The sequence below is a fragment of the Cryptomeria japonica genome, chromosome 1 (genome assembly GCF_030272615.1).
Source record: "Cryptomeria japonica chromosome 1, Sugi_1.0, whole genome shotgun sequence".
Lineage (NCBI taxonomy): Eukaryota > Viridiplantae > Streptophyta > Pinopsida > Cupressales > Cupressaceae > Cryptomeria > Cryptomeria japonica.
Window position 1 is genome coordinate 472,112,052 of NC_081405.1, and position 288,358 is coordinate 472,400,409.

At 36.5% G+C, this 288,358-nt stretch overlaps 1 protein-coding gene across 1 annotated transcript; it reads right to left on the reverse strand.

Annotated features, from left to right (window-relative positions):
- Positions 1 to 58,742: 58,742 nt before the first annotated feature.
- LOC131071362 (uncharacterized) lies at positions 58,743 to 201,338 on the reverse strand. The gene is made up of 5 exons (XM_058007172.2): positions 201,102 to 201,338; positions 200,819 to 201,030; positions 122,501 to 122,683; positions 85,041 to 85,282; positions 58,743 to 59,327 (listed from the first exon to the last, which is right to left on the reverse strand). The coding sequence occupies exons 1-5, from the start codon at positions 201,172 to 201,174 to the stop codon at positions 59,042 to 59,044; spliced, it is 996 nt and encodes a 331-aa protein (XP_057863155.2). The 5' UTR covers positions 201,175 to 201,338; the 3' UTR covers positions 58,743 to 59,041.
- Between the last annotated feature and the right edge of the window lie 87,020 nt (positions 201,339 to 288,358).

Consider the following 288,358-nt stretch of genomic DNA (forward strand, 5'->3'; position numbering starts at 1 on the left):
AGAGCTCACTGCTCAAATACAAAATAAGAAGTCACACTGACTTACAAAATGGATTATACAAATCCAATGTCTTGTACTACTTCAAATTAGCATATGCTATGCCAGATCCAGTACCGGTTTTAGCTCTGCTTCATACATAAACCCTTAACCTATAATTCGCATATTAGGTCTGCCTTATTTCGCCTATGTTTTTCTTACCAAAATGTTTTACAATGATCTCATACATATATGAGTCATATTACAACTTGTGATGTTGGCTTACAATGATTTTACAATTAATTACAAAATACATTATAAACAAAATTCCTATCGGCCAGGGTGTCGGTATCCTTCCTTTGTCTATCGGTGTCCTGTGTGTCGGTGTAGAGTTTGTCGTTGTCCATGTCGGTATATTGTCTTGCCAGTATCATATGATTGCAAGGTTGCCATGAATGACAAAACCTTCAATCACCTACAATTTCTCATTGGAGTGCGCATTTGCCAACATAGCCATCTTTATGTCCATCTAATCACATTGAAGGTTTTATCTTGAATGTTGTCATCCCCTTTTCTATCCCAATCAACTTCTGGAATAGGCTGCCCCTGTAACTTCTCATTGAACTCAGGATCAACAACTTCCTCACCTTCATCCTCTTGTAGATTTGAGATATTCTTGGACAAACCCATTGTCACAATCTGTAGAACTGTGAACCTCGACCACAATCTTCTTCTGACTTCAAATTCATCATCACAATTCTCCCAGTAATCTTCTAGCTGAGGTTCATGAAAAAAATCAACATCAACATTTAAGTTCTCTATGGAAAACCTTCGGCTATCAAATTTATGTCTAGCAACATATAAGTGCAAATTTAACTTCTTGAATTCAAGTTCAAGATTTAAGGCATCTGAAATGGATCTACAACTATAATATTCGAGTTCTACAGGAAAGACAACTTCAAACTTCCCTCCATTTCTCTTATCAATGTAGGCGAGCTGACAACCAACTTCAAACACAATATAACTATCCAGAGCATACCTGGGTAATCTAAAAGCTGCCAACTCTAATATAAGTGAACTAAGAAAACTGGATGAAGAAACTACCATAGATACCTACAAATTCCATTGCTTCTATTGATGATCTCTTGTTTATGTTACCCTGCAACTCATGAAGCAACCTTCCTACAAAAATATCATTCCACCTCATGAATTTTTTAGCATATCTCTGCTGCTGTAGGTGAGGATAGTATTCATAAACCCTTATCCCATCAACCCAGGGTTCATGGTGTAAGACATTATAATCTCGAGTGCAGGCGAGCATATAAAATAGTTACGAGTACATATAAAAACCACTCATCCCTGCAATTTTGGTTAAGCTCTAATGTAGTCCCTCTGTAACAACTTGTCCCCAATCTAGATACACGCTTCCATTCAACATGAATTGAATGTAGAAATACATCCAGTCTTCCCAATAAAAGGCATTAGCATTTCCCTTCAATCTGTTCAACAGAATAACAATATCCTATACTTCTATTATAAAACTCTCTCTAATGAGTGGCCTTGGTAACTTGGAACATCCTTTTTGAATTTTCAACAACCAATTTCTAGCAATTACGCTGTTGTAAGCACTCTTCTTCTTAGAAAATAAAGAGTATGAAGTACCAATGGTCCAATCTTCATATGGAACCTTATGAGGAATGCCCATGGCTGTCATTATGGTCTCCCTATCAATTTTCAACAACACCTCAACATTGATAGCCCTAATACACCTATATTCTGCATCATATCGATTCATACATTCTAAAACCAGCTCTGCGCATGGTGCTGCAAAAGGAAATGCAGCGGCCTAAATCAGACCTCTTCTTACAATTTTCTCCATCATGGAATTTTGGGCTGGATTCTTAACTCTTTCAGGAAAATCAGTGAGGTCTGCTTGTGCTACTGAAGTGTCACCCATCTTTGGAAGTGAGCTAACCAAACAGGAAGTATGCCCCAATTCGGCAGAGTTGGTCTCATGATGGCCCCTCACATATTTATCAAACAATTTCGGGGATAAAAATAAATTCCACTATACAGCAAAGGAAATGAACAACAACTAGCCACTGAGCAAGAAAATACAGCAGAAGAAGAAACAATTGAAGCTAACTTGATCCCAACAGTAAATTCTTGAAAACCTTCTAAATGTAGATACAATACCTTCGACTTCCTTCGCTTTCACGATTTACTGAGAAGGTACTAGAAAGACTACTAGGTTTTGCAACAAAAATGAATAAAATCTCACTCAAATCCTAGCTAGGTGTACTAATTAAGTAAGCTCATGTGAATTGACACCAGATTTGATGGATATCCGACATACATTTAATTTCAGGTCATTCCAATACATGACACACGAATTACCATGATTACTTGCCATAATTAGAAACTAACATTTGCAACTACCCAAAATATTCCCCTTTCCCACTGCCATTTTCCCTCCATGATATGCACACCGCTTCTAAATGAAGCCTTAGGCTATGAATTTCAAACTTTGAACCAAGAACCACGAACCGAAAGGTTCAAAGGTTCAAGTTCAACTCTAAGGAAGAACATAGAACATCAAATAAAATAGTCTTCACATCATACCAACAAAAGACATAACTAATGCACAACCAACTTTGAACCTTGAACCTTGAACCAAAAGGTTCAAAGGTTCAAGTTCAATATGAACTTTCAACAAAGCGCTTGCCTTTACCATGAAACAAATCTGCGAAGACAACTATCTTTAAAGTGCACTTTGAACTAAGGAAAGGTTTAATGACTTGAAATCAAAAGAAGGAAATACATAACCGAAAAGGTAAATGAAAATTAAAAGACGACATTTGAATTGAAACTCAAAGAAATGAAGGGAGGACTAACATTGTCTCTGACTAGGGATTGGGATGACAAGGGACCAGGACATGAACCTCAGGATCTCTGGTTTCGCAAACAAGCCTTAAATCAAAAGGACCAAAACAAAAACAAAACAAAACCGAAACAACTAACTGAACACAACAAAATTTATGTACAAGACCTACAGGGGACTCCTACTTACAATTGATATAATTTCAAATCTTACCCATTATAGGGCAGGGGAAGAACAGTACCATCCTGGTATGCTAGTTTGAAAGAATTAGGGCCTTTTATCTCCTGAATTAAAAATGGTCCTTTCCATAGTGATTCAAACTTCCCATGTGCTCCTTTTGGTTCTCTTCTTTTGTCCCAAAGTAAAATCTAATCACCTTGCATAAATTTTCGTCGCTTGGCTCTTCTGTTAAATATTTTCTTAACCCGCATCTGATTTTTTATAATCTGATCAACCAATTTATCTCTTTCTTCTTCAATCCTCATTAAATGCATAATCCTCTTCTCCAGAGAATCTTGAAAATATGCATCTTCAATAATTGTTTGTAACTTTGAAGTTGCAAGTTCTAAGGGAAGTGATACTTGAGCTCCCATGCCATACACTAGTTCAAAAGGTGACATTCCTATGGCTCTTTTTGGAGATGTGTGTTCCACCCAAAGAGCTTCATACAATCTTTTGTGCCAGTCTTTGAAGTTTTCACTCACCGACTTCTTCATAATATTTATCAGACTTTTATTGCTTGACTCCGACTGGCCATTACCCTGAGGGTAATAATTTGAAGAGTGAGGGAGAGATATCCCATGATTATAACAAAACAATGAAATCTTGGTAGAAGAGAAATTGATTGTGCTATCAGCCACAATCTTCTAAGGAACCCCAAAACGAACCAGAATATTTTCTTTTAAGAAAATTGCAAACAACCTCAGAAGTTGTCTTTTGTACCGAAATAGCTTCAACCCATTTGGTGAAGTAATTTGTGACCATTAGTATGTGCGTATGTCCAACACTTGAAGTAGGTGACAATGGACCTATAAAATCTAAACCCCACTGTTTAAATGGTTCATCAATAACTACCGGTCTGAGAGGCAATGTTGCAAGTTGTGGCTTCCTAGTGAATAACTTACACTTTTCACACTTAGCTACCCAAGCATACACATCCTTGAACATACCTAGCCAATAATAACAATTTATCAAGATTTATAGGCAATTACTGTTGATGAAAAATGACCACCACAGGCTTCATCATGGAAAGTTTTCAACAATGGCTCTTGAAGTAACTTATCTACACAACGTAAGAAAGTTCCATCCAACCCCTTTTTGTACAACACATCATAAAAAATGACGTATTTAGCAACCTTTAGCCTCAGATTCCATTTTTCTTTCATGGAGAGATGTGTTGGATAGTCTCCATAAGTCAAGTAATATGCAACATCTACCAACCAAGAGTCTTGAAGCCCAACAAATAAGACTAAAGGAAATTCCGCATTCACTTCACCCTTGCTTTCTGCAATTAACTTACACAAACCTTGTCCTCTCACCCATTTAGTTGGCTTAGTGTCTAGATTAAACTCCTGTATCTTAGACAACCATGAGGCTCTATTGTTCATTCTGATATCCTATTGTGTTAAAATTCTCTTAACAACAGAGTGCGGCACATACAATATCGCACAAGGATGAAGAATATAGTACCTGAATTGTTTTACAACTTTCACAACAGCAAATGCTTGTTTCTCCATCAGTGAATATTTCAATTCATGTTTCTTGAGAGGAACACTCATGAAGGATATTGGAACTTCTTCGTTATCTTCATTCTTTTGTAACAAAATTCCTGACACAGTATGTTCTGAGGCATAACAATAGATAATAAAATCTTTCTTAAAATCTAGATTAACAAGAGTAGGTGCTTGAGCTATAGCTTCTTTTATTGCTTCAAATACCTTCTTCTCCTCTTCATTCCATTTGAATACCTGCTTTTCACTCATCAGGTTCACAATGTCACTTTCTGAAACACTAATCTGGTTATAACCAGAAAAACCATCAAGCATAGACATCATTTTTGAACCCGAGACTGTTTGAAAAATATGATACATAGCAAGCAATGGGTAATTATCTTAAGGCTAGCCTGATTCAAATTCCTAAATTCCACACAAATTCTTATCTCTCTATTTTTCTTATGAACTAGGATGATGTTGGCTATCCAAGTGGAATGATGAATAGGATATATGATTCTAGCTTTCAACATTTTGTCTACCTCCTAAAATATGGCTTCAGCAACTTTGGGGTTAAATTTTCCAGGTTTCTATCGGAAAAGGCTTGTTCCAGGCTTCAAAGGAATATGGTGTTGAAATTTTCCTTCCCTAAAGTTCTTCGGGTCATCATAGCACTAGGCAAAAATGTCTTTGTATTCCAACAGGAGACTTATGAACCTTTCCTTCTCTACAAGTGTGCAACATTTTCCTAGGTTAACATACTTAGGATCCTCCTCAATTCCAATATTCTCTTTCATAACCACCAGCATCTTGGATTGTAGGAATTTGCTCATCTTTTTCCTTCTTAAAGGCATCATGAGGATTAAAGAGACGTTCTAAAGAGACCAACCCTTTAGGAATCTTATTTCCCTTTAGTTGTATTACTCAATCATTCATTTCTTGACCCAGTTTCGGTGAAGACTCCTTGCACTCAGTGTCTGATCCTTCAAAGAAAGTGGTAGTGAACATCTCTGTGCAATGCAAAAAGTTTTTGATTTGCTTGTCATTTTCAAAAACCTACCAAAATTTTGAATTATCAGGTACACTAGATTGGTATATAAATTCCACTCAGTAGGTATCATTTTTAAACTCAGGATGAGGAATCAATAGGGAAGCCGATATTGCCAAAGAATCAGCTTTAGGATTTTGTTCTCTGGGAATAGCCTCAATAGAAAACGCATTAAAACCCTCAATTTCATCCCAAACTCTATTCCGATAGTGTATCAACCTCTCATTCTTTACATTGAACAACCCTTTGACTTGTTTCACAATCAAATTTGCATCTCCCTTAACTTGCAACAACTTCATTCCCAATTTCCTCGCTTTGGCTAATCCCAATAGAAGGGCCTCATGCTTGGAAGTATTATTTGTGTTGTTGAACTCCAACTTTAAAGAGAAAGGATTATGTCTTCCAAAGGGGGGAATAAGAACTACCCCGGCTCTAGAACCTAATGCTACACAACTTCCATCGAATTCCATCAACCATAAATCCTCCATTGCCTCGGGTTGTGATAGATTTCCTATACCTTCATTATCAGATAAGATCATATAATTTTCAAATTGACATTCATGATTCAATATTTGTGCCTTTGGATAATTAGAAGGAAAAACAATGAACTTGGATTTGGTCTCTGGTTGCAAAATGACTCATTGTTTCCCTATGGGAATGGTGGCCTGAGACCAGTCCATCTTAATCTCACCCCTAGGTCTCTACAAAATGTACGACTTAACAACATGTCATAACTCATAGGAATATCAGCTATTAAAATGGTTAACTTAATTCTTTTATCTGGATGAGCAGCAAGGACCACTTGAGCATCTTTTATTTGTCCTAATAAGGGTATTTGTTTGGAGTCCATTAAGTAACACCTACCAAAGGTTTTTGTTAAGGATAATCCCAAGGCCTTGGCTACTGCGAATGGCATGATGTTATCTGAGGCACCTGAGTCTATAATACAGTTATTTAATTTGTGACCATTTATGAACAAAGATATATAAAAAGGCTCAGGTTTTTATTCAAGGATAGGCAACGTATCATCAACTTGATGGGTGACTATTTTAGGGTAGGCTTCATGGGTAGCAGGATGAGTTGACACATCTCTTTGGGAGAACATTGTAGCTTTAGTTGATTGTTGTATCATGTTGGCTTGTACATATACATTATTTCCTTTCATAAACTTAACCAACCTATCAAGTTCTTTGGGATTTTATTTAAGGTATTCTGCTGGTGTAATTTGAATTCGAGATGATTTACAAAATTCTACAATATCAAATGAACCTTTAGTCTCTACAGATTTCAATAACTGAGGTTCTTGAGGTCTGAATTCATTATTATGAAACCGAGAAATAATATCCTTACCTTTAGGATTCAAAACAAAGATGAAGGAGCACCTTGAGGTTTGACATTCTGTTGATTTCTGGTCAGTACAACATAGGAAGGATCCTCCAAGGTAACCAAAATATCACCTCCTCTTTCTGAATCTGACTCGTAATCTAGGAAGTGGATTTCAAAGTCGCCAAGCTACCTGAAAGATTCTTCTTCACTTTGTTCACTCAGCACCTCCTTAGAACCAATCAACTGGGCATAACACACCATCTTTGGGAAAGAACTTCCATCATGGTCATCGGTGCGATGAAAAATGCACATGTTAGCTTTTGGTGGAGGCGCTTCAATAGCTAGCCTTTGCTGCATGGGAGGTAATTGTAGTGCTTTACCTCCGGTCCCTGCTGACTGATTTGGAAATCTCCTTGGGATGTCTTGGTAGGTCTATGGATAAGTTGTATTGGATTTAAGCAATTGTCTCTTTAGTGTTATCACATCATTCATCAACCTCTGAATCACTAGGTCTGATGTAGTTGTTGAGGTTGATGCTTGTGGACCAATGATTTGAATTTCCCTCTTCCACTTTCCTATAGTGATTAAATCATCCTCCAATTCTACAACTAAAGTCTTGGCAACTACTAAATTTTGCACTCTTTGCCTACGGATTAAGAAACTTATTTCTAAAGGCATTGAGTTAATAAAGAAGCACTTCAAGTTATGATGAGAGGGTCTTTGAGTAGTCGGTATCTTATGAACTATCTTATCACACATCCACAAAATCCTTCATTCTTTCAGGAATCTCCTTTTTCAATTGTGCTAATTGAGCCAAAAGTGAGTATTCATCCTCAACTAATTTGAATCTAGCTTCAAACTTTGTCTTGAGATCTTGCCAATTTGTAATATCATCATTAAGTAAATGGTAAAACCAATCTACAACAACTTTAGTCAATGCTTGAATAAATAATCTTATAGCCACATCTTCATGCTAGATTTCTAACACACCACAAGCCACATTGAAGGCATTCAAATGGTCATTAGTCGTAACCTTCCCACCACCACTAAACTTGGGTAAATGATCTCTTGATCCTTTCGGTAAGGGATTTAAATTTTCTCCAACAACAAGTGGTCCTATAGCTGGCCCCCAAGGGTTATTAACAGCCATGGGTAATACAATATTCAAAGGTGTGGGATTGATTATAGTAGGAAGGACAATACCATGCAAAGTTAAGGTGTGACAAATGGAAGATACTGGTAAAACATGAGAGGAGCTTGGGGGTCTACTTCTTGCTCTTCTTCTAGGTGTAAAGGAAGGGGAAAAATTCAAATTTTGTAGTTCTTGAAATACATAATCAAACACCCCTTCACGCCTCTGGGACCTTGTATATCTTCTTGACTACAACCTGTCTACAAAATGTCCCTTCAATATACACACGGGATGAATACTTAAGCTAATCACAAGACAACCCTATGCACCTTATGATTGTATCTAACCTACTTATTCAACTCCCTAGAAGAGTCGCCAAAAATCTATTGGTTAATAGATTTACCTTTTACACATTTTAATTCTTTAACTTCTGCATGCCAATAAACAAAAGACAAAAAAAAAAACACCAATAGTTGGATAACTACTTAAACAGTTAACCTATGTATATGGGTACAACTCCCCAAGAATGATTTTCAATAAGCTTTAGTTACGACAATTTCTATGCACACTTTTTACTAGAAAGCATTAAAGGTACTTAAGCATTAATATGTCAACACAAAATGAACACTACAATATTTTCAAGCACATATTTCTTCTAAAAGCTCACAGACTTTCATTCTTCTAATCGGCAAGACAGGCATTTCAAAAAAAATTATTTTGCACACTCATATACACTGTATCAGAAAGATGACAAATTCTACAATTGAATCAAATCTTCAGAGAGATTCACACTTCAATTTATAGATATTGTTAGATGCAATGATAGTCCCAAAGACACTGAGAGGGGGGGGTGGATCGGTGTCTAACCGGTTAATGGAATATTTGAACTTGTTTATAACTTTGCAACTTAAATTAATGTACTGGTAAACAAGCAATAGTGCAACAAAGAGAAATAACAGAGACAACATAAATGCACACCATAACACAAGATGTTTTGGTGAGGAAACCTGATGTGGGAAAAACCTCGGTGGATTTGTGACCCACAATATTTACTCACTGCCCAATATGAATAAATATTACTTATAATAGGGGCATGCACATGCAGGAAGGCCAAAATCCTAGAGCTCACTGCTCAATAGAAGAGTCTCATTGACTACAAAATGGATAATTAAATCCAATACACTGTACTGCTCAAAATAGCATCTGCAATGCTTGATTCAGTACCGGTTTAAGCTTTGTCATAAACCTTAACCAAAAATCTTGATGGTGAATGATATTCACTTACATAACCTATCTGCCTTATTACAAAATCCTTTCGCTATCTTCTACATAATATTCTTCTATTCCATGCTCTTACATTCTAATACAAAAATGACTTATTAGATCTCATACATATATGATTCTTTACAATACATCATGTCGCCTTACAAATAATTAATTACATTTACAATACAATTCACATAAACAAAACTTTGTCTCATGTTAGCCTGAGTGTCGGTATACTTCATTGCCGATGTAATCTGGATGTCGGTGAATGTGCGTGTCGGTGCTAGTAGATGATGTTTGTGTTGCCGGTGAACCTGTTCAATCTTGTTACCAGTTGGTTGCCATCAATGACAACATTAACCATTCTCATTGAATGTAGAATGCCAACAATCTCCCCCTTTGGTATTGATGGCAACACTCATGAGAAAAATCCAAAACAGTTATCCAAAATCCGATCCCCAAAAAAGTGTGCTCCCCCTGAGAAAGTGATATCTTTTGTGCATTTATTTTTCTCCATACTACTCTCCCTTTGACATCAATGAAAAATGTCTGCCAAAATTAGATTCAGGCTTTGAATGAATTTGTTACTATCAGAAAGAAAGGTTTCTATCTACTGGATCATGTCGGTCAGATAGTGCATTTGTTGCTCCAGTGATCGTTCTCCTTGAATTGTTGCCTTTGATAGCTCAACCCGTTGAGTAATAAGACTGTCCAATCTTGGACCAAGTTTACTTTTCAGTTCCCGGGCCTTTAAACTTATCCTTTCTTTCTCTTTCTCAAGTTTCTCTAGCTTTTCCTCATAAACTACCATTTCCTATTCAAAAACTAAGATAAGTCTCGAAGAACCTATCATATTATCTGCAATGTCATCTATCTCCTTCTATGTCTTCTTAATTTCCTCATCAATATCTTCAATCGGGTGGTGAGGCTTGCTAGCTTCTCTATACAGCTCCTTATATTCCAAAATTGTTGAGTTAAGTACCGATAATAGTGAATCCATGTGCTCAGTACAGTCTTTGATGGTTTTCTCAAAGAATTAACCTTTCTCTTTATCTACTCTTTCCTTTACCGTGTCCTCATTCACCTTATCTATGGTTAGAACATTTTCAGCAAAAAATTTGGACAATGCGTCCAATTTACCTAAAGAATCCTCAATAAGATCTATCTTACAGGTTGGTCCAATCATCTTCAAAATAGGTAATGTGTCATCAATAGCCTTAAATTTTAAGGCATTGCAATATGTTATTCTCTTAATTGAATCCAAAATAACTTTTGTTCAATTAGTGGGTCTGAATTCTCCAGTAGATGTGCTTGGTTTTGCAATAGATTTCCTTTCAACAGATACTTTCCTAATTGCCTTAACTATTTCTTCCTTATTTCCATCAATTGCTTCCTCTTTATTCACATTTTCTATTGGTTTCTCTATTTGTATTATTACCTCTGCTTATTCTAGTTTTTCATTCTGAGTAAGTACCTCACAACTGTCGGTTTCTCTGTCTCCGGTTTCTCAGTGTTAGTTACCTTAGCCTCTGCAAGCATTTCAATGTTCTGAGATTCAATAATGTGTGTCGATGACTCAGAGATCTCAGTATTCTTAGCATTGACTGCCTTAACCTTTACAATCTCTTTATCCACAACAATGTTAAAATCTTGTGTATCAACATTCATAGTGAAAAGAATTTCAGAATTCAGGTTAGTGTCATCATGAGTTACTTCTTTAGTTGCCTTATCTGGTTGATTATCTATATGTACTAGTGTATCTAAAGTTATTGATGGAGTATACTGTGCTGGTGGAGGGATGTTATCTGTGATCTTTATAACATGTATACTACCAATTTTTCTTTTACCTTTGTCCTTTTGGTATACCTTAGTAAATATTTATCCATTTTCTATCTCTCCCTTTCCTCTTTCTTTTCTTTTTCCACAAAAAATATGTCCCATTTGTTTGCAGTTTCATCAGCAATTTCTTTTACTCTCCTAGCCATTAGGCTAACCTGTCAGTGTCCACTCATAAAAAATGACTGGTTTGCTTCAGAAATTAGTTCATCAATTTCCTCTTTAGAATTTATAGGGTGCACTGCCAATAATGCTTCAAATTTTAGCTATTTATCTAATTCCATCACTAACATTCTTTTAGCTTCTAATATTAGATACAAGTCATTCAGCATATCATCTAAAACTTCAATCAAAACCTTCTTATAGATGTCTAAATGCAAAATAATACTAGCCTCTATAGTGTCCTTGTCAAAATCCTTGTAAGAATGATACAATTTGCTCACATTACTGAGATTACCTTCTTGTTTTATCTCATTTACTAGTTCCTCCGGTGTAAGGGTATCTAGTGTCTTAGTTTGTTTCTTCTTTGGTGTTATCTTTTTCTTAGGCTCCCTTACATCCTGTTGCTTCTTCCTTAATGTCCTTGCCATTTTAGGAGAAGGTGTCGGTGAGGGTTTTCTCTTCTTCCTCTCTACTCTCTTGAACTCGGATGCTTTTCCGTTGTCTATATCCAAACAAGTGACAACCGATGAAACATGAGCTACTGGTTCTAATCCTTCCAGTTCACTAGCAGATATACCACTCAAGTTCATTACGTTTTCCTTAACCTCCTTAGCCATCTTGGATACATCTTTGATAAATTTCTCTCTTCTTTTTCTCTAATTCTGCATTGAAACAACACTCTCAATGGTCTCAGCACTACCAAAAATTTCTTCAGATGGCTGCTTAGGTGCATCAAGAAGTGTTTAAGCATATGCTTCAATAATATTTATATCAAATTTATAACCCATTTCTGTTATCCAAAAAGTTCTAGGAGTAACATCTTCCATCCATGTTTCATCACATTTGATTACAAAGAAAATTTGCTTATCATACTTGTCTATAATGCTTTGTGGTATCCTTTCTCTAGCCTTCATCTTAGTTTGGAAGTTTTTGAAGTAGTCTGCTATAATGTTATCACTGTTAGAGCCCATACCAGTGATAGCTTCCATGTTTGTTTTCCTACCGGGATGTCATATCCAAAGTCCTTATGACCAATGTCGGGTATCTCTTTGGTGAAGTAAAGCATCAAACACATAAGTAGGTTGCCAAAACGGAATGTCCCCTACTTGTCACCCTTAATATTTTTCAGGTTATCAATCAGTTCATCCTTAAGCCATTCATAGATATCAATCCTAGAATTGTTCTTAACCATCTCATATGCACTATGAATACATAAGCTGGAAACAAAGTTTAATCTATTTGCATGAGTTACTCTATAGCCAAGTACCATGCTCACATATCTCACATTTGCATCAGTAATGCCATTAACCCTTAGAGATTTGTTGTCGGATGTGGCCCCGGTTAGGTCCATAACACCCTTTTTAGGTATCTTCTTTGTTTTGTCGGGCCTACTACCGGTTGAGGGTAAACCAATAACTGTCTTGATTGCTTCCTTTGAGATTTTAAAAATAGAGTCTAGCCACATAAGCTCTCCATGAACTCTACTAAGTACAAGATGAACTACCTTCTTCGGAAATTCAGGCATGTTCAGAATTTCAACAAATCCTACGTCACCTACAATCTTGTGTTCCAGTTTAACCAAACCTTGTTCATCAGTAATAGCATCATTGTACATGTTCTTTAAGTCATCAGTCCCTAAATTTTCTATGTTGCAGTGAATGTAAATCCTTGGGTCTTCGGCAAAAGTGACTCCCTTCGGAATTTTCGAAAAAGCTCCAATAGAATCATCTTGCTTGGCAATTTCAGGGATGATCTTAAATATGGGTCTAGGGTGCTTAATGTTTTCTACCATAGTAGGGTTTGCAATAAACTCAGGTGGAAAAGATGAAGATGCCATTTCCAAAGATAAATACCTCTTGCTTGAAATCTTGAATGCCTGAAAATATCTTGCTACTTCGCCTTAGGATGCCTTTGCTCAATTTCGCGCTCTTCAAATGCTTGGATGCTTGGTGGTTTGAAATGAGGGTTTTCCGGTGCTTTATAACCAAAAAGTTCTTCAAAAACCGCATTAAATGCTTGTCGGTTAAGTGAAATCTTAACACATATGCCAGTAAAGAAGAAATGTGTCTTCTTACCATCAATCAAGGGTAGAATGCATGATTTTCAACTTGCTGACATACCCCATAAGGATTATTCCTTACTTAGTTGAAGAATCTCCTATCGATGGAGGATTACTTTGTTCTACCAGTGCAGAGACAGATTCATCAACTCTCTGATCTCTCTTCTTAATCCATTGTTTTGAAATTTCTTGCTTTATCTCATTTACCTTTTCTTTTCCTTTCTCATTAGATCCTTTATTGTTCATCGGTATAGTCTTGCTTCTACAAAATTTTGCAATATGCCCAATCTTGTTACATGCTTAACAAGTTACATTATTCCTCTAAATATCTTTTCCATATCCTTGACTGGTTTGTGTTATACATCCATTAGATAAATGTCCAAATCTACCACAAACATAGCATTTCATATTCATTCTGCAATTTTCTGAATTGTGACCAACTTTATTGCATTTGGAACATTGACCGATGGGTAAGTGTGGGAAAAAATTCGGTGGGATTTGTGACCCACAATATTTACTCACTGCCTAATATGAATAAATATTACTTACAATAGGGTCCTGCACATGCAGGAAGGCCAACAACCTAGAGCTCATTGCTCAATAGAAGAGTCTCACTGAGTACAAAATGGATAATTAAATCCAATACAATGTACTGCTCAAAATAGCATCTACAATGCTTGATTCAGTACCGGTTTAAGCTCTATCATAAACCTTAACCAAAAACCTTGTTGGTGAATGATATTCACTTACATAACCTATCTACCTTATTACAAAATCCTTTCGTTGTCTTCTACATAATATTCTTCTATTCCATGCTCTTACATTCTAATACAAAAATGACTTATTAGATCTCATACATATATGAGTCTTTACAATACATCATGTCGACTTACAAATAATTAATTGCATTTACAATACAATTCACATAAACAAAACTTTGTCTCATGTTGACCTGAGTGCCGATATACTTCATTGTCGGTGTAATCTGGATGTCGGTTTAATCTGGATGCCTATGAATGTGTCTGTCGGTGCTGGTAGATGATGTCTGTCTTGCCAGTGAACCTATTCAATCTTGTTACCAGTTGGTTGCCATCAATGAAAACATCAACCATTCTCATTGAGTGTAGAATGCCAACAAATACACAGATTTATAAGATGAAAAAATGCTACAATTTCATTCACAGATCAAATTGTCTTTCCTTCAGGGTACATAATATTGTAAAAATATAAAGCTTTTTGTTCTATCTTAACCCAAAAATTCTCGGACCTTTTACAAGGCTTTTATTCAAGTATATATAGCCACCAGGCTATGATAGTTTGTTAAAATTAAACCAGAGTAAAAAATTAACTCTCCTTGAGAGTCAAATAAGTCTATCCCTAAAACTATAAAAACAATAACTAAATAAGAAAAGTGGCATAAGCCGCAAGCAATGACAATGCGATCAAGCTCCTGCAGATGACGTGGGCTCCACCTGTTTCTCCTGAGGTGAAGGGGTGCTTAGGATATTGCGCCATTCCAAATGAGTTGAGGAGAAGTTGAGAATAAGATGATAATGTGGAAGACCAATATGGAGTATTTGTTGCTTCCAGACCTCCTTCTTTTTGCTCACCTACACAAACTTGCCCTTATGTGTCTCAAGATGATCAAACCAAACCACTAACATGGATTCAATTCATGCACTTTTTGAGAAATCCTCTATTGTTAAGGATTTTTCTTCCTGGATTTGTTGAACTTGATCCTTGAAGGCTTGAATCATATCAAATGAATCTTCAAGTGTCTTCTTATCTTCTTTCATTAGTTGACTATCTATGCACTTCATATCTTTTTGCGTAGTATTAATCAGTTCTCTTAACTCCTTCAAAATTTTGATGGATTATTCATGCCCCTGTTCAATAATTGAGTTCCTCCATTCAATATTTTCTTTATATACTAAAAGCACATTATCATCAAGACCATGTAGTGGTTTTTCTGTCAGGAAGTTCATGACTCCATACCTTTGGGTATCCCTCATTTGTTTCAGTACAACTACCCATTTTCTTTTCTCTTTTTCCCAAGTGATTATTTATGTTTCTAACTCCTTGCCTATTGACTCTGCATTTTCAAATACCTTAACCAGATCAGAAATGTAGCTTGTACTTTGCTGGGCAATTGATTCCAGCCACTCATTGAAGACGTCTGCTACCATCCAGCTTCTCTGAACCTGATCAAGCAATCTATGGTTCATTGGTGACCTTGGATCAAATGACAAAGGTACTTGAGAAAACGATTTTGGATTAGGATCCTATATGGCATTGATGTACTAGGCCATCTGCATTATGATCTGTTTCATTTCATTTTTATCCTTTTCATCTTTCCAAGTCCTGGTGAGAATTCTCTTGGTGGAGGTCTCCAGGTGTTCAGCGTTTGCAACTCAAGAGGTCACCCCTAAATCAATCTTCTCAATAACGAAGTCCTTCTTAGTAATATTCTGAGCATCTTTATCTGTTGGGGGTCTAGCGACCTCTACAATCCAATGCCTTGTTTGATCATCCACATCTATCATTGCTTCAGTTTTAAGTCTCTTGGACTTTGACGTTCTCCCCAAACACTAACTGACCATGTCCTCCATTAGAATTGAGATTGGAATTACATTTCTTTTCTTGGTAAGTGAAGCACTTAACCATTTGGGAACAGTAGATGTTTCCCTGGATGGAGGTGATTGTTTATTAGTGATGACAACGACCATGGTGTTTACAGAATCCTCAGCTTCTTGAGTTTCCTTTCCCTTATCAACATCATTAGCAATGAGCTTGTCCAACATCTAAGTATCCATCATCCCTTGAGTTTCTTCTTCAGAGTCCAAATCTACTACAAGTGGACTTGTAAGGAGTTTCTAATTGCTCTTCTTTCTATGAGATCTGGTGACACGAGCAGGGGAGGAACTCAGAGAAGATTCTCCTAAGTTTGAAGTTTTGATTTTATTGGTCCTCTGTTTCTCATTACCTGCAATATCAATAACAATGTCAGAAGAGGGAAGAGATATTTGAGAAGTTTCACGAGTTCGACCAACTTTTTGACTCTTAGGTGCAGACATGGGCGGTTGTCCAAAACGACGGTCTTTTAGCCATCTTTTTGTCTGTCTAATCACATGGAAGGTTCTAGCTTGAATGTTGTCATCCCCTTTTCTATCCCAATCAGCTTCTGGAAAAGACTGCCCCTGTATCTTCTCATTGAACTTAGGATCAACAACTTCCTCGCCTACATCCTCTTGTACATCTGAGATATTCATTGACAAACCCATTGTCATAATCTGTTGAACTGTGAACCTCGACCACAATCTTCTTCTGACTTCAACTTCATCATCACAGTTCTCCCAGTAATCTTCTAGCTGAGGTTCATGAAAAAAATCAACATCAACATTTAATTTTTCTATTGAAAACCTTCGGCTATCAAATTTATATCTAGCAACATATAAGAGAAAATTGAACTTCTTGAATTCAAGTTCAAGATTTAAGGCATCTGAAATGGATCTATAGCTATAATATCTGAGCTCTACTGGAAAGACAATTCCAAACTTCCCTCCACTTCTCTTATCAATGTAGGCGAGCTGATGACTGACTTCAATCAAAATCTCTATCCAAAGCATACTTGGGTAACCTGAAAGGTTCACCCTGAAAGCCACCAACTCTAATATAAGTGAACTGAGAAAATTGGATGAAGAAACTACCATAGATACCTTCAAACTCCTTTACTCTGTTGACAATCTCTTATTTATGTTACCCGACAACTCATGAACCAACCTGTCTGCAAAAATATCATTCCACCTCATTAATAATTCAACATATCTCTACTACTGTAGGTGAGGATAGTATTTATAAACCCTTATCCCATCAACCCAGGGTTCATGGTGTAAGCCATTCCAATCTCGAGTGCGAGTGAGCATATAAAACAGGTACGAGGACATATAAAAACCACTCATCCCTGCAAATTTGTTTAAGCTCTCATGTAGTCTCTCTGCAACAACTTGTCCCCAATCTAGATACGTGCTTCCATTCAACATGACTTGAATGTAGAAATACATCCAATCTTCCTAATAAAAGGCATGAGCATTTCCCTTCAATCTATTCAACATAATAACAATATCTTGTACTTATGTTATAAAATGCTCTCTGGTGAATGGCCTTGGTAACCTAGAACCTCCTTTTTGAATTTTCAATAACCAGTTTCTAGCAATTACGCTTCTGTAAGCGTTCTTCTTCTCATAAAAGAAAGAGAATGAAGTACCAATGGTCCAATCTTCATACGAGTCCTTATGAGGAATGCCCATGGCTGCCATTTCAGTCTCCCTATCAATTTTCAACAGCACCTCACAATTGATAGCCCTAATACACCTGTGTTTGGCATCATACCGGTTTATACATTGTAAAACCAGCTTCGGGCATGGTGTAGCAACAAGAAATGCAGCGGCCTCAATCAGACCACTTCTTACAATTTTCTCCATCATGGAATTTTGGGCTGGATTCTTAATGCTTTCAAGGAAATCAGTGAGGTCTGCTTGTGCTAGTTAAGTGTCACCCATCTTTGGAAGTGAGCTAACCAAACAGGAAGTACGCCCCAATTTTGGCAGATTTGGCCTCATGATGGCCCCTCTCATATTTATCAAACAATTTTGGGGATAAAAATGAATTCCACTATACGGCAAAGGAAATGGACAATAGCTAGCCTCTGAGCAAGAAATTACAATAAAAGAAGAAACAATTGAAACTAACTTGATCCTGACAACAAATTGTTGAAAACCTTCTGAATGCAGATACAATACCTTTGTCTTCCTTCACTTTCATGGCTTACTGAGAAGGTACTAGAAAGACTGCTAGCTTTTGCAACAAAAATGAATAAAATCTCACTCAAATCCTAGCTAGCTGTACTAATTAAGTAAGCTCATGTGAATTAACACCTGATTTGATGGATATCTGACATGCATTTAATTTTGGGTCATTCCAATACATGACACACAAATTACCATGATTACTTGCCATAATTAGAAAGTAACATTTCAAACTACCTGGAATATTCCCCTTTCCCACCACCATTTTCCCTCCATGATACATGCACCACTTCTAAATGAAGCCTCGGGCTATGAATTTCAAACTTTGAACCTTGAAGCAAGAACCGAAAGGTTCAAAGGTTCAAGTTCAACTCTAAGGAAGAACATAGAATAGAAAATAAAACAATCTTCACGGCATAACAACAAAAGACAACGAACGAGCAAAGACATAACTGACACACAACCGACTTTGAACCTTGAACCTTGAACCAAAAGGTTCAAAGGTTCAAGTTCAATATGAACTTTCAACAAAGCACTCGCCTTTACCATGAAACAAAGTCGCGAAGACAACTATCTTTAAAGTGCGCTTTGAACTAAGGCAAGGTTCAATGACTTAGTTCAAAAGAAGGAAATACACAACCGAAAAGGTAAATGAAAATTAAAGGACGATCTTCGAATTAAAACTCAAAGAAAAGAAGGGAGGACTAACATTGGCTCTGACTGGGGACTGGGATGGAAAGGGACCAAGACATGAACCCCAAGATCTCTGGTTTCGCAAACAAGCCTTAAATCAAAAGGACCAAAACCAAAACAAAACAGAACCGAAACAACTAATCGAACACAATAAAATTTATGTACAAGACCTGCAAGGGACTCCTGCTTACAATTGATATAATTTCAAATTCTGCCCATTATAGGACAGGGGAAGAATAGTACCATCTTGGTATGCTAGTTTGAAATAATTAGGGCCTTTTACCCCCTGAATTAAAAATGGTCCTTCCCATAGTGATTCGAACTTCCCATGTGCTCCTTTTGGTTCTCTTCTTCTGTCCCAAAGTAAAATCTGATCACCTTGCATAAATTTTTGTGGCCTAGCTCTCCTGTCAAATATTTTCTTAACTTATTCTTGAACACCCATTTAGTTCCAATTGATATTTTTGTCTTTGGAACTAGGAACAAGGTACCACGTATCATTCTTCTCAATTTGTTTTAGTTCTTCTTCCATTGCTTCAACTCAATTGTCATCCTTGCTGGCTTTTGAGTAGTTTCTAGGTTCAACCTAGAAAGTAGAGAGAAAATTTCCAGGTTGTACATTCTAAACTACTTTTCTTCTAGTTCAAACACCAACATCATTGTCACTAATGATTTGTTATTTTGGATGGTCTCATTGCACGCTCTTTGTAGGTGACTTCGTGTATTTTCTTGCAGGATACTCTTCCGCTTGTTTAGTACGAATCAATTTTGATTTTTGAGTCATTATCAGATGTTAAAACATAAAGTGTATCCTCATAAAACTTGACATGTATGCTTTCAACTATTCTTCGCAGTCAGATTGTAGCATTTGTATGCCTTGCTTTTGAAAAATAACCAAAAAAATAACCTTCATTTAATTTGGCATCAAACTTACCAAGATTATCATCATCACATCTAGGGTAACATTTACTTTCAAACACCCTAGACTGGCTAACAGATGCGGATCTGCCCGATGATAGATCATATGACATTTTAGAACCGTGTACTCTTAGATGCACCTTTTTAAGAATATAAATAGCTATATGAACAAAATCCTTCTAGAAATAAGATAAACTGGACTCATTCAACATTGTTCTTGTCATTTCTTGCATCATCCTATTCTTTCTTTCAATGACCCTATTTTGTTGAAGGGTTCTTGTAGTTGAAAACTGTCTCTTTATGCCATGTTTTTCATAATACTCTTCAAATTCATTTGATGTAAATTCTCCACCTCTATTAAACCTCAAGCATTTGAGTTTTAAACTAGTCTCATTCTCAACCATGGGTCTGAAAGTTCTAAATCTTTCAAATCATTCTAATTTTTCTTTCAACAAACTATCCCATTTCATTCTAAAAAAATTCTCAATAAATAACATGAAATACCTCTCACTATTCTATCCTTTTGTCCTCATAGGCTCACATAAGTCAATGTGCATTAGCTCCAATGACCTTACATAGTTGAATGTTCTTTGGTTTTGAAACTCACCTTTGTCTTCTTTCCAAATTGACAATACTTACAAAATGTGTTTGAAGGTTTTGAGATTTTATGAATGCCCCTTATAACTTTCTTAGAACTCAACTTCAAAGACTATCATAGTTCATATGGCCCTTCTATTTACGCCATAACCATCTCTCATCTTTTTGACTCATGAGACACATGTCTATTTTGTCCTTTTAACACATTGAGTATAATGGGTTGTTGTCTTTCTTGTAGGCGTTTGCAACCACTTTTCCAACTTTTCTAATCTCACAAACTTTATTTTGAAACACAACATTATATCCATTACCACACATCTAGTTGATGTTGAGAAGATTGTGTTTCAAACCTTCCACAATAAAACATTTTTTGTTATTGTTTTTGTATTTTCAAAACTGATTGTTCCTTTTTCAACAATGGTTGTAGTGTCATTCATTCCAAACCTTACTGTCCTTTTACCAATCTCTTTCAAAGAAAGAAACTTTCACCAATCATGTGATTTGAGTAGCCGTTGTTGACATGCCAAATTCTCTTCTCATTCTGAACATGAAATGCAACTTCGATAAGAAGAGACTTGTCTTCTTTCTATTCTTTATTGATCTTCCACTCTTTCTTAGATTTACTTCTAGTTTGCATCACGATCAATCTTATTTTCTTCTTTTGTAGGGAGTGATCTTGTATTGTCCTATTTTGAGTTTTTAATGTTGCTTTTGGAGCACTTTGCTATGTGGCCAACATTATTGCATTTGTAAACATACTACAATGAAATCAATTAGAGGGACAAATAGATTTCTGCTTACAACAATATTTCTTCTAGGATTGAATCTACACTCCACAGACCTATGACCATATTGATTGTTAGAAAAACAATAACTAGTAAAGGAATAATTAAACCTTGTTGGTTGCCTTTTAGGAGGAGATCATCTAAATCTTCATTTGCAATTGCTAACTTTTATGAATCCATCATCATTTTTTTCTTTTTTTCTACCTTCTTCTCAAATGAGACAAGAAATTAGTTACATTAGATTCACAAATTATTATTACTGAAATCATGCACATCCTATGTTGATTTGTTGTTCATGACAACAAGTTTATCTGATTTTTTAAGCATATCAACCTCTTACAACATTCCGCATAACACATCAGGTTCCACCGATTAGAGATAAAATAAATCATTTCAATCATGTTGACTCACCATAATCTAGCAATGACACAACAAATTGGGCTCATTAGAGTCATACTCTATCCGTTTTACCCATTTAAATATGAGTCGTAGATCTTCTTAGACACATGTCACAATCTCACGTAGGCACACAAGTCAACAATCTCTCCAATCACTAGACAGATTAGAATTCAAACCTCTATCAAAAATCAAACCTGATTTCAAAACAATCTCTTCTTGCCAACTCTTTACTTCTACATTTGTGTACCCTCTTCTTTGTCTTCTACAACTCAGAGTTTGAACCAATTTTCGAAACCATCTCCTTCATCCACCTCTTCACTTGTTTGTTTATGCTTACTTTGCATTTTCAATTTAACATTCAAAACCTTAGTCGACAACCTTGGTGGAAAATGAACTAGAAATCATAATCCCTTTCAAAACCTAAAACAAATACTGAATTCACCTTGTGACCAAGTCATTCTGTACAGAAATCGAATTGGAAATCAAACCACCAAAATATTACTTGGTTTCAAAACCATGCACAAAATCCAACTTAAATTTTCTTCGAACCATTCCGAGGAAACAACTAAGTGTTGGCAAATTTATCGGAATTCATAACAGTAACCAGAACTTATTCTAGCAACTAAGAATATGACTAATGTTAATCCAGAACTGGTTCTAGCAACCAGTCAAAAACCCCACCAACTTCATAAATGACTAATTATGGAGTCTTGCAATAATTGCAACATTATTGACAACACAATTTATGATTCCTTAACCATCAAAGCATTGTCCTTTATGATCTATGACAATTTAACAATGTTTGAAACTAACACACATATCATGCCATTTTTTATATCATTTGGGTGAAAATCACCACAATTTATTATAGGATATTTTTTTGGATTTTAATTCTAACCCCATAAAAAAATCCTTTCTCATAGGTTGAAATCCTTGTTCACAGGTTGTATATTAATAGAAAAATTTAAATTATGACTCACAAAAGAATGATAAATGAAAAAAAAATCTCCATCCACTTAGAGTTTTGTTTTCCTTATTGATTTTTTTTAGTTAGGATTTTATATTTTCTATAGTGAATTTGCCATGATTTCTATAGAGTTTTAGGAGGCAATTTCTTAAAGTATAGTATGCTTAAGAATTAATGTAATTTGGGATAATATCTTATTAACATGAGATCTAGCTAATTGAATAAATTAACACTTTAATAAACAATTAGTCTAGATATTTGAATTAGGACTAGAAATAATTAAATCCTCAATTAATTTTAGAAATTAAACGACTTATATGTGGTACTTAGCTCTTTTTTTTAATGATGGAATTTGTTGCAAATAATTTCAAAAAATGTTTTCTTTTATGATATGATTTTAGAGTTAAATTTGATGAATACCTCAACAATTGCAAATTAATTGTGTAATGTTTCGATTCAATTTTTTCCTTGTGGACTTGATCTTCAGGAATGTGGAAGTGAATTTTTGCACATAAATAAATTTGTGCTTGCATGAATGCATTAGTAAGAGTTTACCTTGATTTCCTAATATTTGAATCTTTGAAAGGATTGTCAATATTCATAAACACCTTTGGGGATTTTTTTGAATTGTGAGGTAACATGGTCTCCTTAGTTAGTGTTAGGATTCCCAAAGATACTGAGAGGGAGGGGTGAATCAGTATATAACTGGTATATCAATTACTTGATTTAAAACATGAAAAGCATATTAAAATTGAGTATCAGTAAACCATAAATAATGCAGTAAATAAGAACAATAACAACAACATGAGAAACACACCATAACACAGTATTTTAATGAGGAAACTCGGTGTGGGAAAAACCTCAGTTGGATTTGTGACCACAATATTCGCTTACTGGCCAATAAGGGACTATTACTCTTACAATAGGGGCCTGGACATGCAGGAAGGCCAAGTGCCTAGAGCTCACTGCTCAAACACAAATAGGAGTCACACTAACTACAATTGGATGGTTAAATCCAATAAAGATGTACTGCTCAAAATAACATCTTACTATGCTGGATTCAGTACCAGTGTAGTTTTGATTGTCTTCCCAGAAACCTTACTTCACCTTCAAATGATGTATGTGTGTAAAGCTCTTCTTATTCTCGCATATACTGAATTATTCCTTCCTTCCCATTCCACACTTGATCTTACAAATAAGATCTTACATTTATATCATAATCTAAGACCAATTTTAGTAGGTCGGCTCTAAAGGATATTACAATAAAATCAATTTACAAATAAAACAATATCCGATGCAATGACCAATTCAACATGTTGGCTTGATGCATTTACAACAATAATAAAACATCTCCATAGCATGTCGTGTTGATCTGGAATAGATAAGCCTGTCGGTGAATGATCTGGACCTATTTGCTGGTAATAGCAAATATGCAAACACGAATATGCCAATGAACAAATCTCCAAGACAAAGTGTCCAAACGATGTCTTCGACATAACCAGGTGTTTTTCATGCCATTTCAAGTGTCTGTGAACATTATATCCTGTCGGTGTACCAGATATCGGTCAATGTACATAAGTCACTTGCTGCCGGTGAACATTTATGATTCTTCAAAGTGCTAGAGTTGATAAGTGATAGTAGGTGTTGACATCAATGACAAAACCATACCAAAATAACAACAATCTCCCCCTTTGGCATTGATGGAAACACAAGATGGAAAAACCATCAAAGTGCCAAAACAGAAATGCCAAATACCAAAAACCAACAATCTCCCAAAAAGAGATCATAACCAGAAATCAAAATACAGATACATAGAGTAATTAGTTTCTCTCAAAATAACAATCTCTCTCCAAATGAATAATATCTCCCCAAAAGATAAAGTATTTTTCCATAGATATCTCTCCCCCTTTGACATCAAATGCCAAAGCCAATACAAAACCAGATTTAAATACAAAATACCAACCAATTCAGTATACCAACTACTCCCCCTGAGAAGTAGCTTTCTCATCAAAGCCGGAGTAAAAGACTTCTCTGTTAATTCTATCGGTTGATGACAAACATCAACTGTCTAAGTCTCTACCAGTGGGGGTATGACCCCAAGCTGATCTCTAAGATATTCAAAGGTCTCCTTAGGCAAAGGTTTAGTGAAAATATCTGCAATCTGCTCTTTAGTATTCACATAAACTAGTTTTACTTCTTTTGCTTCAACATTCTCTTTCAGAAAATTCAGTTTGATATAAACATGTTTAGTTTTAGAATGTAATACCGGATTTTTAGAGATATCAATTGCTGTAGTGTTATCACAATAGATAGTTATGGGTTCCTTGCATTTTACCTTTATGTCCTTCAACATTTGCTTAAGCCATAATACCTGTGTACAGTTAGTTGATGTTGCAACATATTCTAATTCAGCTGTTGATAAAGATGTACAACTTTGTTTTTTACTCAACCAAGAAATTAATCTGTTGCCAAGAAAAAATGCTCCGCCGGTGCTGCTTTTTCTATCATCCACATCTCTTGCCCAATTTGCATCTGTGTATGCACATAATTCAAAGTTTTCATCTCTAGGATACCATAAGCCAAGATTTGTAGTGCCTTGTAAGTACCAGAAAATCCTTTTTACTCTTGATTCATGATTTTCTCTAGGATTACTCTGAAATCTTGAAACAATACATACTGCATTCATAATACCAGGTCTTGTTTGTGTTAAATACAGTAGGCCTCCTATCATATATTTGTACCTAGTCAGATTAACAGGTGTAGATTCATCCCTTAGTGATAGTTTGTCATTTCCTAACTTCTTGATTTTCTCTTCTAGCTCTGCAATCTTATTTATGGTATCCTAGAAATGAAAACTTTGAATTATGTGCATACACAGATGCAAATTGGGCAGGAGATGTGGATGATAGAAAAAGCACCACCAGCGGAGCATTTTTTCTTGGCAATAGATTAATTTCTTGGTTGAGTAAGAAAAAAAGTTGTACATCTTTATCAACAACTGAATCAGAATATGTTGCAGCAACAACTAACTGTACACAGGTATTATGGCTTAAGCAAATGTTGAAGAACATAAAGGTAAAATGCAAGGAACCCATAACTATCTATTGTGATAACACTACAACAATTGATATATCTAAAAATCCGGTATTACATTCTAAAACTAAACATGTTTTTATCAAACTATTTTTTTTGAAAGAGAATGTTGAAGCAAAAGAAATAAAACTAGTTTATGTGAATACTAAAGAGCAGATTGCAGATATTTTCACTAAACCTCTGCCTAAGGAGACCTTTGAATATCTTAGAGATCAGCTTGGGGTTATACCCCCACCGGTAGAGACTTAGACAATTGATGTTTGTCATCAACCGGCAAAATTAACAGAGAAATATTTTACTCCGGCTTTGATGAGAAAGCTACTTCTCAGGGGGAGTAGTTGGTATATTGATTTGGTTGGTATTTTGTATTTAAATCTGGTTTTGTATTGGCTTTGGCATTTGATGTCAAAGGGGGAGAGATATCTATGGAAAAACACTTTATCTTTTGGGGAGAGATTATTCATTTGGGGAGAGATTGTTATTTTGAGAGAAACTAATTACTCTCTGTATCTGTATTTTGATTTCTGGTTATGATCTCTTTTTGGGAGATTGTTGGTTTTTGGTATTTGGCATTTCTGTTTTGGCACTTTGATGGTTTTTCCATCTTGTGTTTCCATCAATGCCAAAGGGGGAGATTGTTGTTATTTTGGTATGGTTTTGTCATTGATGTCAACACCTACTATCAAAATACCAACAGTTAGATCCTAGGATAGTTGATTCAATGAATATGGAATATTGATAGAGGATGTCAAGTAAGAATGCAATGAACCTAGGATGATGCATGCTAATATATGGTTTCATAATGTTATTATGATGCTCTCATATGAATTCTCTATGACAATGTTGTAATGGTTCTCCAAATTCCTAGTTATTGTTTGAGGGGTTGAGTTTAGTCAATTAGAACATTGAGTTCTCATTATGCATACCTAATTTAAAATCCCTAAGTGACATCTAATGTGAAATTCTAAGTTATGAATTTTGTTCTTCCATAGTTGGCTTCTAGTGAGGAGGTGGTTTTTAGTGTGGTTTCTCGAAAGGAGCTATAACTAGTCTCATGGTTGTGCTCACAAGAGATTGTATTGGTCTCATGTTGATGCATGTATGATTATAATATTTGTAAACAAATACCAATATAAAAATAATAGTTCCTAAGTGTTTTCAAAATGAATCATTGGATGTCTTTAAATAGAGATAACACAATTAATCAAACAAAAATAGACAATGGCTCCCACTCCAGTGGTTCCCACTTCTCCTCCAATAATAAAACATTTTTGAGCAAATCTCTTGCTACTACAACTCTTACTGCCCTTACAATTTATGGGCCCTTGTCTGTGCCTATGGGATGTGTGGGTTTTGTACCTTTTGGTCCCATGGGATCTTTAGCTTCCCTTGTGGGTTTGATGACGACTTGTGTGGATTCCAAACCAATTTTCTCTATTGCTCATGAGGATTTTTTTTTCTCTATCCATCTCATATTGGTAGACCTCCTATGGTTGGTGTTGTGGGTGTTGGGGTCCCTCCTCTAAGGCCTTTTTCTAGTGTTGGAGGTCAGAGCTTTTCTCATGTTACCAAATTTGATGTTGCTATTCCTCCCAAGGGGAAATCTTGTCCTCTTTCTTGTGCCAAGACCTCCCTTGTTGTGGTTTGTGGTGAAGATGTGGTGGAAAATGTGGGTTTCTACCAATGTTGTGGGTTGGTGTGTAGATTTGTTGATCTTTGGCCTTCTCTCCCTAATCTGCATTATTGGGTGATGGATTCTTGGAAGCCCTTGGTTGCTAGTAATATTGAGCTTTCTCTTGTGCTAAGAGTTTTTTATTGGTTATTTTACTTCTCTTGATGATAATGACTTGGTGTTGAGAAAGCTATGGGCTCGAGGATTTAATTCTCTCTCAGTCAAACCTTGGACAACTTCTTTTAACCATCTTACTTAGCCACTTAATGTGCATTCAGTGTGGGTTTGTCTTCCCAATATTTCCCTTCTTTTTTGGGGAGAAGTCTTGTTATGAGGCCATTAACAACTCTATTAACCACTTTTTGAAGGTTGATGATGTTACTTCATTCATGGGCCATTCTACTTTTTATCATATTTTAATTGCATTGACATCTCTATGCCTCTCTCTAGGGATGTGATTCTTATGGTTGGGTTAAGCTATGAACTCAGTTGCTGGATTATGAGGGCCTCCCCTTTCAATGTCGTAGATGCTTTTGAATTGGTCACTTATCTACAAGTTGTTCTCTCTTGCATCATAAAGGTGCTACTATTTGGTGGAAGGACACTAATGGTTATCACATAACCGTCGAGGCTTAAGTTTATTCTTCTGATGACTCTTCATAGATTGATGATGAATCCTCCTAGGATGATGTTGAACCTCTTACTATTGGTGTGGTTTCCTTTGTCCCCATGTATTTCACTCCTTTTTCTCAGGTTCTACTCCAATGTTTGTTGGTTGATGGTTAGTAGTCTCCTCCAAGTGCTGACAAACCCTCTAAGGGGAATTCTCCTCTTGATCCTACTTGTAATAATTTTCTTAACAATATTATTGCCTGGACTATTGTTAGTCGTAGGAAGAAAGATAGTTCTTCCTCCTCCTAAACTCTTCCCCAAGTTGTGGGTGATTTTTCTTGCCACCTTTGAGGTGTGTTCCTAGCTATACTAATTTTGTGTTGTTAAAGGTTTTTTTTGGCCTTTATTTTATTGACAGTGGTATGTTTGTGACCTACTATCACTGGCCTATTTGGCCCGAGTTTGTATAGGGTGAGTACCCTTTTTTTGTTTCTTTTACTTAAAAAAATAAATAATAATAGGAACTTGACATGATTTAATTTTAATTTCAATGTTAAAAGTTTTGGATTTAGATTTTTGGTTACAAAAATGACCTAGGTGAAGTCTACCTAGGGTGGTATATGGGGATATAGGGATTTGGACCAAATATATGGAGATAAGTAATGATGGGATTAATATACGAGGATGTTATGAGCCAAATTCATGTAAGAGTATGTTTCTTGTATAGTTTCCATTGTATTTAAGACACTCTAGTTAATGTGGGCCCAAAACATAGTGGAAAAATACACGTGTATGCAATTTTCACAATTACATGTATTCCCAGTTTGATGTGAATGTGAAATACTTGATAGATGTGTATTGAATAATAACTGGTTAACATGTAAATAAAATATTGTTCACAAATATTGATTCTATAGGCCATTCTTGAATTCTTCTTATAATGAGTTTTTTATAGGAAATCTTCAAATCACAAATAGCATGCAATTAGTAACATAAGCTAATCAATTTGTTTTATTTTAGAAATATCTCTCATCCCTCTTTATTTTAGTTTAATTTATTTTATTGGTGTAATTAAGGTATTTTACCTTGGTTTTTTCCCACCTAGGTACTAATTACACATTACTTAAGCTTACTTAGGCAATCACATAGGAGTAGTTGGAGCATCTCCACTTTGTGATGTTATCATGTGATGAGTTTTCCACTTGGTTGAGTAGTGTCATTGGGGTCACTTGTGCAAATTCATGTGCCCTCTATATTTTTTATTGACATATGTTTTTTCCATTGTTGCCATCTAATCATTGTTCAAGTAGTATCGACATGGGGACACTTGAACAACTTTTAGAGACTCCGTACATTTTGAGATTTCTTCCTCCACATTACTTTCTAGATTGGGGATAATTCATACATACACCTTTAGTTTGTTTCTTCCTAAGGGGAGGAATGTTGTTCTATGTTCATGGATCAGCTTCTACATCAAGTTTGGAGCATCTACCATTGGTGCACATTCTACATTGTATATTATCATTATTTGTCTGATGCTATAAGATTATGATAACACATGATAACATCACAAAAAGTGGATCACCCACTAAAGATGGAAAAGTGCAACCACAAAAGGTGGATATGATAAAGTGATATGTACACCTAAAGTGGAGATGCTCCAACGACTCCTATGTAATTCCCTAAGAAATCTTAAGTAACATTTAATTAGGACCTAGGTGGAAAATAAATGAGATAAAATACCTTAATTATACCAATACCACCCCTAAAGTACAACTTAGGGAGATGTGCACAAAAGATAGCAATGCAAGATGGGTCCTAACAACTAGGCCATGTTATGCACCCATGAAAAAATGCAATGCAATCTCTCACAAATGGAGAAAACCCAATGGGACAAAAATCCTCCCCAAAAGAGAAATGAAAACACACAATGCTCTCAAAGAAGAATGAGAAGATCAAAACCTCATTTGAGGAAAAAGTCCCCTCTCCCCCCACCCCATAAGAGAGAAGAAGAGAGACCATGGAACCCTCCTTCAATGAAGAATCTCCTAAAAAGATGGTCCAAGATGTCAAGCAACATTCCTCCCCATTAGGAAGAAATAGAGCCAATGTTGCACCAAAAATGTCAAAGTGTGACAAAACTAGGTATTATTGTCAATGAAGAATGACTAATGAATCGCTCACTACAATATGATGAAGATTAGACATGAAGACAACCTGTACGAGGATCAAGTGGATACTCAAACTACATACGTTCTCAATTGGATACATGTACCAAGTCTCACAAGATAGTTCCTAATCTACTAAGTACAAGAAGATTGAATCAAATATGTTATTAATTGACAAAGTACAAGGAGTTGTGATACTTTATATTAGTGCGAGTTCAACATATCTCATGCAAGAGAACACAACATGATTACAAAGATACAAATATGGAAACTAATAATGATGCCACCAAAGATATTCTTTGTAGAAGACTACTGAAATAAACCTTCGATTGGGATGTCGCCAAAAAGAAAATAGAGAACAATTGGCCCTCCCTGGCTGTCAGTTGGAAGACAGATCATTGTAGGTATGTACATGGACAAAAAAACATTTTTCTTAAATTTTCTTATTTATTGTGCAAATTTGTTTCTACAAAAACTTTATGAAAGTTTAAATAAAAACATTATTAAAAAATAATACCCTTGTAGGACACATGTGATACCCACAAGTACACTATGGGGCCACAAGCATGTGCGGTGATAATGGCCACTTACAAAATAAAAGAAAAGTGTTTCAGTTATTAAAATTCCCACAATCAGGTTATATTAGACTCAAATCACTTATGCAAAGGACTAAACTAAGATCTAAGCATTATGATTGCCAAAATAAACTTTTTGATCACAATGACTACAAACTGATAGCACCACTATAAAATAAAGAAAAAATATGCACTTTGAAAAAAAATTGCACTTAAAAAGGAGTCCATATGAGCCTGAACGATGCCCCAAAATTTGTAAAAAATAGGGATTTCACAATTTTCTGAAAAATCCAGGTACAAAATTTTAAAAAATCTTTCTCCACTATGAAGAGCGTGAAATTCTACCCCAAATTAAAAAAAAAAATTGCTTGAAAAAAGGAGTTTGGATGACTGAGATACTGTTGTTTGAAAACCGTCTATGTGATTATAACACCTAAATCGTCGCCACACCTCCAAACTTCAAATAGCTCTAGATTTGGCCTTTAGAGTCAGATTTAGATGAAACAAAAGGGAATTCTAACTTTCTCAAACCTCTTGAGTTCAATGGTGGCCTCAAATTTGACATAACAAGATCCAATTTACACTTAAAATAGAAAGACACATAATATAAAACCTCAAATTGCACCAAAATTCTCTCAAATGGCACTCTATAAGCTTTGATATCATGTTAGAGTAGGTGTTTCCACCTTACCCAAGAACCAATTTGCAAACCATCTGATGTAGGAGCATCCCCTGTTCTTGGCAATCTTGCATCAACGAAAAATATTTCTTTTCAGTTTGTTTTCTTTTTTGCAGTTACAACATTTCTTTCTGCATTTGCTCACTGGATCTTGCGGAGTTCGATTTTGCTTGAGGACATGATCATCTTCCTTATTCCTAAACCGTGAAGCATTTGGATCATTTTTCCAGCAAGTGATTGATTCAGTTTCCGGCTTTGGACACTAGAACCGCCTGGACTTATTTTGCTATTGGAGAATCTTGCGGATCCTTTCCATAGCTTGTGAAGCCTCAGCTCATTGATTCCAATGTTCCTTGGGGTGTGGTCGACCTTCCCTTTTATCCGCACTTCATCCTTTGGATTTTTTGGAGGAATCTCTTTGGCGAAGGTCGACCTATTGGTTTTACTCATTTTTATCTTGTTCTTCAACATTTGATCCCTTTTGGGCCGACCAGATCTCCCTGGATCATATAAATCATTGTAATCGTGCATTAGAATTTAATTATAGAGAAGTTAGAAGATAGACCTTAAGATTTAGAGGTCCGGATTTGACCAATTGTGTAATTAAGCATGTATGTAGTAGGCCTGTGAAGTAAATCTTGTAATCCAGAAGTTATCGATTATCTGTAATTAATTTTCATGATCTAATTCCTTCAGTTTTGCATTGCCTCCATTATATCCTCTTGCTTTTGTTGTGTTTACTCTTTCTACCCGGTCTGGATTGATCTCTTTGAGGTCCCTCCTAACTGGTGGCTGCCCAAGTGGTATTAGAGAGAGATTGCATTGTCTTGAATATTTTGTTGTAGGGTGGCGGATTGGGGATCCGACCTACAATTGCAGAGGACTGGTGTGAAGATGGCTTGAAGAGGAAATAAGAATGTTGGAGTGTGTGGGAATGAAAACCCTGCTGTGATGGAAATGTTGAGAGGAATTGCAGCACAATTGGAAGCTGTCGAGACAACCCAAAGAAGAGGTCGACATATTGAAGATGTGAGCAAAGATGAAGAAGAAGAAGCACCAACAAAACAAGTAGCAAACCCACTGGCGATTGATCTAGATGAAGAGAGGTTCTTGATGGTTTTGAGTAGAGTTAACACTAAACCATATTTTACCCCACCAGAGTATGATGGTAAGTTGGATTCAGATGAATTAATGGATTAGATCTCAAAGATGGAGAAATACTTTAATTTTGAGAACATCACAGAAGAAAGGAAGGTGAAGTATGTGTGTACCTGGTTGAAAGGTCATGCATCTCTTTAGTGGGAACATTTGCAGGTTGATAGACAAAGAAGAGGTAAAGAGAAGATCAAATCATGGGAGCGGATGGTTGCCAAGTTAAAATCTAAGTTTGTGCCAGCTGATTATCAATTAAACCCGTTCTGTAAGTTACAAAAATTGAAGTAGAAGGAATATAGTGTGAAGGAGTATACTGAAGCATTCTACAAGTTGAATATCAGATCCAGACATGTCGATGGTGAGGTTGAACAAGTTGCCAAATATTTTAATGGATTGCAGATGTCTATACAAGATGAACTCAGTTTGATCAAGTTGCAGAGTGTTGAAGAAGCTTACCAATATTCCCTGAAAGCAGAAGAGAAGTTGAACAAAAGATATGAGCAGAGATGGAGAGGTAGAGGTGGAAGGTTTTCTGGAGGAATATTTAAAGGAGGAAGAGGATATTTTGGAGGAAGAGGAACCTATACAGATTAGAACAAGGAAAAGGAAGTAAGAAAGGATGGTAGTTCATATTGGAAGGATGACAGAAATTTCTACCAGAGAAGATAACATGATGGTTATCGGAATGAAGGCTTTGGAAAAGATGACAAAAGACAAGAATTTAAAGGAACTTTTTTTAAGTGTAGAGGACAAGGACATCATTGTTTTGAATGTAAGAAGACAAAGAATATTGGGAGAGAAACATTGGTCGAAGAAATCCCCACTAACAAACTGAAAATGGAGAATTGTTGATGACGAGGAGATCCCTATGTCATACCAGAGAAGATGAAGAGCCCTTGCAGAGGAGGAATTTATTCAGGACCAGGTGTAAGGTATTCGGTAAGTGATGTAAAGTTTTTATTGATAATGGTAGCTTGGATAATCTTGTTTCAGAAGGGATGGTGAATAAATTGAAGCTGGAAAGATTGAAACACCCTAAGCCTTATCAAATAGCATGGATTCAGGATGATCATAAGTTGTTAGTAAGTGAGCGATGCTTGGTGAAATTGAAAATTAGAAATTATCATAATGAAGTTCCTTGTGATATTATGCCTAAGGATATTTGTCACATTTTGTTGGGTAGACCTTGGCAGTTTCACAGATAGGTGATACATGATAGAAGAAAGAACATATACGCTATTATAGCGAATGTGTTGAAACAAACCCTATTACCCTTGGAGGAGCCTTTGAAGAGTGAAGTCTGTACGAATGCTAGAATCTATTTAGTGGATGGAAGGAAATTCTTGGATGGAATGAGACATGAGAATGTGTGTTTTGCCTTAGTTCCTAAGAAGGCTGAGAACCGGGAGCATGAAGAAGAATAACCAGAGGAGATAAAGGAGTTGTTGACATAGTATGAAGACATGATTTTAGATAATATACCTGATGGATTGCCACCTGTAAGGAGTATCAATCATTGCATGGACTTGATTCCCGGAGCTAGTTTGCCTAATAAAGTTGCACACCAGACGGAATAGGTAGAGAATGAAGAGTTGAATAGACAAGTGCGGGAATTGTTGAAGAAAGGTTTGATCAGAGAAAGTTTGAGTCCATGTGTAGTGCCAGTCGTGTTAGCACCTAAGAAGAATGGAGAATGGAGGTTGTGTATCGATTCCAAAGCAATAACAACGATCACAGTGAAGTACCGGTTTCCTTTACCTAGGATGGATGACATAATGGATTTCTTGAGTGGAGCCAAATATTACACAAAGATAGACTTGAAGAGTGGATATCATCATATCAGAATCAGAGGAAATGAGTGGAAGACAACATTCAAGACAAATGAAGGATTGTATGAATAGTTGGTGATGTCTTTTGGGTTGACTAATGCACCAAGTACTTTCATGAGGTTGATGAATGAGGTATTGAAGAAATTATTGGGTAAGTTTGTTATTGTATATTTGGATGACATTTTGATTTTCAGTAAGACAAAAGAGGAGCATTTGTTGCATTTAAGACAAGTTTTGTAGAGGTTAAGAGAAGAGAAGCTGTTGATAAATCTTAATAAGTGTACTTTCATGAAGGAAGAGTTAGTCTATTTGGGATTTGTGGTATTTGTAGATGGATTGAAGATGGACCCTAAGAAGGTAAGAGCAATTGTTGAATGGCCTACACCGAAAAGCATTGTAGAGGTAAAGATCATTTCATGGATTGGCTAGTTTCTATCGGAAGCTTATCAAAAATTTCAATTCAGTTTGTAGTCCTATGACTATGTCAATGAGAGGAGATAGGAAAGAATTCAAGTGGACAACCAAAGCAAATAGAAGTTTTGAATTGTTGAAGAAAAAGGTGACTAAGCAACCTGTGTTGGCTTTACTGGATTTCAACAATGTATTTCAAGTGGACTGTGATGCAAGTGTGAATGCGATTGGAGCAGTATTAAGTCAAGAAGGGAGAGCAGTAGCTTATTTCAGTGAGAAATTTAATGATGCCAGAAGGAGATATTCAATGTATGATCAAGAATTTTATGCCATAGTTCAAGCCTTGAAGAAATGGAGACATTACATGTTGCCTAAGGAATTTGTGTTGTATATTGACCATCAAGCATTACAGTATTTGAACAGTCCAAGTAATTTGAATTAGAGACATATGAGATGGGTAGAATTCTTGCAGAATTACACCTTTGTGTTGAAGCATAGAAGTGGGAAGTCAAACAAAGTTGTTGATGCATTGAGTAGGAGAACGAATTTGTTGACAGAGATGAGAGTGATAGTAGTAGCATTTGAAGAGTTAAAGACCTTGTATGATGAGGACCCAGATTTTGCAAAACCTTGGAGAACATGTAGAAAACTGGTTATGGTGGATACAAGTCAGTGGCTAGAGTATTTCATTCAGGATTGGATGTTATTCAGAGGATTTAAGTTGTGTATACCTAAGAGTTCTATGAGGGACTTACATATTCAGGTTAAGCAACATTTGGAGGAAATAAACAACACATATAAGGAGAAAGAAGATGAGAAGAGAAGACATAGGGAATTTGAATTTGGCAATGAAGTGATGGGATATCTAAGAAAAGAAAGATTTCTAGTTGGAACCTATAAGAAGTTGAAAATGAGGAAGTTTGGACCTTGTAAGATCTTGAGGAAATTCAGTTCTAAAAATGCATATGAAGTGGAGTTACCAGATAGTTTGAGTATTTCACCTATATTTAACATTACAGATCTACAACAGTATCATGAATCAAAATTTAGTGAAGATAGTATTGCAGACTTGGAGAAGCAGCTACCCCAAAAGGATCCAGAGCAGATTGAAGACATTTTGGATAGAAGGATTGGGCATAGTACCGAGAGCAGTCAATACATGGAGTATCTTGTGAAATGGAAGGACAAACCAGTTGAAGATTCATCTTGGATTTCTCAAAAAGAGGTAGAACGTCTTGGTTTTTCTTTGACCCCAACAAAGTGAGAGACTCACTTTTCAACAACCCCGGATATTTGATGCAGGAGAGTCCCCAGTTCTTGGCAATCTTGCATCAGCCAAAAACATTTCTTTTCAGTTTGTTTTCTATTTTGCAGTTTCAACATTTCTTTCTACATTTTCTTGCATTTGCTCACAGGAACTTGTGGAGTAGGGTTTTGCTTGAGGACATGATCATCTTTCTTACTCCTAAACAACAGAGCATTTGGATCATTTTCTGGCAAGTTATCGATTTCGGATTCTGAGACAGTTTCTGGCTTTGGACACCGGAACCGCCTGTACCTATTTTCCTAATGGAGAATCTTGTGGATCCTTTTTGTAGCTTGCAAAGCCTCACCTCGTTGATTCCAATGTTCCTTGGCATGTGACTGACCTTCCCTTGATCTGCACTTCATCCTTTGGATTTTCTTGGAGGAATCTCTTTGGAGAAGGCCACCTTGTTGGTTTTACACGTTTTGATCTCGTTCTTCGGCATTTGATCCCTTTTGGGCCGACTAGATCTCCCTGGATCATATAGATCATTGTAATCGAGCATTAGAATTTAATTCTAGAGAAGTTAGAAGATAGACCTTAAGATTTAGAGGTCCGGAGTTGACCAACTCAATAATTAAGCATGTGTGTAGCAAGCTTGTGAGCCGAATCTTGTAATCTGGAAGTTATCGGTTATATGTAATCAATTTTCATGATCTAATTCCTTCAGTGTTGCATTGCCTCCATCATATCCTCTTGTTTCTGTTGTGTTTACTCTTGCTTCCCAGTTCGGATTGATCTCTTTGAGGTCCCTCCTAACCGGTGGCTACACCACCATCCTTCATACATGAGAGAAGCAACCTCATTACCTTAATACATTTATTTATTGGTGAAATAGTATTCTATAGGTTGCTTCTCTCGTATGTGAAGGTTTGCAGATTGGTTACTAGGTAAGGTGGAAACACCTACTTTAACAATAAGCTATTTGTTGCAAGGATCTATGATTATTTTGGTGTTGGATCTCTTGTTGTAGTAGCTGGTTCATATGCTATGGGCATGTTTTCCATAGCTTTGTTTTTGTAGGTTAGGCATTCATTATTGAGCCATCTATTGTTGTTTCCTCTACTACATGTTCATTATTGAGTTTTGGGCTATCAACTACCATTGGTGTACTACTTTTTGGGGTCCTTGTTGGAGAGTTATATTCTTTTGTTTCTAACCCTACTTTTGATGATCACATTGGTGCTTTAGTTTCCCCTAGGGCTAGCTTTCCCTCTACCACGATTGAGATTGTTGTTGGTGGTGCACATTCTCTGGTGCTTTCTAATTCTTTTGTTGTTGGTGGTTGGATCTTTCCATGTGTTGTTGATGTTGGTTCTACTTGCTTTTTGAGGGAGAAATTTTTTCCCAACCCTTGTTCCAAATCCTCCTTGATGGTGGTTTGTTGCTAGAATATGATGGAAAATGAGGAATTCTATCCATATAAAGACATGGTGTGAAAGCATATAGCCTTAGGAATTCTTTTTTTACCTTAAAAAATATGTGGTTGATTATTGGAGGCCTTTTTTAGTGAGTAAGATTGATTTCTTCATGTATGCTAAATGTTCTTTCATTGCTAATTTTGCATCTTTAAAGGATAAACATTCGGTGTTTGGTAGGTAAAGGTCTTGGAGAAAGAATTCTTTCTCCATAAATCCTTTTTCAACTTTCCTTAACCCTCTTATTGAGATTTTAAATGTGTGTATGGTGGGGTCTAGAAATCTAAACCTTTCCCTCCAATTTTGATATGTTTCATGTTTTGAGGTCATATGAAACTATTCACTTCATGAAAGTTAATGATTCCACTTCCTACATGGGGAATTCTACTTTTACTCAAATTTTGGTGGAAACTAACACTTCCAAGCCTCTTCATGAATATGTGGTTTTGATTGTAGGGAAAAGGCCTTGGATTGATCCTCTTGATTATAAGGATCTCCCTTTAATATGTAAACGATTCTTCTCCATCCATAAACTTAGCTACAAATCTCCCTCTTTCTTGATGGAATGGCTTTGCTACTTGTTGCAAGAGTGCTAATGAAGATTACTTGACTATTAAATGCCATTGATTTTATGTTCGATGTCTCTTCTCAGGATGATGATGTTTCCTTAGCTTCCAATGCAACTCTAACATGCTCTTCAGGCCCTATTGACAATCCTCTTTCCTCAATCCCATAACCCACTTTGCCTTTGGATTAGCTCCAAATTACTAATTTGGTAGAATCCCACCTTCTACCTTTTCATTTTATAGTTCTTTCTTCACAAGTGGATGGGGTAATTTCCCTCACTTCCTCTTGTTTAAATAATTTGGAAGAAAATATCTCATGGATTGTTGTTAGGAGGAAGAAAGGTATTCCTAAATAATTACCCCTAATTCATATTAGTGAGTTGGGTGAGAGTTTTTTCCATACAAGGATTGATATTGCCTAAGAAGGACCCCAAGGGTCCTAAATCTATAATTTGTTTGTAGCTATTTTAGGTAGCTTGGTTGCAATTGTTCTTCACTTTGTTGGTTGTGTTGTTCTATTGTTTCTATCTAGCTTAATCCTATCTTGTTTTGCCTTATGAAATTTTTTGCAAATTATTGAAACCCTTTTTTATTTCTTATTATAATAAAAAAACGTATGTCAAGCATTGAAACTAAGAATCAACTATAATTTTGTAAAGAGACATATTCTTCAAAAATAATAAAAACAAAAGGATAATGATGAGTGAGTACATTTTTAATAGGAAGTTATAAGATTCAACTAAGAAGAAATATAAATTAAAAATATAATTCATTTGAAAATGGTAATGAAAATTTGTTTGGTCTAGAAAATGATCATAAATATCATAAATGCATTACCAAGTTAAACTCATTAAGAAATGCCAATTATAGTATATCCCCTCCTCAAACTGGTTGGATACATAGGATGTAAGGAATTGGAGGTAAGGGTATAGATAACATCATGGTAAGAATTATGTTGATGTAAAAATTGTCAAGGATAAATACCATGTAAACCATAAGTATATGATACATGTGAAAATTTACATTGTATAAAGCAATAAAAGAACGTAAAGCAATAGGTAACATTATACCATGTAAGATGTGATCAATGATAATAACAATATGTAAGATACTAATCAAAATATGTGAAGATGAAGGTACATGAAATAGTTAAGTGATAGGATCTTATACAATGATGTGACAATGAATAGTAAAAATAAATTAATGACACATGTATAGAGTAACACATTCGATAACTACTCCTTGTGTTGTTGCATTTATAGTCAATAATGATATTTTTATAAATGTATGATAGCAACTAGATCTTTCATTAGTTTTCTTAAGTAGATAAATGAAAAAACACTTTGTTCTAAATGAGGAAGTGGTATAGAAGGCACCTACCTAGTTAGTGTTGGGAGAATTAAGAACCCCTATTGGAGATGACTAATATAATATGATAAATAAATATAAGAGTATGTGAAAAATAAAAAACAATATTAACCAATCATCTACAATCAACCTTCCAATTTCTATTTTATAAAACAAATTATTTATCCAAAGAGATAATATTAATGCACCCACACAAGAAGATAATAGATACGTTATCATGGAATAGTAATTGTTTATTTGTCCAACCAACAATAAGATTACCAGGAATAAAAAAACTATATATTAATTGTACGATGATGTTAAATTGTCACACATATAAGCAACTTTGAAGTCTTCACATAGATAATCACAATGTATAATTATCTACTATTGCACACTTGGAACCAATAGTTGCATGCTAAATGTCGTTAGTGTATACATGTCTTTTAGTATTGTCACCACCACTATATGGGTAAGAGTGGAGGGGACATTTTTAACCTTCAAACATAGGTAGTCAAATTAGGTTAATTTCATATTAATCTTAAACTCGCAAGCCTCCAGGATCTAATGGCGAGGCTCATTTGATCATATAAGATCATTTTTTAATCTTCCCCCACAAAAATACTATTGTGAATACCCCAAAACGATCCTTTTTACTTAACCTTTTTCAAACACAAGACTTGTAAAAACATTCACAAATTTGTAAACCCTAAATCCCAAATCTAGATTTTCAAAACTTACATAATATATCTCATTTTTTGAAATGTTTAAAATCTCTCTACCGTTGCCATGGTTTGAAATTTGCATCAAATCTACTCAACCAACAATTAAATAAAAATATGGATCTTTCACTCCCTTCAACTACAATCATCGCTTTAATGACATTTCTTAGAAAATTATTTAGGTTTGTCAAACAATTTCTTACATAACCTTATGAGATAAAAAAACGTGCATAGAAGCTTACAATATAACTAAGACATACCACAAAATAACATATGATATACCTTGATAAAACCATTAAGAAAGAAAAATATAACGACCAAAACATTTATAATTAATTCATTATTACCAGTAAGAAGTTGTGGACATAGGGTCCACTCCCATATAAAAAGAACGAAACACATCAGCCCTCTGATAGGGGTCCATCACAATAAAAGGGCCATTCGAGGCCAAATCTAAAATGTTACTATTTCCCCTACAGTAACAAATCCTTTTCTAAACCATGGGCAAGGAAAAATGCTTGATGCCACCAAAACTATCTTTTAGACCTAAAACTATCAAGACTCCACATTTGTCCCTTTCTTGGAGGACCTCAAAGTCATTTGATGTTGAGGATTTTGCTTCCTCTCCTTTACTTTTATCTACCCATAATCATTTGTTAGAAACCATCATCTATTGCGTCAAACTCATTACCTAATACTACTGAATTTTTCAGCGGCACAAAAGAGCTCAATGGAGCGGGATCCAACAAAATGGGTGACTTCTGCAAAGATTGGGAGTCCACCATGGAACCAACATCAGGTTGGGCATCAGATAGAATTGACGGACAAGCACTAGATGAAGTAGGGAAGTAAGCCTTGGTGTTTACAAGAGGATCATGGTATTGATTTAAGTGTTAAGAGGATTTGAGAGGAAAAGTTCGACCCTCCTGGTCACTAAAAGTTTGACCCTCTTGTACCACTTCTAATGGCCTACCAAATCCATGCCCAAGAGAAAAATAATAAAAAGATCGGACTTTGAAGCCATTCAAATAAAAAAATATCAATGAATCAATTGAAACATAAAATCAAACTTAAAATATTAAAACATCAGACATGAGGTTGGAAATCAGAACTTCATTAGGAAAACATATCAGGTTAGAGAATTCATAAAATGTATGAAATCTAAATCTATATATACCACATGTGTTTGATGCTATCTTAATTGTTGTTGCAAGTGATCAAATGTAGGAACTCTTGCTAGCAATATCAAGGTTTAAGCATGTGGGGTGTAGGAGAAACAACTTTAGCATGGTAGAGATCAACACATGGAAGTTACTCAAAGGAAAAGATTTCACAAGAGACACCAAGTGGAGAAGGAATTTTCGGTCTATTCCAAACTCCACCACCTCAACATCAGGTTCAAGGAGTTGTTCTTTGCATATCAAAGCAAATCTTAGTTGAGTCTTACTTGAAATCGTCCATCATTCTTGCATTCCTAATGTTAGTCTAGTATCCCTAAACCCTCGAACTTTTTTCTTTTTTTTTTTAAAATCGTCATTAGTAGTAGTAGGAAAAGAACTTCATTGCATATCATTCGTAAGACTAGCTTGTGATCAAGAATTTTGTCTCCTAAAAGAACAATTGTGTAAATCCCCCTTGTGATTCCAACAAATCACATCAAATCACTAAGTCAGTCTACATATAAGGTCAAGACCTAACAATCAGAACCTTTGAGTCACCTCGTATGATCACGAAGCTTAACATAAGAGGATATTTTGTTCAAGAGAGGATAAGATACTTAGTATTTTATTATGTGTTTGAAGGTGTCATAAAAAACACATCAACAATGGGGAAGTGCAAGGTGTTGGGGATGAGTTAGCTTATGATGACTTTCGTGAGATTACTCCTTTGGTGCCCAGGTTTGAGTTCTTTGAAGGGAAATTATTAAAAGAGTTGTCCAAGTCTTTGCTATATTGGATTGTTCTTCCTAGAATTGAGTTTGAAGAAGTTTCCTATATAGGCACATCTAGTAGTTCAACGGTGCTTGGAGTAGATGGCATTGCAAATCTTCTAGCTTAACTTGGGACCTTGAGATCTTACTTAATTTCAATTTGGATCAGCATGGTATTTTTGGGGCTAAGTTAATATGTATTGTCCTTTCAGCAAGCCCTAGGATGGAAACCCTTGTGCTTGGGTGGATTGAATGAAAACCCAATTCCATATACTAGGAGAATTTATTACAAGATTCATATTTGAACTTCATTGTGAAATTGGTGAAGTCTTCTTTGAAGACCAATTCTATAGGGCATGAAAGAGTTATTTAGTATTGTGAAGATATGATATCAATCGGTATGAACTTTTTCTTATTGATGAACAAGCTATTGGTTGGGTAAAATAAAGTATCATTATTTGGAGGTTTGTTATCTATTCAAAGGTGGATGACTTGCATTTGTTAAGGGAAATTAAATTTGGAGGAGCTTGTATCATGGAGTTTAATTGAAGACATCGAGCTCAAATGTATAAGTAAATTTGGAGACATTGATAAACATTTGAGCCACTAGCTTTGTTAAATATTTCAGGGAGTCATGGAATATAAAGATTTACTATGGTGTGGATTTTGTGAACTATCATTTGGGTAAACATGGAGTAATCTTTGGAGATCACTACACTTCTATTGCCACCAATGAAACCTGAGGAATTGTTTTATTAAAAAGGAGTTTATTTGCAAAACTCAAAGTGATACATTTTGGTAGAGGAATTAATAATGAGCATCTTTCCTTATTCTCAAGTGAAAATCTTGAGACATTTTGAGAAAGTTCATGGTTTATGGAATCAACTTGATTAATACACTAATGGGCATTGGTTTTCTCTAGTGGGTATCATCCTTTGCCATGCTTAGTGACTAAATGGCTTTGTTGAGTGATTTATCAATTTTATCATATGCATATCAATTCCAAAACAGTCTGGAGGATTTTGTAAGGAAGTTAAGTAGCAAAACAACTTGATACACTAACCTTGAGAGGAGGGTAATGCAAAAACTTTTACAAATCATTACAACAATTACAAAAACTTAACATAAATAAACATAAATAGCATGCATACCACAACACAGTGATTTATGTGGGGAAAACCCTTTTGGGAGAAAAAATCCACAGTCCAAAAGCCACCCAATATATTATTTGGAAATCAATAACAAATTAATGTATACTTTCAGAGCAAGCTTCTTACAAGAGTACCACTAATGTGATCCAGAGGCAACTCAATAACTATCTAACTCTGATAACACATCACAATACAATAGTCATAATACAACCTCCTCTTAAAATAGGGTTGCCTCTTAGGGAAAAGAGAACACTCAAAATATCTACCATTAGATCTTGATCTAATGATAACCGACCAAGATTTACAATGATAGACTATATGTGAAATTTAATTTTGGAAGTGTTGCCCCCCCCCCCCCCCCCAAAACACACACACACACTGAGTCGCATTAGCCCCGAGATCGAGTCCGGCAAGGGGGAACCCATTGCAACCCCCAAGTTGGGGCTCTACCCCTGAACCCCCGATAGTCAGGGGCAAGCCCTCAAACCCTTGTCATCACATATCAATACTAACCTTTTATCAATAATATTTTTTATCATTACAAGGTTAAGACACAATTTTCCTAATAGATTTATTTGACAGATTGGGCAATTCTTCCTTCTTGAGTGTATTCTCAGGAGTAGTAAATGTGAGATGTGGAGGCATGGCATGAACTTTGATGAAGTTATTTATGGTCGACTTGGAATTTTAACCACTTTCTAGTTGCATCTATTGCTAAGAGAAAGTCATGGAATCAACAATAGGAGACTTAAGTGCTTGTTGTTGCCACTAAAACTTAGTTTACTAGTTTTTTGGGTATTAAGAGGGGCATTGGACTTTTTCTAAGCTTTGTGGGCATTTGGTATGCTTTTATGCTACTATTCTATGTACTCAACTACATGGTGGGTGTTCCTTGATATTGATGTGGTTAAAGAATGGTATATAAACTTAGCAGTTGTTTATATTCAAATACATTTCTTTGCAAGGTATTTCGCATTATATCTCTGTGTTCCTCGATATCAATTAGTTGCCTAAGTGTTACATCTCTATGCAAACATCAATGAACTTCTATATACTTTTAAAGGACTGAAATGTTTAATTTTATTTAAATAATTTGTGTATAAAATTGTAATAAATTTCAAAATAGTGAAATAAACTCTCTTGGTTATTCTTTTGGTGATTGATCTCACTATAAAATTACAATGCATTTTGAAATCTAAAACCTAAATCAAAATAATCAATTCATACACAATTACAAACTATTTGGCGAAAACATTTAGAGGAAAGATTGTTGAAAAATGTGTGTAAAATCCAATGGGGATAATACAGTGGTATCAGTGTTGTGCATCCTACCAGCCCGAGGAGTTATTAGTAAAAGTTAATTTTCAAATTTTCTTATGCTTAGTTGCAGTCAAGTGTTGCTCATTTTAGTGAAAAAAAATGATTTTTTTTGAAGGGCTCTTTTTAGAGGGCTTGAAAGAAGTGCAACAAAGTTTACAAAGATTTGCACAATTATATAAGCATCCTGAGTTGTTCAAAACTCTCTTTTCAATTAAAGAGAAAGCAAAAATAAAAGAGAGGGATTCTTCCACTACAAGAAATCATGACTTGGCAACAAGAATGATTTAAGAAAACAAAACTTTTGATTTCCATGCAAAGGGCCCTAAGAGCCTAATAACCTATACACATGTAAAATAGTAAATATGTTGGAGAAAGAACTACAAGTCATAGATGAAGAGACTGGAAAAGAAAATAGAAAAATTATTTAATTAGCCATCCAAACATCTCATTAGAATATTGTGCTAACGTTGAACCTATTGAAAGTTTTAGTATACTCATGCCATCATCTTAGGAGGGTTACAAGAAAATCCAGGAAGTTAAAATTGTTTCTAATGGTCATGGTGCTTCTAAAATTGAGGATGAATCTAACTCTTCATGTGCTTTTACTAATGAAGATGGGTACATTGTTGTTCATGAGATCGGAGAATATGACCTCACTAAGTCAACAAAGGAAGTTTGGACAAACAACAAAGATGATTAAACTAACTCAATTGTATTCCAATAGAGTGACACAATGGTTTGTAAGGAGAAATAATCAATTGTTGCTACAGGTGAAGGGTATACGAGTCCCTTTGTTGGTGCTTTAGAGATTATTATTGACAAACCTTGTGAAAAGATGGATTCCTTTAATGAATATATATTTGATCATAACGTTGTCCCACCATCATGAAAAATGCATGACATCATCTAGTGAGACAATTGAGTTTGATGGCGATATTGTTTCTACAGTTGAAAGCAAATCAGAAAATTTATTGTGTGATAGCCCATATCACTTTGATGAATTTGAATAGGGGCCTTTAGCATTGTAGGATTTGAAGGATCAGTTATTGGTCACCAAGGAGAAAATTGTGGAAGTACTAACAAGGGCAAATAATAGTCATAAACACATTGAAGATCTTATTTCAAAAACACATATTGAGAAGAAAAAAATAATAATTGCAAGTGGAGTCACTAACACACAACTACGCACAATGAAAGAAGCATTAAAAATATTAAATTTAATACTTGCAATTGCTCATGGATATGGATCTTACAATGAAGTTCACTAAAGACAAGGAAAAAGAGGTTGATGAACTTTTCTTATAGCTAAGCTCATTTGTCATTATATAAAGAAAAAAATTAGATAATTACTACAACCACACCTAAGGAACAAGAAGGTAATACAAGGATTATGAAGATTAAGCAATAATTGAAGGGATTGATGAAATCTATAGGTATAAAATATTGCATAATATTTCCAATTCCTTATTCTGAGGAGATTCATAATGTTGATGGAGATTAGAAGGTACAATAAGGATTTGAACTCATAAATTCTGATGATCAAACTTCACATGATAATGTAGTTGCAGCTATGGGATAGCTTCTATAATAGGTTATGTAGGCAGATAGAAGATTAGTTGCATGAGTTCTACTAAAGATAGAAGAATAGTTGCATGAGTTCTACGAAGACACCAATGAAATTTATGAAGCAAGTGCTGATTTTATGATTGTGAACAACAGTCCATTATCTTCATATTATCTTGTTCATCATGAGATGATAGATATGTTCTATGTGGATAACCTTGATAAGGGGCATTAAGCATGAGATTGTGTTTATGGATCCAAGCTACACTCTAGGTATGACTTTTCATAGTGGATTTACTTTTCCTTACTACATGAAGATTATCACAATGTGGTATGTGAAGTTTTTGTCTGCATGGATCTAACAAGAGGTTCGAATTTTCGTTGGAGTCATCTTATTGAAGGGTTGTCCATGGAAACTAAGAGATTGCCACTAAGTAAGATACTCCATATTGACAATGCATGATTTAAATTAGACATCACTCCTTTAAGGTGGTTATCAAATGAAACATACGTAATCCCCAACCTTGATATTGTTGTTTGTCATCCATTATTAACCAATGATCAAATATTTCATACCCCTAGTTGATGAGTTGGAAAATTCCATTAGTATGTAGCAGATTGGAGAATTTTCAAGATTGGTTTGAAATATTACAACGTGCACACTAATGATTGGTGGTTGTCCTATAATGTTAATCATAAAATTTTAGACTTTTGCATTGATGTTAGCAGTCAATTGCACAAGTTGGAATGCACAGGATTGTCACTTCCAACTCTTGGAGTGCGATTATTGATGTTGATGATTTTTTGTGTGATGTGTATCCTTTCACTTTAAGGATTTACGATGATTCATTAGTGGTATGTGGTATTGTGGTGGATCCAGTTGAGTTGCCTATTGGGTCAAGGCCACTGACAATTTACTTTTTGCAGTGGGCTATTATGGATTAGATCATCTTGGGTTGACGATTGACCTTTTTGACTTACCACAAGGAAGGGGGTGCTATTGTGGGTTACAAATTGATGGGGTAGATACTATTTTTGTTGATACTACTAGTTTCATCCAATGAATACTTGATGGGTATAAATGGAGATCAGAATAGTACAGTGTCAACATGGTGGAGTTACTATTTGTGTTGGTATCTATGCCTAAGGACTTTTCTAGGGGTTATTGGTAACTAATGATGATTGAAGAAACACCCCACGAGAAGTTATGGGCCTTAAAGATGATAATGTTTTTGTTGTTATCTCTCATTGAAGATCTCATATGAGTCGTTTTGAGTTACTGCAAATGGATTGGAGAGAAATTATGAGTAGAACATGGTCTCCTACTAAGTTGGTGACTTTTGGGAAGACACTTCTATCCAAGGGCATAAACAAAAAAATTATTTTGGCCAAGATTAATCCATTTTGCAGCAATTGTTTCTTTGGAAAAGTGTTGTATTTTAAAAATGCAGACTTATTCAACTACATATTTGAGAAATTCCAATCCAATCAGCACATTGTCAAGAGTTAGTTTTGGGCTTCGAATAGAGAGAATGTCAAGTTTGGCTAATCAATTTGGATGTTGGTTAGATGGTTGGGCACCAAATAGGTATAAATTCTTCTATTTAGATTGCATTTATATTGGGACAATAGATTAGATTTAAGTGACAATTGTGATGGGGAAGTGCAAAGTGTTGGGAATGTTTTAGCTTATGATGAATTTCACGATCTTACTCCTTTGGTGCCAAGATTTGGGTCCTTCAAAGGGCAATTATCTGAGGAGTTGACCGAGTCTTTGTTGTATTGGATTGGTCTTCTTATAGGTGGGTTTTAGGAGATCTCTTGTACATGTGTTTAGCAGGACAATGCTCAGAGTGGATGGTGTTTTAGATCTCCTAGGTTGATTTGGGACTCTCAAATTTTACTTGGTTTCAGTTCAGATTATCATGGTGATTTTAGGGCCGAGTTGTTATTGCTTGAGGACAAGCAATTTTTGGGAAGGGAGAACTATAATTTCCCTTTTATTTTGACCTTAGAATATTATTAAATGACTAAAGATTATAAAATATCGATAAATAAATAAATTTAATGACGACTTATTTTAATTATGTAATAAGGTCGTAAAGTAATAATTTAATTAAATATTGAATGGTCTTAAGTTTTTCAGGATCATTCGTATTTAATTAGTTTGGCATTGGACCATGGTTATTAAATGATTTTATATGTCAATAGAAAATTAATAATATCACGTTATTATTTCCCAAGGTAAAATAAAAAATTAAAAGGAGAGAAATTTGCAAAGCATTCTAGAAGTTCTTAGAGTTGGTTATAAAAGAGCAATGAAAAGCTCATTTAAGATATGCTTGGTTTATTATTTCTCTTGAAGAACTATGAGAGCTTCTGTCATTCAGTTCAACAAACCATAGGATGGAAACCCAAACGAATTTGGGTGAATTGCACAAAACCCAATTCCATCTATTAGATAGATTCATTTCAAAATTTGCATTTGAGTTTCATTATAAAATTGGCGAAGACTTCTTCTAAGACCAATTTTGAAGGTATGATAGAATTATTTAATGTAGTGAAGATTTGATATTGGTGTGATTTTTTTCCTACTCATGGACAAGCTATTGGCTGGGCAAAATAAAGTATCATTATTTGGAGGCCTATTATCTATTCAAAGGTGGACAACTTGCATTTGATATATAAATGCAATTAAATCTCAAGGAGCTTGTATCGTGGGGTTTTATTGAAGACATCAGTCTCGAATGTCTAAAGAAATCTGTACATTGATAAACATTTGAGCCGCCAGTTTTGTTAAATCTTCTAGGAAGTCGTGGAATATAAAGATTTACCATGGCACGTATTTTGTGAACCGTCGTTTGGGTAAACATGGAGTAATCTTTGGAGATCACCGCATTTCTATTGCCGTCAATGAAACCAGAAGAATCATTTTGTGAAAAGGAGTTTATTTGCAGAACTCAAAGTGGATACATTTTGGCATATGAATTAGTGACTATCATCTTTCCTTATTCCTGGGCGAAAATCTTGAAACATTCTGAGCTAGTTCAGGGCTTCTAAGGTCGACTTGAATAATGGATAAACATATTAAGAACATTAGTCAATTCTGAGTGTTTAACAATTTTAAGTCTATAAATATATTCTTAATGTGATGGGACACCTTAAGCAACATATTAAGTCTAAAAAAGGTCAATCAATTTTAAATGTTTAATATTTTTAAATTTAGAAATATAAAATGTACATGACATAAATTTTGGTGAAGTTATTTTTGATCGACTTAACATTTTAACTACTTTCCAGCTGCATGTATTGCTAAGGGGAAGTCACGGAATCGCCATTAGGAGACCCCAAGTGCTGGTTGATGCCACTAGAGTTTATTTCATGAGTTTCTTGGGTATTAAGAAGGGCGTTGGACTTTTCCTAAGCTGCGTGGGCATTTGGTATGCTTTTCTGCTACTGTTCTGTGTATTGTCGTGGTTAAACAATTGTATATACACTCAGTAGTTGTTATTTGCGTTCAGATGCATCTTCTTTTTTAGGTATTTCACATTATATCTTTGTGTTCCTCGATATCAGTTAGCTGGGAATTTTATATCTCTGTGCAAACATCAATGAACTTCTAGATATATTTATAGGACTAAAATGTTTGATTGTATTTCAGTCATTCCAGTGCAAATTTGTAATCATTTTCAAAACAGTAAAATAAAATGTCTCAGTTATTCATCTAGTGATTGATCTCAATGCAAAATTACAATGCTTTCTGAAATCTGAAACCTAAATAAAAATAATCAATTCATACAAACCCGCAAATTGCTCACAGGAAATTATTGAAAAACCTGTGTAAAATCCAGTGGGATAATACATGATATACCCAAACCTTCAAGGAACTTTACCTCATATACATTACCAAAATCAAAGTTTCTAATAATCTTTCAATTAAAAACTCAATCCTTTTTTAGACACATCATCATGTCATTTCTTACTACAAACTCCATATTTTCCTATCAATCTTTTCCTTGTACCTACAATTGATCTTCTCTAGTTGATTTCTTTACCTTTTCAATTATAGTTTTTATAAATTCTACAAACTTTTTTATTTCGACACACTCTTCTATTTATTATAGATATTTTTCAACTCTAGAACGTTTTTTGGATTATCATCATACAGTACTACAAATGACATTTTCTTGATACTCCTATTCTTTGATTTGTTATATGCAAACTCTATTTGTACTAATACCAAATCTCAATTTCTCATCTTCTCTCCCACTAAACATCCCAACAAATTTCCATAACTTAATTTTTTGTATTTGCATATAAATGATATGTTGAATTGAACTATAACATTATCTTCATCTTTTTTCATAATATCTTATAAGAAAATATCCACCAAATTTAGTATCTCTATCTAAAATCAAAGTCCTCGATAACCTAGAAATCTCACAACTAGGATAAAATATAAATTAGCTATATTTATTGTATCATTTGTCTTCTAACATGCTATGAAATGTACCATCTTAAAAAAAAAATCAACCACCATAAATATGAAATCATCACTTTTTAAAATTCTAAATAGTTCTAACACAAAATTTACAATTATATCTTTTCAAAATAAAACAACCAAAAACTAACAATGATTTATACAATCCAATATCTTGACTTCTCCCTTTACAACTTGATAGATCCTACTAGTGCCACCATTTTATCTACTCCAAAATGACCATTAGACTATACTATCTTGATTAAAAAATTCCCCTATTGAGATTGAAATACACAACTACCTTTGAATAGCATGTCATTTTGTTTTAAAATGATCAAGCCACTTGTTTCTATCTATATTTTTTAGATGCTTTCCATGTTTTTGCAAAATCAAAATTAATTTCAATAAATGCCTTGATGCATCATATCCTACTACTTTTGTTTTCTACTAAGGACATTTAGAACCTTGTTTGATTCTCTACTCTTATGGTTCAACACAACAGTGTAATTTTACATAAATTCCACCCATTTCATATATCTTTGGTATAGTTTAGTCTAACTATCTTGTCAATAGAAACAAGTCACTATATAGCCTTATTTATCTATATATTTATAATATATTCATTAATATGAACTTCATTTTTTATTTAACTTTTTTAGATTAACAAAATAAACTGAATTATATTTATTAATTATTTTTGGATTTAATTGTGTGTGAAATTTTAACATCCACGTTTTAAATCACATTCCATTATCCATCTCATCAAGATGAAAGTTCAAAGGAGATGTATGATAATTTCAAACAAGGGAGTGAAAAGAAGGAGTAAGCACGAAGAACAAGGATGAAGAGAAGAAATTAATAAAAACCAAAAATACAAGAGAAACAAGAAGATAAAAATGATATAAAACTTGCGTGCCTATTAACTCCTTAGTGAGCTGAGAAGAAAAGACACTATTAGAAAATATTAAAAAAGTAAATAAAGGAAACCAATGAGATACCTAAGATTGTTCAATAAAATAAATATGAGAAAATTAGAGAATACATGAGAATATGTAAAAATCTAAAGAAAACTCAATAAGTATACACACAAATTACAAATAAACAATGAATGATTTGAGAATTTACATTATAAATAAATATTAAATTATTAAAAGTGAGAGATGTCATGTCCCCTTTCTAGAGTGGACATCAAAGACGAAGGAGTTGGCGTATCATTGGAGTCTCGTAGGCTAGAAGAGGTTGATTGGGACTCATTCAGTGCATATAGTGATTGGATTTTGGCTTTACGAGCAGTTTGGAGCAGTTCCTAGATTTTAAGGGATATCCCTAAATTTTAGGAGGTCATGACAGTTGTCAGTCGTAAGGTTATTCAAGACCTTTCAGATGGTTTCAGTTTCAGGAGATTTGGGTGTGTTTCCTAGTTTCTAGGAGCATCCCTAGATTTTAGGGATGAGACTGCCAGTTGATCCATGATTTCCGACATCAGTCACAGACAGGTGACAGGTTCAATTTCAGGCTTTTGGTGTGTTTCAATTTTTTTGTAGCTATTTAGGTTATATTTTTAATATATTTAAATATTTCCTAAGTTAGCGTTTTAATATTTTAAATAAGGCTATGTCTATAGCCATTTCGGAGTAATAAGGGGTTTTTGGCTTCATTTGGATTCGTATGCCCATGTGTTATAGCTCGTTGGAAAGGTCTTGAACTTTTCTAAATGATTTTCACTTGCCAGGGTCCTTTTGGAGCTTGGAGTTATTTTATATTGAAAAAGTGGTGTTTTTTCTATACTTGGGTGCCCAATATTGGGAAATATGACATTATTTTAAAGCGCACTTTTCTTATATCTTTAGGGTTTGATTTGGAAGGAAAGAGATATAAGGAGAAAGAAACCTAATTTCTCATTATCTTTAACATATTGAAAACTTGTTTGATGCGATATTGCTCTGGTAGAGAAATTCTTCAATTTGGGACGCAAACCCCATGATTAGTACTGGCTGGGACATAGCCCTCAGCGATTGATTGGCAGTGGATTCTTTTGGCATTGGCATTATTGGTCAGAGTGTATGCGCTATTCCTTGTGGAGATTCAAATTGTTTGGTGAGGGTTTCAGCAGGGTGGTTGAATTTCCTAGTTGGGGCATGATTGTTTCAGTTTGATGCCACCATTACAATAGGTACACTTTACGCTGGAAGTGGTGAAGACTTTCATTCAGCCATAGTTGGTGTTCTTGGTTTGTGTTCATCATCTACCCTTCAATTGGCGCCATTATTGGATGTAAGCACATCCCCAGTGCGTAGAGAATAATCTGGATTCAGAAATCTGCCTGGTACGATTTGTATCAATTCTGATTTAATTGAATGTTCTTACTTGTTTCAGCTTCCTTCCTTATTTGTTGTTCTTTATTCATTACTTGCTTATATATTCAAAAAAATACAAAAAGAAACCAAACATTCTGCAACTTCTCTCTATTCTGTAAGACCATCAACAAAATCACAGGAAAAATATAGTTTATTATTTTAAAAATTACAGCAGATTAGCAAGGGGATCCATTAGGGATCTTTCAAGAGACATAAAAATGTTATAAAATAATAAACCCTATAGAGATTGATAAGGGAAAAATAAAATATAGAAGTATTGCACAATAAACAAATAACCAAATATATGACTAAATAATAAATAGAGGAATAAAAGAAAAAAAATTGAAAGCTCAACTACCATAGTGAAAAAGGAAAATAATGCATGAGACATAGAGGAAAAAATTGAAAGCTCCACTACCATAGTGAAAAAGGAAAATAATGCATGAGACATAGAGGAACATAAATCAAATAGTAATAAATAAAACAAGTTTGTAATAGACCTACACTGAAATGGAATAACAATACCTATCTCATATGGTGAAAGAACCTAAATGCAAAGCACAAAAAATTAAAATGTATACAACACATCTAAAGCTATGAAAAAATATCTATAATCAAATAACTAATAAAAATACAAAATATAAACAAATGTTATCATATATTTGAGTCTTATAATGTGTGATATATATACTAGCTTATGTTAGAAAACAAATAACTAACATTTGTTGAGATTATAGCTATGTTAATATTATTATAATCTTACATTAGTAAGAAGTCTTGGATCCTTAAAAAAAAAAGGTTTTGATCTTAATTAGTGTAGTTAAAGCTTTGGGTAGATATTTGATACTAAATCCCATATTCCTTTTACATATGTTGACACTTAAATAGAGGGGTCAAAGGATAAGGTAAATTAAGGTATACTTGAGCATCTCAATAGTCATGTTAGTAGTAACAAACATAGAATGTAGATCATTTGTCAAAATACATTGATTAATGTATTAAGTTCAAAATCTTCATTTTGGATCAAGAGACATAAAGGATTTGTTTGAGTCTTTTATTCAATGATTATATCATGTTTAAATATAAAATAATTATAAAGTCCATTATTTTCTTTAAATGACCTTATTAACAAATAATTTAGAATTTAAGTTGTGTTTACACAATGAGATGGTTAGATAAGTTAATATTAGAACAATAATATAATAAGGTGTATGCTTTCACTTTATTTAATTAGTGGTGATTCGTCTTTTGTGAGATTGTTGTGACTATCATTTATTTTTAGATTGTAAATACTTTCTACTTTAACATATGGTCAATAATATAATGTGATACTCTCAATTTAAAAAAGAACACCATTTTCCTTCAATATCATTTTTTGAATTTTACCAACATTGTAATTAAAATCGAGTTTTGTTTTTTATTATGGAAAAACAGGTTTTGAGGGGACCCGAAACCCCTTACAACAGGTTTTGGAGGGACCCGAAACCCTCAGATTTTACCAGAATCTGGAACCCAAAGAACAACGCTGCCAAAGAAAATAAACCAAGAAAACCAGCAGCCCAAACAAAGCTGAGCCGGCAAAAGCCAGCAAACACCAGCAGTAAGAACCAGCCAAACACTTAAGATATAAACAAAAAAGATCAAGTTGGCTCTACCAACTAGGCTAAAGATTCAGACTATGATGAGGGTTAGCATACACCCTCAGCCAAACAACAGGGATGTTTCTGGCTCCCTTGACCTAAGACAGAGACTTCAAACAACAAAAATCATGACTAGCCCATAACCAAAAACAACCACAATCTAGACTGGGCCCTTGAAAACTATCAGCAACCAGCCAGATAAGAAAAGACAAGGAAAAGGGATTTTGAAAGGCTTCCCTAACCTTAAAACTAGCTTTTGAAATGACTCCCAGAACCATTTCAAAGGGTTTTGCAGTGGTATCCTCAACCACCTTGAGCTGAAACAGAGGCCCTATGAAAGCATCCATCCAACCAAGCTCCGCCGCACTCTCCACCTCAATAGGAGAATACAGAAAATAGCTTGAGAGAAAAGATCCAGCAACCAAAAAATCACTAGCCTCAAGAGAAAGGTCCTCCCAACCATGAGAGGAAGCACCAAAAAACTCCTTAACCACCCAAACACCAAGCAGCCACTCCACCTCCATAGGAAGGCACAACGCCTCAAGAAGAGAACCATGGGACTGAGTAGTAAGAGAAAAAGCCCTCAAAAGGAAACCATTCATGGAAGCACCGAGGGCCCACATAGAAGAAACGAGACCACCAAAAGTGTTAGCAAACTCCAACAACACAGAAACAACCCCCACCTCAATAGGGAGAGAAAAAAGTTTCTTCAGAAGGAGAGACCACACCAACTGCAGCACAATACCAGAACAACCTCTGCCCAACATAGCCGCCTCAAAACAGTAGCACCCAACTCCATCCTCGAAAGATATCTCCATCTCTATAGGAGATAAACCCTTCTTAACAGGCACATAGAGAGAAGAAGGGTGCCAAGAAACGGCCCAAAACTAAAGCATTTCCACCCAAAGGGCATCAGAAGAGCTCCACAAATCCCAGGCCGAGATGAGGAAAATGAAAGAAGAAGCACTGCAAGCACAAAATCCTCCGACCCAACAGGGGAAAGGGCGCAAAGAAGGGACACAAGCCAAAGCGGAGCAAAAAGGCCTTACAAGACCGACCCAATAGAGAAGAGAGGAGGAGAGAGCCGCCAGAAATCCCCACTGGCTCCAATCCACTAAGCCCGCAGCTGCAACAACCCAAACAACTGCCTCAGTGAGAGACCCCAGAATCCAATGCACCAGAAAGAGGGAATGATGGGGGCATCGCGAATCATCCAGGTCAAGCCAGACAGCAATGCCCATAGCCAAGGCTCCCAAGCCATCGTCCTCATCGTCGTTTGAATCCTCCGCAACAGCCGAAACCCTAGCTCCCGCGCTCCCGCTCATTGTGCTACGAAGTTTTTCAAATGTAATTGTTTAAAACCGAGTTTTTTTATGAAGATAGTGGGAAGAGTGAAAAAACATCATGACTGTAGTCTAGAGAAGAAAATTTGTAACAAGGCTCTCTCTAGTTGTGAGCATTTGAAAGACAGTGCAGGATTATGAGTTTTCTTATTGGAATTTATAGGTAGTTTATTCTGAACCAAAAATACACACAATTGTAGCATTAGCAATCACACACAACTACAACTAATGGATTCCATGGTTTGCAAAAGAGAAAATTGATTATGTGGCAACTTTGAAAGATTTTTCATGATTTATTAATCATGACTAGGAAAAATCAAGCTACCTATTAAAAATATCATTTTTCTACCAAATATCCGTCAAAATTGCAACTAGGGTAGATATAAAATGTGAGGTCTAATATTCAACTCACATGCGGCTATGGGACATCGTATCAAATCACACCATTACTGCAATCATGGTAGAATTTGAATGCTGTAATTTTGTTTGTTTTGTACATGATTTTACTAGTTGTGATTGTTGTGCAAAATTTTCTTATTTTTAAATTTTCCTTTAAAGTACAAACAATATTTTGTTTAAAAAATTAGAGGTGATATTTCGAGGATAGTTTTTATTTTATTTTATTTTTTACAATCCAAGTTGAAGTTTTTTAGGTCTAAAGGGGCTTATAACGTTTTAAATTTTGCAAAAAACAAAATTTAATTTCTAGGGTTGCTATAAAAATGACAAATATACATAATCTTGTATTATTAGACATAAAAACTCACTAAAATGGATTTATAATATTTGACGTCGATAGATATTAATTATCATACTATCATTGAACTTCAAGAATGAAATAGAATCTTGTTAAACATAAAAACTAGGGTTACTACTCATCTAGGCGATTTTGACAAAATATTATAGATAGGCCTTTCTAATTTTCAAGTTGTCAATCTTAGATGATTTAATCCTAAAGTTCAAAATGCAAATCCAACTCACATGAGCCTGCTTCCAAGTCTCCTTCATGTTCCCCTTGAATCTTAAAATATTCTTCTCATGTCTTGTTCTCTCTTTTACTATGACACTTTAGACATGATTAGAGTTCTATATTTTCCCTTAAGTTTTCTTTAATACCATACTTTCTATTTCCATTGTATATTAAATTATCTTTACCACCATACATTCTATTCAAATTAGATATCACCCTCCTTTCATTCATCTTTTATCAATACCCCAATCCAATAAATAAATTAGCATGGTATGCGACAATTTTAACAAGTCATAAACTCGTCTATTTTAAGTGCATGGGAATTCAAGAAGTGTAATTATTAGTACATTTTACTTTTTATTTGGGTTCTATAATTGTAAGAGCTGACAAGCATGCTTTTACAAGCAAATATGAACCTCAATCAATAGATGAGAAACCATCCCAACTCAATTTGTATATGGACCTCTAGATTCTTCTTGAATTCGACATAGTTGAGTATTTGACAGATTTAATATTGGTAGCCTTTTTATTATGCACATATTTTGAAACATAGCTCTTGTGAAAAATTAGTTAGGTTGCAGTGTTCATATAACTTTTTATACATACAAATAAGTTAGTAAAGCAAGGTCATTTAAGCTAAACTATACTCTTCGCCTCTTACAAGAGTAATGGATTCGATATAAGAAACCCAACTTATTGCTTGAACTTGAACATGTATAAGACTAACAAGCATGACAAAATATTTCTTTCAAATTTTATCATTACAACATAAATCATGTAAATTCAAAGTAATTTTTTGTCTACTTAAATGCATAACACACGCAAGATGATTATTGTTACCTTTGACATCATTGTTCACTTCTATAATCCTAAGATACACTAAGCTTACTTCTATATGCACTATCAAATCCATAAGATAAAACCATCCAAACTCAATTTGTTTATGAAACCTTAGATTCCTCTTTGAATTGATTTAAAACATGTGAGGAATTTGAGGGTATTGATAATCTCCTTACCATGAAGCTACTTGTTTTAAAACCTAGCTTTTATGAAAGGCTGGCTAGATTAAAATTTATTTTGATTATTTTAATAGATAAATTAATTAATAAAATAAGGTTATTTAGATCAAACTTTATAACTTTTTCTTGTTGAAAGAATGATGTATTCAATAGATGAAAAGCTGGATGTTTAATTTTGTTCACAATTAGGACCAATCGAGATGACAAAATCTTTCTTTCAACTTTCAATTATTGACACATCATACATCCAACAAATAAATTAGGAAGATGTGAGACAATTTAATAATTTAAAAACTTGTCTACTTAAATACATAGCAACTCAGACAATGTAGTTATTGGTGTCTTTAAAATTATAATTGACTTCTAAGTGGTACCACTCTACTTCAAGAGACAAATATGAACTCAAATATATACCCAACAATATAATTAATCTCAATCAATATATGAAACCTTAATTCCTCTTGAATTTAATTTGACTATTATATAAATTAGCAGAAAAAGATAATCTAGACCAAAATTTACATATAAGCTTAATCATTTATAACATAAAAAAGTATCATAAAATCAAAAAACAAATATTCCCAAAAAAAGAACATTAAAATTATTAAGAGGCCTACTATATAAATCATAACCATCCATCTCAAATAATGATTACTTAGAAAATCTCACAGCAATTGTACTTCTTTTAATAACATTAACTCAACTGTGATTTATTACATTTTAGTAAGCATTATTTAATGAATGTTAATCATAGTCACACTATACCTATATAATAATAGCATGAAAAGTGTAAATAGAATTCAATTATATTAATTTATAATGGAAATAAAATGATAAATTAGAGGATGCTAAAATACTCAACGAAAAAACTGCAAATCAGAGGATTATATTCAAAAACCCAATGCCTGTTCAACAAAGCCAGCAACTTTTTGAACTGCGCGGAGGAGTCTGCAGGACGGGATACAGTTTAAAATAATAATTATTGTTTAGCGAAGGGAATTCAATCTGTCCTTCGAATGCTTTGTGGATAAAAGTTTTTTTTTTCAAGTTGCTCATAAATATTATTTTCTATCTAGTTAGTGATGAAGTCAAAGCACAGCATTGGTGCATGGGCTAGTTAAAATTTCAACCAAACTTGCTCTTAAAATTTTATTTATTACAACTTTGAAAAGCTTAACGGTTCACACAGCTGACAATTTGAATTTCTTAAAAATTCAAGAATGTGTCCGGAAACTTCCTGTGCTTTCTCTTGTTGAATGAAGTGATGTCCACCTTCAATAACAACTATTTCCTCGAGGAAGGGAAAAGTTTTCTTTAAGCCTCCTCCATGGACGTAGTTTTTGATACCAGGGGTAGTGTATACCAAGTCTTTGTCTCCAACTATATACTTAGCTGGAACTGTGACGTTTGCCCCAGTCCACGGGGCTAGAAGCTCCCAATTTCTGCACCAAAATAGCCCATTTGATCAGAGTCGAATTCTCATGCCTCCAAGAAAGATTATGCATACACCCAGTGCTTTTAAAAAAATCACTACTTTCTTTTTAAGCTTTGAGAGTGGTTTGTTAACAGTGTATTGTTTTATTAAATGCTTTTGGATCTGAGTGCATAGAATGTCCAATTATTGATGTTTTTGGTTTCGCTTCTCGACCCATCATCAGGGTGAAAAAGTCATGACATTGCTTCAACAAGATGTAAAGGACTCTGCCTGACCCTTGGATACTAAATTTTTTTTCTAGTTTGAATTCTTATATAGAGTAAATGTTTCAAGACAGTCTGGAAAAAATGATCTATTATTGATGATTGAAGTAGCTTCTCTCAATTTGCTTCAATGATATATAATACAAGGCACACAGAAAAATACTTTTAATTGAGGTGTCAAGGTAAACCAATGAAGTTGATCACATAATTCCTCACCCAAATTCTTAGACTGATGGATAAAAAGAGGAACTCATGTGAATGGCATATTTCCCAAACAACCAGATATTATACTTGGAAGGAGAAAAAAAGAAACGTTACAATAACATGCAAAGTTAAAAACAGTTAGTAAATTATAAACATTTTTTTTCATGTTTGAACTTATACTTGAATACTCCACTTTCTGTTCTATAATCATGTTACCACTTCCAGATGCCATTTCAAAAAATTATTTGAGAGACAGATTTTGGGGAAAGTCTCCTATGTCTGGACTTCTAAGATAAATAGATTCATTCTCGAGACCCGAATTCCTCCACATTTTTCGAGTGATGATATCAATATGGTTTGGCTCTGTTTTTATAAGAAAAAATAAATAAATTTTAGCGTCATCATATGCTCAAAGCTATTTTCTATGGGCCTAAAAATTCTTTCAGGTAGGCCCTTCATTCTTAGCTTCGGATAAATGATGTTGAGTATGTCATCCAACTTAAGCAATATGAGTCACTGCATTAGGAGGTAGATCTTGGCCAACTAAAAGTAGGCAGATGTCCCAAACATACTTGAGCAGCACTTTCCACATATACAAAGAGAAATTGGGGAGACAGAGTCCCCCAAACAAGGAGGGTATGGTAATCTATGATCACGCCAGCTATACTTGTCACAAAAGTTATATTCTATTTTTATTGCATATTTTTGTTATTTGCAGATATCTCAATCTTCCTATAAGCTTCCTTATTTTTAAAGTTTATTGTATCTTCCTCTATAGATTCATTTTCTCTTTCTTCTATTAGAAGCTTCTGTTTTCCTAAAGCTTCTTTATACATGATTAGAATCTATAAATATCTAATACAATAGTATATGAAATATACAATTGCAGCTAATTCCTTTGTGCTCTTTCGTGCTTGCAATTCTGCTCAAATCACAAGGCAAAGCTCTTTAATTGTTAAATCATTCTTTTGGCTGATATGAATCTGCTAAGTTCTTTGTTGAGACAACAAATTCTTTGAAAGAAATGAATAATAAAGTGGGAGGAAATATGAAATGAATTCATTGCTAGATTCCATCCCCTTTTCTCCAAAAGACACAACATAAAGGAGAAAGGTGAGTTGCTAACAACTTCATTCAGCATTGAAGGAAAGCCTAGCAAAGAGGGGATATATGAATTGATGGAATTGCTAAAAATCAGTCAGTTTGAGGAATAGTGGCAGCATAAATATGAACATTCTATGTTACCATATAAAAAAAGAGAAAATTAATAAATATATAGAGAAATTTCAAATATTTATATGATAACATTGATAAAACATTCATCATATACATTAAAGATCCTTAATACAAAACATTTGTGTTGAATTGAGAGTAGAGTCAAACAAATTAGCACATGTCAAAACTTATTTGCTTTCATAATTTATTGTCAATATGCATGTGATATTAAAAAATAGTATACAAGTTACAACAAAATGCCCAAAGGCTATAAGTTTCACTTTCAAGTACAATATGAAAATACAAAGACAAAGAAAGTATATTGCTGCCCCCAATTTGCATCAAAATCAAAGCCCTCTTCTAAGTCATTGCCACTATGAGGGTGTACCTCATAGAGTGGAATCCCACCAATCCCTCCTATTCCTCCTCCTCATCAGCTTGGGTGGCATCCTTGGGATCAACATTCCATCGTAAATTTGGAGTCTTTCGATACATTGGAGTTTGACAATCATGAAGTTGGAGAGCACTATACAGCCCTTAACTTATGTGCTTGTCTAGAGGTAAGCCTATTCCTCTTGAAGAAGTGGATAAAACCATAAGTGTAGCAATTCCTCCTATAGCAAAGGAACTAGCAACCTATGAAAGGAGGCAAATGGCAAACATCCTCAACTTTAGTGTATCCTTCCCATGCCATGTCCACCATCCATTAGGGTCAATTTGAGGTAATGTAGCTCTGTTTTCACCTCTGGTTTATTGAATGTTGAATTGCAAAGATTTGTTAAGGAAAGAAACTGTGAACGAAATATTTTAGACTCATGAATTGAATTCATCTTTTGAAAGGCCTTCATTAACCATGCTTTCACCTCTTCCTCATCACAAGGAGACAACCTTCCAACTTTGGTGCATGCCATGCTAGATATAGAGCAAAGGTTGCCATATGAAGCGGGGTGTTCATGGTGTTCCACCTCCGCATCACAATGGACTTAATATGTTGCTCATATAATCCCAAACTAAAATCCTTAGCCAACATTGTTTGCTTCATCTTTCCAAGCATGTTGTCAAATGTTCCATATATCTCTCTAAGACTAGTAGAGTTTGCATTAGCAATCTAATGACATCTACAAGTGAGATGGAGCAAACATATTTGCAAAATGCAAACAAAAATTTCAAAAAATTAATTGACAAGTTAGAAACTAAGAAAATTGAAACATTGAACAATAAAATTAAAATATTTAAAAATTTAATAATAAAATCAGTAATTTGATATTTAATATTTAATAAAGTTAACACTTTATTAATGAAATCAGCAATGTCTTACTTCACAATGGGCCACCAATCACCATTAAGGATCCTTTGTTTGACGGCTTTTCCTATAGTAGAGTTTGAATGGGGCCATCTAATCCACTCTAAATTCACCATCATAAACTATAGAGGCCCATGCACATCAAGCATTCTCTCTAACAAAATGAGGTAACTGGCATATCTTGTCTCCATAGGTGTAATGTCCCCCTTTTAGCCAATCATGTGGTGATCTGTTGTTAGCCCATTTTGCCTTGGTCCCGAGGGCTAACCATGACTTTACAAGGATTAGTGAGGGATTTGGCCTAAGCATTTCCAGTTTCAGGCCAATCAGAGGTGTTTTGACAGGGTTTCCAGATACTTACTATTTATAGTAAGTCAGCTATGGCTCAGTGACTAGAAATATTTGAAGCATTTTTGGATGTCAGTATTTTGGTGCATTTAATTCTTCATCAAGTTTGCCAATTTAGTGGACCATTAACTAATTGGACGATTAAATTAAAAGTTCCTCAAGTTAAATTTAAATATTTAGCTTTAATGATTAATTAATGTTGGGACTAATGTTTAAAGGGAAAAATTAAAAGTTCCCTTTCATTATGGAGACATAAGGGGATATTAATATTTTATTATAACATTTTTTATCCCAAATTTATAGTGTATTGGGAAATGTGCCCAAATGGAGTTATGAATAAGAGCTTTAAATGTTGTGTATCTTGGAGTTTGAGTTTTCCAGCATTTGAGGACGTAATCCCTCATATGTGACATTTCCTATGCCTGTGAGAGACCAGGTCTGGGAAATTAAAAAACAAATTAGCATTGGAATGGATCGATAGATGTGGATATTTACAGTTAAGACTGTGAATGCTCAGTTTTGGGGAAAATTGCAAATCATGTGACAGGTAGTCACCGTAGTTTACAGTGCTGAAGTATATTGCAGATTGTTTGTAATTTGGGAAGGGGGTTTAGACACGCCACCATTCCGTTTATGTGTAGACCCCTCAATGAAAACACAGCGAATTTAGAAGTTGCTGCTACTTACAGCACTCAGGTCACCACAGTCCAAACTACAGTTGCTTGGCTCCTTGAAAATATCCCCTGCAATTTGTAGCTGGATTTTATGGAGTACGGCAGGGTGTGGGATGGGTAGCGCTTAGCATATACATTGCAAGATATTCAACCACTTAAGTTGGGACGTGTAGGGAATGGAAGGGTTGTGGGTCGCAAACAGTGATATAGGACATAGCCACAACTTGAACTAGCTCTTCAACGCCAATGATATTCCAGGTTTTTGAGTTGACATTTGTGATTAGAATGTCGATTTCATTTACTGGGCAGTTGTTTGAAAAATTGTTGTAGTATCCCTTGACTAATCTGACCTCAAGTTGTTGATTAAAGGCTCAAGGAATATTGTCAAACACTTTGCCAACAATCTGGTCTTGATGCTGATTGTTTTTTGTTTTTTTGGGGTTATTGAATGTGATTTGATATGCTGATATAACTTGAAAATATATTTGAGATGACCAAAAATAGATTGCAGCTACTAAATGAACTTGAAGTGCAAGCATATGATTGAGAATGATGATGCATATTCAGCTACAGCACTAAGGCAATTCTACAAACATTTACCATGCATTTTAAGGACTACAATATTCATCTACAGCAAAGGGACATTATTACAAACACTTGGCATGCATATTCAAGACTGAAATCTTCGACTACAGCAATTGGAAATTTGTCAAAAAATTAAAATGCAACCTTTAATCTATTGATTATCTCTTTAAAGCCTTTTCAATACCAAAGCATACCCGGAATTTAGAAGATAACAGGATTACCAAAATTCCACTGCTCTGCAATTTGCAGACTTCTCCACGAGAAAACATCAATAAAAAATGAATCAAGAATGGTAAAATGATTGCCCGTACATACCTTTATGTCTTCCAAACCCACGCCCAATTTAGGGATTCAATTATACCATGATTCCAAGAGAATATTCTCTTTTGGTTGGGTGTACCACATGAGGTTATAATAATCATTAAAGTGGGGCCATTTCATTTAAAGTTGCAATTGCCAAGTTAGGTGTGCAAGATGGGGGTCACTTTATGATTTTAAGTTACACTTTATAAACATCTTTTATAAAGTCACCTTTTAATGTAATATTGCCACTTAAGGTAAAAGTAACTTCATAATATAATGACATAAAGTAACTTAAAAATATAACATCCCAAAGCCAAAATTGGCTAAGTATGAAACCTTTTACAACCAAAATCATCTACTGTCCACTAAATTCACCTGGGGAGATGGCTAACAGATGAATCTCTGACTCTTGAGTGATTAGTTAGGAAAGTGGGGACATTACAAGCACAATCGAAGAGAGGCTACGTTCTCCAAGATTGAATTTATAGCAAAACCCTAAGTTTCTTCTTCAAAGCCAAAGCTTCTCTCGAAAAGACAAAATGTTGAAAATGATTCAAGAATGAATTAAATGAAATCAAAATGCCCTTTTATAATGTTTAATTTGCATTTGTCTTCATCTCCTTTAATTTACTTTAATTTCATTTCTTTTCCCTCCTTTTTGGTGCACAATATTAAAATATAAAGTATACTTTATTATTCACTTATAACTCCCCTTTTAAATAAAGTCCACTTAATTTATTAATGATATGCACTTAATAATTAATTATCTAAGTTACTGGTTCGGGTTCGGATTCAGGTTCGGATTCGGGTACGGATTCACGGATTTAGCAACAACAAAAAAAAATCCTAGGTACGGGTACAGGTTTGTCCATACATACATATATATATATATACATACATATGTCATATATTATATATATGTTCAAACATCAAAATTATAAATATATATGTTCACAGTTCAAACTTCAAACATACAATGTGACTTTCCCATACAATGATACATAAATGATAATAGATAAATCATAAATCCATAATTGCCAATGCCAATAAATAATCTGATATTCATATATCGTAAATGTAATATCATATTCATAATTTGCAAAAAAAAATAATATTCAAGTTTCAAATTGATTCAAGTTTGTTTATACATTTTTGACTTTTTTGACCTATAATTTTCATGTTTGGTTATACTTTTTTGATTTGTATGACCCATGGGCCCCGTTTTTGGGAACCCACGGGCCTTGGTTCTCCCTGGGCTCCACCTGGGTCCTGCCCAGGTGGCTGGGTTCTCTGTGGCAGTCACCTAGGCAGGACCCGGATGTAACCCAAGGAGAACTAGGCTTGGACCAGGACCGGGCAAGAACCAGGACCTGGACCCAGCCTTTTTCCCCAAGAACCAATACCTGAGTTAATTATTATTAAAGTATAAATTTAATAATAATTATAACATTAGAACTTCATTATTTCTCAATTTCGTCTAAACCTGGGAGTTAACCAATATATCCACTGTGCATCCAACTGCCTTACTAAAAATAGTAAGGATCTCTCTCCAACCACTGACTTACTATAAATAGTAAGTCTCTCAAAATGGAACCAGAAACCTCTTAATAGCCTAGCCTCAGTTTATACCAACAAACTGGAGAGGATAATAGATAAATCATAAATCATAAATCCATAATTGCCAATGCCAATAAATAATCTGATATTCATATATCGTAAATGTAATATCATATTCATAATTTGCAAAAAAAAATAATATTCAAGTTTCAAATTGATTCAAGTTTGTTTATACATTTTTGACTTTTTTGACCTATAATTTTCATGTTTGGTTATACTTTTTTGATTTGTATGACCCATGGGCCCCGTTTTTGGGAACCCACGGGCCTTGGTTCTCCCTGGGCTCCACCTGGGTCCTGCCCAGGTGGCTGGGTTCTCTGTGGCAGTCACCTAGGCAGGACCCGGGTGTAACCCAAGGAGAACTAGGCTTGGACCAGGACCGGGCAAGAACCAGGACCTGGACCCAGCCTTTTTCCCCAAGAACCAATACCTGAGTTAATTATTATTAAAGTATAAATTTAATAATAATTATAACATTAGAACTTCATTATTTCTCAATTTCGTCTAAACCTGGGAGTTAACCAATATATCCACTGTGCATCCAACTGCCTTACTAAAAATAGTAAGGATCTCTCTCCAACCACTGACTTACTATAAATAGTAAGTCTCTCAAAATGGAACCAGAAACCTCTTAATAGCCTAGCCTCAGTTTATACCAACAAACTGGAGAGGAAAACACTACCAACTGCCACCTGAAGAGCTCCATAACACCCAAACTAGACCCTCTAATCCACCATACTAGCCTATGAAGGTCAAATGATAGGCTAATCCTTCAAACTTTGATGTTCATGAAAATGGGGACATTACAATTGTGATAACCCTATGAATGGAATGTAATATTTTGAAGATTGAAACTTAAGTAATTTAAGTTGGTTTGAGTTGCAATTACCTTAGAACTAAGTTGTATAAACTCGTTGATACTTGAATCATAAGTTTTGGAATGAAAAGTATGCATGCAAAACTGTTATGACACCAAACACACCATGTTCACTTAGCAGCAATGACATGTCAAACTGAAGAAAAAAATATATAATTCCTCCAAAGCTCAAACAGTTACAATGGTATCAGAGCTACAAGTCCTACCATCTTGTGAGGGTTAATGAGTGATAGAGAAAGAGGGTATTATCGACGTGAGTTGAGAAAAGCATGGCAAGCACCACCAATTCTTGAAGGTGAAACTGTGTCTGGTATTTTGGGCATCAATCGAGGTTCATCTTCACAACAGGGTGACCCATTCTCAACAGAAAATATGGGTGATAGTGATGATGAAAGACCAGAACCAAGTACCAAGGATATGCTTAATGATTTGGCTAGAGGACAGTGAGAGCTTCAAATGTCATTGCAGCAGATGGCAGCTCTTATGAATCAGCATTTAGCATTAATGAATGATGGAAACAACGAAAATCAAGGTAATCTTAACCCAGGTGGACAAGGGGAACAATGGCAATGATGTCGGCTCGGTGAATAATGGGGGTGCAAGACAGCAGAATAGAGCAGGATCAGCAAGCACTAAGCCTCTTATGCCATGCTTTCCACCTAGACAGAATGACCAAAACAATGACCCCACTCAACAGGAGATACAAGATCAGATTTTACCTGATTGGAGGAATTTTGGGTTAGATTTTCAGGCTGAAATGTCATTCATAAATTACATGGATTTTAGAATGGGACATTTACCTATTAGGGGCAACAGGCAACAACATTATGACCTCAAGAAGAAAATAGGACAGCTCACAATACCTTTCTTTGATGGTACAGGAAAGACTACAGCAAGGGCCTGGGTTCAAAAACTTGACACATATTTTCATCTTAACCCAATGCCAGAAGAAGATGCCATCAAATATGCAGCTTTACACTTAGATGGCAGCGCTCATGAGTGGTGGCACCATGGTATGGTGACCTTGGGACATGCGCAGATTGTCACTTATGTAGAGTTTACAGAGAAGCCAATTGACAGATCTGACACTAAGGACCCTAAGTTGCATTTTAAGGCGTTGGCACAACTTAGACAATGGGGATCAGTTGATACATATGTTGTTGAATGTAATGTCCCCTTTTCTAGGTGACATGAGATGAGCAGGGGTTGACCTACCATTCGAGTTCCCGTAGGTCAATGACATGGTTAGGGGACTCATTCTGAGGGTCATGGAGCTTTGTAGGGGCTCTATGAGCCATTTTGGACCATCAGACGATAGTTCCTATTTTTTAGGGAGAACTGGCAGTTGACTGAATGACCACCTGGGGGACCAAGGAGTAGAGCAGGATCCTTTTGAGCAGTTACAGGTGTTTGGAGAGAGGTTCCTACTTTTTAGGGCGATTCCCTACTTTTTAGGAGGTTGTGGCAGTTTCCATATTTGAGGTTCCACAGGACCATACCATGGTTTCAGTTTCAAGAAGATTGGGTGTGTTTTCTAGTTTCTAGGAGCATCCCTAGATTTTAGGGATGGGACTGCCAGTTGGCCCATCTTGTCCGGCATTAGTCACAGGCAAGTGACAAAGTCAGATTCATGTTTAGTTGGTTATTTTGGGCTATTATTGGATCTATAGAAATATTTTAATATATTTAAATATTTCCTAAGTTAGAGATTAAATAAATTAAAATAAGGCTATGTATATAGCCATTTCGGAATAATAAGGGGTTTTTGGCTTCATCTGGTTTGATATGCCTATGTGTTATAGCTCGTTGGAAAGGTCTTGAACTTTGCTACATGATTCTCACCTCCCGGAGTCTTTTTGGATGCTTGAAGCTATTTATTCGCAATAAAGTGATATTTTTCTATAGTTACGCCATAATTGGTAAAGTGTCATTTTAATTATAAAGCACAAGCTTTATTATTCTTTAGGGTTCGACTTGCAAAGGGAAAGGAGTTATAAGGAGATGAAAACCTAATTGATAGCATCTTTGATCATTTTGAAACTTGTGAATTTGGGAATTGCTCTGGAAGAGTGATTTTGGTCTGGTACGCAAACCCCAAGTCCGAGCTTGCTGGGACGTAGCCCTCAGTAGGAGTTGACAGTGGATTTATCCTGGATTGCACACAGATTGTCAAAGGTAGAAGACACATCTTCTTGTCCTAAAGATTCAACGTGCATATTGGGGGTTTCAACAGGGCAGCTGGTCTATTTCAGCTAGCACGTGATTTGCAGCAGCTTCCACGCCTCCTTTGCAACCATGCCTTGTTTGTATGTTGGCTTGAAGGGTTGTATTCATCTTATTTGGTCTTCCTTGTTCGTTGCCAGTAATATTCCTCCATCTAGCATCAATCCAGATTGAGAACAGCTCCAAATAAATGTATGGATTCTTGCTGAATACAAAACTAGGTTATTTGCCTGGTATGATTTGCAGTATTTTCAGATTGCTTAAGTGTTCTTACATATGAACATTGTTTACTGTTTTATTTCACAGTTGTTGCTATTTATCAATTACTTTACTTATAACATCAAAACCCAAAAAGAAACAATCCCTTTCTGCAACTTCTGCCTATTCTATAAGATCACCGGAAAATTACAAAAATATAGTATGTTTAATTAAGAATTTACAGCAGCAACAGCAAAAGGATCCATTTTGGATCTTTCATTGAATTTCAGAGGTTAGCAGTGTTGGTGACTGATATTTCAGAGAGGAGATTGGTTGTCTTATTTATGGATGGTTTGTCAGATCCTTTATGGGTCAAGGGTCATGAATCCTTTGACTTTACAGGGAGCTATTAAAAAGGCTAGAGACTTGGCACCTTCATCCTATAAAAGTAAATTTCAGCCTAAGGACTCCCATTATAGGAAAGACAAAAATAAGAAACCACATAAAAAAGACACACAATAGACACATGAGGGTGCTAAGAAATTGGATAATGATCAGCTGAATGAGCTTAGGAGGAAAAAACTATGTTTTCATTGCAGGGAGCCATGGGACCCTTCCCATAAGTGTCCTCTTAAGGCCAAGGCCAAACAGAATGAATATTTTTCAGCAAAGGATATAGCTTCTGAGAGTTTAGAAAATTCATCAGCTTCTGGGAATAGTGATGGTGGATCAGCAGCTGGAGGGAATTCCAGTGATGACAGGGTGTTAGCACGTTTGACAAGTACCCAAAAGGCAATCACCTTCAAAGTTCGTGGAGTGATACAGGGGCAGCTTGTGATATCTTTGATTGACACTGGGGCCACACATAATTTCATTGATGCTCAGTTGGTGGAGAAATGGGGTCTACATACAAAGGAGCATGAAGGATTCAAAGTCATGGTGACTAGTGGGCACAAAATCCTATGCACACAGAAAATCACGAACTTACATATGTGGATAGGTGACTATGAGCTAGTGGATGATTTCTATGTGGTTGATATGGGAGACTATGATGTGATATTAGGCATGACTTGGATGGCTTCATTGGTGAAGTTAACGTTTGATTTGGAGAAGGTGGAGATTAAGTTTGAGCATTAAGGTAGGAAGGTGGTACTACAAGGCTTATCTGACAGGGGACTTAAAGTGGTTTCACTTAGAAGGATGGAGCATTTTATGCATCATGATCAGGTTCAGTGGGCTGCTGAGATTTTGGTGAAGCCAAAGGTAACTGGACAGCAGAAACATGAGTAACCTTCACAGGTGCAGTCATTGTTGACCAAACACTTCTGATATACCGCCAGGTAGACCTCCTGACAGGGGATTTGAACATGTTATAGAATTAGAGGGGGCTAAACCTGTTATTACCACACCCTACAAGCATCCGAAGAGGTATAAGGATGAGATTGAGAAAGCTATCAGAGAGCTTCTTGAGATGGGGCACAGTAGACCTAGTAAGATTCCATTCGCTTCCTCAGTTTTGTTGGTAAAAAATAAGGATGGGACTTTCAGGATGTGCATTGACTACAAGGAGTTGAATAAGAAAACAATCAAAAACAGATATCCGATTCCCCGCATTGATGAACTCATAGATGAGTTACATGGAGTTTGTTGCTTCTCCAAGATAGACTTGAGATCCGGATACCATTAGATTCGGGTCAGGGAAGATGATGTGGAGAAGACAACTTTCAGGTGTCATTTTGAACACTTTGAGTTCTTAGTCATGCCCTTTGGTTTGACTAATGCACCAGCTACCTTCCAGTCCTGTATGAACAAGATACTTAGAGATCAGTTGAGATTGTATTGATATTTTTTGTTGATATACTTATTTACAGTAAGACTTGGGAGGAGCATCTGAAACACATTGATATTGTGCTGAGCATTCTTGAGCGGAAGTCTCTGTATGCAAAGATGTCTAAGTGTGCATTTAGAATGACTGAATTGCTATATCGGGGTCACATTATCAATGCTGAGGGTGTCCATGTGGATCCGGAAAAAATCTGAGCTATTATAGATTGGCCGCCACCCAGGAACATTTCACAGCTTAAGGGATTTCTCAGATTGTGTGGATTCTACCGTCACTTTGTGTGGAGTTTTTCTCAGATTGCTGCTCCTCTTATAGATTTGACTCGGAAGGATGCATTTGAGTGGTCAGATAGATCTCAGCAGTGTTTTGACAGGTTTAAGGAGTTGATGAGTGCTCAATTTTGGCTTTTGATGAGGGTAGGTACATTGGATTTTGTGTCTCCATGTGGTAGTAATCTGCCTCATTGGATGAGTGAGGTGCATTGAACTTGGACACGTTATCTTGAAGTGATGTGATTGGATAGGTGATGACTAGGCACCACTTCAGCTACTTGCATCTTGTAACTCATTAGAAATTTAGGTGATTGATGCATATCTCTTGATACTCAACATTTCCAAGCTTCTCCAGTGATGATGGAGGAAATGAGATGAAGGTAGGGGATATTTCCAAATTGCATCATCCTTGGGGATCGGTCTTTCTAACTTTGATTAACTCTTCTATAACTATCTCCCTGATGTATTGGCAATGATTCTTGGATTTTTGAAGGAAATTCAAGATTGTGAAAATTTTCTTCCTTTAGCACATGCATTCTCATGCTTGCTCTTGTGAATCCTGTGCTTCCTTGAACTTGGAACACCTCCTTTCATTCAACAACACTCTTGAGGGTGTTAATCATTGCATATGCACGAGATGAGGTTATGATGCTTGCCTCTAGCAAGGTTACAATGTTCCTTGTCTTTGCTTTAAGCATGCTGATGTCGATGTGTGAGTCCCCCATACCCTAGTAAATTTGATGTCGTGAAGCAACTTATCTTGGATACTTAATCTTCCTAATGCAAAGCCTTCGTTGTCTTCTCATGTCCTTAGGTTTGAACACCACGAGCCGATCCCTTGCATGTCCCTATCTCTTGATGAAGTTCCTTCTTCTTTGCTTCCAAAACCTGGAAAGCAAACACACCTTGATCAAGACATAGAAGAGAACAACTTCGATCTTTAAATCAGAAATGAATTCCCTTTGTTTAATCTTTGATTTTCATATTTCAAGGTCTGATTCGCTGATGTTCTAAAATCTGATTGGTCATATTTTCAGTATGAGAATCCACTTTTATGTTTGATTTTATCGACTTTAGGTTTGATACATGTCTTAATTTTCATTGGTTTCAAGTTTGGGACCTGCTACTATTCACTACCTTCCCAAGACATGGATTGGAAGTGACTCCTTAAGGAGTTCCGTCTTTCAAGGGGGCCTTGATAGTCATTCAAAAGTGATCGGAGATTTAGAGGTGCATTGACAATGTCAGGTCAGAGATCCAAGGGGTCACTGACTGAGAAAGTTGGGACTTTTGACAAGGCATTGGCAATCATCAAAAAGAGATCAGACATTTGGCTAGGCATGGACTGGAAATGATTGGGGTTTCCACAGGGCATTGACAATAAGTGCAAGCTGATCAGGGATTTGCTAGGTCATTGACAATACCTTCAATCTTGCTTGATGATCACCCTTAATCCTTCCCTCATCACTTGACAAATTGAATTGGTCTTTCCTTGACCACTAGCATGATTATTAACTTAGACACCTTCATCTATCCTTGGGCGGGGATTTTACCAAGCACTGACAGTCATTGAAGGAGGTCATGAATTTAAGGAGGTACTGCCTGTCAGAGGTTGGGATTTTAAGGGGGCATTGACTGGAAGAGTTCGAACTTTTGAGGGGGCAGTGACAGTGACCTCACTTATGCAATTTCATTGATAGAGACACTTACTTCATCAATATTAGGGCCCCTTATCATCATCAAAGTCCTCCATGTGGTTTAAGCTTTCATCTTGCATATGTCATCTCAATTCCCATGATTGATCTACACACTTGCACTCATTGTTTCCATTTGTACTAATTATGATCAAATGAAATGATCATCAAATCGTTCATTGCCAAGCCCTAAGAGCTGACTAATTCAGCTACACCCTAAAGAGAAAGAGAACCTGGTCACTTCTTGGCCACCTGAGACACTGCACTCCCTCAATTGAAAAGGTTAATAGCTAAAGACACTACAACTAACCTAGAAAACAAAAACAAAAAAAAAGTGGGGGCCCCCATTTGTAATGGGGCGATGTGTGAAATGGTCACAACAATATGGAATAGTGTTTTTGGAGTCAAGCTACATACAAGTCTACCATCCTTGAATATGTGAAGGAAAAACTAAGGATCAAACTCTACAAAATGAAGTAGACTATGAATTTCTAGTAAGTTTGTCGCATCCATTGCTTGTTCATCATCAAGATTGGAAAAGTATTTTTAAAGATGTCATTGCATTTATTGTAGGGGTACTTGATGAAGATCTTATTTATGTTGTTATGAGTTTCACACATCTCTTTATTATTTATCCTCATAAGGACAAATTGTTTTACGAATAGGTGATCAAATTATTTGATTTGTACAAGGATGTTGTGCATGTTAGAGATAGTAGATCTTGCAATTCTCTTTGGCAAAAATTGTTTCATTTGATAGGTAGAGAAGTCACACCAAATACTAGCTATCATCCACAAATTGACGGTCAAACAAAAATAGTAAGTGGATTGAGGGACAATTGAGGAATTATGTTTCAAATTAGCAAACTACATTGACCAAGTGGTTGCACTTGGGTGGATATTGCTAGAATAATTCACAACACATGTCCATTGGTATGTCACCTTTTAGAGCTTTAGATGGTTATGATGCACTTTCTTTTGCTGATTTGTTTCTTTCAAAAAGTAGAGTAACTACAGTAGGTAACTTAATTAATCAAAACCAAGAAATATTGAGGGCACTGAAAGATAATTTGTAGCAAGCACAAAATTAGTAGAAGACTTAAATTGATTGAAAAACGATAGAAAAATGTTTTGATGTGCATGATTTGGTTTTTTTGATATTGCAATCAAATAGGCAAACTTCTACTAGGAGAGTGGAATTGAGAAGCCCAAATCTCAATACTATGGACCCTATAAAATTGTGAGGATAGGTGAAGTGGCTTATGAGTTGGAGATTCCATAGACTGTCAGGCTTCATAATGTTTTCCATGTCTCGTACTTAAAGAAAGTTCTTGGTCGGCATATTGTGACTTCAAGGGATTTTCCACCCTTGGATGTGTAATGTCCCCTTTCTCCAAGTGATCACCTAGAGGAGATTATTAGCCTATTTTATTCCTGTGGGCTAATTAGATTGATGCAAGGGAATAAATTAATTAATTAAAAATGTTAAATAGTCCTAAATACTTGGGATTATTTATATTTAATTAATTAGCAGTTGGTCATACATTATTTTATAAAGTGACTTTTTGGTAATGTCAATGACAAAATTATAAAGTCAAGTCACTTTTGGAGGGAAAAGTTAAAAAAAGAAGGAAATAAATAAAGTATTACTTTCGGAAAGGAAAAGCATTATAAAAGGAGGAAAAAGTAAAATGAGGATTCATTCTTGAGTTGTTATTTTCAAAGAAACTTTCCTTGAGAGATTGAGAACTTGAGAGCTTTAGCTTGCACGTTCAATAAACCCTAGAGGTTTTGGCTGTTTGGATGGAAACCCAGATCAGCCCACTTGATGAATTCATCTCAGCATTCACAGTTGCATGTCATTGATTAGTTTTCATGGAGATTCGATGATCTATCTCGCATATTTTCAAAGGGTTTGTTATTTTATGTATGGAGGCATCCCGGGTATGTGTTACCTGATGGCATTAGAAATTTTCTGATTTGTAACAACAGCATGTGTTTGTACACGGCAATACATTTCTATATCAAAAGAATACCATTGGCTTATTTAGATTCTCTATATTTCATTGATTGATTTCCTTGAAAATCTATATTGTTCATCTAGCATGTTCAATCTACATATTGCATGTCGCAATATTACATTATGATGAAATAAAACATGAGTAAAAACAAAAACTCAAATCAGATTTGAAGCATTATACAAGTCCATGATATTTCATGAGGGTAAGTTGATCTTGATTCCAAAAAAAAGTGATGGATACCTGAGTCAAAAATTTGAGAAATACGAGTGTCACAGGATATTTGATTAGATGAAAGAATCTACAAATTGAAGATGCCACTTGAGAAGGACCTAAGATACTTGAGCATCCCAATTTGCACTTCTTGAGGCAAGAAATTTTGGGAAACGAACTTGTCATGTCACATTTTTAATCAATTTAATATCATGGATAAATTGCTCAATTCAAATAAGATGATTTATTTCTTGTAAGCCTTTAGGACCAGCCTCGTTATGTAACTTGTAATTTTAAAATTTTGGGCCCAATCATCCATTTAGGATTAGGTTGGTGGTTTCGAAGAGTTATTTTAATTTATTTTCCCTCCAAAATGAGGTTTGGAATTTTGGGCATGCAACATATAAAACTTGTAACAATTCTATTTGGGAAATCATCTCATCTTGTGTCAATTTATTTGTTGGAGCACTTTTTGTTCAATTTAACTCTGTGGACGAAAACTCATAGGAGATTGCAATCAGCGGACAAAAACCCATTGATTGTAGGTATCAAAGGATGAAACCCCTTTTGGTACATGAGTGTGATATCATTTAGAGGTTATAACAGAGCTTCAAGGAGTAATACAATTCAACTAGTTTAGTTTTATGTGTGTTTGCAGGTTTAGAATTGTTGTTTATGTCACAATATACTATTGTGTCTGTAGTGGTTCCATGATATTGTACGTAATGCAAAAATATGATTGATATATGTAGTGTCATGAAATTGCGACTGTAGCAATTCTCGACCGCATTAGGGTCCTCATGCACGCAAGATCGAATCCTCTAGCCTGATCGGAGACCGGAGATTGCTCAACCCTCGGAATTTGCTTCTTCCTTGGCCTCCGCATAACCCTATCTGCACTCTACCCTGGAGAAAGGGGTAGGACAGGGGCGTGGCACTCTTGTCCCTCCCCTATTTTGGGGCAGGACCTTTCCTAAGGATGCATTGTAGGTTGTGCAGTGAACGGGAAAACTTCCCCGATGTCAGCCTGTGACGAAAATCAGTTTCATTAACCCTAATTGACATGTATTTAAGTTGCATTTGCCCTCTCATTTTGGTAAGTTGGATAAGTTGGATGAGTAGGAAGTTTACATGCGATCAAGCGTTCAAGAGCATTCAAGCATCCAAGCATTCTTTTCTAGCATTGAGCATTCTCAAGTCTCCCTTCAAGGCTAGGTGTTGCATTCAAGTCAAGGATTCAACCATTGAAGAGGAGATTGATTCCAACATTCAATTCCACACAAGCATTTCTATCAACATTGCTATCACAACCTCCCTTGAGGTGATTTACAATTCAATCTTTCATTTACATCTACTTGCAAGTATTTTCTTTCATTATTTGGTTAATTCCTCTCTTTTTTGTGTGTAGGTTGCAGGTGCGCAGCTGTACTTTTGGATTTGGGCTCCATTTGCAGAAGTGGAAAAACCCTTTTCGTTTTGTGGATTTTTCGAAGGACCGTGTACATTCCCGCCACAGTCTAGGCAACTTTTCTTCAAATTCGCAGGGCAACTTCGTCTCGACATATTACTGCAGATCCAAGTGCATAGCTTCATCCCATGCTCCGATCTCAAGTTACAATCAGTTCTTTGTCACTTTTGCACTACATAATTCAATCAATTTCTTTCCATTTCAAATAGGAAGAGGAGGATTAGCTTACCATTGTCATTTCACTCACAATTCTATCTTCTTCTTTGAAGGTTGAATCTAGTGAGTTCCCCTCTCCTCTTCCAATGTAATTGGGTGAAAAGTGTTTGAAGGAAAATCCATAGTGAAACTCTCAACTCTCCTTGGAGGGAAAGGGTGGTTTTCCTCTTGATCTCTCATTCACACATGTTTCACCCACCAATACACATTGGCCCCATTACAGTATCATATACCCGACGTCTTGCATGCTTTCCTTTGAACAAAATTGGATTTTTTTCATTTGCAAGTTTAAATTTTCTGCAAACTTAGTGGTTAAATCATTAAAAACCCTAGTTTTTAAAATTAAAATTGAACTTGTGATTTGTAAAAATTTCTTGTGGTTATCTTAGATCTGAAAATTGTTTTGTTTATTAAATTCAATTTCTTCATTGTCTTGTTCAATTTGCAAATCAAATTTACAAAATTAAGAGGTTACTTGTTAAAACTCTAATTTTCAAAAATCATCTTGAACTCGTGCAAAAATTGGATTTCCATTTAATTTTTAGATTTCTGATTGTTCTCAGACTTGTTTTCATTCCTACAATTCAAATTTTTAATTTCCCTCCTTTTTCCCAAAATTCAAATTTCAAAATTAAGTGGTTAGGTCATAAAACCCTAATTTTCAAATTTAATTGGATTTTGTGCAATTTTTTATCAATTTCATTCACCATCAAATTTCTAAACATTTTCCAAGGTGTCCCTATCCATTAAGTTTGACCTTTTCAAATTTGCAATTCAATTCGTCTTTTTTCTTCAAAACCCTAATAGGGTCCTATTTTTACATTTGAGCCTTCATTTCGACCATCTAGAGGTTGTAAAATTCGTCAATTTTTTGGGGTTAGCTTTGAAATCATCGTAATATTCATCTCTGAAAATTTCAAAAAAAGTTGGCCGGACCATGTGCGTTCCCGCCACAGTCCTCGACTTTTTTCCCAAAATTTCGGGAGACTATTATGACTGTATTAAATAGCCTAAATCCAGAAGATTGGATGATTTTGTCAATTTTTGATCCCTCTAGAATCGGAAATACCTCCACAATTCAACATTTCAAATTTCAGGAAAATTTTTTAAATTAAGAGGTTAATTATAGTCTGCCCTAATTTTAAAAATTCTGATTTTACAAAAAAAGTGGTATTCCCAAAGTTAAAAAACTCGGACTTGCCACGGACTCGGCAAACCAAAAATTTGGACTCGGACTCGGACTCGTGAAAGACTCGGCAAGGACTCGGCAAGGACTCGGCAAAAAAAACAACCGTAGTTTTACAAAAAAACATAAAGAAATTAATGCATTTAGAGAACATAGGAGCCATAATTGAAACATTACACATGTCATACATGATCTACAAACGCGCAATATTTGAAATTTGAAATACTAAATCTAAATACCCAGATTTCTTCAATGCTAATTATGTTGTTATATGGAGCCTAATCAAACTCGGAGGTTAAATTTTCACTACTTCCATCAGCGCAGTTTCCCCCTATATTTTTCGACGGGGGTTTGGGGGCAGCGCCCCCAATTTGGGGTCAAGGGGCATCGCCAAAAATACTTTTATTATTTTATATAGGCGTCGGGTGTTATTTCTCTATTGGAAAAAAAACCCTTCATGAGATATTTCACTCCCTCAATTACGCCAAATGAAGGCAAAATTTTTATAAAAAAACTCACTTTTAAAGGTTGCATGACGTTTTTTTTGGGTCGTGCAAGTCCATCTGAAAGACTCGCGAGTCCGTGCAAAAAATTTGCTCGAGTCCTTGCAAAAGACTCGCGAGTCTTTCAAATGGACTCGCCAGGACTCGCCTCGAGAGTCCTTGGCGAGTCGACTCGCGGCTCCCAAGGACTCGCGAGTCCGTGGCGAGTCCGCGATTTTTTGAACTATGGGTATTCCCTTGGTCCTAATTTTAAAATTCCAATTTCCTTTCATTTTTGGAAATTGTGTCATCCTCTTCCCCCAACAAAGTTCAAATTGCATAAACATTATTTTCTTAAATTTTGCATTACTCAATTTTGTAAGCTTTGTTTCTATAATTCAAAATTCAAAATTCAGTGCATGAGGTTTACCACTATTAGTCCTACCTACACTATCCTTGTTAGATGAAGCATTAGAATTAAGGCCTCCAAAGGTTTAATTACCGAGGAGATGGAGCTTAATTTGGGTGACTTCTTTAATGAGGATCATGCTAATTATTCCCATCTTAATCATGTGCCTATTCACCCCATTGACGAATCCCATGATGAAGAAGAAGCTTTAACTAGGGTCTCTATAGATCAACTTTCCACATTGGACAATCAATTTGATAACTTTCAACAATGGATGTCCCAAGAACACCCTGATAGTGAAGCTCTTCCATTAATTGAAGGCCTTAAGCGCATGATTCAAAGTGATAAGAATGGAATTGATATATTGTGTGGCATTCCACATATTGTTGATTCTAATGTCATGCCTATCAAGAGTTGTGCCAACACCCTAGGTTATTCACAACCTTCAACACAAGTCAATCCTTCTATTCCTTTGACTACCCTTATGACTAGTATTCCTACTTTTACCTCCAACATCATGGCTACTTCAACTCAAAATGTCATCCCTACAACAATTATTATGGGGGCAATCCCTCTTCTTCATTTAATCCTTCATCTTTCCCTGTGTCTTCCATAAGTATTCCTATTATTCCTCAACCAATCAATTTGACACAAGGGGGCAATTCCTTCAACAACTTTGTTCCTCCTTTAAGTGTCCCTTTTCCTACCCAATCATCACCTATGCCTACTTATCATAATGTCCCACCACCTTATTCTCAGTCCATGCCTTCTTTCACTAACATCACACCACCTTCTCAATCAACTATGTCTAACATCAATTCTTCTACCAAAATGACAATTAACAATCTTGCTCAAACCATGTCTTCCTTACAACAACAAATTGCTTCTATGAGTCAATCCAAGTTTAGTGTGCCCACCTTTGATGTTGTGAGCCCACTTTCTCTTGATATTGTTAAAGTCGTGCCACCTAAACATGTTGAGATCCTTCAATTAGAACTCTATAATGGAAATGGTGATCCTCTTACGCATGTCAAAACATTTCAAACTTTGTGTACCAATTTTGCTTATGATCAAAGGTTGCTTGCAAAATTGTTTTCAAGAACGCTCAAAGGCTTGGCTTTACAATGGTATTGCTCTTTGCCTTCTTATTCTATCACTTCTTTTCAACAACTGGCAAATGCTTTCATCCAATAGTTTCAAAACCACATTGGTCCTAAAATCACTTTGACTAATTTAATGCATTGTAAACAAGGTGTTAAAGAAAAAGTGACTGATTTCATTGGTAGATATTAGCATTTGTGTGCTCAAATTTCTTTTCATATACCTGATAATGATATTCAAAGAATTTTCATTTCTAATTGACAAAAAGATATCAGGGAAAAGCTTCTTTTGTCTGAGTTTACTTCCTTTTCGCAGTTGTACGCAACACTCCACAATTATCAACTAGTTGTGAGTCAAATGGAGCAATCCACTCCTATGGCTCCGAGTGATAAGGGGGAGAGTGTTCAACAACCGTTTCCGAAGTTCAAACTAACAAAAAGCTTCATCAAGTTCAATGATACAATCAACAACCACAATGTGAATGCTACAACAGGTGTGCCTTCTATTTCTAAATTTTTCCAAAGAGAAAGACAATTTACTCTTTTGAATGAATCTTTACATAGTATTATGTCTCAATCGTTGCACATAAATGTTATCAAACTTCCTCCTATAAAACAAATTGATCCTTCTAAACTTGCATCCCCTTATTTTGATAACAATTCATTTTGTCAATTTCATCGTCAGCCTGGTCATGATACTGAGAAATGTTTCGCATTGAAGAATAAGATTCAAGACTTGATTGATAATAATACTATATCTGTGGCAGGTGTGAATGATAAAGGGAATAAATCAGTAGCTCCTCCTAATCAAAATCTTAAGATTTTCACTTATCCATTGCCTTCTCATACATCTAACGTTATTGAGATTGTGCCTAATTCTTTCTCTTCTAAGGAATTCACCTCTATGGCTCCAAACTTGGTTAATATGGTGGAAACACAAGATACGCCTAAGTATCCTTGTATTACATTTGACCCTAGCGAGATCATTAGAGCACCCGATGGCCCTTTATACATAGTTGCGAAGGTTAAGGATATCCCTTGCCGTGGTGCCCTTATTGATCCCTCTTGCATGGTTAATGTCATAACTGAAGAGTATATTTTCACTTTACGATTGTATAAACCAATATATGATGCTTCTAATGTGGTTGTGAAGTTATTTGATGGATTCTCTTGTCCTACCATTGACTCTATCACCCTTCTTGTTGAAGTTCATACTAAATCCATGGATGTTGACTTTGTTATCATACCCTCTTTTGAGCAATTCCGTGTGAAGTTGGGCTATCCTTGGCTATCTTCCATGAAGGCTATTGCTTCTCCAATCCACAAATGTCTGAAATTTCCTCACAATGGAGAAATCATAACCGTGAACCATAGCTTATTTCGTCCATCCGAAAGAAGCCCCGGTGTTCCTATTGATTTCTTTTGACCTAAACAATTTCAATATCTTCCATCAAGGAGCGATGCTCTTTTTCACTCTTATCAAAAATGGAAGAAAGATATGATCTTATCCTTAAGTCAACCTAGATCCCCAACACTTGACATTCCTATTATTCTTCAAGATAAGGTTCTTCCCCTCACGGATAGAACTAATCTCCCTCCTAAGGAAGATTGTCAACCTATTCCTATGGATGTGACTATACCTTCTCTTAAGGAGAACAACAATATTCCTCCTAAGGTTAGATCTGTACCTCCTCATGATGGACCTGGTCTCCTTCCTACACCTAATATTCCTCCTTTATATGGCGCAGTTCCACATCCTTCCTCTTATTGAGAGAAGAGGCCTCCTTCTCCTCTTGTTCAACCTAAACGACCTCAACCTAAACCTTCAACTATCAAGGAGAGAAACATTCCTACTTTTTCAAGTGTTCCTCCTTCTCAGCCTTCACTAAGACTCGACGAAATCGTTGTGCGAGAGAATGCCGACAAAGACGCCGTGTTCGATCTCATGAAGCTATCCCTCAAAATATTCAATCTCCTCAGACTCCGACAGTTGACATGATTCCCTTTTCTCCTAAGCAAGATGTTCAACCTACATCTCCAAATCATAAGTTGCACAAAACATGTGATGGTTTTACTCCTATTCGTGTTCTTGCTCCTCTTTCTCTAAACTTTGATGAAGAAATGGGTGAAAATGTTATTCATGATGGCAATACAACTCCTAATGCTTCTGATAGTGAGTATGAATATGTTGATGTGGAGAAGCATTTATCAACTGAATTTTCACAAACCCTAATCCTAGCTCCTAGAATCGAACAAAGTGACTTACAACATGAGCATAGTCCTTGTTTGGATCTTGTGATAGTTCCATCTGTTGTGCTCGATGTTGCTCCTCTGACATGTTGCTCGCCTTCCCGAAATAGTGATCAGCAAGATTAGGAGGCGGATGTCGTTCTAGATTAGCAATATTAGTACTGTAGATCTTCTCTCTATCTCATGTCTTGCTCTTTTGTGACCATTCTTCTATGTGTATCCCTCTTCTTCTATTGTTCCCTAAATGTCTACTTGGGGACGATGCAAAGCACTGAGATCTTTTCTTGGTCTCTTTCATGTTGACTCAAAAGACATCCTCTCTTCCCTTTCTTCCAAGGTAGTGTCCTTCTTTGGGGAATGACAATTATTATATGCACATATACATACATGATATACATGAGTTATCATACAGCATATTGACCCCAAGGAAAGTGAAACTACCTCGTACCTTGTGTTTTGTGTTCATTATCCTTGGGTTTATTCCTCGATTGGGGACTAAATTCTTGCAATAGCGTGCTTCCTCTCTTCTCTCTCTCTTGGGTGTATCCTACCTTAAAGCAATCGCTCCCGATAAGGCGTGTGCGATCGCTTTAACATGGGGGCATACACTCCGCTCATATTTTCCTTCTTGATACTTAGAATTACTTAGTGAACTTTGTTTTGCTTTGTAATCTTTAGTATCCTTGCTTCCATGACTCATAGTGAGGGGAACTTTGCTACTTGCAGTCACGGTTCTCCCCTTCTCGATCTTCCCTTTTACTTTGTCAATCGAAGTCGTAAGATCCTAAGTCAACTGGGGGCTTGGCGCATCTTGCCTCCTTGACTTGGTAAAAGTCTTTCAATCTTGTTTCCTTGTACTTTACCAGTAGTATTGGTGTACGCTCATACTCCCGCTAAAGTGGGGGCTAAATATAGTGTCATAAAATTGCGACCCTAACAATTTTTTACCGCATTAAGGTCCTCACGCACACAAGATCGAATCCTCTAGCCCGATCGGAGACCGGAGATTGCTCAACCCTCAGAATCTGCTTCTTCCTTGGCCTCCGCATCACCCTGTCTGCACTCTACCCTGGAGAAAGGGGTAGGACAGGGGCGTGGCGCCCCTATCCCTACCCTATTTTGGGGCAGGACCTTTCCTAAGCATGCATTGTAGGTTGTGTAGTGAGCAGGAAAACTTCCCCGATGTCAGCCTATGACGAAAATCAATTTCATTAACCCTAATTGACATGTATTTAAGTTGCATTTGCCCTCTCATTTTGGTAAGTTGGATAAGTTGGATGAGTGGGAAGTTTACATGCGATCAAGTGTTCAAGAGCATTCAAGCATTCAAGCATTCTTTTCTAGCATTGAGCATTTTCAAGTTTCCCTTCAAGGCTAGGTGTTGCATTCAAGTCAAGGATTCAACCATTGAAGAGGAGATTGATTCCAACATTCAATTCCACACAAGCATTTCTATCAACATTACTATCACAACCTCCCTTGAGGTGATTTACAATTCAGTCTTTCATTTGCATCTACTTGCAAGTACTTTCTTTCATTACTTGGTTAATTCCAAAACTAGGGTTTGACCTAAAGGCCAACCCCCAATCCCAACCCATTTTCCTATCTTTTCTATGTGTAGGTTGCAAATGCGTAGTTGTACTTTCGGATTCAGGCTCCATTTGCATAGGCGGAAAAACCTTTTTCGTTTCGCGGATTTTTCGGAGGACCGTGTACATTCCCACCATGGTCTAGGCAACTTTTCCTCAAATTCGCAGGGCGACTTCGTCTCGACATATTACTACCAGATCCAAGTGCATAGCTTCATCCCATGCTCCGATCTCAAGTTACAATCAGTTCTTTGTCACTTTTGCACTACATAATTCAATCAATTTCTTTCCATTTCAAATAGGAAGAGGAGGATTAGCTTATCATTGTCATTTCACTCAGAATTCTATCTTCTTTGAAGGTTGAATCTAGTGAATTCTCCTCTCCTCTTCCAATGTAATTGGGTGAAAAGTGTTTGAAGGAAAATCCGTAGTGAAACTCTCATCTCTCCTTGGAGGGAAAGGGTAGTTTTCCTCTTGATCTCTCATTCACACATGTTTCACCCACCAATACACATTGGCCCCATTACAGTATCATATACTAAGTTGCAAGCAATTTCAAGGTCACTTGTCACAATTTCAGTGTTGACTAGTTTGCTAGTTTGTATAGATTTTATGTAGAGTTTGCAATTTATATTCCAATTTATATTTTTCTATTGCTACTAGGGTTGAGCAGCTGTATTAAATTTCTTTTGATGCATTAATCTGATTATTTCAATAAAATCACATTTGGAGAGTTGTCAGTGCAATTGGTGTTTATGTGTTAAAGCCTAGTTATCATTGTGTGTGGAGATTTGTTGTAAATGGTATAAAGTTGTTTTATCATTTCTGGATCTGATTTAAATGGTTAAAAATTCAGTGGGATACTACAGTTTTGGCTACCACCATTCCAATTGCTAGAAATAACCCTATCAGCAACAAAACAATTCTTTTGTAAGATTTTCTAGGAAAACATTAACCACTTTGGAGATTGCTTCTTAAATGATGCTAGAGAGAAACTAGAATGGGTGAAAGCAGCCACAAAAGATACCAACATTTCTCTCTTGCTTGAATATCTTCTTGATAAATTTAGGAAAACTCGAATCATTCAATGCATCAAAGAAAATGCCACTGGGAAAAATAAAAAATCAGATAGAAATTTAAAATTCAAAAGTTACGAGTCTGAAAAACATACAAATCAATTGCTCGATAATAGTTCAAACCACCAACGAAACCTGTCTTCTCAAATTGTTTTCCGTAGTATTGGATTTCTTCATCAGTGATCCAAGAAGGAAAGCTTGTTGGACTCCCAAGAACTTCTAATATTCCTTTGTCTAGAGGTGCAGTGAACAAATCTGTCTTGGTTGTCAAAAAGAACTTTTTCAGAACTTCGGTGCAATCATAACTAGCAAATTCTTCCTCTACTCTTCCAGGTTCCTGTGACATTTCAAGGATATCTTATAGTTACATAAAGAGAAAATATATTATTGCAAATAAATATAATAGAAAAAGAAACCCTTTGATAAAGTTTTAACTTCTAAGATATATCAAAGATGCCTTCAAGACACTAAAGTGATATCTACCAAAAAAGAAGCAAGAAATTAGACTTATATGGATTCTCAAGGGTTGATAAACTAAAATGACCATTAAATTAATATGATCAAACAATCGTCTATACTGGCAAATTTGCTTGACTCTACAGAAAATTGTGTGAAACCCAACATACTTATTGAAGGGTAGACCAAGAAGATATTTTGGCCCAGTAACTTAACTCTAGGAAAAAGTACTTGTGTTTTGTGCTTAAGTGTCAAAACCACTTATCATATGTTTTAAAAGTACTAAATAAATACTTTCTTGGTTGCAATGCAATAAACAAATGAAGAAACGTTGAATAATACTACAACAAAAATTACCAAACACAAAATCACAATTTTGCTGATTAGGAATAAGGCAATTTAAAACCTTTAAAGTTAAATTACCAACTCAAATTTATTCAGGTTATATAATTTACAAATGGGATATCTACCTGATTCCAAAGTAGACACAGTAAAAAACTCGTCATACAAAAGATAATAGTTCTTTCAAGAAGAATCTTTGTAATGTTAAAAGATTCCACAGGAAAAGCAAGAAAATAACATTGGTCTCAACAAGAGTCTTTCTAATGCTAAAAAATTTCAGAATAGAAACAAAAATTCTGATAAATGATCTCAAACAATGTCAATAAACAGATTCATTATCCATCCTTCACACACGTTCTTGTTTGCCTTTGATATTGTAACTGCAGAAAGGTATAAATTTTATTGAGGGGGATAATGAGAGCAAATGTACGATTCTCTGATTGTAACATCTTATGAAAAATGAAGATCTAAAAATATATGTTAAAGAACCTAAAAGAAAGTGTGCAATGTATTTTCACTCATTTGCATTTTGTTTAAAAGTATTAAATATTTTATAGGTTCCTAAAATTTCTCAAGAACCTTAATATATATTTATTTTAAGCACAACCTGTAGCAAGTTTCTTCTCATTGTGCTTCCTTTGGATGCTGCTAAGTGAGCATGTACAACATGTTGGAAGCAATTTTTTGTTAAATCCATAAAAGAGTGTTGTGAATTACGAAGTTGTTTCGGCACAAAAACCTAGCAGCACTAATAGAATCAAGCATGCAATCAGAGTACTCCTACTGGGAATATAATTGTTGCATGGAGTATCAGTTCCAACTGACACAAAATGTGAAGAATATTTTTATGTTGCACAGAGGTAGCTGGAGCCTATAGATGATGGGATTTTTCTATTGAAGAGTTCTTACCCTTAAATCAAAACATAACCCCCTCAAACTGTTTTGCATTGTAGCTGCCCTTTGAGGCCATGTATGGCATAAATATAGGAATGGATTCCTTGTCTTAGGAGCAATGGGTAAGCATGGCTCTAGATGGTCTCCAAATATGACAACCTTATTATGTCAATGAGTATAAAATGAAATTGTACATTTTGTATATATACTTATCATATTTTCTGTTAATGCTATGTTTGTTCACCTCCTATTTTGAACATAAGTGGGTATGGATGCATTTTATTATGAATGTATTTTAATTCATTTACATGCTTAATTTTAGATGATTAAGGTGTTAACAAGAAAGTGTGATGTGTTTCTACAATTTATCACTTAAATTGGATGTTCCAAACCCTCTTACCATGTCTTGAGTAAGCATCTTCTACCTACCTACTTTAGATGTCCCTTAAATGTGTATTGTGGATGTTGATGTGTAAAATGTTATCAATGGTTGCACATTAAAATTTGCAAGAGGAACAAGCACTTTGTTAGACAAAGAAGTTAAATTCCATCAAGGGCTAAGAGGATCCTTTATCAGATGGTTACCATTGTTGACCAAACTGTCATAGGTGAACAAGGGAACTAAGGACATTGAGATGGAGGAATAGACTTAGATATAGAAATATCAATTTCGTGATGCATAAAGTGCTACTTGAAGCATTGAGGGAATGAAATTCTATCCTATATGTGATCCAGTTGATCATGCACTACTTGAAAGCCATAGATGATGGTGACATCAGAGCTATGAAATAGTTGAGGTGATAGAGCATTCTCTAATGAGAAACACTATCCCTAGCCAAAACGATAGTTTGTATTTGCTTCAGCAATAATGAAGAAGCCCTTGTGGTCATTTTCAATCAAGTCATTATACAATTTGTGAGAAAATCTAGACAAGAAAACTTAATTGTGGAGAAAGATGAATTTAGATGGAGTGTGCAAACTTCTATCATGCCTTTATTTGTCTTTGGGTTGAGAGTTTGTGAGGATTGAACGTTTTAGTCATGCCAACACTAGGTGTACATACCTGTTTAATTGGAAATCAACCAATACCATGTGAAATATTCTCCCACCAAGAGGAAACCCTCACTCATTATGTGGGAACTATCTACCTTAGGGTTCCAAAGGAATTGCCTCATATGATGCAGATGATGTATGACTACACTATGCCTTTGGTCACTACATGATGGGGTCAAGAAGCTCAAAAAGCATCTCTACACTTTTGAATTAGTGTAGCAATTAAAGGGGTCACAGAGCCAATGTGGAAATTTCAACGAATTCTATCAACATTAGAAGTTTATGTGCTGAATAGGCATAGTGATCACATCTATAATACTAGGTATCATACAAAATAATTATAAACTAACATTTGTGTTCATGTGTGTTTTGTGAAACTCGCGAACACAGAATAAAATACCAACTATTATATCCTCTCTTGAACAAGGAAACCTCAAATGCTAAACAATGTGATCAAGTAAGGCAACCCCAAGGTTTACAATGTGAACAATGCAACTTTGCGACAGATAGACTCAATGAACAATGTGATATTTCTATTTACACAAAGGGACTTACACTTAACTGGAACAAGAATTTGAATTCTAAACTAACTTGAACTTCAAATAAAAGACAAAAAGGGTTGAGGTTTGAGAAATCTAATCTAAACCTAAGGGCAATGATGATAATGGATAGTGCTTTGATAGACAAATTCCATAAATCAAGCCTTGCTTTGCCATTAAGAAACTACACAAAACTGATGCAATCTCCAAAGGTAACAAAGGATTTTCATATTGTAAACATTCATCCAAATACCCAAAGCTTGCACAATCCAAATGAACATCCATAATCGAACTAGTGCTAAATTAGGTTCAGACTAACCATACATTGCAATTTCCAATCAACAAACAATAAATGGTATGAACCGGAATTCCATCTGACATTTTTGCATTTCTCAATTACAATCAATGAACTTCAACTAAATTTTGAGAAGTAGAAACCATGCAAAATGTTGAAACGAATCACAAAGATCCACCATATCTTCAATGAAAATTATGTATTAATTCAACCATAGTCTTGGCAACAATCTCTAATCTCCTCCTTCTACCACTACTATTCCTCTATTAACCCTTAACAAAGGAAAAGGCCAAGCCTTTTATAGACCTTGAATTACAAATGAAGGGCCCACATTGATTTCAAATCAACGGCCAAGATAATTCAAAGCAAACCCTAGTTGGGGTAGTTGTTGATGTGTTTTTTATGACACCTTCAAACACAAAAGAAAATAAGAAGTATCTTATCCTCTCTTGAACAAAGACTTCTTGGATGCTAAACCATGTGATCAAACGAGATGACTCCAAGGTTCCGATAGTTAGGTCTTGACTTTATATTGTGGATAGACTCAATGATTGTGATGTGATTTTGCTGGAATCACAAGGGGAATTACGCTTATACTTGAACTCCGCAGGAACTTGAGATCTAATTGACTTGAAAAAAGATAAAAAGGGTAAGGGTTTAGAAAGACTACACTACTCCTAAGATCAATGATGATGATAGATGTTACTTAGATAGACAAATTCCCTCAAATCAAGCCTTGCTTCATCATGATGACAACAACTAAACAAGACCGATGCAATCTTCTAAGGAAATGTAAGATTTTCACATTGCAAATACATCACTCAAATACCCAATGCTGGCACAACTTGAACAAGTATCCACAATCGAACTTAGCAAAATAATGAGATTCAAGCTAACTTTACACTGTAGCTTACAATCAGCAAACTACAAAAAGTATGAACCAAGGAATTCATCATAATATCTTCATAAGCATCCACCATGATCAATGAACTTTAATTAAATTTGAGAAGTAACAAGGAATCATACAAAATGTAGAAACACAACGCATACATCCACCATAACTTCAATGAAAGTATTGGATTGATTTCAACATAATTTGGCAACAATTACAGGCTTCCTCCTACTCTACTTCTACTCTTAACTACTATATATTGATCCACCATTCTCTATTAACCTTTACAAATGAGAGGTTTGAGCCTTATATAGTGCTCTCAATACAATTCAATGGCTTAGAACAATTTGAGATCAATGGCCGAGATTACAAAATGAAATCCTAATTAGGGTTTGTTACAACAAACTTCCTTCTAGCCAATAAGATCAATACAATGAATTGAAGATGTGTATTACATTGAATGTGAACCAATAGAAGATAAGGTTAGGTATCTCAAACTTTGTGTCTTCATGGGATCCATCAAGTTCATTGTATCTGGACCTTTTGACTTGGGGGCCTTTGATTGGATGAATGATGATTGGGATGCCACCTCAACTATCCTTGTAGGTTATCCCAAAGAAGTTCTCCAACTTGATGCTAGGAATCTTGAAATATTTCCTTCCTTAACACCTTCTTTAGCTTTGAAATTCTTCTTGCTATCCTTTTGAAATGTCTTGCATCCTCTTTCTTGAATATCTTGAATTTGTCGTCCTCTTTGTCACTCTTGGAGTGTGAATTTTGTCCTTCCTTGCACTACTAACTTGAAGTCTTCACGTTGTCGAGTCTTGATGTTGATGTCGTTGCAAATGTTGTGAAATCTCCTTCCTTGAAGTGTTGTAGACTTTCACCCTTGTTGCAAGTCTTCCTTGAACTTGTGATCGTCTTGATCTTGTCTTGGGACACTTCCTCAACATGATTAAGTTCTTTATTCACCTTTGCCTGACTTGGATTACATGTTTCTTAACCTTTTCAAGTTGTTGGGATGTCCTGATGTAGAGTCGCTCATTGCGAAGTGTCCCTCATTTCATTGCTAAAGCTTGAACTTCTTGAAGTGCTTTCATCATCTATTCGCCATCATTGTGAAGTTCTTTTCGTGCCTTGAGTTGTATCTTTAGTCTTTGATGTGGAATTCCTTTTCACTTGATGACCTTTGCAATTGCATTGCCATGCATTGATGTTGAACCTCTTGACTCCTTTATACAGCTGAATCCTTTGTTTCCTTATCCCTAAGCTTTAGCATTCATTCTTTCCTCCCTTATTCATACCCTAAATCTGGTCCAAAAATGGTAAAAATTGCCTTCAAACTTGCAGCAAATCAGTCCTTGATGGGTCTGCAAATGATGCCTCAGGCCTGTGAATCGGATTTGATTCTACCTTGTTCCCAAAAATGATTAGGTTTTGATCAATGATCAGCCTTCTTTAATTCCTTCCTTCTACAATTTCGATTTTGTTCCCAACTTTACTTCTTAATGCTTGACAAACTTGTTCGAATTTTAAACTTCCTTATGTTGGCTGCGATCTTGAAGTCCTCTTTGTCATGTCCCCTCCTTGATCGTTATATATATACTAAATGAAGTAATTATTATTATTAATTAATATAATAATAATAATGAATTTCTAATTGAAATTTATTTATTTATTAAATGTATTATTTAATTAATATCTATTAATATTTATTACTAATAATATTCCTGAAATATTCAAATAAAAATAAATAATAAAACTATAATAATATAAATAAATAAATAAGTAACAATAAATATAATAATTATTAAGACAACTAAAATGAAAGGAATCTGAACATAGACAGTGTCCAAGATAATCAAAAGCGATTAATGAACATTGGATCGACATCCAAATTAATACGTCTCCACAATAACATTAAGGATTAATTAGAGTTAATGGCACTAAACTAAAGGAGGGATTTATCTTGTGAAAATTGTGTAATGCCCCGTCCCCGAACTAAGATGGGATTGTCAATGGTAACGATATTTCAAAGGACGAATATGATCATACTCGGCTAAGGCGTGAATCAAAAGTGATGGGAAGAATGATTGAATTAGTTTAAATTAAAGATTTAAACTATTATTAATAGAAACAAGAATACAATGATCGGTTATATTAACTATGGGCCATAAAGCCAATATATGGATGACGCACTATCACTTCATGAAATTAGTGATTTATCGGTTGAAGGACAAAGGCCTCAGCAAAGGTAACCACGTGGAATCTGCATACACTCAACAAATCTACGGCAAGCATCATATCTAAATGTCATCAACATAGCGGTGAATAACATGAGACATCAATTAGGTGAAAGATATTGATTGGAGGTAAACCTATAATGGACGACCATGAAAGTCATCGTGGGAGCATGGAAACATCGACAACAACGACTGGGAGGCAGCAATAACAAATATACAATTAAGCTAAGGGGAGTGTAATCTACGAAATGAATCATGGAGGTATCAATTAGTAAGAAGGCTAATTGTATGTGGGTAAGGGAACAACAATTAACAGATACGTAAATATTATCAGTGATATAATCAATGGTCAGCAAGTGTGGGATGACATGGAACTGTTTAGCAAGCATCGATTATTAAGAAGATTAATTATGGGATATAAAGTGACATTTAATTTCAAACAGCCAGATCACTTATTGGACACTGATTAGGAAGTCTAATCGATAAGCATAATCATCTTGAAGAGGTGCGATTGGTATGAGGAAGGGAAGCGATGGTGAATGGACATGACTTGTCATTCCCATTGCAACATATAAGAAGATATTCGAACTCATTTCAAGAAAAGGCGGGAAGGGGGAATGGGGAAAGTTATTTCCTATATCTCTATAGTGCTCCTATGAACCAAGGGAGAGTTGGATAAGAGGAGAGGAATACCCATTCCGTTGCAAGGAAAGAGACTGCACGGTTGGAAGAAACTATATCAGGAACAACATCATAATTGCATGAACATAAATCTATATTAGGAAAAAGCAACCAAAGAATACTATTCAGATCAGATTTAGGGGACGAAAGAAAGGGACTTGAGGCTGACGGCAGACTCCCCATCTACAGGCGACATCTACAGTGCGAACTCCAACCGCGGGCTACGATCTGCGTACAGGTAAGAGGGGTTAAGAAGTCTTAAGGTATATATGTGTGTGGACGTGTGTGCCACACACACATATATATTAATGCATTTTTATGAATACATATATCTCTAATGATTACTTATACGAATGTAGCAATTAAGATAGGTATCTATGTAGAATATGTATGTATATTTAGGATCATTAGAAAGATTAAAGAATGTGTAAATGAAGACGTAAATTATGGAATGAAAAAAACAGTAATGAATTGTAAAATGTAATATTAATGTAATTATATGATGGAGGCTATAGGGAGGAAATGCCCTTAGCCTAATGGAGGGATTATGATAATCCCTAGTAGGTAGTATATACTGAATATCTATATGCATATATGTATGGCTTGGTTGCAAAGTTCATCCAGGAAGAGAAGGATCTGGCCGGTCCTCTCTGGTAGACTTGGATGATGAGATGCATCATCCAAGGCAAGGAATTGATCAGATATAATGGTCTTCCTTGGTATGGCTTGGGTGTAAGAAATTACATCCAAGACAGGAATCGATTAACCTTCGATTTCCTGGATGGCTTGGGTGTAAGAAATTACGTCCAAGACAGGGATCAAATTAACCTTCGATTCCCTGGATGGCTTGGGTGTAAGAAATTACGTCCAAGCCAGGGATCGAATTAACCTTCGATTCCCTGGATGGCTTGGGTGTAAGAAATTACATCCAAGACAGGAATAGAATTAACCTTCGATTTCCTGATATGGCTTGGAACCAAGATGGGTTCCAAGAAGGCGAGCTCCACGGCTGCCTAAGGACATGTCCTAGTGCTACACTCGTATCCTTTTCAGGAATTGAAATGAGTGTTAATTAAGTAATTGAACTTTAATTGCAAATTAGATTAGTTATGTATACATTTTGTTGTGTTCTAACAATCTGTTTTGCAGGAAAATGATCTCTAACTAGTAGGGACATTACACTCTTCCCTTTCAAAGCGATTTTGAAATGCTCTTAGTTCGCACTTGTTGTTGTTGAAGCAGTTCTAATTTGTCTTGAAGTGTTGAAAATTCGCATCCACTTCTTTGTAATTTGCTCCTTGAACTGCCATTAATTGGATTTTGTTGTTGTTAAAATTCACCTTGAACTTCTACCTTTCTGTTGCTTCATTTTGTTGATGTGTTTCTATGACACTATGCAACACAAAACAAAATACTAAGTCTTCTATCCTCTCTTGAATAAAGAGCTCTCAGATGCTAAACAATGTGATCAAAGGAGACAACTCCAAGGTTTTGAAAGTAAGGTCTTGACTTTATACACAAATAGACTCAATGATTGTGATGTGATTTTGTGGGAATCACAAGGAAGACTTATGTTGATACTTGAACTCTTGCTTGAATACTACTGGAATGCGGAAATATACTTGATTTGAAAAAAAAGATAAAAAGGATGAGGGTTTAGAAAGACTACACTACTCCTAAGATCAATGACAATAATGGATCATACTTGGATGGACACATTCCTTCAATCGAGCGTTGTTTCATCATGCTACCAATAGCTACACAAAACCAATGCAATCTTTCGAGGGAAACAAAGGGTTTTCATATCATGAATCATTCACCCAAATACCCAATACAGTGGCGCAACTTGAATAAACTAATCCACAATTGAACTTAGCACATTTTAATGTTCAAGCTAACTATGCACTACAATTGAAAATCATCCAACTGCAAATAGTATGAACTAAGGAATTATCAACATCCACACATTACTATTAACCTGCTATTAACCTTTATAAATGGGAGAATGGAGCCTTAGATAGTTCTCTCAATACAATTCAATGGCCAGGATCAAATCCACATCAATGGCCAAGATTGAAAGATACAAATCCTAATTAAGGTTTGTTACACCCATTACATAGCATTTAATGCTTGACCAATGATAAAATTACATTTTATTGAACACATGTCCCTCCTTGAATGTTGACCAATGAATAATGAAGTTAGGTACATCGAACTTTGTGCCTACATGTGGTAGTTATCCTCCTTGTTGGATGAGTCAAGTGCATTGAATCTAGACGTCCTTTATTTGGAATGATGTGACTGGCTTGAAGATGACTGGGCGCCACCTCAGCTTACTCCTTGTAACTCATCACATGTCTTTGCAATATAGGCAATATCTCTTAATACTCAACATTTCCAAGCGACTGATGCGATAATGGTGGGAGATATTTCCAAATTGCATCGTCCTCTCTAACCTGATCACCTTCACTTGAAGCCTCCGTCTTTGATTACTCTCTTTCTATACCGGCAATGATTCTTGGATTTCCGGAGTAAATTCAAGATGTTTGTAAAATTCTTTCCTTTAGCACCTTCACTCTCATACTTGTTCTTTCATGACATTGATGTTTACTTTGTGATGATGAGTCCTTAGGCTTCCTTTGCAATGTTGCTGAATGTTGGGGTGTTTATCATGTGGAGCAATCCACCACCTTGCCTTGCTTGGTCTCTCCCATTGTGAAGTCTTCTCTCATTTGAGGCACTTCCATGTGTTGATCTCCACAATGCTGAAGTTATTTCTCCTGCATTCCACGTACTTACTTCTTGTATCAGACCTTGATATTGTTGGCAGCCAATTCCTTCATTTGAACACCTACAACAACAAACAAGCTAGCATTGAACACCTATGATATGTATGTAGATTTCATACATTTTCCAAATTCTCTAACCTGATATGTCTTCCCAATGAGGGTGAAATGATGCTCTGATTTCTGATCTCATGTCTGATTTTTATGTTGCAATGAGGTCTGACCTTATATTGTTCCCCTTTCTTTTGCCAAGTCATGGATTCATCAACCTTGGAGGTAGACCGGACCCTTTGGGGTGTGAAGACAAAATGCTAAGGATGGATGGCCGGACTTTTAGACAGTAACTGGAAGTGAGCAAAAGAAGTCCGAGCTTTTGACCAGCAAGTGGAAGTGAGCAAAAGAAGTCTGAGCTTTTGACCAGCAAGTGGAAGTGAGCAAAAGAAGTCCGGTCTTTTGACCAGCAAGTGGAAGTGAGCAAAATAAGTCTGGGCTTTTGACCAGCAAGTGGAAGTGAGCAAGGTAATCTGTGGATTTCAAGGTGTAAAGGAAGTTTTCTACCTTGTTGCTAAAACTTGCTGATTTCAAGCACTCTTCACTCAATTCAAAGCATCTTAAATTGAGTAATTTCAACATTTCCTCTTCACATCAAGGATTAATCTTGCCACCTTCATCCGAGATTTTGAGGTGCAATTGGAAGATTGCATGATGATGGTCGGGGTCATCGGAGTGCACTAGAAGTCCATGGATTTGGAGGGTCACTGGAAGTGTGCTGAGGAAGGCCGGGCTTTTGAGGGCCAACTAGAAGTTGATGAGGCAGGCCGTGGATTTGGGAGGCAATTGGAAGTTTCCAAGGATGGTCGGGGTTTTAGGGTGTAAGTGGAAGTTCTTCATAACTTCTCCAAATTGTGTTTTCCTTAATCACTTTCATCATCCTTATCAATCTTAATCATTTGCATGATCAAACATTCAATGCTGATTCACTTTCTATTGCCAAGATAAGGAAAATCAATCATGGCCAGACTTTTTGATGGTAACTGGAAGTGCTCTCAAACTGGCTAGGCTTTTGGAGGGTCACTGGAAGTGCTCTCAAGCTAGCCGGGCTTTTGGAGGGTCACTGGAAGTGCTCTCAAGCTGGCCGGGCTTTTAGTCCCCAAGTGGAAATAGTGACATGTCCTTCCACATTAATATTTCTTGTTCAATCAATCTTTTTGAGGCATCCTTATCTTCCCTTGCTAAGTAAACTTCCTCGGCATCACTCGACATTGTCTTTCAAAAATCTTCAAGTATTCAACTTCTATCAAGCATAGATCTCAACAAGTGGAGGGGTATGTGCATCTAAGCCGGGGTTTTGAGCATGAAGTGGAAGCAACTGTCAAAAGGTAACTCACTCATTGCCACCTCCATTCAACATCACCATCAAGACATTGATTGCTACTCATCAAACACTTCTTCTTAGTTGATTGCTCATTACTTCTTATCGCTCCTCGACTCCATATTCCAACCTAAAGATGTCCACTTGTCTTCTTGACTACTCATCACACTTAAGACTCATACCTTGACCTGACCTAGAAGTTCAACTGCATCCCCTCTCAAGCAATAGGTTAATAGCTAAAGAAGCTACTGACAAGCTAGACAACTAAGACAACTAACCTACAAGCAAAAAGTGGGGATCCCCATTTGCAATGGGGCAATGTGTGAAAACATAGCAACACACTTCTTATCCACTTGCAATCAAACCTACAAAAGAAATAAAATTTGAATTAAAACACTATGAATTAAAGAAACAATAATTAATCCCTTAAAATTAATCATATCCTTATTTCACTGAGGTTTGGGCCTAATTTCAACCCCACATGCTTCATATTATCTCCTCATTCTTTGAAAAGGATGAAACTTAGCTTTAATCTTCCCCATGTTTCATACTTTAGGTCTTGACCCTTTAGGTCCACACATTTCATGTAGATCAGGACCTTATCCTACACGCTTCAATAGATTTCCTTCTTTACACGTTTTGTGAGGACATATCTCCATTTGCTCAACACGTTTCAAAGGCTTTAAGGATTTAAACCAGCCCATTTTGCATCTCTCAATCTCATAAGTAGGCTAAACTTAGAATTGCTTTTTCTTTTGTTTCTGCAATAAGATCGCCTTCCTTATTTGTGATCTTTTCTCTTTGTATGGCAATAAAATTATCTTCCTCATTTGTGAGGGTAAAACCACACCCCTTTATCCTTCTTCCAGCCAACTTTACTTCTCAAAATTGTCTCTCTTTGTATTTTCAATAAAATCGCCTTCCTCATTTGTGAGGGTTAATTTGCATCATGTTCCATGTTTATGAGGGTTAATTCACACCCCTTTATTGATTTGATCTTACTTGCAATTCGATTCTTAAGTGAGGGGTGATTTGTTTTTTCTTCCACGTTTGTGGAAGTTAATGTGCACCCACTTCTTCAAAATTTGATTTTACGTAAGGCAATTTCCTTGGGATGTTAATTTTTCTTTCTTGTTTACCTAGCTTGTTGCACACCCCTTCCACGTTTTGGGAGGTTAAACTTGTACTTAGGCAGTTTTTCCTTGAGCAATTTTTTTTTCCACTCTTGCCTTCCACGTTTGTGGAGGTTGATTTGCACCCTACTTCCATATTTTGAAAGGTTAATTTTGCACAAGGGAATTTTCTTCTTTGGGAGATTGATTTTGTTTTCTTCATTTCCCTAGGTTGTTGTGCATCCCTTCCATGTTTTAGAAGCTTTAATTTGCACTAAGTGATTCCCATGCTTTCAAAATTCGATTTTAACTTCCTTGTTTAGGGAGCCTGATCTGCACCCCTTTCTTGCCTTGATAAGTTGACTTTCTCCTTGAGCAATTAGACTTTAAATAGTTGTGCAAAATGGTGCGCTCTAAGTAGGGGTACCATTTTGTTGAGGTTGCCAAATCGCTTCATGTTGTTTGTTCCTTGAAAAATCTTCCATGTTTTGAAGAGTAAATTCGCACCTTCCTTCATTGATTGTGAAGCTTGATTCGCATCTTCTTCCACCTTAAATTTTTCTCCTTTGATCTTGAGGGTTGATTGATCACCTAGACTTGGTATCTTTCACTCTCTTGAAGTTGATTGACTTCCTTGTTTGGGGAGGTAAATGCACACCCCCTTCCATGTTTATGGAGGTTGATTTCCCCTCTTTTTGTTGAGTCACTCAATCAAGGATTTCAATATCTCCATCCAAACTTAGCTTCCCGAAATTGCCCCTTAAAATTGCTAAGATTTAAAGCGCTCATGATGAAGGCTTAATTTTCATTCCAAAAATCGCCCAAGGCAATTTAAATATTCCTTGTTTAGGGAGGTAAATTCGCACCCCCCTTCCACACTTGTGGATGTAAATTCGCACCCCCTTTCCACATTTTCTAAGGTAAATTCTCCAAGTCTATTGCCTTAGAATTTTGCTTTCTTCTAAAGATGAAAATTGAAATACACAAGAGTTTTTATTACTTTCAAAATTGACCCTTCAAATTTTGCTCAAGAGTGGAGAAGGCAATCTCAAATTTGTTTCACTTATCATTATTCTCCAAGGGTGAAAAATCGAAGGAAATTTCCAAATTCTCACACCTTGACATTTTTTCTTGACAATCTTGCGACATGACAAAATTTAGACAAATCGTGACATTTTTACAAATTTGTAAGACAACAACATTACCTCAACCTACACACCTCTTCCTCATTAGCAAAAGTTAACGACTAAAGAACTACTACAAAGCTAAAACCAAACTAAAATACCTAACTAAGCAAAAAGTGGGGGTCCCCATTCACAATGGGGCAATGTGTGAAAATGTCACAACAATGGTTACAACAACCACTTCATTACATTGAATGCCATCCAATGAGAAAATTACAAGCTTTGTATACATAACTGTTGTCCTCATTTTTGTTTTCAAAAATGATGGACCATTACATAAATTTTTTGTCAAAAAATGAAAGTTTTACTCTATGGCACGCTTCCCGAGGCAAAACTTTGCCTTGCCCTTGGACTGGTCTAATTCTCAGTCCATCCGCAAACCACGTTTCAAATTTCATCGCATTCTGGTTTCGTTTGTTATATTTTTCCTTCAATTTTGGGTTTTTTTCTCCCTGACTGCAAGTGGGAAATTTTCCTTAAGTTGCAAGTTTTATGTTTTCCTTTGTTTTAGTCTTTGAAGGGAAATTTTTAGTTAGTTACAAGTTCACTTTATGTAAAAATAGAACTTCTTGTTGAGACAAGGACCAGCTAGGACTCGAACCTAGGACCTTCCATACGCTGCTGGAGTGCTCTACCACTGAGTTACTGGCCCCTCTTAGACCAGTCCATCGTCGGTCCGGGTGTGGCTTATTTCCAACACCAACACCTCCCCTTAAGCCACACCTCTCGTGTGCTTGGGACTCCTATCCTGGACCTAGCTCTGATACCATGTTGAGAAATGGACCAGCTAGGACTCGAACCTAGGACCTTCCATACGCTGCTGGAGTGCTCTACCACTGAGCTACTCGCCCCTCTTGAACCAGTCCATCGTCGGTCCAGGTGTGGCTTATTTCCAACACCAACACTTGTAACTTACTTTTTATTTCCCCCTTGTTGCTTTTTGGCTTTTTAAGTCATTGTAGGAACTTTTTAGACATATTACAAGTCAACTTTAAATTATAAAGTTTAAATAAACTTGTAATTCATTTAAAAAGTTCCACTTAAGTGATTTTAAGTTATGGTAGGGGTTTTTCTCCTCCATTACAAGTTTTATAAAGTCACTTTTACTTGTAAAAGGAATTTTATTTTCCCTTTACTAGTCTTTTGTTTAAAAACTTGTAAAGGAAGTTTTATTTCCCTATTACAAGTATTTTAATCTTGTTGTTTGCTCTCACAAACCCGATTTTGCCTTATGAGGGGAAAATTGAACATTTTAAACATGTAAAAAGGTTTAAGAAACCCGATTTTCCTTATTGCATGCATTTTTGAACTTGTTGTTCTTTCCCAAGAACCGGATCAGCATTCTCCTTCCTAGAGTTCGATTTTGCAAAGACTTCTAGATTGAGTTTTGTGGAGAAATCTTAGGAAGAGGTAGGCATTTTGGATTCTTTGCTATTTTCATGCATTTTCCAACTCTCTTCACGCCATTTGGTGGATTCATTTGCTGGTTATAAGGCGTTGAAACAGCAACATGTGTTGAAGAAATACCACGATTTGCCTATGGAATTTTCCACGAATCCTCTTCCTCCTTAGTCGATTTTGCTTGTCTTTCTTAGACGTGGGGTTTGGATGAAGATTTGACCAATTCTCATGCCATTTTGATAGCTGTTTTTGTTGCATAAGGCATTTAGGAAAAACGTGGCTAGGATTTGAATCTCCTTCTTGTATCTATTTAAGAGTTTCAATCTTCTCTTTCAAAGATAGCTTCTTGCTTCTTGGAGGGCATTTTGATTGATCAAGGTATGATTCTTTCCTTTCTTCTTTGTTTTTATTTTTTGTTTTTAATTGTTTATTTTCCTTGGTCAATTTGTACATATGTTAGTTTTGTTCTTGCCTAAAATTGGTTTTGTGAGAGATTTTTCCCCTTGTTCCAAGTTTGCAAAGCAATTTGCAAGTTGCATTGTCTTTCTCTATTTTCCCTCTTTACTTGCATTCGGGATTTTAAATCCCGATTGCAAGTAAGATGAAAATAATTGACCTACCCCTTTGGCTGGAAAATTTTAACCATTTTTTGATGAAGTTCCAAATTCTAAGTTGGAAAATACTCATCCTTTCAAAATAAGGTTTTTAAAACCAGATTACAAGTTAAAAAGTTCTTCCCATTTTCTTGAAAGTGATCTTCCCAAAATCCTTCCATTTTCATTTATACTCATTGCCATTATCCGTACATACTATTCCTGCTATTCCCCACATGTCAAAATCTCATTTTTCACCCACTTCTTCATTTTCCTCTTGCATTCGGATTTCAAAAATCCAATTGCACGTTGTTCTTCCCCACTTTTATACTTGTAAAACACTCCCCAAGATCCGAAATTGGTCAAAAGCCAAGTTTCAAGCATCCCCATTTATTTCCCATCTTCCTCTCACAAAATTGTGAAGTGCAAGGGTTAGAGTTTTTCCCATACGAAGAAGGAAAGATGATAGTTGTAGCCGATCTTGATGTTGCTTTGACACTTTTAAGTCTTCATCGCAACATACCAGGTTGTTCTTCAATGTCAAATTTGCCATCATCTTCCGTTCCAAAGAAGATGAAATATAAATATGACAAATATCAGAATGAGGTTTCTCCTACACAGGTTTCCTCTCCTATGGATCACATCAAGGATACAGAAATTGGGCATGTTGACATGTCAGAATTCATCAAAAGGGTGGAGGATCCACAAAATAGTAATATTCAGTGGTTGTTGGACAGCCACATTCATCATGCATCTTCTTTCCCGGTGGCTGCCGTAGAACCTGAATTTGTTCTTGCTTGTGCTCGTCATTTTGACAAGGAGACAAAAACCATTAGAAATGATGATGGGGAGGCAATAATCCACCTTGATGCGGATACTATTGAGAAAATCTTCAAAATACCATCAGCACCTGTGTATATGGAGATTTCAAAGGATAGTGCAACTGAGTACTATGTCAAGAGGGAAAAGGACTGCAAACGTCACATTAACAGATGGATCCATGAGCCACGAGCCGCTTTCACAAGGTGGGCTAAGTTATACCGTTGTGACTTCAAGTGGGAAATTGGAGACATCATTACTCTCCTCAGCAAACTGTTAGGTCTTGAGCATTCTAATGTTTTTGAGCCTTGGATGTATCAGTTTATCATGTTCATAAGGCAGTCCCATCACATCTAATGGGGAGAAATTATCAGTGACGCTTTGTGTGAACAACTTGCAGCAGTCCCTACACTATGACATTTTACATGAACTCATACTTAGTGTATTTAGCAGCATCACTTAGACATTTCCCTGGTCTTTCTACCAAGGGTGATCGCTCGCTTATACCAGTGTGGGAGTACTACGATCAGCTACCCTTGAGACCCAGCAGGTTACATTTCAGAAGGGTTCAGGATGCATTCTTTGGTTATTTCATGTGTCAGTTTGACAAGACTCTAAAGAATAGAAGAATATCAGATGAGGCATGGGAAAGAGTGAATGAATATGGTTGCTTGTTCCTTCAATTCCCGACTTTCACGTATATGAGAGTTGGATGTTACAGTGGGCAGCCATACATGCTCCCTAGATACTCAACTGATAAGATTATTCTCATGGAGTTGGGAAGACAAATCATGGCAGTTCATGCACATCAATCTGTCAAGCATAAGGTTGGAATGGGGATTTCTACAACTAACCCATTGAAAATTGGCCGGTACTCCCTCATCACATCCACCAAAGCCAAAGCTATGGAGACCGAGATGCAGGAGATAAAACTCAAAAGGTTTAAGTCAAGGGCATATTTTGACTACTGAGGTATGAAGGAGAGAACCAAAAAGTCATTCATACATGTGCATCGCATAGAAGATATTTGGGTGGATCTCCGTACAGAAAAGGAGGTTCTTAAGATGGATTACTGCAGGCTCACCCTTGAGCAAGTTATTGATTTGAACTTGGTGGACATTCCGCAAGGGATGATTGATGATGGGAATGTGCTTGATCCAAAGTACGTCTCACGAAGAGTTGATGAAGCCCCACTTCCTTTAATCCAGTGGTCACACAAAGAATGCACTTCCATTCTTGAGAGATTTCAGCCCATCTTAGCTAACACCAACACTTGACTCAAAGGTAATGGTGTTAGGCTCATCAAGATCAAGGTTGGAAAAGAAGATGATTCTATGGGGCCTCTTGGAGGTAAGTCCGAGATTTAGATTGACAACAAGGAAGGTGCATCATCTTCAGGAACGAGGATCAAATTGCGGGTTAGTCAGGCAATGGTGCCCCCTCCTGAGGAAGCAACAATTCGTGGGAAACAAAAGTCTCAGATTCACATTCATGTGATTGATCCTGATGATCCAGAGGAAGGACAACAATCAGATGATGCTCCTAAGTCACTGGCTCCGGAGTCACCTCGTGAGATTCCCTCCTCAATTTCCATGGAGCTGCCTCTATCTCCTCCTGACACAGTAGCAAATGACTCCCCTCAAAATGTCATTCCCCTTTCAGCAGTTGAGCCACCTCTTGATCATCAACAAAAGAGTTTGCTGGAAATTTTCGAGGATACTCCTGCATGTATTCATTTGTTAGAGATTGATACCTCTACTTCCATCTTTGAGGAGTTTATTAAACAATCTTCATGCCCTTTGGTTACCGAACAAGCCATGGTTGCCATCTAGACAGGTACTCCCCCCAAGATGACCATGGCTGTTCAAACAGAAACTGCTTCTCCTTTGCTTTCAGCTGCTACTGAAGGAGAACTAATGGTTTTACCTACATGGCTTAGTTCTTTCACTCCCAAGAGGAAGAAGCGGGAAATTTCTCCTAATGTCTTTAATTATCAGCAACTTAAGCAATTTAGGCCCAAGGTTGCTAAAAGAGTTGAGACGATCTCAAGGGTAACAGTTGACAACAACAAGATGACAGTGGCAGAAATTGTTGAGCCCCTTATAGATAAGCCACACGAGGAAATGCAAGCTGCTGATTACAGGGTCACGAGGATAGAATTGGGTAAGAAAACACATGAAGTGGTCAAGCATGATGCCCAGCAATCCGTAGCTTCACTAGTACAGCGGTATGATGAACTTCTAGCGAAGAAAGACAAGCTAGAAGAGGAGAATAGGCAACTTGTTGCAACTATTCATAAAATCACAAAACCTGCTAGTGAAGGGAATAATCCTTCAAGTTCTTTTGGTTCACGAGAATCAATTCAGGGAGTTGAGAGAGCTGCTCAAAGGGTACAAGCATTGGAATCTTGGGTAGATCAACTTCATGATTTATATGCACAAGTTTTGAGGGAGGTTTTCCAAATGATGATCAAATTGAAGACCATTGAAGAACAATTGAACCAAGTTTCTAATACTTTCAAACAGAACTTGGAAAAGGTGGAAGATAGCTTGACTACTTGGCTCAAAATTCCTCAACAAAAGTTGAGTGTTCTTCTAGAACATCAGATTATTCCTTCGAGAGTTGTGTATCTAGAATATCAGGAACTCTTGGAGAACAAAGCCCTTGTTCTCAAGTCACTTGTTGAAGACATTGATGATACCATCAGACTTTGATTGGAAGTAGTTCAGGATATGGTGTCTTGTTGTGAGAAAGCTTCTTGCAACATCATGGATCATAGTGGGGAATTATTGGCAGAAGAAAGGGTTCTCTCAGATCTACAGTTGAAGATTCATCACGAATCTATTCAAGCCTTGGTTGCCTATCAAATCTTCGTGCAGGAAATTCAATCTTCCTTTGAGAAGAATAATGCCACAATCCTTCGTTGTAACAATGTTATTGTGAAAACCATGATCGTGACAAAGAATACCCATGAACCGAATCCTGATGAGCTGCAAATGGTCATCCAGAAGTTCGAAGGATTCATGTTTTCACATGCTGCAACTTAAGTGTTTTTCAACACTTAGTTGCATTTTTCAGAATTGTAATCTCTTAGTTGTAGTTTTTCTAGTTTTTCTTTTGACATGTTTACTTGTAAAAACATTTTGTAAATTGCAAGTCAAGTCATTACTTGCACTTTTGTAATTACAAGTAGATGAGTAACAAGTCAATTTAGAATAGGACTTGTAACTTTGAATAACACATAGTTAGTTATTGAATAAGTCTTGGCGGTTGAGAGAATTTCTCAAGTTAGCTAGGATCCTCCCACCTTTTTCTCATGACTCCTCCCCTATAAATACTTGAGAGAGTCTATTGTAATCTTGATCTTTTTGAAAGCAAGCAAAAACTTTGTCAAATTTGCAGCAAAGAAGTCTTTGAGCTTTTATGTGTAAATTGAAGTATTGAAAGGAATAGAAGAAAATTATTCAAGTGTTGAGACTTTGTGCTACATTCTTGAGTTTGTGTTCAATATTGTCTTTCTTGCAAGTGTTTCTTAAAGGGCTTAATCAAATTTGATTTGCAGACTTTGTGCTGCAAATATTGGAGATTAATTTAGTTAGAATAAAAGTTCTATTGAGAAAAGCTGTAAGACTTTGTGCTTACACTCGTTCTTGAAAGAGATTAGAAATAGATTTTATAATAGGAAATAGATGTGAAACTTTGAGCTCACACTAGTTCTCGATATCGTGTGTAGAAAGAAATGAGTTATTTCAGACTTTGTGCTGTCATAATTTGTTCTTGACATCATTAGAATAGAAAATGGTAGATAGGACTTCACATAGTCAAGACTTTGAGCTTGATATTGTTGTCTCGTCCCAAAGGAAGTGATGGAAGTCTTTGAGCTTTCAAGAAACTTCATTTCCTTTCTCTCATTTCATTTCAAAAAGTTGTTACTGTTGTTTTATGTTAAATTGGCTTTCATTGCAAGTGGGGTTCTTTTTGATGTCATTACAAGTTAAGTCACTGCAAGTTGGAACTTTTTGAGGTGATTGCAAGTAAATGAAATTACAAGTCAATAAAGCAACTTGTAATGAACCAAAAATAACCTGATTATAAGTAAAAGGTCTTGTTTTGATTCCTAAAGCTCTAGTCGGATCTTGAGCACCTATTTGCAAGTTGGGGGACTTTTATGTTACATTGCAAGTGAAACCATCACTTGTAGTCGGGCCTTTAAGACCCGACTATAAGTGCATGGGGTCGTTTTAATGCAAGTTTATTGTTTTGAATAACAAGTTGCATTTCACTTGCAATCGAGTTTAAGCAAAAATCGTGTAATGTAATTGCAGGTTTTAGCACTGTCAATGCAAATCATGTTATAGCTTGCAATCAGAACTAAAAAGATCTGCTTGCAAACTCGTTTTTCAGGCGGATTTTTCCCCCTCATATTGCCCAACCTGCAATCAGGTTTTTCCTTCCTATGTGCAAATGCTCTTTGAACTCTTGTAGTCGGGTCTTCAAGACAAGTGGTATAACCCCATGTTATTTCTCAAACATGGAAGAAAGGTTTACTTGCAATCGTGTCTTCAAGACCCAATTACAAGTGAAAGTGTAAAAGTCTTTCCCTACATTGCACTTGTAATGAGCCTCCTAAAACCCGAAATTGGTCCAAAATTGTAATGTCCCTGGAGGGAGTTGTCTATTTGAAGCTTAAGACCTGTAAATCAACGTTAGTACTTAAAAAAAATATGCATGATAAGTAAACATTTGTGTTATTTATACTAGTAAAGATATATATATATCTATTATTTTACTTATTCAACAATTAAATGCTCATTGATTGGTTGCTATACAAAATGGAAACATTCCTTAGGTTGATCTTACCTTGACTGACCCAACCCTCTATTGAGAATTCTTTCTCAGTTAGGACAACCCAGGTAATATCTGCCTAAGGTCTCTATGGGATCCCTATTAATGAGTAATATCATCCATACTCTCATAACTTGGCAAAGATCCCACCTCTATCCAAGTTTCCCTATCTCTGACATATGCATATGGTTAACCTCTACAATATATATATTGTCTCTAAGGGTTTCGTTATGAATTCCCCCTCTGGATCACGCTCGTTATATTTGTCGGGTATACTCAATACCAAACCCAATATAACACTAATTTTTGATCCCTCATATTGAATTTATCTTAAAATTATGGTATCATAATCTCGCACTAACCATTATTATAATAGTGCTAAGGGTTTTGTAAAAATTAATATTTAAAATGTAGTAATAGATGTGTTTAATTTGTTTTAACTTATCTATATGTATGTGTAAGACCATTGCATTAAAATTTTAAAAAAAACATCTCAAATATAATAATTTATTAACACTAAATTACCTACGTATACCCTCGGCTCTGGGCGTCCGCACTGGGATCTCTTTCTCTGCCGTCTATCGTGCAGGGGCAAGGCGTTGTGATGGCGCCACCCTTCCTATTGGCCTGTGTGCGGGGGTTACACAGGCGTCCGAACCCGACGGTGACTGTTTGCAGCGTGGTCGAACTTCTATGTTCGCGCTTCCTTCTACTCCTCCGCCCTTTTTTTCTCTGTCTCCCTTTTCGTGTCTTCCAAACGCACCATTTATATGCCGCACGGGGTGCTTCTTCGGCGGCCATGACTTCTGGACGTGTCCCTTGGTTTATACGCCTTTCAATTTGTTTTATTTATTAATGTTCTATTTTCCATTTACTACTTTTATTATTATTATTTTTTATTTCTTTTCCTATTTAACTTAATTTACATTTTAGTATTTAATTTTTACTATTTACACTTATTTTAAAAGAAACTTGATTAATCATTTATTTTTTCTTGATTTATAACAATAAGTATTATTTGTCATTTATTTATTTATTTCTAAATAACATTTTATGATCAATGCTTAACTATTTATTTACTTGATAATAATTTATTGTTTATCAATTATTATTATTTATAAATAACAATTCATAATTAATGATTTATTATTTTTAATTGGTCAATGATCCATGAGTTTGACAATTTAAGTACCAGGGTCTATATATTCATTAATCGGGGGTTATTGCAGTCCTTCCCTCCCAATTTTGCTTGTCCTCAAGCATTTTAAGAGCCTCTTCCTTCTCCCAAGTAGCATCTTCATTGGGTAGTCCCTTCCATTTGATTAGGACCTCTTTCACGGTTCGGTTCCTCAACTGCCTTTCTCTAGTATCCATGATGACTTTTGGCTCTAGAATAAGTTGTCCCTCATCATCAATTGGGGGCAATGTTTCACACGGTACCACTTGTTGCCCCAAAACTCTTTTTAACCTAGATACATGAAATACATTGTGAATTCGGCTATCTTTAGGAAGCTCTAATTCATAGGCCACTTCTCCTACCTTCCGTGTTACATGGTAAGGTCCATAGAATCGGGGTTTGAGCTTCTCTGTCCCATTCTTTTTGATGGATGTCTGTTTATATGGCTGCAACCGTAAGAAGACTAGATCCCCTATTTCAAATGACCTCTCCACTCGTTTCTTGTCTGCATAGAATTTTTGCTGATTTTGGGCATGATGTAAATTGTCTTTGAGTGCCTTCATGAGGTCAATATTCTTTTGGATAAACTCTTGAGAGCTAGGTACTTTGCTATCTTGGGTGTTCAATCCTCCAAGAAATGGGGCCTCATAACTGTATAGTGCTTTGAATGGACTCATCCCTATAGACAAATGGTGGGTGGTATTATAACAATATTCTCCCAAATGCAACCATTTAATCCAACTTGTTTGTTGGCCTGTGACATAGTTCCTTAAGTACCCTTCTACCCATTTATTCACTATCTCTGTCTGCCCATCAGTCTGGGGGTGATAACTAGTGCTTGGTGTTAATGTTGTTCCTGCTAACCTGAAAAGTTCTTGCCAGAATTTGCTAAGGAATTTACTATCTCTATCACTTACAATGTTCTGGGGAAGCCCGTGGAGGCGAAAGATTTCTCTAAAGAATAGTTATGCTATTTGTTGTGCCTTAAACTCTGAGGAGGTAGGGAAAAAGTAAGCATATTTTGTGAGTCTGTCCACCACTACATAAATGTTGTCTTTCCCCTGAACTTTGGGTAACCCTGTTATAAAATCCATAGATATACTTTCCCATTTCTGACTTGGGATAGGGAGTGGTTGCAATAGTCCTACCGGATGTGATAATTCTATTTTATTCTGTTGACATGTCATGCATTCCCGTACATACTTGTAAATGTCCCTCTTTAGTCCCTTCCATGAGTATTTCTCCCTTATGTGTTTGTATGTTTTGTAGTACCCTTGGTGTCCAGCTAGAGGGCTATCATGATATTCCTTCAGGATGGTGTCTTTTATTTTAGATTGAGGAGTTAGATATACTCTACCTTTGTAGAGGATAATACCATCCCAAACTCTGAATTCTTCACTGGGCATCTTCCCTTCCATGATCTCGGCGGTCAGGGGGTCTTTGACGTATTCTGCTATTATATCTTTTTTCCAATCCTTCGTAATTTTAGTGATAGTGTTGATGTGAGGTCGTCGGGATAAAGCGTCTGCGGCTCCGTTATTCACTCCTTTAACATACTCTATATCAAAATCATATGCTTGGACCCTACTCACCCATTTTTGTTGTCTATCATTTAAGTCCCTTTGACTTAAGAAGAAGCGCAAGCTATTATGGTCTGTTTTTACCAGGAACTTTCCACATACCAAGTATTGCCGAAACTTTGCTAAGGCGTGCATTATGGCCAACATTTCTTTATCATAGATGGAATAGTGTTTCTCCATTTCTGTGAGCTTGCGGCTCTCAAAGGCTATCGGGTGTTTCTTTTGCATAAGGACAGCCCCGATACCTTCCCCTGATGCATCACACTGTAATTCAAATGGTATGGAGAAATCAGGAATGGCTAATACTGGGCACAAACTCATGGCTTCCTGTTGACGTGTATTTTATACACAATCATACACAGAATAAAATACCCAAGGGTACCTTATCCTCTCTTGAGAAAATAGTCTCTAACTGCTGAAGATTCGCGTAAAGGATCAGTTAGGTAGACTCCAAGGTTCTTTGATGTAGGGTCTCTACGTGTGGACAAGCTCCAGTGGTATGATGTGATTTGCTGGAATCACAAGGGGACTTACATTGAACTTCCGATCTGCTTTGCTGGACACAGGCTCTTACTAACTTAGATTAAAAAAATGGAAAAAGGATAAGGGCGAAGAGAGGATCTAATCCTAATACTAAGAATGTAGGAGCAATGATTGATTTTTGATGAAACTCTAACTAGATCTTGTTTTGACATCAATGGAACATCTACACAAGACTAGTGCGATCTTCTAAGGGAAGCTTTATGATGTTCAAATCATCACCGCAGGCATAGATACCATCCAAGTTGATGCATATCAATGAAGAGGCGACAAATTGAAATTGAGCTTAAGCTGAACGATTCCAGTCGACTACACAAGGCAAGTTTGCAATCAACAAACTGCTAGTAGTATGGATGTACGAATTCCACCATCAATCAATCACATTCCCTCCATTCATTTAATCATCTACCATTTAAGATTGAAGACTCAACAAGAAACCATGCAAATTGCAAAAAAAATGACATATTTCACCATTACTTCAATGAAAATGGAGTTTGTTTACAATCAATGGCAACAATTTCTTGCCTTGTCCTCCTATTCTACTCTAATTGCTATTCTATCAACTATATTCTAACTCTTCCAACTATTTACAACTCTCTCTAATCATCTAAATTAACTTTTACAAAATGAAATGTTTGGGCTTATATAGTGCCCACAATACAATTTGATGGCTTAGATCAATTCAAGATCAATGGCCAAGATTCAACAATGAAAACCCTAATTAGGGTTTGTTACAACCATTACATAACATTTAATGTTTGACCAATGATAAAATTGTATTGCTTGGACACATGTCCCTTTTAGAAAAATCGACCAATGGATAGCCGGGGTAGGTACATCGGAGTTTGTGCCACCTTCCATGAGTTAAGTACATTGAATCTGGTCATGCTGAGGTGGAACACACTGACTGGAGAAATGATGACTAGGACGCCACCTCATCTAACACTTGTAACTTGGTAGATATTCATCTTGATGTTGTTGAGAAACTTGCTTTAATTAATTCCTCTGGATCTATTTTGCTTCTTCAACGAGCCCTTGTTCTAACTCCTTGCGTCCTTGATGTGCAGGAAGATGATGTACCTCGCCTTGGAACGCTGGATTGAAAGAGGTCGCCCATGTCCTGGCTAAGACCGTCCCGGCGAAGACCGTCCTGGCGAAGACCGTCCTGGATCCGGCTTGATTTTCCTTGATGAGATCTCCATTTGATGCCTACACAACATTTCAAAATTAGTAACATGATTTTGCAATACATAACATAAATTAGAGAGCAAAATTTAGGAAACCTAATGATAAGTCCTTTATTAATCATTTCCTAAAAACGACTATTGAGCTAATTGAAATTCAAAATTTCAAAATTCACAATTTAGGGCTATGACGATCAAAATTCAAAATTAAAACAATAAAACCAAATCGCCATACCTCTCTTGAGAGCCTAACTCTAAAATGCAAAAGAAGGAATTTGCCTAGGCAAAATCAAAATTAGATGGCTTCAACGTGATCTCCTTCTTCAAAATATCAACTTCGCCACCTTTGATATGTCCTTGACTTGATCCTCTAACACCTTGGCAAGTTCGCCCAATATAGATTCGCACCACCTTGGAAGTTACTAGCGCCTTCCCTTTGAAATTCGCTCCTCCTCTTGAATGATACTTTCGCACTTCCTTTGTATACTCCAAATCGCATTTCTCCTTTGTCTTCCTCAAATCGCATGTAAGAGATGAAAATGATGATGTGAAAATGAAGATTTTCACCCTCCCTTTATAGCGCTCATACCTCTTACCACCATATAGGCCGACTTGTGTAAAAAATAAGGCAATTTAAATGATTTTTAAAACAAATAACAAAGGCCGACCTCTAAAATACCAAGCGCTCCCTTTTGATTTTTAAATTAATAATTAATTATTAAATGCCTTTATTTTTAATTAATAAATTTCGATTTTTTACAAAGGCAAAAGTAATTAATAAATATCAAACGCAATTATTTCAATGCCATTTAATTGAATTTTCAAAAATTATCGATTTTTAGCATTTAAAATAAATTCAAAGAAATGTGTTTGAGCGCCAAATTTTGAAGATGAGGGATACGTACCTCATCGCCCCGGTCCCTGGCTGAGGGACAGGAGCGATTCATTACCTTGGTCATGATCCTTGCATATTTTACGTCCAAGGTCTTCATTTCTACGTTGAATTTGCCATTTTCCTTGGGATCTTCGAACTTGATTGACTTATCCTTGCGATTGAATGTCCTTTTGTGGTGATATCGCCCTGGTCCCTTGAAGAGGGACAGGAGCGATCCATGTGTTCTAGCTAGAATTTGCCATCTCTCAACCTTTGTTCCTCGTTCATTATCTTTCAAATGGCGTCCTCGATCTTGCCCACCCTTGCATTGTCTTGATTTTGAAGGAGCATAAGTGTTTTAATAGAAATCGCTTTGGTCCTTGTCCAAAGGACAGGAGCGATATGAGCTTCTTAGCATGTTTGACAATGTTTGGACGTTCGAAACTTTGGCATGTGATCTTCAAAAAACGCCTTGGACCTTGTATAACCTTTTGAAGTCTTGACTTGGTATGAACTTGAAGCAAAACGAAGAGTCCAAAGCAAATCGCCCTGGTCCCTTGGAGAGGGACAGGAGCGATATGGTCTCCATGTTCAATTTGATGATCATTTTACGTTCAAAATCTTTGTGTATCGTCTTCAAAAGACACCATAGACCCTCTAAGACCTTGCAAAACTTTGACCTTACGTAAACCTTGCATGAGTTGGCCAATATATCTAATATCGCTCTGGTCCCTTGGAGAGGGACAGGAGCGAAGTTCATCATTATGTGCTTGTTCTTGTTTTTACCAACTTGCAATCATCTTCATTACGTGAAATGATGTCCTTTCGACCCTCTTGGTTGCTCGAAACTTGTTTGTCCTTTGAAATTTATGCCATTCTGTAGATATCGCTCTGGTCCTTCGGTGAGGGACACGAGCGATTCGCCTTGGTCCCTTGGAGAGGGACAGGAGCGCATTTCGCTCTGGACCCTTGGAGAAGGACACGAGCGAAATTTGACTTTTCGCACTCTCGATCAGGACAATTTTAATGGAATATAACATTTAAGTATAAGTCTTATACTTTAAGTTATATTCCATATATACTTTCAGGATGTTTGAGAGTGGTTTCAGACCTCCAGGAGTTATATTGCAAAATCTAGTTTTTGGAGGTTTTTTCAGTTTCCAGACTTAGTCAAATTCAGGATCAGGACATTCCAGACTTAGCCAAATTTCAGGATCAGGACCTTACTCAAGCCGGACTTACTTATCCATGTGATCTCCCCGACAGCGCTTCAAGTTATATTCATTTGATAAAATGCACCTCTTTGGACCTTTTCACATTGTCAAGACGTTAAAATCCTGCAAGGACAAAGCAAAATCTGATTTGTAGCTTCGGTCCTTCACTGAGGGACAGGAGCGATTTTTCCCCTGGAGGCATTTCTGTGCTCATGAAAATCTTCAATTTATATTCAATGGAAAGATCTCGCCTTTCTCCATCACTTCCAACTCGAAATTCATCTTGACTCTGCAGGAATAGTAAGATATTTGAAAACGAGCTCCCGTCCTTCACTGAGGGACAGGAGCGATTTTGCTCATACAGGCCAAAATATCATGATTTTACACATTTTATCACTTCACAAGGCAAAAATAAATCATTTCCAATGCCCAAGATCAAATATCAAAAAAGTCAAAATTTGGTCAAAATTACTCAATTGGACAAAATTCATGTTTCATCATCAACACTTAGACAAATTTAAGCTCTGCATTCAAAATTCCAATTGAAAATAGACCATTCTGGCGAATTCGTTTCATTCAAAATTTGCATTCTAGAAAAGGAAATTCAAAAAGCTCCCAAAACCGACTGGATTCAAACCAAAACCCTAAAAAGCAAAGCGAAAACGAGCAAAAAACATGGGTCCCCATTTGCAATGGGGCGATGTGTGAAAACGTCACAACACTTCCTTGAGTTGTTCAAAGGCTTGTTGGGTTCTGTCACTCCATGAAAATGCCCCCTTTTTGGTCAGGTCTGTGAGCGGGGCTGCTATCTTGGAGAATCCTTTTACGAATCGTCGGTAATAACTACATAACCCCACAAAACCTCTAAGTTGAGTGAGAGTTTTGGGTTTGGGCCATTCCTTGACGGCTCTGATTTTTTCTTCATCCACACTTACTCCTTCCACATTAATTTTATGCCCTAGGTAGAGTATTTCTTTAAGACCAAACTCACATTTCGAGATTTTGGCATATAGTGACTTTGTCTCCAGTATATTCAGCACTTCCTTAATATGTTTGAGATGTTCTTCCCATGTTTTGCTGTAAATGAGAAAGTCGTCAAAAAATATGAGAAGGGACTTCCTTAATTGTTGTCTGAAGGTGTGATTCATACAAGATTGAAAGGTGGCTGGAGCATTCGTAAGTCCAAAAGGAAGCACTAAAAATTCGAAGTGCCCATAATCACATCTAAAGGCTGTTTTTTGTACATCTTCCTCCCTCATTCTGATTTGATGGTATCCTGACCTTAGATCAATCTTGGAAAAATAACAAGCTCCATGTAGTTCATCCATCAGCTCGTCGATCCTGGGGATCGGGTATCTATTTTTTATAGTTTTCTTATTTAAAGCTCTATAATCAATACACATTCTCATGGTTCCATCTTTTTTCTTGACTAACACCACTGATGAGGCAAAAGGGCTGCTGCTGGGCTGAATGTGACCCATTTCCAATAGTTCCTTAATGGTCTTCTCAATTTCCTCTTTAAATTTGTGGGGGTGTCTATAAGGTGTGGTAATCACTGGTTTTGCTCCTTCTTCTAATTCAATAGAATGTTCAAAACCTCTTTTCGGGGGAAGACCAAGTGGAATGTCTCCAAAAACCTTTTTGTATCTCTCAAGGATGGGTTGGACATCTATATGGATCCCTTGTTCATCTGAAGGAGTTTTATCTAGTATCATGCATTGAGCTACCCACTCACTTTGATCGTGTCTAAGGATTTGTTCAATTTTATTGCAAGATACTAGCTTGGGACACCCATCTGGCATGCCTTTTAAGATTACTTCTTTTCCCTCATGCTCAAAGCATATTTCTAAATTAGGGTTATCCATAATGAAACGCCCCAAGGAATTTATCCATGGCATTCCAAGGATAACATCATTTTGTATGTTTGCTACATAAAAATCTCTTCTAATTGTATGTTTCCCAAAAGTGATTTCCACTTGAGGGATTATTTTTGTACATTGATTTATGGATCCATCTACAAGGGCGACCTTAAATCCTGGGAAGTTTTGGGCTTTTAGTCTTCTTTTTGCCGCCAAATGTTGACTAATGAAGTCATGTGAAGCACCTGTGTCTACTAAGGCAACCACTTTCTGTCCTTTAAGAGTTCCCTTAATTCGAAAGGGTCTATTCATGTTCTGAGTTATGACTGCTAGTGATCCCTCTGTCTCGTTGGTCTTAGCCCTCTTGTTAAATTCTTCTATTTGGTTTACTCTGCCTCTCTTACATTGATGCCCTTTATCCCAAGGTTCTCTACATTTGAAACATAAATTTTTCTTCATTAATTCATCCCTCTTTTGACACCTATGTCCTGCACTCCAGGGCTCCATACATAAATAACATGGTTTCTCTAAATTGTTTTTCCTTGAATCATCTCTTCGATAGGATGGTTTGGAGGGGTAGACCTTTGTCTTTTCTTTGGATTGGTTAGATTCAACCCTTCTTGCTTTCCTGATAGCCTCGGTTAAACTTTGGGGTTCGAATGGTTTCACTACATTTTTGGTGAGGTCTTTGAGCCCTTCTATAAACATACGAGTCAGCCGCTTCTGAGATAGGTCAGGAATCATAACCGATAATTCTTGGAACCTGCTAATAAATTCATCTACTGTGCCGGTTTGTTTGAGGAGCACTAATTCTTGAAAGTACCATTCGGAATCCCTTTCGTCAAATCTGTTGGTAAGTTTTTGAGAGAATTCCCCGTAGGAGTTTATACTTTGATGACCTAGGGAAACCAGTCCATTATGCCACCATTCGTGAGCTGCTCCTTCTAGGTGGAGAATCGCGAATTGGAGAGCGTTCTCTTCTGTCATGGGGCTTACAGTGAAGTAAGTATTTAGTTTTTGTAACCATGCATGGGCTGTGATTTTTCCTAATCCGTCAAAATTGGGAAGGGATACTTTATTCACTTTGTGTTGGAGTTCTTTATTCTTATGTCTCCGGGGTGCTTCCCTACGCTTATCCTCACAGAAATCTCTAAAGGATACCACTTCCTTGATATGAGGATCTAGATCGGCATATGCTCTGGCGATGTCCTCAGTGCTAATTCTATGTGGTTCTATCCCCTCCTCTTCCTGAGATGGTTCACTGTGAGGTAAGAATTGGGGTTGAGGCACCTTGGATGTTGAGCATTCGTTATTATTCTCTGAATGATTAGAGCTAGTATCTCTTTTATCGGTATTATGGCCTTTACTGGTTGAATTTCCCATGGATTTCAAAGCTTGGAGGATGGCCTGATTGGATTTTTTCATCTCCTTAATCAGGGTGTGATTTGTTTGTTCCAAATAAGACCTCATCTCATTGGCAAATTCATTCATGTTGGGCTTCTTTTTCCTCTGGTAGACTAACATAAACTCCACAGGATAGCAGGATTATGCTCTGATACCACTGTAATGTCCCTGGAGGGAGTTGTCTACTTGAAGCTTAAGACCTGTAAATCAACGTTAGTACTTAAAAAAAATATGCATGATAAGTAAACATGTGTGTTATTTATACAAGTAGTAAAGATATATATATCTATCATTTTACTTATTCAACAATTAAATGCTCATTGATTGGTTGCTATACAAAATGGAAACATTCCTTAGGTTGATCTTACCTTGACTGACCCAACCCTCTATTGAAAATTCTTTCTCGGTTAGGACAACCCAGGTAATATCTGCCTAAGGTCTCTATGGGATCCCTGTTAATGAGTAATCTCATCCATACTCTCATAACTTGGCAGAGATCCCACCTCTATCCAAGTTTCCCTATCTCTGACATATGCATATGGTTAACCTCTACAATATATATATTGTCTCTAAGGGTTTCGTTATGAATTCCCCCTCTGGATCACGCTCGTTATATTTGTCGGGTATACTCAATACCAAACCCAATATAACACTAATTTTTGATCCCTCATATTGAATTTATCTTAAAATTATGGTATCATAATCTCGCACTAACCATTATTATAATAGTGCTAAGGGTTTTGTAAAAATTAATATTTAAAATGTAGTAATAGATGTGTTTAATTTGTTTTAACTTATCTATATGTATATGTGTAAGACCATTGCATTAAAATTAAAAAAAAAATATCTCAAATATAATAATTTATTAACACTAAATTACCTGCGTATACCCTCGGCTCTGGGCGTCCGCACTGGGGTCTCTTTCTCTGCCGTCTATCGTGCAAGGGCAAGGCGTTGTGATGGCGCCACCCTTCCTATTGGCCTGTGCACGGGGGTTACACAGGCGTCCGAACCCGACGGTGACTGTTTGCAGCGTGGTCGAACTTCTATGTTCGCGCTTCCTTCTACTCCTCCGCCCTTTTTTTCTCTGTCTCCCTTTTCGTGTCTTCCAAACGCACCATTTATATGCCGCACGGGGTGCTTCTTCGGCGGCCATGACTTCTGGACGTGTCCCTTGGTTTATACGCCTTTCAATTTGTTTTATTTATTAATGTTCTATTTTCCATTTACTACTTTTATTATTATTATTTTTTATTTCTTTTCCTATTTAACTTAATTTACATTTTAGTATTTAATTTTTACTATTTACTCTTATTTTAAAAGAAACTTGATTAATCATTTATTTTTTCTTGATTTATAACAATAAGTATTATTTGTCATTTATTTATTTATTTCTAAATAACAATTTATGATCAATGCTTAACTATTTATTTACTTGATAATAATTTATTGTTTATCAATTATTATTATTTATAAATAACAATTCATAATTAATGATTTATTATTTTTAATTGGTCAATGATCCATGAGTTTGACAATTTAAGTACCAGGGTCTATATATTCATTAATCGGGGGTTATTGCAAAAATGCATTCAAAAACGCTTAAAAATGAATCTCTAGGGTCCAATTACAAGTGCAAACTTGTATTTTCCCATTACACATATGAGGTTGCATGTTCATTCTCCATAATTGCAAGTCAATGCTCTTGTTTTTATACACATGTAATGCAGTCCTTAAAACCCGAAATTCACTTGTGAGCCCATTTTTGCATCAATTTATCCCTTCCCTTGTCAATCTTATTTGCACACACAATCTACCAAATCAATAAATTAAGGCATGGGCATTGTTTTATAACAATTCCATCTTGAATAAGGTGTTATGGGTTCTTCATCAGTGAACAAAAGAAGAAGAGATACAACAACAACTCATGGATGCAAATTATAGAATGCTTTCAAGACAGAGATAGGCTTCTTACCTCAACCTTGAAAAAAACTTCCCTCCTGAAAAGCTAGTACTACCCCAAGAAAGAAGATAAGATTGAAGTTCGTTGGCCAAGGACACAAAGATCATTAAGAATGCAAATTCCCGTTCCGGTTCGAGATATCTTCATCAATCCTAAATACTTCAAGTTCTAGCATCCTCAAGCAGCATGAAGATTATTACAAACAAAGGATGATGTAGTTAGAGTCATGTCTTCGGACACAAAATAATTTCAATTATGCATTTGTAATTTTGTTTCAACAAGTTACATGTTAAAAAAAAATTGTAATTGCAAGTGATGCTTTCACTTGCGTTTTTGTAAAATGTAATTACATGTAATACAACTACAAGTTGAGTTAGATTAGGATTGTGGTTGGAATAAGTCATGGTGGTTGAGAGAATTTCTCAAGTTAGTTGGGATCCTCCCACCTTTTTCTCAAGGTTCCTCTCCTATAAATAATTGAGAGGGTCTATTGTAATCTATATCTTTTGGCAATGCAACAAAATTCTACCAATTTGTATGTGCAATCTAAGACTTTGAGCTTAGATGTAAATCAAATTGCTTTCAATAAAAGAGGCAAGTTGTGTTGAGACTTTGTGCCAATTCAAGTTGTTATGTGATGACATTTTCTAGAATTGATTGTGATTTTTTGTTCTATTGTTCAAGAAGGATTTAAATTCAATCCTGCAGACTTTGAGCTGCTAGTTGTATTTAAAGTTATAGGTTTGGTTTCCAGACTTGGTCTTGCAGACCTTGAGCTACTTGTCACATTTGAAACTATTGTAGGAGGCTCAAGCAAAGGGGCTAACTTGCAAACTTTGTGCTGCTTTTATTTCTATGTGCATAAGAGGTGCATCATGTAGTTAGACTTTGAGCTGCTACATATTGTGCTTGGTTACCAAAAAATCATCTAAAAAGGTTGATAGGAGAGTAGATAGTTGAAGACTTTGAGCTTTCTTTTTGTTTTCCCGTCCCGGAGAAGCAACGGAGGACTTTGTGCCTTTATGGAAACATTGCTTCTTTATTTAGTTTACTTCATTAATCATTTGTGCTTTCAGCTGTGATTCTTTTCTGAAAGAAGAGAAAAGAATAAATGTCTTTTCTGAAAAAAGAGAACAAGAAAGAGTTTCACCCAGATTTAGAATAGATTTAGAGTTAGTGTATTTTTGAATTGTTGAAGTAGAGAGCAAAGGGGGAGCCTTCCCTAAATTAGGAGAGTTTTATACTCACACACTGTGGTTGAAACCACAATTTTGTACATCCCCCAGGTGTACAAAATTTTCAACCGACACTCCACAAACCCTTCTAAAATCCTAGGAATGGCATTTCAAGCTTAGAAAACACTTAGATTGCTGATGAAAATAACTCAGATCAGGAAATGAATTACTGGTTTTCCTTTCACAAATTTGCCTCTTTTAGACCTTAAATATCAGAGTCTCCCACCTTTTCTTCTTCTTTCATCATTTGGCTTGGAAATTTGATTTGCACTTATATCTATGCTTGAAGTCAAAAAACTCGTTCCTTTGCTTCTGATTTACCTTTGAACTCTGATTCTTTTGATACTGAATTTTAACCTTGCTTATCACGATTTCTTCCTTATCTGATTTTCACCTTTGCTGTACTAGAATTCACTCTTTAGTTCTGGAATTTGCTTCTGCAAATCTGGAATTCGCTTGCTCTTCTTATGAATTGTTATGGAATTGGTTGTGGAGTGCAGTGAAAATGATATAAGCATCTCAAATGATAATCGCTCCTCTATCTGCTTTGCTGTTCGTTCCATATCTACTGTTTTTCACACTTCTGCCTTTTGCTGGAACATGGATCTGCTCGGAATTTCGCTTGTATTGAATTTGAATTGTGGAAAATGATTTTTTGGGGGGTTTTTTGTTTTATATGTTTCTTGAAAATACTTAACACTCCATTGCTTCTCTTACAAGGTCAGCTAAAGATACCATGTCTTCAATTGTTTTCCATTTGTTTTTACATTCCAATAAGGGTCAGCTTTCCCTTTTTTATCACCTGTTTCACAATTAAGTTAGCTTTCATTTTCATTTTATCATATGTTGTGATCATACAACTGAAGTAAGTCAGCCCCTTATCTCTTCTTATGTGTTTTCCTTACAAGATTTAATGTTTTAGGTCAGCCCTCATTTGTTTTGATCAAAATTTGATATATATAATATGTATACAACTCTTGAACGGGATTTCAGAGTCACTCTACATTCCTGAGTGGAAATAAGGGTCTGCCTTGCACTACTCAGCGGAAATTCAACCCCCTCTTGCATCATTACACAGCTTCGTGTAATTCCCTCAAGATTTCGGGGATTTTAGGTGGTTGTGCACTACATTTTTCGGTGATTTCGGAGGTTTATGCATTAATTCAATTGCATAAAAAAAATTTGTGGATTTTCAATGTCTATGCATTGAAATTTTTCGTGGATTTCATCTCTTCATGCACTCATACAACAAGTTGGCACTTGTTCTTGGATAAACTTGATGAAGGTTTTCAAGCCTTTATGTATAAAAATCATTAATACATGGTAGGGATCCACTTAGGTTATGCATTAAAAGGCGGGAATGAAACTTTCTCATGCATTCCAAAGGGAAAATATGAGGTGTTCGTCCATTCAAGGGTGGAAATTCGCCTCTCCCTTGCATTGCAAAGTGAAAATTAGCATCATGCGTGTATTTTTGCGGGGAATTGAGGGTATCCTTGCATTTCCAAGTGGAAATTAGACTTGGTCATGTATTACTCATACAAAATTTAACCTTATCCTTGCATAAATTTCGCTTTCACAATGTCAACTTTGCAATGAATTTCCCTATTTCACACTCAGTTTGCTTGGAAAGAAACTTGATTTCACTCTTTTCAAATGTGATCTTGAGATGAGTTTGTTCTCACATTTTAACATTTTCACAATTTTCTCTTGCAATTTCATTCATCTACATCACATTTCAAGTTTAGTCATAACTTCTCCAAATCAGAGTTTCATGATATCATTCTCTCTCTCCCACACAAGTCTTCCTTTGACATATCATTCCTAGACCCACTTCTGGACTTAACAACACGAAATCCTTCTCATTCTAAGGCAAGAGACTTTGAAACCATTGTGAAACTAAGCCAAACTAAGAAAACACTTAAGCTACCAAGCAAAAAAGTGGGGGTCCCCATTTGCAATATAGCGTGTGTGTTTACAACACAACACTAGCGCCAATTCAAAAAAATGTCCATGAACATTTCAAAGATAAAGACTCATTACACACTTAGAACCTTCAGATAATTCCTTCCAACCTATCAACTAACCAAGATATAGACTCAAAAGGGAAGAAAAATCACGAATTGGATCAAGGCACTTTATCTTTGATTACCCAAGTGCGTGCAAATGTATTCATTCCATCTCACAAGACCATTGAAACTCCTAGAATCCATCATGATGACCTACATGAGCAGTCCTATGCACTGCGATTTAGGGTTTAGATTTTTTATTAAATTTCCTTTATAGTGGGGCACCCCTATATGCTATCACATGGTTTTGTCATGCAAAAGTGTTGCACCCATACAAAATTTATGTATTTTGTCAAATTTCCAGCTAAAAATCTTGTTGTCTCCTCAATTCATATTCATGTTTCAAAACTGTTTTGTTTGAAAAATATTTGTGGTTTTTCGTTCATAAACCTGCAGGGATAATAAAGAAAGTTCTAAAATCATGTAGTAAGGTGAAGAATAGAGATCAATCAATGGTGAAGAGGCATATTAATGAGAGAAAAAGAATCATGTAAAAAACGGACAAATATATTAAAAGAATATGTTGCATGCATAGTTCAACTCAACTCTCAGTCAGTCAATTTATTTTTCAATGAATCAACTAGGTTAACACTGTATTCCATAATAAAATCACCTCATTAGTATATTAAGTTCAAAAACATTAATTTCAACTTCCAGTATTTTACTCAATTTTATATATACTAATGGCTCTACTTATCCCGCACACTAAAAGTTGTATTAGTCTTGACATTTTGTCCCTTGATTTTAGTATAGCAATTTCTCTAATACCAAAGTTGAATATAATTTCTCTTCGTGATGCATCTCTTTTCTCCATCTATGACCCTCTTCATTATCCATGCATGCCTTAGTGAGTGTTTGCAAGATTTATTTATATGCATATCCAATAAAGAGTAAAAATTGCCTATCAGATAATTTTAATGCATAATTCTCTGGATACAATAGAAGACACCTGGAATCTGTATACATAGTAGCCTTCACCAAAAACAGACCTCAACTTCTCAGTCGGCTTACTTTTAGGATCACGCGGTTGAAATGGAACACTCAAATTCACAAGTGCTATCACCCTGTCTGGTCGAAAAAGACAAAGGTATGAAGCAATGAGAGAGCCCCAATCATGCCCAACCACAAAGGCCTGTTCACAATAATAAAAAATAGAATTAAGGAAATTTTGACTAATGCCTTCTTACAAAAACAATTTCGCTCAAAAGTAATAACAGATAACAAGGCACAAATTGATTTAAATGCTAGTTTGGATTTAAGTTTATTACATAATACTTGTTTATTAAGAGTATTAATTGTCCATACTAACAAAAACAAGTCTCTGCAAGAGGCATAAATGTTTGATAACAATTTTCAGGTCACATGCAGATTGCAAGTAATTGTATACAGTGGATTAAGAACAATCAAGCTGTTATGACTCAATTTGAAATAACTAATCAGACAAGTTAAATATGGTTTAGTATAGAATACTCCTTCCTATACCCAATGTCAGGAATTCTTTCCAAGGATGTAATGGCAGCTGAATATGTTCGCTATTTTCAGCCATGTTAAAACACTAGAATGAATGGAGTAACACAGAAAAACCCCATGTGTAGTAGACAATCAAGCACGAGTACAATTCATTTATAGCTATAGCCTATATGTATGTATTGAAGTAAGAAAACATAGGATATGAAGGTAAATTGGTTAATGAAAGTAAAATTGCACTGTAAGGTTTGGTATTCTGCATCTAAAGGACTCTTCCCCATAAAGGGTAACAATAGCTATAGCCATGCCCTAAAGCCTAGGGTAAGGATTATGTTTTGGAGATCTTATGTAGGTGCTCTCTAACAGACTAAACTGCTGGCCTATTCTAGCAACCAAACGACCATTGGAGGTCCTTTAGCCTGTGCTTTTTGTAGCTTCTTGAGAAGCTGTTGTGTTGGTATGTGTAAAGTTTTGTGGAATTTTAATGTTCTATGGTTTTTCGTTCCAAGTCTCAAACATTGAGACAGATGTGTTTCCAATCTTACAAAAAAGAAAGAGAAAAGTGTATATATATATTTAGTTTTAATCCATTAGTTTGCAGAAACTCATATTTCAATAAAAACTAGCAGTTGAAGTCTTGAAGATAATGGATTCAATAATAATGTGAGTTCTAATCTATTTGCAGATTTCAACATATTTTTAGATCACGATTTCAACAAATCTATTTCACATTTTTGACAAATATTTCAGTCGAAAGTTCTCTATTTCAGAAACCAGAACCAAGAATCCATTGGTCTCTAGCCCTCATCTGGAATTCAATCTGAGTTCTTAAATTGCATTTGCTAGTGGTGTAAGTTGTAAGGAACCCCTTGAGAGTTACAAAGAAGTAAGAGGAGCTGTGAACAAAATTGAATATGCTTGATATTGATGGCAGACAAAAATGTGGAAGAGTTGATTAGAAGTAACAAAGGCAGAAAAGGTCGCTAAGGACCTGATAAACAAAGAATGGAGATTGACAGGATTGAACTTAATCATAACCCTTTGTGACGGACAGTAAAAGAAGACAGAATACAATGAACCAAGAAGTTAACCAGATCAATCAGTGGTTATTTGTGATGATTCATGTTCCCAATCAGAGCCCTTTGCAAAGGATGGTAATAGGAGATATAATCAGAACTCAAGAACCAAGATAACCAAGAAGTTAACTGGATCAATCACTGGTTACTTGAGAATACTTGTGTTCCTAATCTTGATTTAGTCAGTGATGATCTAAAAGTTGAAACCATCTTTTATTCCAATCACAACCTATGGATGAATACCAGAAAACCCAATTTACTACTTTATACAGCAAAAGAGTAGCATTTGATGGGAGAAAATCATGGAATATAAGTAGATCAAGGCTGATCAGCTACAGAATGCACAGGCCAAGATCAACAATTGGGACAGGATTGAGTCTGATAGGAACCCAACTGTAGCTGGATGGAGCTGCTATAAACCCGAGGTTCATGACTTGTTTAGGAAACCGGAAAGGCACAAAAAACTCAATCTAAATATTAGATAATATTAAAGTTCTGAAAACTCTATATAATATTTTCCACTGTAAAGTTGTAAACCCTATCTATGAAAAGTACAAAATTGAAAGGAGTTTTGTACAAATTTGAAAACTAAAAACCGCGCCAAAACTGGAAAGCAATTAAAACATTGTAAAGAATTGGAGGAAATCACAGGTAAACTTCAATTTATTTTTTTCTGAAAAAAGAAAATTAAAAATTACTTCACTGTTAATGAAAAATATATCAAAAAGTAAACAGAAAGAAGACTGATTTTTCTAAAAGAATAGTTGCCGACTCAGACTGAATCTGTGGCAGTAAGGATACTGCCTCAGAAAAAAAGTCTCAGACATATCCATAATATCTCCTGCCCAATAGTATTATGACAACCTAGGATAATAGCTGCCCCTTTTCACTTTTCCCACTTCTAAAGTTACTTTCCCCTTTTACTCCTTTTCTACCTTTTACACTTCTTACGTGTGGTCGTAGTATACTTTCAGTCACAAGTAACACAACTACATAAGAAAAAAGTGGAGCACACCTACACACCTATAATATAGATTGTACCTGGACATCCAAAACAAGAATGGTATAAATGCTCCAAAATGTCTCCAAGTGGAGTGTATATTGGTACGAGAAAATATCTCAATACATAGAAAGGGGTCACCCTTATTTAGAGTATTTCTACAAGTTTTGAGGATGCAGGGACACAAGAACATGGATCAGGGGTGGCAAAAAATTCCTTGATTTTACGGATGGCTATTATAAAAAGATATCAAAATTAGTGTTTGGTCATCCATAGACATTGACCCACTTTTGGTAAATAAACTAAAAGAAACTGAAACTTGAATTGTTTTAAACAAGTAATAAAGAGCAAAAGATTTGGCATTCAAGTAGGATTAATGAATGATCTGATTTTTTAAATTTGTCAACTAAACTAACAATAAAACGCACGTGTTCTTTAGTTTTCATTATAATTATTCTGGAACAAAACATTCAAAAATCTTGAACAATAATATTGCAAAACAGATCGCAAAAGATAGATCATGACTTGGAATCCTAATGCTACCAACAACGGGAATAATATCCATTTCTATTTAAAGAAAAATCGCCCACATGTAACGAATAGAAAGATAAAATTTGCCAACCATTTTAAAGCATTTAGGCTTTTAGCTACTAAATTTATGCTCATTGTTGACCATTGAAGCATGCATTCCACACAGATATTAAAACTCCTAATGCGAAAAGTTCAAACTCAAGAAAAATGGTTTACTTGGAATACGTTTAAAACCTTTGTCAAATAACTAGAAACATCAACACAATGCCTCAAAGTTGGAGCAGTAAAATGATTTTGCAAATAATATAGAGAATTTTGAATGGTGAATAATTATCTATTTATTATATTTATGCACCAAAATGATGCACATGATCTAGGGATGCCCTAACATCCCCAAGATGGTTAAGGGATGTCATGAAATCCCTTGGCCATCTTGAGGATGCCAAAACATCTTCAAATTTTCTTAAACACAATGGGAGTCCATCTCTTTTTAGAGATATTCTTAAGATAACCCAAAGCTTTTTTAGATTGGGACACAAGGAAATGTCCCATTCCCAAGACATCTAGGATGTTTGGGATGTCACTTGGATCCGCAAGGATGCATCCTTGTGGAACACTACTTATTTGCAAGAAAAGGGTGAAACCATAACCCTAATATCTCTAGTTGTGTGGATCCTATCATACATAAGTGGCCTCCAATACATAACAAATTAAACATTTCCTAAGAAACTATGATAAAAAAACATCAAATTGCAAAATATGAGCATTCTAGAAAAATAGCTCATTAACAATACATATCATGCCCTTCCCTTTCTCTTTGAGAACCCCTATCCCTAAAAATTGAGGACCAAGTGGAAACCCTCCCATATATTTTCTTATGCTTCCACTTCTTTAGTCTTTTCTTGATGAATAAGATACCCTCGCTCGAATACATAGAGGTTTGAGAACAATTTTCACTTCTTTGATATTATGGATAAATTCCTTGGTTTTGGTGTGTTGAAGATTCTCAATGGTTAGTCACATATGGGTTCAAGTAGGGCTCAATTAGTAAGATCCTTTAGTACGTGACTCAAAATCTCATCTACTTAAATATTCAAGTCTGTTCACGAGATTGGAGAAAAAATGTTATCAACAACTGTGGAGCAGATCTAGGTGATAGAATACCAAAGAAATCATCTTTTTTTATTGAAATAAAACATTTTAAAGTAGAAAATTTGCAATGAAGACTCTTTGTTTTCCTTTCTCAGGGATCCCTCAATAAATTCTTCCATCAAACTTTGTCCAGCTGCAATGCAGTGCGCCCATTCATCACATAGAAAATGAAGGATCTTATTCAATTATTGTGCATCATTTTCATTACAAGATTCACTATTAAGAGAAAGTATCAACATTATTTTTATAAGAGTCTAGAATTTTTTAAGTGAACATTGCTTAATAACAAGACTCAAGCATTGTTTACTAATGTGTGCTTCTTGTTACATGTTGAAACCCTATCCATGCTCTTTCCTCTCTATTATTGCCACAGTTTTGGGAGTCAAATCCCATCAGATTTCTGTCTCAAAATGCAATCATGTGTTAGCTTAAGGAAGGGAAATCCCCTTGGAGAAAACAATGGCATCCTCACAAAACCCTTCACCATGAAATCCAGGCCATAATTTCAAATCTGTTGTCCAAAAAGAAACCACAAATTTGTTAGAAAGGGCTTTTAGAATCCTGCAAAAGTATGCCAAGAATTATTCACCAAACCTCATTTCCCAATAGATAAGTAGAAAGGTTGCTAGCTGAAAAATGTAAAATCCATGTAAGACTCCTACACAATAGATGAAATGGAACATGGCTGGTCAAGGAAAAAAAATATTTTGCACGTTCATTTGGGTCTTGTTATCAATCAAGCTTGCACCCTCTGCTAAAGCTATGAACTTCAGCTGCCTATTGAAATATGGGAACACTTCGAGGTTGTGAGTAACCTGAAGACTGAAGTGGACCTCCAGAGTAAGCTGGTTCTTTTCAAAATCTTCACCTAAACTAACAATTTCTTCAAGGAAAAGAGTGAGTAGGAGAACGTATAAAACTAAAATCTAAACCTAAGGTGATGCACCAGATGATGATCTGAGATTCACAACAAATAACACACAATAAAGCGAGCAATGAAAGACTCTCCTACACAACCCAATATTTATAATCTTTGCATCAACAATTCATAAGAAGGTTAAAAATTACAGTCTCAAGAGGAAAAAACACTCTTTCTCACAACCTAAGGCTGCTATTTCAGACACAAAGCTTATAACCTGCAAAAGTATACTTCTGCATAAGATCCCCACATAAAAACACAGTTTCAAGGACAAAAAATGTCACAAAAGGCCTGTACTAACATTAAGGACACAATACCAGAAGAAAATGGGAAGGTATGAACTGATCATTACTGCAAAAGGGTGTTACAATGCTGTCAAACTCTCTGAAACTAAGTTACAAATTCATTCCTTTCTGTAGAGAGAACTCAAAAAATTACAATCTGCAAGAAGCAAAAGGTAAGAACACCTGAAAAAGTGAAGTCCTGCAGTATATATGCTTTTCAAAAAGAAGATAATGAATACAATAATCCACCTCCTCTTGGGCGAGCAGAACCAAAAAGCCCACTTTGAAGACCTAAAACAGGTCTGAAAGGGAACACACTTGGACCAAAAGTCAAGCCAGCTCATACTACAACCATAAAAGCTCTTAAAAGCACCATAAATGGCCCCAAAATATCTCCTGACAGGCCTGCAAGCCTTCATAAATGCAAAAAATATCTTTGACCTGCCAATAAATGGAAATAAAACAAATATCTAATAAAGTGCTTTATAAATCATCACTTTACTAAACATTTATATTATTTCATTTTTACAATTTTCAACCTTCCTCTAACCCACTTGGCCCTCCTTTTATGAATGCAATAATATCCTTTGACTTATTAATAAATTTAAATAAAGATCTAATAAAGTGATCATTTATTATTATTATCACTTTATTAAATACTTACTCATTCCATTTTTACAATAAGGTCAAGATATTGATTTAATAAAGTGATAATTGCTTCACTTTAATAAACATTTTCACACATTTAAATATTAGAATCCAAGAATTCAATAAGGTAATTCAATAAAGTGACAAAATTAATTCCACTTTGATGAATATTTACCTATTACATTTTTTACATTTATCAATTTGTAATTTTACATATGACATTTATTAAGTAATTTATAGATTTTCACTTAATAGATATTTATCTTATTTAAATAAATATTTACTTAGTGATAATTTAATAAATTATTTAATAGATACCATGCGTAAAAATATAAAGGGATAAATGTAAAAAAAAGGCCCCTCCCCTAGGCATTTACGGGGGATAATTGAGAGGAAATAAAAATGAAAGAAACAAGGCAAAATAAAATGCCCCCATGAATCGATGACAATATAGGGAAAAGAAACCCTAAAAAGCTCATATTCCTTCATTTGATATTTCTCCTTCTCTACTGGAAATTGCTTTTCACGCCATGTTAGGGTTTGGAGCTGCAAAATCGATGATTCTGGGTGCCGCCACAGGGATTTCTTGCTATGTAAAAGGCGTGGAAACTGCACTCTTTGCTAAATGTTGAGAATTTGACTTCCACTGCTGTGATTTGAAGTCGATTTTGTGTGTTGGGCATGACCTTCTGCGAGCTAGGCGCTGCCTTCTTTGGCCGCCATGCTGCTGTCTTCTACGAACAAAAATCTGCAGATTTTTCCGCCATTAATGGTTGTTTCAGGTGCACATTTTAATTTTTTTGGACTGAATAACTAGATCTTCTGAGCGTATTCCTTTCGAAAAAAAACTGTAAAATATTGGCGTTTGTTGTTCTTCTTTGGTTGCTTCACACACACATCAGACTATGCCTTGACTGCGATTTTACCGATTTTATGACAATGTAATGGAACCTTTGATGATTCGATCTTGCTTCACTACTATAGGGTCATAAATATGGTTCATGATTTGAGCCCAGTGGGCGGGTTCCTCTTCTGGAGTAATTGACAATACAAAAGTATATTTTGCACCACCATGAAGGTGTGCATTCATCATAGACGCCAAACTAAACTCTGCTGTAAAATATTGTAACTCCTGCACTGCGGCCATATTACAGTTATCATCCTTTACCGCAGTCGGCCTTAACAAGACATTCTCCCTTGTTAATGAGTGTAACATTTTGTTGCTTGCTGTGACTTTATTTCTGTTCGAAATCCATGATGCTTTGACTATGATTTTACCGTAACATTGCTTTAGTATTCTCCTTTAAGAGTTTCATGATATCCTCATCATCTAGATCTGTGCATTGATATCTTGTAGCTCTCTTGTCGCCGTGACTGATATTTTGATGTTCTCTGGAGATTTTCGATAAATAAGAGCATTCTAAGATCCCCCTCATCACCTTTATGGCTGACATTGTGCACCTTCATTGTTCATTGCTCATTGTCTCACATAGCTGTAGCTGTTGATATTTTTGACATCCACCGTCAAACGTTTTTATAAAGATGCCCCCTTTGGTGCATGGATCTTGCCTTGAAATTAAGGACATTGCTCCTATTGTTGCCAAACCTCTCCATTTTCGAAAGACAAAACTGTTGTAACTCAGTTCCTTCTCATCAAGATTTTTGTAGTGGTATCATGCTCTTCTTGCTTTGTGTATACTTGTCATTACCCTATTCTCCACTAAGCATGAATGATCTCTGCAATGACCTTAAGCTTATATGGTTGTTATACCCCTCATGTGGTGTATCTGAATACTGCTCCCATTTAAATAGATGTATCTTTCACCTTTATCTCAGAGTATATGATCATATGTTACTCTCAGATGCCTCCTTATTGCTTCAGGACTGCACCCTACATGCTACTTGTTTGATATCCTTGAAGTGCTGCAACCTGACCACTGCTTTCTTAAAATGCTTTAGGACTGTTAAAACCATGTTTGAGCTGTCCTCTTTTGTTCATTTGCTATCCTGTAGCACGCTGGGCTCAACCCTTGTGGGAGCCCATTTCACCCCACATGCTGAAAATGAACATGATCAGATCCGTAGTTGCACATGAAACAAACATATTAGATAAGATATGCGTATGTATGATGATTTTCTTGATTTCTCTTGGACACCTAAAATATGCATCTCCTTTCAGTGCACATCAAGACTAACTTATACATGTATAAGTGAATGCTCATGTATAGTGCATGACTTTTCATTGCTTAGAACATAGTTCTAACTCATTGCCTATCGAATCATGCAAGAAACAGGAGCATTGAGGACCTGGGAAGCAAGGATGAGCAGGACAACACCAGCAGATTTATGGATCAGCCAACGAGCGCCAGTCATTCAGGCAATGATTGGTCACCCTCTAGACATGCATTCTTAGCATTTACTTATTCATGTATAATTTAGCTTTCATGTGCATCATGCATATTGAATGAACATGGTCAATCTCATGGCTTATTGTGTGAGACATGCATTCTATCATTTTAATAAAGATTACATTCTTTCCGAAAGACTTGGCTAATCTTTCTATGCTTCGTGTTTCGTACATTTATATCAATGAAATGTTTTTACTTTGCAATCTTTGCTTTTTGCATTCTTTTGAGGTTATTTCATTTGTAATGAAATGCAACATAGAGAGGCCATTAAATACCACTTGCTCAAAAACTTAGTGGCTCTACCTAATTGAGCCTATAGGTGAAAATCTGGTAACAGGTCTTCATAGGACACAAAAAATGTCAAGATCTTGGTTCAAAAGCAATGGAAACCCTTGATCTCATTAAACCGCTTGATGATGATGCCATGAATAAATTAGAACTCTTTATAAAATAATAGTCTCCAACTTTCAGCCTAACAAAAAATCTTCCAAAAGCAGTTTGTGTTTGGGTATGAATTCCACTGGTAAATAAGTGAATACTAATGGAAGTCTTCTCTGCAAAAATATATTATATCAATGTCTATGGATGACCAAAAGTGGTCAATGGGACTCAATAGTACACCAGTTTACAAAGAAAATTCCACAAAAGAATCCTAGAGAGGCCTCACGAAGGGGAAGAGCCAAAAAAAAAATGCAAAACAGCAAGGGACCACCAACATAGGTGGTCAAGAAACCAATACAAATAGCGAAGTAGAGGGATAAGAACCCCAAAGAGCATAAACTAAGGAGTACAAGAGAGAGAAGGTCTCATCAACTATCATAGTCTAGGCTAGAAATAGTCATTGGTATCATTATCAATCACTACGGAGGGGCCAATACGAGATCTAATAGTGCTCATAGCGGAGTGCCTAAGGCTAGGAGGGCCAAACATAACATCCAAGGCCAAAGTAACTCCTCTATTAGTGAAGAAGATTGTAATATGTGTACATCCCCATGAATGGAGGGGTGCCCAAAAAGGGGTAGACTTATGCCATTGAGAAGGAGATGAACCACACCATTGGGAAGAAATAGAACCATGGTGATAACAAGGAACATGTTGAGGTAGAAGTTGTGAGAGGCATCGCCTCCCAAGTCTACCTATGTCAATGTGTGAAGTAGTGGTATCTAAAGGTCTTTTAGAGCTATTGATCTCTTGGATATTCTAGAAGAAGGATGTGATGAACCTCAAGGCTGTAGAATCCCTAGATACCCCTTGCAAGGAATTGCACCAAAGGGTGGTGGCCTCCCATAGACAAGGGCCAAGCACCACTAGTTCAAATATCTAAAAAAAGTAGAGAGATTGTTACCTACTTCCATATAGAGGTAGTAACATCTCCCCAAAATCTCATAGTAAATAGTGTGTCTTAAGATGAAATATTTTTCAGTTTCCACCTCCGTGAGGGAACAAATACAACATATCCAATCTTGGCAAAGAATATAATGATTCATCTCAAACCATAGCTGGTGGGAACAAGGAACACACCTTCAATTAGCCAAGGGAAAGCCTCTCAAGTTGCATGACTAGTGACACTAGAGATATTGAGTACAACATAAGATACCATCTTCTATCTATAAGAAATGTTATGCATAAAAGTTAAGCTTTGAGCTAAGTGGTACAAGACGGGAGGTCCAAGTTACTTGGATGTTGTCTATAGATACCCCTCCTAGCAACTCTAGTGCTGGTCACATGACCAAGAATTTGAAATTTCCATAGCAGTATCTAACTGTTATTTTGTGTACATCTTCATCCATTACCTTGATTTGGTGATAAACAAATCTCAAGTCAAATTTCAAAAAATATATTGCTCCATGGAGTTCATCAATCAACTCATGAATCCCAAGTATTGGGCTTCTTATCAATGCATAGTAATCTATACACATTCTCGTAGTGCCATCCTTCTTTTTCACTAGCTCTACTAATGAGGCAAAGACAAAGACGCTCGAATTAAAACATATGAATCCCATCTCCAATAAATCAATGGCTTTCTCAATTTCCTCTTAGAAAGCTTTTGGGTGATAATATGGAGTAACCATGATAGGATTAGAACCTATCTCAAGCTCTATGATGCGCTCAAATCCTCTATTAGGAGGCATCTATGAGGTAAGTCACTAAACAGTGTACCCTCAACTATGGAAGTATCTCTCACAAAGCACTAAGCCATCCACTACATTGATCACTTACAAAAAGATATCTCCATCCTCCTAGTTAAAATATTTGTAGGAGCACCATTGGCCATACCACAAATTGCAACCTCCTTACTGTCATGATGGAATTTCAGCTCCATGTTTTTTAAATTTTGGGATATTTCTCCAAGGGAATGAAGCCACTAGACTCCTAACCTAGAGTCATTTTCCCTATACCAATTACATAGAAATCATCATACAGTTTGTATGTACCCAATGTAATTTCTAATACTTTTATCCTCCTGGTGCTAGTATAGTACTTCCAACTGCCACTGCGACATCGAATCCCTAAAATTCTTTTGTAGATAGCCCCCTTTGTTTTACCAAACTCTCGTTAATAAAATTGTGGGTGGCCCCATTATCAATCAAAATTGTCACCTTTTATCCTTTCAGTACTCCATGAACTCTAAATGGGTGGTACCTAGTTGCAGCTAAAGTGCTACTAGTAGTCTTCTCCCCCTCGGGTATTTCTATCATAAATTCTTCCTCCTCTAGTACTACCTCTAGTTCTATTGCCTCCTCATCCGTAGAAATTACCTCTATGTAATGAACCTGCCCTTTTAGGAGACACCTAAGCCCTAATTCCCAAAGCTCTTTGCATGAAAAAACAAAGCTTCTTCCTCCAAAGTTCATTTTTGGATTCCATTTCCTTAGTGGTTTTAGGCAATTCTTTGTTCTAGTAACTCTCTTGGAATGGTTTCTTTTGCAGTGCAACGTGGAGGTTCTTGGCTATCCATAAGGGGTTGATATGGAATCCCCATGGGATGTTGATCTCTGTTGTCCTATAGGCTGAAATCTACCTCTATTATTTGAAGTTTCAAGATCCGGGACCTTTGTAATAACCTCTTGTAAGGATGTAGGATTGAAATCTTTTACTAAGCCTCAAAGAGATTTAGTTAAGCCTCGAATAAACAAAACCAGAAACCTTCTTTCTAAAACCTCAAGCACCAAAACTAAAACCCTCTCAAAATCTACCACATGTGAATCAACTGCGTCTGTCTAGGTTGAGTTTATTCACGAAAGAGAATTTCTAGATCACCTCTATCAAATCAATCAATCAACTTGCCCTACACTCAGCATACGAATGACTGTGATTGTGCCCCTAAGTGATCAACCCACGGTACTACCACTTGTGTGCTATTGTAATGTCCCCTACTTGGACCTAACCTAATCTGCCCTAAAATTCTTCAATTAGGGTATGAATAATGCTTGGAAATGGAAATAATTATCTCAGTACCTGATGTAGGGCCTGCAACCAAGTTAGTATCACAAGATAAATAAACATATAAGCCAATATTGTATAAATAGAATTTAGATTTACTATTGTAACATCCAAGATGTACATGCGGAATTCCCTCTAAAATTCTACCCAACCATCTCATCATCATTATGGTACACCAGTTGGGAGACCATACAAGGCACCTTGAGCCATTCCACCCAGCCTAGGAGCACAAGATGACAACCTTCATTCGGCCTCCCAATCCCACTTGGGGTGTCTCTACCGACATGGCTTCCTAGCTACTTGCAATCCTTCGTATGTACCATGAATCCCCTCCAAAATGAGATGACCCAATGTGATGCAGGAGCATCCCCGATTCATAGCAATCTTGCATCAACCAAAAATATTTCCTTTTTATTTTGCTTTCGGTTTGCAGTTTCAGCATTTCTTTCTGTGTGTCCCGGATTTGGCTCACTAGAACCTGTGGAGTTGGATTTTGCTTGAAGACTTGATCATCTTCCTTATTCCCAAACCATGGAGCATTTGGATCATTTTCCGGCAAGTTATCGCTACCGGTTTCCAATACAGTTTTTTGTTACCGGTTGCCTGGACCTATTTGCATTGGTGATCTACCGGATCCTTTTCATAGCTTGCGGAGCCCTGAGCGTTGATTCCGATGTTCCTTGGCGTGTGGCCGACCTTTCCCCTTGATCTACACTTCATCCTTTGGATTTTCCGAAGGAATTTCTTTGGCGGAGGCCGACCTTGTTGGTTTTACACGTTAGGTCTTGTTCTTCGGATTTTGATCCCTTTTGGGTCGACCAAATCCCCTTGGATCGTATAAATCATTGTCATAGAGCATTAGAATGTAATCAAGGGAGTTAGACTGAGCATAGAAGATAGATCTTAAGAAATGAGGTCCCAGTTGTGACCTATTCTGTATTTTGAGCATGTTTTAGCAAGCTTGTGAGCCGGTTTCTGTAACCCGGTTGTTACCGGTTGGTTGTAATCAGTTTTCATGATATAATTCAATCTGTTCTGCATTTCCTCCATCATGTCCTTGTGTTTCCGTTGTGTTTACTCTTGCTGACCGGTCTGGACTGATCTCTTTGAGGTCTCTCCTAGCCGGTGACTGCTTCACAATGGATGAGAATCCCCAGGATTAGGTACACACGTAGGTTGTTGGGTTATTATTTGTGCAACCTGAAATGATACTCTTTATCTGCTCAATGCTCAGTACTATGTAATCTCTTTCTCTTTTCTTTCCTCAAATGAAACTGTCTTCCCTTTATATCTTCCATTGTAAGGGAGAAGTCACACCCCTTCATCATGCCTTCCCTTGGCAAGGGTCACAACCTTCCACAATTACCACCCTATCAAAGGGTCACAACCTTTCATCATTTTTGTCCTTATAAGTCACTTCCTTATTTTCTACCCATTCCTTTCTTCTTCCATTAACCTTCCTTAATCCCTATCCTTCCTTCATCCTCTCTTCATTCCATATCCTTTATACTATCCTATTTTATTGAGGAGACACATCTCTTGGAAAAGAGACATCCATTTAAAGGTTCATGCCTCCTCATTGTTGTCTTATCAGATCTGCACTTCTTATTTAAATCAGATGTGCACTTTTGATTCCCTTAAGTATTCCCCCCTCAAATGAGAATCTCTTCTCCCTTTTATATCTCATGTTCGAGGGAGACATAACCTTTCATTTCATGTCTTTTCACCATTCATTAACTAAATTAAATTTTAATTATAGTTAATTATATTCTTTTATATTTTAATTTTATTTTTATTTTTTATTTATTATTAAATTCTATTTCAAAGTGGTGACATTACAGTCTGTCCAACCCAATATTGTTTGTCCTCAAGCAAAGATCATGGAGTGTTCAAAATGGCTTCCAATATGAAATGGCTTTGGAAACACACGTGGAATAAACATGTTGGAAACACACGTGGAATAAACCAAACATGCAGCATACACATGGATATATGCAAACACGGAACATACACGCAAATACACGTATTGTAAGGTTCCTTCTCATTGACTAGAATGATTCACTAATTCATATTTACCCTGCAAAATGGTAGGATCATGCTCTAAAACCATTTGAATGTCCCCTACTTAGACCTAACCTAATCTGCCCTAAAATTATTCAATTAGGATTTGAATAATGCTTGGAAATGGAAATTGCTATCTCAGTATCCTGATGTAGGGATTGCAACCAAGTTAGTATCACAAAATAAATAAACATGTAAACCAATATTGTATAAATAGAATTCAGATTTACTATTGTTCATCCAAGATGTAGATACGTAATTCCCTCTGAAATTCTATCCAACCATCTTGTCATCATTATGGAGCACCAATTGGGCGACCATACAAGGCACCTTGAGTCGTTCCACCCAGCCCAGGATCACAGGATGACAACCTTGATCCAACCTCCCAACCCCACTTGGGGTGTTGTTGTGACGTATTCACACATCGCCCCATTGCAAATGGGGACCCCTTCTTTTTCTTTACAGGGTTTGTTTTCTAGGTCTTTTAGGGTTTTGTCTGTTAGCCTTTGCAGGATGAGTGTTGTCGAGGGGATCGTTGGATTACAGGCTTTGCTTGAGCTAGGGTGAGTCCACAGGGCCCCAGAATTAGGGTTTCTTTGAGAGTCTTCCTTAGGGCCTGGTTTTGCTCTCGTTGCAAATTGTGTCTTGCTTTGTGAGTGGATATCATTCTTGAAGGTCCGAGCTAGGTCGAGTTGGTGAGTGATGAAGTCTGAAATGTCATCCTGATCTTCAAATGCCCTGAAATTTGGCTAAGTCTGGAATGTCCTGATCCTGAAATTTGGCTAAGTCTGGAAAACTGAAGAATCCTCCAAAAACTAGATTTTGCAATATAACTCCTGGAGGTCCGAAACCACTCTCAAACATCCTGAAAGTATATATTCCATAAAATGATCCTGACGGAGAGTTCAAAATGTCAAATTCCACTCCTGACCCTTCCAAAGGGTCCAAAGCGAATTTCGCTCTTGACCCTTCCAAAGGGTCCAGAGCGAAATTCTCCATAAGACATTCTACTTTGACCAAAACCTAGAACTAATGCATTCCTAGGCTTGAATGAAGGCAAAAACACTTGTTTGAATGAAGAAATGTGAAAATGAAGTCAGGATCTTGGCCAAGATTAGGAATTTCGCTCCTGACCCTTCCAAAGGGTCCAGAGCGAAAATCTTTGTGCACCTCAATTTATCACTTGTCAAGATCAATTTCATAGTTCCTTAGGCATGTTTGGGGGTGTCTTGACATGTTCTAACTTTAGGAGGTGAGTAAAGGTGGATGAGGTGAAGATTTTAGCCAAGAATGTGAATTTCGCTCCTGACCCTTCCAAAGGGTCCAGCGCGAAATTCTTGAAACACTCATTTTTTTCCTTTAGCAAGAGTCAAGACCAAGGTGGAGATGCATGAAGAAAGATCTATGTTTGCCCCCCAAGGAAGATTAGACTTTGAAAAATCAAGAATCAAGGTCAAAACATGATTTTCGCTCTTGACCCTTCCAAAGGGTCCAAAGCGAAAATCCTTATAACTCTTGTTTTCTTCCTTATTTTGGCTAGGCGTTGGCTTGATGGGAGATGAATGGGTATGTTTTTTCCTTGAGAGGGAGTTTGATTGATTTTGAAGAACAAGATTTTGGCCTAAAGGAGAATTTCGCTCCTGACCCTTCCAAAGGGTCCAGAGCGAAATTCATCATAAACTTCATTTGCTACCTTGTTTGACCTTGAAACCTTCTTCCTCGGGTGGAAAATGATCTAAGTTTGCTTCTTGAAGTGGTTTGGAGTTTGAAAAGTGAGTAATCTAGCCTAGAAGGAGATTTTCGCTCCTAACCCTTCCAAAGGGTCCAGAGCAAAAATCTACCTAAGACTCATTTCTTCCATAGTTTGACCAAATTTTGATTTGCAAGGCACCTTGAAAGGAAGGATGGACATCTTTTGCCATTGGAAATGTTTGAAAGCATTGAGAAGTGAAGGATTTTGAGCCAAATAGTGAATTTCGCTCCTGACCCTTCCAAAGGGTCTAGAGCGAAATTCCTAGAAAAACCTATTTTTCCATTGGAGGAGGTCAAGTCCTTAGTTTTTATGGCGTAGATGGAAGTGGGATAACATGTTTTTGCCTCTTGAGGTGGTTTGGAATTGGAGAAATGGAGAATCAAGCCCAAATCATGACTTTCGCTCCTGACCCTTCCAAAGGGTCCAGAGCGAAAATCCTCTGAAACCTCATTTCCTTCCCTATTTGACCAAATTGTGATGTCCAAAGCATGTTGAAAGGGGAAATGGACATGATCTTGCCTTTGAGAGTGTTTGGAAGTTGTGAAAATGAAGGATTTTAGCCAGGAAAGGAAATTTCGCTCCTGACCCTTCCAAAGGGTCCAGAGCGAAATTCCTTGCAAGCCTATATTTTTAACCTTGCTTGAGCTTAAAACCTTGTTCCTAGGGCGAAGAGAGATGAGATTTTACCTTGCAAAGAAGATTGGGATTGAAAGAATGATGATTTTGGTCTAGAAAGGGAAATTGGCTCCTGACCCTTCCAGAGGGTCCAGGGCGAAATTGTGCAAAACCTATCTTTTCCCTTAGTTTCATGCCAAATCCAGTGTGGATCATGATTAAAGAAGGCCTTAGGAATAACTCCAAATTGCCAATGATTATCAAGATTGAAGGAGTTGAGCCAAATGATGAAAATCGCTCCTGACCCTTCCAAAGGGTCTAGGGCGAAAATTCTTCAATCACCTATTTTCCCTTGCAAAATCAAGTCAAACTTGGGTTGGATGAGAGGAGAGAAGTGTTTTCTTGCCTTGTGAGGTGGATTCAAGTTGAAATAATGGAGGAATAAGCTCAAAACAAGATTTTCGCTCCTGACCCTTCCAAAGGGTCCAGAGCGAAATTCTTGGAAACTCATTTTTTCTTCTTGGAGATGGTCAAATTCTTGAGTTTTATGGCATGGTTAAATGGACTTTGAAGTGTTCTTGCCTTTGAATATTGGATTGAGGTAATGGAGTAGCCAAAACAAGCTCAAACTAGGAAATTCACTCCTAACCCTTCCAAAGGGTCCAGAGCGAAATTCCTAAGATCCCTTATTTTCCTAGGAAAATCAAGTCAAACTTGGGTTTTTATAGCTTGCATGAGTGTGAGAATTGATGTTCTTGCCCTTTTGAAGTTGGTTGAGGTTGAAAGATGGACGAATAAGCCTAAAACAAGAATTTCACTCCTGACCCTTCCAAAGGGTCCAGAGCGAAATTCTAAAATCCATCTATTCCTCTCATATTTATGCCAAGCCAAGCCTAGACAAAGATGGTAGAGATCCTTGAGATTTCCCTTGAATGGATTTTTGTCTCCAAAAATGATGATTTTAGGCTAGGGGAAGAAATTCGCTCTTGACCCTTCCAAAGGGTCCAGAGCGAAAATCTTAAAATCACCTATTTTCCTTGCAAGTCTAGTCAAACGTTAGGTTTTCATGGCTTGGATGGGTGCGAGGAGACATGTTCTTGCCTTTTGAAGTTGATTGATGTTGAAAAATGATGGAAATTAGCCCAAACCAAGGATTTCGCTCCTGACCCTTCCAAAGGGTCCAGAGCGAAAATCCTAAGATCACCTACTTTCTTTGCAAGACAAGTTAAAATTTTGATTTCTATAGCCTGGACAGGAGTGAGGCAATGTGTCCTTAGTCTTGGAGGTGAATTGAAGTTGAAAGGATGGAGGAACATGCTCAAAACTTGAAAATCGCTCCTGACCCTTCCAAAGGGTCCAGAGCGAAAAACACTAAAACCATCCTTTTCTCCAAATTTTGTGCTAAGTCAGGCCTGGACTAGGGTGAGAAAAGCTATTTGGAATGCCTTGGAAAGATGTTTGACCTTCAAAAATGTGAATTTTGAGCTAAAATTGGAATTTCACTCCTGACCCTTCCAAAGGGTCCAGGGCAAAATTCTTATAGGGTCTGTTCCTGGAGAAAATCTTGGGCAAGTTTCATGTTAATATCTTTTTGTTGATGATTTAAGTTGAAAATGCTATGTTGAATTGAATTTATCATGTGTCCTTAATCATCTTTTGGTTTGTTTTGGCAGATGAAAGAAGACCAGGCCAGGACAAGGACGACCTTCTCCAGCCCAGCATCAACAAGGATGACCTTCTCCAGCCCAGCCTCATCAAGGACGACCTCTTCCAGTCCAACATTTGAAGGAAAGACAAGGTGGCATCCCAGTCATCACTCCTCCAGTCGGGTTGGCCCACTTCAGCATGTCCAGATTCAATGTACCTAACTCATCAAAGATGGCACTAACTTCGATGTACCTACCCTGGCTATCCATTGGTCGAATATTCCAGAGAAGACATGTGTCCAAATAATGCAATTATTTCATTGGTCAGAATTAAGTTTGTTGTAACAAACCCTAATTAGGGTTTCATTGTAAAATCTTGGACATTGATCTAAGCCATTGAATTGTATTGTGGGCACTATATAAGTCTTGGCTCCTCATTTGTAAAGGCTAAGGATAGTTAGTCAGTAGTTAGAAGGTGAATAGTTAGCTAATAGTGGATAGTCAGCAAATAGTATAGCAATTAGAGTAGAATAGAAATAGAAGGCAAAGATTGTTGCCAAGATGTTGTTGTAAAAGGCTTGTAAAACTTCATTGAAGAAATGGTGAAATCTATGGGTCGATTCAACAATTTGCATAGTCTCCATACTTCTCAGATTTGATTTCATGTTATTAGATGAGTGGAAGAAATGTGTTTGATTGATGGTGAAATTTGTATATCCATACTACTAGCAGTTTGTTGATTGCAAACTTGCCTTGTGTAGTCAACTAGAATCATTCGGCTTAAGCCTAACTTCAATTGTCACTTCTTCATTGATATGCATCAACTTGATGGTGTCTATGCCTGTAGCGATGATCTGAACACCATAAAGCTTTCCTCCGAAGATCGCACTAACCTTGCGGAGATGGTCCTGGGATGTCAAAACAAGACTTAGCTAGAATTTCACCAAAGGTTATTCATTGCTCCTACATTCTTAGTGTCAGAATTATATCCTTTCCTCGCCCTCATCCTTTTTCTTTTTTTTCAAAATCTAAGGTAGTGAAATCCTGTGTTCCAGCAATATTCAAAACAAATCAAACGTTTAGTCATCAAGTGTAAGTCCCCTTGTGATTCCAGCAAAATCACATCATACCGCGAAGAGCTTATCCACGAGTAGACATCCTACAAAGCAGAACCTTGGAGTTGCCTCGACTGATCCTTCGACAGTCGGGAACTTTGTTCAAGAGAGGATAAGATGCCTCTGGGTATTTTATTCAATGTTTGGTCGTGTACAAAATACACATCAATAGGTGTCTCTACTAGCATGGCTTCCTATCTACTAGCAATCCTTTGTATGTACCATGTCTCCCCTCCAAAATGAGATGACCCAATGGATTGGACTCCCTGGAATTGGGTACACATGTAGGTTGTTGGCTTATTATGTGTGCAACTTAAAATGATACTCTTTGTCTGCTCGATGCTCAATACTCTGAAATATTTTGCTCTTTACTTTCCTCAAATGAAACCTTCTTCCCTTTATATCTTCAATTTTAAGGGAGAAGTCGCACCCCTTCATCATGCCTTCCCTTGGCAAGGGTCACAACCTTTCATCATTTCTGTCCTTAAAAGTCTCTTCCTTATTTTCTACCCATTCCTTTCTTCTTCCATTAACCTCCCTTAATTCCTATCCTTCCTTCCCCCTCTCTTCATTCCATATCCTTTATACTATCCTATTTTATTGAGAAGACACATCTCTTGGAAAAGAGACATCCATTTAAAGGATCATACCTCCTCATTGTTGTCTTATCGGATTTGCACTTCTTATTTAAATCAGATCTGGATTTATTTAAATTAGATCTGCACTTTTGATTCCCTTAAGTATTCCCCTCTCGAATGAGGTTCTCTTGTCCCTTTTATATCTCATGTTTGAGGGAGTCACAACTTTTCATTTCATGTTTTTTGACCATTCATTAACTTAATTAAATTTAATTATATTTAATTATATTCTTTTATATTTTAATTTAGTTTTTATTTTTTATTTATTATTAAATTCTATTTCAAGGTGGGGACATTACAGCTACACCCCCAAGATGAAGGGTAGCGAATTTGATGGCCTCACCCTCCATTATGGATCTCAATGATAAAAATGGGACCAATTTTTGTATCCATGAACATGCAATATACTTATTGGATCTATTAAATGTAGGAAGTGTCAATTTTTCTAATGCTTGTTGAAGATCTCGTGGATTTGTTTGTTGCCTTGTCTCAACTCTCTAACGGCCCTGTTTCTCTTCAATCCTATACCTAGTTAGGAATCCCATAGTCGTTCCCCTCACCATCCTACCTTTATCTTTCGCCCTATGATCTAAAACCTTGTTATCCTCAATTTTGGCTTGCTCAAAATTATGGGATAACCCCTACAAATTTTTGTCCAATTTGTAGCCCATGGTTCTAAGCACGTTGATCAAGGTAAAATTTTGTTGTCTCTGTTTGGGACTTAGCCCTCAAGAAATCATCTCGATTTGAAGTCTCAAGTTGTCAATTTGAAAGATTGAACAAAATGCCTTTTAGGAGTTAGTTTTATCTTTATTGATTTTGGTGTCAAATCGAGTCCTAAACCCGATTCTACACTTGTATAGGGATTTGTGGTGTCAAATCAGGTCTTAGCTCTGATTCTGCACTTGTGTAGTTAGTTTTGGCGTAAATCGGGCCCGTAGACCCGAACTGTAATGTCCCCTTCTCACTAGTACTCAGACATTGATGGAGTTTGGCCTATTACTTGACCCTCGTAGGCCAAGGAGTTGATGAGAGGGTTGCTTGGGCAGTACTTGCGGCTTCACATTTGATTCTTATATGATTCTGGGTGAAATAATGTACTTTCACGTATGATGTTATTTGCACTTTATATTATAATAATATTTTAATATTATTTAAAAGTGCAATTAAATATTATTTTATTAAAAATGAATCTTCTAGAAGGTGGCTGACCTCTTGGAGAAAAAGAAAAAATAGAGGGGGTAGGCTAATTGTTGGATCATCCAATGTTTTGACATCTTCTTTGCTTGGTAGCTTGTGGAGCCAAGGGTTTCTGCAGTTCATTTTCAGTCATAGAGAACGATAACTCTCTTTGATTGGCATAACTGAGGTGGTGAAAGATCCTCCGAAGGGTTGGAGATTGGGAAGGATAATTCAGTCCTTTCATTGGTGCTCAGAGTTTGTGGCCAAGGGCCGATTTTGATAAGACAATTGGAGGTTTTTGCAGACATTGTGGGCTTGGAGTCTTCATCGATTTTGCTATTTAAGAAACGATTTGCATCCTACATTTTCTGATTTCTGAATCTCAGTCATTACCAGTCATCATAGCAGCCTCAGGAAGACCACAACTTTATTCAAGGAGGCCCATAGGTGCATCGATTTCACTTCCTAGTTGGAGCACTCCATTTGTGAGGGCATTGTGATGATATTTGGTACTTAAGGAGTGACCTGGAAGCTGCGTATAATTTAATATTATAATTCTACATCAGAACAGGGGTGGCTGGGAGAAGGCATCGATTTGAGCTAGGAAGGAACTCCTTTCGTTGGATATTGATTGCTTCTTCATCATCGACATAAGGCTCTTCTATAATGAGGTTCCTCTTGTAATTCGTGGTTATGAGCATTGCCAGTTTAGTTACTTAATGTCGCTGCTTTAGTGAGCTTTCTTAATCAGTTGAATATATCATTGTAAGCCAAGGGGTCTGGTGAATTTCATAGCATCATTATACTGGGATTGCATTCAATAAAGGGGTTGTTATTTGGAGCCACATAATGTGTATTTATGCTCAGCATGTTAGTTTGCTTGCCAACTGTTTGACATAATGCCACTTGGCTGTAGGTGTTTATTTGCATAAGTCATCTATTGTTTGTGCTCTACTTATAGTTTAATCAAATTAGCTTTTCAATTCAAGGCATTACATCTTTATGTTCAAAACTTACACCAAAGCAAACAACCTGAAACAACATAACAGCAAACTATCAATTGCACACCAAGTGTTTGATAATATTCCTTGAGGGTCAAAGCAGCAATTTTACATCAGGATCTTCAAGGGATATTACACAAACTGCACCTAACTTGGTGTAGTTCGGATCTATGAAACCAAACAACAACACCACCAAGTCTTACCATGGTTAAGTCCGGTTCAGAGGCCCGACCTACACCACCCCTTTTGTTGCAGCTTTTGTGGTGTAAGTCAGGCCTATGAACCCAACTTACACGAGTTGTTCCTCTTCAGGTGTATGTCGGGCATATAGACCCGACTTACACTTATTTTTTTGATTTACCCTCCAAGGTGTAAATCGGGGTCTGTAGACACGATTTGCACCATACTTTTCATAAGCACTACTCTAGGTGTAAATCAGGCCTACAGGCCTGATTGACACCTACACTTGGAAATTTTTCTAAGTGTAAACATGTCATACAATTGATTACTTAGAAATTTTCTAAGTATGAAGATGAAAGATTTATCCATGGAGGACTTTTGAAGACAAGATCTTTTCACCATTCTTGAAGATGTTTGGGGCTAATCTGAAGGTTTTTCTCAAACATGTTGCAGTCACAGCTACCAAATGACTTCACCCTCTTCAAATCAGAAAAAGATGAAGTTCAAAAAGCAAGACTTCTATCCGGTCTTCCCACCATCCTCAGTGGCATCAAACATTGCGAACACTAAATGATTTTGAAAGACAGACTGCCTGGCAACAATATGATTTTCTAAAGAAGGATGATCATAATAAAGATGTGTCTCCAAACACTTAGTCATTTTTATGCATCTCTAGTGTAGTGGCATTTTGTAATTTCAATTGACACCTCAGGTTTCATTTCACATATGCACTAGTACACATATAGGATTGCACATGTCCTAAGTCAAATAGGTTTCTACTTTTGACTTGGTCACAATTGGTTGTAACTTCACCCTATTTTTGTGCATGATCCCTCTTCCATATATATGAGGGATCTTTTTGTAATATTAATCTTTTGGCTAATACGTCAAAACTCTGCAGAATTGAAAAGCTATCTAAGACTTTGAGCTTGTAGTGTATTCAAGAAATTTAATTAAAGAAGAAAAGAAGTTGCATCCAATCTTTGTCTTGGGACTGCTTTATTGTGTGAGGGAATATTTTTATGTCATTCTTTTCTACTTCTTTGAGATTAAATCTTGCTTTGTGAAAAGTATTTGAGCTGAAAGAGATAAAGTAAAATATTGTAGACTTTGTGTTATGATATCCTACTGAGAAATTTGTATTAAGTGGATAATAAGGCGAAGACTTTGTGCTTTGTTGAGTTATCTTGTTAAGGTGGAAAGTTTTGTGATATATTTGGAAGACTTTGTGCTTACAATATATTGTGAATCTTGTTTCAGTGTCAGTAATAATCATTATTTAGGTTACAGTGGTTGATAGGATTTGAGTATTTGAAGGAGACTTTGAGTTCCTTATATACAAAAAACCTGTCCCTAAAGTCATTTTCAGAAAAGGAAGCAACGGAAAGCTTTGTACTTTCATGGACACTTTGCTTCCAATTAGAATAAGTTTTTAAGTTACTGCAAGGTAGAATTGTTTTGTTGAGAAAAGAGAAAAATCCATTCTAGATTGGGAATTGGATAAATACTTGTTTTGAAAAAAGAGAACTAAGTTATTGTATCATCCTGAAATTAGTGTAAGGTTAGCAGGTAGACTAAGAGTAGATATAGATTGCAATAGAAAGGGGGGGCCTTCCCTTATAAATAGGTGAGATCATATCTTGCCTTTTGAGAGATATTATCTCACACACTGTGGTGAAAATCCACATTTTGTAAGCCTCCTCGAGTTTTCAAAATTTTCACCCAACAGTTTCCTTAATCTTATGGCCAATCATGATAGGGAAGTCAGGACGACTACAGTAGGGTGTCTCGAGAATCCCTCCCTCCTAAGCCCAAGGGCAACACTCCTTATGCCCCCTTCGCCTCATGGGACCATTTGGTCCCGACTATGAGGTGGCGTAACTAGGAGAGGACCTCATCACCATTTCCCCTCCTTTTATCCCCTTATCCCTTAACCATGGTTGATAATCATTAAATCAACATATGAGAATTTATGCATCAAAGTCTTAATTTAGTATATAGAGATTATGCACTATTACCCACTAATATATACACTAGAGATCATATGATTATATAAATCTAACTAACTCATACATCATTTAGAGCGTAAGTCAAATAAACATTATCATCACATTATTAACTAATACTTTTCCCATACCAAATCGGAGTGAGAATATTAATACTATATGCTACTTGTTCGATGTCTAAAAAACTGTTCTTGTCTTCCTTCGATGATGCCCTCTTGGCTGCTTTAATAGCCACATATATCATTCCTAGATGGTGGAAGGTCATAATCTTCCGGTTCCCCACAGTTGTGGCTATTGTGAGAGTCGTCTCCTACTAAATTACTGTCGCCCCTTCATATCTAACCCTTTCTTAGAGTCGCCTTGTTCTATTAGAACCATTCCTCCTTAATTCTTTATTTAATTAATAACTTACGAGATCGCTACCATAAGGGAAGAAGAACGATTTGTATAGGCAAAATGGCATTCGATAAACACATACAATAATCTTTATTCCACGAACTAGTGTTGTCATTATGATTAACGCTAGGGGAGGAAGAAATTGTGAAGTCTTACTAATCGTAAGACGATTTCCAGATTTTATTTGATGATGTTTGTAGTGTCATGGTTGGGGGATGACAATAAGGATAAGGGAGGACCTCAATAAGGTCAGCAGGTGAGTCTTCCCCTTCTAAGAAGCCCACCTCACGTTGGATGGACAAAGAGTTCCTACCAATTGGGGCCAAGAGGTCAAGTATGGATACTCCATGCTCTTGGGCTTAGTCGTGGTGTAGTCAAGGCGTCTTATTAAGGAGTAATGATTAGGGGAGCAGGTGTCTTCCCTTCTAAGTAGCCCACCTCATGTTGGATGGACAAGAGTTCCTGCCACTTGGGGCCAAGAGGTCGAGTATGGATACTCTACCCTCTTGGGCTTAGATGTGGTGAAGTTAGGGCACCCTAACATGCTTCCTCCCCAACCCCTATTATGGTGGATTATGAGAATGAAACTAGTGATTCTTGTCTTCTTAAATGATTCATTTAAATAGATTGAAATAATTCATAATATATATGCATTTATATGTTACACTAACCCTTATTGAAATATTAGAAGAACTATAAGTTATCTAACATGATTGCAAGACCTATTCCACGGTTTTATCTTGCTAAAGACATATTTAGTAGTAAAGTTAAAATTTTAACTCGATTACATCTCTAGTTTAGTTGAACTTGTGCATGTGGTCAAAATCCAGAGCAATCCCAAAAAAGGGACATTACATTCCATCGTCTGATACTTTTTTGTAAACTAACCCAAAGAGTGTATCCACTACACTCCTAAGACCATATCAGTTTGTCCTATGCCACCACATAGAAGTCATATTGCAGTTTGTGTCTGCCAAGAGTAACTTCCAATTGCTGAATTTTTTTAATAAATGGGATGGTAAAACTATACTATAACATTGAATCCACTAAAATCTCCTATTTGTAACCCTTTTCTAGTAACTAATCCTTCATCAATGAAATCAGGTGTAACTCCACTATCAATTAGGACTATAACTTTATGCCCTTGCATGACCCATAATACTCAAAAAGATGATATTTTGGTGCACTTATGATGTAGGAGCATCCCTGGTTCTTGGCAATCTTGCATCACCCAAAAACATTTACATTCCAATTTGTTTTCTATTTTGTTTTTTGTTCAGTCTAGCTTGCAGTTTTAGCATTTCATTCTACGTTTTACTGCATTTGTTCACCGGATCTTGTGGAATTGGATTTTGTTTGCGGACATGTTCATCCACCTTATCCTAAGTTCTCGAGAAGTTTGAATTTTTTTTCCGGAAAATTATCGCTTTCGGAATATGTGCTAGTTTTGCTTATCAGAGCACCGGAGCCGCTTGGACCTATTTTGCTAATGAAGAATCTTGTGGATCATTTTCATAGCTTGTGGAGCCTAATTTCGTTGCTTCCAATGTTCCTTGGCTTGTGGCCGACCTTTTTCTTAGGTCCGCACATCATTCTATGTCGTTTTTGGAGGAATTCTTTTGGCGGAGGCCGACCTTGTTTTTCTACACATTACATCTTATTCATCGGCAATTGTTCCATCTTGAGCCAACGCGGATCATTCTAGAGCTATGAATTTAATATAGATCAATGTATGTAAGCATACGGAAGTAGTAGATAGAATATAGAGAATTCGTCAGAAGATTAGGAGATCCGGAGTTAGCTTTGGCTCGCATCCTTGCTTGAGCCTGGATGTTGTATGTTTTGTAATCAGGCCTGTGTGCCGAACCTGTAAGCCTGCATATTGCCGACCAATTTGTATTTGAATTCCTTGATATAATGAAAGTCTGATTCTGCATTGCCTCCATCGCATTGTGTTGTTTCTGTTGTGTGACTCTTGTTGCACGGTCCGGACTGTTCTCTTTGAGGATTCTCCTATCCATGACTGCTCCAAGTGGTATCAGAGCAAGTTTCGTTCCGGAGATTGCAAAGTGAGGATCCGACGTACAACTGCAGAGGACTTGCGTAAAGATGGCCCGGAGAAATGCTAGAGATGGTGGAGCATGTGGAAATGCAAATCTTGTTGTGATGGAAATGTTGAGAGGAATTGCAGCCCGATTGGACATTGTTGAAATGGCCTAGAGAAGAGGTCGACATGTCGAAGATATGAGCGATGATGAAGGAGAAGTGGAGGTGGGAGAAGTAGGAGCGAATCAACCGGCTATTGATCCGGAAGAAGAGAGATTCTTAAGGGTTTTGACCCGGGTGAATACCAAACCACATTTTAACCCACCGGATTATGATGGCAAGTTAGATTCGGATGAATTGCTCGATTGGATTACGAAGATGGAAAAGTATTTGATTTTGAGAACACTACCGAAGACAAGAAGGTGAAATATGCCTGTACCAAGTTGAAAGGACATGCGTCTCTTTGGTGGGAACATTTGCAGGTAGATAGACAGAGAAGAGGTAAAGAGAAGATCAAATCTTGGGAGTGGATGGTTAACAAGTTGAAATCGAAGTTCATGTCTGCTAATTATCAAGTAAATCTGTTCCGGAAGTTGCAAAACCTGAAGCAGAAGGAATCTAGTGTGAAGGATTATGTTGAAGCATTCTACAAGTTGAATATCAAATCCGGACACGCCGATGATGAGATTGAACAAGTCACCAGATATTTGAATGGGTTACGGATGTCAATACAAGATAAACTCAGTTTAATCAAATTGCAGAATGTTAAGGAAGCTTATCAATATGCCCTAAAGGCGGAGGATAAATTGAATAAAATACATGAGCAAAAGCAAAGAGGTAGAGGAGGAAGATTTCAGGGAAGAAGATTTCAAGGAAGAAAATTTTAGGAAGGAAGAACCTATACCGAAGGAAAAGAACCCTGTGTGGATCAAAACAAAGACAAGGAAGCTAGCAGAGATGGTAGTTCATACTAGAGGGATGACAAATTTTTACCGAAGAAGAGAACCTGATGGTTACCGAAATGAGGGATATGGAAAGGAAGATAGAAGACAGGATAAGACGATGTTCAGAGGAACCTACTTTAAGTGCGGAGGAGAATCATGCTTTTGAATGTAAGAAGACAGAGGACCATGGAAGACAAGCATTGGTGGAAGAAGAACCTACCAGATCAGCTAATAGACCTGAAGATGGAGAATTATTGATGATGAGGAGAGCATTATGCCACACCAGAGACAAGCAGGAACCTTTGCAGAGGAAGAATTTATTCAAGACAAGATGTAAAGTAGCCGGTAAGTGTTGTAAGATTATAATTGATAGTGGTAGTTCAGATAAACCTTGTTTCAGAGGAGATGGTGAGTAAACTAAAATTGGAAAGATTGAAGCACCCTAAGCCTTATGAGATAGTGTGGAATTAGGATGATCATAAGGTACTAGTAAGTGAACAATGTTTGGTAAAATTGAGAATTGGATCTTATCATGATGAAGTTTTGTGTGATATTATGCCTATGGATGTATGTCATATCCTGTTGGGTAGACCTTGGCAGTATGATAGACAAGCAATACATGATGGAAGAAAGAACATATACACTATTGTTGCAAATGGGATGAAACAGACCTTGTTACCTTTGGAAGAGCCTCTTAAAAGTGAAGTTTGTACTAATGCTAGAATTTGTTTGGTGGATGGAAGGAAATTCTTGGATGGGATAAGACATGAGAATATGTGTTTTTCTTTAGTTCCTAAGAAGACTGAAAATTTGGAGCATGAAGAAGAACAACCGGAGGAGATAAAAGAGTTGTTGACAGAATATGAAGACATCATTTCTGATAATGTACCTGATGGACTACCGCTTGTGAGAAGTATCAATCACTGCATGAACCTAATTCCTGGAGCTAGTTTGTTTAATAAGGCAGCACACCGGATGACACCACCAGAAAATGAGATATTGAATAGACAAGTGCAGGAGTTATTAAGGAAAGCTTTGATCAAAGAAAGTTTGAGCCCTTGTGCAATTCCAGCAGTATTAGCACCTAAGAAGGATGGAGAATGGAGGATGTGTACTGACTCTAGAGCGATAAACAAGATTACAGTGAAGTACTGATTTCCCTTGCCTAGGATGGATGACCTAATGGATTGTTTAAGTGGTGCCAAATATTATACAAAGAGAGATTTGAAAAGTGGATACCATCAGATCAGAATCTGAGAAGGGGATGAGTGGAAGACAGCATTCAAGACAAATGAAGGACTATATGAATGGTTGGTGATGCCTTTTGGATTGAATAATGCACCGAGTACTTTCATGAGGTTGATGAATGAGGTATTGAAGAAATTCTTGGGTAAATTTGTTATTGTGTACTTAGATGACATCTTGATTTTCAGTAAGACAAAGGAAGAACATATGTTGCATTTGAAACAACGTTTGCAGAGGTTGAGAGAAGAGAAGTTGTTGATAGACATTAAAAAGTGCATTTTCATGAAGGAAGAGCTAGTCTATTTGGGATTTGTGATATCTGCGAATGGATTGAAGATGGATCCCGAAAAGGTAAGAGCAATTGTTGAATGGCCTACACCGAAAAGCATTGGGGAGGTAAGATCATTTCATGGGTTGGCTAGTTTCTACTGGAGGTTCATTAGAAATTTCAGTTCAATTTGTATCCCTATGACAGAAACAATGAGAGGAGATAGAAAGGATTTCAAGAGGACACCTGGAGCAAATAAGAGTTGAGTTATTGAAGCAGAAGGTGACAGAGCACCCTATGTTGGCTTTACTGGATTTCAGCAAAGTATTTCAAGTGGATTGTGATGCTAGTAGAAATGCAATTGGAGCAGTGTTGAGTGAGGAAGGAAGACCAGTAGCTTATTTCAGTGAAAAATTGAATGATGTCAGAAGAAGATATTTTGTGTATGATCAAGAGTTTTATGCAATAATCCAAGCATTGAAGAAGTGGGGACATTATTTACTACCTAAAGAGTTTGTGTTGTATACCAATCACCAAGCTTTGCAATACTTGAACAGTCAAGGTAAGTTGAATCAAAGACACATGAGATGGGTGGAGTCCTTGCAAAGTTATACCTTTGTTTTGAAGCATCGAAGTGGGAAGTCAATTAAAGTTGTTGATGCCTTGAGTAGAAGGAAGAACTTGTTGACAGAGATGAGAGTGGAGGTATTGGGTTTTGAGGAATTGAAGAACCTGTATGAGAATGACCCTGATTTTGCAGAACCTTGGAAAGTTTGTAAGGAATTTGTTGTGGTGGATAGGAGTAAGAGGCTCGATTATTTCATTCAAGATGAGATGTTGTTCAGAGGAATCCAGTTGTGTAAACCTAGGAGCTCTATGAGGGAGAATCTAATAAAAGAGAAGCATAGTGGAGGACTAGCAAGACACTTTGGTGTTGATAAGACAGTAGCCTTGGTTAGTGAGAATTACTTTTGGCCTCAGATTCACAAGGATGTTAGGAAATTTCTTCAGAGTTGTAAAATTTGTCAACTTGCAAAAGTAACAACCAGAATGTTGGATTGTATAAGCCTTTGACAATTCCGGAGAGACCTTGGGAGGACATAAGCATGAACTTTATACTAGGATTGCCTAAAACACGGAGAGGAAATGATTCTATATTTGTAGTGGTGGATAGATTCTCAAAGATGGTGCATTTCATACCTTAAGAAGACAACAGATGTCATGCATATAGCTAACCTATTTTTCAAAGAGGTGGTGAGACTACATGGATTACCTAAGAGCATAGTTTCTGACAGAGACACTAAATTTGTTGGATATTTTTGGAGAACACTTTGGAAGAAGATGAAGACAGATTTGAAATTCAGTTCTACTTTTCACCCACAAACTGATGGATAGACAGAAGTAGTAAATAGGAGTTTGGGAAATTTGTTGAGATGCTTAGTTGGAGAGAAAACCGGAAGTTGGGACCTAGTTCTTGCACAAGCAGAGTTTGCCTACAATAATTCCGTGAACAGGAGTACCAGAAGAACACCCTTTGAGATTATTACTGGAGTACACCCTAGAGGCATATCAGAGTTAAGAAACATCAGTAATGAGGATAAAAGGAGTGTAGAAGCGGAAGAATTTGCAAAACATATGAAGGCAGTACATAATCAGGTCAAACAACATTTGGAGGACATGAACAGTAAGTATAAGGAGAAAGCAGATGAAAAGAGGAGACAAGGAATTTGAAGTGGGAGATGAAGTGATGGTGTATCTGAGAAAAGAAAGATTCCCAGTTGGTACCTATAACAAGTTGCAGATGAGGAAGTTTGGACCTTGTAAGATCTTGAGGAAATTTAGTTTCAGAATTGCATATGAAGTGGAGTTACTTGATACTTTGGGTATTGTTTGTTGAAAATTTTGTACACTTGGGGAAATATACAAAATTGTGGTTTCAACCACAGCACATAAGTAAAAACTCTCCTAATTAAGGGAAGGCTCCCCCTATCTAACTACAACTTTGAAAATAAAATAGGATGGGACAGCAATCTTTCTTCTTCTTTCAAGAAAGACAATATCATTTTCTCTTCACAGAAAAGGATAGCGATTGAATATAAACAGCAGTAACCTCTTTCAAATGAAATGAGAGAAAGGAAATGAAGTTTCCTGAAAGCGCAAAGACTTCCGTCACTTCCTTCGGGACGGGACGACAATATCAAGCTCAAAGACTTGGTTATGTGAAGTCCTATCTACCCTTTTCTACACTAATGCTAGAAAGAACGAGTTATGACAGCTCAAAGACTGAAAAACACTATTCTTTTCTACTTTAAATAATGGGAAGTAGTATAAGCGCAAAGACTTATAGCTATTTCTCACAGAATCTATTCCTAAATTCTTTTAAGAACAAGTGAAAGCACAAAGACTTGCAGCTTCTCTCAACAAAATATTCAATTTAATCTATATTAAACTCAACTACTTGCAGCACAAAGACTGCAAATCGGAAGTGATTAAGCTCTTTAGGAACACTTGCAAGAAAGATAATATAGAACACTAACTTAAGAATGTAGCACAAAGACTCAAAGCTTGAACAATTTCCTTCTATTCCTTTCAATTCTTGAATTTACACATGAAAGTTCAAAGATTTCTTTGCTATAATTTTGGCAGAGTTTTTGCTTGCTTTCCAAAAGATAAAAATTACAATAGACCCCTCAAGTATTTATAGAAGAGGATCCTTGAGAAAAGGTGGGAGGATCCTAACTAACTTGAGAGATTCTCTCAGACTTATTCAATAACTAACTAAGACTTTAATAACTAACTAAGACTTATTTCAACTACAATCCTAATTGGACACAACTTGTAGTTGCCTTACATGTAATTACAAAAGTGCAAGTAATGTGTAACTTGCTTTTTACAAAAAATACTTTTACATGCAACTTGTCAAAACAAAAATACAACTAAAGATTACAAAAGTGGAAAAATACATCTAAGTGTTGAAAAACACTTAAGTTGCATTTTGTGAAGACACAAATCCTTGAAATTTTTGGATGCTCGTTTGTAGTTCCTCAAGATTCGATTCATGGGTGTTCTTGGCAACAACCATGGTCTTCACAATAGTGTCATGACACCGGAGGAGCGCAGAATTGTTTTTATCCAGGATAGACTAGATTTCATGCAAAAAGGCTTGGTGTTTCATTAATATCTGAATTGAAGCAGCCGAGAATTGTTCGCTCCTCCATTCATTATGAATCCTCATCTGTAAATCAGCAAGAACTTCTTCTTCTGGAATCAGTTCTCCATCCTGACTTACTATGTTGCAAGAGGCCCTTTCACAATGTGAGAATATCTCAGAAAACTTCACCCCGAAATCGCTTTGCATCACCAATCTCCTCAATGAGGGATTTAAGAACAAAGGCCTTGTTTTCCAGGAGTTCTTCAAATTCCAAGAACATGATCCTGGAAGAGATGATGGCATGCTCCTGCAAAACACTCAGCTGTTGTTGGGGCATGGTACGCTAGATTGTCAAACTTTCTTCAACACTTTCCAAATTCTTTTTGAAGTATTAGAAGTCTGATCCAGTTTCTCCTCAATGGTTTCTAACTTAGACATCATCTGAAAAATGCCTTTCATTACCTGTGCACATAGATCATGAAGCTGATCAACCCAGGAATCCAGTGCTTGTACCTTTTGAGCAGCCCTTTCCACTCCACGAATTGATTCTTGGGAACCAGAAGAACCTATGGAGTTACTCCCTTCAGCAGCAGGTTTTGTGATTTTATGAACGGCTGCCATAAGTTGTTGGTTTTCATCTTCTAGCTTGTTTTTCTTTGCTAGAAGCTCATCACACCTTTGCACCAGCGAAGCAACAGAAAACTGAGCATCATGTTTAATGACCTCATGCGTCTGTTTGCCCAACTCTATCCTTGTAACCTTATAATCGGCAACTAACATTTCCTCAAGTGGCTTATCTCCAATAGGTTCCACAATTTCAGCTACCTTTATCTTGTTGCTATCAACAGTTACCCTGGAGATAGTCTTGGCCTTCTTAGCAACTTTGGATCTGGACTGTTTCAGTTGCTGGTAATCAAAGGCATCAGGTGAGATTTCCTGTTTCTTCCTTTTCGGAGTAAAAGAACTAAGCCATGGAGGCAAAGTCATCAACTCCCCTCCAGTAGCAGTCGTAGGCAAAGGAGAAGCAGTTTTTGTTTGAATCACCGTGGTCATCCTGGGAGGAATATCTGTTTGGACAGCGACCACGGTTTTCTCAGTTACCAATGGGCATGAAGATTGCCTCATGAATTCTTCAAAACCAGAAGTGGAAGTATCGATTTCTGATAACTGGATGCAAGTGGGAATATCTTCAGGAACTTCCAACACACTCTCTTGTTGAGGATCAGGAGATGGCTCGTATGCTGAAATGGGAACAGCATTCTGAGGAGACTCATCCACAAGCAAATCAGGAGGAGAAAGCGGCATCTCTAGAGGAATGATCTCATGAGGCGAGTCTGAAACTGGAGACTTGGGAGCATCATCAGATTGCTGCCCCTCTTCTGGATTATCTAGATCAATCACCTAAACATGAAATCGTGATTTTTCCTTCCCACGAACTGTTGTCTCCTCAGGAGGAAGCACGACTAACTCGCAACTTGATCCTTGTGCTCGAAGATGATGCACCCTCCTTATTGTCAACCTGAATCTCAGACTTTCGTCCAAAATGCCCCATAGAATCATCTTCTTTACCAACCTTGATTTTTATAAGTCTAACAGCATTACTTTTCAGTCATGCGTTGGTGTTAGCCAAGATAGGCTGAAATCTCTCAAGTATGGATATGCACTCTTTGTGCGACCATTGGATCAAAGGAAGTGGGGCTTCCTCAACCCTTCGAAAAATGTATTCAGGATCAAGTATGTGCCCATCATCAATCATCCCTTGTGGGATATCCACCAAGTTCAAATCAACAATTTGCTCAACTGTGAGCCTGTAGTAATCCATCCTCAAAAACTTCGGCTTCTGTGCGGAGATCTACCCAGATGTCCTCAATGCGATGCACATGCACAAAGGATTTCTTGATCTTCTCCTTCATACCCCTATAATCAAAATCAGCTCTAGATTTAAACCTTTTGAGCTTGATTTCCTGCAATTCAGTCTCCAAGGCCTTAGCTTTCACAGATGTGACAAGGGAATACCTGCCAATTTTTAGTGGATTTGTGGCAGAGATCCTCATTCCAACCTTGTGCCTAGCAGACTAAAAAGTGTGGACAGCCATGATCTGTCTTACCAACTCCATAAGAATGATCTTATCAGTTGGGTATCTGGGAAGCATATATGGCTGACCACCATAGCATTCGATCCTCATATAGGTGAAGGTGGGAAACTGCAGAAACAAACATCCATATTCGCATACCCTTTCCCATGCCTCATCTGATACTCTTTTGTTTCTAAGAGTTCTGTCAAACTGACACATGAAATATCCGAGGAATGCATCTTGGACTCTTCTGAAATGCAATCTACTGGGTCTCAACCGCAACTGGTCATAATATTCCCAGACTGGTATAAGTGAGCGATCACCCTTGGTAAAAAGACCTGGAAAGTGTCTAAGTGATGCTGCCAAATATACCAAATATGAATTCATGAAGAAAGTCATGGTGGTAGGAACTACTGCAAGTTGTTCGCACAAGGCATCGCTGATGACTTCTCCCCATGAAATGTGATGAGACTGCCTTATGAACATGATGAACTGGTACATCCATGGCTCAAAGACATTGGAATGCTCAAGGCCCATCATCCTACTGAGAAGAGTTATGGTGTCTCCTATCTCCCATTTGAAATCGCAGCGATACAACTTTGCCCACCTTGAGAAGGAGGCTCGTGGCTCTTGGATCTACCTATTGATATGTCTCTTGCAATCTTTTTCCCTCTTCACATAATACTCTGTTGCACTTTCTTTGGAATTTCCATGTAAACAGGCACAGGAGGTATTTTGAAGACCTTCTCGATCGTATCTGCATCAAGACGGATTATAGCTTCTCCATTATCATTTTTGATGACTCTTGACTCTTTGTCAAAATGATGGGCGCAGGCAAGAACAAATTCAGGTTCTAAGGCAGCCACTGGGAAAGATGATGCATGGTGGATATGGTTGTCCAACAACCACTGCAAGTTATTATCCTGTGGATCTTCTACCCTCTTGACGAATTCTGACATATCCACATGCCCTATTTCCGTGTCTCTGATGCAATCCAAAGGAAAAGAAACCTGGGAAGGTGCTACCTCATTCTGATATTTGTCATATTTGTACTTCATCTTTTTTGAAACTGGACATGCCAGCAAATCTGACATTGATTGTGAACCTGGAATACTGTGATGATGACTTAAAAGAGTTAAAGCATCATCATAGTCAGCTGCAAATATCATTCTTCCTTCTCCAAATGGGAAAAACTTCGATTCTTGAACTTCACGATTTTGTGAGAGGAAGAGGGGAAATATATGGAAATGGGAAAATCTTGACTTTGACCAATTTCGGATCTTGGGGAAATTTTCGCAAGTATACAAGTTGGAAAAAACATACATGCAATCGGGGTTTTAAAACCCGAATGCAAGTACACTTGTAAATTTGCAAATGGAGAAATGGATGGAAAATGAGAAATTTACTTGCGGAAAATGACGGAAATGGAAAGTACGGATATGGGAAAAATGAATGGATAGAAAAGGGAAAATCCGGGAATGTCATTTTCATAAAAATGGGAAAAACTCTTCAACATGTAATCCGGTTTTTAAAACCCGAATTTGAAAGGGAGGGATATTTCACATCTTTTCAACTTGGAATTTTAACCAAAAATGGTTAAATTCCTTAACCGTAAGGGAAGAACAAGAATTTCCAGGGAACTTGTAATCAGGATTAAAAATCCCGAATACAAATAAAGAGGGAATTTAGGGAAGAACAATGCAATTCACAAATTGCATACCAAGGGGAAGATCTCTCTCACAAAAACCGATTTTTGGGGGAAGAACAACATATTTCCAAAAATGCAACTAAGAAAGAAAACTAAGAAAACAAGAAAATAATAAAATGAAGGAAAGAAAGGAAAGAGAACATACCTTTCTTCAAACTGAAAATGCTTCTCCATAAATGCAACAATCTTTGGAATGAAGAAGATAAATCAATAACTAGAGACCAACTGCAATACTAAACCCTTGCCACAATTTGCAAAAAACGCCTTATATGAAAAAACGTGGCAGCAAATGAGTGTAGAATGGCTTGGAAAATGCTTAGAACCTCCTTAACCCTAAACGCCTTGGCATGAGAGGCAAAAACAAACTAGGAGATTGCAACTTGATGAAGATTTGGTCCCCCAAAATGTGGCGTTTTGGAACCATGCGGTTGCTGATTTGGAGCAAAAACCAGTAAATGCAAACCCCAAATGGCGTGACAAGTGGTTTCAAATGCATAAGAATAAGGCAGAAACCAAAACGCCTCCTTCCTAGAAGATCTCCACGAAAATCGATTGAAAATTTCAACAAATTTGCTTCCAACTGAAAATCGGGTTTTTGGGAGACAAGAACAAGTTCGAAATACATAAGTATGTGAAAATTGGGTTTTTTAGAACATATGACAAGTTCTAATTTTCACTTTTTCACTTACAAAGCCAAATTCGGGTTTTTTTGGAGAGAAAGACAAGTTTAAAATTGCACTTTTTCACTTACAAAGCAAATTCGGGTTTTTTGGAACAAACTGCAAGTTTAAAAATTGTTAAAAATGCACTTTGTGTAAAATCGGGTTTTTGGGAGAGAGTTGCAAGTTTTAATTACTTGTAAAGGGGAAATAAAATCCCTACAACAAGTTAGAATTGCTTGCACACATGTAATGGGGGTTTAAAATCCCTATTACACGTAAAAACCATTAAAGTAAGGGTTTTTGGAGAGAACTACAAGTTTACTTGTAATTTAGCCAAAAAATCCCTATTTTAACTAAAAAAGACCAAAAAACAATAAAAATGATAAAAACAATAAAAGGGAAATTTAAAACAAATTACAAGTAACATTTTTTAATAAAAGTGCACATGTAATAAGCTGAAAATTCCCCTACAAAGACCAAAACAATGAACATCATTAAAACTTGCAGTTTGAAGAAAATTCTCCACCTGCAGTCAGGATTTTAAAACCCGAAATTGAAGGAAAGACATAGCAAACGAACCTAGAATTCGACGAAATTCGAAACGTAGTTCGAGGATGGATTGAGGATTAAGCCTCAGGAAGCATGCCATAGAGCAAAAATTTTCATTTTTTCACAAAAATTTTATGTAGTGGTCCTTCATTTTTGGAAACAAAAATGAGGACAACAGGTATTTCATGTTGAGACATGGACCAGCTAGGACTCGAACCTAGGACCTTCCATACGCTGCTGGAGTGCTCTACCACTGAGCTACTGGCCCCTCTTGGACCAGTCCATCGTCGGTCCGGGTGTGGCTTATTTCCAACACCAACACCCCCCCTTAAGCCACACCTCTCGTGTGCTTGGGGCTCCTAGCCTGGACCTGGCTCTGATACCATGTTGAGACATGGACCAGCTAGGACTCGAACCTAGGACCTTCCATATGCTGCTGGAGTGCTCTACCACTATGCTACTGACCCCTCTTGGACCAGTCCATCGTCAGTCCGGGTGTGCCTTATTTCCAACACCAACATTTCACCTATATTCAACATTGCAGACCTACATCAATATCATGAGGCAAAATTCAAGGGAAGACAATGCAGTAGACTTGGAGAAGCAAAAGCCCTAGAGGGTACCAGACCAGATTGAAGACATTTTAAATAATAGAACTGGGCGTAGCACCCGAGGCAACCAATACAGAGAGTATCTTGTGAAGTGGAAGGGCAGACCAGTTGAAGACTCATCATGAATCTCTCAGGCTGAGGTAGACCGTCTTGGTTTTCCTCTAGTGCCTACAAAGTGAGGGGCTCACTTTTTTATCAACCCCGGATGTCTAATGCAGGAGCATCCCTGGTTCTTGGCAATCTTGCATCACCCAAAAACATTGACATTCCAGTTTGCTTTTTGTTCAATCCGGCTTGCAGTTTGAACATTTCATTATGTGTTTTACCGTATTTGTTCACCAGATCTTCTGGAATTGGATTTTGTTTGTGGACATGTTCATCCACCTTATCCTAAGTTCTCAAGACGTTTGGATCTTTTTCCGGCAAGTTAACACTTCTGGAATATGTGCTAGTTTTGCTAATCAGAGCACCGAAGCCGCTTGGACCTATTTTGCTAATGGAGAATCTTGCAGATCATTTTCGTAGCTTGCAGAGCCTAATTTTATTGCTTCCAACGTTCCTTGGCTTGTGGCTGACCTTTTTCTTAAGTCCTGTAAAGCGGAAAAATCGAACCCTAGTTGTTCTCCCCTCCCCAACTCCAAGGAGAGAGAAGGGAGAGTCACTAGGGTTGATGGTTTTCACTTAGGGGAAACTTTACATTCAAAAGAGGGGTTGAAACCCACAAGATCCAATCCCACGCAATGCAAGATTGGATTCTAAATGAGTTTCAAGGGTTAAGACATCAAGGATACCCTCTTTTGTAAAGAATGTAGATAGAAAGATTGAACTAGGAATGCATGTAAAGTAGGAAAGATTCGCTTATAAACAGAGATAGGGATATGGGATGAAGCTGCAGACCTGGAATTAGTAGTAAAATGTCGAGACGGTGTTGTTCTGCAAATTTGAGCGAAAGTTGACGGGACGATGGCGCCCGGCGTGCACACGGTCCTCCGAAAAATTCGCGAAACGAAGGGGGATCCGTTCGTCTCTGCACAAGGATTCCAGATCTTCAATTACAGCCGCGTACCTGCAACCTACACACAGAAAAGAGAGGACGATTGGGGGGTTAGGGATGAGGGGTTTGCCTTTAGGTCAAACCCCGGTTTTGGAATTAACCAAGAAATGAGAATGTTGTAAATGTAAATGTTTGTAATGTAAACAAGTACTGATACCTTGTCGTAAGAATGTTTGTATTCTTACATGCGAAGGTGTAATGAATGTTGTATTTTGTATGTTGTAAGTGATCTCCTCTTCAATGGTTGAATCCTTGTCTTGAATGCAACACTTAGCCTTGAATGGAGACTTAGAATGCTCAATTGCTTGAAGGAATGCTTGAATGCTTGAATATTTGAATGTTTGAATATCGCTTCCGCCTCTTGCGCACATATGTCTTCCTCTTTCTTTTTTTTACCTCCTCAAATGGGAGGGGAAATGTAGTTTATATACTTGTCAATTAGGGCTGATAGACTGATTTTCCCGACCTTAGGCCGACCAGGAAACATTATTTCCCGAATTGCAAACTTAAAGACCCGATGCCCAAAAGAGACCGGGCCAAAAATAGGGTCAGGGACTAGGGCGCTGGGCGCCATGGTCCCACCTCCCGGGACAGCAGGGTGCAAGGAGGGATCAGGCCAGGGTGCAGAAAAATGCAGTTTTTGGTGTTATAAACAGGTTTCGGGGTCTCCATTCAGGTTCAACGTTGCGCCGCCATCGTGAAGACCCAAATGCAGTCGAAATTGCAAGTGTCGCAATTTTAGGATGCTACATTTAGCCCCCACTTTAGCGGGAGTATAAGCGTACGCTCATACTTCCAGTAAAGTACAAGGAAACAACATTGAAAAACTTTCACCACGTCAAGGAGGCAAGATACACCAAGCCCCCAGTGGACTAAGGATCTTACGACTTCGATTAACAAAGTAAAAGGGAAGATCACGAGGGAGAACCATGATTGTCAGTAGTAAGGTTCCCTCACTATTAGTCATGCAAGAAAGATATCAAAAATTGTCAAGAAATTTTCAAGTATCTTGAAAAGATATGAACGGGATGTATGCCCCCCTACGTTAAAGCGATCGCACACGCCTCACCGGGGGAGATTGCTTTAAGGTAGTGATACATATAAGAAATGAGAAAGGAGCACGTTATCACAAGGATTTAGCCCCCAAGTGTGAGATAAGCCCAAGGATAATAGACACAAAGCACAAAGCACGAGGTGACTTCGCTTTCCTCGGGGTCAGTATGATGTATGATAATTCATGTATATCATATGTATGTATGCATAATTGTTCTTCATTCCCCAATCAAGGAAGGTCACCTAGAAGAAGGGAACACATGTGTCTTTTGAGTCAACATGAGAGAGACCAAAAGAGATCTCAATGTTTTGCATCGTCCTCAAGTAGACAACACTAAGGACAACAAATAGAAGAATGAGAATAACACATAGAAGAAGTAACAAAAGAGATCAAGAGAGGAGGAGAGAGTCTGTTATGCTAATGAAACTAGTCTAGCACGTCATCTACCCCCCGATCTTGCTGATCAATATTTCGGGACGGTAGGAAACGCGCTAGAGGAGGAACATCCAACACAGCAGATGGAGCTATCACAAGATCCAAACAAGGGCTATGTTCATGTTCCGAGCCACGTTGTTCTTGTCTAGGAGCTAGGATAAGTGCTTTAGAAAATTCGTTAGATAAATGGTTATCAACATCAACATATTCATACTCACTATCAGGAGTAACATTTTCATCATGAATAACATTTTCATCTATATCATCATCAAGATTTATAAAAATAGGATCTTTAACTCGCACAGGATCAAGACCATCATGCATCTTATGTTTAGGAGATTTCGGCTCAATCGTCGGCTGAGGAGAAAATGGAATAATACTGGCTGAAGGTGTTTTTGGGGATTGCAAAGTTTGAGAAGCAGCTGCTTAAGCTCTAAGACGACGCTTTCGTCGGCGTTCACGTGCAGAACGATTCTGTCTAGTCTTAGTAGGAAGTTGAGGAGAGTGAGGAGGAGGAATATTCTCATCCTTATCACTTGGGTGTTTAGGTTGTGGTCTCTTAGGTTGAACAATAGGAGAAGAGGAAGGTCTCTTCTCTCCATAAGAGGAAGGAGGAGGAACTGCTCCATATAAGGGAGGAATATTCGGTTTAGGAAGGAGACCAAGTCCATCATGACAAGGAGGTATAGGTCTACTTTTAGGAAGTTTATTAGATATAGGCATACTCACATTCATAGGAATGGGTTGGGAATCTTCTTGAGGAAAGACATTAGTTTTATCTTTCAAAGGAAGAACTTCCTTCTCAAGAACGATAGGAATGTCAAGTTTGGGTGTTCTAGGTTCACTTAGAGATAAAATCATATCTTTCTTCCACTTTTGATAAGATTTGAAAAGATGATCACTTCGCGGTGGAAGAGATTGGAATTGTTTAGGCCAAAAGTAATCAATAGGAACGCTAGAAGTTCTTTCAGCTGGTTTAAAGAGACTATGATTGACAGTAACAACTTCACCATTATGGGGAAATTTCAAACACTTATGAATAGGAGAAGCAATAGCTTTCATGGAAGACAGCCAAGGATAGCCTAGCTTCACACGAAATTGTTCGGATGATGGAATAATAGCAAAGTCCACATCAAGGGATTTGTTATGGACCTCAATAGGTAATGTAATAGAACCAATTGCAGGAGAAGAAAATGCATCAAATAGTTTCACAACCACATTTGTTTCATCATAGATCACTTGATTCAATTGCAAAGTAAAAAGAAATTCTTCAGTAATGATATTAACCATACAAGAAGGATCAATAAGCACTCCACGGCAAGGTGTATTCTTGACTTTTGCAACTATATATAAAGGACCATCAGGTGCCCTTATAGTTTCACTAGAATCAAAGGTGATGGAAGGTTCTTTAGGGATTTTCTGCTGCTCTACAAAGTTAATCACATTCGGAGTCATAGACACAAGATCATCAGGTGAGACAGAGGAATCATCAGTATCAATCGCATTAGAGGTATGAGAAGGTAATGGATCAGTAAAAATCTGAAGATTTTGGTTAGGAGGAGCTACAAATGTATTGCCTTTATCATTCACACCAGAAACAGAGATAGTATTATTATCAATCAAATCTTGAATTTTACCTTTTAAAGCAAAACATTTTTCAGTATCATGCCCAGGATGACGATGAAATTGACAAAAAGATTTGTTATCAAAATAGGGTGAATTAATCTTTGCAGGATCTATTTGCCTTATAGGAGGAAGAGTAAGCACATTTTGTTCCAATAACTTATTCATAATACTATGCAATGATTCATTCAAAGGAGTAAACTTTCTTTCTTTCTTGAAAAACTTAGAAATAGGAGGCACACCTGATGCCGCATTCACATTGTTGTTGATGATGTTTTCATTGAATTTAATGGACTCTCAGTTCGGTTTAAACTTCCCAAATGGTTGTTGACTACTATCACCCTTATCACTCGGAGCCATAGGATTTGCTTGTTCCATTTGACTCACAGTCAGTTGATAATTGTGAAGAGTTGCACACAACTGTTGGAAAGAAGTAAACTCAGAAAACAGAAGTTTTTCTCTAATATCTTTTTGTAAATTAGAAATAAAGATTCTTTGAATATCATTGTCAGGTACTGGAAAAGAAATTTGAGCATACAAATGCTTATATCTACCAATGAAATCAGTCACTTTTTCTTTAACACCTTGTTTACAATGCATTAGATCAATCAAAGTAACTTTAGGACTTACATTGTTTTGAAATTGTTGAATAAAAGCATTTGCAAGTTGTTCGAAAGAAGTAATAGAATAAGAAGGCAACGAGCAATACCATTGTAGGGCTTTATCTCTTAATGTTCTAGTAAACAGTTTTGCAAGCAACCTTTGGTCATAAGCAAAATCAGTACATATTGTTTGAAAGGTCTTAACATGTGTTAGAGGATCACCCTTACCATTATAAAGCTCCAAATGCGGAATTTCAACATGTTTAGGGGGGATAGCTCGAACAATGTCAAGAGAAAGTGGGCTCGCAACATCAAATGTGGGCACACTAAACCTAGATTGATTCATAGAGGCAATTTGTTGCTGTAAAGAAGAGACAGTTTGTGCAAGATTGTTAATGGTCGCTTCAGTCGAAGAGTTCATATTAGACGTGTTAGATTGTGATGGAGGTATTATGTTATTGAAAGAAGGTAGAGAGTAAGGTGGTGGGACACTATGATAGTTAGTCATAGGAGATGATTGGAAAGGAGGAACACTACAAGGAGGAATGGAAGGGTTAAATGAATTGCCCCCTTGCGTCATGTTCATTTGTGGAGATGAAATAGGGACACTCATTGAAGGAATGAATGAAGAAGTCGGATTGAATGAAGGAAGAGGGTTGATTGAAGAAGAAGGATTGCCCCCATGACTAGTGATCATAGGAGGAATGTCTTGTATTGAAGTAGTCATTATGTTTGATGTAAAAGTAGGTATACTAGCAATAGAAGTTGTCAAAGGAATAGAATGATTAACTTGAGTAGGAGGTTGTGTATAACCTAAGGTTTCGGCACAACTCTTCATAGGCATCACATTCGAATCCACAATGTGTGCAATACCACGCAAAATATCAATTCCATTCTTATCACTTTGAACCATACGTTTTAGACCCTCAATTAATGAAAGAGCTTCACTATCAGGGTATTCTTGAGACATCCATTGTCGAAAATCATCAAATTGGTTATCCAATTTTGAAAGTTGTTCTACAGAAACCTCATGGAGAGCTTCTTCATCATTAAGAGGATTAGAGGAATTACCCATGTCCTCGTTAAAAAAGCCATTCAAATTAGGTTCCATCTCCTCAGTAATTAAACCTTGGAAGGACTTAATTCTAAGGCTTCGTCTAACGGGAATAGTGTAAGTAGGGCTTATTGTTGTAAAACTCATGCACTAAAGAGAGAGAGAAGATTTTGAATTTTAGAGGTAGCCAATTTCAATAAAACCAGCCAATCTCCTAGATTTAAGCTGTTAAATGCAATCAGGACAATCTCCCAAAATTTCGAAAAAAATGTCCGGGACCATGGCGAACGGAGTGCACACGGTCCTCGCAACTTTTTTCGAAATTTTCAGGGATGACAGTTATGATGATTTTAAAACTAATCTGAAAAAATTGAGTGATTTTACGATCTGTAGATAGGCCAAATTAAAGTTGCAATCTCAAAATTGAACCCTACCAAGATTATTGAAAAATGCAAATTTTGAATTTTGAAAAAGAGAGGGAAACTGAAATTTTGAATTTTATGATTAGAGGGAATGCTAAAAGCAATGCAAGTTTTGAAATTTAAAAGTTGACTCGATTTCATGCAAAATATCAAAGTTGTTGCAATTAAACACTTAATTTCAAAAGTCACAAACTACAAAAATCTGAATAAAACACTGAAATTTCGAATGAATGCCAACACACTTTTCAAATTTAGGACTGTAAGAAACACAATTTTGATATGAATTTTAATTTCAACAATTTTTGAATGATTAGAAGCCTCAATCCAAGCAATCGCTAGACCAACTTTGACTTTAATTTTGAAAGTGTTAAAATTGATAAAATCAGCCAAAATTCTGGATTTTAGCAGAAAAATACAGTAAGATCTAGCTCCCGAAATTTCGGAAAAAATGTCGAGGACGATGGCGCTCGAGGTGCACACAGTCCTCGCAACTTTTTTCCAAATTTTCAGGGATGAAAGATATTGTGATTTTATTGCGGAATCCAAAGTTACAGCCGATTTGGAGGTGTTTTGATTAGTGAAATTATCAGTCAAAGGTTGAATCAAGGAGGTCTTAAAAATTAGGGTTTTGACATTTAACCACTTAATTTTCAGAATTAAAACACAAATATGAATTGATAATTTGCAATAGAAGGGTAGATCTGAAACAAGCATTAACAATTGTACATTTCACAAGTTTAATTACTAAAAAAAAGAAAATTTTAGGGTTTTTATGCAATTAGCCTCTAAAATTTGCAAAAGATCAAACATGGAAATGTAATTAAGGAAGCAAATTTTTCAGATCTAACCATGAATAATCAGAATGAGGATGTTCACGTCGGGTTCACCAAAATGTAAAGCGGAAAAATCGAACCCTAGTTGTTCTCCCCTCCCCAACTCCAAGGAGAGAGAAGGGAGAGTCACTAGGGTTGATGGTTTTCACTTAGGGGAGACTTTACATTCAAAAGAGAGGTTGAAACCCACAAGATCCAATCCCACGCAATGCAAGATTGGATTCTAAATGAGTTTCAAGGGTTAAGACATCAAGGATACCCTCTTTTGTAAAGAATGTAGATAGAAAGATTGAACTAGGAATGCATGTAAAGTAGGAAAGATTCGCTTATAAACAGAGATAGGGATATAGGATGAAGCTGTGGACCTGGAATTAGCAGTAAAATGTCGAGACGGTGCTGTTCTGCAAATTTGAGCGAAAGTTGACGGGACGATGGCGCCCGACGTGCACACGATCCTCCGAAAAATTCGCGAAACGAAGGGGGATCCGTTCGTCTCTGCACAAGGATTCCAGATCTTCAATTACAGCCGCGTACCTGCAACCTACACACAGAAAAGAGAGGACGATTGGGGGGTTAGGGATGAGGGGTTTGCCTTTAGGTCAAACCCCGGTTTTGGAATTAACCAAGAAATGAGAATGTTGTAAATGTAAATGTTTGTAATGTAAACAAGTACTGATACCTTGTCGTAAGAATGTTTGTATTCTTACATGCGAAGGTGTAATGAATGTTGTATTTTGTATGTTGTAAGTGATCTCCTCTTCAATGGTTGAATCCTTGTCTTGAATGCAACACTTAGCCTTGAATGGAGACTTAGAATGCTCAATTGCTTGAAGGAATGCTTGAATGCTTGAATGTTTGAATGTTTGAATATCGCTTCCGCCTCTTGCGCACATATGTCTTCCTCTTTCTTTTTTTTACCTCCTCAAATGGAAGGGGAAATGTAGTTTATATACTTGTCAATTAGGGCTAATAGACTGATTTTCCTGACCTTAGGCCGACCAGGAAACATTATTTCCCGAATTGCAAACTTAAAGACCCGATGCCCAAAAGAGACCGGGCCAAAAATAGGGCCAGGGACCAGGGCGTTGGGCGCCATGGTCCCACCTCCCGGGACAGCAGGGTGCAAGGAGGGATCAGGCCAGGGTGCAGAAAAATGCAATTTTTGGTGTTATAAACAGGTTTCGGGGTCTCCATTCAAGTTCAACGTTGCGCCGCCATCGTGAAGACCCAAATGCAATCGAAATTGCAAGTGTCGCAATTTTAGGACGCTACAGGTCCGCACATCATTCTATGTCGTTTCCGGAGGAATTCTTTTGGCGGAGGCCGACCTTGTTGTTCTACATGTTACATCTTTATTCATCGGCAATTATTCCATCTTGGGCTGACGTGGATCATTCTAATGCTATGAATTTAATATAAATCAATGTAAGCAAGAATACGGAAGTAATGGATAGAATATAGAGAATTCATCAGAAGATTAGGAGATTCAAAGTTAGCTTTGGCTCGCGTCCTTGCTTGAGCTCGGATGTTGTATGTTTTGTAATTAGGCATGTGTTCCTTACCTGTAAGGCCACATGTTGCCGGCCAATTTGTATTTGAATTCCTTGATATAAGAAAAGTTTGATTCTACATTGCCTCCATCGCATTGTGTTGTTTATGTTGTGTGACTCTTGCAGCATGGTCCGGACTGTTCTCTTTGAGGACTCTCCTATCCGTGACTACGCCAACCCAACAAGGTTGTAAGTGTGCTATTTAAATATTGACTTTTTTCTTTTCATATAGTTTCATCTTTAACTATTTTGAGTTTTGGTTCTTCCTCTTCTTTGAACATTACTTTTGTGTAATACACTTGGCCTTTTCCCAAACAATTGTGTCCAAGTTCCCATGGTTTTCTGTAAGAAAGGCATAATATTGCTTCAATGTAGCTCATTTTTGCTTACTTCATCAAAATTACTCTTTTATCATAATGCCTTTTGTTGAGAAAAACCCTTTTGAAAAGGTTCTATATTTGGCCCTATAGGAGGGTTTTCTTGAAAGAACTTATTCTTGGTTTCAAAAAAATTTGAATTCAAAGCTCTTTTGATAGCTTCTTGAAGGGTTAATGGATAAAATGCCTTAATTAAACCCCTACAAGGTTCAATTAGCCCTTTAATAAAAAGAATAATTAATCTTCTTTCTCAAACATCAAGCACCATTACCAATAATCTTTAAAATTCTTCTACATATCTTTCCTCCTTCCCTTCATGTTTTAATTGTGTCAGTTCTCTAAAATGGTTCTAAATCCTTTCTATCAAATCTCTCAATTAACCTCTTGTAGAATTCATTATAAGTGTCTATTTGTTTGTGATCTTGGGTAACCAAACCATGGTACCACCATTCCTGAGCTAATACTTCCAAGTGTAAGGTTGCAAATTTGATTGCATCCTCCTCGGTCAATGGTTCTAATGATAAGTATGTGTCTAATTTCTGCACCATGCATGAGCAACAAATCTGTCAAAAGTAGAAATTGTTAACTTACCCAAAGCTTGTGGATGTTCATTTTCTTGGTTGTGGTCTATGCTCCATTCTCGATCCATTTCTTCCTCTATTCATATTTATGTAATTTAAGAGAGACATTGCCTCTCGAATTTCTATATTCTAGCAATGATATCATCTTGCATTGGCTTTTGTCTTTCTTCAATGGAAACTTCTTCTCCACTTCGAATGAAAGTGGGATGTGTTATGTTGCAAACATACACGCCCCATTGCAAATGGGGACCCCCACTTTTTTTTTTGCTTGTTTGCATAGATGTTCTAGCTTAGTTGTCTTAGCTTGGCAATAGGTTTTAATCCTTTAACCTTTTGCTTGTAGGAAGTGCATTTATCGACCCTTGGAATGTCTTAGGAGTGGAAAGTTCGTCCTTAGGATATGGTCAAGTCTGGAATTCGAGTTTCAGGCCCAAAATCCATGAACAAATGTCAAGGTGGTGGAATTGTGAGAAATGTTGTCAAAAGCTTAAAAAATTGTCAAAATTGTCAAAAGATGTAAAACCTTGATAAAAGTTGTCAAAGGTTGTCAAAGTTGCAAAATATTATCAAGGTTGCTAAAAATTGCAAAAGTGCTGCAAAGTTGTTGTCAGCATCAAATTGCTAAGGATTTAGGATTTTTTGAAACACTAAGGAAGGAAAAGGATGAAATTCAAAACCTGGACAAGGAAAATTCCTTGTCAAGGTCGGGTTTTCCGATCTTGATAGGAAGGAAAGTGAGAAGAATTTGTAAAATTCTTTGGACAAAAATGTGGTTCAAGTGAAATTCTTTGTGAGGAATGCAATTCAAAATAAGATTCAAAAGTTAAGTTGTGGATTTACAAAAATAAAATTGATCTTTGTTAGCAAAATCCACAAGTTTCCTCTAGGAAACTCTTCACCGACGATTTATCCTTGTCTTGGCAATTTTGGCACCTTCAATTCCTTAGCAAATCGATCCTAGTGCTAATGTATCCTTAGGAACTCCATTTTGGCAACCTCAATTCCAGCTGAACCTTGTTTTGTCGACCTCAATTCCAGCTGAACCTTGATTTGGCGCCCACTTATCCAAGCCTATCACATCATCTAGCGCCCTCATATCCTTGGAGCACATGAATCATCGCCCACCTATCCTTGGGAGACCTCATCTAGCGCTCATCTTTGTCCTTGGGCCCTTCTTATTACCGCTAGGGAGGAGTATATCTAGGTCGGCACTTGAAAGGAGGAATAAAGCCTTGAAAATTTAAAACAGAATTACCTTGTTGAAGTCAGCATAAAGAAAAGAATTCAAAATCAAAAAAATTAAAAGTATTTCAGCTGAGTCAGCTGGACAAGGGGGGTAATTTAAACCTTGGAATGCTATAAGGTGACATTGAACTTTATTTCACCAAATGCAACAATTCAATTCGCATCAACAGCAGATCAAGTCCTGAGCCGCAGAGCAGAATTAAATCAAGACATGAGTAAATTGGGTGAAGTGAGGGATGGGGATACTCCAATCTTTCATTTATACCTCTCAATGTAAAAAGATCATGAATTATACCCAGCCAACCTAGGGAAGTAGGATTAAATCCTTCAAAATCCACTAATCCAAGGTGAAATTCCTAATCTGACCTAGCCGACTAAAATGAAGATTTAATTAATTCAAGTTGAAACTATCAAATATGCAAGTTGGCTTAGTGAGGTGGGAGTGAATTCAAGGGTAAGGGGAGGCTATAAAGGCAGATCAAATGTTCATTCATACCTCTCGATGTAAAAAGATCATGAATTATACCCAGCCGACCTAGAGAAGTAGGATTAAATCCTTCGAAATTCGCTGATCCAAGGTGAAATTCCTAATCTGAACTAGCCAACTTAAATGAAGATGTAATTAATTCAAATTCAAATTATCAAATATGCAAGTTGGCTTAGTGAGGTGGGAGCATGAATTCAAGGGTAAGGGGAGGCTATAAAGGCAGATCAAATGTTCATTTCAAACATTAAGTTAATTCAATTCAAGGCGAATAATAGAAGAGCAGAACTGAGTGAAGATAACCAGCAGATCTGAGACGACTTTTGATCAATTGCCTTTCAATTTGAAGCGAATTTTGTCAGCTTATAGGGCAAATTGTAGGTCAGACATTGGAGCAATTTTGTGAGGTCTGATTTTGACCGATTTGGAAGACAGTTTTACCAGTTTTGGGGGGCAGAATTAATGCAAATTTTATCAGCAGCTCTAATTCAAACTTCCAGATCAGACCTAAGGGAATAGTTCTTTAGCACGAAGTGGTGCATTTTCACAGGTTTTGATAGTCATTTCCAGACTTAGAAGATTTTCGGATTACATGCTTAATAGGGTATCAATATTCCTTTCATTTATTCCTTAGTGTTCTGATACAAAATATCTTTGTCTTTTCAGGTTTAGTGCAAGCAACGAGGTGCATGGAGCGCGAACTCAAGCACTTTACCTAATCAAGTGGATAACTTTTACAAGGACAAGGTCTACATTCCAAGGCCAAGACATGATTCACATTTCAATGATGAGGACAAGGAGGAAAGATCATCATAACCTCAGATTCAACCACATGGAATCAAGGTGTTTAAATACTTGGAAAACATTCACACATCAAAAGACAAAGTGGTGAAGGATGAAGGACTCAACCACTTTGAGGAGGCATCAAGGAAGGACACTACAAAGAAGGAAAGAGCAAGTGCTAATAAGGAGTGATTACAAATAAAGGATGGAATACCTCAACAATGCAAGAAAAGGACATCATGAAGAAGATTGTGAAAGATGAAAATGCAAGTGCAAAGATCAGCATAAAGAGGGATACAACTACAACAATCTTGAATTTCCTTCGGAAATCCAAGATCCCAAGATCAATATGAGGACTCTACTATATGGATAGACTACAACAACAAGAGAATGAATGCGAGGAGGAATTTCATGATTCTAAGGATGAAGATTATCTCAAGACATGAAGAAGACTCTACAAGGACACCAATGTCAAGATGTAAAAGAGAAACATGATCTAGGAGAAAAAAAAGTTTTAGATGAGTTAAGAAAAGTTAGAAACTTGATCATAGAAGATGATGCAATTTGGGAATATGAACCGTCATAATCATATCAAGGATTCGATAATGTTGAGTATCAAGAAATATTGCTTGCGATGAGATATCAGGTCTACAAGACGTGCAAGTAGTTGAGGTGGCAACAACTCATACTCAAGCCAATCAAATCATGACAAGTCGAGGTATCCAAATTCAATGTACCTAACTCATCAACAACTACACATGTGGAAGGCACTAAGTTCCATATACCTAACCTCATTTTTCATTGGTCTACATTCAAAGGAGGACATATGTCCAAAGAAATGTAATTTTCTCATTGGTCCAAGAGGAGTTGGTTGTAACTAACCCTAATTAAGGTTTTATTGTTAAATCTCGGCCATTGATTTTAAATTAATCCTGGCCTTTGAATTGTAATTAGGATCTCTATGTAAGGCATTGCCTTTTCATTTGTAAAGGTTAATAGTTAGAAGTTCATAATTAGGATACAAGTAGCAAAAGAGTAGGAGGAGAGGACCAGGAATTGTTGCCAAGGCTATGTTGGAATAAACATATAGTTTTCATTGAAGATATGGTGGATTTTTGTGTGTTGTTTCAACATGTTGCATGGTTTCTATTTCTCAAAATTTATATTTGTTTACATGGAGTTAATTAGTTTAATGGAAAATCTCATTGTCGATTAATGGTGAAACCAACATGTTCATACCATTGTGATTTGTTGATTGCAAGTTCAGTGCATGGTTAGATTGAACTTAATTGAAGGATTAATTTCAATTACTCTATGCTCATTGTTCATGGTGTTGATGTGCATAAGTGATATGAAAATCATTTGAGTGCCCTTTGGAGATTGTACCATCTTTGTGTAGTTATTTCCTCATGGCGAAACAAATCTTAGTTTGGTTTCATTAAGTCACAATTATTTCTTGCATTATTACGTGTTAGCTTAGATTTCCTTAACCTTTCATCTTTTGCCTTTTATTTTCCAAGTTAGTTAAGTGTTCCACATTCCAACAAAACGTAAGTCCCCTTGTGATTACCAGCATTATCACATCAAATTACTGAGTATCTCCAACATTAAAGTCGATTGTTCGCATTGTAAACCTTGGGGTCAACTTGTTTGATCACGAAGTTTAGCATTCAAGGTTTCCTTGTTCAAGAGAGGAAAATACTTAGTATTTTTGTGTTTGAGGTGTCATAAAAAACACATCAACAAGATGAAGGAGTATATCTATAGACCCAACCTTGGTTCTTTGTGTGTCGTTTATGCTCATTATTGTCCTATTAGAAGTTTCCCTGCTATCTTGATTATTGGAATTTTCTTGAATATTTTATCTTATGTAACTTATCATATCTATCTTAAGATCAAATTTTCTATTTATTTCATTTGCATAATCACAATTGTCATTCACTCTAACCATTTTTACTTCTGTTGTTTCAGAATCCAAAGGCGCTTCAATCACTTTGTGCTTAGAATTTTGAGTATTTCCTAGTTCTCTAGTTCTCTTTGATGATATATATTGGCTCTATCACTTAATTGCATATGAAAATAAACTCATAGGCTGGCGAAATCCAGCTCTAATACTATTTGTAATGTCCCCTTTTAAATTTTTCTTATTTTTCTTTAAGTAATAAAATCTAACTCACAATAATAGTTGCACAATTACTTATAAGTACAAAATTAACCTAGAAATTATAGCTGAACAGTTTATTAAATAATTCACATTTATGGCTTAGAATGTATCTCAAAAAATATAGAACTTATTCTATTATCTCTGCTGTAAAGCTTCCTCCAATCTGCAGTGATTTCTCTTTATCTTTGAAATATCTTAGAGTCTGCCTGAACAAGGATTTTTGTCCACTAACTCAATGATAGAAATTAAGGGGTTTTCGTTTCAAACCTCAAAGCATTTCATCCTCAGGTTGCTGAACCACAATTCACTATCCACAAGGAGTAATAATATAAAATGTCTTCAATGATTCATGTCTCCTCCTCCTTGATTGATCTTTCATTAAAATTAAACTTAATTAAATTTTAGCTTTTTTCTATAAAATTAATCATTCTCCCTTAAGAAATTGCAGGAGGACAATGCAAGATAAAGACAAGAACTGCTGCAAAAAATAAAATTGTATTTTGAATAGCACATCAGTATTTTAAACTTTTAAAACTTGCAACCACATACAATAAACTGCATAAAGAAAGCATGAACACAAGAACACTAGGTTTTACGTGGAAAACCCTTTCAGGTAAAAAACCACAGCATACAATAGCTTTCAATAACAAAATGGGCACCAACCCAAAATACAAGAGTGAGCACCAACACACAAAGAACACCAATTCTCAGAGAACACCAACTTCGATCAACTAAGACACCAACCTCAGTTTGAGCACCAACTCAAAAATACACTAAAACCTGAAGCAATTCTGACAAATTCTCAATAAAACATTACCACTTGAATCACCAGCTCAAGCAATATACTCCAATGTTCAATCCTATGACTTTTAGCACTATCACTCTCTTTTTCACAATTAATACACCCTCAACCCTTCTTCTTGAGATATGATTCTCATGGCAAGCTCACACCAATAAATTACTTCACTCACCACTCACCAAAAATTGCTCGTTGGCTTTTCTCACTTTTTATTTCTCACAGTTCAAGCATTATTGTTGTTATGCAGTTCTAAGAACCTGTAATGTTCCGTACGCAGTACGGTCTCCTTCAACTGCTCCACGTATGGTGCAACTTGTGGATGGTCTTCCTCAGAGCATACAATGGTTACCGTAGGGTACACTTCCCTCACGCAGTCAACATACGGTAAGATTGGTATGCTCCTTAGGTCGTGTTGATGTGTTTTTATGCACATAACAATACAGAATAAATTACCAAGATAATTTACCCTCTCTTGAACAAAATCACCTCAGATGCTAAGAATGAGATCAACTAAAATGATTCCAAGGTTTCTACATGTCAGGTCTTGACGAGTGGGCAACTCAATGGTTGATGTGAATTGTTGTGTTTCAATTGGGGACTTACGCAAATGTTTGGATTATCATGAATGATGTGGAATAGGTGTGCTGACAACTTAAGATTTATCAATGTGGCCCTGGATTTACTTCTTACTAGAAAAAGGGGGAAAAAGAATAGGGTTCAGGAAATCTATTCTAAAAATAGGAATGTAGGAAATGATGAATGGATAAAGTGGAATCAAACCAGGCAAGGTCTCACAATCAGGTATTGACACAAGCTTAGTGTAATCGTCTAAGATATACTTAAAGATTTCCAAGTTATCACCATCAAACGTTGACACCATCCAAGTTGACGCTTGTCAACGGATGCGTAATAGTTGAAGTTATGCTTACTCAAATTCCAGTTGACCACACAAGGCGCACTTACCAGCAGCAAGAGGCTAGTGGTATGGACTAAGGATTCCACACAAATAAATTCAACAAATCTTCCACTCAATCTAACATACATGAAAATAAATTCTAATCTAAATTCTATTCTAACTTGGAGGAATTGAGAACCATGAATGCAAATACAACACTTGAAGAGCAAAATCACCAACAATTGATCAATGATTAGGATTCAAATAGTTGTAGCATATACCAACTATTCTACAAAAACTCTCTCTTACAAATGAGAGACAAGGAGGCATATATAGAGTCTCTTACAAAATGGATGGCCAAGATTGATCTAAGATCAATGGTCGAGATCATGTCAACAAAACCCTAGAATTGCCCTAATTAGGGTTACATCAAAAATGGTGCCATCAACATATGGCCCAATGAAAAGATACCTAGTCATCAAATAGGGAATCTTCTAGAAGATTCCTCCCTACATCTCTCTCTCTCCTAGCATACTCCAAGAATCTAGCCAATACTGAATCTAACTCCTCCATGGAAATGCTAGGCAAGGTATCCTGTTGTAAATCAATCACGTCTAGTGAATCCGAGCAAGCATTCAAAGTGTTCTCCCATTCTGGCATGAGCTTCTGCGAACTATGAACATGAATCAACAAAGAGACCAAGTCATCTATCTGACTCTTATTCAAAGAGTCCAACTGGCAAAAATACATAAATTTCATCTTGTCTCTTAATTCGGGTAAGTGTAAACCACTAGCATCACTAACATCAACACCCAATAATTCCTCAATCGAGGCAAGGATCTTCATCTGAATGTCCTGAATTAATCCTTCCATCTCCATACAACTCGACTGGGCACTCTCATAAGTTGATTTCTTCACGGCTAGTGAACAATACCAGCCATGGAAATCATATCTGTCTCCACTGTGCACAATGTTGTCGCTGCCCAAGGTGGAATTAGGAATCTTCTTCAATGCCTGGAGGCGTGGAATAGTCTTCTCTTGGATAGGCCGGAATTCTTCCCAAACTCCCTCCAAATATTGGATTTTGAATACAAGCCCTGTTGTCCTATCATATGCATGGACAAACTGAGTAAGGAAATCATCTACCTGCTTTCTTGTGCTATCAATCCACTTTTCCACCTCTGAGTGTGTACCTCTCGCTACCTCACAGTGTAAATGTATTCCATGGTCAATTGCATAGGGGAAATAAGGGTGGGATTTTCACGCCTTGTCCCTGCAATATACTCTTTGAGTCTGATATTCTCTTCTCTGTACCTTTCATTCTTCGCAATCGCTCTGCCTAACCTTGCATCAATTGCCTGGAGGTTTTCACCAATCTCCTGAAATTCCTGCTTTCTGGATGTACGACCAAGGGCGACTGAAGTGATCTGGAAATCCATAGAAGTAGCAATGTCCGTTGTCACGCCTGCAATAGGAACAGCAATCTGCACAATCCGCATTCCTGTCTCATCTCTAGCTATGTGCGATAAAATCTCCGCTCTCTTGGGCTCCTTCTCCTTAGCATTCCTAGCTAGGTAGTCATCAATATCATCAATAGGCTGCACTTCTATCATTTGTTTACTTTTTTCCATACTTCTCATCAGCCATTCAGGAATAGCGGCCATCTCCATACCATCATCGAGACACACTTCTCGATCAAGTCCTTTCAATGCCGAAATAACATCATCATTATCATTAGGACTATCCCTGGTCCAATCATATACCTCATTTCCTAAGCTAATTTCCAAAAGGATGGTAGGGGATTCCGGGTGATCATTATTCTCATCAGGAGGTGCAGATGTCGCTGTGGCATGGAACTCCTGAATATTCTTTGGTAGTATCACTGTGTTGGAACACTGCTGAGTCTCCTTATTCTGTTCTCTTACTTCAATCACTTCGATTGATGAGACACTGGGAGGGGGTGAAGGAATGATAAGTGGAGGAATGATAGTTTTCTGTTTCTTCTTCACTTCCTCAATCTTCTTCCCTCTGGCCTTGACTTTTCCTGACGTGTTCTTCCTTCTCTTGGGAGCTTGACTCTCTTTGTCTGCATGAATCCTGACATCACTGACAATCCTCTGATCATCCTCAGAAGTGGACTCTTTTGGCTTCATCCTTTCATAAGTGAAGGGAACACCCATGTCAACTAACTTATTCATCTGCATATCCACCCATAGGCGAGAGAAATTCACGACCTCTCTCATCAATATATTCAAGTCAATCTCTTCTGACTCTGACCAATTAGGCAATAGGATTGTCTTCTTCATTTCACTCTCATACTGTGGATGTGTATGATCTCTATCATCTAATACCTGATCAGGAATGAGGAAAAGTCCACACTTCCTCATGAAATCCATTGACATTTTGGACCACATTCTTCTCTTCACTGCTTGCTCGTCCATCAGGTTAGCCCAATAATCTTCTATGTCAACCTTGTGAGTGAACTTCTCTCCTCTGATCCTTCCAACCTTCTTGTTTGGATCAAATCTTTCTCTCTTCTTATATGTAGCAAATCGATAGAATGCAAGCTCCTCACTCGCAGCGCTGGCGGCTATGGCGGACTGGCAAACCTCTAACGTCTCCCCAACTGAAATAGGGAATGTCATTCATGTCCTGTGCTTCTCTCTCTGGATAACATCGAACTCTAGAAGTTGTCTCACCACTTCCAATAATATCATTCTATCGGTAGGATACCTAGGAAGTCTGTAGGGTTCAGATTGAAACCCATGAATCCTAAGGTATGTGAAAGTGGGAAACTGTATATACCAGGATCCATTATTTTCTATTAACTCTGTTGCCTCCTTGGACAATCTTTTCTGGATTCCGCCTTGCAACATCCGTGTGATGTACATAGTGAATGCATCATTCACTCTCTTATAGTCTTCAATTCTATGCATGCTCAGCTAGGGGTAGCATTCATGACTCTTGAATTGTCCTTGCCCATTCCCGACTTCACCTTTGCATATTAATCCTTTGTATGAAACAAACCGTGCAAGTAGGTACACCAGGTAAGAAGTCATGGCGAATGACTTGGACCACTCTACATTCCTCAGCTGAAAATCCAGGTTGTCACTTATAATCTTGGACCAATTCACTAGTGTTCCTCTTAGACAATCCTGAATGAAGTAGAACATCCATCCATCAAATATTGCTCCCTGCGGCATCCCCATCACTCTGTTGAGTAGGAATATCAAATCACTATATTCCTCCTTAAAATCTATGCATATGAGTGTCGTGGGTGCCTTGGAATGATGATATCTAGGCTCAATCATCCACTCTTTGTTAATTAAATTCTTGCATACACCCATCTTCTTCGTGTATCTTTCTGCATAATCCTCCTTGGTCACATCCTTCATGTCTGTTCCATGTGGAATTCCAAACACCTCAACAATGGCATCCTCAGCAAGGTAGGTGATGACAACACCCTTAGGAGTCTTAATCATTCTTGTGAGCGGATCGTAGCATCGTGCACACTCCAAGATAAGCTCACTGCACTGTATGGACTGTGGAAATCCAGCGGCATGGAAAATGCCACTCTTCATAATGTTCGCATAGGCTGGGGAAGGAACTTGATCTCTGACTCCAAACATCCGGCGCTGCATCTGGTCGAAGTATAGGAAATGCATGTTTGTATCAGTGATCTCCTTCCGTCTGGATGAAATCTTAAGCTCTGGATAAAATCCAGTCTCCAGCATCTTCAATAGTTCTTTCCTTTCCTTGTATCCCGACTTTGACATCGCACCTGTACGAAGCTCGAAGTTAGACTTAGGAAAATAAACAATGTTCGTAATAAAATTCCCGACTTTCTAAAGATTTAGCTAATTTAGAGCATGGAGTCAGGAAAATAATCCATACACTTGGTAAATTTTAGCAATTAAGTTCAAAGTGTGACAACACTATAGCATGGAAGCCTTCCATAAAATTCACTGAATACCTCCTTATGCTTAGAAAATATGCAAGCTAAAATGCAAAGGAGTATACCGGATAAATGATGACTAAGGAAAGGTGTGAAAGGTTGTGTTTTCACACAATGAATGTCTGAAGACACCTTCCGCAGTCAACAATGGAAGTCAACAATTTTGAAGACAACCTGAAAATGAGACTTTTAAAACATGTTGTAATCTTCAAAAATGTGCATAAACTTGATAAAAATCAGTTCTAATGATCAAAACAATCATATTCAGGAATGTAAGTATGGCTGATAAAAAATTAATTTCTGAGGACAAGTCTGAAAACTGAATACTTCAGACTTACCAGCACCTTGCAAACTAGTCAAAAATCCCTGAAAATGATGAAAAATGGCTAAGGAAACAGCCCCAAGCAAAATTGTCAAAATGGTTAGATGGCTAGAAATGAAAATTTATGAAGACAACCGCCTAACAATGGACTTTTCAAACCTACAACAGCAATAAAATGGTCTAAAAGAATGCACAGAAAACTCCACAAAATGCCTCCAAATGCAAAATGCCTAAGTTGGAATTGGCTGGGCAATAAAAACTTAGGTCTAAAAATTGATGGCAGCCATTAATGGATGTCAAAATCTGAAGCAAACCTCATATTTGAAGCGAATCAGCAGGCTGGAAATGATGGCAGCCACCAAGCATGAATAAAAATCCACCAAAATATGGCACCAAATCACCTCCCAAGCAAAATCGAAATTTTCCAACTATGGCGCCAAACTGAAAATCTGAAAATGTTTGTCAATGGCAGCCTTGATCTGCAGCAATGAAGGTCTGAACAGCAAGCAAAATGGTGGAGAAAAAATCGCCTAAGTCTCCAAACATGAAATTGCCAATTTTCACCAAAAAATGCTAAAGTTTGAAAAAATCGCCAAACTTAGCAAAATCGAAATTCTGAAACCGGTATTTAATGGCACCCAAGGGGAATAGATCAGCAAGTTGGAAAAAATGGAGGAAAATAAATCCTCAATCCCACACTTCACAAAAACGCCTTGCTAAAAATTCGCCCAACTTGGAGAAAAATCGCTTTCATGGAGACACCTGGCAGATTTAATAATAAAATAATGCTAAGTCTCCTCTCATATACTTGCTTTCACCTCTCACTTTCACCACACAAGCAATGTGGGATAAAACACATGTATAAATACTTGCTTGGTGAAAACCTAACTTGCTTCTAGAAGATTACAATATTAAATGGTTATTGCAAGTTATTAAATTTTGCTTTTAAATTTTAAATAATCATTAATAATTATTTAAAAGCAATTAAAAATGGGGCTTATTTATTAAAATATTGCAAATTAAATCCAAAATAAGCCTCTAGGGGAAATCCGACTTGGGTTGGGATTGAAAATCCCTTCAAAAATCATTAAAATGTCAAAATTTACCCCATAAGGGAAACTCGACCCTAGCTTGGATAAAAATCCATGCATAACTTCATCAAAATGCACACAAAAAACCTCCGAGGGGAAAATCGATATGAGCTTGGACAAAAATCCAAACAAAAATCCACTCTATTTGCAAAAAATCACCCCTAGGGGAAATTTGATGGCAATCGGGATTGAAAAATCCACACTCCAAACTCACTTAACTTGGAAAAAACCTCCCTGGTGGAATTTCAACCTCAGTCTAGATGAAAATCCGGACTCAAAACTCTTCAAAATATTCCCAGTGGAAAATCGATCCCTATCTGGATGAAAATCCGGACAAAAATCCTTACAAATTCTCTCAGGGGAAAATCGACCTCTGTCTGGATGAAAATCCGGACAAAAATCTGCACTTAGTTGTCACAAAAATCCTGGTGGAAAATCGACCTAGGCATGGAATTATCCTTAACATTGTCTGCACTTCAGTCCGCACTCCAGTCCACACTCCTGGTGGAAAATTGATGGCAGTCTAGATAAATCCTGACGCTTAGCCAAATTTTAGCACTTCCAGAGGAAATTCGACTTGGGTATGGATAAACGGTGGGGGAAAATAGTAGCCAGTGTGGATTTCAAGGGAAACCCATGTGTAGTATGGATTTTCAGTGGGGGAATGGGTTGGGTAGTCTAGAATGTGAGGGGAAAAGCACCTCTAGCATGGAATTTGACCCTTTAACCCTTGGAATAAGGATTTCCCTTAGGATTTTATCATTTTAACCACTCAAAATCACTTAGAGACATTAAATTTACACTGGACTCAGGCTAATTTTCCAAAAATATGAGCAAAATGCTAGGAAAATATTGGAATAAAGTGCGAAATCAACTTAAATAATACCTTAGGAGCGAGAAAACAACTCCAAAAGGTCTATGAATACCTTGGCACTTTAAAATCACTAATGTGCGTGTTTAAAAACATGTTAACACTCGAAAGGTCTACACTTAGACAAAAACTTAGGATCATTAAAATATCAACGTTTTACAACTTGATCCTATAACTTCAAAAACCCTAGACGACACTAGGCATGATCTAAACTCCGAGACTTGGGCACGGGAAACGCAAAATTGCCCACTAAGCAGCCAAAACCCTAACCTAACAACGCAGAAAGCCGGCAAAGAGGGGGTCCCCGTTAGCAATGGGGCGATGTGTGAAAAGGTCACAACATGTCGTACGGTGGTGACCATACGGAACACTCCCCTCAGGAAGTCGGTGTGCGGTGAGCTTGGAGCTTGATCGTACTGTGGTAAGGTCGTACGGGCCGTACGGTTGGTGTATTAACCGTCGAGTTTCGCCCTTGAACCCTCCAGACATTTAGACAGTTCGGCGTTGCAAAATGGAATGAGTTTATTATTATTCTAGATACAAGAGACTTAGGTGTAGATGATGAATATTCGCACATGCACAGGAAATTATATTGATAATGATCGCACAACAAATTACACAGACTCCAAAAAGAAGCAGAATAGGGTGAGGAGAACTCCCACCGAAACTACGGATGCCAAGTAGGGAGGATCTCTCACCTCCGAAATGACAGACAAGCTGAACTCCAACTAGAATTCTCACATACAAAGAAAAATACCAAATTCGCATACCCACAACAAAGACCAACTCGGCATATATAGGGGCTCTGGGAAACTTCCCGAAGGGTTACAAACGGGCCGACACAACAAACATAACTTAACTAATAAAATATAAAGGGGGTCTGAAAGATTTTATTATTAAATTTAGGTCCATACAAATATTAATATTATTTAATTATATCGGGGACATTACAGAACCCGTGGAAACACAAAGAGTCTCTAGCACATGTTGTATAACTCTGGTTTGTTTTTTTAAACTTCATGTAAGAAAACTCTTCTAGATACCTTCATTCTCAATACATCTCAGAAAATAGGTTTTGGCTCTATATTTGCTCTGTGTACTCCTGCGATATCATTGCACCTGAAGACCTATAATGTCTCTTATATGGTGATTTTCTTGAGCTTCTGAAAATCAGGAGTGACAGCCTTTCTCTTCAACGTTCCTCTGGTCCTTTTACTTGGTCCGGAATTGGTATCCTGCTCAATATGTGTATCCACGTCCACAACCGTCCCTCAGCTAGAATTGCTCCTCGAGACTGCTGATCATGTTTTTGAAACTATATCTAATTCAATAATGTTACTGATACGAAATAAGATAATATATGAAACTAACATTACTAATGCGACAAAAAAAGTATTTAATATGAAGTCAATATTACTAACACATAATAGTGCTAATATCATTATGGAATATAATACTGTCAATATTACTGATATTACTATATAAATGATAAGATAATATGAGCTAATAATAAACAATATCCAATACAATTAATTATTAAAGGGATTTAACAAATAATTCAATAATATTATAATGAATACAAATATATATGTATTTTGACTCTTCACTATAATAAGCATCTGTGGACATGATGAAGGAATTGGTGAACATATTGGGGAGGGGTACAGCATATGAGCATCCTTATGCATACACCACCTCGAAGTGGGACAATATGAGCACATAGAGGCCAAAGGAGTACAAAGGGTACGATCTTTGGGTCTAGGAAGAGATGGTTTCTAGGGCAATCTCCGCAATCTTTCCCCTCCACCATGGCTCAAATACAAGAAGTAAAATCGTTAAGGTATTAGGATGATGACTAGATGAGGGTCAAAGGCACCTTATTGTAGCCTCCCTAATATCTCCACATGGATCAATTGTTAAAGTGAATCAATCATAAGGGGCAAGAGGTTGATATGATGGAGGGGAACGGTGCAAAGCCCTCACTAGATATGCCACCTCATGAAGATGGTTGAGGACAATCAGTTAAGGACCACATGGGGACACAGAAGATAAGGTCTTGTTGTTGGGCCTAGGGTAGAGGATACTTAGGGCATCTCATCATGTCTTCCAACTCAACCCTCGTTATGAGCTTCCATGTAATTATTGGTTTATACAAATCCAAACCCTCAAATTGGATGTATTTCATAAGTTATATCTACATTGTTGTGTAAAGCGGAAAATCGAACCCTAGGCGTCCCCCCCCACTCCAAGAAGAGAGAAAGGAGGTCACTAGAGTTGACGGTTTTCACTTAGGAGAGACTTTACATTCAAAAGAGGGGTTGAAACTCACAAGATCCAATCCCACACAATGCAAGACTGAATTCTAAATGAGTTTCAAGGGTTGAGACATCAAGGATACCCTCTTTTGTAAAGAATGTAGATAGAAGGATTGAACTAGGAGTGCATGTAAAGTAAGAAAGATTCGCTTGTAAACAGAAATAGGGACACAGGATGAAGCTACGGACCTAAAATTAGCAATAAAATGTCAAGACGATGCTGTCCTGCAAATTTGAGCGAAAGTTGACAGGAAGATGGCGCCCGGAGTGCACACGGTCCTCCGAAAAATCCACGAAACGAAGGGGGATCTGTTCGTCTCTGCACAAGGATTCCAGATCTTCAATTACAGCCGCGTACCTGCAACCTACACACAGAAAAGAGAGGACGATTGGGGGGTTAGGGATTAGGGGTTTGCCTTTAGGTCAAACCCCGATTTTGGAATTAACCAAGAAATGAGAATGCTGCAAATGTAAATGTTTGTAATGTAAACAAGTACTGATACCTTGTTGTAAGAATGTTTGTATTCTTACATGCAAAGGTGTAATGATGTTGTATGTTGTCTGTTGTAGGTGATCTCCTCTTCAATGGTTGAATCCTTGTCTTGAATGCAACACCTAGCCTTGAATGGAGACTTAGAATGCTCAATTGCTTGAAGGAATGCTTGAATGCTTGAATGTTTGAATGTTTGAATATCGCTTCCGCCTTTTGCTACCACCACCCCCTTTCTTGGGAGGGGAAATGTAGTTTATATACTTGTCAATTAGGGTTAGGAGACTGATTTTTCCGACCTTAGGCCGACCTAGGAGAATTGTTTTCCAATTTGCAAACTTAAAGACCCAATGCCCAACAAGAGGCTGGGCCCAAAATAGGGCCAGGGACCAGGGCGCTGGGCGCCATGGTCCTGGGGGACCAGGGCGCTGGGTGCCTGTTGACGTGTATTTTATACACCATCATACACAGAATAAAATACCAATAGGCATCTTATCCTCTCTTGAGAAAATAGTCTCTAACTGCTGAAGATTCGCGTAAAGGATCAGTTAGGAAGACTCCAAGGTTCTGTTAGTAGGGTCTCTACGTGTGGACAAGCTTCCAGCGGTATGATGTGATTTGCTGTTTCCTTCAAGGGGTCTTACATATTCCGAAAGTTCAAAGATTTTACTAAAACTAAAGGAACTTTTCAAAAAAATAACAAAAGAGTAGGGTTTTTTAAGAAGTCTAATCTAATCTAACCCTATGAATGACTTAGTATGGACAAGACTTGGCAAGATTCAACCAACTTCAATTTTGCCATAAGATAACAACTCAATTGAAATTAGTGCGATCTTCTAAGGTAACAAAATGATATTCAATGCATCAAAGATCAAAGATACTACCACGAAGGTACATATCCAAGATACAATAATGATTGAAGATTAAGGGACTCAAAGTATTCTCCAGTCGACCACGCAAGGCGTTCCTACAATCAGCAAGAAGCTAGTGGTTTGGATTACGAATCCTACCAAAGATCAAGTCTCACACAATGTCCTTCAAATTAACTCACTACTTTGATTGAGCATGATTCAAGTAAATCAAACAACCATGAAGATAACTTAAGAAAGTTGCAACAAAACACCATAACTTCAATATTTTATTGATTTCCAAGTCATCATGTACAACAATTGCTTAAATTCCTCTCTTCAAAACTCAATCTTGCTACAAAATAAAATTGCTTCTAACTTCTAATCTCTTAGCTATCTCTCTTCTCTATTACATCAACTATTGACTATTACACTCTTCCCAAATGAAATGAAAAATGGGGGTATAAATAGCATCCCCAATTACAATGAAAGGTCTAGATCGAAAGAAGATCAACGGTCAAGATCATGACACCCAAACCCTAATTAGGGTTTGTTACAAATGGCCTCCTTTTTACTGAACAATATTAAATGCATAGCCAAATATTAAATTTGGCACAAAAACCTAGGAGACATAAACCAATGACAAATAAGATGTCATGTCATCTGTAACAACCTTTCATCTAGAATCTTATTCCCTTTCCAATTCTCTTTCTTAGCATATGCAATGAATCTTGATACGATTCCTTCGATTTCTGCAATTGGAATCTCGGGAAGATTCTTCATACTCTCTTCCAAGTGGATGACCTGATCGAATGCATCTAGAAGAGCTGCGTCCCACGAAGATTCAAGTTCCTTCGTTCTTTCAATCAAGAGCATGGTGGCAAACATTTGATCATATTGCTCATCTGTAACATTTGCGTCCTTACAAAAGATGATCTTGATTCTATCCTCTAATTCCTGCATATCCACATCTGTCTCGACCTCGATCCTTCTACCAAGAATGGTACGAAGTACCTCAAATACTCTGTCCTGGATCGGATTGATCACCTCCTCAACTTGGCCACATCTAACACTGATGTCTTCGAAGAAAACATTCTTCATATGGAGTAAAGTTGACCACTGAAACAAACTGTGAGATTCCCCATCCAAGATCTTCTCTTGCGCTAAAACTTTCCTTGATGTGTGTCTAATAACTTTCAAGACAGGAATGATAACATCCTCGGTATGGGCGAATGCAGCTACTGTTATCATCAAATTGTGGATTATCTCAAGAACCTGGATAGCTTGATGAATAATCTTCATCATCCTTGTTACAAATTCTATGGCCACTGTATGAGATCTATCCATCCAATTACTTGTACGTTGAACCATGTTCCTGAATCTTTCTGCCTCACTGATTGATTGAAGTGGAAGTGCTTGCACTGGTGATCTAGCTGGATCCTGACGTCCCAAAGGTTCATTGATGTGACTGAAATATGTCCTCCATGCACCGACCTCTCTCTCAAGCTTTCTATTCTTCTCCATTTCTTCTTTAAGCTTGTCCTTCAATGCCTCAAATGAGTCGGTAGCATCGTCTAAAGTCTGCTCAGCTGTGGATGGTCCTAGCTCAAATGTCTGTATATCATATTCCTCTGCTAGGATCTCACCTTCATATTTGTCTACTGCCGGTGTAGCTATCTGCAGTTTTCTGGATCCAGTCTCATCTCGAATCATCTTGGACATCTTGGTAGCCTTTCTCTTCTCTGTCACTTCCTGGGAATGTCCAACAAGGCTCTCTAAATCAATTGCACTGTCCTCGTCCTCTACTACGATCACCTTGGTTAATCTTTCTTTCAACCAATCTGGGATAATCGATCTTGTTTCTTGAACTTGAATCTCTTGTGCACTATTTCTTCTTGTCTGGGAGGAGATGTCATTTCATTGTCTTCTTTATCTTCATCTAAATCATAATCTTGGAGAGATCCATTTGGTGAACCATGTTGTGCCTGTCCTTCTTCCTGCTTGTCATTCTATACCATAGACTCCATGGATTCTTCCACTTGAATTGTTCTCTTCTCAGGTCTAGAAGAAGTACCGGATGATCGATCTCTGTTAGCCTCTTGTTTCCTCTTGGAAGACTCTTTCTTTTCTGACCTTTCTTTTCTCTTCGAACCCCTTGGATGGAGATTGCCCTCACTGGCACATCGAAGGTTACCTTCTCCTGAATTTCTAGGATTGGGATTGCCTTCACTCACACTAGCTCCACCTTCGGCTGGTTTCTCTTCCAAAGTGAAAGTCATAGCTATGCCTTGTTCTCTCAACTTCTGATGTTGTATGTCAACCCATCTGCGAGTACAAGACAAGACTGGTGCCATCAAAGTATCTAGATCCATGACCTCGGGCTCATTCCAATCTAACCTTATTGTTTTGCTTTCTCGATCATAGGAAGACTGGACATGCCTGCCACTGTCCTGAGCTTGGTCGGCCACTCTGTAAATCCTGCATTTCCTGATGAAATCCAAAGGCAATCTAGAATGCATTTTTCGTTTCACTTCAAAATCATCTAGGAGGTTCATCATAAAATCTTCAATTTGGTACTCATGTCTAAACTTTCTGCCGACTGTCTCCTCTAAATGTCCATGTGGATCGAAGCTTTCTCTCAAAGCAAAAGATGAAAAAGCATACAAGGCTAACTCCTTCTCTGCGTCATCCATAGCTAAAGCATTAGGACATACCTCAACTGAATTGCCCAAAATGATAGGTACTGGAACTCCATTCTGATGTCTGTGTCTGAATGCCTTCACATATGCTGCCAACTGTCTTGTTACTTCAAGTAACACAATTCTGTCTGTCGGATATCTCGGCAACATGTATGGAGGTAAAGGACATCCATGTACTCTAATATAAGTGAACTTGGGAAACTGAATGAACCAAGCACCGTACCTCTTTATGAATTCCTGTGCATCCTGAGATAATCTGTTGTGAATGCCACCTTGCAACGTCCTTGTGATGTTCATCGTGAAGGTATCATTAACTAACTTGTAGTTACTTCCTGGCGGATGATGCAAGTAGGCATAGGAATCACAAGCTCTGACCTCGCCGGGTCCTCTTCCAATCACTCCTCTGTGAGGTAGTCCTGCGTACTCAACACTCCTGATCAAGGCATAGATGACATATGAACTCATGTAGAAAGACTTAGTAGCCTTGAGTCTTCTCAACTGTACGTCCAAGCAATGGCTAATCATCCTAGCCCAATGTATCGTACCTTTCCCTTGAACGATCACCTGGATGAAGTAAAACATCCACTTCTCAAAATAGAAGGCGTGAGGGGCTCCTGTAACTCGGTTGAGCATGGTAATCAAATCTCTGTACTCCTCCTGGAAATCAATCCTGTGTGGTGTGTTCGGGACCTTGCTCAGACGGGGACGGCTCTTAAGTAGCCAGTTCTTATTGATTATGCTTAGACAAGCATCTGGATCATCTTCGTACATTGATCTGGCTCCTTCTATGCTCTTGTATATCATGTCCCTGTGCTCTGGAAGATGGAAAGCTTCACTTATAGCTTCCTCTGAAAGGTACGCCAAAGTGTTTCCCTCATTGGACACGATTGTTCTGGACTGTGGATCATAATGACGAGCACATTCGATCATCAACTCATGGCACTGAATAGCTGGAGGAAAGCCTGCCGCCTTAATGATGCCACTCTCGATTATCCTCCAGGCGACAGGTGATGGCTTACCAATGTAAGGGACATCTCGAAACTTCTTCGTGCTAAAGTTGCCCAAGTTTGTATCTCCAATGTGGCTCCACTTAGACACGATCTTGGTCTCCACTTCTTCGGTCTTCTGATCTTCTTTCATGAGAGCTGAACGACTGGTGGATGCTCCCGCCTTCGGGGTTGCCATACCTACACAACATTTCATAATGAGAAGCTAGATTTTGCAATAAATAACATAGATTAGAGAATAAATTTTAGGAAACTTCATGATAAGTCTTTGAGTTATCATTTCCTAAAATAAAACGATTGAGCTAGGAATTCAAAATTCAAAATTTCAAAATCTAGGTAATGACGATCAACTAATAAAACAATAAAATCAAATCGCCATACCTCAAATCGAGAGCTAACTCTAGAATGCAAAATAAAAAGGATTCGCCTAGGCAAAATTGACGTATAAATAGCTTCGATGTGATCTCTCCTTTAAAATATCAATTTCACCACCTTTTGAGTTGTCTTTGACGTGATCTTCAAGCCTTGGCAAATTCGCCCAAATGAAAACTTTAAGTTCGCACCACCTTGCTTGGAATGAAATTCGCTCCACCTTGGATATCAATTCGCACTTCTTCCTTTGATCGCATATGAGATGAAAACGATAATGTGAAAATTATGATTTTCACCTCCCCTTTATAGCGTTCACCTCTTACCACCATATAGGCTGACTTTGGTAAAATAAAGCAATTTTTAAACGATTTTTTAATAAGTAATAAAGGCCGACCTCCATATCTTAGCGCTCTTTTGATTTTTTAATTAATAATTAATTAAATGCCTTTGTTTTTTAAATTATCAAATTCGATTTTTTAAAGGCAAAATAATTAATAAATGTTAAGCGCAACATTTAAATGCTAATTTATTGAATTTCAAAAATTATCGATTTAGCATTTAAAATAAATTCAAAAATATTTGCTTGAGCGCCAAAATTTGAAAATGAAATAAACATACCTCATCGCCCTGGTCCCTTGGAGAGGGACAGGAGCGATCCTTGTCTTCTAGCTTGAAATTCATCGTTTTTTATTCTAACTCTTCGTTCCTTGCCTTCCAAATGGCGTTTTAGACCTTGTGCAATTTGTTTTGCTATGATCTTCGAAGGATAACATGTGTCTTGGCAAATATCGCCCTGGTCCCTTGGAGAGGGATAGGAGCGATCCTCATAATTTCTCCTTGACCTGGCATCTTTAATCTCTAATCTTCATTGTAGGGCGAATAATAACATTGTTTGTTCATTCCATGCTTGTCCCACTTGATTTTTTTACAAGGCATTTAGACTTTAGAAAGATTATCGCCCTTGTCCCTTGGAGAGGGACAGGAGCGATCTGGAAGCTCTAGCCAAAATGCGTCATCTTCCAACCTTGATTCTTCGTTCATTGCCTTTTGAAGGACGTCCTTGATCTCACGTGCACTTTCCTTGACATGCATTTAAAGGATCATGAGTGTTTTAATGAAATCGCCCTGGTCCTTGTCCAAAGGACAGGAGCGATATGAGTTCCTTGCACAAATTGGTAACACTTTGACATTCAAAACTCTTGCATATCATCTTCAAAAGACACCTTATACCTTGTGTAATCCCGAAAAACCTTGACTTGGCATGAATTTGAAGAAAAATGAAGGATCCTAAGCAAATCGCCCTGGTCCCTTGGAGAGGGACAGGAGCGATATAGCCTCTGTGTTCACTTTGATGATCATTTAACGTTTGAAGTCTTTGTATATCACCTTCTAATCATGCCTTGGACCCTTTACGACCTTGCAAAACCTTGACCTTACGTGATATTTGAGAGATTTGGCTAATATAATCAATATCGCTCTGGTCCCTTCCTGAGGGACAGGAGCGAATTTCAACATTTTGAGCTCGTCTTTGCCTTGTTCAACTTGCAATCGCTATCATCGTGCAAAATAAAGTTCCTTGATCGTTCTTGATCACTTGATGCTTGATAAACTTTCAAATTTTATGCCTTTATGGAAATATCGCTCTGGTCCCTTCCTGAGGGACAGGAGCGAACTAGGTGTCTAAGTGCGGTTCCTTCAATATTGGCAACTTTGGATACTTTGTGCTTGATTGAGATGTCTTAAGACGTCCTTGCCTCCTTGTTCTTCATTTTGGAGTGGCTTGAACTTGGAAGAATAGCAATATAATCATCATATCGCCCTGGTCCCTTGGAGAGGGACAGGAGCGATTTTGCTCTTGTGGGCTTCATTTCACTTCATCTCCTTCAAAAACTATCTTCAATTGTCTTGTCATACTTCCTTTCATTCATTCATGCCTTGAGATCGGTTGTAACTTGGCAAGAAAATCATCTATAACAAAAATCGCTCTGGTCCCTTCCTGAGGGACAGGAGCGAACTTAAGCATTTTGGTCCTTTGATGGCATTTGGTAATCTTCAATTTATCTTCAATGAGTTCATTTCACCTCCTTCCTTGCCTTCAAACATAAACTTGACTTGATCTTTGCCTGAATTTTGTCTTGTGAAGAACTTCGCTCTGGTCCCTTGGAGAGGGACAGGAGCTACAATGTACTTCGCCCTGGTCCCTTCTTGAGGGACAGGAGCGATTTTGGCATTCTGGACCATTTTTCTTCATGTTTGCACTTCAAGTTATATTCATTTGATAAAACATATCTCCTCGGACCTTTTTGAATCGTCAAGTCATCAAAATCCTGCTAGGACAAAGCAATATTTGATTTGTAGCTCCGGTCCTTCACTGAGGGATAGGAGCGATTTTGCTCCTATAGGCCAAAATAACATGATTTTACACATTTTATCACTTCACAAGGCGAAAACAAATCATTTACAATGCCCGGGATCAAAAATTAAAAAACTCAAAATTTGGTCAAAATTGGTCAATTGGTCAAAATTCACATTCCATCATCAACACTTAGACAAATTTAAGCTCTGCATTCAACATTCCAATTGAAAATAGACCATTTTGGCGAAATCATTGCATTCGAAATTGCATCCTACGAAAGGAAGCTCAAAAAGCTCTCAAAATTGACTGGATTCTGGCCTGAAAAGACAGCAATTAAAACCCTAAGGCTAGACCCTAAATCCAAACAATTGACTGACTAACAAAACCCTAAAAGCGAAGCGAAAAGCGAGCGAAAAAAACGAGCAAAAGAGGGGGTCCCCATTTGCAATGGGGCGATGTGTGAAATGGTCACAACAGCGCCATGGTCCCACCTCCCGGGACAACAGGGTGCAAGGAGGATCAGGCCAAGGTGCAGAAAGATGCAGTTTTTGATGTCATAAACAGGTTTCGGGGTCTCCATTCAGGTTCAACGTTGCGCCGCCATCGTGAAGACCCAAATGCAGTCAAAATTGCAAGTGTCGCAATTTTAGGACGCTACATGTTGTCTAATCTCATTGTGGGTTTCGAAAAATAGGCTTATCTCATCTTATTCTTCAATGAAGATTATATCCCTAACTATGTTTACCCTTGTTTCATTTTGGATTTGTGATTTTAGGGCAAAAATTAGGGCATTTACAAAAAAGGGACATTACATGACCATACCACTAATCTGTTGAGATCTGCACACCTTTAAGTCGACTCAACAAAAAATATATATTCAGTTCAACCATTTTCCTTGATGCATAAGGAAACAATTTTGCATTTTAAAAATACAATGAATGGATGCTTTCTCCATTAAATTTTTGGCATCATTACACGCCACGATACTCTACGTTTTCAATAAATAATTCTTCCCACGCAAAACAAACCACACCATCCAGTAACTTAATCACCACGTATGGCTTAAACACCATGCTCAACAAATTAAGAAATATCATGACTTTCATAACTCACGTCGAAAAGAAAAACTCAACTGAAGGATTTATCAGTTACTTTAAAATTCAAAAATGATTCCCCTATTAAAGATAGCTCGAACATGTATCCTCCAGAAAACAAAATAGCTCATTATTGCAGCACAATATGTTACAAAAGGTCCAAAGCCATTGCACTATATGAGGATAAAGAAAACGTTTCTGAAAAAAAAACGCATATCATCAAATCTAACACCATTGACTTACTTTACAAGCCATCTCAGCCCATGAATAAGGTGAATCGCAACCCATGAATTAACTTATTTTGATTCCATTAAAAAACATCCTTGTGAACATCCAACTGATGACTTGTCAATCTAATTTGGCAAGATAAGCCAACAAGCAGGTCAAGAGGATAGGTAGCCAGCTCAAGTTGACATCCAAGTTGCATAAACACACAGCCAAGTAGCTCAACCAGACAATCAAGTATCTCAACTAGACAAGCAAGTAGGCAAGTAGCTCAACCAAGTAGGCAAGTAGCTCAAGCAAGTAAACAAATAGCTCAAACTAACACCCAGGTAGCTCAACCAAGTAAGCAAGTAGCTCAACCAAAATTTGATGAATAATCAACAGCTTAAAGATATTTCATTCCAATTCTCTTTTTAGAAACCAACCTTTGACATCAATGACAAAATCTGCAACATATTTGAGGGTAAATCACAACCCTAGGCAAAAATCAACAGCCATCTACTTTTGAGAAAAAGAAGCTGACCAAAGGAAAGTAATCTATAATAAGGAATTTGTGGCTCTTATGTGTGCCATAGAAAATCTCAAATGATGCATGTTAGAGCATATAACTCTAGGTAGTCCATCTTAATTCTCACCATTTGAGTTCCTCATCCATCAAAGATGTGTCGCACACAAACATTGTTAAACATGTTTCAAGTAGCTCTGGCCCTATGCCCATTGGTTTTAAACATTAAATTTTGGTAGTACTTTTTGAGGTGAAATAATGTTCAAGTCTAAGGGATTTTGATGACCGCTCAGTTTATTGTACATCATCATAGTGATAAGTCTCATTTACTCTTTAGTGAAGGTGAGAGAGAAAGAGAACCTCGAATTATTTCTCCAAAAGAATGAAATTCACTTTGTAGACACATAAAATTGATTAAAACAATATTTAACCACTTATCCCTTGATTAATTTAATTAATCATTTTATCCTATTATCACCCCTAAATTAATTAAATTACATTTAATTGATTATCCCCTTCCACATATATAATTAATTTATTAATTAATTATACATCTCATTTATCCTAAAGTTTGATTTATTTCAATAAATCAAACTCAACCTTAGAGAACATTCCAATTTTATTCCTAATCCTAATTAGCTAAATTAATCCATAATTAATTAGGCTAATTTAGTGATTCCTACAAACCTATCTTCTAATCCCCTCATTAATCTAATTAACCCAAATCCTAATTCCTATTAGTATTTATTCAAATTTAAAATACTACACACCTACCCAAGTCATCTCACCCATCAACATCACCTTTGACCAAGGGGTGCTCACACATGTGTGAGAATTGATCTTCCCCATAGAGCCACCCTACACTTTCCCCTTTTGGCCCATATGTCATAACTCCCTTTTCCTAGTCCTTACTCCTTTGCCACAAGTGTTTACACTTGTCAACTTCATGAGCTTCCCAAGGTTGCTCACACGTGTGAGCACATCTTCCTCTTTTCCCTATGACAGTTGTTGAAAGATCCCCAACTAAAATCTGATCTGAATTTTCTGATAGTTTCAAATCTTAATCTTTGACCAGCGATAAGGATGACTAGATTTTGTTTGGTTTTTAGATTGTTTCTATTTTTTGTGTTTTTTAAATGCCTTGTATGGAGATGTACACAAGAAATGCAATGAAAGAATTGACTGAAATAGAATTGAATATTCTGAAAACTTTTAACAGCAACTACAGAAACAAATTTTGGAAGCTTTATTATCTAGAAAGAACAAAGTTGCATACCAGGTGATCCCACGCCTATCCTGGAATAAGGGTTTTATTGACAATTTGCAAAATAATGGCTTCCAATGCAATTCAACTCCTCCAATGAGGTTTATTCACCATAGTAATAATTATCTAAAACAATTTGATGATCAGACAGGAGATATGGCCAGGAGACTCCATCCAAAGTGCTTCCAAATCCGTCATAATTTGCTGATTGCTTCCAAATGTGCTGAGATTTGTCCAAATTGATTGCCAAATTATCTTAGCTATGCCTTGACAATGATTTTACCAACAATTACTGCTTCAAAAACCCTCCCAATTATTTATTTGAATCTCCAGGCAGCTAAGGATGGTACGGCTGCCCTAGGGAGAGGTACAGCTGTCCAAAAATGCTTCCAATCTGCTGGAAAGTGCCAATAAACCACCCAGATCTGAGCCTCAACCTCTGAAATTGCAGAAAGATCACACAAACCCTCTGAAAATGGTCCTCTAGACCTGATTTGAAGGTTTCCTTGAGTGCTGACTTGATAGAAATGGCTGGGGTTTCGTCCAACCTGTCCACAATTGAAGGATTTCATCTCCAATTTGGTCTCCAAACCTGTTGTAACTGCTATGGCAGCAAATTGCAGAGCAAAAACAATAAAATCTCCAAAATAATGATACCAAGTTTTGCACGTAGAAGCTTCCTTATGCCTCCCAAACCTAATTCGAACTTCCTCTTGGCATCTAGAAGATTCCAATGGAATCTTAGGCTCTCATAAAAGTTCGCCTAATACAGGGGTAAGCTCATCATTGAAAGTGGGGCCACCTTTAATAACATGTTTCTTAGGAATATGATCCAAGGTAATTTCATAAAGTTGTTTTATAATAACTTGTAACTTAACTTTTTCTATTTTAAGAAAAAGTGCTTTTATAACTTTAATTTATAAAGTTACTTTATTAACTTACCAAAGTCATAAAAATGACTAAGTATAAGATTCCCTTTGGCAAGTAGATCATCCCCAAACACTAGAATTCACCTGTGGAGATGGGTGTCAGGTGAATTTCCCATCCCGATAGATCACTCAGGAAGTGGGGACATTACAATTGTTCTTCCCAAGATGTGCTCACACATGTGTGAGCACACTTACCCTTGCACCCCTCTTCTCCTTGTGACACTTGTCACAAGGCTAGGCTTGCAAATCTAGGACCACATTCCCTTTCAATCTGAGACCTCTACCATCCTTTTAATCTTGACTATCCATTTCTAAGCCCCAAAATCTATAAATTGAGCCCTTCCCTCTTATCAAATCATCCACTTTCCATCATAGTCTTATGCTGGCCATTTATCCATCATCCACTTTTCAGAGCATTCTTATAATGCCCATTTAATTCCAAATCCATATCCATATCCATCTATCTTATGTTATGTGATTGTGAGAGCAATCCATATTCACCTTCATCAATCTCTCCAAACCTTCATTTGTCAATCTCAGAGCATCGGGGTCGTGAAGAGGAGGACAAAGAAGAATACTAGCAATGGGAGCGTCTTGAGTATATTTCGTTTATTTCGTTTGTATCTCTTTATGCTTTTATTTTAATCTTTCTTGATATTGCGTTTAAAATGGTTTTGATTTATATTTATGACTAATCTACTAACCGTTTTATGGCATTACACACTTCCTGCCAAGTTTATTGTTATAGGCAAACACAAAGGGTATTTGAGAGATTGGATTTCAAAAACCTATGGTGAGCTTTTGACCTCAATATTTGTTTATGTTCCTTGAAGGTTTTGCATTGTTGATTTCAGTTTGAAATGTGATAGAAAGGCTATACAGAAGAGAAAGCCATGGTTCTAAAGAGATATTGGGCTATGTTCCACGGAGTTTCAAGGACGGGGACAACGAGATATGTTTCTAGTACGGGGGTACTTTTGGGCCATTTTTTAGCAAAGGATGACTGTTAAAAAAAATACGCATGTTATACCAATGATAAAGCATTCATCATAGACATTAATGCATATCATTGATTGAGTAAAAAAATATTATTCTAGCATCAAGAATTAAGCATCATTCTTATTTCCTTCTAGAAGAAATACTTAACCTACTAAATTTTCACATGCAGTATAAGCTTATAAGCTACATGCATCGATTCCTTGAATTATCTTTCACAAAGCATACTCAAAAAACTAACAATAACTTGAGTGAGTGAGTTCATGTAATAGATTGTCCCTAATATTTGAAGTGTTGCATCATGCATGGAACATTACGATTTCTTTTGTTAAATGATTATTGGCCACTTTCCAAAACCAGTGGAAACAAGGTCAACGCAATGCTTCAGGAGCCATCCATGAATAAAAATGATAAAATGGTGGATATCCAAACTACATGGTGGTCCCACGAAGGTGTGCTGCCTGGTTTGTCAAAATTGTATGAGAATGTTGCAAAGAAAGGGTCCCATGCATTTCTTGAATTTTGTTGCTGCACTTGCACAAATAAAATAGCAAGATTTTACAGAAAATTTCAATTTTGGGTTTAACATTTTTTTTTTTTCCAGTCCCACTTCGTCTGCATCTACTTGAAGTCTGCAACCAAAACATTTGGTCTAGTTTTTCTACTTAATATGCTATATCTACTTGTAACTCAACTAGATAGTTTTTATGGACTGTCAAAAGAGTAAAAATTGTTGCAATAAGCCCAGAAACATCCCCTCATTGCTCAAGAAACGTCCCCAATTTCTGGAAAGGGCAGGAAACATTGAAAAAACATCCCCGGTACAGGGACGGGGTACCAAGGCCAGGGATGCGTCCCCGTGGAACATAGATATTAGGCTATTCCTAATACCATACTTTCCGAGATTTTTCCCATCCTTTAATCTCTATGCAAATTTGGTTTGAATTGTTAAACTTCTCCTGCACTTCTAGCCCTTGGTTTGATGGGGTGTTGGAGATTACTGGAAATAAAATATGTTATTTCATTTTGATTTGGGTGAAAAAGGGTTGAACTCTATCATCTAACGACTTTTTCCTAGATCTACTCGATGGTAATTGTGATTTTAGTACTTCTTCAAGTGTTCCACTTGTAGGAGGACTGTACCCAAAAGCAAATATTAGATCTTGTAAAGATAGCATTCATATATAGATTCCAAAAATTATAAAAATTATGTTTCGCTAAAGTTTAAGGCATCCTCAGTGCTTGCAACTTTTTTATTACAAGAAGTACTATCTTTGTACAATAAGTTATATGTATGATTTTAGCTTTTGACTTTTATCTGATATTTTTTCATTTTTAATTTTTTAATTAATTCTAGGACCATCTGATCTGAATACAGTTAAGAATTCAGCTGCAATACCTAGTGTGAGGACTTACAATATTGTGGTGTGAGGACTTACGATATTGTGGACGTTGGACAAACTAGCAAAACTCATGAAAATGAGATGTGAGCTTTCAAAAGTCGAATTTTGTTCAAACCAAAATGAGATATATATAACTATTTGAAATATCAACAATGCCCACAGCCTTTTAAATTCAAAATGAACAGCTGGTTGTAAGAAAATAACTAACAAAACTAAAATTTTCATAAACATATGAATTCTGCACATCTGTGGGGTACCCACTAGGATCAGTGAATATTGTAATGTTCCTAAGTCCTTTAAACATCTATTTTTTGACTGCAAAATTGCTTTTGCATCATGGTCTCTAATGTTTTGTCTTCCTATTTCTTGGAATGATAATGAAGGCTTTACTTGGATTGAAATTCTTGCTGGTTATGTGGATAAATTTGATATTGTCTTAAATGGATTTTGGATTGTTTTTACAAGTGACATCATCTGGTTTTTATGGAAAAGGAGGAATGAAGAGTGTTTTCAGTCCAAAAGAAGGCTCCTTACTGAGTTTGAATGCGAACTCACCTATTTTTCAATCAAGTTACAGGTTTCAGCTACACTGGAGATTCCCAAAGAGACATTTATGTCGCTGTTGAAAGAAGGTGTCATGTTGGTGTACAAGACCGATATTCAGTCTGCCCATATCTTTCCACATGGGAGGAACAATTTGAGCAAAGATTAAATAAAGTTACTTAATAAGTATCTTGAAGAGAAACAGATCACAAAGGATGAAATTCAAGCTAAGAACAAGGGAAAAAAGAAGCACGCGATCAGGAGGGATAGTATAATGGATCTAGAGATTGTGCCTCCTTTAGGCACATTTCAGTGTGACCAGACAGAAGATAATTGTGATGTAACTGGATCATGGGATTAATATAGGACTCAATGATAGTCCTTGTTTGGTAACAAATGTTTCGTACTTGGTCCATATTTTTTGACTTTTTGATACTTGGTGATCATGTTGATCTAGCTTGGGGCAGATGCTCCCCATAATGTAACTTGGTTTTGCTTTCAATCTAATTAACAAAATCTGGATCTGTTTACACCGTTAGAAAGATCTCCAAAAGCTCTAACTTCAATCATGCCTTTGGCTCTTCAATTTAAAGGACCAACGACTGTTTTTATGCCAAATTCCACTCCAAAGATCTTTGAAATATGATTTTCTAGGACCAAGAAAATACCAAAAATTTAAATTTTGAATTTTCGGTATTTTTCATCTCTGCTTGTGCCAACTCCTCCAAAGTGCTCCTGATTACCATCCTTCTTAAAGATGATTAATAAAGATGGAAGAAAAATCTATCAGCAACTTCTCAAGATGAATAAGGAAGATAGACGAAAGATCTATCAGAAACTTCTCAAGTCTTTTCTCTTCGTCATATCATTGTGAATAAATTAAAGCTTTTTAATAATATCTACGAGACCAAAACAGTCTATGAAACCCAAAACAGCATTATGGGACCCAAAAACAATCTTTATTAAACTCCTAAATCTATTTGCCCTCTCAATTTCCTCCTATTTTCCCTTGTCCTGGCACCTCTCTACTACATTTGTAATTCTACTATCATTTGCTTTCATATGATGTAGGATCACACACCAATAGATCTGCATGTGATCCAAAAAGGTAATGCAAACAAGCTTACACAGTTTTTCCAAAAGCTCTCAATTTCACTTATTTTAATTGCGTTTCCCACTGGAGTCCAAAACTCATTGGAAAAAATAGATCAAAAAAGTTAAAATTGAAAAACTAATTGTTCTCTACCTTGTGGCAACCAAGAGCGTCAAGCAGGGCAATCAAGTCCCCCACAATATGGAATGCAGTATAATTGTGAGCGGCGAGAGGAGCATCAGTGTCTCCGTATCCTCTCATGTCAGGGGCCACCGCGTGGTATCCTGCCTCCGCCAATGCTTTTATCTGGTGCCGCCAAGAAAACCACAGATCGGGAAAACCGTGTATAAGCAACAGAACAGGACCTGAAACGCCATCCATTCACTCATTATACTATCCCTGTTTATGCTTTTAAAACAATAGAAAGCAGGCGCACCTGATCCTTGCTCTGCAACATGCATTTTGATGCCATTGACGGTTACCATCCTGTGTGTCACCTCCCCTGCCATTCTTGTTTCTTATCTCCTTGAATTTGCAGCACTTGCCCTGCCACTTCGTGAAAACACTTCACTCTTATATACGCGAGTGCAAGTGTTGGCTTTGGCATCTTATTATCACAACTGAGAATCAATTTTCCACAAATGGTCCTTCTCCCATGGAAAGTAGATGCCTGAATAGTGAACCTGAGCTGACACCATTTTAGCGGGACGTGATATTTGTAATGGAGGTGTTCGTCCTGTGTCGTTACAAATTATTTTATTTATTTAAGAGTTAATTTCATTAGCTATTTTAATTTAATATTGAAATTATAAAAATTAACAGTTTTATTCTAATTTACAACTTTTCAAATTTTATTTTACACTATGCACTCAACATTTTTTATTTTTTTTATATTATAAATAAATAAATAAAAATTTAAAATAAAATAAAATATATTTTTACATAATTCTATTTAAGATATCTAAAATTTTAAAAATTAACAGTATTTTAGTTAATTTACAATTTTTTAAAATTTTATTTTACATTAATCACTCAAAATTTGTTTTCATTTTTTATATTGTAAATAAATAAAATAAAATATTTGTTTACATAATTCTATTTAAGATATCTATATTTATTTTATTTTATTTTAAAATTAGACTTTTTTAATTTTATTTATATTTATTGCTAGTAAGTTCTAATCATACATGTTACTTAAGTTTATTTAGGGAATACATAGGATTTTTCCCACTTAAAGTAGATAGTTATCACTTTTCCACTATAAGTAGATAAGTTATAACTTTATGTCTCATATCATGAGATTAAGACATTTGTCATGATTTTATTCAATCTTATGTTCACCTTGATCTATATAATTAAGGGTCTCCTTTGTAATCTCATTAACTCATACTATTTGCATTCTTGATGGGAATACATTTTATTCTTGTCACATTATGATTTCCATTAGATTCCTAGGTGAATAGGGGAAGAGCACAAGTTACCGTTCATGTACCAATAACCATTCACTCCTTGCACACCCAACCCCTCAATTACTAACTTAAAAAAACCAAAAAACAAAATACTAAAAGCTTATTAATAAATTACACATGTACTAATAGCTGCTCGTTTTTTAGCTTGTTTGGACTATAATTGGCCCATTTGTGCACTTTCATTGGTACACATAACACACGACTACTAGGGCATTTGTGCATAAGTATTGGCGATTTTAAGTGCATGGTTATTGGGGCATCTTTCTACAAGTATGGAGAACACTTTGAAAAGTGTACTTTTTGACCCTTGTGCACATAATGGATCCTACAGTGTGCATCGTTACTACCCAAAAGCTAAAACAATAGTTATAAGCAGTTAAGTTGCATGTGGAGACAACAAAAAAATCATCAAAATCCAATGTATCGTTTAAAATTTGTGGATGCACAAAGTTAGCTATAACGACTACTGGTACACTTCCCCTATCTCCATAGCCAAATATAACAATATTGTTTATTTAATATTAAAGAGTTATTATTATTGACTTGAGAGTTATTTTATAATTATTTTATTCATTTAAGCGTTATTTTAATTTACTTTAGAATTCTTTTTATTATAATTTTTTATTATTTTGTCTATCAAATTTTGATAATTCAATCTTGTATTTTGAATAATGTTTTAGTGTTGAAATTTATATTTCATATTTAAAAAATTATTTTCAAAGTAATTTGCACTAAATTGCATGGTCTATTCATGTGGCCATATGATTGGCCTCTTCATTTTAGACACCATTTATGAAGATCTATTGTTAGGATGTGTCTAATCTTAACTAGACTTTCCTTAGCACCTCTATAGCAATGACAAAGTTTTTTTTTTCTATAAGAGTAGTGGATTAAATCTTGATGGTGTCATGGCTTAAGTTGTTAGATTGTAGTTTGTAATGATAGCAATTCTTTTGTAAGCTCAATTCTTTCTCAACTTGGTGATAGTGTCTTTGCCAACGTCAACCCTTTCTCATGAGATCTTTAGCTTGGCAAGTTCTTCAACCATTGGTTGTGTAGTTAAAATTTTAATGGCTTTCCCTAGTTTGAGAGTCGTTGAAGCTTGAAAATAAAATGAAATGAATTTTTTAATGATGTCCACAAGTCTAGGCAATCTAAGAGACTCAATAGATGAATTGTCTAAAAACCAACAAAAACACCAACCAACAAACCATAGATGCTAATTTTAACTATCACCCATTTATTTGTTGATTATGGTTCATCTACCATGGATTTTGATCAAGTAACCTTTTTGTTATTTGTTCCTCCTTGAACAAAGTTGTTAAATATTGAAGTTTTAGAGTATTAGCATAATTGATTCAAACATCCGCGTATGCCACCATTATGTAATGAGATTATATTTTTGTTGATCCTAATGTGCAATGGTGGCAACCCCGTCAACTCACTCCTCTTTGGATGTTTTCCACCTCCCTATTTTACACCTGAGATGGTGTTAGCTAGTTGTTAATAGGGCTATTAGCATTGTAGCTTTCCACTATATGTTTGCCCCTATATAGTATTTTTTCTCATGGTCACATGTGGGATTAAATTGCTTGACATAATATTCTATTTTCCACTCTATTTGTTTTGTCCACATTGTAGCAATGGCTTTCTATCTCGGGTACCTTTTGATTTTTGAATTTGTGTTTGGGCACTATTTCACGTTAATTTCTCATTTATTCACCTACTTAGCATTTTACTTCATCCATGTGTTCTTTCTTTTGGTTACTTTTTCCTCCAATACAATTTTGGGCCAACAATCACCTATCATCTTCTCTATTCTATTCAAATATCCTAGCAATAAAATCATTGTTTTCACTTCAACTAGAAATATTTTGGCCTTGGCTAAGACAATCTTGTATAGGACCGTGGTTTTTATTTTTAAATTACTTGCATATAAATGTCTTTATAACCTTTAGATTTTGACTCCATTTCAATATTGATGTGTTGCTATCCAAAAACCTTGCAACCAAACAACACCATTAGCATAACAAGCAACCCAAATAAAGTCTTATTTATTTTCCAATCTCATATCTTAGCCAATTTGCATCTATTTTGAAGCATGTATAGACATTTCCATCACCTTTGTATCCTTTCCTCCTACATGCCTCCCAACTAAGGTGGTTGTCAAAATCAAGGCTCGAGTATCTGTATTTGTTTAACACTTGCAAGGGGCTTCCTTCAAATTCAAAATTAACTTGCTTCTTTTTTCTTCTCAAGGCAAAGATCATGACTATGGTTTTGCTAATGTTCACTTGCCTTCCCACCTCCTAGCAAAATAGTTCTAGGGCTCTTAGGTGTTCTTGCAAACAATGTGTTGTTCATGTCATTCGGATGAGGTCATCTATTTCAAGCAGTAACTTTATCATAAATGTGGTTAGGTGAGCAACTGCACCATATAACCTGTCCATCCACTCATATAACTTGTTTATGTATAGCCTAAACAAAGTTGGGGATAGTGAGCACCCCTAGTTAACTCCGATGTTGCTCCCCAAAATATCTTAATAGGTCATCCTTCATTATTATTTTGTCTTGAACCTGGTCATAGAGCTTATGGACTGTTGCCATGCATATTTTTAGTACCAATTGTTCCATTATACCCTAGAATTTGCTTCTAGGTACCATGCCAAATGCTTGAGGATTTAGGTTTCAACTTTGATAATAATGTCTTTGATGATGAAATTAGTCTCTTCATATACAAAGCAATAAAGAAGAATGTCTTCTTGTAAGATTGAACTTAAAAACAACATGCAAATCCATTATACTTTTGTCAATGACATGCCATGATGATTGTATGCTCCGTCAAATTTTTCATAATCTTTTTATTTGAATAGAAAACATTATTTTGTTTAAAATCCCACTATAATTTTTGTTAAACCCAAAGTTAACATTTTAACACTTATAAGAACATTCTAATTAGTTCCTTTAGCATGTACATTTCTTGAGGCCCATGATAGTTGTACCCGCTACCCCATCCATAATCATGTTAGATGTCTTATGTCATCGTTAGTAATTAGGAATAAGTTGACATACATACAAAAATTGAATCACATTGGATATAGAAACCACCCATTCTTTATTCGTGTGGTGGTGGAAATGATGAATGAAGTCAGATACGTGGAAACAAACTTTGACAGTCGATTAGCCACTTGTTGCAAGTTTTATGTTTTTATTTTACCATGCAACAAAAACCAGATTCGATGGACGACGAAGAGTATATTACAGCTGGTGGGGACGAAAAACCAGCTCTTTTCTGAGGTGGAAGTCATCACCAATCCACTGCTTTATCTGCGCTTGGAACATAGGGTCTGTAGCTCCACATTTGCACCCATCTCGAGATGAAGACCTAGCTGCAACGCCCTATAGAACTTTGTTTGCATCATCTTGTATTGGATCCAATGGCAGGGCCTGTGAGAGGGATGCTTGATCGAGCAAAAACAATCAGTTCCGACAATGGTAGGGAGGGATCGGTTGTCCGAGTGGAACCACTACCAGCACCAGAACAGCAGAGGCAGAGGCACAAACAGGAGAGATTGCAGGAGGGGGAGTAGCAGAAACAGGGACTGGGCATAAAAAAGGAGGAGTTTCATTTGTTTTGGATTTCTCCGGGTGGGTTGGAGAAGAAAATTTTGTCGAGTGAGTAAAGCAACCTATTATGGAATGGGATAATCGATGGAGGTGGCGAGGTAGCGAGTTGGGAAGAGGAAATCTATCATAAAGATTTAGACTATATATAGGATGAGGAGCGTGACCCTTTCTCAATATTGCAAAATGTATCGTTTACCACATGCCCCTCTCCTGCCCTATGAGCGATCCCAACCCAAGTATTGATAGTGGCGATCGGGGTGAGAGAGAGCTGCTCCCAATTCTTAATTACTATGGTATCAATAGTCGCACACAGTCTCATTTTTGTTTTGCTCGCAATGCACTATAGAGCGAGGCGGCTCGAGTCTAGATAGTACAGATTTCTCTATCTCTGTATCTGAGCTCGGGTGGGGAGATTATAGTTATAGTGTTGGGTAGCCGGGTAGGGGGGAATAGTAGTTGTTGGGTAGCCGAATCATGTGTGAGGATGGGTGGGATTTATGGATGGGTGGGACGCAATAGTTTCAATTGGGAGGAAGAAATTTGGGTGAGGAATATAAACCCCAGGTGGCAAGAAGATAAGTAGGTGGGTAGGGAATTATAGTTATAGATGGGAGGAAGGTAGTGGAATTTTGAATTTAGTTTTCGTTATCAAGATCGTTTCATGCAGCGGTTTTGATTAGAGGTTTTTTTGGGGGAGGTTTTGACTTGAATTTGTCATTTTAAGAGGAATTTGATTCTAATCCTTAGTTACCATCTAATTAAGTTACTGAAGGGTTCAATGTGTTTATCATTCATAATCTTTTGAGAGTATTAGGAGATAGAACAATCACAAGTATAGGGTTGACGACAACCTTGTTGCAAGGGTCATGTCTTAGGGTTGTTTTTCAAAGAAGAATATGGCACGGGGGCTTCACTTAGTGAATCTGGGTTATAGCACATGTGTTCATGGAATACTAAAGAATCCCTCTATTTTCAAAAAATATTGCCCTGAACTCTTTTTTTGTCACCCCCTCTCAATACACAGCCTAAATTAAAAGCCCCCCTATTTTTGCCAAATATTATATTTTTTCATAGCCTGAATTAAAAAACCCCCCTATTTTCACCTATAGGCAATATATTGTACCCTCATTTTTGGGATATTAAACCCCCCAATATGAATGCACGTCTTATAATATTGCCTAGTCAATGAAGCCCCTGTGGAATCTTGATACTTGATATTTATTATAACATAATAATTGATTTATTGGTCAACATCAAACCCTTCACTATATATTAGATCTCCTCTTCATTTATGGAATTGAAAGGTTGCGTACCATAAGCAAGAAACATCAAGCTCTTCATTGCCAACAAAGGAGATTTTGCAAAACAACCAATGATCAACACTATTCTAAGATGGGTGGAGTTTTACTATGTTTAGGTGGGAGGGAATCAGTCTATATCAAGGTTGGGTAGGGATAATAGTTTCGAGGTTGGTGGAATTATAGTTCCTTGGAATAGATGATTCTTAGTTGGGAGGAGGATATTTTCCCCCGTCACTATAATTCCCCCCACCTAGGTGAACTTTAGCAGCTAGGAGGAAAAGCGAACTAAAATTCCCTTACTCGTCCCCCCTTAATGGCGATGGGTGGGGTGTTAAGCGTTAGGTGGGAAGGAATAAGTCAGGAAACTATAATTCCCTCCTACTCAAGCCTTATGGTTTGTTGGGTGAGAGGATATATTAAACAAAGTGCCATCTCCAAGCAGGGAAGAATTATAGTTCCCCAAAGTTTTCCTTAATAAAGGCCCACCCCTAAACCTAGCCTTCAACGAAGACTCCTTGGTGAAATTCTTTGCCCTTGTTTTATGAGTGCAACATTCGCCACATTTCTAGATAGAATGGTTGCATCTCTCTCAACTATGGCAAGTATCACTAGCTCGTCCCAACCACTAAAAAATGCCATAGGAGACAAGCTTAGGTAGTGAGATATTAGCTTATCAAAATAAGAAATAAAAAAAATTAGCCAATCGAATTGCTCATATAAGTAATTTAAAAAAAAATAGCTAAAAAAATTAGGTCTCAACTTTTTGAAAGTTTAATATTTAATTTGGATAGGAAAAAAATTAGTTTATGATTTGTTGATAGGAATAATTACTAATAACTAATTAGACAATCCTAAGTATAGTAGCATTTGTTGCAAGTACTTATTTAAATAAATGGTTATTTATTATTTATAGTAAATAATATTGTAGAAGTGAAAACTATATATAGTTCATACTTTTTACTATTTTTGTACTTATTGTAGTTATGTCTTGGGATTTATTGATTTAAACCTACTCTAACTTATTTGTTTATATGTTGAACTTTTAATCAACACGTTTATTTGTTCACCCTAACTCTAATTCATACATAAATCTCATATTTCATCGATTTACACCTTCTTGATGTGAGTACTATTATAATTTTGTCCCTCATATAATATCATTGGTGAAATTGTTTGTTCTTAATTTTTAATTCACTTCTCACTTATTCTAGGTTGATTGAATCCAAAAACCCAATTGTTGCATGTTAAATCACTTGAATTGGGATTTATGTTGTCATGTTTAAAGATATACCCTAAGTCACTAATCATATCAAGGAATGATCATAGCTGTGATTTACCAAAGAATCAATTCATGCAAGAAAAGCATTAGGCAATTATTAAAACTTGTTATTAACATTCCCCATAAAAAATCTAGCATTATGTGTCTTCTACATTGTTGGTAAACAGATTTGTCACTGTGAATTCTCCTTCAAACTTGACCCTATTTGCTCGAAGAGCAGTGACAACTGTCCCAACAGTTGGAGAGATTGTGTGAGGCCACAATCTTCCTCTGCATTTGAGAAGGGCAACTCCCTCGTATGATGGGGGTTTTTGGGATTTTTTGTGAACTTTTTACTTGAAAGTACAAAAAGGAGACAAAACTAAACTAAAGAAAAGAGAATAACGGAAACCTCAATGGTAAACATACGAACACCAAATAGGATTTCACAAATGATGATCGATACAAAGGGGATTTAAGCATAAAACAATATTTAAATCACAAATATCTCAACATACGAAGAGATGGGTAACTCTAGCACATCCAAACCAAGATACTAGAGCTTGATTGTGTTTCATTACATCAATTGCATGAATTGTAAGCATTCCAATAGATGACAGATGATTTGCACATAGACAAAAGATATCACTAATTTAACATATGAAAGATTAGTAATATTAACTTAAGAAGCACATCTAGCACATACAAGCTAAATGCATCCTTTATTATCTTCATGAAATTATACAATCTCAAGAACTCTTCTATACAAAGTGCAAACACAAAATTCATCAAACTACTTCTCTAAGAATTTCTTCATAGTCTCCCCTCTGTAAGAGAATTCCCCCTATTACAAATGAAATAACCATGTATTTATAGGCTTGAGAGAGTAACCACCTCATAACTACCTAGAATAACCACCTTAGGTAACTACTTAGGATAACTACCTAAGTTGCCCACTTAGAATAACTACCTAAGTTATTACTTCTAATAACTACCTTTTTTGAGACAAGTTAGGATTTACCTAACTTTTACAAAAAATTCAAAAGGCTAACTTTAATTACAATAAGTGACATAAGTCACTTTTTCAAAAGGCAATTTGAAATCCATTACATTGAAGAAAGAAATTGATGTTAATTTTGTCGAGGTGACCTCCATGTCTTCATCCACATCTTTTGTCTTTGTAACAATTTCATCATCAACTCTCTTCTTACACTGTGGAGTGTAGCTACATGCTAGAAAATACTTGGCATATGTTTCTATATGATCTACCAACACCAAGTAAACATGTACACATGACCACCATTGGTTTCACAGATCAATCACATAAATGTTGTAGTTTATGCGATTAAAGCATCTTCAGCTCTCATCCACCACTTAGAACACAAACAAAACTTATAATGTCTGTGTCGACTTGAATTTCATCATCAAAATACTACCTGCAACATGTTAGTTTCATAAAATACAAAGAAAATGCTACAGGAAATCCAAACTCAACCAATGAAACTACATGAAATTGATATTAAAATAAAAATACTATTTTTACCTTCATGATTTATGTCTCATTGTGTCCTCACTCCACTGTTCCTGGTTGCAGATGGTGTGCTCTCAGACAAGCATTGATAGCTTCCAAAATGGCATATGAAGAATGGATTGATAACTGATAGTTAACTGATACTATGATATGCAATGTTAAATGATTATGCTAAATGATTATGCTATTTGCTTCAAGATTAAAACTCACAGATGCATAAGTTTTCACAAATGATTAGCTTGAAAACTCACTTGAATACTAACTCTTTCTCAACTCAAACTCCTGATTTTATAGACTTTGAGAGGATAAGATGATGTGGTCTAGATCAATGGTCATGATCAGATTTGCAAATTTGGATGGTTGTGAGCAAAGGTGAAGGTTGAGAGAAAGGGGGAAGGAAAAGACAAGTGTCACTCATCTCACTTTGACTGAGTTGCTGACTGGGGGAATCTAGGGATGGTTGGAGAAGATTTAGGCATGAGAGGACAAGTGGACTCAAGCCCTTTCTAAGATGTAGGGATGTTGGAGGGAATATAGAAGAAAATTTAAGAAATATGTGTAGGTACACAATATTTCATTAAATTTGGAGGTTGGAGATAAATGATGAATTAATATTTAAGAAATATTAATATCTTTAACCACATGATTGATGAGTTGGCAAAGGAAAGATGAAGTGGAGATGGAAGAATGAGTTGGAAAAGAGATTAAATAATTAAGAATTATTTAATATTTGAGACTATAGGATAGAAGAATAATCATTAAATATTAGAGATTCAAATGATTGGGGGAAATAATTAAATATTTAGATATTTAATTAATTGATCAGAAGAATAATTAAATATTAGATATTTAATTAATTAGAGGAATAGGATAGATGAACAAATTAATAAAATATTTCAATTAAATTAATTAATAGAAAGACACAAAATGAATTAAATAAATTAATCTTTTCAAATTAACTATTTGATAGAAGAATAATTATTAAATAAATATTGGGGACATCCCCGCAGCGCAACGGTTTTTGCGAAGCCCTGTTGACAGGGCAGTCCTTGGTTCGAATCCCTTACAGATAACGGGAGACGTTTCAAAAAAAAAAAATGCAGCCCCCACATGTCGAGGGAAGATGGTTTGCTGACGATGCAAGGAGAATCGTGGAACAACAACTACTGGAGGTGAAGGCATGGAGCAGCAGCCACTGGAGGTGAAGGCGTGGAATAGCAGCCACTGGAGGTGAAGGCGTGGAGGGAGTCAAAGGAGGAGCTGACTCGGGCTAGCCACGTGGAGTAATAAGGTTTGGAGGGATAAGGAGATGGATGGAAGCAGGAGTGATAAGGATCAATTGGAGTGATAAGTCGCGGGAGTTATAAGGTGAGGATGGAGAGATAAGGGTGTGCATGTGCGCGTGGAGAGATAAGGAGCGGGAGTTATAAGTAGAGTGGAGTGATAAGGAGTGATGCGTCGGGAGTGATAAGGGTGAAGGTGCTTGGAGGGATAAGGATAGGTGACATTAGATGATGCTCCAACAGCAAGAGACAAATCCACATAGGTGTTAATATCTCAGTTGTAATTTTGGGGAGGGGCCCCCCATTACTGTGATTCCCACTAGTTCAAAGCTCCAATCATAAAAATCGATTACAGATCAACAAAAAAAAAAATCATAGCCAATTTTTTATGTGTATACATTTTGCCCCTCTTTGAAATGATGTCGAGACAACATTGTTTCAAAGATTAAATCAAGTCTCGATAGTGTGCCTAATGGAGATAAAAATCCTGATTGTGTGCCCCCTCGGGAGATTGGTCGTGAATTTGTTGAAAATTTTGGATAAGCGATTGATCTCTCGATAATTGAAAAGTTTCGTCAATTAAATTTATTTATGAAAAATAAATATACTTGCCCCATTGAAAAACATTAATTACCCTTCTAAATAGTAAATATTAAATTAACCAAAGTTAATTTTAATCTCATTTGCATCGTTGGCAGCTTGTGAAGAGATTATCTTAGTGAGGTGGCAAAATGGTGATCCCGTTGGAGAACCATCGATTTGAGCGTGTTTGATAATATCAACGACCTCTTGAGTATGGGTATCTGGTATGTATCTTATCTCGAGCTTTTTGCAGCTTGTCAGACGATTTTTCATGTTTGTTTAGCGCGTTTTTGGTTATTTTTAATTTTTCAATTTTCGGCAATTGTGGTTAGCGTTTTTGTTTTATATGTTAGAGCTTTTGCATGTAAAGTTAGCGCATTTGATAGTTTTAGTGCATATGCTCGTTTTGTTAGCGCATTTGTGATGAATGTTAGCACTTTTTCTTTGTCGGCGCTTTTGCTTTTAGTGCTTACGTGTTTGATGTTTAGGACAACGCTTTTGATTGTTTCACGCATATGCTCGAAGGTTTAGCGCTTTTGTGAAAAAGGTTCACGCATATGTGTGTTTCAATGCCTGTGTTCAATAGAATAGCGTGTTTGTTAAAAAGATTAGTGCTTTTGTTTCAGATGAATGTGTTTGATGTTGTTCATAGTAAAATTCACGTTGATGATTAGATTTAGGCATTTTGATGTGCAATTGTGATGGATAGGATAAACGATTGATTGATTGATTTGATTTGATTGGATAGATTAGCTCTAAGAAAATGATTTAGTTTCTGATGAAGAGCATAGAAAAGTTTGATTGAACTCAGTGATTGATAGAAAACCATGATTGATAGGTTTTAGATTGATTTGATAGCCTGATTTGCTTCATTTGAAAAGATTTACCAATTGTTGATGTGATAGATTAGCGATCTCTTTGATTTGATTGATAAATGAATGATGATCAAATTCTCTTGGTAAACAGGAGAAACTTGATGTTCTCTTGTGTCGGGAGAAATTCTTGGCGATGCGGCACTTAGTGCCAGAGCTTACACAGGCAGAGGTGAGACATATAGATGTCTGTGGATTACGCCACTTGTTATACATGCCTGATATTACCCATAATAGGGGATTGTTGACAGCGTTAGCCGAGAGATGGCATAGCGAGAATAACACTTTCCACCTGCCCACAGGTGAGATTAGTGTGACACTTGAGGATGTCTATAGGATTCTCCACATCCTAGTGACCGGTGAGTTAGTTTAGTATGGTTTTTCAGGATTGTGGAGGGACAGAGGTGTGCAGAGCCGTATTTGGTGATGTGAGCATTTCGAGAGGAGAGATCCAATGGGAGGATATGATTATGTATTACGAGACTCTCCATGTGATTCTTGTAGGTTTGATTGGGGGATTCATCTGTCTAGACAGGAGATCTCAAGGTTTTGTTGTTGGGTGGGGTGATATTCTTCAGAGCATGATGCAACATCCGACTCGATATGTGTGGGGTGTTTGTATGCTCGCTCATTTGTATCATGATCTTCATTAGGTTATTTTCGATGAGAGTGCTAGTATGGCGACATGATGCACACTTTTGCAGATCTAGTGCTGGGAGCACATTGCTATTACTTGCCCTATTCATCATAGAGTTCGTGGTGAGAGGCAGCCATATGTTTATCTATATGCAAGTATCCTTACTTAGCATAAGTTGGGTAGGATGGAGTATTGGTGTTGGGTTCTTGATTCACTGGATAGTGTTATTTGGAGACCTTATATCGATTGTGAGCCATGGATGGATGATGCACAGACATTACCATTTATTATGTAGAGTAGATATCTCATTGATCGGACTCCATACATTGTTGAGAGACAGTTGATTAGTCGCATTCTGAGACAATTTGGTATCATTTAGCCTATGCCTACTGGTGTCACGATATATGCACGACGATATAGAGATAGGTGAGATTGGGGACCTTATTTGTCATTTGAGATAGCACGTGTAGAGTTTCTGGATACCCCTAGGGTGGCTTATGATATGAGATTGCACATTCTAGATCCTGGGGTTACTGCAAATTATGCTCAGTACATACTTGCACACGCGTTTCCTCGTATTACCGATCTAGCAGATCCTCCTCCCAACTCAAGAGATGAGGATGACAATTCAGATGATCCGATTATCAGGAGATGGAGACAAAGATGAAGATGAGAGCTTAGAGTTTCTCAAGAGACCAGAGGGGATGGAGATGAGGGTGGAGATGGAGGTGGTGGCGGTAAGAGACTGGGATGGAGAGGAGGTCGATTGAGAGTCCTTCGAGGATCGTTTGGACTAGTTGGCAGGATTGGGAGACTGTTTCCTATGGGTGGGAGAGAGGTTGGATAGATTGGGAGGGGTATTGGTAGGGTAGAGATGAGATCACCGAGAGGGTTTCCCTCTATAAGAGTAGGCAGGATGACTGGACTGGATGGGGGTTGCGGGAGAGGCATTGATTTTGGTCAGATTCATTTAGACCCTAGGGTTATTGCAGCTCATGGTGGAGAGGATGAGGATCCAGAGGATGATGTTCCACTCATTAGATGATGAGTTCTAAGAGCTACTCGGACTGAGATTCCAGCAGGTGGACAGGGAGGTGGAGATGAGAGGATTGGGGGTCATGTGCCTCAGCAAGAGACCGTGGATAGAATCAGAGCACATATAGATCATCTTAGAGCATAGGTACAGACATTCATGATAGAGAGAGACAGGGCTATTAGGAGACAACAGGATACTCAGGGCCTCCTTGATCACATTCAATAGGTTGGATCGAACACTCTCTCAGCTGATATTGTTAGAGCACTAGTTAGGGTAGGGAAGGAGACTTCTCACTGGTGACGATTATATGAGGATTTAGTCACAGAGAGCCAAAGAGCAGGTAGCTATCATACCACTATGAGGATGGATACTAGCAGCGGTGGAGTCATGGGACCTCCTCAAAGGAGTGGTGATCCTGGGAGACAAGCATCTGGAGGATCTTCTCGCCCACAACCACAGAGATGGACAAAGTCAGGTGGTAGTGGTACAGGACAACCGTGACTTGATTTATATTGATGAGGCACTTGTATTTTTTATCCGATCTCATTGTATACTTAGACTTTTTATTGTTTTATGATGATCTATATGCAGGCATGAACTATATATGATGATCTTTTATTATGCATGTTACTCTATATGATGATGATCTTTTATTATGCATGTTACTCTATATAACGATGATCTTGTATTATGTATGTTACTCTATATGATGATGATCTATATTATACATGATGCAATGATAAATGCTTTTGATTTTTGATGATTTAAAAATGAAAAATGAGAATGATTACTAACTTAAATGATATGTTGATGAAATTATGCAAATGCAATTATCTGTATGGGAATGCAAATGAATGTTTCATTTTTTATTTTTTTAAATGTTTATGCATATAATGATGGGAATCTAAGTGCAAAGATGCAACTTAAATGATATTTAATGAACTTTAATGATAATGCAAATAACAATGATGATACACTACATGATTAATGAAATGCACTTAATTGAATGCAAACTTATGCAATGATTAAAATGCAACTAATGAAATGGATGATGATTAAAATGATTCTAAAAATGAATGCACCTATAATGATCAAATGCAATTTTTTTGTTTGTTTGTCCAAGTATACTCAATCTTTATTCATGACCGTTGATCTGTGAATGAAATGAAATGCTTATAATGCAATTGACATTGAATGCTTATAATGAAGACGAATAATGAGCTGATCTAAAATGATCTAACTAAAAATGATACTGCCATTCTTCATATGTTATCTTGTAACAGTGCTTGATTTCATCATTGAGCTTTAAAATCTTTTAAGAAACTACAAGCAACTTGACATAATGATCCAAGATGACCTAAGTATTTCTTACATGGATTTTGATATAGAAAATTAATACAAGCAACTTAATATAATAAATCAAGTTGACCTGAGTATTTCTTGCAGAACAGATAAGGATTATCCCCTTTCATGCATGACTCAGAATGTCCTCTTTGATCTTTTGTCGATCATATCCTTAGACAAGTACATACCTTAATAAGAGATAAACCATAGACAACAATCAAAGAAAATAATCATGCCCCATCATAGCTTCTCTAATCATGGACATCCTTGAGTCGCATAGAGTACATGATTAGAAATAAAATCAAGATATAAACACTGAATCTCGCATGTCATTCACATGTTCTCATGGTCATTAACTGATATAATCATCTTGATTAATGATCTTTAATAATCCTTTATTACTTGCTGGTTAATTCTTCATTTTTTGAGTTTCACGATTCTGTTGTCATAAGATGCCTTGATCTTCTTTGCTTTGTTGCTCATTATCTGTTTCAAAACCCTAGGTATTTTTGGTTTTTCTAAGTTTTTTGAATGTTTTGGATTTTCAAAGATTCAAAAGATCACTTTAGCAAATGGAATTAGGATTTTTCCCCCAGCTTAAACAAAAATTTATTATGGATGTACGAATTGATCAAGATCCAAACCATGGCGGGATACAAATGCAGATTGATAGATTTTGATAAAATCTAAGACAATGACTATGATTAGTATGTCAAAGATTGATAATTGTTGGTAAGCTGCATATTTTCTGCTAATGGTTTAGAGCAATAGATGTGAAAGATGAAATGGATGATCTTGGAAGTGATAGATGCGATATGATGGAGTGGATAGGTGCGCAAAGCGATCTCATAGATGGAGGAACTCACTTTTTAGATAGCACCTATTTACCAGGTTGTCACTATCTAAATTTATTGCATTTTTTATTTTTTATTTTATTTTTAATTTTCGTTGTTTTATGCTTTTTAGGGATTTTATGCTTTTCTGATTTTTACTGATTTCTTCAGGACTTTATATCTCAAGCATAGAACTTCTTGAGATGAATAGAATTGATAGGTTCATCAAACCAATCACCTTCAGGGTAGATAACTTGTATTCTCCTGAGCCATATGCTGCTACTATGACAAAAGGTCCTAGCCAATTTGGTTCAAATTTACCCTTCTTTTCTCGGTCTTGCTTATTTCTTGGATTCTCCCTTAGAACTATATCTCCAATCTAAAAAATGTGTGGCTTGACTCTATGATTATAACTTCTTGCCATTCTTTGTTGATATAATTTCAAATGATCTATTGCATTTTGGCGACGTTCCTGGATTAGCTCAAGTTCTTGGAGTCTAGAGACTCGTTGTTCTTCCTTTGGTATAATACCTTTCAAGGAAACCCGTAGAGAAGGTATCTCTACTTCTATGGGTAATATGGCTTCTGATCCATAAACTAAGCAATATGGAGTTGCCCCCGTTGGTGTGCAAATGCTTGTTCGGTATGCCCAAAGAGCAGGATTTAGCTGAATGTGCCAGTCTTTTCCAGCTTCATTGACTGTTTTCTTCAAGATTTTCAAGATAGTTTTGTTTGATGCCTCAGCTTGATCATTTCCTCGTGGATAATATGGAGTAGAAAACCTATGTTGAATATGAAATTGCTCACATAATTCCTTCACATCTTGATTCTTAAATGGTTGTCCATTGTCAGTGATAATGGTCATAGGAAATCCATAGCGACAGACTATATAATTCAAGATGAATGATGATATTTGTCTTCATGTCACTTTTGTCAGAGGTACTGCTTCAATCCATTTAGTGAAATATTCATTAGCAATCAGAATGAACATATGTCCATTAGAGGATGAAGGATTTATCTTTCCTACCAAATCAAGGCCCCATTGAGAAAATGGCCATGATCCGGCCATAGGATACAATTCTTGTGCTGGTGTGTGAATGAGATTCCCATGGACCTGACATTGTTTGCATTTCTTGGCATATGTGAATGAATATATCTCCATAGTAGGCCAATAGTAACCCATACAAAGAAGTTTCTTAGCCAGTGTTAATCCACTTGAGTGTGTGCCACAAATACCTACGTGAACTTCGTTAAGAACTTTCTCAAATTCTTCTTGTTCAAGACATCTCAATAAAGTACTATCTAGACCTCGCCTATATAAGGTATTGGCAATAATAGTATAGCGGGATGATTGATGGATAAAATTTCTTCTTTGATTGCAGGATAGGTCAAGAGGAAGAATATTCTCTTCTAAGTACTGATAGGTTTGGTTGTATAAGGATTGACTGGTTCCCGATATATGGAAAATCATGTAGGTATGTTGGGATTGATGGTAGGGGTTAAGATATCTTCCATGAGGAATTGGTAACGCTGTTGATTCTCTCGATTTTGCAAGAGAGATGCTATTGTAGCCATTGCATCTGCTGCTTAGTTCTCATTTCTTGGGATTTGAGTGAATGATTTTTCTTCAAAGTGTTCGTTAAATTCTTCTACCAGTTGTTTGTAGGGCATGAGCTTGTCATCCTTAGTTTGATAATCATCATTTATTTGGTTGATGATAAGCTGTGAATCACCATAGACATGTAATTCCTTAATATTTCATTCAATAGCCATTTTGAGCCCAATAGTCAATGCTTCATATTTTGCAGTATTGTTTGTGTTAAATTTGTGCCCTAGTTCAGTAATCAAATTTGTAACATTTAATTATTTGTTGTAATTTAGTAAACCATAATCAAGTAAACTTAAGAATGAAACAAGGAAACAAAAGACAAACACAAATACCCTAGGAAAACCTCCAAGGAGGAAAAACCCAGCATTAAAGACCCATAGGTCAGATTATATATTCTCTCTTAATTGCACAAATACAATACTTAACTTGCTTCTCTAGATTTTGATCCTTTTTATATATCACATCTGCCCTTCTCAATACTTCAATTCTACACCAAAATGCCCGATATCCTCTTGGACAAGTTCTCACAATCCTCTTTAGTAATTTCTCACCTTTAGTTGCAGAGCTGGTTTGCTGATTGCATGAATGATGAAGTGTGTTATTATGTTTGCAATTTATCTTTATTTATATGAGTCTTTAACCCATATATCCTAGGTCGACCTTAATCCCTTTTGGCACCAATTTACTTACTTGTGGCATGGGGCTTTTAGTGTATTGTGGAGGACGGGGCCAGACTTGTCTTGGGGGCACACTACCCCTTTAAGATAGGACCCAGTCCTAAATGGGTTCGGATGTTGCCTTAAGGCAATCCAAACCCATCTTCCCTAGTTATAAACAACACTCCCTCTTAACTAGGGAAGAAGAGAATACATAATCTGAACCTTTAAAGTTCTATCTAGCACACAAGCATAGAATGGATCTAGCACACAAGCATAGAATTACATCTTCCACCTATCACACAAGCATAGGATGGTTCTAGCACACAAGCATAGAAAGTGTAATATACAAGTGGGTATTTACATAATTACAATTAACATCTAGCACACAGGCATAGATTGGATACTTTTCATTCTTGCACACAAGAAAAGAATGATCAAAGTGTAGCAGATAGAGTCACTGAGATTGGAGCTCCCTCTCAATCAAGGTTTCATTTTCCACAATACCAAGTCTGTCTCTGAAGTATTTGAACTTCACTCTGGATAAGGGTTTGGTAAGGATATCTGCAACCTGTTCATTTGTGCTAATATACTTTAGTTGAATGGCGCCTCTTTGCACCATATCCCGAATGAAGTGATAGTGTGTTTCCACATGTTTGGACTAGTCATGGAACACAGGATTTACTGACATCTTTGTACAACTTTGATTATCACAATGAATGGTGGTAGAACCACTAGCTTGACCAAATAATCCAACAAGGGGTTTGCGAAGCCACATTGCTTCTCTGGATGCAACAGATGCTGCAATGTGCTCAGCTTCTGCAGTGCTTAATGCTACGGAAGATTTCTTTCTACATGCCCAAGAGATCACTACCAAGCCCAAATTGAAGCAGATACCTGAAGTACTTTTCCTATCCTTGACACTTCCTACCCAATCTAAATCTGAATAGCCTTCTAAGAAGATTAAGGTATTAAGTGAATACTGCAACCCATAACCAATAGTGCCACACAGGTATCTTAGAATGTTCTTGGTAGCCACCAAGTGAACAAGTTTAGGCAAGCTCATGAACTGACTGAGGGCATTCACAACATAACAGATATTTGGCCTTGTATTGACTAGATACATCAAGGATCCAATCAACTGCCTATAGTCAGATGGATCTACAAAATCAGAGTTAGTTGCAGAAACACTTAACTTCCTTAAGTTAGATTCCATAGGAGTATGCATGGGTTTACAATCTGTGTGAGCTTGAATTTCATCCTTAGAATGTTACCTGTAATAAGTTAGTTTCACAAAATACAATAGAAATGCATACAGGAAATGCAAAATCCACCAATGAAACTACATGAAATACATACTTAAATAAAACATTATTTTACCTTCATGGCTTATGTCTCATTGTGTCCTAACTCCACTGTTCCTGGTTGCAGATGGTGTGCTCTCAGACAATGCATTGTTGGCTTCCAAGATGGCATATGAAGAATGGACTGATAACTTGTAATTAACTGATAGTATGATATGCAAAGCTACATGATTATGCTAAAATGATAATACTATATGATTATATTGCTAAAATGGTATTTTCTATTTGCTTCAAAAACTCACGGATGCATAAGATTAGCTTGCAAAATGCACTTGAAGTCTCTTGAAGTCTCTTGAAGTCTCTTGAAGTCTCACTCTCTCTCAACTGAAGCTCTTGATTTTATAGACTTTGAGAGGATAAGATGATGTGGCTCAGATCAATGGTCTTGATCAGATCTGCAGATTTGAATGGTTGTGAGCAAAGGTGAAGGTTGAGAGAAAGGGGGAAGGAGAAGACAAGTGTCACTCATCTCACCTTGACTGGGTTGCTGACTGAGGGAATCTAGGGATGTTTGGAGGAAATTTAGGCATGATAGGACAAGTGGACTCAAGTCCTTCCTAAGATGTAGGGGGTGTTGGAGAGAATATAGGAAATGGTTATGAAATATGTGTACGTACACAATTTTCATTAAGTTTGAAAGTTGAAGATAAATCATGAATTAATATTTAAGGATTATTAATTTCTTTAGCCACATGTTTGATGAGTTGGCAAAGGGAAGATGAAGTGGAGATGGAGGGTGAGTTGGATAAGGGATTAAATAATTTAAGAATTATTTAATATTTGAGACTATAGGATAGGAGAATAACTATTAAATATTGGATATTTAATTGATTGGAGAAGATAATTAAATATTAGATATTTAATTAACTCGGTTAGAGGAATAATTAAATATTAGATATTTAATTAATTAGAAGAATAGGATAAATGAATTAATTAATAAAATATTAATTAATAGAAAGACATGAAAATGAATTAAATAAATTAATCTTTTCAAATTAACTATTTAATAGACGAATAATTATTAAATAAATATAAAATATTTATTTAATTGCTCATATCCAATTTTAGGTGTATACATTTTTCCCCTCTTTGAAATGAGGTCGAGACAACATTGTTTCAAAGATTAAATCAAGTCTCGAGAATGCCTGATAGAAATTGAAAATCTAGATTGTGTGCCCCCTCAGGAGATTGATCATGAAATTGTTGAAAATTTTAGTATGAGTGATTAATCTCATGATTAATGTGATAAGAAATTTAGTCAATTAAATTCATTTGCAAAAAAAACAAATTAAATTGCCCCATTTTTGAAATTAATTACTCTTGAAATAGTAAATATAAAATTAACCAGGGCTAATTTTAACTTCATTGTTATCCTTGTCAGCTTTTGGAGAGAATATTCTTGCTGAGGTGGCCAAAATGGTGATTCTCGTAAAGAACCATCGATTCGAGCGAGTTCGGCGATTTCAGCGGCCAGCCGAGTATGGGTATCCAGTATGTATCTTATCCCGAGCTTTGTTTTCAAGTTTTTGTTCAAAATTCCATGTTTTAGGCGCTCTTTTTGGAATTTTTGAAAATTTTGATTTTTTCATTTTTTAGATTAGCGCATTTGCAATTTAGTTTAGCGCATATGCCATGTTGTTTAGCGCAAACGCTTGATTTAGCGCTTTTGCTTTGTATGTTAGCACAAATGCATAGATGGTTAGCGCTTTTGTATGTTTTAGCACTTTTGTTTGATTTGTTAGCGCAAATGCATGAAATGGTAGCGCTTTTGCATAGAATAGTGCATATGCATCGTTGTTTAGTGCATATGCTTTTGCTTATAATAGTGCATATGCATCGTTGTTTAGCGCATATGCTTGATAGGATAGCTCTTTTGTTCAAAGTTGGTATTTTTTTGATAAGTGCGAAGGTTTAAAATCACTTTTGATGATTAGATTTATCATGTGTAATATGCATTGTGGATGAAATAGAGTCTTGATTGTTTGATTGCATGATTGATAGATAGTTTTGATTGTTTAATCAAGTAGCTTTGAGTAGCTTGATTAATAAAGTAGTTCTGATTAGCTTGAGTGATAAGTTGGATGATTGAGTAGCTGTGATTAGCTTGATTGATAGATTTGATGATTGAGTAGCTTTGTTTAGCTTGATTGATAGATAGCTTTGTTTAGCTTGATTGAGTAGATTTGATGATTGTGTAGCTTTGTTTAACTTGATTGAGTAGCTTTGATTATTGTGTAACTTTTTTTAGCTTGATTGAGTAGCTCTAAGAAACTGATTTAGTTTTTGATGCAAGAGCTTGGTAGAGTTTTTGATCAAACTTAGTGATTGATAATAAACCATGATTGATAGGTTTAAAATGATTTGATAGCTTAAGTTGCTTCAATTTGATTTGATTGATTGGTTTGATTGGTTGATAGCTTGATTGATTTGATTTAGTTTGATTTGATTTATTAGTAGATGATTGAGTTAGTTTGATTTGATTGATTGTTTTCTCTGGACAAATAGGAGAAACTTGATGTTCTCCAGTGTCGGGACAAATTACCGGCCATACGTCATTTAGTTCCGGAGTTATCCCATGCTGAGATTAGACACATAGATGCCTGTGGTTTACGTCATTTATTGTTTATGCCAGAGATTACACATAACAGAGGTTTTTTGAATGCATTAGCTGAGAGATGGCATAGTGAGCATAACAGTTTCCACCTACTGACGGGTGAGATTAGTGTTACCCTAGAGGATGTCTATAGGATTCTGCATATCCCAGTGACTAGGGAGCTAGTGCAGTACGATTATCAGGATTGCGTTGGGACCAAGGCTTGCAGAGTCATTTTTGCTGATGAGAGCATCAGTAGAGGAGAGATCCGATGGTTAGACATGGTGATGTACTATGAGACTCTTCCTGTTATTCTTGCTGGTTTGATTGGTGGTTTTATCTGTCCTGATAGGCGATCTTGAGGCTTTTTGGTTGGATGGGGTGAGGTGCTACTGAGCATGATGCAGCATCGGACGCGATATGCTTGGGGTGTTTGTATGCTAGCACATTTATATCATGATCTACACTAGGTTGTGTATGATGAGAGTGCGAGTTTATCTATAGGATGTACGTTATTACAGATCTGGTGCTGGGAGCACATTGCTATTACACGGCCTATCCATCATAGAGTTCATGGAGAGAGGCAACCATATGTTTATTTTTATGCAGGTGTTCTTACTCAGCCCAAGCTGGGTAAGATGGAGTATTGGCGTTGGGTTCTTGATTCTTTGGATAGCATTATTTGGAGACCATATGTGATTTATGCTCGGCGATACAGAGATAGGCGAGATTGGGGACCATCTTTGTCATTTGAGATTGCTCGTGCAGAGTTTGTTGCTACTCCGAGAGTGACTTACAATATGAGATTACACATTCTTGATCCTAGGGTTACTGCAGAGTATGCTCAGTATTTATTAGCTCATCCATTTCCTCGGATTACGGATCCAGCAGATCCTCCTCCTAGCTCAGGAGATGACGATGATGATTCAGATGATCCTGTTAGCAGGAGATGGAGATGTAGACAAGAGCTTAGAGCTGCACATGAGGCTAGGAGAGGTGGAGATGATGATGGGGATGGAGGTGGTGGTGGTGGTGGACCTGGACGGAGAGGACATCAATTGAGAGTCCGTGGAGGACCATTTGGACCGACTAGCAGGATTGATAGACCTCGTCGTATGAGTGGGAGAGGTGATGGACGGATTGGGAGGGATACTGGCAGGGTAGGGATAAGATCACCTAGAGGATTGCCAATGACAGGGGGTAGGGTGACTGGACTAGATGGGGGTTGTGAGAGAGGTATTGATTTTGGACATATTCAGCCAGATCCTAGAGTTATTACAGCTCATGGTGGTGATGATGAGGATCCCGAGGATCATATTCCTCTGATTAGACAATGGGTTCAAAGAGTTACTCGGACTGAGGTTCCAGTAGTTGGACAGGTTGGTGGTGAGGGGATTGGGATTCATGCACTACAGCAGGATCTACCAGAGTAGGTTGCACCAGTGCAGGATATGCCAAAGCATGTTGTGCCAAGGCATGATACTATTGACAGTTTGAGAGCACAAATTGATCAGCTTCAAGCATAGATACAAACTCTTATGACTGAGAGAGACACAACTGTTAGGAGACATCAGGATACTCAGGGTCTTCTAGATCATATTCAGCAGGTTGGGTCAGGTACTCTCTCAGTGGACACAATTAGAGCATTATTTCGGGTCGGGAAGGAGACTTCCTACTACCGACGACGATATGAGGAGGCAGTTGCAGAGAGCCAAAGAGCAGGTAGTTATCAGACCACCGTGTTGATGGATACTAGCAGTGGTGGGGTCATGGGACCTCCTCAGAGGAGTGGTGAGCATGGTAGACAGGCATCTGGAGGATCTTCTCGCCCATGGCCACAAAGACAGATAGAGTCAGGTGGTAGTGGTACAAGAGAGCCGTGACTTTGATTTGAGGCACTTGTATTGTTGTGTCTGATATCATTGTATACTTGGACTTTTATTGTTTTATGATGATCTATATGCAGACATGGTTTCTATATGATGATGCTTTTATTTATGCATGTTGTTTTATTTGATGATGTTCTATATGCTTATATGTTTTAATTTTATGGATGCAAATGAGTAGATGAATAATGATATGATAATATCTTACATGATGCAAATGATAAATGTTTTTGATTTTTGATTTTGATGACCTTAGATGGAAATGCAAATGATCACTTAACTTAAATGATGCAAATGCAAATGATCTATATGAAAATGCAAATGAAATGATTGCTTAATGCTTAGGATGATGTATATACAAAAAAAATGTTTTTGGATTTTCATGTATGCCACTAAATGATAAATGGAATGATAATGCAGATAATAATGATACACTATATGAAATGCACTTACTTGAATGCAATTAACGCAATGATTTATACGGATTTACACATGAATGATTGATTTGTTTTTTATTTATATGTTATGCTTATAATGATTATGAATCTAAGTGAAAAAGATGCAACTAAATGATCTTTATACAATGATAATGTAGATAATAATGATGATACACTACATGAAATGCACTTAATTGAATGCAATTAATGCGAAAATGCAGCTAAAATGGATTAAAAAAAATGAATGCACCTACAATGATTAAATGCAAATTGTTTTTATTTGTCCAAGTATACTCAATCTTTATTTATGACCGTTGATTTGTTAATGAAATGATATGCTTATAATGCAACTTGACAAATGAATGCTTATAATGCAAACGAATAATGAACTAATGAAATGATCTAACTAAAAAATTAGACTGCCATTCTTCATATGTCATCGGGTAGCAGTGCTTGTTTTCATCATTGAGCTTTAAATGTTGTAAGAAAATACAAGCAACTTGACATAATGATTCAAGATGACCTGAGTATTGCTTACATGGATTTTGATATAGCAAGTTAATACAAGCAACTTGATATAATGGACCAAGTTGACCTAAGTATTGCTTGCAGAACAGACAAGGAGTATCTCCTTTCATGCATGACTTGGAACGTCCTCCTTGATCTTTTGTTGATCATATCCTGAGACAAGTTCATACCGTAGTAAGAGATAAACCACAGACAACAATCAAAGAAAATAATCATGCCCCATCATAGCTTCTCTAGTCATGGACATCCTTGAGTTGCATAGAGTACATGATTAGCAATAAAATCAAGATATAAACACTGAATCTTGTATGTCATTCACATGTTCTAATGGTCATTAACTGATATAATCATCTTAATGAATGATATTTGATAATCCTTTATAGCTTGCTGGTTGATCCTTCATTTTCTAAGTTTGACAATTCAGTTGTTGATGAGATGCCTTGATTTTCGTTTCTTTGTTGCTTGTTATCTGTTTCGAAATCCTAGGTGTTTTTGGATTTTCTAAATTTCAAAAGATCACCTTAGCAAAAGGAATTCAGGATTTTGCCCCCAGTGGAAAAAAAAAGATTTTATTATGGATATATGAATTGATCAAGATCCAAACCATAGTGGGATACAAATGCAGATTGATTGATTGATTCTGATAAGGTCCAAGACAGTGACTACGACAAGTATGTCAAAGATTGATAAATGTTGGTAGGCTGCACATTTTTTGCTAAATGGTTCAGAGCAATGGATATGAAAGATGGAATGGATAAGCTAAGATAGATGGAAGTGATAAATGTGAGAGGATGGAGTGGATAGGTGTGCAAAGCAATCTCATGGATGGAGGAACCCACTTTTTAGATAGTGCCTGTTTACCAGGTTTTCACCATCTAAATTTATTGCATCTTCGTTGTTTTATATTTTTTAGGGATTTTCTGCTTTTCTGATTTTTACTAATTTCTTCAGGACTTTATATGCCTTTTATTGATTTTTCTAGGACTTTATATCTCAAGCATAGAATTTCTTGAGATGGATAGAATTGATAGGTTCATCAAACCAATCACCTTCTGGGGTAGATAATTTGTATGCTCTTGATCCATATGTTGCTACTATGACAAAAGGTCCTAGCCAATTTGGTTCAAATTTGCCCTTCTTTTCCCGATCTTGCTGATTTCTCGGATTCTCCCTTAGAACTATGTCTCCAATCTAGAAAATGTGTGGCTTGACTTTGTGGTTATAGCTTCTTGCCATTATTTGTTGATATACTTTCAAATGGTCTGTTGCATTTTGGTGACGTTCCTGAATTAGTTCTAGTTCTTGGAGTCAAGAGACTCTTTGTTCTTCTTCTGGTATAAGACCATGCAAGGATACTTGTAGAGAAGGTATCTCTACTTCTATAGGTAATATCGCTTGATCCATAGACCAAACAATATGGAGTTGCCCCTGTTGGAGTGTAGACACTAGTTCTATATGCCCAAAGAGCAGGATTTAGTTGAATGTGCCAATCTTTTCCAGCTTCATTGACTATTTTCTTCAAGATTTTTAAAATAGTTTTGTTTGATGCCTCAGCTTGACCATTACCTTGTGGATAATATGGAGTAGAGAACCTATATTGGATATGAAATTTTTCACATAGCTCTTTTACATCTTGATTTTTGAATGGTCTTCCATTATTAGTGATATTGGTCATAGGAACTCCATAGCGACAGATTATGTAATTCAAGATGAATGATGATATTTGTTTTCCCACCATTGTTGTTAAAGGCACTGCTTCAATCCACTTAGTAAAATATTTAGTAGCAACTAGAATGAATTTATGGCCATTAGAAGATGAGGGATTGATCTTTCCTACCAAATCCAGGCCCCACTGTGAAAATGGCCATGACCTTGTCATAGGATATAACTCTCGTGTTGGTGCATGAATTAGATTTCCATGAATTTGACATTGTTTACACTTTTTAGCATAGGTGAATGAGTCTCTTTCCATAGTAGGCCAAAAGTAACCCATACGAATAAGTTTCTTAGCCAATGTTAAACCACTTGAGTGTGTACCACAAATACCCGCATGAATGTCATTAAGAACTCTTTCAGATTCATCTTTTTCCATACATCTCAATAATGTACCATCTAGACCATGCCTATATAGGATATCAGCAATAATGGTATAGCGAGAGGACTGACGGATAAAGTTTCTTTGTTGATTTTGAGATAATTCCATAGGAAGGATATGACCTTTTAAATATTGGTAGGTTTGACCATATAAGGATTGACTGGTTCCTGATATATGGCAAATTCGATAGGTATGCTGGGATTAAATGGTAGGGGTTAATATATCTTCCACAAGAAACTCGAAATGTTGTTGATTCTCTTTATTTTGCAAGAGAGATGCTATTGTAGCCATTGCATCTGCTGCTTTATTTTCATTTCTGGGAATCTGGGTGAATGCGATTTCTTTAAAATGTCCTTTAAATTCTTCCACCAGTTGTTTGTATGGCATAAGCTTATCATCCTTTGTTTGATATTCATCATTTATTTGATTAATGACAAGTTGTGAATCACCATAGACATGTAGTTCTTTGACATTCCATTCAATGGCCATTTGAGCCCTATAGCCAATGCTTCATACTCTGCAGTATTATTGGTGCATGGAAATCTTAGTCTATATGATTTCGGAATTGTATGTCCTTGAGGTGTGATAAAAAATATTCCTGCACTTGATCCATATTGAGTATAAGAACCATCAAAGTACGATTCCCAAAAGTTTGTACTTATTGTCAAGATATTTGCATCAGGAAATTCGATGTGCAAAGGCATGCCATTTTGTAGAGGTGCATTAGCTAATTGATCAGTAATGACTTGTCCCTTGATGGCTTTCTGGTCAACATATTCTATGTCGAATTCACTTAGTATCATAACCCATTTGGCTAGTCTCCCTGTTAATGTTGACTTACTCAATAAATATTTGAGAGGATATATCTTTGCTATTAGTTTTACAGAATGAATCAACATATAATGTCGTAGCTTCTGAGTTGCAAATACAACTGCCAGACATATCTTTTCAATTGATGAATAATTTAACTCATATCCAACAAGTGTTCTGTTGATATAATAAACTGCTCTTTCTTTTCCTTCATCATCATGTTGAGCTATGAGAGCGCCTAATGATACACTTGTTGTTGAGACATAGAGTAACAAGGGTTTCCCTTTGGTTGGTGATATCAGTACTAGAGGACTCATAAGATATTCTTTTATTTGCAAGAAAGCTTCTTCACATGTTAGATCCCATTTGAATGGAACATTTTTATGTAGAAAATGGGTAAAGGGAAGACATCTATCGGCCAATTGTGACACAAATCTCCTGATTGATTGCAACCTTCCATGTAAAGATCGCAATTGACTTATGTTCTTAGGTGATTCCATCTCCATGATAGCTTTAACTTTTCCAGGATTGACTTCAATGCCACGAGCTGATATAATGTACCCAAGGAGTTTTCCAGAGGTTACCCCGAATGCACAATTCTTTGGATTTAATCTCAATTGATATCTGCCCAGCCTGTCAAAAATCTTGCCTAAAATGTTCAAATGTTCTTTTCTTGTGTGAGATTTTGCAAGTATGTCATCGACATAATCTTCCATAAATGTATACATCATGTCATGGAAAATTGTTGTCATAGCCCTTTGATAAGTCACTCTTGCATTCTTAAGCCCAAATGGCATAACATTCTAGCAGTATGTTCCCCATGCACAAGTGAAAGTTGTCTTCTCTTGATCTTCAGGTGCGATTCTTATTTGATTATATCCTGAGAAGCCATCCATTAATGAAAATATCTCATGCCTTGCTGACAAGTCTACTATGATATCAATGTTTGGTAGTGGGAAATCATCTTTTGGACATGCTTTATTCAGATCTCTGTAATCTATGTAGATTCTTATGCTCTTATCTAATTTTGATACTGGTACAATACTTGAAACCCATTCTGGATAAGCGACTAGTCTTATGAATCCCACTTCTAATAATTTCTTGAGCTCAGTTTTGACAAGGAGAGCAATATGTGGGTGCATCTTTCTTAGCTTCTTCTTAACAGGTTTTGCTTTTAAATCCACATTAAGATGATGCATGATAAGATCTGGGTTTAGCCCTGGCATATCTGCATAAGACCAAGCAAAATTTATTTGTCGTTGCTTAAAGAATTCCATGTATTCTTTCCTCTCTTTTTTTGATAATGAGGCAGCAAAATGAAGTATTTTAGGATCCTTTGATGTATCAATGTTTACTGCTTCTGTTGGTTCTATCAGGATAGCAGAGCTTTCTTGAAAATATGCAGGAAAAATGTCAGACTTTCCATCTTCTGACACCTCAAGGAGGTTTTCATCATCAGATACGCCCTTTATTTTCTCTTTTGATTGATCTAATGTTGCCATGAAATGGTTTTCAACAATAGGTCTCTTTCCTTGTTTTGTTTCACTTTTTTGACTGAAAAGTTTGGCATTTTCCTAACTATGAAAAACTTTACTTGAATCTGTAGTAGAAGATATCTTAGGTGGGATGGGTTCAATAGCGTTAAGGTACACAGCTAAGTCATGATCATTGAAAAAGATATTTAGTTCGGGGTTGTCTAAATTATCCCAATCAATTAGTTCAGGATGAAGAAGGGGTAAATCATAATCACTGTCATCATTAGGTGTTTCAATGTTCATGACATAATGATCATAATTTATCAGAGAATAGGTATTGTCATAGATTGAGTATTTTTGAGGATTGTCTTTCTCAAGAATTTTCGAATTAGTCTTAACAAGATTAATATTAGCATTTTGTAGTTCACACTCAAGTGGTTCTTCAATTGACGTTTGTCCCTTAAATGAATGGATTATATCAACACACACGTCTTTGGTATTGCAAATTTCTTCCTGATTGACTCCATTTACAGTTTGGAGTTTATAGACTTGTGTACATGTTAAAGAGGATTCTTTTAATAGATTTTGTCTCCTTTCAAACTCATCTTCTTTTGGACTAATAGTTAATCCAACTTGACTATCTCTTATTTCTTCTATAGTTCTTGCATATCTGATTCTTGTTTGCACTTCTTGAGGCATTGTATCGCTGTTTTTGTCATTCTCTTTTCTTTTTACATACGCCTCTTTTCTCTGAATTCTGAGTTTCTCTTGTCTCTTTTCTAATTTTATCTTTTGTTCTGTAATGGACAACTCTTCTTTTGTAATGGCTGCTTGATCTTTATTGTGTTTGTTACTTGATGTAGTAGATAAAGCATCTGGTCCCCATTCATACTCATTGGAATCTGTTTCTGAATTCTGATCTAAGATTACTCCACTATACCATACTAGAATGTCGTATGGTGCAAAAAGTTCTCCGATTTCTGTCATTTTTGTTTTTACTGCTTCGGGAATATTCTGTTCAGATTTTTCTTTTGTTTGTATTTTTAGAACTTGTTGACAAGATTTTTCTTCACCTTTGATAGTAGTCTCTTCTTCTTTCTTTTCATGATCTTCTAACTTCTTTTGCTTATTGGCTACTGTTTTGGCTACTTGATGTAGCTTTTCTTGCCAATTGTGTCCTTGAGAAACTGATTTCTTTCTCCATTTTTGCTGTTGAGTATTGTGTTACTTTTGATTAGACTTCAGATATCCTAACCCAGATTTATCTTCTGTGGATTGTGAATGCGGACAAATAGGTTCTGAAATACCTTGATGTTGCTTACCAATTGGTCCTTTCCCTTCATATCCCATCTTTTGCATGATTTCATATCCTTTGCCATATTGTTTTATGGGAATATTGACTTCTACTACTGTTGCTATAGTTTTATCTTCATCTTTGTATAACCAACCAAGAATATCCTTGTCTTCATTTTCTTCCTCAAGAGTTCCAACACTAACAAAGGTTCCCTTAAACATATGTTTTGATTTTTCTGATGATTTTGATTGAATATCTGTAGGTTTTCCATATGACTTAGGGGAAAGTGGAAAATTATTCAAAGAATATTTTCCCATTCCTTCATCATTTAAGTTGAGCTTTTCTTCAAAAGTTTCCCATAACTTTGCTTGAATTTCCTTGGTAGGATATACTGATTCTCTGTTATGTGGAACCGTGGTATCTTGTGTTGGCTTCAAATTGTTGCAATATTGACTGGAATCTGCAATTATAGTGATTTCTTTTCCTTTAGGAGGAAATTTTACACATTGATGATATGTAGAAGGAACTGCTTGCATCTTGTGAATCCAGGGTCTTCCCAGAGGAATGTTGTAGGAGAGATTTAAGTCTAAAACTTGACACAATGTATCCTTTTCCATAGGTCCTATCCTTATTGGTAGCATAACAGTTCCTTTAGAAGAACGTTCTGCTTCATCGTAAGCCTTGATGGTTATTTTCTTTTTCGGGTCCACTGCATTCTTTGAATACCCCAAAGCTTTTATCAAAGTTAATGCACAAATGTTTAAACCAGCTCCTCCATCTATGAGTACACATTTGACACGAGTTTTATTAATGGAGACTTCAACACATAAAGGAGCATAGTGACGATGTTGTAAGGAGGCATCATCATTTTCAGAAAATGATAAGCAATGAGGACCTATAAGATGTCCTACCATATTTTGGAACTGATCTATATCCAAATCCTTTGATACCGTTGTTTCCACTAAAGTTTTCTCCAAAATTTCCTTATGCATAGGTGAAATCTTGAGAAGTTCCAAAATTGACATTTGAGCTGGTATTCGTTGTAATTGCTCTACTAAATTGTATTGTTGTGATGTGGATGTTGAGTCTTTTACTATACCTGGAAAGGTAACCTTTGCTTTGCTTCTTGTGATAACGTTGATTGGTTCTGAAGATGGATTTTCATTAACAATTATCACATTTACTACATCATCGTATGTATAAGCGTAATTCACTTTGGCTTTCCCTTTGTCATTTTCCAATTGGGATGATTCACTTTTATCATAGTTTGGAAGTGGAGTTTTAAAAGTCAAGTGTGATTCATTTGTCTTATGGCTATCCACTGTAATGGTTCCATTATCAGTTAGATCTTGGATAATGTGTTTCAATCTTTGACAATCATTTGTTAGGTGTCCTTTATTTCGATGATAATTGCAAAAATGATTGTCATTCCACCAGTTTGGCTTGACTAGTGGTTCATAAATTCTTGCTTCGGGTAAAACAATCAATTTGTTAGCAAGCAAAGTTTTTAGAGTTGATTCTAAAGATTCTCCAATATTTGTGAATTTTCTCCAAGGATTAGAGAAAAAGGACTTGACTTTCTTGTTTTCCAGATTGTTGTTGCTTGGGATTTGACTTGATAGATTGAAAATTGGTTGTTGTTGTTTTGCAGTATTGTTATCATCATTTCCTTCATTGTTGACATTCCTATTATTTGACCAAAACTTGGGTTTATCATTGTTGTTGTTGTTGTTGTTGTTACTGTATGAATTATTGTAAAGTTTTAGTTCTCCTTTCTTTACCATTGTGTTCTCTATTTTCAGACCATTTTCGATCATTTTGGCAAAAGAGGGAGGACATTGCATCCTTAGTTGATAACTCATTTCACTGATAAGATTATCAATGAATATGTCCATTTTTTCTTGATCAGGTACATCTCGGGGATACCTATTAAACATTTGTTTCCATCGTTGTAAAAAGATCATAAAGGATTCACCATTCTTTTGTTTAACATTGCAAAGATCTAGCATCGTTATTTCATTCCTTATATTGTAGGAATATTGTGAAATAAACCTATTCACAAGTTCTTCAAAGGATTTGATTCCAGATGGTAATCTTGAAAACCATTCCATTGATTGTCCATTTAAACTCCTAGGAAAAATACGCATAAGGTAAGTCTCATCATGAGCAAATTCCATGCTCATAGTACAAAACTCCCTAATGTGATCTTGAGGATCAGATCTTCCATTGTATTTGTCATATTTAGGAATCTCGCAATGTTGTGGAAATGGTATCATATTTAGCTTTTTATCAAAGGGATATGGACATATGTCTTCTAATGAATACTTCTTGGAACTTGTCCCATTTTGCATGTCTTGTATCTGCTGTTGTAGAGTTTGTATTTGTTGAGTAAAGTTTGAAAATGGATTATCCATATTGCTTCTTTTATCATTACGTTCTTTTCTTTTGTCATCCCTTTCTTTCCTTGTTTCTTCGCTACTTTCTTTGTTCATATCTTCATTGTTTTTCTCATCCGTGTTTTGGGTGTTACTTGTTTCCGCATCTTGTTTTATGCTTTCTATATTAAAGTCTTGTGGTAGTTTAGCTCCAGATTTTGCCAATATCAAGAGATATTTCTCTTTTTGTTTTGTGAATAATTTTTCCATTAGCCTATCAAATTTGAAATCTTGTTCAAGGTCTCTAATCATGCTATTGACAGCTTCTTCGTCGATAGCGGTAAATCCAAAAGTGGTATCTTCTTCCTCCATTTGTTGTTATTTTCTAAGTTGTTTGTATTGGGCTCTAGTCCAAGCTGGCATGTGTTTATCTCAAAGTTGTCGAAAAATTCCCAAGGACAAGGTCAATAAGTAATTATTGGTTTAGGAAGATATGCTTTATTGATCTTACCACTATTGTTTGTTCGTTGGGATAAAGCATCTCTTTGTTGAAAAGCACGTCTTTGTAGAGTTTCACTGTCAAATTATGTACTGCAGCCACGTAAGTAGTGATGAATATGATGTAGGAATGTCCTATGTTTCAGTAAGATCTAATGATTGATATACATGAATCTTATTCTTTTCTGAGTAGCTTTGTAACTGGGTTTTCTTTTCTTAAGGTGATACTTAGAAGTCATATAAGCATTTGACAATTTACAAGTTTGATTCCAATGTTAGTGCAATTTTGGTTTCGATGTAACCTAGGTTCAAAATAGGAAAGATATATCCAAGATTAGGAACCTAGTATAGATTGATCAAGCTTCGTGATAGAGGTTTTGATTATCCTGATGAGAGTCTTGACAAGGATGTTGATTTTTGCACTTAAGATGTTTGAATCAATAGTTTGCTAAATGTTGATGTTTATAGAACCTTTTGGGAATAACCTATAGGATTAGCAACTTAGTTGTTTTGAGCTATCTTGAAAATACATGATGGTTTAGAGACAAACCTACTTCAAGGATTATTTTGATATCTTGATGTTTTGATACTTTGATTATGAGTTGGTGCTTCAAGTGATGGAATGCTTTTTGTTTTATCCTTTTCAGAAATTTGTTGATTTTCAATCGCTTGTAGATGATAATTTTCTTCAATTTTTGACCATTTGGAACATGTTATAGACATAGAAGACACAATTTTTAATAAATGAAAAACACAAGCAAGTACAAATCCCTATGGCAGGCTGAGACAATAGTTGTTGAATCTCACAGAGAGTTTCCCCTGAGGCTACGTTATTCAAAGTGGATATTTAAATGCTTGACCTCACTGGCTCCACCCTCAGTACTCACTTCTTCGGGGCAGCCAAGCACCAGTTTCCATGAAATCTCCTCATGGCAAACTTTATATCTCTACTAGGAACCATATGTGTGTGAGCCGCTTCAGAGGTCCGACCTCCTGCGCCAACAACTAGAAGGTTTTTTGGCAACTAGTACAAATAGTTTTTAGTAAAGGCTTCCGGTCATGTGGCCATACATGCGACACTTTCAGCTCTGTAAATATAGAAGGTTCCCAACCTATAAAGGTTACGATCCATAGGGTTTATGGGGAAACATAGTGTCGGTATGAACTTATCAGCACATGTTGTTTGAACTTTTGTTACAAACACAATTTATTTAGAGTGGATTGGAAGGAATCGGTATTAGCCCGTTTCCACTTTAGGTCGTTCCCCTCTCACTGGCCCCCTCAAGGCAACTCGGGAAGGCAGGCCCTCTACTAGATTAATTTCTTGAAAGTAAAGAAAGCGTAAAAGAGTGGGTTTGACTTTTTGATCACCCAGTTAAGGGAAGAGCATATACCTACCACTTTCGAGACACGAAATACAATCGTTCTTTTTAACTTTTTCAAAGCAATTTGTTGGCTAGGTCCTATTTGGAGATGTTGCTCCAACAAGCATGGTGTTTATTTTAGCCCCACATAGCAAATGATTTTCTAAACTAGGAATTGGAAATCCTGGTCAACAAAATGAAAATCGTTGCAAAAAGTAACTTGCTTTGTAAGAATGGACAAGTTGATTGTTCTTTTTAACTTGCAAAATATAAGATTGATTGTGCTTTTTACCTTTGCAAGAAAATAAAACATTTGTTGTTCTTTTTAAAGCCCAAGATTTGAAGTGTGAATGTCCTAACTTTGCAAAAAAAGTAAATGTTTGATTTGTTGTTCTTTTTACCTTGCAAATGTGATTATTTTTAGAGCCCAAAAATAAGTGAGGTACTTTTTAGAACACCAAATTGAAAAATGAAGTTCTTTTTACCCAAAAGGAAGTATGAGTTCTTTTTAACCAACTTTGAAAAAGCTAGAAAAGAAATCACTAAATCCTAACTTAACTCCTCCAAATCTGAAAGAAACTGTTCGAAATCTGCAAAATAGTAAAAAGTTAGTGAAAAACCTTAGGTGGGCTTCCACAAGCCTAATGTCAAATTGGTTACAAACTTTTTGTCAAATGCGCTATCCTATGATTCAAAAGCGCTAACCTGCGTTACAAAAGCACCAACCTGTGTTACAAAAGCACTAACCTGCATGACATATGCGCTAACCTATTGTACAAAAGCGCTGATTTTCTGACAAAAGTGCTAATCTACATGACATATGCGCTAACCTATGATGCAAAAGCGCTAACCTATAATGCAAAAGCGCTATCAAAATTGACATATGCATGAATCTGCATTACAAATATGTTAATTTTATTTTTATGAGTTTTTTAAAGGTATATGCGAGGTCCTGCCCCACGGTGGGCACCAAAATGTGTGAGCTTGAATTTCATCCTTAGAATGTTACCTGTAATAAGTTAGTTTCACAAAATACAATAAAAATGCATACAGGAAATCCAAAATCTACCAATGAAACTACATGAAATACATACTAAAATAAAACATTATTTTACCTTCATGGCTTATGTCTCATTGTGTCCTAACTCCACTATTCCTGGTTGCAGATGGTGTGCTCTCAGACAATGCATTGTTGGCTTCCAAGATGGCATATGAAGAATGGACTGATAACTTGTAGTTAACTGATAATATGATATGCAAAGCTACATGATTATGCTAAAATGACAATACTATATGATTATATTGCTAAAATGATATTTGCTATTTGCTTCAAAAACTCACGGATGCATAAGATTAGCCTGCAAAATGCACTTGAAGTCTCTTGAAGTCTCACTCTCTCTCAACTGAAGCTCTTGATTTTATAGACTTTGAGAGGATAAGATGATGTGGCTCAGATCAATGGTCTTGATCAGATCTGCAGATTTGAATGGCTGTGAGCAAAGGTGAAGGTTGAGAGAAAGGGGGAAGGAGAAGACAAGTGTCACTCATTTCACCTTGACTGGGTTGCTGATTGAGGGAATCTAGGGATGTTTGGAGGAAATTTAGGCTTGGTAGGACAAGTGGACTCAAGTCCTTCCTAAGATGTAGGGGGTGTTGGAGAGAATATAGGAAATGGTTATGAAATATGTGTACGTACACAATTTTCATTAAGTTTGGAAGTTGAAGATAAATCATGAATTAATATTTAAGGAATATTAATTTCTTTAGCCACATGTTTGATGAGTTGGCAAAGGGAAGATGAAGTGGAGATGGAGGGTGAGTTGGATAAGGGATTAAATAATTTAAGAATTATTTAATATTTGAGACTATAGGATAGGAGAATAACTATTAAATATTGGATATTTAATTGATTGGAGAAGATAATTAAATATTAGATATTTAATTAACTTGGTTAGAGGAATAATTAAATATTAGATATTTAATTAATTAGAAGAATAGGATAAATGAATTAATTAATAAAATATTAATTAATAGAAAGACATGAAAATGAATTAAATCAATTAATCTTTTCAAATTAACTATTTAATAGACGAATAATTATTAAATAAATATCAAATATTTATTTAATTGCTCATAGCCAATTTTAGGTGTATACACAATCCATCATTCTGAATCTTTCAGAATATCAATAGTATATTTTTCTTGACTTAGAAAAATTTCATTGGATTTTTGCCATACTTCTAACCCTAGGAAGTAATGCATTAGTCCTAAATCCTTCGTTTCAAATTCTGAGGCTAATTCTTTCTTACATCTTATGATTAGTTTATTTTCACCAGTGAGAAATAAATCATCCTCATACAAAACCAAAATAAGCATCTCATCATGATAAATTTTCAAGTAAATGTTAGCATCAACATCATTCTTGCAAAATCCTAAGCTTAGTAAGTACTTATCAATTCTTTCATACCAAGCACGAGGAGCCTGTTTGAGCCCATATAAGGCTTTCTTCAACCCGCAAACATGAGAATCTCTTTTATGGATTACATAACCTTCTGGTTGCTCAATATAGACTTCCTCCTCAATGAAACCATTGAGGAAGGTTGTCTTAAAGTCCATTTGATACAACTCCCAACCTTTGGCTGCAACAATAGCTATTATAGATCTAATAGAAGTATATCTAACAACAGGGGCAAAAGTTTCTTCATAATCTATTCCTTCCTTTTGAGAAAAACCACGAGCTACAAACCTAGCTTTATATTTTTCAATACTACCATCAGCATTATGTTTAATTTTAAACAACCATTTAGAAGAAACAACAGACTTACCTTTGGGTCTGGGTACAATGTCCCAGACATCATTCTTGATGATAGACCCATACTCTTCATCCATGATTGATTTCCAAGCATGATGGGATATGGCTTCTTCGACATTATGAGGTTCAGACTCAATGATATTACACATCATGGAAATGTAGTTGGCGTGACTCTGGAGTCTCCTACTATCTCTAAAGGTTCCTCTAGGAGCAGCAAATCCTTCAGCATCTTGAATCGTGTTTCTTACCCAAAGTGGTCTCTTTTTGGAGACCATAATATCCTAAGGTATATCTGTAGAGTCCATGGGTTCTGCTGGGTCATCCTAAACTTCTTGATCTGGAAGGTTATTGGACTCCTTCTATATCTTAGGGTTAGCATCAACTTTTGAATCTTGATTTTCAATCACCATATCATTATTATCAGATAATGAACCTTTAGATATTTTGAAAGCAGTATCTTTAAAAGTTACATCTCTACTTACCTCAGCATACCTTTGACCTGAAATGTAGATCCTGGAGGCTTTGGAAGATTCACTATATCCCACTAAGATGCCTTTCTTTCCAGAGGGATCCAACTTGGTTCATTTTTCTTTAGGCACATGAACATACACCGGGCTCCCGAATAACCTTAGGTGGCTGATGTCAGGTTTTATTCCTGTAAAGGCTTCTTCAAGAGTTACATCCCTTAGAGCATGATGAGGACATCTATTCTGAATGTAAATTGTTGTTTTGGATGCTTCCACCCATAGAAAAGGTTGCAGGTCTTGATCATGAATCATGGCTCTTGCAGCTTCAACAATGGTCTTGTTCTTTCTTTTAGCAACTCCATTTTGTTGAGGATTGTAGAGAACACATAACTCCCTCTTAATTCTTGCCTTAACACAAAAATCATAGAAACTACCTGAGGTGTACTCACCTCCATTGTCAAATCTTAAACATTTAATTCGATTCCCTTTAGTGTTTTCAACTAAGGCTTTGAATTCTTTAAATATGTTTAGGACTTCTTCAGACTCTTTAGATTTAAGAAAGTAAATCCATGTTTTCCTAGAGAAATCATCTATAAAGATAACATAATAAAGGAAGCTGCTAGGAGATGCTACAGACATAGGGCCACATAAATCTTAATGAATAAGTTCTAACTTTTCTTTAGCCCTACTGTTGCTTTTAAGAAAAGGGTTCTTTACATTCTTACCCATTGCACAACCTTTACAAGAATCATCATGAGATAAACTAAGTTTAGGCATACCTTTAACCATTTTTCCGAGAGTGGGAAGAGCTTGAAAGTGTAGATGTCCAAGTCTTCTATGCCATAGCTCACAAGATTCAGGGGCCTCATGAATGAGAGCTTGAATTGGATTAGCTGCAAGCTTATATAAACTATCACATCTATTTCCAATAACACGAGCGGTTTTGAAATTAGATTTCTTAGACCAAGCAAGTACCTTCCCTTCAGAAAATGCTATTTGCAAACCCTTATCTTCTAAGGCAGAAATGGAAATAAGATTTCTTTTAATACCAGGTACAAAAAGGATATCACAGAGTAGTAAGGAAATACCAGAATCTAGTTTTAAAGAGGTAGTGCCAGAGCCTTTTACCGAGTATCTAGCGTCATCACCGATTACCACATGAAGGTTGGTATCTTTTTCAATCAGATATGAAAGATGCTCATGAAAACTTGAGATGTGTCTGGAGGCACCACTATCAATTATCCAAGTATTATTGTCTGTAGGGACATTGCTTAATAGAGCAGAAATGAGAAGATAATCCTCACTTTGTTCAACAACTTCATTTAAATTGGCTTCCCTTTCCTTGGGATCATTCTGACAATCTCAGGCATAGTGACCATACTTTCACATCTGAAGCAACGAATGTGAGAGGAATCTCTTGACTTCTTTCTTGGATCATAGGAGGAGGATCTAAAATCTTTGCTTCTCTTTTCTTTCTTCCAATGTCCACCTTTCCTAGATTTAGCTAAGAGAACATGATTATCATTTTTGTGAGAGTTCTTGAGTTTTCCTCTTACCTTAATTCGAGATTCCTCTTCAATGCAATCATATTGAAGATGCTCAAAGTTGGGACGATCAGCTCTTCCACCAATGCTATGAATGAATGGTTCACATTCATCAGGTAGACCATTTAATGCAATCATAACAAGATCTTTATATGAAATTTGATAATCAAGAGTACTTAGCTTTTCCTCTAGTTCATTGATCTTCATGAAGCAGGCTATGATTGAGTCTTCTTCTTTCATCTTCATGTGAAGAAGTTGCTGCCTTAGAGAAAGAGCCTTGCCGAGGTTGTTGATTTCATACATCCCTTCCAAGTGTTTGATCATTTCCCCGAAAGACACAAATTTTGATATGACAGTGACAAGATGATTCTTGATGGATTCAATTATGATCTTCCTAGCCTTGAGGGAGTCTTTCTTGAACTGCTTCAGCTCTTTAGCATCTTCTGGAGGGGACAACCTTTCTTCTTCTATGAATTTCAGCAGATCATTCTCTTCAAGGATCAAAAGAATACAGACTTTCCAAGCAGCAAAATCAAGGGCTCCATCAAGTCTATCTTCAGCCCTCAAACCTGACATTTTAATCTGAAAACAAACAACAACTATATGCAGCAAATGATTTACTAAAATATGAAATTAGTGACACCTTAGCTCTAATACCATGTTGAGACATGGACCGGCTAGGACTTGAACCTAGGACCTTCCATACGCTGAACTACTGGCCCCTCTTGGACCAGTCCATCATCAGTCTGGGTGTGGCTTATTTCCAACACCAACAGCCCCCCTTAAGCCACACCTCTTGTGTGCTTGGGACTCCTAGCCTAGACCTAGGTCTGATACCATGTTAAATTTGTGCCCTAGTTCAGTAATCAGATTTGTAACATTTAATTATCTTTTGTAATTTAGTAAACCATAATCAAGTAAACTCAAGAATAAAACAAGGAAACAAGAGACAAACACATATACCCTAGGAAAACCTCCAAGGAGGAAAAACCCAGCATTAAAGACCCATAGGTCAGATTATATATTCTCTCTTAATTGCAAAAATACAATACTTAGTTTGCTTCTCCAGATTCTGATCCTTTTTATATATCAGATCCGCCCTTCTCAATACTTCAAGTCTGCGCCAAAATGCCCGATATCCTCTTGGACAAGTTCGCACAATCCTCTTTAGTAATTTCACACCTTTAGTTGCAGAGTTGGTTTGCTAATTGCATTAATGATGAAGTGTATTATTGTGTTTGCAATTTATCTTTATTTATATGAGTCTTTAACCCATATATCCTAGGTCGACCTTAATCCCTTTTGGCACCAATTTACTTTATTGTGGCGTGGAGCTTTTAGTGTAGTGTTGAGGATGGGGCCAGAATTGTCTTGGGGGAATGCTACCCCTTTAAGATAGGACCCAATCCTAAATGGGTTCAGATGTTGCCTTAAGGCAATCTGAACCCATCTTCCCTTGTTATAAACAATAGTTTGTGCATGGAAACCACAGTTTATATGATTTTAAAATTGTGTGTCCTTGAGGTGTAATGAATAAAATTCCTGCACCTGATCCATATTGTGTATAAGAACCATCAAAGTACAATTCCCAAAATTTTGTACTTACTGTTAGAATGTCTGCATCAGGAAATTCAATGTGCAATGGTATGTCATTTTGTAAAGGTGCTTCAGCTAATTGATCAACAATGACCTATCCTTTGATAGCTTTTTGATCAACATATTCTATATCAAATTCACTTAGTATCATAACCCATTTGGCTAGTCTGCCTACCAAAATTGACTTGTTCAACAAATACTTTAGTGGATCTATCTTTACTATCAGTTTCATAGAATGAGTCAACATATAATGTCGTAGCTTCTGAGTTGCAAATACAACTACTAGACATGTCTTCTCTATTGTTGTATAATTCAGTTCATAGTAGACAAGTATTCTACTAATTTAATACATTGCTCTTTCTTTTTTGTCTTCATCATGTTGTGCTAGGAGAGCGCCTAATGATACATTTGTCGTCAAGATATAGAGCAACAATGGTTTCCCTTTGATTGGTGATACCAATATTGGAGGATTCATGAGATATTCTTTGATTTGCATAAAATCCTCTTCACATTTCTGATCCCATTTGAATGGAACATTCTTATGTAAAAGATGAGTGAATCAATAACATTTATTTGCTAATTGAGAGACAAATCTTTTGATTGATTGCAATCTTCCTTGTAAAGATCACAATTGACTTATGTTCCTAGGTGACTCCCTTTCCATGATGGCTTTGACCCTTTCAGGATCTACTTCAATTCCATGAGCTGATATAATGTACCCAATAAGTTTTCCAGAGGTTACTCCAAATGCATATTTCTTTGGATTTAATCTCAACTGATATCTTTCCAACCTATCAAAGATCTTGCTTAAGATGTTCAAATGTTCTTGTCTTGTATGAGATTTTGCAAGTATATCATCTACATAATTTTCCATAAATGTATGCATCATATCATGGAAAATTATTGTCATAGCTCTTTGATAAGTTGCTCTTGCATTCTTAAGCCCAACTGACATAACATTCCAGCAATAAGTACCCCATGCACATGTGAATGTTGTCTTTTCTTGATCTTCAGGGGTGATTCTTATTTGATTGTATCTTGAGAAGCCATCCATTAATGAAAACATCTCATGCCCCGCTGATAAGTCCACAATTATATCAATGTTGGGTAGTGGGAAATCATCTTTGGGACATGCTTTGTTCAAATCTTTGAAATCAGTGCAGACTCATATGCTTTTATCTAGCTTTGACACTGGCACAATGCTTGAAACCCATTTTGGATAGGCAACATGTCTTATGAAACCCACATCTAATAGTTTCTTTAGCTCTATTTTTACAAGAAGAGCGATGTGTGGATGCATCTTCCTTAGCTTTTGTTTAATTGGCTTTGATTTTAAATCCATATTGAGATGATGCATTATAAGATCAAGATTAAGTCCTAGCATGTTTGCATAGGACCAAGAAAAAAATATTTATCTTTGTCTAAAGAATTCTATGTATTCTTTCCTCTCTTCATTTTATAATGAGTCAACAGAATGAAGTATCTTGGGATCCTTTGATGTGCCAATGTTTATTGCTTCTGTTGGTTCTATTAGAAAAGCAGATTTGTCTTGAAAATATGCAGGGAGGATTTCAAACTTTCCATCTTCTGGCACCTCAAAGAGGGTTTCACTGTTAGATACGTCCTTTATTTTCCCTTTTGATTGATCTAGTGTTGCCATGAAATGGTTTTCAATAGTAGGCCTCTTTCCTTGTTTTATTTCAATTTTGCGACTAGACAGTTTGGCATTCTCTTGACTGTAAGAAACTTTACTTGATTCTGCAATGGAAGATATCTTAGGTGTTATGAGTTTGACAACATTAAGATACACAACTAAGTCATGATCATTGGAAAAGACATCTAATTTAGGATTTTTTAGATTATCCCAATCAATTAGTTTAGGATGAAGAAGGGGTAAGTCATAATCATTTCCATCGTTAGGTGCTTCAAATTTCATGACATAATGGTCATAATTTGGCGTAGAGTAGGTAATGTCATAGATATAATGATCTTGAGGATAGTCTCTCCCAAGTGTTCTCCAATTAGTTATAACAAAATCAATATTAGTATTTCGTAGTTCACACTCAAATGGTTCTTCATCTGACATTTGTCCCTTAAACGAATGGATTATATCAACACACACATCTTTAGTACTGCAAGTTCCTTCTTGATTATTTTCAATAAATTCATTTGCATTTTGAAGTTGGCATACTTGTGTACATGATATAGAGATTTCTTTTGCTAGCTTTTGTCTTCTTTCAAACTCAGCTTCTTCTAAACTAATAGTCAATCCTACTTGACTATCTCTTAGTTCTTCTATGGTTCTGCCATACCTCTGTACATCTTGCTCTTTATTTGATAGAAATCTGATATTTCTAGATGCTTGATCCATCTCTATTTGTACTTCTTTTGGTGTTACTTCTTTGTCTTTTTCATCCCCTTTCTTTTGTTGTCTTATATATGCCTCTTTTCTCTGGATTCTAAGTTCGTCTTGTCTTCTTTCTAACTCCATCTTTTGTTTTGTAATAGACAAGTCTTCTTTTGTGATAGTTGCTTGCTCTTCATTTTTTTCTTCACTTGATATACTAGATGAGACATCTGGACCCCATTCATATTCATTTGAATTTATCTCTGAACCATTGTATAGGACTACACCAGTATACCACACAAGAATGTTGTATGGTACAAAAAGTTCCCTAATTTATGTCATCTCTATTTTCACTGTTTCTGGAATATCTTGTTTAGATTTGTATTTGCTCATATTTCTTGAACTTGTTGACAAGATTCTTCTTTTCTTTTGATTGCAATCTCCTCTTCTTGTTTCTCATGTTCTTCTTATCACTACTTATTCTTTACTATTTCTGCTTCTTGATGTAGCTTTTCTTGCCATTTTTCTTCTTTAGAGACTCATTTGTTTCTCCACTTTGGTTGTTGATAATTATGGTGCTTTTGTTAGATATCTAAGTCCCTATTTATCTTCTTTAGATTGTGAGTCAGGACAAATAGGTTCTGAAATACCTTGATGTGGCTTACCAATTGGCCCTTTTCCTTCATATCACATTTTTTGCATGATCTTATAACCATGCCATATCGTTCTATGGGAATATTGATTTATGCAGCTATTGCTATAGTTTCATTTTCATCTTTGTACAACCAACCAAGGATGTCCTTGTCTTCGGTTTCTTCTTCAAGTGTTCCCACTCTAAAAAATGCTCCATTAAACATGTCTTTTGATTTCTCTGAGGTCTGTGATTGGATATTTATAGGCTTTCCATATGACTTAGGTGAAAGTGGAAAATTATGTAAAGAATATTTTCCCATTCCTTCATCATTTAATTTGAGATTTTTCTCAAAGGTTTCCCACAACTTTTCTTCAATCTCTCTGGTAGGATATACTGAATCTCTGTTATGTGGAACTCTTGTATCTTGTGTTGGCTTCATATTATTGCAATATTGGCTAGAGTCTGCAATTATAGTGACCTCTTGTCCTTCATGAGGAAATTTTACACATTGATGATATGTAGAAGGAACTACATGCATGTTGTGAATCCACGATCTTCCCAGAAGAATGTTATAAGAGAGGATCAAATCTAAAACCTGACATAATGTATTCCTTTCCACAGGTCCTATTTTGATGGGTAACACCATAGTTCCTTTAGAAGCATGCTCTGCTTCATCATAAGCCTTAATAGTTATTTTCTTCTTTGGATCTACTACATTTTTTGAATATCTTAAAGCTTTTATTAAACTTAATGCACAAATGTTTAAGCCTTCTCCACCATCTATGAGTATGCGTTTGACACAAGTTTTATTAATGGTGACTTCAACATGTAAGGGAGCATTGTGAGGATGTTGCAAGGACGCATCATCATTTTTAGAAAAGGATAAGCAATGAGGGGCTATAAGGTGTCCCACCATGTTTTGGAACTAATCCACATCCAAGTCTTTTGAAACTGTTGTTTATACTAAAGCTTTTTCCAAAATTTTCTTATGCATAGGTGAAACTTTGAGAAGTTCCAAAATTGACATTTGAGCGGGTATTCTCTGTAATTGCTCTACTAAATTGTATTGTTGTGAAGTGGATGTTGAGTCTTTTGTTATACCCGGAAAGGTGACCTTCACTTTGCTTCTTGTAATAACATTGATTGGCTCTGAAGGTATGTTATCTTAAATAATGATGAAATTTACCACATCATCATATGTATAAGTGTAGTTCACTTTGGCTTTTCCTTTGTCTCTTTTAATTGGGATTGTTCACCTTTGTCATAATTTGGAAGTGGAGTTTTGAAAGCTAGGTGTGATTCATTTGTCTTATGGCTATCCACTGTGATAGTTCCATTATCGATAAGATCTTGGATAAGGTGTTTCAATCTCTGACAATCATTTGTTTGGTGTCCTTTATTTAGATGGTAATTACAAAAATGATTGTCATTCCACCAATTAGGATTGACTTGTGGTTCATAACTTCGTGCTTCTAGTAAAACAATAAGTTTGTTTGCAAGAAGAGTTTTTAAAGTTGATTCCAATGGTTCTCCAATGCTTGTGAATTTCTAGCGAAGATTGGAGAAGAAAGACTTGGATTTATTGCTTTCTTGATTGTTATTGTTTGGGATTTGACTCGATAGATTAAAGATTGGTTGTTGTTTCGTATCACTATTGTCATCATTTCCTCCATTGATGACATTCCTTTTCTTTGACCATAACTTGGGTTTGTCATTGTTTCCATTATTGTTGTTATTGTTGTTACAAGAATTATTGTAAAGTTTTAGCTCTCCTTTCTTTACCATCGCATTTTCTATTTTCAGACCATTCTTAATCATCTTGGAGGAGGGAGGAAATTGCATTTTTAGTGGATAACACATTTACCTGATAAGATTATCAATGAATATGTCAATCTTTTCTTGATCAGGTACATATCTTAGATACCTATTAAACATCTATTTCCATCGCTGCAAGAAGATCATAAAAGATTCACCATTCTTTTTTTTAACATTGCATAAATCCAGTATTGTTATCTCATTCCTTACATTGTAGGAGTATTGTGAAATAAATCTATTCACGAGTTCTTCAAAAGATTTGATTCCAGATGGTAATCTTGAAAACCATTCCATTAATTGTCTATTTAAACTCCTAGGGAAAAGATGCAGTAGGTAAGTTTCATCGTGTGCAAATTTCATACTCATAGTACAAAACTCCCTAATGTGATCTTGAGGATCAAATTTTCCATCGTATTTGTCATATTTAGGGATCTTGCAATGTTGTGGAAATGGCATCATATTCAATTTTTTATCGAAAGGATATGGGTAGATATCTTCCAATGAATACTTCTTGGAGCTTGTTCCATTTTGCATATCTTGTATCTATTGTTGTAGAGTTTGCATTTGTTGAGTGAGGTTTAACAACAGATTATCCATATAGTTTCTCCTTATTTCTTCGTAAGTTACACTCTCTTCTTGTGTCATCACATTCTTTTCTTGTCTCTTCATGACTTTCTTTGTTTACATCTTCGTTATTTGGATCATCTGTGTTTTGGGTGTTACTTGCCTCCGCATCTTGTTTCAAGATTTCCATGTTAAAGTCTTGTGGAAATTTAGCTCCTGATTTTGTCAACATCAAAATATATTTCTCTTTTTGCTTTGCCAATAATTTTTCCATTAGTTTGTCAAATTTGAAATCTTTCTCAATATCTCTAATGGTGTTACTGACCACTTCTTTGTCAACAACGATATACCCAAAAGCTGGTAACATCGGATTATCTTCTTCCTCCATTTGTTTTTGTTGTTTTCTAAGCTGTTTGTATTGAGCTCTAGTCCAAACTGGCATGTGATTGTTTCAAAAAATTTGAAGCCAATAGGTGATTATTGGTTTAGGAAGATATGCTTTGTTGATTTTACCACTATTGTTTGCTCATTGTGATAAAGTGTCTCTTTGTTGAAAAGCATGTCCTTGCAAAATTTTTCCATCAAACTCTATCCCGCAGCCACGTAAATAGTGATGAAAATGGTGTAGGAATGTCCTATGTTTTAATAAGATCTTGCGATTGATATACAAGAATCTTATTCTTTTCTGAGTAGCTTTATAACTGGGTTTTCTTTTCTTAAGGCGATACTTAAAAGTCATATAAGCATCTGATAGTTTACAAGTTTGTTTGATTCCAAAGTTGGTGCAATTCTGATTTTGATATGACCTAGGTTCAAAATAGGAAAGATATATCCAAGATAATGAACACAAGATGAATTGATCAAGCTTCATGATAAAGGATTTGATATATCCTGATGAGAAGCTTGACAATGATGTTGATTTTTGCACTTAAAATGTTTGAATCAATAGCTTGTTGAATGTTTATGCTTATGGAAACCTTTCGGAAATAGTGTGTCAGATTAGTGACCCCGTTATTGAACTAGTTTGAAAATGTGAGATAGTTTAGAGACAAATCTACTCAAGAAGTGTTTTGATACTGATGTTGAAATTTTGGTTTGATATGCCTTTTAGATTTGAAAAAGCCTTTGTGCAAACTCTTGTGGTAAAGAGTGTTAACTTATGGGATAAAGCCTTTGATGGTGCCTCCCGGGGAAACCCTAGGAAGGCAAGGGTTGGGATGGCTATTTTTTATCATAATGTGCAACTCATCCTTGCTAAATGTCATGATATTGGTTTTAGTACTAATAATTTTGCAGAGTATCAAGCTTTATCCTTGGGTTTGGATATGGCAATCTCTTTAAAGATAAAAAATATAGTGATTGAGGGTGATTCTATGGAAATACAAAAATCCTCATTAGCAAACTAGAGGAGGAGAAGGACTCCCTGGAGATTGAACCTAACATTGAAGGCACGGGAGAAATGCAAGGACCTAGAACAAGGACCAGAGGTAAACAGAAGGAGAAGAAGCCAAACAAGGACATGGAAGAACTCAAAGCTGCTGCAACAAACTATGACCAACTGGTGAATAAGGCAGCAGATCTCCTTAAGTCTTTTTAGCTTTGTTGTGCTTTCTCTAGTTTTTCTGCTTTGTTGTTCCTTTCTTTTGCTATCCTTTCAGTTGACTGGCCTTTTTGCCAGTCATTTTGTAAGTTATTCCTAGTAGGACTGGATGCTTATTGTTGAACTTTTATATGAGCTCCTTTGTTAAAGGTTTCGGGTCCTTAAAACCTATTTTTCTTATTAATCAGAACTTATGGGATAAAAGCACTATTTTGTTGCTTGAAAGTGCTATTCTGATTATGTTTCAAGGATTTTTCTCAAATATTTCAGCAAGTTGTTGGATTTTTGTTCATTTTTAGATGATGATTTTCTTCAATTTTTGACCATTTTGAACATGTCATAGACATAGAAGACACAATGTTTTTGAAAAACAAAATGCATAAGCAAGTACAAATCCTATGGTAGGCTGAGACAATAATTGTCGAATCTCACATGGGGTTTTTCCAGAGGCTACGCTATTCAAAGTGGATATTTAGATGCTTGATCCCACTGGCTCCACCCTCAACACTCACTTCTCCAGGGCAGCCAAGCACCAGTTTTCATGAAAACTCCCCATGACAAACTTTATATCTCTACTAAGAACCGTATGTGTGTGAGCTGCTTCAGAGGTCTGACCTCCTGTGCCAACAATTAGAAGGATTTTGGCAACTAGTACAAGTGGTTTTTAGTAAAGGCTTCCGGTCATGTGGCAATACATGCGACACTTTCAGCTCTGTAAATACAGAAGGTTCTCAACCTATAGAGGTTACGCTCCATAGGTTTTATGGGGAAACATAGTGTTGGTATGAACTTATCAGCACATGTTGCTTGTGACTTTCATTACAAACACAATTTATTTAGAGTGGATTGGAAGGACTCAGTATTAGCCCGTTTCCACTTTGGGTCGTTCCCCTCTCACTGGCCCCCTCAAGGCAACTCGGGAAGGCAGACCCTCTAAAGGTTATACATAAAAGAAAGTAGGTCTGGTTTTCTGATCACCGTATGATGGTGAGAGCATACTTACCTACTACTTCATCAAGCATGGAAAACACAAGTTCATTTTAGCCTTCTAAAATCTATGTGCAACATGTAGTCACATAAATCTGTCTAGTTTAATTAAATGAATATTTGATATTTATTTGATTAAAAACCCACTAGCCATCAGTTAATTAAATTAATATTTAATTAATTCATCTTCAAACATTCTCCTATTAATTAAATAAATTATTCAATTTATTTCAATTAATTCATTAAACCAAATTCACAATCAATTAAATGAATAAATTCTATTTATTCAATTTAATCCCCTTTCTTCTTTTAAATAAATTAAATAAAACATTTATTTAAATCATAAATCCCCCCCCACTTGCATTTTCCTACATCTCCCACTTGCCTCCTAAATCCCCTTCCTAAACTCTTCTAGAACCTATCTAATCCTAATCAATTAGCCTAATCCATCGCCAAATTATTGTCACATTCCTAAGCAACTTGGAGTCACTTCTCAAAGACTTCAAAGTCTTTGAAAATCATTTAATGCTTTGTGTGTTCAACAATTTAACCTCTAAAAGTCTTCTAAACCACTTATGGCTCTTACATGACCATTTATGGTTAACCCCTAACTCAACCCTCATATGACTCATGTGTCTCCTCAAGCATTTATTGCTTTGACCATGGTTATCCCTTTTACCTTTGTACAAGAGTTTATTTATTGGATAAAAGCTTTATTCTTTAAATAAAGAATTTATTCACTCAACCCAACTTTGACCTTAACTCTCAAGTTAACTCTTAGGTCATTTCAAGCATTTAATGCTTATTCCCTCTCCTCTCAACCTATCTCATATTGACACTTGTCATCCTAGGATTGGGTTGAAAGCCATCACATGGATTGAATATCATTCAATCCCGACCCTTGTTGAGATTACTCAATCTCAACCATCCATTGCTCCATTTTTCCTATAAATAGAGCCCATTTCTTCATAATCCAGAGCCTGAAAACTTGTATGCATCTAAGTTATAGAGAATTTTAGAGAGCATTTAGCATATCTTACTCATATTCACTCTTTTGGTTAAAATTAACAAATAGCATTTAGATAACTCATCCTTATTTGGTTATTAAGCTTGCATTTGCATACTTTTCATAATCATCTACAATCTCGAACCTCCATAAACATCCATAGTGCAAAAAGCTGCTGAGAGCTACACTAATTTGGAACTTGGAGAGGAGAGGAATGAGGGAGAAGGAGCTAAGAGCATGGTAGAAGGCATTTGGAGATGTCTTCTTGCATTTATATTCATAGTTAAATGCTTTACTTTGTTTTTAGTGTCTCTTTTGATATGCCTTCTTAGAATAGTTTTTGGTTGATTAACACTAACGTTTGCCTTTGTTTCTTGTGTTTTTGTGTGTTATACGACCACATGTTTTAGTCTAATATTGTCCATTTTGCAGACCATCATTTGGTGAATCCGACGTGAATCCAACAAACAACAACATTTTTTATTTTTACAAAACTAACTTTTTGACTGTTTAGCTTGACACACAGGTCGCGCTTTGGTGCTGTTGTTTGTGATTTAGCGCTATTGTCCAAGAATTAGCGCTTTTGTTAGTATTATGGTGCTTTTGTTCATTAGTTAGCACTTGTATTTTTGTATTAGCACTTTTGTATTGTTTTAAAAAGCTTTTCTTTTAGCGCTTTTGTCTATATTGTAGCGCGTTTGTGTTAAGTAGTGCTTCTATTTTCACACAGAGTAGCGCTATTGTAACAAAATGTTGTAAAAAAGGTCATGTAACCGATAAAACAATTTTTTTTAGGCTTGTGGAAGCCCACCATATTTTCGGATTTCACTAACTTTTCACTTCATGTGCAGGTTTTAAACTAACTCTTTTTTTTTTTTTGGCTTAAAAATAAAAAACACTTCATTTTGGTGCTCTAAAAAATTACAAAACAAATTTCATTTCTTTGCAAGTGAGGATTCAAACTTCATCTTTGGTGCTCTAAAAACTTACAAAACAAATTTCATTTCTTTGCAAGTTAGGATTCAAACTTTATCTTTGGTGCTCTAAAAATCACAAAACAAACTTTATTTCTTGCAAGTTAGGATTAACTTTTATTTGGTGCTTAAAACAAGACAAGACAAATCTCATTTCTTGCACCAAGTTTTAAGAAAAAATTCACAATCAACATTTTGATTTTGTGCAAGTAAAAAGAACAATCAACTTGTCTCAATTTTGCAAAAAATGATTTTACTTCATGCAAATGTGTTTTTCATTAAGTTGACTAGGATTTTAAATTCTAGTTTACTCAACATTTTGCCTTTGAAGTTAAAAAGAACATCATGGTTGTTGGAGAAACATCTCCAATTAGATAGAACATCATTGCAATGATAAGTTAAAAATAACAAGTGTATTTTGTGTTTGGCACACTTTTGCAAAAAGAGTTGGTCGAATGGTCCTACTTCTAACACACACTATCATCTCCCTTGGCTTTCGTGGTCCTAGGTGCAAGAGAAAAGTGTTAGTAATGCTCAAGTTTTATCTTTTTAAGAGAGGCCTGCCAAGAGACACATCACTCTTGGGAATGACCTCGTGTGGTAAATCCTTTGAGCCGCTATAGAAATCAGGTGAGAGCGAAAGTTGTAGCCTTGGGTATAGATGTTCCTACAGTGTAACTTGTCGAAAGGACAAATGGGCCCCACCACAAGTTACAAGGCTCTTAAATGAGTCACTACAGAATGAACTTATGTCCAAAAACATCAAAAATTACTAAACACTTTTAAGTAGTAGCCCACCCATTCTATTGATTGAGGATATTTGTGATAAATTCAGTGCAAGAGCATAGATGGTTTTGCTCCCAAGATACTCACCATACATATTTCCTTGAGTAGAAACATAGTTTTTTGAAAGGTTACTTATAGCTCGATAAAAGTGGTGACTCCCCCATCATAGGGATCATCTATTTGTTATGCTCGCACAAGACTTAGTATATCACATCCTTACCTGCCACGATGGGATTCATAAGGTATGTAGTACCAAAGTCGAAGAAATATCAAGATGTGGGCTGAAATTATCACAACTGGCCATTTGACCTTAGGGATAAAAAGTGTTTGAAGTATTTTCGTTTTTGAGTCAAGACCAGCGCAAATTGAGCCGACTTCAGGCTTTGAAAACACCTAAAATACATTTGGAGGAAAGGGTCATAAAAAGTTCAAAAGATTGGGTTGATCTAGACCCATACTTACTTGTGCCTTTTGAGGCAACATTCTTGTGTTTGTGTGCTTGCTTTGTTTTCTTGTCAAAAAAATATCATAAAAACCAAAAATCCAAAACAAGTATTCATCCAACACAAAGATTTTCAAAAACAAAAGATCAAAAACCAAGAGAAACATCAAAAGTATCAAACTATATGACCATTCTTCACATCTTGAGAAAGAAGAATCTTCATCAAAACATTAACTTGAAGAAAAGACCATTAAGCTGAAGAAGAATCTTCATCAAAACATTAACTTGAAGAAAAGACCATTAAGCTGAAAGGCTTTTATCAAAAGGAGGAAATTCTTCTATCTTAATAGACAAATCTTTGTCTCTCATAGAACCTTCCTACGTCGCATGTGTCTATATCTTCAAGGGAAATCAAACGAATTTGATCAAGAGTCATTAAACCGTAGAGCTTTTACTCAATATCGAGCTTTGAGTTATCACAAGAACAAAGGAGGCAAAAATAATCCTAACTTCTTTCCTGACATTTGCATCACATATAACGTAGCTCGGGAAGAACCACCAACTCTCGAAAGGGAAGAGGAAGAATTTGTCCCATATGCGACACAAAGATTTTATTGAAGTTCACATTTCACCCATTATCACATTCACATCTTATCAAATCCATTTCCAACTCTCAAAACATCAAGAGGTTTTTGTCCTAAGTTCTATTTCGATATTGCTTAAATCAAACACAATACATCACTTTTTAGAGTGTCTCTACATCTAGGATAAACTCATCCCAAGAGACATTTCTACGCAGGTTAAAACTAGTCTATGAGTGAATCCTCTCATTACTAGGTAGTTGGGTCTGTAACACATCTCAGATCTCTCTAAACCTTATCACATCAAACTTTGTCAATCAAACACAACAAGCAATTCAAGAGAGAACTTTGGTAACATCTACCTTTAGTGCTAGGGATCTGTATGCAAAGCACTTCACCAAACATCAATCTTTCATTTCATCACCAACTCATCATCATTTTCATCAAACTTGAAATAAAAACTTGTAAACAAAATGGCTCATACCAGGTCCAGGTCTAGACAACAAGAAATTGAAGAGGAAGAGGAGGAAAATATCAATAAATTCTAAGAAGCCCTTGGAGGAAACGTAAATGATGACAACCCAAGTACTCCTACTCCTGCAACAATAGAATGGGCACAACACAACCCTCTCTTTAATAGACTTTTTGATGAAATACTCAGGAGAAATGCTGATGCTCACTTTTTAAAACTTGCTCAAGAGGGGGCTAAACTACCATCTGACTTTGAAGTTGCACAACTAAGACAAGCATCAGAATGCCAAAGTCGTAATGAGGATGAAAGAGGTCAAGAACATATCAGATACAACCTTCATCAAGGTAATCCCCCACCTCCTCCTCCTCCAAATGAAACAGACATGTTGCGGCAACAAGTCAAGAATCTCGCCCAACAACTTCATAGTGGTGTAAAAACCGATCAATTTTCACTTAATGACATTTGTCCCTATCCCTTTGATAGGAATCTTCATATGCCACCTTTTCCGTGAAGGTTTGAAACACCCTTGAAAAGTATAGAGGAAAAGGAGATCCTCGTGATCATGTTAGATAATTCCATTCAACTTGCCTCAAAGTGGCATATGAGGATACTTACCTAATGTGGCCTTTTCCCCAAAGCTTGGGAGGAACAACCACCTCATGGTTTTCCCGATTACCAGGTGGCATTAGGACCTTTGAAGAACTCATCCAGAAATTCTTGGCACATTACTCACACAACATTGAACGTGATATCACAATGGCTGATCTATGTAACACTAAACAAAAACTAGGTGAGCTATTTTCAGTCTTTCTGCAACGATGGCGTCAAATGTCTAACAGATGTTCTCTTTAGTTACTTGAACAAGAACTAGTGGAAATATTTATTTCCAAGTTAAATGATGAAATTGAATTTCACCTAGACATAAAAGACAGAGACTCTTTCAATGACATGATCACCAAAGGCTTAAAATGTGAGCGGGCTTTCATCAAAAAAGGGCTTATCAAGATATATAATGAGCCAAAGGATGGCCCTCGCCTATGCTTCAATAGTGACAAGCCTACCTTCTGGAACAAAATTAAAAATGTCGTCAACGATGGGGTTGTGGATGCAAGAGCTATCAAAAGTGCACAACTTGTGGTTTGATTTGTAGGACAAAACCCCCCACCCAAGAATAACACAGTTGCTTCTCCAAATCAAGGATGCAACACATCTCAAGAGGAACCCAAACAATGTCAACAAAATTTTAAACCAAAACAAACATACTCTCCCTTAGGGGAACCCATTGAAATAGTGTTACGTCAGTTGGTTTCTCAAAATCTGGTTACCTTACCCAAAACATCAAATTATGAACCTCAAGTCAAACCTTCATAGTGGAGGGATACTGAACATTGTGATTTCCATCAAGGGAAAGGGCATAAGACAAGAAATTGTCACAAATTGAAAGATCTTATTCAGGATCTTATTGACCGAGGTGAAATCAAAATTGAAGGACATGACCCAAAGACAACAAACAATGATCATCTCATGTTTAAAAATCCACTTCCATCACAAGATCAAAGGGGTCCTTCCACTTCAAGGAGAAACACAAATACTATTGATTATACGCAAGCCACACATAATTACACTGTGAATCACCTATATGATGCCAGTGAACAGATTGCAACTATTACCATCAAAAATCCTATCTCCACTTGCAATGTTGTTACATGTCGCAGCAAGATTACCATAAAAGAAGCTCCACAAGGCACCCTATCTATCCCAAAGCAGTATAACCTTGTGGAACAATTAGATAAAACACCCACACTGATATCTATCTTAGAGCTATTGTGCCTATCTCCATCCCATAAAACAATTTTGGATCAAGCTCTCCAAGAGGTGTCAATCCCTACAAACTTAAATATAGATCAGTTCCAAACCATGGTTGGAACCTAAGGTCATCACCTTGTCTCACTTTCTCTGAAAGTGACAACTCATCCTTCCAACAACCTCACAACGCCTCACTACACATTGAAGGGTTTATCAACCAACATAGGATCAAGCGAGTCTTGATCAATAATGGATCAAGTCTAAATATCTATACTCTACAATTAGTCACAACTTTGGGATATGCAATTGAATCAGTGGATCCCTACAAGAAGATCACAATCAAAGCCTATGACGATGTAGAGCATTCATCCAAAGGAGTTGTTGTGCTACCAATCCGAGTGCTCCCTATGGTGAAACACGTCATGTGTCAAGTTCTGGACCTTCCTCTGCCATACAATTTATTGTTAGGAAGACCTTGGATACACGCCATGCAAGGCATTCCATCCACCTACCATCAGTGTATCAAGTTCCCGCACAATGGTGTAGAAATTACAATCCTGGGTGATGCAAACCCCTTTTCATATTGTCATAATATAAGTCATCAACCAGAGATTACCATTCCCAATAATAGAGAAGCCATCTCCTCCACATAATATGTAAGTCCAACCTCTCTTTCCAGTTCAAACACCACTATACCCAAGCAAGAAAAGCTCAAAATGAAAATAGTAGAGGAAGGTCCTAGGGAGTACAATTTGAGCCAACTCTTTTGTGTTGGACAAATGCTCACTTCTCCTAGGAGACATGGCAAACCTCAACGGTTACTTCAAACGCCACTGGTCAAGCCAACATGTACTTTTACACCATTCATCCTTGGAAAGAGTCAAGAAGAAGAGACCAGAGATGAGGATTTAGCAAAATGGATCTATAAAGATCCCATCACCACCAATATTCCGCATGCTAAGCTTCCCACAGATCAGTATGGAAAAGGTCTTCTTATTATGCAAAGAATGGGTTATGATGGTCAGAGTGATCTAGGACCTTGCAAACAAGGACAACATGAACCGCTGCAGCCGGAATTAAAGCCCAAAGATAACACTGGCCTAGGCTTTCAAAAGGAGATATTTCCTAAACTTAGATTCAAAGGGAAACACAACAAACCACTATATCAGCCTATTACAAAGAGGTCACCATTGGTTATAAAAGTAGTGTCAAACACCATAGCAACTGCCCCATTGAGGCTAAAAATCCTAGCAAAACCATCTACAACACCCATCATCCCACCAATCAAACCAATAACCCCACCAACAACAACAATAACATCAATATCACCATTAGCAACAACAATTGTATCAGAACCCACAACAATATCAACAACACTGGCAATTCCAGTAGAAGAAACAGAGTCAACACTACTGATACTCCCCATATCAAATTCGTTGATCCCCATAATCCTTCCTGCAGCACCAATCATTTCACCTCCAAAGGTAAATCAACCGATCACACCTACAGTGTTTAACTCAAAGGATATCCCCGTATGGTACAGTAATCAACTACTGGAAAGTGACTCAGAGACTAACTCACATGAGTGGAAATTTGATTCCATACATTTTAATACTTTAGATGAGAAAGACACATCACCACCTCCACCCCGCAAAGACATCCCTGTTTACAGAGAAGCACAGATAAAGACCTCTTGGGTTCCTAAACTGGAAACTTCTTCCACAGACCCTACGTCACATCCTACGCCTAATTTTGATAGGGAGAGTACCATTAATGATCTTCATCACAACGTGTTAACCCTCACTGATACATCTAACGAACTTAGCCTAATTGATGAGGCAATGCCCATTATCCATCCTGAAATCATCGAATGGAACCAACCTAATCCCCAATGTCTTGACCATTTCCAAAACGATGAGGTGATCATTTACTTTTTGGAACTATGAGATAACATACCAAGTGGGGATCACAAAGCTGGATTCGCCATTGAACTTAATAGCACATCATACTTCGGGGCGGATGCCAAACCTTTTAGCTGCAAAAATATAACAATAAAACATGGATCTTTCAGTGAAAACCACACCGTGGCATTGTTTGATCCCACAAAAGTAAAAAGAAAGAGCATATCCAATGGTGAAAACCTCTTTGAGGCGCCTGAGGATGAAAGGTTTGACATTCTCCCTTCTAGTACACATCAGGAACGATCGACAATTCTCATTGAGGAAACCAAAGAATACAACATGGGGACTCCTGAAACTCCTCACCACATACATCTGGCATCTCTTTTAACTCCAGAGGAACAACATAGGTTTGTAGAGTTCTTCCAGAAGCACCAGATCAACTTCGAATGGTCATATGCAGACATGCTTGGTCTTGATCCTAATTTAGTCATGCATCACCTCACCATCGCAGAAGGAGCCAAACCCGTCAAGCAGAAGTTTCGCAAGATGCATCCTCAGATTGCAGTACTAGTCAAAGTAAAACTTAAGAAACTCCTAGATGTTGGTTTTATTCAACCAATTGATTATGTGGATTGGATATCCAATATTATGCCTATCGACAAACCAAAAGGGGGCATCTGTATCAATACTGACTTCAGAGATCTGAACAAAGCATGTCCTAAAGATGACTTCCCCCTACCAAACATCGACATAATAGTGGACCTAACGACAGGTCATGCCATGATCTCCCTCATGGATGGCTTTTCAGGGTACAATTAGATAAAGATCACACCAGAGGATCAACATAAGATGACCTTCACATGTCCATGGGGAACATACTGCTGGAATGTAATGCCTTTTGGTCTAAAGAATACAGGAGCAACCTATCAACAAGCAATAACCACCATCTTCCATGACATGATGCATACTATAATGGAAGATTATGTTGATGACTTACTGGGAAAATCACTCACAAGAGAAGGTCATTTGGATATATTAGAGCAAATCTTTGATAGACTAGAACAATATCATGTTCGACTCAACCCAAAGAAATATGTCTTTGGAGTAACCTCAGGGAAACTTCTAGGATACATTGTCTCAAGTAAAGGTATTGAGGTTGATCCTGCAAAGGTCAAAGCAATCATGGACATGCCACCTCCCAAGAATATCAGTCAGCTAAGGACATTGCAAGGATGACTTCAATCCATCCGAAGATTCATTGCACAACTGGCAGATAAGTATCACCCATTTACACACCTATTACACAAGAACATCCACTTTCAATGGGATACCGGATGCCTGCGAGCATTCCAGATGTTTAAAGACTATCTCATGAATACACCATTGTTGATTCCACTAGATCCAAGTAGGCCTTTATTACTCTATATATCAGCAACAAGTACAACATTGGGTGTACTATTGGCACAACACAATGCAGACGAGAAAGAGTTGTTGTTTACTACATCTCTCACACACTGGTTGGCTATGAACTCAATTACACACCTATTGAGCGAGCTTACCTAGCAGTAATCTTGGCAGCCACTAAACTGAGGCACTATCGGTTGACACATAAAGTACAACTCATTGCAAAGATTGATCCCCTAAAGTACTTACTTAGCAAAGCAACATTGACAGGTCACTTGGCCAAATGGGCAATGATTCTATGTGAATTTAACATTGAGTATGTGGACCATAAGGCTATTAAGTGTCAAGTTATTGCAGATTAGTTGGACGATGCTCCCCTCATAGGCTATTATCCTCTCATTTCCAATTTTCCAGATGAAGAGATATTTATGATCACAGTAGCACAACCATGGAAACTATACTTTGATGGTTCATACACTAGGCATGGCTTGGGGATAGGCATTCTATTTATCACACCTCAAGGTGACAACATCCCAAAGTCTTACAGGCTCACATTTCCATGTACAAACAACATAGTTGAATATGAGGCCTTGATCACAGGACTCAAGCTAGCCATACAATGGAAGTTACAAGAACTACATGTATATGGCGATTCCCAACTGGTCATTCGACAAGCAATAGGTGAATATTAGACCAAGGATGACAAACTCATGCCATACAAACAAATGGTGGACAAATTAAAAACATCATTCACTACTATCACCTTTGAGTAGATACCCAGAGATTAGAATCAAGTTGCTGACGCTATGGCTACCATCGCATATCTCCTAGATCTTCCATAGAATTCAACACGCTACGAGTTCTTGATCGAACAACTTTGGATTCCCGCTTATGATATCCTTGAATTTGAGATGATATGTTGCCTTATCAGTTCTGAATCCCCATGGTACGGTGAGTTCTACACCTACGTCCGCAATCACACTCTTCCTCCTAACCAATTGAATAACCAACGTAAAACCTTCATTTGCCAAACCACTCGATATACCATTATCATTGAAACCCTATACCGATGTAGTCTTGATGGTACTCTCCTTCAATGTCTGGAACAAGATGAGATAACAAAGGCCTTGGAAGAGGTACATGAAGGAATTTGTGGAACTCATGCAAGCGGTCCGTCACTAGCTAAGAAACTCCTGCGCAATGGATATTATTGGCCATCCATGGAAAAAGACTCCTACTACTTTGTTAGAAAGTGTAAGAAATGCCAAGTTCATGGAGACCTGATACATGCACCAGCACATGAATTGCAACCAATCACAACACCATGGATTTTTTGTCAATGGGGCCTTGACCTTGTGGGTAAAATCCATCCATCTTCATCCAACGACCACAAATTCATTATTACTGCCACCAAATACTTCACAAAGTGGATTGAGGCTATTCCACTTACCCAATTCACCGTCAAGCAGATTGCCTCATTCATCCTTAATTACATCATTTGCCGGTATGGTGTACCCATGTCCATCATCACAGATAATGGACTTCCATTCAAAAATTGGGATGTTCGTGAGCTCTGTGAGAAATTTCACATCCAACACCTCTTTTCCACTCCCTATTACCCACAAGGCAATGGTCAGGCTGAAGCATCAAACAAGAACATATTAAGAATCCTCAAGAAGATAGTCAATGATGCCAGCCATGATTGGCATGTTGAATTGAATCCAGCACTATGGGCATATTGAACTAGCATTCGAACCCCTACAAGCGCAACTCCCTACTCACTAGTCTATGGTGCTGAAGCTATCTTACCTATTGAGGTTGAGATACCATCTCTATGGGTTCCCTTGCACAATCTCATAGATGATGAAGCATACAGATTATCCCATCTTTAGGACTTATAACTACTTGATGAGAAACGACAAGCTGCCTGCAATCACCTCAAAGCTTATCAGCAGCGCATGAGAAGAAGCTATAATCATTGAGTTAGACCTCATACATTTGAGGTAGGTGATCTTGTTCTTTGAGAGAATCCTCGTAACCAACCAAATGGAGAACATCAGGGAAAGTTTGAATCAAACTGGTTGGGTCCATATGTTATCACTGCTGTATTTGGGTTTGGGGCATATCAGTTGGCTACTTTAGAAGGAGCACCGCTAGTAGATCCAATCAACAACATGCACCTTAAAATTTTTTATACATGAGCTGCATAGAGTATCGGGATCCCATACATACCGACGAAAACACCAAAAACATTCAGATAAATGTGCCAAAGAAAATACAGAAAAAAATCAAAATAGTAAAGAAAAATCATGCATCCAAACGGTGAACAACCACTCTGGTGGCACCTTGGGTAAGTACGATGGTGAAAACCTAGCAAACATGCACCACTCGTAAAGGCTATGGCTCCATTATCTTTCAGACTTGTTGCGATCACATTCACTATGTTCACTCATTCACCAGTCCAAAACCATGGCTTGTTCTTGATCTGAAATCAAGGATAGTACTTCATGCGTCTCGCATCTGGCTTTTTCATAGTTATATCTAAACTGGAGGCAATGCCCTAAATCTAGTTGATGGAAGTGGATTCTACATTATTTTGTGATTCATTGAAGTTCTTCATTCAAAACTATCTCATAAAATCCCAAAACATTCAAAACAATCATCAAAATCCAAAAACATTGGAAAATTGTCTCACAAAATCCAAAAACATTTCGAAAACATCAAAATCACTCAAAAAAAACATGGAAAACACCTTATTCATACGCATCTAGGCAGATACCAAACAAACACTGTGAAATAATCAAACAAATGATCACTTATCCAATCAACCAAACAATCAACATCAACACACGCAAACTGTCTTAACAAGGATGCATCGTTCCTTACCAAAAACAGAGACAAGATGACATTTTTCTTTGACAAGAAAATTTTGTTTGAGCTATCAATTAATTGGTTGATTTGTGGGTTATTTATTCATTTATATATCAGGTTCCTACACTACTCTGGGATATCCACAGGTGATTAGAGTAGCCATGATGGTTCCTACAACATTATTTGTATGTCTTCTGCGAACTATTCCGATGAAGTATTGGGGCATGTCCTAATGGTGTCTACGTGGGAAGTTCACTAAGCTACGTAATCTTATGTAAAATACAGTCATAGATCACTACGGCTTGCTGACTACAACATATACCTCGACCATATGAGCATGAACCATTATCAAGGGTCCATATTCTTTATTCTTTATATATGTTGTTTGCTTACAGGTACAATGCTCCATCCTTGGTTCCTACAGCCTCATCCAAACTCGATATTGGTTTATCTCTTACTATGGTATGAACTTGTCTCACGATATGATTGGCAAAAGATCAAGGAGGACGTTCCAAGTCATGCATGAAAGGAGATAATCCTTGTCTATTCTACAAGCAATACTCAAGTCAACTTGATCCATTATATCAAGTTGCTTGTATTAACTTGCTATATCAAAATCCATGTAAGGAATACTCAGGTCATCTTGAATCATTATGTCAAGTTGCTTGTATTTTCTTACAACATTTTAAATGCTCAATGATGAAAAATAAAGTAGTATGGATTGTCATTCCATCTCATCTGTATATATTGCATTCCGTTGTATTTCATCCATCCATACATTCATAATAGATGCATATCATGCATACATAGTAATGACAATGGATACTCTATTTTCCTCTTCTTCCATAGGAATGCATCATAGGTCCTCTGTTTCTTCTATCTAACATCGAACCCCACCCTCACCCTCCCCATCTTGGTAATCAGCATCACATACCCTACATCATCTCCCATCAACCCAATCAAGCCAATTACTCTGTCTACACAGGCACATCGACTCACACACACCTAAACTGTCAATAGATACTCTGATCAAGTATCTTCAAGTGTCAACAGGTAATTGATTATGGCAAATGTAGACTACAATAGACATTTATCATAATGACCTAATCTTAACAAGGTTGCTATGATTCACCACAACCATCCATCCCACACCCACACTATCAATTGATTAGCCAATCCAACACAATCCAACGAACAATTACATCAATTGTCTAAAGTCTCAATGAGTATTTTGCTTCATATACCTTGACTTCATCAGGAAATTACATCAATTGTCTAAGTCACATCAGGTCACTTTGATTCACTTACTCAAACTTTATCCTATCCAAGTGACCAACTGACATCAATTGTCACGCTTTGACTCGACCGGGGCAATTAAACCAATTGCACTAGATTGTTCAACCAATTTTAATCAATTGTATAGCATCAATCCAAACCACACACTACATCTGCTCTGTATCTCTTGCATGACCTAAAGGTACTCACTGGCTTGTTGTTTCTCCGTTTCACTCCATTCTTTCACCAGTATTGCTAAAATCTTCTTCTCTTCTACCAGCTTGCCAATTTTCATTCTTTTTCGAGAGATCGCCCGATCTTTCAAAAAAATTCGGCCCATCTCTTGAGGGGGCATACCACCCATTAAATTAACATTTTATGGGGCATATTTCTTCACACTTGTTTTTCTTTCTTTGAAACGACGCGATAAACCGCACCGTCTCAAAGAGGGGCAAATGTAGTCATATAAATCTGTTCAGTTTAATTAAATGAATATTTGATATTTATTTGATTAAAAACCCACTAGCCATCAGTTAATTAAATTAATATTTAATTAATTCATCTTCAAACATTCTCCTATTAATTAAATAAATTATTCAATTTATTTTAATTAATTCGTTAAACCAAATTCACAATCAATTAAATGAATAAATTCTATTTATTCAATTTAATCCCCTTTCTTCTTATATATGAATTAAATAAAACATTTATTTAAATCATAAATCCCCCCCACTTGCATTTTCCTACATCTCCCGCTTGCCTCCTAAATCCCCTTCCTAAATTCTTCTAGAACCTATCTAATCCTAATCAATTAGCCTAATCCATCCCCTAAATATTGTCACATTCCTAAGCAACTTGGAGTCACTTCTCAAAGACTTCAAAGTCTTTGAAAAACATTTAATTCTTTGTGTGTTCAACAATTTAACCTCTAAAAGTCTTCTAAACCACTTATGGCTCTTACATGACCATTTATGGTTAACCCCTAACTCAACCCTCATATGACTCATGTGTCTCCTCAAGCATTTATTGCTTTGACCATGGTTATCCCTTTTACCTTTGTACAAGAGTTTATTTATTGGATAAAAGCTTTATTCTTTAAATAAAGAATTTATTCACTCAACCCAACCTTGACCTTAACTCTCAAGTTAACTCTTAGGTCATTTCAAGCATTTAATGCTTATTCCCTCTCCTCTCAACCTATCTCATATTGACACTTGTCATCCTAGGATTGGGTTGAAAGCCATCACATGGATTGAATATCATTCAATCCCGACCCTTGTTGAGATTACTCAATCTCAACCATCCATTGCTCCATTTTTCCTATAAATAGAGCCCATTTCTTCATAATCCAGATCCTGAAAACTTGTATGCATCTAAGTTATAGAGAATTTTAGAGAGCATTTAGCATATCTTACTCATATTCACTCTTTTGGTTAAATTAACAAATAGCATTTAGATAACTCATCCTTATTTGGTTATAAAGCTTGCATTTGCATACTTTTCATAATCATCTACAATCTCGAACCTCCATAAGCATCCATAGTGCAAAAAGTTGTTGAGAGATACACTAATTTGGAACTTGGAGAGGAGAGGAACGAGGGAGAAGGAGCTAAGAGCATGGTAGAAGGCATTTGGAGATGTCTTCTTGCATTTATATTCATAGTTAAATGCTTTACTTTGTTTTTAGTGTCTCTTTTGGTATGCCTGCTTAGACTAGTTTTTGGTTGATTAACACTAACGTTTGCCTTTGTTTCTTGTGTTTTTGTGTGTTATACGACCATAGGTTTTAGTCTAACGTTGTCCATTTTGCAGAGCATCACAACTATTTTAAAGAAGTCACTCAAAATGCAAGTTGCATGTTGTTAATTTATCCCCTTAGTTAAGCTAAATGAGCACGACATGATATGTTACTTTCCAAAATAGAACTCTTAATTAACTAGGTGAGGAAATGCATGAAATTTACTTCAAAAACAATCATGCACATAAATGTTAGTAGTTTGAAAAATTTAAGTTCTTGGACATTCGGACCTGCAATAAAATTATGTCAGTTGCACATAAAAGCGCTATCCTAACAAATGTGTTGTCTTTCACCTCTAAAGCGCTAACCTAAAGGACAAAAGCGCTAACCTGAAATACAAAAACACTGCTCTGTGGACTAAGAAGCGAGAATTCTCTGACAAAAGCGTTAACCAAACTGACAAATGCACTAACCTGAAGGACAAAAGCGTTGTTCCTGAAGATTAAATGCTTTGATTTACAAACAAAAGCGCTAACCTAAATGAAAAATGTACTAACCTGCAAGACAAAAGCACTAACCTATCAAATAAAGGCATTGTCAGAACTCACACAGGCGTGAATCTGTATTACAAATGCGTTAAATTTACTTTTTGTGAGAATTAGATAGGATATTAGAAATAATATGTGAGGCTCTGAGCCCCGTGGTGGGTGCCAAAATGTGTCAACTTGAATTTCATCATCAGAATACTTCCTGCAACATGTTAGTTTCACAAAATACAAAGGAAATGCTACAGGAAATCCAAACTCAACCAATGAAACTACATGAAATTGATATTAATATAAAAATAGCATTTTTACCTTCATGATTTATGTCTTATTGTGTCCTAACTCCATTGTTCCTGGTTGCAGATGGTGTCCTCTCAGACAAGCACTGATAGCTTCCAAGATGGCATATGAAGAATGGACTGATAATTGATAGTTAACTGATACTATGATATGCAATGCTAAATGATTATACTAAATGATTATGCTATTTGCTTCAAGATTAAAACGAACAGATGCATAAGTTTTCACAAACGATTAGCTTCAAAACTAACTTGAATTAGACTAACTCTTTCTCAAATCAAACTCCTGATTTTATAGACTTTGAGAGGATAAGATGATGTGGCCTGGATCAACGATCATGATCAGATCTGCAGATTTGGATGGTTGTGAGTAAAGGTGAAGGTTGAGAGAAAGGGGGAAGGAAAAGACAAGTGTCACTTATCTCACCTTGATTGGGTTGCTGACTGGGGGAATCTAGGGATGGTTGGAGAAGATTTAGGCATGAGAGGAAAAGTGGACTCAAGTCCTTCCTAAGATGTAGGGATGTTGGAGGGAATATAGAAGAAAATTTAATAAATATGTGTATGTACACAATATTTCATTAAATTTGGAGGTTGGAGATAAATGATGAATTAATATTTAAGAAACATTAATATCTTTAGCCACATGATTGATGAGTTGGCAAAGGAAAGATGAAGTGGAATGGAAGAATGAGTTGGAAAAGAGATTAAATAATTAAGAATTATTTAATATTTGAGACTATAGGATAGAAGAATAATCATTAAATATTAGATATTCAAATGATTGGAGGAAATAATTAAATATTTAGATATTCAATTAATTGATCAGAAGAATAATTAAATATTAGATATTTAATTAATTAGAGGAATATGATAGATGAATTAATTAATAAAATATTTCAATTAAATTAATTAATAGAAAGACACGAAATGAATTAAATAAATTAAACTTTTCAAATTAACTATTTAATAGAAGAATAATTATTAAATAAATATAAAATATTTATTTAATTTCTCATAGCCATTTTTTATGTGTATACAATGTCGAGTTTCATTAATTCAACAATTTTGAGAGCTTCCTTTGCAAAATTCATTTTGTGCACTCACTGCAGTCATTGTGGTCCATGTGGTATCATTTCTTTGAGGCAGACTGTGAAACAGTTTGCTTTTGTCTCATCTATGCTTTGACATTTTTCATTCATGTTGGCTACAACAATTGGAACTCTAATATCTGACAAAAACCCTCCATCCATTATGCTTTGATGAACGTTTGTGGCCTGTTCTAAAGGTCGCTTTTTGGCACAAGCGGGAAGGCTGCTAGTGAAAGTTGTGGAATTTGGCTTTAGACCTGCCAATTCTATTAACCTCAAGTTTCTAAGCCTTTTCACCGAATTCATATTTTATATGTCTTGTTGGCATGGGGGTCAATGGGGCCACATTCCTTTTTGAAGTCTTATGTCACCATTCACAAGTCATTTATATGCTTTTGCATATTGCATGCAAGCTTTGCCTGGAATTCGATCTTATAACTTTCAATTTTCTTTGAAACTCTTAAAGGGTTAGTGCAGGATCATGGGGGGCCAAAAAGTGGCGATGTGAAAAAATAGCCTTCTCCACTCGCCTAAAAATGCAAAAATCCATGTTGAATTTTTTCTTGGCCTGGGTGTCAGTACACCTTGGCATGGTAAACACCTAAGCAAATCAAATATCGGATAAAATCGGATATCCGGTTTTTATAGGTAATTTTAAATTAAAAATTAAATTATATGTAATATAATAATATATTATATATTACATATTATATAATATATAATATATTATTATATTATATTATATATTATATAATACATAATATATAATATAATATTACATTATAAAATATTATATTATATTAATATAATAATATATTATAATATTATATTAATATAATAATATATTATAATATTATATAATATAATAATATAAGATATAATATAATAATATATTATATAATAATATATAATATATAATATATTATTATATTATTATATAATACATATTATATAATATATTATTATATTATATCTTATATTATTATTTTAAAATAATTTAAGTATAAAAATCGGATATCCAATTTTCTAAGACAATATAAATGGACTGTGACAGCTCGTGAGTTATTTTTAACCCATGTGCTGCGCGATTTTTTAGAATCCGATATCCGGTTGGACCCGATATCCGGTTGTTTGACCCAAATTTGCTAAAAAATACATTAAAAGGTGGGATCTTTATTGTTTTCAATCATTTTCATTCAATTTTTTTATTTTTTTAATGTTTTTTTTTTTTTCATTGAAAATATGGTTATTTTTCATGAAAACTAGGTTTTTAAAAATCAAATACAAAATTGTTCAAATTTGTTAACTAAATTTAATTATTTACATTCAATTAGGTTTAAAATGGGGGATAACAGTGAAAACATTGATCAACCACAACCGCAACAACCAAACCATCCTTTGCCAAACCCCCCCTCAATTTAGGATTTAATTGCATAAATTTTAAACCAATTAAGGGGGATTGCAGATGTCTATCGTAGGATCCCTCACCTAAACCCAATGTTTGATCCCCTCACATAGATCATAAAGAGTATGGAAACCATCACTAAGGAGCGCAATGCCGCTCTTTTGTGACAAGATTCTATGAGGGAACAATATGCAGATGGCTTGTCCTATAAGGATATCAAGGATCTCAACATATCCAAAGCCACTATCACCGCATTGTTTGTGAATCCCCGCATTGGTCAACCCGTAGACCCCCAAAAAATAAAACTTTCTATTAAACGGTGCACAAGTGATGGTATTGTGAAAATTGGGATCGTTGTTGGATGGTTTTCGAAAAACTACCCAACAACAATCTTGATGTCCCCTTCTACTTCATCAAAAAATTGTATGCTGAGTTTGTTTTAGGAAAACATGTGAACTACTTTGACATCCAACCTTTGTAGGGTGTGGGTTTAGGTATTCCCCAAAATAGACCCGGGGTAGTCAGAGTAGTCCAGGGCCCATATGTCCCCCCTCCTCTTGTTAATCCTCCACCTCCAGTGCATTATTCAAATATCATTTGTGAGGTGGCATCACAGACCATATTAGCTATTCACTCTTTGAGTAGCCTTTTGGTTTCTCAGGCTAGGTCAAGAGCTCAGCCTACTTTTGATGGTAGCGGTGCATACGGTGGTGCTAACACATCCTCCTCAGCTCCACACATTTGCATGCCCCATAGTTGTGTCATGTGTGGGCACGTATGCTTGGGTCCAATTGGACAATCTAGATAATATTAAGTACTAATTTTTATTTACATGATCTATTTAATAGTTGATGACCGAGGAGTTGACATAGATCTAGGAGGGCATCTTGACGACCATTTCATTTGGCCTTGATAGCTTGACGGTACATATATTATTGCACCTAGTCGTTTGTATTTTATTGTACATACATTCTCATCATTTATATTGGTATTAATTAAATTATGTAGTAGCTTGCATGTATATCTTATTTTACTCTTGTAGGGTACAAGTAGCATGAGTGCGGGGCTGTGTGATTTAAGATCTGGTAGTGCAGTTGGAGACAAGGGAAAGGTAATTGAATGCAAATGTGATTGAATGAATAGTTTAAATAACTTATAGTGATTATACACGTCTAGACATAGATTGATAGTTTCATATACTTATTGTGTATATGTACAAAGAATTCTTGGCTTCACATCCTTGTTGACTACACCCACTATACCTGAAGATGAAGAAGAAGAACATATGCCTCAAGTACATGTGTGTTTATTTTATTTTGTGTTTAGTAGATATAATTTTTTATTATGAGTGACAATTATATGCTAACTTGTATCAATGTCATGTTTGTGAGCATATGTAGGTTGTGTATGAAAATATTAAAAACATACTTCCTCTACCAAAGACATACATTACGAGTCCTGCAAAGCGAAAAAGAAAACGTGGAGATGAGGTAAACAAGAATAGTTCAATTATAGTTCATTTTTATGTTAACTTTTCGAATGTGAATTATATAATATAACTAATCTTAATCGTGGTTTGTTTTTTCTTGTGTAGGATCCTTCAGAGCCGAGCAGTGTGGTGAAGAGGATCGTTTTGATGATCCATCAACAGATTAGGATGTTATAGATAGTTTTGGGATGCTTACATGTCTAGTTGGCATGTATACTTTGTATATGGACATACATTCATGTATATAGACATACATTTTGTTTGAGTTGGCATTTATGCCATATTTGTGTATGGACATAAACTTGTAATCATTTGACATTTTCATATATATTAAAGTTTATATTTGATCATATAAATTGTTGCTCATCTGTGCATGGTGTTATCATGGAAATCTTTAATCTTCAATCCAATAATTAACAATGGTTAATAATGGTTATTTAATTAACAATACAATCCATTTCATTTCATCGTAAGTGTTGCTTGTATAATGAGCAATACAATTCATTTAATGAACAATACAATACAATTAATTATTACCCTATGCATGCTCCTATTTTTCCATCCCCACTCGGTCGAATGCTCGGGGTCATACCTTACCGACGTCGTCCCTTGAGCATCCTAAGTGCTAAAAAATGTCAAACTTTGATGGGCCCTAACTCAGAATCCATGGCACCTATGAATGATCCGTTTGAACCTATGGGGCCACAAGAGGGGTCCCTACAAAATAATATCTCGGTTTTTCAAGTTTCCCTACGATTTTATTAGGGCAACATTTTTTCAGTTGGCAAAAAACTCATCAATCTCATTCAATCGAATGTTGTCGCGTGGCCAATTTATTGTTTTTCTCATCATGATAACAAACCCTTGATTTTGACATGTCCAGTTAGGCATTATTACCCTATGCATGCTCCTATTCCCCCCCCCCACTCGGTCGAACGCTCAGGGTCATACCCTACCGATGTCGTCCCTTGAGCACCCTAAGTGCTAAAAATTGTCAAACTTTGACGAGCCCTAACTTAGAATCCATGGCACCTGTAAATAATCTGTTTGAACCTATGGGGCCAAGAGAGGGGTGCCTACAAAATCCTATCTTGGTTTTTCAATTTTCCCTATGGTTTTATTAGGGCAGCATTTTTTCAGTTAGCAAAAAAATCATCAATCTCATTCAATAGAATGTTGTTGCGTGGCCAATTTCTTGTTCTGCTCGTCATGATAACAAACCATCGGTTTTGAAATATCCAGTTTGGGATTATTACCCTATGCATGCTCCTATTTTTCTCCTCCCACTCAGTCGAACGCTCTGGGTCATACCCTACCGGTGTCGTCCCTTAAGCACCCTAAGTGCTAAAAATTGGCAAACTTTGATGGGCCTTAACTCAAAATCCATGGCACCTGCAAATGATCTGTTTGAACCTACGGGGCCATGAGAGGGATCCCTACAAAATCCTATCTTAGTTTTTCAATTTTCCCTATGGTTTTATTAGGGCAACATTTTTCAGTTGGCAAAAAAATCGTCAGTCTCATTCAATCGAATGTTGTTGCGTGACCAATTTCTTGTTTTGCTCATCGTGGTAATGAACCATTGGTTCCAACATGTCCAGTTAGGAATTATTACCCTATTCATGCTCCTATTTCCCCCCACTCATTCGAACACTCGGGGTCATACCCTACCGACGTCGTCCCTTGAGCACCTTAAGTGCTTAAAAATTGTTAAACTTTGATGGGCCCTAACTCAAAATCCATGGCTCCTGCAAATGATCCATTTGAACCTATGGGGCCATGAGAGGGGCCCCTATAAAATTCTATCTTAGTTTTTCAAGTTTTCCTACGGTTTTATTAGGGCAACATTTTTTCAGTTGGCAAAAAAATCGTCAATCTCATTCAATAGAATGTTGTCGCATGGCCAATTTCTTGTTCTGCTCATCGTGATAATGAACAGTTAGTTCTGACATGTCCAGTTAGGCATTATTACCCTATGCATGCTCCTACCCCCCCCCCCCCCCCCCACTCACTCGAATGCTCCAGGTCATACCCTATCGACGTCATCCCTTGAGCACCCTAAGTGCTAAAAATTGTCAAACTTTGATGGGCCCTAAATCGAAATTGGTGGCACTTGTGAATGATCCATTTAAACCTATGAGGCCAAGAAAGGGGTCCCTAAAAAATCCTATCTCAATTTTTCAAGTTTCCTTACGGTTTTATAAGGGCAACATTTTTTCAGTTGGTGAAAAAATTGTCAGTCTCATTCAATTGAATGTTGTTCGTGGCCAATTTCTCATTCTGCTTGTCGTGATAATGAATCATCAGTTCCAACATGTCCATTTAGACATTATTACCCTATGCATGCTCCTATTCTCCCCCCCCCCCCCCCCACTCGGTTGAACGCTCGGGGTCATACCTTATCGGTGTCATCCCTTGAGCACCCTAAGTGCTAAAAATTGTCAAACTTTGATGGGCCCTAACTCAAAATACATGGCACTTGTGAATGATCCATTTGAACTTGCGAGGCCATGAGAAGGATCCCTACAAAATCCTATCTTGATTTTTCAATTTTCCCTACGGTTTTATTAGGGCAACATTTTTTCAGTTGGCAAAAAATTCATCAGTCTCATTCAATCGAATGTTGTCGTGTGGCCAATTTTTCATTATGCTTGTTGTGATAACAAACCATTGGTTCTAAAATGTCTAGTTAGGTATTATTACCCTATTCATTCTCCTATTCCCCCCCCCCCCCCCCATTCGGTCGAATGCTCAGGGTCATACCCTACCGACGTCGTCGCTTGAGCACCTAGAGTGCTAAAACTTGTCAAACTTTGACAAGCCCTAACTTGGAATCTGTGGCACCTACAAACAATCCATTTGAACCTATAGGGTCACGAGAGGGGTCCCTACAAAAGCCTATCTCATTTTTTCAAGTTTCCCTGTGGTTTTATTAGGGCAACATTGTTTTAGTTGGTGAAAAATTCGTCAGTCTCATTCAATGAAAAAATATAGATAAACAAGCATTACACTGTAGACACATAATGATCATCAATATTTCCATGTATTTTATACACATAATTACCATTACACTTGCATGTGACATCCATGAATGAATATGCAAACATGATTTTTCATCATTATCAATACAACTACACCAATGTACTCATGTACAGATACATTGTATATCATTAATATAACTAAACCAATTTGCTCATGGACATTGTATATCATCATAACAAAGTTACATCAATTCACATCCATATACAAATACAACATCCCACTTCATCTGCATCAGACATCCTCTTGTCCTAAGAGAAAATCTTACATACAACCATGCCTGCATATAAATGAAGACCAAAATAAGCAACCTTTTTATGTAGAATGAATGTGCTACAAGAAACAAATTATAACACTTAATACAAATTACTTTATCAAATTATAAATAGATCATTTGAAACATTTTTAAGACGTACAAGATTGTATAGTTACAGAACTTACCAGTTTCTCTACAAAATCTACAAGCATAACTTTGAAGAAAGACGCATGTTGATTAAAGCCCTTCTCACTGCATTTCTCTGCATGGTTGAAGATGATGGTAGATATTGTCATTTCTTAATAGTAATACAATCACTTAACTTAGTATTTATGCACAAAATTTAATCTCATTAACACACAAAGGAATATGTACCATCACCAAGAGTAAACTAGTCAATGGCGAATGATCTAGCATGAACCTATATTTTTAAGAATTGTTAGTCTACACATAAAACGCATGGATGAACATAATGGCTTTATGATAATCACTTCAACTGAAATGCATGATAATAAATGAAAAGGTGGGATTATATACCATAAAAATACATCCCTTCGAATTATATCAAGAGAACCCACTATGTTGACACAAAAATCATAATGTGATAGTGTTGTATATCATCAAAAAAGACCTGCATGAGCATAAAGGTTTTGCGATAATTATATCATCAAAAATTGTCAAATAGTGTTGTCTAATAACAAAAATTGTAAAGCTCATAAAATGCATGATAATAAGTCATGTTGCAAAAATACGTCCCTTCAAATTATATCGAGTGTACCTGCTATGTGCATGCAAAAACCGTGTTGCTAAAAAAAAACGTTCATCAATAGACCCGCATTTTGAACACATCCTTAATATACACGTAACAAACTTGAACATTAAGGTTTAATGATCATTTTTTGAAATGAAATGCATGATAAAAAATAATAAGGCACCATTAAAGACCTACTACTCAAGTATGCTTGAAGGGTCATCTCTTTGATTAAGAGTATCCAATATTGCTTCATGATCAACAATAGTCACTGTCCATAGGTATTGGATCTTCGATTTTGCTTGATGCTTCAACAACTTCACATTTGTAGCTATAATAAGGTGTGAATACATGAGAATGGTTTTGTGTCTCTCATAGTCTTCCAATGCAGGTATGTCATTCTTTCTAATCATGTATGTTCCCAACCAAGTTCCCACAACAAAAACTGAACCTGTAGGATATGTGAACCCATCATCATCTGTCACTGGTTGTGTTATCTTCTATTTTCCTTGTGCACATCGTGCCAACCAATATTATGATCTCTCTTCATTCCCTTGCGGTGCAACAATTGCAAAAACATGTCTTGGTTGTACAAGATTTGATAGATGGTCATACTCAAGTGAACTTTCCATGTCATCATTTGACAAGGATATTGTTTGAGATAAAGGAGTTAGATATTGGGGAACCCATGTATCAACCCACCACTTGACTTGCATTGATCCCAATCACACCAAACACAACTCTTGACAAAAACAAGCCAACGCTCGTGTCCAAATAGTCCATGTACTTGCATCTGAGCTGAGAAATGAATCCATCTTTGAAGAATCTTTAATTTTTTGACAAGACAATTTGTATCCCACTGTTCTCTCCTCAACCAACCAAAAGATTCTTATCACTGCTGAATCAAGAGTACCTCCATGTGACAATCCCAAACTACACCAATCAATAATAGAATGCGCATCCGAGAAATTTGCACCTGAAATCCTCAATTGCTCCTTAACTAGAGCTCTCTTCAAACATGCACCTGCTCCATCATGCTCCCCCTTCCCATTTCCTACTTAAAAAAAACACCAAATATGAACTCAAAAATGCCTCTCTACATGCATTCTACTCAACCAATAAAATATACGGGCATTCTTGAATTGACCTGTATAGTTATTTGACCATATGATATGTTGATCAATTGCAATATCTTTCTCATGCAAGAACTCCAAAAAAATCTCAAAAGAATGTTTCACATAGTCAGAGGAGTGTGATCCATCATCACTCATATAAAAAATGATACTCCTTGATTATCTTCCTGTCTTCTTCTGTACTATCAAGAGCATGTCTATATGTAATGTGAACAAAAATAGCAATCTGGATTGAATTGTAGTACTGGGACTGTACCTCATTTTTTGGTTACAATGTATAGTTCTTTGCAAAATCAACCACCGATACAATAGTACCAATCGAGAAATAGTTCTTACACATCCTGAACTATTGACCCAACCACTGAGACCTATGGGCATGCCTTGCATACTCGTAAAAAATATTTTCCTTAAAATCCAAAATAAAATTAGCAACACTCACTTCTCTTGAGACTGATTCGCATCTAGAACCTTCACCTCCACTGTTCAAAGTATATTTCACTATCTCATATCTTTTTTTCTCAACATAATTCTTTCCAAACTTGTGTTCGCTACTCTCATGAAAACATGAAACAAACTTTGACAACCCACCACATTGTGAGCACTTCTCATTCAAACAATCATTTCTACAGAAATAGTAGCCATCATCTCTAGGGAATAAAAATAGATCTTTCAAGTCTCTTGATGATCTCGGAAATAGCATTGCACCACACTCCTGCAACATCTCATTAGTATGCATTGTAGAACAAATATGGCATAAAAGTTCATGGTACATTGAAAACTCCACATGGTACTTGCAACAACAAGTATTACGAATCTTAAGAGGAACACAATAGAATGGCTTCAAAGATTCAAAGGCCCTTTGTGATATTTTCAAAGTTGGATGTAGTTGATAAAAAAAATTGTACAACATTGTTTGGCTTGATTCCAAGAAATGTTTGGGATGCGGTGTGCGGTCTGGGTTGCCGATTCTTAATTTTAAAACATCCTTTACATTGGGTGATACTCTAGAATTAGAGTGCCAAAATCGTTGAATCGCCCCCTTCACATTTTCAGTCAACTTTCTATCAACATGTGGAATCCTCCCACCAAAATCCCATGTATCATGTTGAAGTGGATCGTCAAGTCTTTGTCTTCGTGCAAGTTCTCTATCCAAAGTTTTACGGTTTATGTTCAAATCAACACAAGTTTGTCTCATTTGACGAGACTTTCTCAATTGATGGCTTACTAAGGAGGTTGTAATCAGTCTTCAAGCATCTCTCTTATCTCTTTCTTTGGTATTCTTTCTAATAGAATTGACAGCACCAAATAGATTTTTGGCAATAATAGAATTTCTTTCCATCTTCTTGTTTATACGAATCTGCAATTTGTTTACCAATGGTCTCATCTTTATCATCTTTAGCAATTGAAAAAAGAGTTGGCATTGCTCATTAAATGTCTTATTGCTAAAATTTTGGTCGAAAAGTTGTGTAGCCCACAACCGAATGGTTCTTGTTGACCTCTTGCCTTCAAGATTTGCAATAATGTTCTCATCAATTTAAAGTAACCATTTTGGGGTTCTTGAAGGTCTTGGATTTGGATTTTTTTTTTCATCCATGAGAGGGTATTCATTTCTAAAGTAATTAGGTGATACATATTGTTCACTTGGTTGAGCAATTCCACCTTCAATGTCAAAGTTTTCCACCTTTTCACCTCCAATGTCAAAATTCTCCACAAGTTCACCTCCTATGTCAAAATTTTCTACATTTTCACCTCCAATGTCAAAAAAATTCATATTTACACCAAAATTATGGACACCTTCATTGTCAACTCCCAAATTTTCACTTTCCATTCTCACGTCATATTGAGCATTTTCATTATCACTTTCAACATTTTCAACATATTCAAAATTTTCACTTTCAAAATCTACATTTTCATTTTCAATAACTTGTTCAACATTTTGAAATTCAATTTCCTCTTCACTTGAAGTAACATTAGCAATATTTAACATACCTTGTCTTCTCCTCCTATGACCTTCTCTATCTCTTTCTCTATACACTTCAATTTGGTCTTTTGAAAATTTTCTTTTGCGTTTAGACTTCCGAAGACTACTACTCCCTATTTACTTCCACAAAGATGCTCCTAAATGATTGACAATGTAAGATTTGACTTTAAGAATCTCTCAAAAGCACAAATTTGTCTCAACCTACCTGAAAAACCCATGATTGTTGACAGAAAATAGAATGTGAAGACTATGGGCTGTTGGAATCCACAAAATTGCCGACAAGGCTCTTTTTTATTTACAAAAATCGGATATTCGATAAAATCAGATATTGAATTATATTGGATATCCAATTTTAATGTATAAATTTGTGGTCACAAAATTTTTTTCCGTTGCCGCCTTTTTTTTTTTTACTGTTGCCACATTAATGGAAGTCCAATTTTAATGTATAAATTTGTGGTCCCAAAATTTTTTCCTGTTGCCGCCCTTTTTTTTTATTGTTGCCACATTAATGGAAGTGATAGAAATTTGATATCCAATAAAAGCCAATATCCAATTTCATTACTCATATTTTAAGAGAGAGAGAAATTATGGGAGAGAGAGAGAGAGTGACCCCTTAGGACACAATATGACCCCTTAGGGGAGGGGTCATATGGTGTCATAAGGGGTCATATGTTGTCCTTAGAGATCATATGGTGTCCCATGACCCCTTAGGACACAATATAATCTATAATGACACAATTTGGTGTCTTAAGGGGTCATATGGTGTCCTAAGGGGTCGTAGGACATAGTATGACCCCTTAGGACACCATAGGACCCATAATGATCCAATATGGTGTCATAAGGGGTCGTATGTTGTCTTTAGGGGTAATATGGTGTCCCATGTTCCCTGAGGACACAATATGACCCATAACGACACAATTTGGTGTCTTAAGGGGTCATATGGTGTCCTAAGGGGTCATAGGACACAATATGACCCCTTAGGACACCATATGACTCATAACGACCCAATATGGTGTCATAAGGGGTTGCATGTTGTCCTTAGGGGTCATATGGTGTCCCATGACCTCTTAGGACACAATATGACCCATAACGACACAATTTGGTGTCTTTAGGGGTCATATGGTGTCCTAAGGGGTTGTAGGACACAATATGACCCCTTAGGACACCATAGGACCCATAACAACCCAATATGGTGTTGTAAGGGGTCATATGTTGTCCTTAGGGGTCATATGGCGTCCCATGACCCCTTAGGATACAATATGACCCATAATGACACAATTTGGTGTCTTAAGGGGTCATATGGTGTCCTAAGGGGTCATAGGACACAATATGACCCCTTAGGACACCATACGACTCATAACTATTGGCAATTGACACTCATTGGATTCAATTTGTTGTCATTTATGGAAATAAGATATGATGGAAGTCATAAACCGGAACTAGGAAGCATATACCGACATATACCAACTTTGAGCATTTAGGCCTACACCGACACCGACATCAATACATCTTTGGAAGCCGACATCAAGGAGGATTTACTTAAATAATTTTGTAATTAATATTGTCAACACCAACATTTTTGTACATGTATTGTAAGCTGACATAAGGCATATCATTTGTAATAGGTATATAGGTCAGTCTGCTAGGTTATTTTTGTAATAAAAAAAATATATAAAATAGGAGAATATAGCATAACTGTATGATGCAAAATATATGTATGGAGATCATTTTGTATGTGAGTAGTATATCATGCAATGATCTATAGATAGCTTGGGAAGCATTCCTAGAGGAGAAGAGATACCGGTAGCAGTTTAGAGTTTATGAACCAGTACAGAGCAGAACCAGAACCAGAACTCTATTTGGCATAGCGGATGCATTCTTGAGTTCATTTTCAGTAATTTACTTTGGCAGAAAGCTTGTAGTCAGTGAGGCTCTTTAGTGATGAGTAGTATGCTCTAGGCAGTGTGCTTTCCTACAAGTGCAGGCCCCTATTATATGTAATATCTTTTCATATGGCCAGTGAACTAATATTGTGGGTCACAAATCCCACTGAGGTTTTTCCTCATTGAGGTTTTCCATGTATAAATTATGTGTGTTATGGTGTTCATTTATGTGGATTGTTTATTTGCTTCTTATTATATGTTTATTTGTTTATCGGTATATATATGCATGGTCTAGAAAGTTAAAAACTATTCATTCTGGCAGAACACTGATTCACCCCCCCTCTCAGTGTTCTTGGATCCCAACAATTGGTATCAGAGCTCGGTACCTCGGAAGAAGTTTAACAACTTGAGGAAGATCCTTAAACTAAAATCTTTGAACATGGCTATGGAGAAGCAACTTGAGATGGCTCTTGAGGACTATGATGTTGAAAGGATGAATACCTTGAAATTGAAAGAAGAATTAAATTTTGCAAATGAATTCACTTATCCTGCAAGAAAGGTTATCATTTGCTCAAGCCAAGGGAAAAAAACTTTTACAACAACCGGATGATGAGGAGAAAAATGCTCTTAAAGAACAATATTAGAAACTAAGTCAAGCAAACATGCTCATGAAGAATGAAATACAAGATCTGACTATGGGGCTATCAAAAGATATTGAGGATAGAAATAAGAAGGAAGATAATCTTGTTATATCTCTAAAGAACAAATTTGATGAATGTGGTAGATTGACTCATGAGAATAATTTGTTGAGAACTGATTTGGCACACTCCCAGAATAATGAACAAGAACTTGAAAGATAAGTAACCACTCTGAGAGATGATCTGACTACTGCAAGTGAGTATAAAGAAAAGTTTAGGATCAGTGCTGCACAATTGGATGACTTATTGAAAAGACAAAGACAAATTGATGATTTTAGAGGACTTGGATTTGTACAAGGTGAAATCTCTGGTACTACAAATGAAGATCAGACAACCAGTATGAAGAACTCATCAGAACAAAAGAAACCAGTAAGGGAATCTAATGCTTATAAATTCAATGGTAGATGTTTTGTTTGCAATAAATTTGGGCATATGGCTAAACAATGTAGAAATAAGGCGAATCAAAACTACAATTTTGTTCTCAGTCGATGCACAAACTACAAGAAATATGGTCATAGATCAGAAGATTGCAGAATGAATGTTAAATGTCATACATGTGGAAACTTTGGACATTTTGGTAATCATTGTAGGTCAAGAAATGATACCAGATATGTCAAAATAATTCAGAAGAACAATGTTACATGTTATGCATGCAACAAAATAGGTCATATTGCTAAGTATTACAAAAGAAAGACTCAACCGGTTAATAATGATAAAGATAATGAGAAAGAAAAGAAGAAGGTAGATGAAATACAACAAGATCACACCAAGAAATGGGTTAGAAAATCTGAAGAATCAAGTGGAGATGGATCTATACCGGTAACTCCACCAGTAGAATAGAGTATTCCTCCACCAGTAGGAAATTCCACTGGTAACTGAGGCATGAGCCCTAGGGGTTGGAAAAGTCATTGCTAAATTTTGCATATTACCCTGGAAGAGATCTAAGGAGATCTGGAAAGAGATATGGAGAATTGTGTTCATCATCGATGAAGGTTCACCCGACACATAACTATGAAACCGACATCCATAGGGTTGTTGGTGAAGGATTTATTACAGAAAATTAGGGTTTTATTCACTGATAAAAGAGGGTAAGTGAATTCATTTTCACTCACCGAGCATTCAAACATTTAGAGCAAAGTAAAGGCAAGTCAAGAGCGAGAAGAAGCATTGTAAAAAGCTTTCAAGAAATTATCAATCTTTCACTGGCATTTACTTTCAGGTATTTTTTGACATGGCATCTAGATCTTCAGCTTCTACTTTTATTGCAAATCCCACCATTGTTGAAATCAAGGATAGGTTAAGGCCAGTATTTAAGGAGGTTCCCAAAATTTCTAAAAAGGAAGACTCTGTGAGAGCATTTTCTAGGGTTCTTGATGGCGTAATGTATGTTGAAGATGTGAGGGCATACATTCACTGCACCCTTGAGGATTTGGGCACTAAATACATCAAAAGAATGTATCAATCTGTGATACTGGGAGACTCCAGAACCATCAAACCAAAATTGAAAGCAATTGAGGATCTAGGGTTAACCGATATTCTGTACATACCAGAATTCAAAGATGAAGTGATCAAATACATTCTGAGCAGGGTTCACAATGAATTTATTTGGTTATATAGGCCTTACATGATCATGAAGGAGGCAATTCGAGCTGTCACTGGCTTACCCAAGGTTGGACAAGAACTTGGCAAGAAAATTTCCAAAACAAAGGTTGAAAAACTCACCGGTGCTACACCTGACAACAGATCAATGAGGATAAGCACAATCACTGACACATATATAAAGTTTGCAAGCATGATCATAGGTTACAAGGTAACTCAATCCAACCGATTGAATTTTGTTGCTAGTTCATGCATTCATGCTACATATCAGATGCTGAGGAATAATGTGAAATATGATTTATGTGAGTGGATGAGGAGTGAGTTGATGTTAAACCTTGGAAAGATCAAAGGAATCAAGAAAGGGACCTTTAGATATGTAAACTTGATTGTTTGTTTAATGCTTTACTTCCTAAATGAGCTACCCAGTATAGGGAAGAAGAATTGGGATCATGACATACAAGTAGGTATGTAGATCAAGGAAGCTATCACCGGTCTTGGTACCGATAGAGATGAGAAACTTTGGGGGTATTTTAAGACTTTTAAAGAAAACATAAAGAAAAGGGAGATAATTTCAAAGAACATTGTGGAGAAGTATTCCACTGTTATCTGTTTCATGGTTAAAACTGATGAAACTCATATGGAAGCAGTTGAACCTAGGCAAATCTGGATTACTAAGCTTGGATATGAGGTGGATGATAGCATTTTTGAACTCTACGTAAAGATTTTACTAGATTCCCCATTTGATGATAAGACAAAACATTTTGGTACAATAGGAGAGAAGGCTCTTGAAGTAAAAAATAGTTTCAACAGGAAGAGGAGAGAAAAAAATAAAAAAGATATTTGCATATGTACAAGATGTACTTTATAAGATAGACACTCAACAAGGTTCCAAATCAAAATAGGCTGCTAAACTGACAAAGGTTGGTATTGCAGAAGTGAAGAGGCCACAAGTTCACATTTCCCCTATCACTTCTGGCTTTGATCCTAAGGATAATGAACCTCTGGCTTTCAAAAGGATACAAAGGAAGAATATGGTAAAACCACCAGTAGAGAAGAAGAAGTCAGAGGCTAGGAGGAGACTTGTTAGAAAGGCAACTAAGCCTATTGCACATCCACCACTAGAAAGGAAGCCTATGTAGAAGAGGAAACTAGTCACACCATAAACCACAAGCAAAAATCAGAAGGGTGATGATACTGGAATCGGTAAGACCACAATGACCCGTGCTGAGCTTATTGATGAAAATACAAAAGATGGAATATTGAAAAATATATTTAAGTATTATGAATATTTAGAAATGAATGAGAAAAGTGAATTAGAAGAGGCTATTTTGTTGTATATAGACATCTATAAGAAAGCCTTAATTGAAATTTTGAAGGAGATACCTTTATCCTTGTATAATAAACTAGAGGCTAGGAGACTTGATGTTGGTATTATGGATGACTTTGTCATGTGTTGCATTGGTTTTGTCAATAATGTCAACACTTGTCTTCTTGGAAGTCTACATTGTTGTTTTGGTACTATGGTTACATTGGTAAGTTGTTGAACTGACAATATGGTTCACCGGTATGGTTAGTGGCTTATGCACAGTCACCAGAATGTGTTCACCGGTAGGTTATATGGTTTTTCGGCAATGATGATAACTTGGAGATCATTTGGTTATGTCAAAGACATGGATTGGAAGTTTGGATTTGGTGTTTTTTCTTATTGGTCTAATCGGGTTGACAAATTTTCCTTTACCGACAGATAAGTCTAGGTTATGGACTGATACTCCAGATCAGCACGACACGTTATGGAGATTGTTTATTGATTGAATAACTTGGTAAATGTATTGAGCCGACATGTTGTATCACATCAAGACTTATTTATAATTGATTTAATTGTAATATCTTTAGTGAGATGACCTATACATTTGGTCTTAGGTTTTGTATATATGTAAGACCTTATTGAAGATCAGAATATGGATATGTGATGAGTGTTTATTGAAGAGAGAAAATAAGAAGATCCTTATGCAAATCAAGTAGACATTATTTGAAGGTTGAAGGAAAGTGATGAAGGTGTTTGACACTCATGTTCAGAGCTTAACCGGTATTGAATCCAGCATTGGAGATGCTATTTTGAGCAGTACATTATCATTGGATTTAACCATCCAATTGTGTAGTTAGTGTGACTCCTATTTTGTGATTGAGCAGTGAGCTCTAGGTAGTTGGCCTTTCTGCACGTGCAGATCCCATTCGTATACACATACTATCTGCAGTAGTATCATCTAATTGTAGCTAAGGTTTCCCACCATGGTTTTTCCCTTACCGGGTTTCCACATCAAAATCTATGTGTCATGTGTTGTGGATGTTGTTTCTCTTTATGTTGTATGCATTAAGTTATACCAGTACTGCTATATTTGTTTATATGTTTTACTGACACTTAAATTTGGTTTACCGACATTAAGGTTAAATTGGAATAACTTGCATTTCATTTATAAATTACTGTAAACTGGTTCACAACTGATTCACCCCCCCTCTCAGTTGTCCTTCCCGGGACCTAACAATTGGTATCAGAGCTAAGTCCTCTTTTTGCAGAAGCCTAACAGCTTGAGGAGATCCTATGGCAACAAACATTTTTAGGAAGGACAGTCTGAAGCTTGATGGAACTAACTATGGCATGTGGAGGATCAGAATAGAAACACATTTGAACTACATTGGAAGAGATATATGGGATATTACAAAGAATGGCTATGTTTCTCCTGTTTCGAATCAACCTCATCCACCAACATTGGCTAAGGACATGGACAATGATTGCAAAGCAAGAGAAGCACTTCTGAGTGCATTATCAGATGAACAAATCATGGGATTATCAGACCGATCTACTGCTAAAGATATTTGGGATAAACTGGAGACAATGAATGAAGGAGATACCATTGTCAAAATTGTGAAACTAGGATGTTACCAAGTTAGGTATGAAAACTTAAAAATGGAAGAATATAAAAGAATTTCTGCATTTATGGAAAGAGTTAATGAAATTGTTTTAGGAATACAATGTTGTGGAGGATCCTTAAGTGAAGATGAAATTGTGTCTAAAGTTTTAAGAGAATTTCCACCAGCTTACAAAATGAAATTAATTGCTATTAATGAAATGAAAACAATGCCTAATACTTCAATTTCTAGAGATACTTTGGTTGGAAAACTTTCAACATTTGAACTTGAAGAGTTTAGTCCTGTTGCTATTGTAAAGATTGATTTAGCTTTCAAAGCAACATCATCATCATCAACATCATCATCATCATCTGACAAAACTGATTGGAAAGCACTTTATGTAAAAGAACTTGAAGATATGAGAAGAAAAAATGAAGAACTTGAAGAACTTGAAGCACTATTTGCAAGGAAGATGCCTAAAGGTCCAACAGGAAGTAAGTATGAAGGTAAAGCACCTTTCAAATGTTTTAATTGCAATAAAATTGGTCATATGGCATCTAGATGTCCTAATAAACATGCAAGACTAAGGGAAGAAGCAAAAAGATCATATAAGCCTAACCTTGAATATCAGAGATATAGATTCAATAAAAAAAGAGATAAGTCATGTTACTATGCAAATGAAGGTGTTACAGATGATTCAAATGAAGATCCAATAGATAGCAAATGGGATTTTGTTTCAATAAAGGAAGACCAATCGATACCTATTGTCAAACCGGTAGAGCAGGCACTGGCAACAAAAATTGAAGAAAAATATGAATGGATTATAGATTCTGGATGCTCACATCATATGACTGGTGATAAAAGCAAATTATTATCATTTCAAGAAATTCATGGAGGTCTAGTAAGGTTTGGAGATGATAAAGATTGTTTAATCAAAGGAAAAGGCACTATATATTTGGATGGTAAGCACAATACTGACAATGTTTACTATATAGAAGGTTTAAAGTATAATCTTTTGAGTGTTGGTCAGTTAGTTGAGAAAGGATTTCAGTTACATTTCAAGAATGGGAAATGCAAGATCATAAATAGAATTGGATTGGAGATTGCAACTGATAATCAGACTAAAGGTAATATCTTTCACTTGAATACCAGTGATAAAACATGTTTGATTGCACACATTGATGAAAGTTGGTTATGGCATAAAAGACTCTGTCATGTAAATTTTGATTGCATTTTAAAGATTAGTTTAATTAAGGTAGTAAGGGTTCTACCTAAGATTGTGAAACCTCATAATCTGGTATGTAAGGAATGTCAAATGGGAAAGCAAGTTAGAACTACATTTAAGAGCATTACTAAGAAATCCAATAATATTATTGATTTAATTCATACCGACTTGTGTGGTCCAACAAGAACAAGAAGTCTACACGGTGATAGATACTTTATGCTAATAATTGATGATTTTTCTAGAATGTGTTGGGTTACTTTTCTCAAGGAGAAATCAAAAGCTTTTGGAAGATTCAAGATATTCAAAGCAATGGTAGAGAATGAAACCGACAAGAAAATCAAATGTTTAAGATCAAATCAAGGAGGAGAATTTACATCTAGAGAATTTAATGCACTATGTGAAGTGAATGGAATCAAAAGACAACTATCAGCACCCCGACCACCCCACCAGGATGGAGTTGTGGAAAGGAAGAACAAAACTATTCTAGATGAAACAAGAACAATGTTAATGGAAGCAAATCTACCTCATGTGTACTGGAGAGAAGCAGTGAATACAACGGTTTACACTTTCAACAGAGTTCACATCAAAAGTGAAACCGGTAAGACCCCTTATGAACTATGGTTTGGTCATATTCCTACTCTTAAATATTTTAGAATATTTGGAAGCAAATGTTATATTAGAAGAGATGAAATATTGGCAAATTTGATCCTAGAAGTGATGAAGGAATATTTCTTGGTTATTCATCTAAAAGTAAGGCATATAGATGTTATAATAAATGGCTACATAAAATCATTGAGAGTACTAATGTGAAGATAGATGAACTCTTTAGAAGAGATTCAAGATCTGTTGAACCGACAGTTGAAATGATCATAGATCAACCGACACAGACTCCATTGGTACAAAATGAAGACCCAGTCACCCCGACATCATCAGAAAACTCAACAGTGATTGAAGAACAACAGCATGTGAATGTTAATCAAAACAAACCCTGGTATGTAAGATTGAATCATTCAGAGAATCTAGATAATTGGAAACAAGAATCAAGGTGTTATGACTAGAGGAAGAATGACAAATGAAGTGGTATGTTTAATTTCTCAAACTGAACCAACATCTATTATTGAGGCATGTAAGGATGAACATTGGATAAAAGCAATGGAAGATGAATTAGAATAAATTGAAAAGAACAATAGTTGGACATTGGTTCCCCGGCCCAAAGACAAAAATGTAATTGGAACTAAATGGGTATTTGGGAATAAACTTAATAAATATGGAGAAGTAATTGGAAACAAAGCAATATTAGTTTGTAAAGTTATTCATAGAAAGAAGGAATTGATTATAATGAAACCTTTGCATTGGTAGCCAGAATTGAGGCAGTTGGACTATTTCTTGTATTTGCAGCTTATAAGAACTATAAAGTTTATCAAATGGATGTAAAATATGCATTTTTGAATGGATATCTTGAGGAGGAAGTTTACATTGAACAACCTAATGGATTTTCTTCGCAGATAATAAGGATATGGTTTGCAGGTTAAGGAAAGCTTTATATGGATTGAACCAAGATCCTAGAGCTTGGTATGCTAGATTGGATAAATATCTTTTGAAGCTTGGTTACACAAAAGGTAATGCTGACAACAATTTGTATTACAAAGTTACCAATGATGATATTTTGGTTATTGAAGTCTTTGTAGATGATATCATTTTTGGAGGTGAAGATGGATTGTGTAAGGACTTTTCCAATCAGATGCAAAAAGAATTTGAAATGTCTATGATTGGAGAGATAAAATGCTTTTTGGGTTTGCAGATTTCATAAATAGATAAAGGTATATTCATATGTCAAACAAAGTACCTGAAGGAACTTTTGAAGAAATTTGGTATGGAAAATTCCAAACCGGTAAGTACTCCTATGACTACAACTGATAAATTGACATTGAAGGATGATTCAACTCCTATTAATCCGACAAGGTATAAATCTATGATTGGAGGTTTACTGTATTTGACACAAACAAGACCTGATATAATGAATGTGCTATGTATTGTTTCAAGATTTCAAAGCAATCCTAAAGAAAATCATGAATCAACAGTTAAAAGGATTTTCTGATACCTACAAGGCACAACAAATCTTAGTTTATGGTATCCTAAAGATGAAAATTTTGATTTATGTGCATACACTAATGCAAATTGGGCAGGAGATGTAGATGATAGAAAGAGTACCATTGGCGGTACATTCTTTCTTGGTAACAAATTGATTTCATGGATAAGCAAGAAGCAGACTTGTACATCATTATCAACAGAAGAATCAGAATATGTTGCAACACCAACTAATCGTACTCAGGTATTATGGATTAAACAAATGTTGAAGGATATAAAAGTAAAATGAAAAGAACCAATAATCATTTATTGTGATAATTCAACATCAATTGATATATCAAAGAATCTGGTATTTCACTCTAAGACAAAGCATGTTTCTATTAAGTATAATTTTCTGAAAGAGAATGTTGAAGCAAATGAAGTAAAATTGGTTTATGTGAATACTAAAGAGCAAATTGCAGATATCTTTGCAAAGCCTTTCCTTAAGGAAACATTTGAATATCTCAGGGAGTAGCTTGGGGTAATTCCCCCACTGACAGAGACTTAGATGTTGAAGGTTGACATCAAACCGACATGAACTATTAGAAAATATTTTTTCGGCTTTGATGGAGGAGAGCTACTTCTCAGGGGGAGTAGTTGGCAGGATGTTAAGTTTTGTTTCTTAACTGCTTTGGCATTTGATGTCAAAGGGGGAGAGATATCTATGGAAAAACATTATTCCTTGGAGGAGAAATTATTCATTGGGGGAGAGATATACTATTTGGATATATGTATTTTGGTTTTGATTTCTGTTTCAGAACTTTGTATTGATCTATCTTTGGGAGATTGTTTGGTTTATTGGTTTTGGCATTCTGTTTTGGCACTTAGATTTTTTTCCATCTAGTGTTGCCATCAATTCCAAAGGGGGAGATTGTTGGTATTATGG

Coding starts and splice junctions, on each gene's coding strand:
- LOC131071362 (XM_058007172.2), bottom strand. CDS start 201,174: ATGGCAGGGGAGGTGACACACAGGATGGTAACCGTCAATGGCATCAAA. Junction 201,031..201,101: donor TGTTGCAGAGCAAGGATCAG/GTGCGCCTGCTT, acceptor ATGGCGTTTCAG/GTCCTGTTCTGTTGCTTATA. Junction 85,283..122,500: donor ACTATGTATACAGATTCCAG/GTGTCTTCTATT, acceptor GAAATGTCACAG/GAACCTGGAAGAGTAGAGGA.